We start from the raw sequence: 288,358 nt of genomic DNA on the forward strand, positions 1-288,358 counted from the left end.
GCCAAATAACGGAGATATCACAATAGTCGGTAATACATCCCATTTTTCCACTTTTAAAGAAATCACGCTACAGGTCGTAATTTTGATCGGATCGTTACCGAATTTTGGGTGTTGATGGGGGTCCCGCAGGGGAAAAAGCCTATTTATTTTGGTGATGGTCGGATAATATTTAGGTGTCGAAATGGGCAAAAAACTTTTTTGGAGAAAAAGACAATGTTTTTTTCAAACCGAATATCTTAGCTTCTATAGGGGGTATGCCAAAAGCAAAACCTGCTAATGAAAGTAGAAAATATCGCCTTTGCAACGGTGTAAAGTAGGTTGTTGAAAGAAAGACTAAGAAAAGTCAAATTCAACAAAGATTTTTCAATATTTTCATCTATATCTAAAAAACAGAATTTTTGAAAGTTTGTTTGAAATTTATTGGCTCAAAAACCGCACAACAAAGTAAGAAGGGCTACAGTAATTTTTTAGTTTCCAGGTTGATCTGGAAATATGTATGTCAAAATATATAGAATGATTACAGATACAGTCTCTAATTTTCCAAATTGATCTAAAAAAAATTAAAAAATTATATTGAATTCGGCTAGGATTTGGTTATAGCTCTCACATATATTTTCGGCCGATTTCATGTATATTATGCACCAGACACGTTATGTATGTCCAAATTCAATAAAATTTGGAATGTGTTTCGTTTCAGACCTGATAAATTCTCGGCCCATTTGATGCACCAAACCTGTTATGTATGTCCAATATAAATGAAATTTGGAATATGTGAATGAATTACCAGCCAGTTTTTGTAAAAAATTAAATTTTTTAAACATATCGTTCGTACTCAGACGAATCCGTTTAAAATTTGGTTTTTGAAACAAAATTGAAAAGCATTCGTTCGATTCCGAAAAGCTTTGTATACACTGTGCAACATTTTTGAGCCAATCGCGTGCAAACAACTTCTGTCCAGAATTTTATGAAAGTAGAGGACCAACAGGCAAAAACCATATTTGGGTTTTGTTTTCTTAGATCGGGTTCGGTTTTTATGGCCTCATCTATACATGGTTAAATATCTAATTTTTAGAACAAATCGGGGCTGTATCTCTGAAACCAATACGAATCTTGTTTTGACATCTGCAGCAAACTTGTAGATAAGAGCAAGAAGAAAATATTTGGAGGAATAGTGAACTCGAAAAACTGCATTTATTGCCTCAAATTTTATAATATATCTAAAAATTCTATAATTTGTGTATATTTCGCAGCGTATCTCCCAAAATGTTAAATTCTTCTTAATGTTACCTTTTGGGAAAATATTCTCTGGAATGTAATACACAACTCTTCAAAACAAAATATTGTTCTAAAATGCCTCCATCGCCTTGTTTATAGCAAATTTTTCAACAACAATTTGGTAAATATTTCAATAATTAATTGAAATCCCCAACATGAGAATAAACAGCCTGTATGAACATTGTTTTAAATAATCTTTGTAAAAGGTATGTTATGAAATACCCCTTAAACAACGTGAAATAACAATTTTAGAGTTTCGGAATGTTCTGAAGAATTGATGGTCACATTATTTGGAACATTTTTAGAATGGCTACTGGTTTCAAATTCCAACAGTTTAGTTGTTACTGACCAGAATTTCAGAAATTATGTAAACTTTTCTATATTCTAACGAGTCTGATGCGCTAGATGCAGCTTTTCCTAGTTCATCTGTTTGACACATAAGTTCTACTACTTTAGGGCTACAATATTACTGAAGACTGCAAAGCAAAATTCTTATTAGTTTCGGAGATAAAGGTCCGATCACTGGAAAAAAGGCTCATTTTAGGTCAGTTTAGATGAGGCATAAAATCTAAACCCGATCTAAAAACACAAAACCCAATTAAGGTTTTTGTAGTCTCAATATGTACTTTCAGAAAATGCCCATAAGAAGTTGTTTGCATTTCCAGTGTTGCACAGTGATATCAGTGTTTCCATTATGTTTATTTTTAACATTTTTTGAATTGTTCTCATTGAAAAATATGTTGCTTGTGGCAATCCCAAAAAAAATATTCAATATACAGATAAAAATTTTTATAAAATGTCAAAATACATTTTGGAAAGATGATGATATTTGGTCCGTATTGCGGATTTTTAAATGTATGAGTATCTAAAAATTTCTCTACATCAATTTCCCATCATATGCATGCGCTTTCAGCGAAATTCTGTAACAAACAACAAAATTTCAGTTAAAAACGTTGGGTCTCTTTCTATCGGATTTTTCAGACGTTTTAGTTTGTATTTTTTTGTTATGAAAACCAAATACATGAGGGAAATCAAAAGTTTCTTTTGGTTTTCACTCACATTTCACACACATACAAACATCTGCTCTGTTCCAGAACCTGCAAGAAGCTACTATTTTTTACTACGATAACATTTTTTCCTTTATGTTATCGGAAAAAATAGTAAAAATTAGTACATTCTTGCAGTTCTGGAACAGACCAATCATTGGATACAAATACCAAAATGTGTTTTTGTGTGTGACAAAAACGAACGAATCGGAAAATTTGAGTTACAAAAACTGTCTGTAAGTCTAGAAATAAGTTTGACGACTTATACTGAAATCGATCGAGATGTGGATATAGCTCCCATATATTTTCGTCCAAACACGCTATATGTGTGAAATGTTGGCTGAAATTGGAAGAATGCCCTTTTAAAGCAGTAAAAAAAGTCTTAACACTGCAACAAATAGTATTTTGCATAAATCAAATATGTCAGTTTCGTATAAAATGGTTAAACTAAGTAAACTTTTCTACATAACATGGTATATAAAGGAACGTTTTGCAAGACATATACAACTATGAACGAGAAATTCTTTTTAAGCAAAGTTGCCATGGGAATGCTATTGGTACGTCAAATGTTTTTTTATATTCAAGTGTTAGTATGATGTGACGGTATTTCAAAATACAAACGCTACATAAACGATGTATGAGTAACGAGCAGCGTGATATAAATTTAAAATAAGTTAACATTTTAAAATTCTTTAAATAGTCAAACTTTTTACCAGGCTTTCGGAGTCGAGGTATTCTTGGCTCGACTCCGACTCCAGACGAGTTTTTTTCACGACTCCGACTCCGGGTCGACTCCGAGAGTGAATTCCTATACCACTAAAAATGAATAAAATGTGCACACATTTTTAAATTTTTCCTATATTTTGGCCTATATAGGCTAATGTGTTGGTTTTTCCTTACATATTCAATAGAAAGGCCATTCGTTCGAATACATTCGAACATATCAATATTGTTTCTGCCGAATCTTACATTGAAAATAGCATATTTAGAAAGTTTTTTTTTTTTTTAAAATTCTGCCTTTTTAGGCGAAGATCATTTTTAGTATTAATTTTTAATTAATTTCTCGTTGGAAATCGAGCTTAATGATCAATAATGCATCTGAAAAAGGAAAGCCGACGACTCGCAAGTTTTTGTCGGTTTTCCTTTTTTGCACGAGTATATTCTGGACGGAATTCTTCCACGTGAGAAAATCTTTAAGCTTTCAAAACATGTGAAAATGAAGGGGCAATACAAATCATAAGGACTACATGCAATAAAAATTATAAGCAATTCAAACTGGATGTAACCCAACATTTTAGTGCGCTTAGCCTTAAAAGGAGACCCCCAGTTGTAAAGCTCAATAAAAGCCATTTTGAGACCGTCTACGATACCCTGTTTTTATTAAAGCATTTTGCGGAGCCAACCAACTCTACCTCGAAAACTGGTAAGCCAATTGGCATATATTTTGGTGGCCGATTTCGAGAAAAACACAGTTTATTTGCTGCATACAAAATAAAATAAATTGTTCCCATCCAACGCTTATACTATGGCAATATTGTTCCGATCGACTTAAAAATTTGATCACATATTCTATGCTATGCTACTTATACTAAAATTCAGCGCTCACATTTTGAACGTTGGTGTGGAGTGGATAATTTTATTGAAATACTAGCAAAGTACCCGCTACTTCGTATGCGAAAAGGATATAACAACAAATAAACAATATATAATATGAAAATGGCGATTTTTTATCAATTTTTATTTTAGTACTGTTCGTCTCTTTTTAATTCGATTTTCAAAAAGATCAGCCGTATCTCACCCTTACACATTAACAGCGAGACAAACGTTGAATAGCAATACTCACCCTAACTCCAAAACATACAGATTCCAGCACAGTCTCTACACCCAACAAATTGAGTACCATTAAGTACTTTTCGTATACTCATGACACGTTTTCGACAACATATATCAATCCTACACTGACTTGAATACAAAATAAAAACAGTAATCGTAATTCCAAATCTCAAGATTCCAGGTGTATCCGTTCATCCAATTCCAAATTGTACCATTTCGTACTCTTCGTACCCATAAGTAAGGTTTTCGAAAACTACCTCAATCCTTCACTTTAACAGTAACCTAAATTCCACATTTCAGGATTCCAGCTCTATCCGTTCATACAAATACACATTGTACCAAATTAAGTACCATTTAGAATTTTTGTTCCCATAATTACAAATTTCCAAAACTACCTCAGTACTATGTTCAAACAATAAGCTTAATTCCGAATTTAAGGATTCCAGATATATCCGATCACTCAAATCCAAATTTGGTACCATTCAGTACTATTAGTATCCAAAGTACGAATTTCTAAACCTACATCTATCAACATTCCAACATCAATTTTAATTCCGAATTTCACGATTCCAAATGTATTCTATCACTGAAATCCAAATTGTACCAAATTTAGTACTTTTCCTACACATAACAAAAAATTTCCAAAACTTTATCAATCCTACATTCCAACTCCTTATTTCAAATCTCGGGATTCCAGCTGTATCCGTTCACCCAAATCCAAACTGTACCAAATTTGGTACCATTTAGTACTATTCGTACCCATGAGTACGAATTTCCACAACTACCTCAATCCTACACGCCAACAGTAATCTTAATTCCAAATTTCAGGATTACAGCTGCATTCGATCACCGTAATCCAAACTGTACCAAATTTGGTACCATTTAGTACTTTTCGTATCCAAAGTACGAATTTCTAAACCTACCTCTATCAACACTCCAACAGTAATCTTAATTCCGAATTTCAGGATTCCAAATGTATCCGATCACACAAATTGTACCAAATTTGGTACCATTTAGTGCTTTCGTACCCATAACTAAAAATTTCAAAAACTTTATCAATCCTACACTCCAACAGTACTCCTTATTCCAAATCTCGGGGTTCCTGCAATATCCGTTCACACAAATCCAAATTGTACCAGATTTGGTACCATTTAGTACTTTTCGTATCCGTAAGTACAAATCGTCTAAACTACCTCAGTGTTATGTTCAAACACTAAGCTTAATTCCGAATTTCATGATTCCAGATACATCCGATAACTCAAATCCAAATTTGGTACCATTTAGTACTATTCGTATCCAGAGTACGAATTTCCAACCCTACCTCTATCAACACTCCAACAGTAATCGTAATTCCGAATCTCACGATTCCAAATGTATCCTATCACTGAAATAAAAATTGTACCAAATTTAGTACCATTTAGTACTTTTCCTCCGATAACTAAAAATTTCCTAAACTTTATCAATCCTACACTCCAACAGTACTCCTTATTCCAAATCTCGGGGTTCCAGTTATATCCGTTCACCCAAATCCTAAATGTACCAAATTTGGTACTATTTAGTACTATTCGTACCCTTGAGTACGAATTTCCACAACTACCTCAATCCTACACGCCAACAGTAATCTTAATTCTAAATTTCAGGATTACAGCTGCATCCGATCACCATAATCCTAATTGTACTAAATTTAGTACCATTTAGTACTTTTGTTCCCATAGGTCCGAAGTTCCAAACCTACCTCTATCCAACACTCCAACAGTAATCTTAATTTCGAATTTCAGGATTACAAATGTATCCGATCACCCAAATTCAAATTGTACCAAATTTGGTACCATTTAGTACTTTTCGTAGCCATAAGTACGAATTTTTAAAAGTATCCCAATCCCACACTCCAATTGTAATCTTAATTCCAAATTTCACTATTCCAGGTCTATCCGATCACTTAAATTCAGATTGTACCAAATTTGGTACCATTTAGTACTTTTCGTACCCAAAAGTACGAATTTCCAAAATACCTCTATCCTACATTCCGACAGCAATCCTAATTCTAAATTTCAGAATTCCAGCTCCATCCGTTCCCCCAAACCCAAATTGTACCTTATTTGGTACTATTTAGTACCTTTCTTACCCATATGGACGAATTTCGAAAACTACCTCCATATCTCAAACCTACACTCCAACAGTAATAGTAATTCCAAATTTCAGATTTCCAACTTTGTCGGTTCGCCTAAATTCAAATTGTACCAAATTTAGTACCATTTAGTACTATTCGTACACATGAGTACACATTTTCAAAACCACCTCCTTATATCAACTCATCTTCTAAACCTTGATTTTCATTCCAAATTTCAAGATTTTAGCTCTATCCGTTCACGTAATAACAAATTGTACTAAATTTAGTAACTTTTAGTACTTTTCGAACACTTATAGTTCGAATTTCCAAAAACCCTTTGGTACACCTTTCTAGCTCTCTATCAGTGACCCTTATTCCAAATTTCAGAATTCTAGCTCTTCGTGTTTGCCTAATACAAAGGGTACCATATTCAGTACCTTTTAGTACTTTTTGTACAGTTCTAGTTCGAATTTCCAAAAATCCAGCCTTATCTGACACCTTCGGCCCAAGAGTGACCCTCACCCAAAATTTCAAGATTCTAGCTTTAGCCGTTTAGTCTGGGCGTTGATTATCAGTCAGTCAGTCAGTGAGTCAGTGAATCAGTGAGTCAGTGAGTCATCATTACTGAACTCTTTTATAAGTATAGATTTGAGATATATTGTGTAAACAACCCATCACGTAGGCAGACAGAAGTTTTCTGGAATTGAAAAATTAACACACAAAAAAACTAGCATGAAAATATTCTACAAAAATGTTGCTAGGAAAATTTTATGTAGGGTCGGTCCACTAAGGCAAGAAATCGATATTGTCATGTTTCCATTGTCCTTTATCACTTTTACCCGATTCTTTCTCATGATAACTCTATGGTTATGTATTTCATTGAATTTCGTATATGCTATTGATTGTGTAGAAAACTCGGATACACATGAACTTTGTCTGTTCCTGGCGGACAGATCCGGTTATTTGAATGTCTACATCTAATACCCTCATTGAGTACATAAAGAATCCTAGAAGAAAGATTCGCCGTTTGTCAGACTTCTGAGTTATGGCGGGATGAATCTGTCGTTAACAAACAACGAATTTAATTTGAACTTCATATATAGTTAATAGATTATGCGAAATTTACCGAAATACATAGAGACCACAATGTCTTTAATAGAGGACAAGGATGATTTCTCATAAAAAACAGGATGAGAATACCAAAAAACTTTTGTGAGAAGACCAGTATGACTTCTAACTAAAGAGGTTAAAGGTCCAATCTTAATTTTATTGTCATAGAACTTTACTTTTGTTTGCAAAAATGTAAAGAATCATTTGGAATAACAAAATAGGGATGAATAGACTACACTTCAGAGGACAGTAAATATCCTGTAAATTGTCCTTTAAATTTGTATAAAATACCGTTTGCATATAAGTTTTCTTATAATTTTCTTTTAAAATAAATAATGATTTACAAAAATTTTCTTGTTCCAAATTAAATCTTATGTTTCTATAACGTGGAAAAAATTTTTGCCCGGAGTCGGAGTCGAGTTATTTTTTCCGACTCAGACTCCAACTCCGACTCCAGCAAAATTGCTCGACTCCGACTCGTAGACTCCGACTCCGAAACCCTGCTTTTTATACCCTACACCACTATGTGGGGAGGGTATTATAAGTTGGTTTTGGCCAAAAAGTTTGTAACGCATCGAAATAATGGTCGTAGACCCATACTTATATATACCAAAATGAATGTCTCGAGGAGCTGAGTCGATCTGGCTATGTGTGTCCGTCCGTCAGTCCGTCCGTCCGTCCGTCTGTCCGTCTGTCCATCTAAACCCTGTAATCACGATACAGGTCGCAATTTTGATCGGATCGTCACCAAATTTTGGAAGTTGATGAGGGTCCCGGAGGGGAAGAAGCCTATTGATTTTGGTGATGGTCGGATAATATTCAGGGGTCGGAATGGGCAAAAAACTTATTTGCGGAAAAAGTCAAAGTTTTATTTCAAAGCGAATATCTCCGTATCTATAAGGGGTATATTAAAGGCAAAGCCTGCTAAAGAAAGCAGAAAATATCACCTTTACAGCGATGTATGGTAGGTTATCTTAGGTGGTAAAGCAACGAAGATATCGCAATAGGTGCTTATATTACCCAACTTTTAATTTATTCGATTTTAATTCTAATGACGAATAACACAGCTTTTGTTGGATACTTTCCGAAAACAAAACCTGGCTATGAAAGTAGAAAATCCTGTCTTTACAATGATGCAAAGTAGGTTAGCGCAGGTGGCCAAATAACGGAGATATCACAATAGTCGGTAATACATCCCATTTTTCCACTTTTAAAGAAATCACGCTACAGGTCGTAATTTTGATCGGATCGTTACCGAATTTTGGGTGTTGATGGGGGTCCCGCAGGGGAAAAAGCCTATTTATTTTGGTGATGGTCGGATAATATTTAGGTGTCGAAATGGGCAAAAAACTTTTTTGGAGAAAAAGACAATGTTTTTTTCAAACCGAATATCTTAGCTTCTATAGGGGGTATGCCAAAAGCAAAACCTGCTAATGAAAGTAGAAAATATCGCCTTTGCAACGGTGTAAAGTAGGTTGTTGTAGGTGGTCAAACAACGAAGATATCGCAATAGCCGCTAATAGAACACAACTTTTCATTTTTGCGATTTTAATAATAATGAAGGATATGACAGCTTTGGTTGGGGACCTTCCAAAAACAAAGTCTGACTATGAAAGTAGAAAATCCCATCTTTACAATGATGCAAAGTAGGTTGGCGTAGGTAGCCAAATAACGGAGATATCGCAATAGTCGTTAATACATCCCATTTTTCCATTTCTTTGTAAACACGCTACACGTCGTAATTTTGATTGGATCGTCACGAAATTTTGGGTGTTAATGGGGGTCCCACAGAGGAATAAACCTATTGATTTTGGTAGTGGTCGGATATTATTCAGGGGTCGGAATGTGATGGTTGATGGTTGGCATACATCCCACTTTTCCATTTTTTATTTGAGTTATTCTGACGATGCACTTAAACGCGTTTCAATAAAGTTTACCTGTATTAATGAAGACATGCAGAGCAAAGGCGCTAAGCTATCCCAATTTTAATATTTTGAATTTTACCAGTCAAAAGCTTATGCACAGGGGAAGTGGTGTAGGGTATCACATAGTCGGCCCCGACCCGACTATAGCCTTGGCTCACTTGTTACTAATAAGGAAAATAAATAAGCTAGCAAAACATATAGCTTAATTAGCATAGACCTAATAAGCAATGCAAATACATTCTCTTAAAGTCTTTTAGAGTTGAATGAATTGATTAACGGTGTCGTTTTCGATGTTAGTAAAGAGTCGGTTGTTTCTTCTTTAAGGCGTGACATTTATTCGCAACATCCATACATATCTTTGTCGTGAAACCTCGTATTTAATTTTCTGCTAGACTTGGCGTACTTTTATGTTAAATTATGCTTATTAAATCAGCAGCTATAATATATCTAACCCTTTCGAATAACAACAGTATTAATTAACTTGTTGAGATTAAATAAGTCATTCAAATAAAATTCTTGTATTTGTAACGTTAAACGTAACCCTAGTGTTAGTGCTTAGGATGCGATAATATATTGATTGTTTCGCCTCTTTCTCCTATATAGTAGGATGTTATTTATCATTTAAAATGCAATTTCTTGACTCTTTTCTTGGGTTACAACACAATGTTGCGAACTCCAAAGCTGTTCGGTAAACTAAATTGCTGAGGAGACATCAATTGTGGGCCAAATCTTCACAAGTGGTCGGATATTATTCAGGGGTCGGAATGTGATGGTTGATGGTTGGCATACATCCCACTTTTCCATTTTTTATTTGAGTTATTCTGACGATGCACTTAAACGCGTTTCAATAAAGTTTACCTGTATTAATGAAGACATGCAGAGCAAAGGCGCTAAGCTATCCCAATTTTAATATTTTGAATTTTACCAGTCAAAAGCTTATGCACAGGGGAAGTGGTGTAGGGTATCACATAGTCGGCCCCGACCCGACTATAGCCTTGGCTCACTTGTTACTAATAAGGAAAATAAATAAGCTAGCAAAACATATAGCTTAATTAGCATAGACCTAATAAGCAATGCAAATACATTCTCTTAAAGTCTTTTAGAGTTGAATGAATTGATTAACGGTGTCGTTTTCGATGTTAGTAAAGAGTCGGTTGTTTCTTCTTTAAGGCGTGACATTTATTCGCAACATCCATACATATCTTTGTCGTGAAACCTCGTATTTAATTTTCTGCTAGACTTGGCGTACTTTTATGTTAAATTATGCTTATTAAATCAGCAGCTATAATATATCTAACCCTTTCGAATAACAACAGTATTAATTAACTTGTTGAGATTAAATAAGTCATTCAAATAAAATTCTTGTATTTGTAACGTTAAACGTAACCCTAGTGTTAGTGCTTAGGATGCGATAATATATTGATTGTTTCGCCTCTTTCTCCTATATAGTAGGATGTTATTTATCATTTAAAATGCAATTTCTTGACTCTTTTCTTGGGTTACAACACAATGTTGCGAACTCCAAAGCTGTTCGGTAAACTAAATTGCTGAGGAGACATCAATTGTGGGCCAAATCTTCACAAGATTAGGAACAGGTTTAACCAATTGCAGCTAGTGCATAAAAAAAAAACAATTCCAAGAAACCGATAGGAATTACTCTTCTATATCTAAATATTCCTCATAAATATCTAAAATTGTGCTAAATATACTACCAATTTAGTTGCTATGAGTGAAAAGTAAACGGTAAAATGATTAGTATCTAGTTCTCTTCCACTGCAGTTGCATTTTTGTCCATTGTTTCAAATTCATGTACAAATCTAGAAACAAAAATCAAATGCCTGCCTGAAAATCTGTATATCAAAAAAATTATTTGGCAGGTCTCTCTCTCGTTAATTTTGAAAATAGAAAATTTGAAAAATGTGTTGAAAACACCACAATTTTAAGAAAAAATAGAAAACACGAATGAAGAATATAATTCAAAATAAAATAGATGTTTGAATGAAAGAAAGGTATTTTTCCAGTTCACATCAACTAATTTTGCATGTCTTTTGGGTGAAACTTCCTTTGAAACCAGCAAATAAAATGTATGAAAATATGAACTATGTTGGTATGAAGTATGTACCATGTCGTATGAACGGGGTAATTCGTATACGTAATTGTGAGAAAGAACAACATAATTGAAGTGCATACAGACATGGATTTTTAAAGAAACACATGATCCCAACGCTATAGAATTTAATTGTAAAGAACATTTCCTACTGGATAATCAAATCATGCGATGGATACAGAAATGTACCAAGTATTTATATATTCTAATGTCATACGATACAAAAATTCTTCCCCTGTGACCATCGTGCTGTTTGTGATTGTCCAGGGGATTATCACGTACTCCAATAACCATCCCTAAATTGTCTTTAAGAAGACATTTGAGAAACAACCCTTATACAAAAGTTCACTAATAATGTATAAATACGAATTGCTGACACAGGTCATTTGATTCCCACAAACAGTTCATAAAATCATAATCAGAAGGGAATTTAGTGAAATAACTTCCGCTTTCCACGATAGTTCTATTTTTTGTAAATTGACAAAACCTAAAGAAAAAACATGTCATTTTACCTCGAACAAAGACATTTTAAATGTCAACTATATGATAAATATGTAAATTTTTTCTCAATACTACAAAAACAACAGTTATTTTAAATATATATTTATTGTTAGACATTGGTCTTGAAGTGATGCCTCGTTGGGGGCAATTATGTGAATCACATATTCTTAAAAAGACATGCAGTAAATTGCAATGAAGACAAATTTATTTCCCTTATTTACTTCGGCATGCTTTATTGGAGTTTTTGTGTCATGCGTTTTATTTGAGTGATGAATTAGATTTGAACTCAAATGTATAAATGTACATATATGTTCGGAAATAGTTGCACCACTATCTTTAATGTTATTGTTTTCTTAAAACGCTTCTCTGCAATATAAAGAAATTGACGAAACTTTGTGACTAGACTATGATACAGAAAAACAAATAAAACTTTCTTATGAAATCGAATGAAAATTTTCATTTCAATAAAACCAAGGGAGGCGATGCTTGTCAATATTGCTATTTGCTTTTTTTGTTTATCTCTTTATAAAAAAATGGATCTCACAGTGTCAGTGACATTTACGTGTATGTGACCAAGTAACTAAATTACGTTTTAGTAGTTAACACAAATCATGAAAGTAAGTCACTGTGTATGTGTTAGTGACACTAAAAATCTGAAGTAGGTTACATGTGCTCGTCGAATCTTACACAACTAGCAATAACAGTCCTTAATTGCAATACAGAAACAATTGATTATATTTTTAGTGAATAATAACATATTCTAGGAATACAGTGAGCAAGAAATCCACGGTCGGAGACTGTCTTCTCTGCAACCAGTATCTGATTCCCCATCACATACAAAGATGTATCCAGGGTACTTAAACCAGCTTTCAACAACATAATTGGATCACGTCACCCGATCGATAATTATCTTTTTATTGACTATAAAGCTTTCACTGATATTCGACTGTATAGGACAGTCAAACGTGTCAATTTGGTCTGAATGTGGAAAACCCGAAAATTTTCTAGGCTTTAGGATGAAATTAACAACTTTATTCCGTGTCACCCAAGGTTTCAAGCTCGAGAAAGTTATGATATTCATCAGCGGCAGCATAGACCTTTGAAAGCTCGTTAATAACGCTGGCTTGGAATTACGGAGCGAAAAGACAAATTTTTGGTATCTTCGCGTTGTATTATCTAAACTAGAAATTAACCAGTGGAAAATTTATTAAACTTGTTATGGAAATGGAAACAATTCAAAGTAATACACATTACATGCATTTTTAGCACCTCTGATAATTCTGGTTAACCAAAGAATCTTCAATCAATAATCCAAAACACCTTAATCATGTAGAAAAACTGTCCCGATGTCCACAGTTTAAAATTTCATTGAAGTTATTTGATTACTATTGCCTCCAGGGTTTAAAAGCCAGCATCTAAAAACATTAGCATTAGCTGTACACTTCAACTGCTACACAATATTGACACACACGGCTAAACAAGCAACCGAACGCATATTTATTTTTGTACATTTTTGCTTATTTCGTTTTTTACGCCTAATCTTTTTTGCGTTAGGCATAATCAACAACCACGCTTCATATTTAGCAGTCGGCTGACCATTCGTCAGAACGAATTAGCATCCCAGGGTGGTTTTTTTGATTAGAGTTGCCAACGCAGTAATAAAAAAGGTTATTTAATGTCAAAATGCCTCCATCATATGGCATGAACCTAAAGAATACTAATTATTATTGGTTAAAAATAAAAAAAATATATATTGAACAGCTTCACTAAAAATTCACATGTCCTTGGAACGAAAAACTGGAATTAATTATATCGTGATTTTTAATGCATTACACTGGTAACCCTGATCTCAAAAACAATTGCTTGCTGAAAACATGGCTAAGCCGCTGAAACTTTGTTGCTTATTTCCTTTTCTGATATGTGTTGATCATGTGTGCTGCAAAATATGAGTTGTCAATTTCCAACTTCAGCGAGTAACGAGTAAAGTTGGAAATTTCAAATGTATGGACGAAAAATTGTGCTCGGTGAATTCAACTCAGCACAAAAAAGATCATCTCGATATTTGCATTTTTGCAAAAATTACAATGATTTTTCGTTGAAAAACATTATTTGCTAATTTAACGAGTAACGAGTAGAGATGGAAACTTGCAATGTATGGCGAAAATGGTGTGCTAGGCGAGCACAATTCAGCGCAATTTACAAAATTAAAAAATTATTTTTTTTTTTTTTGCTGAAGTGATAAGGTTTTTTCATTTTCAGCGAGTAACGAGTAAAGTTGGAAATTTCCAATGTATGGACGAAAAATTGTGCTCGGTGAATCCAACTCAGCACAAAAAAAATCGTCTCGATATTTGCATTTTTGGAAAAAATACAGTGATTTTTCGTTGAAAAACACTATTTGCGATTTTAACGAGTAACGAGTAGAGATGGAATTTTGCAATGTAAGGCGAAAAATGTGTGCTAGACGAGCACAATTAAAAAAATCCTATTTAAACGGAAGTGATAGGATTTTTTCATTTTGAGCGAGTAACGAGTAAAGTTGGAAATTTCCAATGTATGGACGAAAAATTGTGCTCAGCGAGTCGAACTCAGCACAAAAAAGATTATCTAGATATTTGCATTATTGCAGAAATTACAGTGATTTTTCATACAAAATACTGGTTTTTCGAAATTACCATATCTTGAAAACGGTTAGAGATATTGAAAAAATTTAAACGGCACAAGTTGGCACAAATTGAGTAGAATTCAGCACAACTTTTGTTTTTTCGAAATTCGAAAACTGCAATTCTATCGTATTTTCGAAAATATCGGTTTTTTTCGAAAATGGTAGGAGATATCGAAAAATTGTTTGCGGCACAAATGAGCACAAACTGAGCACAATTCAGCACAACTTTTGTTTTTTCGAAATTCGAAAATTGCAATTCTGTGATGTATTTGAAAATATCGGTTTTTTTCGAAAATGGTACGAGATATCGAAAAAATTTTTACGGCACAAATGGGCACAAACTGAGCACAATTCAGCACAACTTAAATTTTTTCGAAATTCGAAAATTGCAATTCTGGCAACATTTTTTCGAAAAAAATGTTTTGTCGAATATCTCAGCCATTTTTTCGAATTTCGAAAAAAAATTTTCGGCACGAGTAAAGTTGGAAATTTCAAATGTATGGACGAAAAATTGTGCTCGGTGAATTCAACTCAGCACAAAAAAGATCATCTCGATATTTGCATTTTTGCAAAAATTACAATGATTTTTCGTTGAAAAACATTATTTGCTAATTTAACGAGTAACGAGTAGAGATGGAAACTTGCAATGTATGGCGAAAATGGTGTGCTAGGCGAGCACAATTCAGCGCAATTTACAAAATTAAAAAATTATTTTTTTTTTTTTTGCTGAAGTGATAAGGTTTTTTCATTTTCAGCGAGTAACGAGTAAAGTTGGAAATTTCCAATGTATGGACGAAAAATTGTGCTCGGTGAATCCAACTCAGCACAAAAAAAATCGTCTCGATATTTGCATTTTTGGAAAAAATACAGTGATTTTTCGTTGAAAAACACTATTTGCGATTTTAACGAGTAACGAGTAGAGATGGAATTTTGCAATGTAAGGCGAAAAATGTGTGCTAGACGAGCACAATTAAAAAAATCCTATTTAAACGGAAGTGATAGGATTTTTTCATTTTGAGCGAGTAACGAGTAAAGTTGGAAATTTCCAATGTATGGACGAAAAATTGTGCTCAGCGAGTCGAACTCAGCACAAAAAAGATTATCTAGATATTTGCATTATTGCAGAAATTACAGTGATTTTTCATACAAAATACTGGTTTTTCGAAATTACCATATCTTGAAAACGGTTAGAGATATTGAAAAAATTTAAACGGCACAAGTTGGCACAAATTGAGTAGAATTCAGCACAACTTTTGTTTTTTCGAAATTCGAAAATTGCAATTCTATCGTATTTTCGAAAATATCGGTTTTTTTCGAAAATGGTAGGAGATATCGAAAAATTGTTTGCGGCACAAATGAGCACAAACTGAGCACAATTCAGCACAACTTTTGTTTTTTCGAAATTCGAAAATTGCAATTCTGTGATGTATTTGAAAATATCGGTTTTTTTCGAAAATGGTACGAGATATCGAAAAAATTTTTACGGCACAAATGGGCACAAACTGAGCACAATTCAGCACAACTTAAATTTTTTCGAAATTCGAAAATTGCAATTCTGGCAACATTTTTTCGAAAAAAATGTTTTGTCGAATATCTCAGCCATTTTTTCGAATTTCGAAAAAAATTTTTCGGCACGAGTAAAGTTGGAAATTTCAAATGTATGGACGAAAAATTGTGCTCGGTGAATTCAACTCAGCACAAAAAAGATCATCTCGATATTTGCATTTTTGCAAAAATTACAATGATTTTTCGTTGAAAAACATTATTTGCTAATTTAACGAGTAACGAGTAGAGATGGAAACTTGCAATGTATGGCGAAAATGGTGTGCTAGGCGAGCACAATTCAGCGCAATTTACAAAATTAAAAAATTATTTTTTTTTTTTTTGCTGAAGTGATAAGGTTTTTTCATTTTCAGCGAGTAACGAGTAAAGTTGGAAATTTCCAATGTATGGACGAAAAATTGTGCTCGGTGAATCCAACTCAGCACAAAAAAAATCGTCTCGATATTTGCATTTTTGGAAAAAATACAGTGATTTTTCGTTGAAAAACACTATTTGCGATTTTAACGAGTAACGAGTAGAGATGGAATTTTGCAATGTAAGGCGAAAAATGTGTGCTAGACGAGCACAATTAAAAAAATCCTATTTAAACGGAAGTGATAGGATTTTTTCATTTTGAGCGAGTAACGAGTAAAGTTGGAAATTTCCAATGTATGGACGAAAAATTGTGCTCAGCGAGTCGAACTCAGCACAAAAAAGATTATCTAGATATTTGCATTATTGCAGAAATTACAGTGATTTTTCATACAAAATACTGGTTTTTCGAAATTACCATATCTTGAAAACGGTTAGAGATATTGAAAAAATTTAAACGGCACAAGTTGGCACAAATTGAGTAGAATTCAGCACAACTTTTGTTTTTTCGAAATTCGAAAATTGCAATTCTATCGTATTTTCGAAAATATCGGTTTTTTTCGAAAATGGTAGGAGATATCGAAAAATTGTTTGCGGCACAAATGAGCACAAACTGAGCACAATTCAGCACAACTTTTGTTTTTTCGAAATTCGAAAATTGCAATTCTGTGATGTATTTGAAAATATCGGTTTTTTTCGAAAATGGTACGAGATATCGAAAAAATTTTTACGGCACAAATGGGCACAAACTGAGCACAATTCAGCACAACTTAAATTTTTTCGAAATTCGAAAATTGCAATTCTGGCAACATTTTTTCGAAAAAAATGTTTTGTCGAATATCTCAGCCATTTTTTCGAATTTCGAAAAAAATTTTTCGGCACAAATGGGCACAAACCTAGCACAATTCAGCACAACTCATCTTTTTTCGAAATTCGAAAATTGCAATTCCATCGGATACCACATCATGTGTGCTGCAAAATATGAGTATGCGTGTGCGAAGCTTTTTTATGAAAGCGACAATATCAAATAGTATCAGCATCGCTAGCAATATTTTTGTGAAATTTGTTGCTACATGTTGCCGTTGTTCATTGTTGCTAAACATATTTCGAAGAAATTTAAGCAGGCAAAGCTGCAAATATTCGATGCTTTTGCTAATATGGCGTTAGCATTTTAAACCCTGATTGCCTCCACTTCTCTGCCTTATTTATTGATACATATTTGCTTCTACATTTTTCTGTGTAATATAATATAAGAAGCATATCATAATATACAATTTACATATTTTTTACATCGGCCCAAGGGATGTGTATTTCTTTTGAGTATTTTGTTGGTTAAATTTACATTAATAACCTTGTATAAATTGCCTACTTCAATGCCTTCAGGGAATCTTTTGGTTCCTTCAATATTTACCAACAGAAAACCAAAATTAGTTCATAATTTTTTTGAATAAGGTGATTCGTTTTCTTTTGTGAAAATTTGGAATAGAATTGATCAATCAAATGTGTTGTCACAAATGTTGTTTGGAATAAGCACAAATAACTAGAATTTATCCATAGGGAAATATGTTACAAGGGCTGGGATTAAGTGGTATAATAATGAAAAAATGAATATAAAGACTAATAAAACTAAAATTCAAGACACTTGTAGAAACATATGTTACTATAGATTTTTTAATGTTTTCATCTATGCCTATAAAAGAGAAAAATGTTTGAACGTTTCAAGCATATTACAGAATATCCTGAAAGTATTTATTATATATTAATTTTTGAAATTCCCCGTTGATCTAAAAAACGTAGATTTAGATCATTTGGTTTCATTTTAATTTCCAACATCCAAAAACCTATTAGAACCAAATTTAAATTTAAGAATGTCGAAAAATTATTTTCTACTCTTTTCAAGTGTGAACTTCAATTTAAAAGATGAATGTATGTCTTTTATTGTGTAATCTTAGTGAAAAAGTTCGAGAAATATTCGCTATAGAGAGATTATATGCTTGAGAATTTTGCATTAAAAACTTATAGAGAAGTATTCGTTATAGGGAAGTTCGTTATAAAGGGCTCAAAATAAGTGAAAATGATTGGAAAAACTTTTGTTTTCAGTTTGTATCTGCTATAGAGAAAATTCGTTACAAGGAAGTTCGTTATAGATAAGTCCGACTGTACTTCTAATTATATAATGTTTCTCGCCGGAATCGTGGTTTTGATTTTTAAATGGGGGTCTAGTTCCTGGCGATGATCGTAATGCCGCCGCTCTACATATCGCAATTAAAGTCCAATATTTCAAATAGGTTAGAGCGTGGAATTACATTTTTTTTGCGATGATTTAATAATACATAGTAGTATTTCAACCAAAAGGGTGAAGACAGTTTACCATGAAAACGTTTTCTATTAATGAAAATAATATACAGGTTATCAAGATAATGTTTTTAAACATAGAAAACGAAGTTTTTTTGTATTGCCTTATGAAAATTAATTTTTTTTATAAAAAAATCGCGCTTTTTGTAAATTTAGTTGGTGAAGTTTGTGAAGATAATATTGGGCGTATAAATAAAAATCCATGTATAACAATAATAATCAAATGAAAAACAGTGTCAAGGTCAATATGCGGCACTTTGTTTGGCTTTTTCAAAATTTTTCGAAAAAATTGACATTTTACCGCAGCTATTTACAGCTTACCACGGTAATATTTTTAAAAGAAAGAAGGTTTTTTGCACTGATTTATTAAAGTTGACAGATAATCGGGATTAAAACGTCGGTTGTTGTTTTCAAGACAGTATTGGATGTATAAATAACAAAACTAAATCCGCGTTGCAGTACAATTATAACCACTACCAATAATTACGTCACAATTACTATTGTAATGTATGCCAATACGTCTAATAATTTCTGAGATTTTGCGTTTTTCTAAAACCCACCATTTTTGATGCGCATCCGGTTTCAGTAGCACCCAACAAAAATATGTCTATATACACCTATTTCAAACAGATTCTTCACGAACCGCCTATGTGCCTCCACATTCTATTTTTGGTAAAATCGCGTATAAAGGATTCCATTTATGTAAGAAATGTTAAAGAAAATCGCGGTTTAATACGCCGATTCGTCAAAATACATTTTTGCCGATTTTCGTATTTTCAAGGTATCTATATCCGCGGTTTTAGTCGATGGATTCGATCGCGGAAGGTCTCATTAGATCCGTCGCGTAAAAAACTAAATTCACGTGGGGTACAAAGGAAATTGAATAACACTTGTAAATTTTAAACTCAAAAAATAGGTTTTTTTGAAAAACCCCGAAATTCCGGCTTCAAAATGTCAGCATCAATTTTAGGTGGATGCAGTGGATATATCGAAAAATGATACACTAGTATCACATTGCCCATGAAGTATTCTTTGAGTCTTTTTTTGAACATATGTCTATAAAATGTAAGGTTAAGCCAGAAATCAGAAGCGAGCATAAAAAAACTTGTTGGCTTCAACCCATTTTTAGCTATTTTTCTACATTGATGCCAACACAGCTTCCACGTAAATTAATTTTTATGTTCGACCTTATGTATAAAGATTTTCAATCATACTATATAGGATATGTTAGCAGTTCGCGAATTCTGAATGGGTGAAACTCGGATTCATCGATTGTAAAACATTTTTGGTTTTTTAAATCCCTCACCTCCCATTTATTTATTTCTTTATTCACTAATTATTGACATCGTATTATATATTTACAAGAAATTTCGTCATTTTATGGTCATATGCCCCTTTTTAATATGTGACAACAATGTGTTTCAGCAGATGTTTGCTCTTGTTTGCTCTTACAAACAAATTGTAAGACCAAATAAATGTTTGTCAAAAAAGGAGGAAAATATTTGCTGAACGGTGTTCACATTAAAAGCAATTTGGTTAAATTTTTGTTTGCTTCCAAATAGTTTTGTTTTCCCAAAATCAGCTGTTTTCTTGTTTGCCTTTGAAAAATATTTGCAGGTCAAATTGCGGCAAACAAATATTTGTCACTTTTGAGCAAATATTTGCCTAATGTGACCTTACCTTAACAAAGAAAAAAGTTCAGCATTGTGGGAATGGAAGTATATGAAAAAATGTCTATTGGATAAATATGCCATCGCCAAAATTTTGTTATTCTTTTTTAGATAAATTTGCTGGTATAAAGTATGAGAAAATAATGAAGACAAATTAATTTTTGTGTGTCACTTCATTTTTTTCCTTATCATCAACGAAGTATAATTGTAGCCTCAGACTTTAAGGTTACGAGATTATATACACTACGACACGATACAAATAGGTTTCATCAAAATAATGATTTTAGACTCCACATACATATGTTTGGACGATATTCTTTCCAGACAAGATGGAAGTATTTACCACCGTCCGTCCGTCTGTATCTCTGTTTGTCTGGCAGGTTGGAACTCATGATAACTCTCGAACGGATCAACCGATTTGGTCCAAGTTATGGATCTCATAATGTTTTGTCCACATTAAATTTAAGTCATATCGATACCTCCGCCGTAAAAGTTCAAACATTTTCACTAAAATGGTCGAAGGGACTAACCGATTCGGTCTAAAATCGAACATAATATGGACTATCTCGGTCCACTCGCAAAATTACTTCCAAAAGTACATCAAGTTCCAAGAGAATATGTTTGGACAGCATCTTAAGGTCCCTTATACTAGTCTAACATAACTACAGTTTAAAGACTGTTCGAGGATCCTTTGGACATTTTGTAGTCTTGTTTACAGCGATATCCTATTTTTCGTGGACAAGTTCATGCTTCCTGACAAAGCGGTGACAAACTAAAATAGCTTATGGGCGCGGTAACTATCGAGAGGAGTGTCTCTCAAAATAAGATCCATTTCTAAAATTAATTAGCTTATTATTAGTGAATAATTAAGTGGGGTTCAATAAGGATCGATTGTTATATGTTAAAAATTTATATAACTAAGTCCATCAAAGTATTTGTCATCGCGTCCAAAAACTTCTAATCGTACAATTAAGAAAAATATTATAACGCTTCTTTTTAGCATTATATTAAAAGTAAAAATAATCCTGGAATCAGACTCTATCTCTTTCGGTAAATAACACTGTGCCGCATTTTTAAGGAAATCTTGTGCGAACAATTTGAAGTGAGGATTTTTTGAAAGTACAAAGGCCTTAGTTGCGTTTTGTTAAGTCAGATCCAGCTTGGATTTTATGGCCCCATCTAGACATTGTTAAATATCGACTTTTTAAAGCAACTCAGGGTTATATCTATGAAACCAATGCAAATCTTCTTCTGACCTTTTGTAGATAAGGGACAGAATAAAATATTTGGACAAATAATAAACTGGAAAAACTACATTTATTACCTCAAATTTTATAATATATCTAAAAATTCCATAATTTGTATAGGTTTCGCACCATGTCTCCAAAACTGTTAAATTCTTCTTAATGTTTTCATTTGGAAACATATCAACGACAACGGCAGCCGATATGCTTAAAAATTAGGCTAAGATCATCGAAATAGTAAAAATCTTGCTATAGCAAAGATAACGGCAATTGTTTGTGGTTGTAAAATTCTGCGATAAACTATAACGTGGGTACGATTAAAAACTTCAATATACTGAAAATGGGGCGTAAATTTTACATGGCGACTTTACCGAACGTGGCCCGAAATTGTCTATTTTCAATTCTAAATATCCTACTCTGTAAATATTTTAAATTGTTATGAATTGTTTCTATTGAATTTATACACTTTGTACCAATATTTCATATTCGAAAAATCGAAATTTTTTTGCTAATTTTAAAGTACATGTAGAATAGCCAAAATTTCCAGTCCATCGGACAAAAATTTACCGAGATATTAGCTTTCGAAGGGAAACATTTATTGTGTTTTGTATGTAGCATAGAAACTAAAAACGTCTTTTCCTCGAAGTGGCAATTTTGAAAGCGGTGCCCACTGTAATTCGAAAACGGTTGCTCCGGTCTTTATATGTTTTTGTGAGATCATTATACACATAAATTATATGCTTAACCGAGGCGGAGTCCGCCAAAATACACTGTGAACACAAATTTTGGGGCAGAGATAATTCCTTTTGTAGATGAAAGCCTTTGGCGAGTATGTTATGAATCCCAAAGAACAGATCCGCCTTGAGTCGAACTTCCGCGTTATGGCGTGATGAAGTTTTTGCTAGAGAACTTGTAAGGCATCAGGAATTAGCGTTATATCTTTGTTCACAGTTGCTTTCGCTTATATTTGAGATGACATGTCTTCAGTCGAATCGAATGAGGATTATTTTCGTAGGGCACTTCGACCTTCTAGCTCGCTTCCTTCAATGTGCTTTTCGTCCATTCGCCGCTATAAAAGTGCCACAAGATGACGTTTTTCAGCTTCGAAATGTTCTACAAAAATGTCGCTCAGAAAATTTTAGGTACTGCTCTCATTGACAACTAATCGATTTTGTCGCGTTTTCGTGGTCGTTTTGTGCATTTACACTGTTTTTGTTCAGAAAAAGACTATATTTTGTTTTTTTTTTTTTATATTCGTTACAGAACATACAAAACCACAAAACACGGTTTTTTTCTGAGCAAACAGTGGTAAATGTAAAAAATTACTATAAAAACGCGACAAAATCGATTAGTTGTCAATGAGAGCCGTACCTAAAATTTTCTGAGCGACATTTTTGTAGAACATTTCGAAGCTGAAAACGTCGTTCTTTTATAGCGGCTCTTAAAATAAAGGACGAAAATGACATTGAGGGAAGCTAGACGAAAATAATCCTCATTCGATTCGACTGAAGACATGTCATTTCAAAAACAAGCTAAAGCAACAGTGAACAAAGATATAACGCTAACTCCTGATGACTAACAGGGTCTCTAGCAAAAACTTCATCACGCCATAACGCGGAAGTTCGACTCACGCGGATCTGTTCTTCGGGGTTCTTAATATACTCACCAAGGCCTATCTTCCCAAACAGGAATTTTCCGTGCCCAGACTTTCTCCTCCATTTTGTTGCACAACAGTGATATCAATTTTTTACACTGCTGACGGAGTCCGACAAATTTTAACTGTTCAAAATTTTTAAAAATTGATTTTTTTAATTCCGTTTCGATAATGAACAAGATTATTAGGTTCGTAATGGTCCCACAAAAATATATGCTGATCGGTTTATTCCTTTTCAAACTACAGTGGGTACCGCAAACTGCTTTAGTAAAAACAGTGCTTTATTGGCGGGCATTTGTCAGAAAGATTTAAAAAACAAATAGAAGGTAACTCAAGGTTTAATAGATTTCTTATAAAAAATGCATGCTTATAAGTGATCATAACCCCTTAAAATGGCCTTACGTAACGCTACACAACATTTGAATTTTTCATGATTTTTGGTCAAATTACCTAATCCGCAGGAGTGTATAGGAAGGCATCACCAGCATTACTAATGGATGACAACAATCAGCCAATTTTCGAGACATTACACATAATGGATCGATGGAAAAACTATATTGAACAATTATTCACAGACGACCAACCAAATAATTATACAACGGAAAACCCAATCACTACAGCCGAAGTAGAATATGCGATTCAATCGATAAAAGATAAAAAATCAAGAGGACCCGACGAAATTCCTTCCGAAATCTTAAAATTAATTGATGGAAACAACATCTCACTCATTACACGACTTTTTAAGCATGTGTATGGTACTGGCAAATATCCAAACGATTTGTTGAAGTCTTTATTCATTGCAATACCAAAAATATCTAATGCAAAAAAATGTTGTGACTACAGGCTAATAAGCCTTATTTGTCACATATTAAAAATTTTCCTAAAAATAATTCACAAAAGAATTTACTCCATATGTGAAAGTGCTATGGGAGAGTCCCAATTAGGCTTCAAGGAAGGTATGGGTACCAGAGAAGCCCTACTATCCATCCAATTACTTGTACAGAAATGCAGAGATGTCCACAAAGATATATGCTTTATCGATAATGAAAAGGCATTTGATACCGTCCAACACGACAAATTGATTAAATAGGAATAGAAGAAAACGAAATTATGTGCATACAGAATGTATATTGGAACCAAACTGTAAGAATCGAAATAAATGGTGACCTGACTGACGACATTCCCATATCAAAAGGAGTCCGGCAAGGATGCATACTGTAACCGCTCCTCTTTAATATATATTCACAAAAAAATATTTCATGAGTCAATCGAAGGAGAACGAATTGGAATAAAAGTTCAGGGTAAAATTATAATAAACATACGGTACTCTGATGATACCACAATTGTTTCCGGCAGCATATCTGGGCTACAACAACTTCTAGACAAGCTTACGTACAACGTAAATATAAAAAAGACAAAATACATGATTGTTAGTCGGAAAGATACAAGTTATGAAACGTCACTAAATATTAAAGATGAACTTGTTGAACGTGTAAAAACTTTTAAATACCTTGGCGTTTCAATTAACGATCAATGGAATATTTCAAACGAAATAAAGCGCCGAGTGGAGATGACCAGAAACGCCTTTTTTAAATACAAAATAACACTTACAAATCACGAATTAAGTCTCGCAACCAAGATAAGATTCGTCAAATGTTATATTTGGTCGGTACTATTATATGCCGTAGAAACCATCAAAAGTGCAGATCAAAAAAGAATTGAAGCATTTGAAATGTGGTCTATATCGCACATTTCAAACCAAGAAGTTCTCAGACGAATGCATGTCGACAGACAACTCTTACACACGGTTAAATGAGAAAAATCGCATGCCTTGGACACCCGATGAGAAATGACAAATACAGATTTATACAATGCATTATTAAATGCAACATAGAAGGAAAACGACCAAGAGGCAGAAGAGAGATATACCGGCTAAGAACATTCAAGAGTGGACAGGATACAGAGATGAAACAAATCTGCTACATGCTGCTGAAAATCGAGAGCTGTCAATAATTTCATAAAATAAAATAACAGAACATGTACAGATGATATATATAAATGTAATGTATACTATTGTATGATCGCTTAAATTCCGAATAACCGATCAGCAAGTAAAGAAGAAGATTTATGATATTCGCTCAGAGCGTCATCATATGGAGGGTATAAGTAAAACTTCCGTATTTTGAAGGTTGTGGCTTCAATATTCCACCAAAATGGCTGACATTTGGTATTTAGTCTTCAATGTGATATAAAACTGTTCGCCAGAAATTTGTCTGTACAGGTCCACGCTTTCACATTGCCCCATTTCCGACTAAAATTCGTCGGTATAGGTCCACGTTTCGATATAGCCCCCTTAGAACGGTACCTCCCGATTTTCGTAATACTGAAGAGTGTGACGTCAATATCCCACCGAAATCGCTGAAATTCGTTATTTAGTCTTCCAAGAGTTATAAAATATTCCAGAAGAGTATTATCAGTATAAGTCCACGTCTTCCTATATCCCCATAGAAGCGTACTTCTTGATTTTTGGTATTTTTTAAGTTTTAGCCACATTCTTTTACCGAAATATAGGAAATTTAGTATTTAGTCTTCTTTGAGCCTAAAAATTTTCCGTCAGAAATTTGTCGGTATAGATCGACGTTTTGAAATAGCCCATATTGTTTTACCGAAATTGCTGAAATTTAGTATTAAGTCTTCTTCATACACGAAAGGAAACTAATTAGTCCATTTTACTGCAATACAACTTGTGGTGGAGGGTATAACGCCGTTCTTACTTGTTTTTATTAATTTTATGAAGGCGAGTATATGGGATATTATCAATCATATACGAAAGGGAGTAAGTAATGAAACCAAAACCGCGGAAACACTTGTTTTTGGGATCCGTCATTAGAACTAAATCTGCAATGTTATCCCATTTTCCGAAATGCCTTATTGTTTATCGGATCGTTATTTTTTTAACGTAGAGGCTTGCAATTTTGGAGATACGACTTCGGGCATTTATGGTGACGATATAATATTTAACCCTCTAACCGGAAAGACTGCCTTTAGACGGGTCGCAGTAAATACGTTGTTAATCAGCTCTATTTTTATACCCTCCACCATAGTATGGAGGGTATATTAAGTTTGTCATTCTGTTTGTAACACATCGAACTAATCATTTGCGACCCTATAAAGTATATATATTCTTGATCAGGATAAAATTCTAAGACGATCTAGCCATGTCCGTCTGTCCGTCTGTCCGTCTGTCCGTCTGTCTGTCCGTCTGTCCGTCTGTTGTAATCACTCTAGCGTCCGCAATAATTGAGATAGAGCGCTGAAATTTTGCACCCGAGGGTCTTTTTTCCATAGGCAGGTCAAGTTCGAAGATATGCTATATAGGTCCACTTTTTGGTATAGCCCCCATATAACGGTACCTCCGGATTTGAGGTATTTTGACGTTATTCGCCACATTTGCAGACCGAATTAGCTATAATTTGGCACTTAGGGTTCCTAGTGATCAATATACTTATATCCCAAAGGATATGGGGATAGGTCCATGTTTTGGTATAGTCCCCATATAACGGTACCTCCCGATTTTCGGTATTTTAAGAATTTTAGCCACAATTTTTAACCGAACTATCTGAAATTTGACATTTGAGGTTCTCAGTGGTCATGAAACATCTCCACGAAACATCGTCAACATAGGTTCATGTTTTGGTATAGCCCCCATATAACGGTACCTTCCGATTTTCGGTATTTTGAGAATTTTAGCTACAATTTTTAACCGAATTAGCTGTAATTTGCCATTTGAGGTTCTCAGTGGTCATGAAATATCTCCACCAAGCATCGTCAACATAGGTCCATGTTTTGGTATAGCCCCCATATAACGGTACCTCCCGATTTTCGGTATTTTGAGAATTTTAGCCACAATTTGTAACCGAACTATCTGCAATTTGACATTTAAGGTTCTCAGTGGTCATGAAACATATCCATCAAATATCGTCAACATAGGTCCATGTTTTGGTATAGCCCCCATATAACGGTACCTCCCGATTTTCGGTATTTTGAGCATTTTAGTTACAATTTTTAACCGAACTAGCTGTAATTTGCCATTTGAGGTTCTCAGTGGCCATGAAATATCCCCACCAAGCATTGTCAACATAGGTCCATGTTTTGGAATAGCCCCCGTATAACGGTACCTCCCAATTTTCGGTATTTTGAGAATTTTAGCTACAGTTTTTAACCGAAATAGCTGTAATTTGACATTTGAAGTTCTCAGTGGTCATAAAACATCTCCAACGAAACATCGTCAACATAGGTCCATGTTTTGGTATAGCCCCCATATAACAGTATCTCCCGATTTTCGGTATTTTGAGAATTTTAGCTGCATTTTTTAACCGAACTTGCTGTAATGATCGGTATTTTGAGAATTTTAGCTAAAATTTTGTCTATTCAAAAATAATCGTCAATATAGGTCCATGTTTTGGTATATCCCCGCATATAACTGTACCTCCCGATTTTCGGGAATTTTCAGTGGTCACGAAATTTCTTCACTAAAATTCGTCAACATGGGTCCATTTTTGAGGGTCTACATTGTTTTGATGAAACTACCCTCAATTTGACTCTTGAAGTTCCCTGCAGCTATAAAACTTTTCCGCCAAAAAATTTAAAGATAGGTTGACTCTTTAATATAGCCCCGTTTTCACCTAGCTGAACACATTTTCTTTAGATTAGATTAGATAACACTGTGCAACAAAATGGAGGTGAAAATCTGGGGCACGGAAAATTCCTCTTGGGGAAGAAAGGCCTTGGTGAGTATATTATGAACCCTGAAGGACAGATCCGCCGAGAGTCGAACTTCCGAGTTATGGCGTGATGAAATTTTTGTTAGAGACCCTGTGGGCCATCAGGAATTAGCGTTATATCTTTGGTCACTGTTGCTTAAGTGCTCTACAAAAACAACAAACAAAGATATAATGCTAATTCATGATGGCTTACAGGGTCTCTTGCAAAAACTTCATCACGCCATAACGCGGAAGTTCGAATCACGGCGCATCTGTCCTTCGGGGTTTTTAATATACACACACCAAGGGCTTTCATCTCCAAAAGGAATTATCTCTGCCCCAACATTTGTGTTCACAGTGTAATTTAAGCAATAGTGGGAGGCAGTAGGAGTCTAACCATTGTCGAAAAGTTGTTCCACCTAAAATTGTAAAAGTACCCTAATTATTTCATTTTAATTAAGACTATTTTATGGTGGAGGGTATAAAAAGTTCGGCCCGGCCGAACTTAACGACTTTTTACTTGTTTTTTAAATCTGTTTTTACAGTAAATATCAATAAAGATTATTCTTTCGTGTGGAATGTTTTTTGAATCAGTTTTTGGCCAAACATAGTTTTTAGCACCACCTAAAGGCGGACCTGCCGGTTACAATCAACTTTTGTGTACACATTGCTATATTCACAGAACATTTGTATTTTAGAATTCTGTAAACATTTTTATATTTGAGACATTCAAGTATGAAGAAAATTGTATAAAAATGTTTTCCATATGAAAAAGAGTACGATATTGCCACAAATTTTGAAATTTTACCACCTGTGACCTAAAAAATATATAGGAATTTTAAATATTTGTATATTTAACACGGTATCAACCAATTTGTTTTCTTCAAAAATTATCTTCTTTGATGACACCACAAAACAAAGAAACCTGAGAAAGGTGGAATATGATGATCTTTTCAAAACTCCCCAATTAATGAGAGTCTTAATAAACAATCTGATACTGTACCAAAAAAAAAAAAAAAAAAAAAAAAATCGTGTAGGCATTGACGAACAAAGGAGTTCTAAAAAATTTTTGACAAAATTTTGGCAATGTATGCCAGCAAAGCCCACAGCTATTGCCATGTCCTTTGTGGCTGTGATGGTTTTTCCAATTATTCAACGAAACTGGCGATAACGATGTAATTCCTCACCCACTGTGGTCATTCGCTTATCAAACACTAAATGCCCACCAGGTGACATCCTTTTTTATTTGATATATAGAATCGCAAGGGAAAAAATTATGTAAATTTCAGGAATATAAGTCCGAATACGCAAATGTACCGCTCCAAATGTATATTCAATATATATTTATGGAACAATAATTTTTTTTTTCAAATTTATTAAAAAAAACAGTTAAAAAAAACAAAAGTTCAAACATTATTTTACTAGAATTTTTTATTACGTTACCAGGCAGGTCCGCATTTTGGCGGTGAATAACTTTTCTCACCTAGAGGATAATTTTAACATTTTTGTCAGTTTCTACTATTAACACATGTCTTATTTACCTAAAACTATTGATAAATAATTTTTTTAATCAGAAAAAAATTTGGCCGGTTAGAGGGTTAAAATTATGCTACAACAAATTATAAATGTATATACTAACCAGATACTTCCAATATATCATATACTTTTTGAAATTGCTATATGATATACCATGTTTTGTTTATATGGGATAGAAATTCTCATAACACTGTGCTACAGTGAAAATTTGCAGGGGTTCTAATGCATAAATTCGGTTTTGTGGAAGTCCACAGAAGACGAAAATACATTTGGTTTCCTTGGGTCACTTCGGGTTTTGATTTTATAACGGTAAATGTAGTGAAAAATGGGCTTTCTTGGAATTTCAACTTTAAACGGACATTACTTCTTTTTTCCACAACCGATTTGCACACACTTTTTTTTCATTATAAAGGGGAGAGTAATGCCTTTAGAACAAGCCATAGATTTTTAAAATCGGTTAACAAATGGCTAAGTAATAGTGGTTTAAGTGTGACAAAAACGCATTAAAAAACAGTAAAATGTTTTTCCTTGTGCTCTAGGCTGCGTAAATGACACCTAACAGTACAATTATTTACAGTTAGCAAGTAAATCCGTTGAAAAATGAATGCGTTATGGCATTTTTTGTGTTTCAACTTTTTGGTTTTTTTCATATTTTCCTTTATAAAACATTGATACCTTGTGCGTAATTGTTAAGCAGGATAATCACAATTAGAATCATACATGCTAAGATATCCATCTTTTATAAAGGAAAATATGAAAAAAACCAGGCATCGAAAGGCATTACTCTCTCCTTTATAATGAAAAACAGTGTGTGCAAATCGGTTGTGGAAAAAGAAGTAATGTCCGTTTAAAGTTGAAAATCCAAGAAAGCCCACTTTTCACTACATTTACCGTTATAAAATTAAAACCCGAAGTGACCCAAAGAAACCAAAGGTATTTTCGTCTTCTATGGACTCCCACAAAACCGAATTTGTGCATCAGAAATCCTGCAACAAAATTTTGTCCACTTTTGTATCACAGTGTAATGAAATAATAAATTTTGGAAAACAATTATTTTTGATAAATTATTAACTAGTAGGCTTATGTCTAAACAATTTACAGTTATTATTTATTTTTATTTATTTATTTAATTTTTTTGCAGCATCAGGTCTAACTTCAGCAAATAATAGTTCCTATATATTTCAAGTTTAGAAGCATGGTTTTTACTTCAAGAACCGTTCGGCCAAAAATTCAACCAATGATTTAGTATTCGCTTTCCAATTTGAAGGTAAACTGAGTTGCTGCTAGCGATTACATAGTTTTTGCTGCACACTTTTACATGTCCTTAAATACATTATCCATATAATTGTTCCAATAGAGTAAAAACGCTATAGGTAATTTTCAGCAAAACTAGTAACCTTCTCAAATTTATGGGATAAGCGTTGTCCATTAAAATCTATGTTTGAAGAAGAAGCAAATGCAAATCAGTATTAATAATGGCACATAAACAATAACTTACCGCACATGGCTTTTGAGATCTTAAGAGTAATAACTTCAAAACCGTTTGCGTTGCAATATCATATTTGAACCAATCAGTATCGTAAACGGCAGTTGAGATCTCTAAACTTTGATAGTACACTTCATTGGAGAAGTAATATAATAGGGTAATTTGTGTGAGCATCATTAATAAGTAACCTAATATAATGCATTTTTGTATAACAGCTTTCACCTGCAAAAGAAGAAAATAAGTATTGTTAACAAATTCTTAACTGTTGTTACTCCTTTAAATTTGGACTTACTAAAATTAAAGATAACAGCATAATACACAAAACTATGATGAATAATATAAAGTCAATCAGGGCTACCATTGACGACAGCTCGTTTACCTTTTCAATGAAACTAAAACAGGAAACACATGTATTGTTACTTATGTTTTTAGTTCGTAGTTTAATACGTACTGTATAAGCTTCACATGAAGCTTTATACATTCAATGATCAACAATCTTCGATGATAATTCTGTTGATAGTGACCTTAATTTATATTGTAAAACCTTTGAGATAGCAATGGCGAAGATAAAAAATGACACAAACAATCCGGTAAAGGGTATAAATATACACATTCCAGAAAAATTTAAAACGCTTTGAGCCGCAAATATTATTTCATACCATGGACTTTGATATTCATCAAAATAAGGAGCGTATAAACCAAAAATGAATTCTGGAATAATATAAATTTATTTTATCTGAGGAATTATTTTGCAAAAGGCTATGAATTATATTTATATATATCGTCACCATAAATGCCCGAAGACGTAACCCACAAAACCAAAACTTTACAGGAGAAGCAAAAAACGTTATAAAATGAAAAACTATTTTATAGAATATCAATCGTATGAGGGCGAGTATTTGGGGTATTATCAATCTTGTATGAATGGGAGTAAGTAATGAAACTAAAACCGCGAAAACGCATGGTTTCGGGATCCGTCATTACAACAAAATGTTATCCTATTTTCCGAAATGCCATTTATTGAATAGGATCGTTATTTTTGAACGTAGAAACTTGAAGACAGACCATGTATTTTAGCTTTACGCAACAGATTACATCAAAACCCGAATTTCGATTTTCATGTGGGTTACGTCTTCGGGCGTTTATGGTGACGATATATTTCAAACGTATATGTTTAATTTTTATACGAACCTTTTCTTTCCGATAGAAGGGGAATAATTGAAAATCCCATCAAAGTTAATATTCCTATTGATAGATTTGCCTTCGAAAACTTCAGTGACATTTCTGAGTGTTGCTGCAATATTTGTCTTATTTCTAAATCGCGTTCCGTTACCAACTCTGCATATAGACTTTTAATATACTCAAACAATCGAGAAAATTTTTGACGATTTGTTACCATATTAATGCCTCTCAAGAAGGTATTGAACATTAACATGGTCATATAGATGTCGTGTATCTTATCCTTGAGCTCCTTTTGTGTATAATACAAATCCAAAAGTTGAGATAAATTCAACAAGAAGAACGGTACATAGGAGAAATATTGACGCCAATTATCGTCAATAAGTACAGACCAAAATTTTAAAATTTTTACGTTGAACCACAGCATTACAACATCTTCAATCCTGTCAATTTTTCGAATATAATTGACGATTTTTCCATCTTCTCTTTTATTGACCAATCTCATCCTTTTATCCGTATATACCTTGTAGTAACGTTTATAAATTAAGTAATTTTACCACTGATCAATTTTGATTCGAACAATACAGTTTTTGACTTCCGTATTTGTTTTTTATTAATTAAAATAATTAATTATTAACACATTATTTCCAAAAGTTTTCACATTGGAAAATTGTTTAGGAACTTTTGCTTCCGGCATTTTCAAAGTAGATTTTCAAGTTTGTTATGCATGAAATTAAATTTATGAATAAATTTAACGGGATGTGACAATAGTTTCATTGGTGACATTTGAATAACGGCAGTACATATACGCAGCCTAAACTTCTTCGGTAAACAATTTAGAAACAGTTCGTAGAATTTTATTTCGTAACTGCAGAATATAGGAAAAATAATTTCTAATGCCAGTTGTCTATAAATACACAAGCAAAGCTGTACATAAACACACACATATGTCACGGTGCGCCTTAACTAACTTTAAATGGAAGGTGCTTACACCCGCGAAATTTTTGCAGATTCTGAAACTACAATGTTCTTAGATGAGAAAAATCAAAAAAACAAAAAAAAATCGGAGGAGGATTTTTAAATAAATCGCGATAGAAGTTCGGATTTTTAGGGGTTTTCAGGTTTTCACGACTTTGCTTGGAAACGGAAGGTGTTTGTGAAATGGGACTAAAGAAAATTTTGTAGCAAAATTCTCTGCAAAATTAGCCCTTATGATATTTTCGTAGGTTTTACCATTTTTGAGACATAGAAGTTCAAATTGGGACTATTCACTGTCTGTATCGCCTCCTTATAAAACAAGGTCATGCAGGGTGCGCCTTAACTAACTTTTAATGAAACCGCTAACACCTGGGAAATTTTTGCGGATTTCGAAACAGCAATGTTAGTAGATAAAAAAAATCAAAAACAAGAAAAAAGCGCTGGAGGGATTTTTAAATAAATCGCGGTTAAAGTTCACATTTTTAGGTTGTTTTTAGCTTTTCACGATTTTTCTTGGAAACCGCAAGTCCTATCTAAATGGGACTAAGACAAATGTTGTAGCTGTGATAATTTTCTACACTATTAGTCTTTACGATTTTTTACTAGGTTTTAACATTACGAAGCAAAATCGAGAAAACCTAAAAAACCCTAAAAATGTGAACTTTGATCGCGATTTATTTAAAAATCCTTACAGCGATTTTTTGTTATTTTTGGTTTTTTCTCACCTATTACCATAGCTGTTTCAGAATCCGCTAAAATTTCCCAGGTTTTCATTAAAAGTTAGTTAAAGCACACCCTGCATGACATTGTCCTGTAGGGGGCCATACAGTCAGTACATAGTCCCAATTTGAACTTCTATGTCTCAAAAATGGTAAAACCTACGAAAATACCATTCATGTCAACCTTGTAGAGAATTTTCGCTGCTACAACATTTTCTTTAATCCCATTTCGATAGGGCTTGTGGTTTCCAAACAAAATCGTGAAAAACTTAAATACCCCAAAAAATGCGAACTTTCGCGATTTATTTAAAAATCCCTCCGGCGATTTTTTTAGTTTTTTTGATTTTTTCAGCTATGAACATATCAGTTTCAGAATCCGCAATCCCAGGTGTAAGCTCCTTCCATTTAAATTTAGTTAAGGCGCACCGTGATGTATGTCTCTGGTCAGAAGTATAAATGTTAGTGTTATACCCTACACCACTATGTGGGGAGGGTATTATAAGTTGGTTTTGGCCAAAAAGTTTGTAACGCATCGAAATAATGGTCGTAGACCAATACTTATATATACCAAAATGAATGTCTCGACGAGCTGAGCGATCTGGCTTTGTGTGTCCGTCCGTCTGTCCATCTAAACCTTGTAATCACGCTATAGGTCGCAATTTTGATTGGATCATCACCAAATTTTGTGTGTTGATGGGGGTCCTGTTGATTTTGGTGATGGTTGGACAATATTTAAGAATCGGAATGGTCAAAAATCTTATTTGCAGAAAAATACAAGGTTTTACTCAAAAGTAAATATCTCAGCGTCTATAAGGGGTATACAAAAAGCAAAACCTGACAATGAAAGTAGAAAATATCACGATGTAAAGGAGGTTGTCGTAGGTGGTCAAACAACGAATACATCAATTTTAATTTTTGCAATTTTAATTATAATGACAAATACACAGCTTTGATTTCGGACTTTTCAAAAGCAAAGCCTGACTATTAAAGTAGAAGATCCCACCTTTACAGTGATGCAAAATAGGTTGGCGTAGATGGCCAAATAACGGAGATATCGCAGTAGACGAAATACATCCCATTTTACAATTTGTGTTTTGAAATCAAGCTACAGGTCGCAAGATTACTGATTTTGGTGATGCCCAGATAATATTCGGGGGTAGGAACGGGCAAAAAGACAAAGAAAGTAGAAAATATCACGCTGTAAAGAAGGTTGTGGTAGGTGGTCAAACAACGAATACAACGCGATAGTCGCTAATTCAATTCAATTTTTGCAATTTTAATTATAATGATGAATATCACAGTTTTGGTTTCGGACTTTCCAAAAGCAAAGACTGACTAAGAAAGTAGAAAATCCCACCTTTACAATGATACAAAGTAGGTAGGCATAGGTGGCCAAATGAAAGATATATCACAATAGTCGGTCCATTCCTTTCCATTTTTCCATTCCATTTTTTGTTAGTTTAATCAGGCTACAGGTCGCAATTTTGATCGGATCGTCACGAATTTTTTAGGATTAATGGGGGTGTCACAGAGAATAGGTCTCACAGTAGGCGTATTCCAATGGAAAAAGATAAAATTTCCTGTACATTGTTGTAAAATAAGTTGGCGTATGTGGTCAAAAAAGGGAGATATCCCAAAAGTCGGTAATGCATCCCATTTTTCCATTTTATGTAATCACTCTACAGGTCGCAATTTTGATAGGATGGTCACGAAACTTTGGATATCTTCGCTTTTAGTTTAGTAGTCCAAATTGAAAGCCCGTTAATGGATGAGGGAAATATTACCTTTATTATGGTGCAACACACTTTCCCATGTTTTTTATTTGAATTTTATTGACGAGTATCTAAGCTTTGGTTGGGTGCGTTCAACAATGAAGTGATTATGTGCTTTAAAATTTTCCCAATTGCGTTACCAAAATTGGTGAAATGATCGTGATGTCGAAAAAGACGCTGTGATATCCCAATTTATGGAATTTTATTTCTATGTCAGATGTTTCTTCTTCTGTTCGACATATTTTATTTGGTGTATTAAAGACATGTAGAATGCTAATCAAAAAGACCAGCAAAGACAAAGTATACGTCGACAGTACTCAAATATAAAATTAAATATTAATTACTAGCAAAATGCCCGCTACTTTGTAAGCGGAAAAGGAATACTATACAAATAAACAATATTTACTATGGAGAACACTGAAAGTTTTGATGTACTAATACCTATTTGAATTGATATTTAATTTCTTTCAAGTACTGCTCGTATACGTTTTGTTCGAATTTCCAAAAAAAGACCTCTACACTTCAACAGCTGCCTACATTTTAAATTCTAGTCCAGGTTTAATTAGAACGGCATGGGTATTTTGAAAATTTTATCCACATTTTCCAACCGAATTTTGGAATTTGTGATATCAAAATGTAGAAAACCATTATTCAGAAAATGTTACCCTATATAACCGTTGATTTTTAGACATTTTATTTTAGGCCTTTTTTTCTCAGGATGTAAAAACCTTCTTGTAAAACATTAGCCGCATACATCTACCTTTTCAAATGAACTTACTATAACGTTTAGAATAGACAACAAAGATAAAAACAATTTTGTTGAAAAAGGTACGTTTGACTTTTTGATTTCAGTACATTGTTTAGAAACCGAATTCGTGTTAACCTAGAAACAATAGTACATTATTCAGTAAAATTTTTAAAATCCAGGACCTTAGCTCAAGTGTTACAGTTTTAGCTCTACTTGTTCACCCAATGTCAAAGGTATTACATGTAGAAACCTTTCATTCATTTAAAGGCGGATTTAAATAAACATTCTGATCCAATCTCAGCAGTTATCCTTATAACAAATTTCATTTATCGATTCACCCAATACCAGTGCTTCAATATTTATTATTATTTAATACTTCTAGTACACTTATTGTACTACCACCTCTAACAATGAACCTGACAAATCAGTAATATATCAGAATTTCACTTCTAGCCCAATACCAAATTTATTGCAATTTTGTACTTTCCACGCACTAACGATATAATTCCATCATCATTGCTACACCCAAAGTCAAATTTAATAGCAGCCCTCAGCGTAATTTTAAATTTGTATGCATTTCAAAAAATCCGTATCTAAACACCAACACAATCCCTCATACAACAATTCGAAATTCCACCTATATCCCATCATGCAACACCAAACTGGTACCAAATTTAGTAAAAATTACTTCCTTTTATCCAAAACTATATCCCAACCGCGATTAGTATTTTTGGTATACATTAGTACGAATTTACAAAACTTCCTCTTTATCTCCATTCTAAACGTCAACTGCTATACTTATACCGACTTTCAGGTCTACCCCTTTACACAATAACAATTTGGACCAAATCCTGAGCCATTTAGCAATTTTCGTACACTTATTGTACGTATATCTACAACCACATCCATATCTCAACCCTACACACCAACAGTGGCTATAATACCAAATTTCCGAATTCCACCTCTATTGATAATACCATTAATACTTTTTGTATGCAAGTACTATTTTCAATAACAATCTCCAACAGCAATTGCGAATTTGAGGATTCCATCTCTATCGCCCACCCAAATCTAAATTGTACCAAATTTAGTACCATTCATTACTTTTCGTACTTAAGTACGAACTTCCTCAATCCCACACTCCAACATTAAGTTCTTTCCGTACGCATAAGTATGAATTTCCAAAACTACCTCAATGCTACACTCCATAAGTAATCTTAATTATAAATTTCAGTATTTGAACTCTATCTGTTCACCCAAATCCAAAATGTACCAAACTTAGTACCATTGAGTACTTTCCGTACCCATAAGTACGAATTTCCGAAACTACCTCAATCCTACACTCCATAAGTAATCTTAATTCCAAATTTCAGGATTAGAGCTCTATCCGTTCACCCAAATATAAATTGTACCAAATTTAGTACATTTAGTACTTTCCGTACTCATAAGTATGAATTTCTAAAACTACCTCAATCCTACACTCCATCAGTAATCATAATTTCAAATTTCAGGATTCAAACTCTATCCGTTCACCCAAATACAAATTGTACCAAATTTAGTACATTTAGTACTTTCCGTACCCGTAAGTATGAATTTCCAAAACTACCTCAATCCTACACTCCATCAGTAACCTTAATTCGAAATTTCAAGATTCCAACTCTATCCGTTCAACTAAATTTAAATTGTACCAAATTTAGTACCATTTAGTACTTTCACCCATAAGGACGAATTTGCAAGATTAACTCAATCCTACACTCCAAAAGTAATTAAATTCCAAATTTCAGGATTCCAGCTCTATCCGTTCACCCAAATCCATTTTTTACCAAATTTAGTACCGTTTACTACTTTTCGTACCCATAAGTAAGAATTTCTAAAACTACCTCAATCCTTCACTCCATCAGTAATCTTAGTTCCAAATTTTAGGTTTTCATGTCTATCTAAATCCAAATTGTACCAAATTTGGTACCATTTAGAACTTTTCGTACACTTAAGTACGAACTTCCAAAACTAACCCCATATCTCAATCGTACACTTTAACGGTAATCTAAATTCCAAATTTCAGGTTTTTAGCTCTATCCGTTCACCCAAATCCAAATTGTACCAAATTTAGTACTATTTATTACTACTCGTACACATAAGTACGAACTTCCAAAATCATTTCCTTATATCAACCCCACTTCCCAACCTTGATTCCCATACCAAATATGAAGATTGTAGCTATATCCGCTCAAAATATACAATTGGTACCAAATTTAGTAACTGTTCGTACACTTATAGGTCGAATTTCCAAAAACCCCTTGGTACATCTTTCTATCTCTCCATCAGTTACCCTCATTCCAAATTTCAGAATTCTACCTCTTCCCGTTTGCCTAATACAAAGGGCACCATATTTAGTACCTTTTAGTACTTTTCGTACCCTTCTAGGTCGAATTTCCAAAAACCCAGCCTTATCTCACCCCTACACACCGACAGCAACCCACAGTCAAAATTTCAGCTTTCTAGCTTCAGCGGTTTCGTCTGGGCGATGATATGTCAGTCACTCAGTCACTCACTAAACTCTTTTATATATGGGCAAATCCCAGAAACAGTCTACCAGCCAAAAATTTTTTTATTTTATCCAAATTAATTTATTTTTTCACAGAAGATTATTAACACAAAAATTATTACAAAATTCTACCCTACCTCAGGTTTTTTAATTTTATACAAAAATTGTACATTTTTTACATGTTCATATTATTACTTTAGTGTTAACATAAGTGGTAAACTCAAAAGCTATATTGTTATACACTCAATTCTCTTAGATTTTGACAGAAAATATTATCTTTTACTATTTTGGAAAAAGTGAAATTAGGTATGAAAAGACAGATCCAAGTGGTGTAGCGTTCGTCACGAAAAATTATGTTTTTTTATACTGTGGGCAGAAATTTCTTTTTTTTTTTAAATTCATCTATAAATTTAAATTAAACTAATATCCTGCTTTTAAAGAAATAGAAAAAAAATTTACAATAATAAAAAAAATTACAGTCCATTAATTTCTGTAGCGTTCGTTACGATTTGAGTTCTCCCAAAAAATAAAAAAAAAAATTGCCTTTTAATTCTGTTTTCACTTTCTCTTGTATTCTATTTTTGTTTTATTCTGTTTTCGTCGCGATTTGAGTTCAGTTAATTGTTAAGAAACTTAAAAAATTAAATGATATTTCAAAGTTATATTTATTTTCTGATGGATGTGCAAGTCAATTTAAAAACAAATTCATTTTAAGTAGTATACCCTTTTTCAAAGAAAATTTTGAGTGGAATTTTTTGCGACTGCTCACGGAAAGGGTGCAGTAGACGGAATCGGAGCTGTCGTAAAGAAAAAAATTTGGAAAATGGTAAAAGCTGAGAATATTGTTCTTAATAATGCCTATAATTTTTTTAAATTGGCAAAAATGAAAAAAATGAGAATATTTTCATTTTATATGTAAGCAGTAGTTATATACAAAAATCAGCTGGAATTCTTTCGGAGATATGGGCTAACGTTAAGAGCATTCCCGGAATTAAAAGCAAACATTATTTTTCATTATATGACAAAAATGCGCTCAAAATCGCACTAACGTCAGATTTATTAAAACATAAAATTTATTTATAAACATATACGCATTGATAAACTTATTTATGAACATAAAATATGAATTAAATAACGTTATTTACAAGAAATATACATTGTTTCGTTAAAATAAATACACTGGTTTTTATTTACTATATACTTACGGTGACCAATATTTTTGGATGAAAATAGAGTACACATACGAGGGCTACTACATAAGTTTCTGGGTTTGACAACAATGCCAGGCGCCATTTACCATTTCCATTGGAAAGCTTAACACTTTCTAGCAAAAGCGTACTCAGTACGGTTTGACATACCACGTATTGCGTTTTTTACAGGACTTAAGGAATTAATTGGCAAAAAAAATGTGGAATTTAGTTGTGAACATTTTCGTCCGACCATTTTTCACAATTTTCTACGTGATGACGACGCGATGAAGCAACATCCTATAGTTAGTAGTCACTAGGATTTCGTAGCCTGAGTTGGAGTCGAGCAATTATGCTGTAGTCGGAGACTGAGTCGAAGAAATAACTTGGCTCCAACTCCGGGCAATAATTTTTTCTACATTTATCAAAAATTAATTTCAAGAACTTTATTGGTCCAATTAATACTCTAAAGCAAACTTAAAATTCCATGACAATCGAATTAGAGTTTCAACTTAAGCGTGAACTTGCAAGCTGGGTAGATTTCTTAATATACGATAAGAAATGTATAAATATTTTGAAATATTTGTTTTAGATCAAACACATTCTTTATCAAGATTATGATCAATGGTATTCCAAGAAGATAATGATCTTAAAATGCTCATATTCCCGAGCGAAAGCCTGCCCACTTCAGAACCCCTTACACAGAGTTTCAAATTTCGGTCATCTTGTATTTTTATTATAATTGTAGAAGTTTTAAACAAGGAAGTTTTGTAGTTGTGTATTATATTCGACAAAAGTTACACTGTGTGTAATTTTTTGTGTCATGGAAAATTAACCATATTCTGACACCGCAGCGTAATGGAAGACGAAAAATAAGAAGACACGTGTCTCTGCGTTTTTCCCTGTTACTTCGTTAATGGCCATAAAGCACCATTTTGTCAGGCTCATATCTTCTAAACCGCTAAGAACTTTGGTTTACTCGTGGAGGCAAAGTTGTAGCTCTCATCTTAAAGAATAATAATTGTGAAGACATAAAATCCATTCAACCTCATCTTCAAGGTCAAAATCGTTAAGGTCAAGTTTCCGTTATAATTTTTTCTCAGATTTTGGCCTACAGATATCAAACCGATCAAAATTGAATCAAACAACCAACTTCAAAAATGTACCTTAGATCTCAATAAACAACTTTCTAGAACATACGAACCCTGTAGAAATGGTTCTTAAAGGTCAAAATAGCAAAACAAATGCAATTTTTATTTTCTTTTTTCGGTTTCTGCTCCATAGAAATTAAACCATTCAAAATTCAAGAAAACATTCAACCACAATAATGTTGCGAATATATCAGTATACAACTTTCTAGAACATCAGAGCCCACTACGAACTGTTCTTAAAGGTCAAAATAGCAAAAAATTTTAGAAAATATTCGATTTTTATACTTTTTTCTCCGATTCCGGTCCATAGATACCGAACCGTTCAAAATTCAAGAATACAAGCAACTGCAAAAATGTACCTAAGATCTTAGTTAACAACTTCCTAGAACATATGAACATTCTAGGAACGGTCCTTCATGTTCAAAATTCACTAACAATTATATTATGGTTAATGCTCAGGTCTGGAAATAACAAACTGTTCAACACTCTAGAAAATTTTAAAGGTTTGTTATTTACGGACCTGACCAGGAAAGAATGAGTAAAACTAATCGAATTTTGAGCTTAAAGGGCCGCTCCTAGAATGTTCATATGTTGTAGAAAGTTGTTAACTGAGATCTTAGGTACATTTTTGCAGTTGCTTGTATTCTTGAATTTTGAACGGTTCGGTATCTATGGACCAGAATCGGAGAAAAAAGTATAAAAATCGAATATTTTCTAAAGTCTTTTGCTATTTTGACCTTTAAGAACAGTTCGTAGTGGGCTCTGATGTTCCACAAAGTTGTATACTGATAAATTCGCTACATTATTGTGGTTGAATGTTTTCTTGAATTTTGAATGGTTTAATTTCTATGAAGCAGAAACCGAAAAAAGAAAATAAAAATTGCATTTGTTTTGCTATTTTGACCTTTAAGAACCATTTCTACAGGGTTCGCATGTTCTAGAAAGTTGTTTATTGAGATCTAAGGTACATTTTTGTAGGTGGTTGTTTGATTCAATTTTGATCGGTTTGATATCTGTAGGCCAAAATCTGAGAAAAAATTATAACGGAAACTTGACCTTAACGATTTTGACCTTGAAGATGAGGTTGAATGGATTTTATGTCTTCACAATTATTATTCTTTAAGATGAGAGCTACAGCTTTGCCTCCACGAGTAAACCAAAATTCTTAGCGGTTTAGAAGATATGAGCCTGACAAAATGGTCCTTTTTGACATCAAGGCTTCAAGTCTGTGGGGGCCCATAACCGCGAAATTCGAAGTAACAAGGAAAAACGCCGAGATACGTGTCTTCTTATTTTTCGTCTTCTATCACGCTGCGGTGTCAGAATGTGGTTAATTTTTTTCGTGTCACACAGTGTTATTTTCAAGCAACACCGCAGAAAATGGCCAACATATAGGAAAAAATTGGAAACTTGTGTATATTTTATTCATTGAGTGCTATTAGAAATTATCCTCGGGGTCGACTCCGGAATCGGAGTCGAAACAAAAATGGCTCTACTCCGAAACTTTGGTAGTCACACGTACAAGGTTTTCCGTAAAGTAAATTGAGTTTTTGTGAAATTGATTGTAGAGGAGCTCTATCCTTCCCGCTCTCTACCAAACATTCAATATATGTATTTTACGGCAAACTTTGTACGTCCAAGCGAAACGACACGAAGGTTATGCCTGTGACACTTGCCGCTAATTCAACGGCTTACATCCCATACTGCAAGGAAACCAGGCCATAAAAAAAGTTTCTCATCGATGGATTCCGTACCGATTGGTGCAAGAAATTTCAAAAAATACGATCGCTGTATAAACCATATACGATGCGTATAAGCCCGAAACAAAACAGCAATCGACAGAACATGCTGTTGACAAGTTCAAAAACCACGTTTTGGAGTCGCTTCAATAATTGTTTTGAGCGCGTGCAGAAGTGTTTAAATCAATAAACAGTGATTTGAAACGACTGATTTCATTACAACAACGACAATTTTTGGTTAAATTTCTGCCTAGGTTTCTCGGATTTCATTGTATTACCTTTGTATTCACATGTATTTGTAGAACAAATCAAAAATAGAGGACATAGAGTACATATGATGAAAATAGAGGACAAATAGAGTACGTTGGAAAAATAGAGTACGGGCACCTAAAATAGAGTACTGTCCTCTATAATAGAGTACGGTTGGTCACCGTATATATACTGGAAAAAAATGTAGCGTGTGTCACATTAGGTTCGCTGATTTTGGAAAAAAATACAAAATTGTTTGCCTAAAAATTAATTGTTTTAGAATTCTCTTATATTCATCTTTCTTTTAAAATTTTTATTTTGTGTGCTTTATTATGCAAAATTTGCTAAAAATTATGAAAACATAGCACAAGGTCGAAAGCTACTTCCACTTTTTGTAGCGTGTGTCACAATTACTTATAACACTGTGCAACAAATTTCAATTTTTTTCAAAATGATGGGAAAAACTGAATGGATTATGAAAGTAGACCTAAAAATATGAGACACGTGTATCGGCGTTTTTAACGTTTACATCGAAAAGTAACCAAAGTAGGTGGGGCAAGTTCCGCCCATTTCTAGCTTTTTCGAAATATTCGAGTTGAAATATCATGGAATCTATGCATTTTAGGTGTATAGTGTCTTTGGCAATATTACAGAGGAGGATATGGGAAATATATCTGTTAAAAAACTTAACCCTCATACGGTTCATGAAAGGGGTCTTTTTGGTCCTTTTCTCAAAAATTGTTCAAAAACTCCCTTAAAATGTGGTCATATCAAATCCAAATGTTCTACAAAATTCTTTGCCATAAAGTTTTACTATAGGTAGTAGAATACGTCAAAACCGTAAAACTTACCTAAATGCCAGGAATAAGCAAAAAATAAAAACACGTTTTAGGGTTAAACTCGTACTTCATCTGAGTTTTTGCATAATTCTCCCACATGACATAATTTTAGAGCAAAATCGTCAAAGGCAAAAATATTCTCCATAAAATTTTACTGTAAGTCTCCAAAGAAATGAAACTTATATTTACATTATTTATCATTAAAATATATGCATCAATTTTGACGAAAAAACACGAAAATATCTCATCATTTTTTTGATGAATTTTGTCTTGGACTTTTTCGAGTTAATGCATGAAAGTACCATGAAACTTAGTTTTAGACAAAAATTGTCAAAAGAAGAAATATTTTACACAAAATTTCACTATGAGTCTCAGAATAAACTAGGTATCTATGTATAATACTTTTTAAAAGAATTGCATTACAAAATTATGTATTATAGGTGTAAATTTTTTGTTTAAATTCCAATCTGTTAATGTCGTATATTTCCAAACTGACGCAAAATCTTCCAAAATACTTCACTTTACGCAGATAGTGTCAAAAGAAAAAATGTTTATCATCGAATTTTATTATGAGATTGTGAACAAAAGACATCTGTAACAATAACATAGAACCATAAAAATTAGGCAGCAATTTTGGTATATAAAACTGTTTTTTATTTTCGTCGAATTTGGCATTTTTCCCCTATTTCGCTGCATTCTGTTTTAAAATTATGCACTTTAGAAGCATGTTATCAATGAAAGAAATGTTCTACATAAAATTTCACCATAATTTTTTTAATAAAATATACCTCAAAATATTACATATAAGGATAAAAGACGCTAACAATTAAAACTAAATCCATTGGGTAACAATACCAATTTACAGTACACGTGATTATTGCTATTCATTAATTTTGTTTTGTTCTTCAGCTTCTTCATTACATTTTTATTTGTGGAGTTGCTAGTCATATGTCAGTTGATACTCTCTTCGTTTGCCAACTACTTTTATGTCACAACAGACCCTCCATTTGTGAATATCGTAATTCACTGCATCCAGAATAAATTTTATTGTATCATACGATTCTTTCATATTTATTCCATAAGCAATTGGAATTGGAATTCTTGAATTATCAAAATAAAGCAGTACTGCTTTGAGACTTTTTTTTGAAGAGTCTATGAATAAACGCCACTCCTCAGGATTGTAATCAATATTCATTTCGGCCATAAGACCCGAAATATCAGTACAGTTTACGAAAGTATTAGTTTCGTTAACCGAAAAATGTGGAAGAAAATTTTCATGCCGTTTACGGAAGCAGGAGACATTAACTCCTCTTTCAAGCAGGTTATTCATTTTTAAATCAGCTGCTAATATTTCCGCCTTTCTTTTAGAAAGGCCAAGCTTCCTTACTAATGCATTTAAATGCTCTTGCGATATTAATGTGGGTACTCCTGTATTCTGATCTTGTACGAAAATACTTCCTATGTCTTCTGATTCTACCAATGTAGTGTAGTCGGGACATGTTACAGGGCTTCTAATATGTTGCACCGGTACTGGAATTTCGTCAGAATGTGGCACTGGAAGACAGACAGATGATACGGACTTGTACACAAACTTCTTTCGTTTGTACCTATTTAATTTCAATACTTTCTTGTTCTGGCAAACGTAGCACGTGGTATTGCAGTGTTCACCGGGGTCGGACCAGCGCATGGGAATACCAAACTGCATTGAATATTTTTTGCCTACGAAGTCAACATAAAATATATATTTAACTCATACAAGAAAGTTATGAATTGAATCACCTTTACTCCAATCTAATAAACCATTGTAACATATTTTACAACAAAATTTTGGTGTCCAAGCTTGATTAGAAATGACATCCATTTCAAAATATGTGTTATAAATGTCTTCCACTTTACTGTTAAAAAATTTAATTCTATACTCTTTAAGAGTTAATTTTCCGCAAATATAGCAGAAAAAATCATATTTTTTGAAGCAATTTGACATTTTTTAACCAAAGAATATAACACTGTAACTCACTTTCCAATTACAAAAAACAGATCGCTCGACTGATGACAAATGTAATAATTAAGTGCATTACAGTCGACTCTGCCTTACTGAAACGAAAAAATTACCACATTTGTTTGAGTTACTTTATGTTTTAAATAAATTGTAAATTGGGTGAGTTGCCGCATATAACTTCATTTATGCGTAGTAATTTGTATAAAATCTAACCACAAATTATTTGGTTTTGGAATTCAATTTAATTTTACAGTTGAGCGGAGTCTACTGTATCACGTCAAAACAAACGAAGAGAGTATCAACTGACATATGACTAGCAACTCCACAAATAAAAATGTAATGAAGAAGCTGAAGAACAAAACAAAATTAATGAATAGCAATAATCACGTGTACTGTAAATTGGTATTGTTACCCAATGGATTTAGTTTTAATTGTTAGCGTCTTTTATCCTTATATGTAATATTTTGAGGTATATTCTGGATGCAGTGAATTACGATATTCACAAATGGAGGGTCTGTTGTGACATAAAAGTAGTTGGCAAACGAAGAGAGTATCAACTGACATATGACTAGCAACTCCACAAATAAAAATGTAATGAAGAAGCTGAAGAACAAAACAAAATTAATGAATAGCAATAATCACGTGTACTGTAAATTGGTATTGTTACCCAATGGATTTAGTTTTAATTGTTAGCGTCTTTTATCCTTATATGTAATATTTTGAGGTATATTTTATTAAAAAAATTATGGTGAAATTTTATGTAGAACATTTCTTTCATTGATAACATGCTTCTAAAGTGCATAATTTTAAAACAGAATGCAGCGAAATAGGGGAAAAATGCCAAATTCGACGAAAATAAAAAACAGTTTTATATACCAAAATTGCTGCCTAATTTTTATGGTTCTATGTTATTGTTACAGATGTCTTTTGTTCACAATCTCATAATAAAATTCGATGATAAACATTTTTTCTTTTGACACTATCTGCGTAAAGTGAAGTATTTTGGAAGATTTTGCGTCAGTTTGGAAATATACGACATTAACAGATTGGAATTTAAACAAAAAATTTACACCTATAATACATAATTTTGTAATGCAATTCTTTTAAAAAGTATTATACATAGATACCTAGTTTATTCTGAGACTCATAGTGAAATTTTGTGTAAAATATTTCTTCTTTTGACAATTTTTGTCTAAAACTAAGTTTCATGGTACTTTCATGCATTAACTCGAAAAAGTCCAAGACAAAATTCATCAAAAAAATGATGAGATATTTTCGTGTTTTTTCGTCAAAATTGATGCATATATTTTAATGATAAATAATGTAAATATAAGTTTCATTTCTTTGGAGACTTACAGTAAAATTTTATGGAGAATATTTTTGCCTTTGACGATTTTGCTCTAAAATTATGTCATGTGGGAGAATTATGCAAAAACTCAGATGAAGTACGAGTTTAACCCTAAAACGTGTTTTTATTTTTTGCTTATTCCTGGCATTTAGGTAAGTTTTACGGTTTTGACGTATTCTACTACCTATAGTAAAACTTTATGGCAAAGAATTTTGTAGAACATTTGGATTTGATATTACCACATTTTAAGGGAGTTTTTGAACAATTTTTGAGAAAAGGACCAAAAAGACCCCTTTCATGAACCGTATGAGGGTTAAGTTTTTTAACAGATATATTTCCCATATCCTCCTCTGTAATATTGCCAAAGACACTATACACCTAAAATGCATAGATTCCTTGATATTTCAACTCGAATATTTCGAAAAAGCTAGAAATGGGCGGAACTTGCCCCACCTACTTTGGTTACTTTTCGATGTAAACGTTAAAAACGCCGATACACGTGTCTCATATTTTTAGGTCTACTTTCATAATCTGCTTAGTTTTCCTTGTCATTTTTTTTGTTGTCGCACAGTGTAATCAATTTTTTCCGCTAATTATACTTGTTAAAAAAAAAATTTTTATAGCATTTGAAAGTGCTCTCAAATTCTATTAAATACCATGTATAGATTCAATGCATCTATCTGGAAAGTTCAAAAAATGTTAATATTTTTGCCCGAAAACGCGTACAAATGTAGCGTTCGTCACGCAGGATTTACCCATATATAGATTTTGGTTCAGTTCACCTTAAGTCATTTGGTATAAAAGCCAGATAGGCGAAAACTTTAGTATCTCCCTAAAAGAAATGTTTACGAGTGAAAAGTTTATGCACTGGGGTAGTGGTGTAAGTGTTTTTATAATAATCTAGCTGAACTCGGTGAGATTCGCAATAATCCGTCGAAGTATATACATATGTTTTTATAGTCTTAAACCAAAAACTGGTAACTGGTATGTTTACATCGATCTGCCAATCTGCAGTCTAACTTTTGTTGAACCAAATTGTATCATTTAATTTATTTGTTGTATTGCATATTTTGTATATTGTGTATTGTATTGTATATTGTGATTGTTTTATAACATATGAAGGTATAATCGACATATTCGTTGGAATTATGGGGTCCTAGATATATTTTTGATCAGCATAAAATTATAAGCCGATATAAACATGACTGACGGTCACGCCTGTCTGTTGAAATCAAAATACAGCTCGCAATATTTAAGATAGAGCATTATAATTTTCTATAAAAGGTTCTATTATTTCTAGTATGTTTGGTTTCGAAAATCGATATGGCTACCGATATGGCTGAATTTTTGTATTAAATCTTGTTTGGGAGTATAAAATTTTCCGCCAGAAATTTTCCGCTGTATATCCACGTCTTCATATAGCCCCAATAGAACGGTCTATCCCGATTTTCGGTATTTTAAAGATTTTAGTGTCATTATTACACCGAAATGGATGAAATTTGGTATTAAGTTTAAGTATAGTTAATATTACATAAGAATCCCAAATGACAGATCCGCCGTGAGTCAAACTTCCGCGTTATGGCGTGATGAAGTTTTTGCTAGAGCCCCTGTAAGCCGTCAGAAATTAGCATTATATCTTTGTTCACTGTTGTTTTAGCTTATTTTTGAGATGGCATGCCTGCAGCTAAATCGAATGAGGATTTTTTTCGTAGAGCACTTAGACCTTCTAACTCGCTTCCTTCAATGTCCTTTTCGTCCTTTATTTTAAGAGCCGCTATAAAAGTACCACATGATGACGTTTTTCAGCTTCGAAATGTTCGAAATGAAATGAAAATGTCGCTTTAACATGCTTGGGTGTCCGTTTAGTTCAAATCCGGTAACACATTTTTAACACAGTTGCAGTTGACCAATCGAATTGAAACTTTGCACAATTTTCAGATTTAGAGGACAATACATGAATATGGACTCAAAACTAATATTGTTCCATTTTTATAGTGTTTTAACGGTGTTTTATTTAAATTGCATTTCAAATCTGGTTACTCAATTTTGACACAGTTGCAGTTGACCAATCGAACTAAAACTTTGCACACATTTCAGATTTGGATGACAATACATGAATCAAAGCCAACAGGGTTTAAAATGCTAACGCCATATTAGCAAAAGCACCGAATATTTGCAGCTTTGCTTGCTAAAATTTCTTCGAAATATGTTTAGCAACAATGAACAACGTCAACATGTAGCAACAAATTTCACAAAAATATTGCTAGCGAGGCTGATGCTATTTGATATTGTCGCTTAATTAAAAAAGCATCGGAAACGCATACTCATATTTTGCAGCACACATGATCAACACATATCAGAATAGAGAATAAGCAACAAAGTTTCAACGGCTTAGCCACGTTTTCAGCAAACAATTGTTTTTGAGATCAGAGTTACCAGTGTAATGCATTCAAAATCACGATATAATTAATTCCACTTTTTCTTTCAAAGGACATGTGAATTTTTGGTGAAGCCGTTCAAAATATTTTTTTTATACCCTCCACCATAGTATGGAGGGTATATTAAGTTTGTTTTTCCGTTTTTAACGCATTGAAATACTCATTTGCGACCCTATAAAGTATATATATTCTTGATCAGGGTAAAATTCTGATTCGATCTGTGCACGTCCGTCCGTCCGTCTGTGGTAATCACTGTAGCATCCACAAAAATGGAGATAGGACGCTGAAATTTTGGGAAAATGCGTCTTTTGTTTGCAGGCAGGTCAAGTTCGATGATGGGCTATATCGGTCCACGTTTTGGTATAGCCCCCATATAACGGTACCCCCCGATTTACGGTATTTTGACGTTTTAAGCTACATTTCAGACCGATTTAGCTATAATTTGACATTTAAGGTTCTTAAGTGTCAGTAAACTTATATAACAAAACTTGTGGACATAGGTCCACGTTTTGGTATAGCCCCCATATAACGGTACCCCCCGATTTACCGTATTTTGACGTTTTTAGGTACATTTTCAGACCGATGTAGCTATAATTTGACATTTAGGGTTCTTAAGTGTCAATAAACTTATATAACAAAAGTTGTGGACATAGGTCTACGTTTTGGTATAGCCCCCATATAACGGCACCCCCCGATTTACGGTATTTCGACATTTTTAGCTACATTTTCAGACCGATTTAGCTATAATTTGACATTTAGGGTTCTTAAGTGCCAATAAACTCATATAAGAAACCTTGTGGACATAGGTCCACGTTTTGGTATGGCCCCCATATAACGGTACCTCCGATTTACGGTATTTTGACGTTTTAGCTACATTTTCAGACCGATGTAGCTATAATTTGACATTTAGTGTTCTTAAGTGTCAATAAACTTATATAACAAAAGTTATGGACATAGGTCCACGTTTTGGTATAGCCCCCATATAACGGTACCCCCGATTTACGGTATTTTGACGATTTTTGCTACATTTTCAGACCGATGTAGCTATAATTTGACATTTAGGGTTCTTAAGTGTCAATAAACTTATATAACAAAAGTTGTGGACATAGGTCCACGTTTTGGTATAGCCCCAATATAACGGTATCCCCCGATTTACGGTATTTTGGCGCTTTTAGCTACATTTTCAGACCGATTTATCTATAATGTGACATTTAGGGTTATTATGTGTCAATTAATTTATATAAAAAAAGTTGTGGACATAGGTCCACGTTTTGGTATAGCCCCCATATAACGGTACCCCCGATTTAAGGTATTTTGCCGTTTTTAGCTACATCTTCAGACCGATTTAGCTATAATTTGACATTTAGGGTTCTTAGGTATCAATAAACTTATATAACAAAAGTTGTATACATAGGTCCACGTTTTGGTATAGCCCCCATATAACGGTACCCTCCGATTTACGGTATTTTGACGTTTTTAGCTACATTTTCAGACCGATTTAGCTATAAATTGACATTTAGGGTTCTTAAGTGTCAATAAAGTTATATAACTGGTGGACATAGGTCCATGTGTTGGAATAGCCCCCATATAACGCTACCGCCCGATTTCAGTTTTTTTAAATTCACATTTCACATGATATTTAGGGTTCTTAGTGACCAAAAAACTTATATTCGAAATAATTATGAACGTATGTCCATGTTTTGGTATAGCCCCATATAACGGTACCTCGGTATAACGGATTTCGGTATCCCCATATAACGGATTTTCGGTATTTTGAGTTCATATTTTCGTATAGCCCACATACCTCCGAACTAGCTGTTAATGAAGTTCCCACGTTATGTACCGATTTTCGGTATTTTGAGGTTTCTAGCTACAATTTTTAACCGAATTAGGAGTTATTTGACATTAAAGGCTCCCATCAAAAACCGTCAACATATGTCCATGTTTTATTATAACCCCTATATAACGGTACCTCCCCATTTCTAGCCCACCAAAAATTGTCAACATACATAGTTAGATATATGCACCATAAAAAGGGCCTACCGAATGAAACATTTGATGTACATTATCTGACATTTTAACGTACCCACTTAAAGTTGGGGACAGGAATGAAAACTAATTATTCCATTTTAGTTCCGAATATTTTATGGTGGAGGGTATGAAAAGTTCGGCCCGGCCGAACTTAACGCTTTTTTACTTGTTAAGAATCAGTTTGAAATTTTCATGAACTTTGCATAAACAGGTGTTGCGATCACTCATTTTCGGACTAACATGAATGTTAGCCTCTTCCAAAAACTTGTCATATAAATCATTCATGGAATGTAGCAAATATCTTTTTCTCATTTCTTTCGAACCTTTCTTGATAATTTCTTGTTTGCCAGGGGATAAAGCAGTGTGTTCTTCTCTTTCGAAAAAGTCTTTTATTATGTTATTAAGAATAATGCACTTTTCTGCGCGTTTGCGGACCGTTTTATTTGAGTTACGTGTAGATCTCTGTTTATATGTTGAAGTCGATTTACACACTTATATTTATACCCTCAGCATTTATGCTAACGAGGGTATATACACTTTCATGCGGGCAAAATGTGCCTCATCGAAATAATGGTTTTAGACCCCAAGTATGTTTGGACGAAATGTGTTTCAGACAATTTGGAGTCGATTGAGCAATGTCCGTCCGTCTGTCTGTCTGTCTGCCTGTCTGGCTGGCTGGAGCGCACGATAACTCTCGAACGGATGAACTGATTCAGTTCAAATTTTGGCTTTCGTAATATTTTGCCCAAACTTAGTTTAAGTTCGAAGATGGGCTATATCGGTCCATTCCTTCCGGTACATCCCCCACAAAAGTTCGAAAATGTTCGGAAAATTTGTGCGCACGATAACTCTTGAAGGGAGTAACCGATTTGGTCCATATTTTGCCAATCGTGAAACGTTTACCAGACTTAGATAAGGTTTCAATATGGACTCAATCGGTCCACTCCTTCGGGTACCTCCCACACAAAATTTCGGAAAAGTTCAGTTTAGGGCCATCTCTCGAATCGCTTTGATTTTTGTTTTAGCAACTTGTATTCACTGCCCTCCATACGACGGTACAAGTTTCATCAGGGGCAAGCTCATACTTCTTGAGAAAATAGCCTGAAAGTTTCAAAAAACCCCCATGACACCGTGTGAGGTGGTTGGAGCGCAAGATAATTCTCAAACGGATCTGCCGATTCGGTCCAAAATTTGGCCTTAGTAATATTTTGTCCAAACATAGTTCAAGCTTGAAGATAAACGATATCGGTCCACTCATTCAGGTACACCAAAATTTTTAAAACCCCCTAAATAAATACCAATTTTGGGAAAACATTTTTTCAATATACACAGGCTGAGGGTATATCTCTGTCGGCAAATGCGACTGACACTTTTTTACTTGTTTTTAATGATTTTTCCAGAAATAACGTTTGAAATAAACGTTCTTTCTTTTTGCGATTTATATTGCGTTTTGTTTTCTGCTAACTGTTTCTCTAAGGCCTCGCAAAAAATCAGCCGTTTTTTTACAGCATCTGCACCTTGTTTCATAATTTGTTGGGCGTTTTCTTCTGGTGTTCTTTCTGTTTCTTTCATAATCCTTCTGCACTTTTGACTCAATGTTTTTATTTGTTTAGTCTTTTCACAAAGTTCATTTTCCAGTTTTTTAATTTTTCTTCGTAAAGCAAATTCCCTACGCCTCGTGCTTTTGTAGGTCTTCTCAATCTTTTCTATCTTATTAAAACATTTACAGTGTTTTCCATTTCTATTACAATCATATATTACTGAAGTAGTATTATTTGTTAATGTGTATGCCGGAACAATTACAACATCTCGAATGGCGTTTGTATTTCGACGATTTATTACAATTACTAGCAAAATGCCCGCTACTTCGTATGCGGAAAGCATATAAAAAACAAACAAACAATGTATAATATGGAAATGACAAACACTGAAAATTTGGTCGCACTAATACCAATTTTAATCAATATTTATTTTTATCTTAGTACTGTACGTACCCCTTAAGTTCGATTTTCAAAAAGATTAGCCGTATCTCACCCTTACACATTAACAGCGAGATCAACGTTGCACACCAATACACACCCTAACTCCAAAAAATAAAAATTCCAGCACTGTCCCTACACCCAAAAACAAATTGAGTACCATTAAGTAATTTTCGTATACTTATGGTACGTATTTCGACGATATATCTCAGCCATACACGGACATTAATACAATATAATTATAGTAAATTCCATAATAATTACAGTAATTCCAAATCTCAAGATTCCAGCTGTATCCGTTCGTCCAATTCCAAATTGTACCAAACTTAGTATCAAGTCGAACTCTTCGTATCCATAAGTAAGATTTTCCAAAACTACCTCAATCCTTCACTTTAGTAGTAATCTTACTTCCAAATTTCAGGATTCAAACTCTATCCGTTAAACCAAATTAAAATTGTACAAAATTTAGAACAATTTAGAATTTTCGTACCAATTTTCAAAACTTCCTCAACGCAACAGGGCTACAATAATCATACTTTCAAATTGCAGGATTCCACCGCTATCCGTTCACCTACATACAAATTGTACTAAATTTAGTACCATTTAGTGCTTTTCGTAACCATAAGTTTGCTTTTTCAAAACAACCTGAATCCTACTCTTCGACTGTAATCGTAATTCCAAATTTCAGGATTCCAGCTCTATTAATTCACTCGAATCCAAATTGTATCAAATTTAGTACCATTTCTTTCCCAAACAAAAATTTCAGGATTCCAGCTCTACCCGTTCACCCAAATCCATATTGTACCATATTTAGTACCATTTAGTACTTCTCGTACCCATACGTACGACTTTTCAAAATTTCCTCAATACTACACTCCTACAGTAATCTTAACTCCTAATTCCAACACTATCCGTGTACTAAAATTCAAATTGTACCAAATTTAGTGATTTCTGTACCCATAAGTACGAATTTCCAAAACTACCTCAATTCTACTGTCCGGCAGTAATCTTAGTTCCAAATTTCAGAATTCCAGCTCTATCCGTTCATCCAAATCCAAATTGTACCAAATTTAGTACCATTTAGTACTTTTCGTACCCAAAGGTCCGAATTTCCAAAACTATCTCAATCCTACACCCCTACAGTAATCTTAATTCAAAACTTTAGGATTCCAGCTCTATCCGTTCACCCAAATCCAAATTTATTACTGCTCGTAATCATAAATACGAACTTCCAAAACCATTTCCTTATTTCAACGCCATTTCCCAACCTTGATTCCCATACCAAATTTGAAGATTCTAGCTTTATCCATTAAAAATATGCAATTGGTACCAAATTTAGAAACTTTTAGTACTTTTCGTACACTTATAGGTCGAGTTTCTAAATACCCTTTGGTACATCTTCCTAACTCTCCATCAATGACCACTCGTTCAAAATTTCAGAATTCTAGCTCTTCGCGTTTGCCTAATACAATGGATTCCATATTTAGTACACAAAAACCCCTTTACACAAAAACAAATTGTACAAAATTCTGTACAATTCGATTTTCCAAAACAACCTTAATCCTTCACTTCAACAGTAACCATAATTCCAAATAACAGGATTCCAGCGCTATCCGTGCACTCAAATCCAAGTTGTACCATTTGGTACATTTCGTACCCATAAGTACGAATTTCAAAAACTACTTCCATCTCAATCCTATACTCCAACAGCAGTCTGACCAAATTCCAGGATTTCAGCTCTATCCGTTCCCCCAAATCCAAATTGTACCACAGGTAGTACCACTTAGTAATTTTCGTACCCTTACTACCTCAGTCCTACACTCCAATAGTAATCCTAATTTCAAATTTCAGGACTCAAACACTATCCGTCACCCAAATCCAAATTCTACCTCTATAGCCAACCGCGAACGTGTTGCAAATTCTAACTCTTTCCGTTTACAAAAATTCATACTTGAAATTAAAATAAATAAAATTAAAATACTTAAAATTCAGGATTCCAGTTCCATCCGTTCACCCAAATCCAAATTGTAATAAATTTAGTACCATTTAGTACTTTTCGTACACATAAATACGAATTTCCAAAATTTCCCCAATCCTATGATCCAACAGTAATCTCAATTTCAAATTTCAGGATTCCAGCTTTGTCCGTTCACTCGAATCCCTATTGTACCAAAATTAGTACTTTTCGAACACATAAGTACGAATTTCCAAAACCACCCTCATATCTCAGTCCTACACTTCACAGTAATCTTAATTCCAAATTTCAGGTTTCCAGCTACATACATACGTTCACCCAAATCCAAATTGTACTAAATTTAGTACCATTTAGTACTTTTCGTACTCATAAGTACGAATTTTCAAAACTACCTCAATTCTTCACCCCACCAGTAATCTCAATTCCAAATTTCGAGATTCCAACTATATCCGTTCACCCAAATCCCCATTGTCCCAAATTTAGTACCATTTAGTACTTTTCATTCACATAAGTAAGAATTTCCAAAACTTCCCCAGTCCTACACTCCAACAGTAATATCAATTCCAAATTTCAGGAATCCAGCTCTATCCGTTCACCCAAATCCAAATTGTACTAAATTTAGTACCATTTAGTACTTTTCGTACACTCAAGTTTCCAAAAACCCTTTGGAGCATCTTCCTTACTCTTCATCAGTGATCCTCAGTCCAAATTTGAGGAATCAAGCTCTACCGTTCACCCAAATCGAAACTGTATCAAATTTAGTGCTATTTAGTATTTTTCGTACCCTATGTACGAATTTCCAAAACTTCCACAATACTAAACTCCACCAGTAATCTCAGTTCCAAATTTGGAGATTCCAGCGCTATCCGTTCACCCAAATCCGCATTATACAAAATTTAGTTCCATTTAGTACTTTCCGTACACATAAGTACTAATTTCCAAAACCACCCTCATATCTCAATCCTACACTTCAACAGTAATATTAATTCAGGTTTCCAGCTCTATCCGTTCATTCAAATCCAAATTGTACTAAATTTAGTACCATTTAGTACTTTCCGTACCCATAAGTGCCAGTAATCTCAATTCCAAATTTCGAGATTCCAGCTATTATCCGTTTACGCAAATCCCCATTGTATCAAATTTAGTACCATTTAGTACTTTTCATGCACATAAGTACGAATTTCCAAAAGTTCTTCAATCCTACACTCCAACAGTAATCTCAATTCCAAATATCAGGATTCCAGCTCTATCCGTTCACCCAAATTCCTATTGTACCAAATTTAGTACTTTTCGTACACATAAGCACGAATTTCCAAAACTACCCTCATATCTCAATCCTACACTACAACAGTAACCTTAATTCCAAATTTCAGGTTTCCAGCTCTTTACGTTCATCCAAATCTAAATTGTACTAAATTTAATACCATTTAGAACTTTTCGTACACATGATTGGTAATTTTGCAAACCATTTCCTTTTAGAAGCACCACTTCCCAACCTTGATTTCCATACCAAATTCCTATATTCCTATATTCCTGGGGCCTATTATTGATTTCATTAATTATTTAGCGATTTCTTCAAATTACAGATTTTGAAATTGAATAGTTATAACTGTACATCTCCATGTACGATAAAATTCTTAATTGCAAATAAATCGTGGTAATATGCACAATTTTATTGCACTTTCATTGATTTGCAAACATTTAGTTATTACCAAAAACTGAGGTCCATACAGTTTTTAGTTGTTGTTATTTCTGGCCGATTTCTGAATTTATTCCCCTAATGTTGTCTTCAACAGCAACTCATTTGTTCAACAAACCCAACATCATTTATTGAAAGAATTTTTGTTTTAATTTTAAATTGAAAATCAAAATTTTTACAAATGCATCATTTGTAATCATCTTTTCTAACTGTATTTTAACGAATGAAAATCTTTTGTGCGACACTTGTTATGTCAAAACTAAATCAGGATCGGTTTGTATTTTTCGCGTAATTGATGTTTATATCATTATCACCAACTGTGACATCTGTTGCAATGGAAGATAACAAATGTCGTGTCTTTCTATTATTTAGTGGTTTACGATAAAATAAGTGCGCCTAGAAGTAAACTACAATATTTTAAATTATGTGTGATCGTTTACGGTATCATGAAGTTATAGCATTGTTAATTTGACACATGTCTTGCAGAGGACCAACTAAGTACGTAATAATAATAAAAAATAAGGATTTTTGTTGTTGTTATTTTTTGTGGTTCCAGGGCGAATTTTCTAAAACCCGTCCTTATCTCGCACATTTGCATCAACAGTGACCCACTGGTAAAATTTCAAGCTCCTAGCTTTAGCCGTTTTGGCTGGGCGTTGATGATGAGTCAGTCAGTCAGTCAATCACTTATCACCAAGCTCATTTATAAATATAGATGTGAGTTGTTCACATTACGGGTGAAATATCTTTCCCAAGTCGGTTATATTTTTTACTAAATATTATTAAATATTAAGGAATTTCTTGAAATAAAATAATAAATTGCCGTATACCAATAAATTCTTAGAAATAATGTCTGTTATGTAAAATTCAAGATGCCGTATTTAAGCGCAGTCACTTTGGTGCAATAGCAAATAACTTAAGGGGTACGTACAGTACTAAGATCAAAATAAATATTGATTAAAATTGGTATTAGTGCGACCAAATTTTCAGTGTTTGTCATTTCCATATTATATATTGTTTATTTGTTTTTTTATATCCTTTCCGCATACGAAGTAGCGGGCATTTTGCTAGTATTTTATAAGCAATTTGACATTTGAGGTTCTCAGTGGTCATAAAACATCTCCACTAAATATCGTCAACATAGGTCCATGTTTTTGTATAGCCCCCATATAACGGTACCTCCCGATTTTCGGTATTTTGAGAATTTTAGCTACAATTTTTAACCGAACTAGCTGTAATTTGCCTTTTGAGGTTCTCAGTGGTCATCAACTATCTCCACCAAACATCGTCAACATAGGTCCATGTTTTGGTATAGCCCCCATATAACGGTACCTCCCGATTTTCGGTATTTTGAGAATTTTAGCTACAATTTTTAACCGAACTAGCTGTAATTTGCCTTTTGAGGTTCTCAGTGGTCATCAACTATCTCCACCAAACATCGTCAACATAGGTCCATGTTTTGGTATAGCCCCCATATAACGGTACCTCCCGATTTTCGGTATTTGGAGAATTTTAGCCACAATTTGTAACCGAACTATCTGCAATTTGACGTTTGAGGTTCTCAGTTGTCATGAAACATCTCCACTAAACATCGTCAAAATAGGTCCATGTTTTAGTATGGCACCCTTATAACCGTACCTCCCGATTTTCGGTAAATTGAGCATTTTAGTTACAAGTTTTAACCGAACTAGCTGTAATTTGACATTTGAGGTTCTCAGTGGTCATGAAACATCTCCACGAAACATCGTTAACAGAGGTCCATGTTTTGGTATAGCCCCCATATATCGGTACCTCCCGATTTTCGGTATTTTGAGAATTTTAGCTACAATTTTTAACCGAAATAGCTGTAATTTGGCATTTGAAGTTCTCAGTGGTCATAAAACATCTCCAACATCTCCAACGATTTTCCCGATTTTCGGTATTTCGAGAATTTTAGCTGCAATTTTTAATCGAACCAGCTGTAATGATCGGTATTTTGAGAATTTTAGCTACAATTTTGTCTAAGCAAAAATAATCGTCAATATAGGTCCATGTTTTGGTATATCCCCCCATATAACTGTACCTCCCGATTTTCGGGAATTTTCAGTGGTCACGAAATTTCTTCACTAAAATTCGTCAACATGGGTCCATTTTTGAGGGTCTGCATTGTTTTTATGAAACTACCCTCAATTTGACTCTTGAAGTTCCCTGCAGCTATAAAACTTTTCCGCCAAAAAAATTTAAAGATAGGTTGACTCTTTGATATAGCCCCGTAGGTGGTGCCTTTCACCTAGCTGAACACATTTTTTTAGATTAGATTAGATTAGATAACACTGTGCAACAAAATGGAGGGGAAAGTCTGGGGGACGGAAAATTCCTCTTTCCATAACGCGGAAGTTCGACTCACGGCGCATCTGTCCTTCGGGGTTTTTAATATACACACACCAAGGGCTTTCATCTCCAAAAGGAATTATCTCTACCCCAAAATTTGTGTTGACAGTGTAATTTAAGCAATAGTGGGAGGCAGTAGGAATTTATCTATTGTCGAAAAGTTGTTCCACCTAAAATTGTAAAAGGACCCTAATTATTCCATTTTAATTAAGACTATTTTATGATGGAGGGTATAAAATGTTCGGCCCGGCCGAACTTAACGACTTTTTACTTGTTTAAAGGTACATTTCTCTTCTTGGGTTTTTTGAGGTATTTTGTTGCTCTCCACAGGTTGAACTCATTATTTTCAGAAGGACTCAGGTTAGTTAAAAAGTTACCAATTGTTTCATTGTTTATAATCTCGTAGTTGCAGCTTTAAATGGTTAGTTGCCCTATTCAAATTTGTTTTGTCAATTGGCCGCCTTGTACTTTGCCATATTCTACGTAATTGTCTTTTTCTTTGGATAAGTTTTCTTATTTCCATTGTAATGTAAAAACTAGTTTTACATTTGTTTGTGTTTTCTGGTGTGAACATATTTGCAGCATCATGTATGAGATTTACAAATGTATCTATAGAATTCTCTAGTTCTTCGACAGTTCTAATAGGCAAACTGAGATTAATGTTTTGATTAATCCAATCTTGAAACAATGGGATATTTGTGGATGGCGTGATCAATTGTTTATTCTCATGTTTGATGATATTAGTAGTTTTGAAGGTGGCAATAATAGGAGAATGGTCTGAGTTTAGATCATCACTTGAAGTTATATCCAACATATTATGATTTCTACCAAAGAAAATAAAAAAGTCCAAAAGATCTGGAACTTTGTGTGGATCTGATGGCCAATAAGTAGGACTACCAGTGGACAGGACATTATATTGCTTTTTTGAAATACATTTGTAAAGTTCACTTCTTTAGGGTTAGTCAACCGAGATCCGCACCATGGATTTTTGGCATTAAAGTCACCGCCGATTTAAATTTGTTACCAAGCTTATTGAAAAAATTTTCGTATTGAAGACAATTGATGTTAAATCTAGGTGGAAAATACACTGAGTAGATTGATATTTTGTTATTTCCATACTCAATGCTAATACCAGCATATTGAATGGATGGTTCAACTATAGCATCTTTCACTTCGTACTTGATTTTTGATTTAATAAGTATTGCTGCTCCAGCGTGAGCACGATCGTCCAGGTGATTTGCAGTTATAATATCATAATCCTTTATGCAAAAGTACGATTTACTTGTTAGATGTGTTTCAGAAATAAGTAAAATGTCAATAAAGTTTTGATGTAGGAAAAGTTCAATTTCATCTTTGTGGTTTGAAATGCCATTGGCATTCCATTCTGCAATAACAATATCTACTTGCATAATTTTGTCATAATCATTGACATTATATTCATCAATGAATTTGTCAATTCTATTTGTTTTGCTAGCATTGCTTCTATTTTGTTTAAAAGACTTCCTTCCGATCATTTCGGCAAAGTCTATATCCCGGTATAGAAACAGCTTTATTGCAAACCTCACTAGTAAGCCACGTTTCTGTCACTGCGAATAAATGGAATACATTGTCCTTTAAGATATGTCTTAATTCATCTAACTTCATTTTAGGCTTTATGCTCCTGCAATTTAAATGGGCTACTTTTAAATTATTATGATACGGGCACAACACCGATTTAATGTACGAGTTATCGTTAACTACTGGACCAAGATTTTCACTAAGTGACATTACAATAGAGCCAATATCTAAGCATGGGGAGCCAAAAAAAGGGTTTTAATTGAAAATTTATAAAATACAATAATAATTCCATAACACACAAAAAATATTATAACACTCATGCAGCTGATCGCTTTTCCTCTTTTAAATATGAAATCACAATTCAATTTATTAATAAAAATATAAGTAGAAATTTAGAATACTGAAACTGCATGACATTAATTTTGAATTAGTTCAGAATTGTTTAATAATGAAGAGCATTTCTTAGAATCTGCATAAATTTCGGTGCCATCCGTGAGTATAAGTTTGGCTTTCAGCTTGTCTGAATATAAAATCTTAAACTTCGGGATAACTTTTTGTCGGCGAAGCTTTATACAGAGCGAATTTAGATATGCTGCAGCAGGGGAGTAATGTTCGTTAAGGTAAACTCTGTTAGCGAGGTCACCGCCTTCGCCCTCAATTATGTCCGACACTTTGAGTGTTCTGGTTTTAAAATATTCCTTCATGATTAAATCACGGGCATTAACATTATTCAGCTTAACAAGAATCTGTTTTTTGTTGCTTATGTAGCCAATATAGTTGATATCATGAGTTGATAGCGACACATTAAAAAACGAGCTTAACGCCATTACTGGGGCTACTAGGTCCGTTAACCCAGCAGGTAAGCCACCGATTAGGAAGTCGGCCCTATTCAGCCTACGATGTAGCACATTCACTTCAGCCTGAAGTTCTGATATTTTTGATTCTGTAGCAGATTCAAGGTTGTTCACTTTTTCACTGCATTTATTTATATCGGATTTAAGTTCAGTTAAACAAGATCGCATTTCATTTTTGATTTCATCAAGAGCTGCTTTAATAGAGTTCTTTTCAGTCTGGTTGTTTAATATGATGCCATCCAACTTTTCGTTGAGACTGCGAAACTCTCCAGATATGCTATCCCTATTGTGAATTGTTTGTTGATTGTTCTCACATGGAGAACAAGTAAATATGCTGGATTTAATAGATTTTAAAGCAGTCAAATCTTTATCACTGAGATTGGCACTGGAGGCATGTATCCATTTATTGCATTTTTTGCACTTAATGCTATCTTGAGATTTTGTTGATTTTGTTATAGCACCGCTACAAATACCACATTTATCCGCACTAGGCATCTTTGGTATTTCCAGAAATAAATATCAGAAACAGCTTCAAAATAAAGCAAGCGAGAACAACAATAACAAAATGCAGGAACAAGCCGGCAATAACAAAAAGGGCAGCAACAAATCAGCAACCAAAACAGGGGGTGCAACAAAGAAACAATTATGCAATGTCTTCACTCAATAATATTGTGTATTTAGCGGTATTTTCAAATAAATATCAAATGAGTCATTTAATAAACAGCATCTTCCGATAAATAGAGTATAATTTAAACGATAAATTTTATTAATTTGAAGAACGAAAAGCTGCGATGAATAAAACCACGACTACTCAGGCATAGCGTTGCCAGATTCTCAGATTCAGTCATTTCGGTGGGATATTGAGTTCACAAACTTCAAAATACCGAAAATCGCGAGGTACCGTTGTATGGGGTCTATATGAAGACGTGGACCTATACCGACACATTTCATATGCGTTTAATACCCCAAATGAAGTCCAAATACCAAATTTCAGCCATTTCGGTGGAATATTGAGACCACAACCTCCAAAATACCGAAAATAGGGAATTACCGTTCTATGGGGGCTATATTAAGGCGTGGACCTGTACCGACAAGTTTTTGGGGAAAGCTTGTATACCCCCAACGAAGACTATCGTAGGTATATTGAGGCCACAACTTTCAAAATACCGTAAATCGGGAGGTACGGTCCTATAGGGGCTATTTGAGGACGTCGACCTATACCGGCTCATTTCGGGTGGAATGTTTCATACCTCTATCAAAAACTTAATACCAAATATCAGTCATTTTGATGGGATATTGAGCAGCAACCTTCAAAATACCGAAAATCTGGAGGTACAGTTCTCTGGGGGCTATATGAAGACTTTGACCTATACTGACACATTTCATATGCGTTTAATACCCCAACTGAAGACCAAATACCAAATTTCAGCCATTTCGGTGGAATATTGAGACCGCAACCTTAAAATACCGCAAATAGGGAATTACCGTTCTATGGGGGCTATATTAAGGCGTGGACCTGTACCGACAAGTTCTTGGGGGAAAGTTGTATACCCCCAACGAAGACTAAATACCAAATATTAGGCATTTCTAAGGAATATTGAGGCCACAAACTTCAAAACACCGAAAATCGGGAGGTACGTTCTATGGGGGATACATAAAGACGTGGACTTATAGCAACACATTTTATATGGAACGTTTAATACTCCAAATGAAGACCAAATACCAAATTTCAGTCATTTCGGTGGATTAATGTGGACACAACCTTCAAAATACCGAAAATCGGGAGGAACAGTTCTATGGGGACTATAGAAGGCGTGGACATATACCTACAAATTTCTCGGGGAAAGTTGTATACCCCAACGAATACTAAATACCAAATTTCAGCCATTTCGGTGTGATAATGAGGCTAAAGCCTTCAAAATACCAAAAATCGGGAGATATCGTCCTATGGGGGCTATATCAAAACGTGGACGTATATACCCATTTTATGTTAGAAATGTTTTTTAGCATCTGGAAACACAAAATACAAAATTAAAACCGATTCTGTGGTCAAATGGGACTAATACATTCAAAATATCTTAAAGTGACGCGTAGTATATATGGGTGCTATACCAAAACGTGGACCTATATAAACAAATTTTGGTAGAAATCTTTTTTAGCCTCTGGAGACACAAAATACCAAATTACAACCAATTCAGTCGTAAAATGGGACAAATATTTTAAAAATTCCTTAAAACGATGACGCGTCACGCGTCACTTTGTACGGGGGCTATACGAAAACGTAGACCTAAATATTTTCTTTCTAATTTAGTTCCACTCTCATTTTACAACATTTTCGTAAAAACGTGATTGACGTAAATGTCTCCAATGAGGCACTCCGTCAAGGACATCAGATCAAAATCTGTCAATAGAACCAAACAATAAAAATACATTGTTGGTTTATGTGAGAACGTGACATGATATTCTAACAATAGCAACTGTTTATTTGACGTGCATATTGTCTTTGGGAAAGCTAAATTAACACATTATGTGAATTTCACAGCATACCAAGCATTGGGAAAGGACGAGGGTAATATTGAATGTGTTTTTCGTTTATTCCTAGCAATGATGATGATATGTATAGTTTGATTTAGTTTATTTTGGTATGAAAAGGTTTATTCATGTTCTTACCGAGAGGTCTTTAAACGATTCATATTTAACATAGTCATGACAATAAGCGCACATATTATTTTAGCCTCCAAAAACTTCTTCACATTTCCATTTAAATATATAAAATACCCTCAATAATTTCCTTTCCGAACCTTCATTTTTTTCCCATTTTCGGAATAACCTTAGCGATTTGATTGTGATTTAGAAAATACGAGGGGCACTAGAAAACTTTCTGGCCTGGGCAACACGCAAATCGTTAACAATGCTTTTTTTCTTTTGATGTGCTGAAATCAAATGAAGTCATTGGATCCAAAGTCAGGCTGTACGGCGCATGACCCATCAATTCCACGTTTTGTCCGGCTTGATTCGATGTGTGAGAGCTCGCGTTGTCATGATGTAGAACGATTCGTCTTCTCTTGTTCGTATTTCGAATTTCTCAGAAGGCTTTAGACAAACAAATTGTAGTGTAACACTCAGAATTAAATGTACTACATTTCTAAAGCCAAATAGTCGTCACGTAGTAAGTTTTGTCGACGAAAAATGCGACCATTTGCTTCGAAGTGCTTCTTACATGAACAACTTTCGATGGTTTTTTCTCGCTTTCGAAGGCCTAAACGGTCGATTCCTGTTTTGTTTCGGGCTCTTAAGCAAAGATCCAAGATTCGTCATCTGTGACGATTTTATAAATGTCGTTTGAAGCACCGCGATCGCTTTTATTCGCTATTTCTTTACACTAATCCACAAGAGCCTTTTTTGAGCGATTGCCCAATTTTGCTGGATCTAAGAAGAAAAATCCATTTTTGCGGCATGGTATTCACGTGGTTTTCGTTTATTTCGTTGGTGAAAGCAATGCCCAAGGATGCCTCCATCTCACGGTATACAATATGGCGATTTTGTTAGTTAGTTGGTGGAAGCAATGCCCAAGGATGCCTCCACCTCACGGTATACAATATGGCGATTTTGCATCATCCGTTTACGCACGGCATAATTTTTTTCTGGCACAACAACCGTTTTTGGACGACCCACAAGACCATCGTGTTTTAGCGAGTGTCGGCAACAATTGAATTCAATAAACAAAATTGTTTAATAGTGCTATAGGATGGCCTTTTATCGACAAAGCTTTAATTTGATCGATGCTTTCTTGTTGTGATTATCCACGTAGAAAGTTGAGAAAAATGATCGGACGAAAAGGTTCAAGTCAGTTTAATTTTTTGTTTGCAAAGTGATTTTTTCAAATCACTGTAAACTAAACAACACATGATCGTGTTTTAAACTGTCCTCAGTACGTTTATGCTAGAAAATTTTAAACTTGGGAATGTCCAATGGGTCAGAAAGTTATCGAGTAGCCTTCGTCATGGGTTGGGTTCATTAAATGTTACTTGTTGTTGTTGCCGGTATACACGCAGAGAAAAAAATATGTTTGATCCAACAAAATTCCAAGAGCAAAATATGTATTGTTAACATATTGCTGGATTCCTTATGTAGTATTGTGAATCCAACAATCGTTTTTGTTAAATCCAAAAATAGTTTGTGTCAACTGAACAATATTTCTCTCTTTTCTTCGAAATTTTTTTTCTCTTCTCTCGCTATTCGATGCCGTGTTGAAAAAACAATTTTGGTGAGTTGTGGTGTTTGTATGACATGCTGCCTTTATCTTTGTTTTTGTGTAAATATTTATTCAAACAAAGGAAATTTAAAATTTTAAATAGAAAAAATATCAAAAGAGTTTTAGTAATCGCAGTCGGTGCGGTAACTTTTTTTACTGAAGCGATCTTAGAAACGCGTTTTCGTTATCAGGAAAAAATTACCCACACGGTACTGGTGTGGTATTTTTTTGGTTATAGCCCTAATGTATAATTTAGAAGTACAGTCGAAACCGCTTATAACGTCGTCGTTTATAACGTCATATCGCTTATAACGACGAAATCGTAAAGTCCTGAATTCTGCTCTTTATATTTCACACATATATCTATCGCTTATAACGTCATCGTTTATAACGTCATATCGGTTATAACGTCGGTTTTTAATGAAATACTTGAATTTTGATACCGGTTATAACGTCGAACCATACGAAGAAGAAAAATTTCTCTCAAAATATTGTGTTACACGTATATTTTTTCAAGCCAAAACAACTACAAAATATCAAACATATACATAACATGTTCGAACACGGGGTTGGACAACTGAACTACTACTCGCATGTGGGCGGGTTCAAGTCAATTAAGCTAGAATTTTTGCCACTAAATGTCTAATCTGTTTTACAATCCATGAGCCAAGGTATCGGCAAATATCCATTATCCTGGTAAGAAATAGGATCAAAGTACGAAAAAAAATGTGTTGGATGTCGTGTTATTGTTAGATGAAGTGTCAGAGGCGTGCCTAGCTGTAGAAACTCTTCAAGCCAAGAATGTGTTTTGAAACCCTTTCAAAACTCAGATCTGAGATACTTTTAAAACTTATGTAGGAATTACTAAGCCAAACTAAAATAACATACTATTTTAAATAGAACCATATCCTATATTAGCGTAATATATCTGCTGTAGAATGAATTTAATATCGTTATTTTTTAATATTTTGTTTTTAAGTAATGTCTACGAATGTATATAGAATGAAAAAGTACAAAATGAATTTAATTTATTTATTTACTTAATAAAACAATGTATTTATAGCCAAAAGTCATTATAAATCATATAATTTCACCTCTTAAAAATATCGTTTATAACGACTATCGCTTATAGCGTCCGATTTTGGTCGGTCCCTTGACCGACGTTATAAGCGATTTCGACGTATATATGAATGTTGTTTGAATAAATAAATGAACAACTATAACAGAATTTATTTTTTTCATAAAAAAAAATCGTAACTGAGTGTGCGTGATCCTGCCTTCTCGACAAAATTCGTGCATACAAATCCACCTTTTTTGGTATAGCCCACCATATAAGGGTATACCCCGATTTCCAGTATTTTTACTTTATACCCATAGTTTCTAACAAATTTCGCCAAGTAGTGGTAATTTGAGTTCTAAGTAATTAGAAATCGTCAATATAGCCCTCTTATATACGTACCCCCTGAATTTAGCTATTTCGAGGGTTTTAATTTGCCAACTTTATTTCCCAAGGCCAAGAACATCATTTCGCAGAAAATTTTTAAAGTAGATCCATGTTTCGGAGTAGCTCCCATATAAAAGTACCTCCTGATTGGCCAACTTTTCCCATCAATTTTGCTGAAAATTTGTATTTTGGTTTTTTTTGGGAGTAGTACATTTCTTGGGGCTACAAAACTTCTCTGTGATATAGCCCCCATATATTTTTATTTTCTTTTCACGGTTTTAGCATATAAAATTCGTTGATTAACTTATGTCCGTCCGTATGACTATTGAAGTCATGATAAAAGTCAGTACAGCTGCAATTTCACATCTAAGGTTTCAAGTGTTCAGAAAACTTCACGAAAAATTCTTGACATATGTATGTAGGTCTACATATTGATGTAGCCCCCACATAAAAGATATTTCGATTTTTTCTATTTTGAGGACTTTAGCTTATTTTTCATACAATAATAAGTGTAGTTCGGCATTTATGGTTCCAAGAGATCAGAAAACTTCATTTCGAAAAATTGGCTTCATATGTTCACATTTTGGTGTAACACTCATACCATGGTACTTATTACTGTTTTCCCTAATTTTTCGATTTTACCTATGTATATTTTTGCTAGTGGTTATAAAACGTATCCACAAAAATTGTAGACGTAGGTCCACATTTTGGTGTGACCGACATTTTGCTAATGGAAGGGACAAAGGACTTTACAAATATGTAAAGTCTCCTAAAGGATTAGTCAATTGTAGTGACTATAACTAGGTATTTCGGATTCTCAATGGGTAGACAAAAGCCACATATCAATATAGCTTCACATTTTGATATATCAGGAAAAATATCTAAAATTGTCTTTTCCATTTCAAAAAAATCAAAAAAAATTTTTGATACCACATCAATGATTTTTGGTACATAGATTAAGAAAAAAAATCAGCATTCCAAATCTGTTTTCGTTACTAACTTTGATCGTTGCGCGCAAACGATATGACCGTTTTAATTATGATAATTAGAAAAAATTCTAATAAAATCGCGGCTTAATATAGTTAGCTGTTATATCCTATTATCGTTAACTGAATTCGTACCCTTTGCGATGATGCAAAAAATAATCGCAAAGTCTCAATGGATTCGCGAAAAACCAAATTTGTTAAATAATTTCACGTATTTACAAACATATTTTTGAAACAATAGCGGTCATACTTACGAAAAATATATAAAAAAAGTATAACAGCATCCAGACATTTTGAGGAATATAATGAAACCTAAGTTGTGAAGGTTGGAGCTATAGTATTCATGTTATTTGCAAAAATACGTAGAAAATATTAAGAAAAAATTAAAATCATATTATTCTAATTTTATTTTTTTATTGTTTTATAGGAAAAGTTGGAGAAAAAAAATGTTTGAGTTCTTCGGCATTTTCGTCAAAATTTCACGGAATAATGATGATATTCCGTTGTAACAAATTTTTCGCTTATAGTTTTCCTATCGGATAATATTATTAGAACCTTATATTAAATCAAAAAGAATTCCAATTGTGGCATAACGTTAAAATAATGTTATATTGATTATTACAACATTTGAGACGCATATAAACCGCGTAATTATGAAAATGACATGATGCCCATCCGATTTTCCAACACAGCGAATCAATCCCTCTTTTTATACCCTACACCACTATGTGGGGAGGGTATTATAAGTTGGTTTTGACCAAAAAGTTTGTAACGCATCGAAATAATGGTCGTAGACCCATACTTATACATATATACCAAAATGAATGTCTCGACGAGCTGAGTCGATCTGGCTATGTGTGTCCGTCCGTCAGTCCGTCCGTCCGTCCGTCTGTCCATCTAAACCTTGTAATCACGCTATTTTGATCGGATCGTTACGAAATTTTGGATGTTGATGGGGGTACCGGGAGGGGAAGAAGCCTATTGATTTTGGTGATCGTCGGATAATATTTTCGGAATGGGCAAAAAACTTATGTGGATAAAAAGTCAACGTTTTATTTCAAAGCGAATATCTCCGCTTCTAAAAGGGGTATATTAAAAGCAAAACCTGCTATTGAAAGTAGAAAATATCACCTTTGCAATGATATTACGTAGGTTGTCGTAAGTGGACAAACAACGAAGATATTGCAAAAGCCGCTAATAGAACACAACTTTTCATTTTTGCGATTTTAATAGTAATGACGAATATCACAGCTTCGGTTCGGGACCTTCCAAAAGCAAAGTCTGACAATGAAAGTAAAAAATCCCATCATTACAATGATGTAAAGCAGGTTGGCGTAGGTATCCAAATAACGGAGATATCGCAATAGTCGGTATTACATCCCATTTTTCCAGTTTTTTAGAAATCACGCTACAGGTCGCAATTTTAATTGGATCGTCACGAAATTTTGGGTGTTATTGGGGGTCCCACAGAGGAAAAAACCTTTTGATTTTTGATAATAGTCGGATATTATTCAGGGGTCGGAATGTGACAAAAACAGAGAAAGAAGCTTATTGATGGTTGGCATACATCCCACTTTTCCATTTTTTATTTGGGTTGTACTGTCGATGCACTTAAATGCGTTTCAAAAAAATTGACCTGTGTTAATGAAGACATTGAAAGCAAAGGCGCTAAGCTATCCCAATTTTAATATTTTGAATTTTATTAGTCAAAAGCTTATGAACAGGGGTAGTGGTGTAGGGTATCACATAGTCGGCCCCGACCCGACTATAGCCTTGGCTCACTTGTTTGATGTACAGTTTGTCAAATTCTCTTTGGCGGCCACGGTATAGCATTAGGGTGCAAAATACAGTAAAGTGGTCATAATTTCCGGGAAGTTCATTTACATTTTATGCGCATCCGATTTTAATAATCACCATTAAAAATTGGATCATTCTATGCCGTTTCAATCCGATGCATCAAGAACCGTGGATGTAGCATCGCGCTCAATTTTTAGAAAAAAATATTATATCTCTGAATTTACGAGATTTTTTAAATATCAGTTTTCGCGCCCTTTAAACACGCGTGTCGATCTATTTATTTAAGTAGAACTATTTCAAAATAATTCTTTGCAAATTTTCGAAATTTGAGGGGTATCATATCCGCCGATCTAGTAGGTGGATTTTTACGCGTCGTGGCTTGTTAGATTCAGAACGTAAAAAAACTAAATTAACACGGGTTTCCACGGAAATCGAATGACGTTTGTAAATTTTAAACCAAAAAAATACGTTTTTGAGAAAAATTTACGCACAAAAACTTCGTGTTTGGGCGCAGATTACTGTGATCCTGTGAGGGCTACACCCTCATGTTATACATTAAAAAATGCGAAATCGCGAGTACTACAATCAAATAATAAGCTCTTAGGGAAATGCAGCTGCGCGTCCCGATAAGAGCAAAAATTCCAAAAACCCCATTTTTCAGGTTTCAAAATGTCAGCATCCGTTTGAGGTAGATACAGTGGATATATTAAAAAATCATACATTAGAAACTTCAACTCTGAAGTGTACTCTTTAACTTCTCCTTTGAGCATTAAGCTCTACATTGTGTTGTAAAACCACTAATTGGAAAATAACATAATGAAACTCGTTTGCTTCAACGATTTTTTTCAGATTTTTTACATTAGTGCGACCACAGCTTCCGCTCAAATTATTATTATAAGAAATCCCTCGGAGAATCGGGCTAAAACAGTTTATTTTACCGAAATGCGGTCAAATGTTATGGTATAATAAAACTGATCGCGAGTTACAATACCCCATACCTCAGTTTCAACATAAGTTAATTTTCTACAAAAAGCTTGAAATATAAAATTGAAATTTGTTTGTACGTTTGTTGGTCTGTTTGTTTGTGCCTTATAGACGCGATTTCCTTATTTTATGTACCACACATGCTATTTATGTCCAATTTCAATGAAATTTAAAATGTGTGACGGAACTTGGTCTTGAAATAAACGTGCCAAATTATATCAAAATCGGTTCAGATTTGGATATAGTTCCCATATACATATATTTTCGGCCGACTTCCTTATTTTATGCACCAAACACGCAATATATGTCCAATTTCGCTGAAATTTTGAATTTCTGACGCAATTTGTTCTAGAAATAAATGTGCCAAATTATATCGAAATCGGTTCAGATTTGAATATAGCTCCCATATATATTTTCGGTCGATTGCCTGTACTTGATGCACCAAGCACGCTATGTATGTTAAATTTCAATGAAATTTCGAATGTGGGACGGGATTTGCTCCAAAAATAAATGTGCCAAATTATATCGAGATCGGTTCATATCGGAAAATAGTTCCCATTATATTTTCGGTTGATTTCATGTTTATCTATCTATATTTATAAATGAGCTTGGTGATAAGTGATTGACTGACTGACTGACTCATCATCAACGCCCAGCCAAAACGGCTAAAGCTAGGAGCTTGAAATTTTACCAGTGGGTCACTGTTGATGCAAATGTGCGAGATAAGGACGGGTTTTAGAAAATTCGCCCTGGAACCACAAAAAATAACAACAACAAAAATCCTTATTTTTTATTATTATTACGTACTTAGTTGGTCCTCTGCAAGACATGTGTCAAATTAACAATGCTATAACTTCATGATACCGTAAACGATCACACATAATTTAAAATATTGTAGTTTACTTCTAGGCGCACTTATTTTATCGTAAACCACTAAATAATAGAAAGACACGACATTTGTTATCTTCCATTGCAACAGATGTCACAGTTGGTGATAATGATATAAACATCAATTACGCGAAAAATACAAACCGATCCTGATTTAGTTTTGACATAACAAGTGTCGCACAAAAGATTTTCATTCGTTAAAATACAGTTAGAAAAGATGATTACAAATGATGCATTTGTAAAAATTTTGATTTTCAATTTAAAATTAAAACAAAAATTCTTTCAATAAATGATGTTGGGTTTGTTGAACAAATGAGTTGCTGTTGAAGACAACATTAGGGGAATAAATTCAGAAATCGGCCAGAAATAACAACAACTAAAAACTGTATGGACCTCAGTTTTTGGTAATAACTAAATGTTTGCAAATCAATGAAAGTGCAATAAAATTGTGCATATTACCACGATTTATTTGCAATTAAGAATTTTATCGTACATGGAGATGTACAGTTATAACTATTCAATTTCAAAATCTGTAATTTGAAGAAATCGCTAAATAATTAATGAAATCAATAATAGGCCCCAGGAATATAGGAATATAGGAATTTGGTATGGAAATCAAGGTTGGGAAGTGGTGCTTCTAAAAGGAAATGGTTTGCAAAATTACCAATCATGTGTACGAAAAGTTCTAAATGGTATTAAATTTAGTACAATTTAGATTTGGATGAACGTAAAGAGCTGGAAACCTGAAATTTGGAATTAAGGTTACTGTTGTAGTGTAGGATTGAGATATGAGGGTAGTTTTGGAAATTCGTGCTTATGTGTACGAAAAGTACTAAATAGTACTAAATTTGGTACAATAGGAATTTGGGTGAACGGATAGAGCTGGAATCCTGATATTTGGAATTGAGATTACTGTTGGAGTGTAGGATTGAAGAACTTTTGGAAATTCGTACTTATGTGCATGAAAAGTACTAAATGGTACTAAATTTGATACAATGGGGATTTGCGTAAACGGATAATAGCTGGAATCTCGAAATTTGGAATTGAGATTACTGGCACTTATGGGTACGGAAAGTACTAAATGGTACTAAATTTAGTACAATTTGGATTTGAATGAACGGATAGAGCTGGAAACCTGAATTAATATTACTGTTGAAGTGTAGGATTGAGATATGAGGGTGGTTTTGGAAATTAGTACTTATGTGTACGGAAAGTACTAAATGGAACTAAATTTTGTATAATGCGGATTTGGGTGAACGGATAGCGCTGGAATCTCCAAATTTGGAACTGAGATTACTGGTGGAGTTTAGTATTGTGGAAGTTTTGGAAATTCGTACATAGGGTACGAAAAATACTAAATAGCACTAAATTTGATACAGTTTCGATTTGGGTGAACGGTAGAGCTTGATTCCTCAAATTTGGACTGAGGATCACTGATGAAGAGTAAGGAAGATGCACCAAAGGGTTTTTGGAAACTTGAGTGTACGAAAAGTACTAAATGGTACTAAATTTAGTACAATTTGGATTTGGGTGAACGGATAGAGCTGGATTCCTGAAATTTGGAATTGATATTACTGTTGGAGTGTAGGACTGGGGAAGTTTTGGAAATTCTTACTTATGTGAATGAAAAGTACTAAATGGTACTAAATTTGGGACAATGGGGATTTGGGTGAACGGATATAGTTGGAATCTCGAAATTTGGAATTGAGATTACTGGTGGGGTGAAGAATTGAGGTAGTTTTGAAAATTCGTACTTATGAGTACGAAAAGTACTAAATGGTACTAAATTTAGTACAATTTGGATTTGGGTGAACGTATGTATGTAGCTGGAAACCTGAAATTTGGAATTAAGATTACTGTGAAGTGTAGGACTGAGATATGAGGGTGGTTTTGGAAATTCGTACTTATGTGTTCGAAAAGTACTAATTTTGGTACAATAGGGATTCGAGTGAACGGACAAAGCTGGAATCCTGAAATTTGAAATTGAGATTACTGTTGGATCATAGGATTGGGGAAATTTTGGAAATTCGTATTTATGTGTACGAAAAGTACTAAATGGTACTAAATTTATTACAATTTGGATTTGGGTGAACGGATGGAACTGGAATCCTGAATTTTAAGTATTTTAATTTTATTTATTTTAATTTCAAGTATGAATTTTTGTAAACGGAAAGAGTTAGAATTTGCAACACGTTCGCGGTTGGCTATAGAGGTAGAATTTGGATTTGGGTGACGGATAGTGTTTGAGTCCTGAAATTTGAAATTAGGATTACTATTGGAGTGTAGGACTGAGGTAGTAAGGGTACGAAAATTACTAAGTGGTACTACCTGTGGTACAATTTGGATTTGGGGGAACGGATAGAGCTGAAATCCTGGAATTTGGTCAGACTGCTGTTGGAGTATAGGATTGAGATGGAAGTAGTTTTTGAAATTCGTACTTATGGGTACGAAATGTACCAAATGGTACAACTTGGATTTGAGTGCACGGATAGCGCTGGAATCCTGTTATTTGGAATTATGGTTACTGTTGAAGTGAAGGATTAAGGTTGTTTTGGAAAATCGAATTGTACAGAATTTTGTACAATTTGTTTTTGTGTAAAGGGGTTTTTGTGTACTAAATATGGAATCCATTGTATTAGGCAAACGCGAAGAGCTAGAATTCTGAAATTTTGAACGAGTGGTCATTGATGGAGAGTTAGGAAGATGTACCAAAGGGTATTTAGAAACTCGACCTATAAGTGTACGAAAAGTACTAAAAGTTTCTAAATTTGGTACCAATTGCATATTTTTAATGGATAAAGCTAGAATCTTCAAATTTGGTATGGGAATCAAGGTTGGGAAATGGCGTTGAAATAAGGAAATGGTTTTGGAAGTTCGTATTTATGATTACGAGCAGTAATAAATTTGGATTTGGGTGAACGGATAGAGCTGGAATCCTAAAGTTTTGAATTAAGATTACTGTAGGGGTGTAGGATTGAGATAGTTTTGGAAATTCGGACCTTTGGGTACGAAAAGTACTAAATGGTACTAAATTTGGTACAATTTGGATTTGGATGAACGGATAGAGCTGGAATTCTGAAATTTGGAACTAAGATTACTGCCGGACAGTAGAATTGAGGTAGTTTTGGAAATTCGTACTTATGGGTACAGAAATCACTAAATTTGGTACAATTTGAATTTTAGTACACGGATAGTGTTGGAATTAGGAGTTAAGATTACTGTAGGAGTGTAGTATTGAGGAAATTTTGAAAAGTCGTACGTATGGGTACGAGAAGTACTAAATGGTACTAAATATGGTACAATATGGATTTGGGTGAACGGGTAGAGCTGGAATCCTGAAATTTTTGTTTGGGAAAGAAATGGTACTAAATTTGATACAATTTGGATTCGAGTGAATTAATAGAGCTGGAATCCTGAAATTTGGAATTACGATTACAGTCGAAGAGTAGGATTCAGGTTGTTTTGAAAAAGCAAACTTATGGTTACGAAAAGCACTAAATGGTACTAAATTTAGTACAATTTGTATGTAGGTGAACGGATAGCGGTGGAATCCTGCAATTTGAAAGTATGATTATTGCAGCCCTGTTGCGTTGAGGAAGTTTTGAAAATTGGTACGAAAATTCTAAATTGTTCTAAATTTAGTACAATTTTAATTTGGTTTAACGGATAGAGTTTGAATCCTGAAATTTGGAAGTAAGATTACTACTAAAGTGAAGGATTGAGGTAGTTTTGGAAAATCTTACTTATGGGTACGAAGAGTTCGACTTGATACTAAGTTTGGTACAATTTGGAATTGGACGAACGGATACAGCTGGAATCTTGAGATTTGGAATTACTGTAATTATTATGGAATTTACTGTAATTATTTTGTATTAATGTCCGTGTATGGCTGAGATATGTCGTCGAAATACGTACCATAAGTATACGAAAATTACTTAATGGTACTCAATTTGTTTTTGGGTGTAGGGACAGTGCTGGAATTTTTATTTTTTGGAGTTAGGGTGTGTATTGGTCTGCAACGTTGATCTCGCTGTTAATGTGTAAGGGTGAGATACGGCTGATCTTTTTGAAAATCGAACTTAAGGGGTACGTACAGTACTAAGATAAAAATAAATATTGATTAAAATTGGTATTAGTGCGACCAAATTTTCAGTGTATGTCATTTCTATATTATATATTGTTTATTTGTTTTTTATATCCTTTCCGCATACGAAGTAGCGGGCATTTTGCTAGTGTTAAATATGTCCAATTTCAATGACATTTTGAAGAGACTTAGAAGTCAGTAGTAGTCATCATTATGTACACAAGTACTTATAGTTGGGAAGGAATTGATCAAGGCTACAGCTATTAAATATCATATCTTTGAGAGACTTCTGAAAAAAATAATTCCAATGTACAGAATAAATTACAACTATCCTCAAACTTAAAGTTCTCAAACCTATTCTTAATTTAAGATCTAAATCCAATCTGTAGAAATAATGAGAAATTAATAGTGTGACAGTATATAACCTACGTAGAAGTACTTATAGTCGAAGAGGCTTTAGGAGGAGTGTTACAGCCTGAAACGTACAAAAATACCATAGTAGCTCCATAGCGCTGAATGGGTAGAGAACGCCTTCATATCTCCTATATTAATACGTTCAAATATTAAAAAGTTAATTTAATTATATCATTCCATTATATTTTATCTTAGTCGGGGTAGCAAAGCGCACCGGGTGCAGCTAATAAATTACAAAATGTATTCTTATCCGCCAAAGATCATGCAAAAGTAGTAGAGTAGGGTATCAAATAGTCGGCCCGTCTGACTATAGTCTTTTCTTACTTGTTTAAAAGTGTTGAGTAATGATGAGTGACTGACTGATTACACTGGTCAACACGATATTTGTTTTATCTGAATTTTTATACCCTACACCACTATGTGGAAAGGGTGTTATAGGTTTGATTTGGGAAAAATTCATGTAACAACGCGAAATATCGGTCCTAGACCCCCAATGTGATATACCAATCTTCATATCTCAATGAGATTAAACGATTTTGAGATGTGTGTGTCCGTCTGTCCATTATAAATTGTAATCAAACTCCAGGCCGCAATTATGGACCGATCGTCTCGAAATTTTGCATGGACTTCGGGTTCAGACCAGAATAGACACCTATTGTTATTCATGATAATCGTGCAATATTTTTCGGGTGAAATGACCAAAAACATAATTTTTATCCAAACTTGTATCTGCTTTGTAGGTCGCAATAATAGTTCGATCCCCTCAAAATTTTAAATGAAGTGAGTGTATATGACGAAGAAGAAGCTTGCAATTTGAGATGATGATCAGATAATATTTAGGGGGTTAAATGGACCACAATTTTGTGTTAAAATTTTGAAATTTTTTAATATACAGCTTATATCTTTATTCTTGAAGACATATTCCGGGATAAGCTATACTTGGAAAAAAAAACTTTGACTTTTCTATTGATGTCAATTGTGTTGGGGTACATGATAAGATAACAGAGTTACAGCCTTATATATCCAATTATTTGTTTGTAGTGTAATAATAAACACTCTCAATAGTCACGAAATTTTGCACGAGGTAATACCTAATGCCTACAATTTTGGATGATGTTCTGATATTGGACCATATTTTTATTACTGGAGGGTATATACCGCCAAAGTAGCCTACGTATAAAAAAAGAACGACTGAACATTCCGCTGATGCGACTTGCACTAATGAGTTTGGTAGATAACGGGGCTACTGCCTAATATAAAATGGGTTTTCTATAGAGAACCACATTTTCCTCCCATGCTATAAATTGTCTCTACCATTGCAAATTACGTGAAGCCCAAGCGTATTATAAAATTTTAACTTTTTATTAGGAAAATTAATTACCCTACCCACTTTGTCTATTCTTTCTCTTTGTCTCTATTGAAAAATAGAAAAGTTTGAGTTACTCCCTTTTGTTCAACAGGTGCGATATAGTGTAGCGTGGGTTCGCTTCGCCACCTTTTTATACCCTACACCACTATGTGGGGAGGGTATTATAAGTTGGTTTTGGCCAAAAAGTTTGTAACGCATCGAAATAATGGTCGTAGATCCATACTTATATATATCAAAATGAATGTCTCGACGAGCTGAGTCGATCTGGCTATGTGTGTCCGTCCGTCAGTCCGTCCGTCTGCCCGTCTGTCCATCTAAACCTTGTAATCACGCTACAGGCCGCAATTTTGATCGGATCGTCACGAAATTTTGGATGTTGATGGGGGTCCCGGAGGGGAAGAAGCCTATTGATTTTGGTGATGGTCGGATAATATTTAGGGGTCGGAAAGGGCAAAAAACTTAGGTGGATAAAAAGACAACGTTTTTTTTCCAAAGCCAATATCTCAGCTTCTGTACGGGGTATACCAAAAGCAAAACCTGAAAATGAAAGTAAAAAATATCACCTTTCTAATGATGTAAAGCAGGTGCTCGTAGGTGATCAAACAACGAAGATATCGCAATAGTAGCAAATAAAACCCCAATTTTCATTTTTGCGATTTTAATTATATTGACGAATATCACAGCTTTGGTTGAAAATTTTCCAAAAGCAAAGCCTGACTATGAAAGCAAAAGATCCCATCTTTACAATGGTGCAAACTAGGTCGGCGTAGGTAACCAACTACCGGAGATATCGCAATAGTCGGTAATACATCCCATTTTTCTATTTTTTTGGAAATCACGCTACAGGTCGCAATATTGATCGGATCGTCACGAAAATTTCAGGGTTAATGGGGGTCTCACTGATGAAGAAGCATATTGATTTTGGTGATGGGGTCGGAATGGGCAAACACTTATTTGGAGAAAAGTCAACATTTTATTTCAAAGCCAATATCTCTCTTTCTTTAAGAGGTATATCAAAAGCAAAACCTGGAAAGGGAAGTAGAAAATATCACCTTTACAACGGTGTAAAGCAGGTTGTCGTAGGTGGTCAAATAGCTGAGATATGGCAATAGCCGATAACGCATCCCATTTTCCGATTTTTTTGTAATCACGCTACAGGTCGCAATTTTGATCGGATGGTCATAAAATTTTGGGGGTTAATGGGGGTCCCAAAAAGAAAGAAGCCTATTGATTTTGATGATGATCGGATAATATTCAGGGGTCGGAATGGGCAAACACTTATTTGGAGAAAGGTCAACGTTTTATTTCAAAGCCAATATCTCTGTTTCTTTAAGAGGTATATCAAAAGCAAAATCTGGCAAGGCAAGTAGAAAATATCACCTATACAACGATGTAAATCAGGTTGTCATAGGTAGTCAAATAGCTGAGATATGGCAATAGCCGATAACGCATCCCATTTTCCGATTTTTTGTAATCACGCTACAGGTCGCAATTTTGATCGGATCGTCACGAAAGTTTAGGGGTTAATGGGGGTCCCACAGAGGAAGAAGCCTTGTGATTTTAATAATGGTCGGATAATATTCAAGGGTCGGAATGGGCAAAAACTTATTTGGAGAAAAGGTCTACGTTTTATTTCAAAGCCAATATCTCTGTTTCTTTAAGAGGTATATCAAAAGCAAAACCTGGCAAGGAAAGTAGAAAATATCACCTTTACAACGATGTAAAGTAGGTTCTCGTAGCTGCTCAAACAACAGAGATATCGCAATAGTCGGTAATGCATCCCATTTTCCGATTTGTTTGTAATCACGCTACAGGTCGCAATTTTAATCGGATCGTCACGAATTTTTTGGGAGGTGGTCAAACAAGGGAGATACCACAATAGTCGGTAATGCATCCAATTCTTCCATTTTTTTTCAATCAAGCTACAGGTCGTAATTTTGATCGGATGGTCACGAAATTTTGGTTGCTTATGGGGGTCCCAGAGACAGAGAGGCATATTCTTTTGGTGGTAGTCGGTTTATATTCCCTAAAAGAAATGTTTACCAGTGAAAAGCTTATGCACAGGGGTAGTGGTGTAGGGTATCACATGGTCGGCCCCGTCCCGACTATAGCCTTTGCTCACTTGTTTCAAAATGTACTCGGTGTCGCTACCGTTAAATTTTTTTTTTATAATATTTTGGTGAAGGTGAAGGCACCCACTGACCTCCTCCTGTCGTATAATTTTGGCATTTATACATACAAAAATTTACCGCCAAGTCCGAACGGCGTGTCCTAAGGCATCACTTGTAGAGAAGTTTTTCATGGTTGAAATATTCAGGAAATTTCGTCAACATTACTAAGGGGTATTTTGCCACCGTGGTAGGTCCCCAAATCATGAAATATGTCCCTTATGGGATGTTTGTGGAGCAATTATTATATTATTATTTAAGCTTGATGTGATAAAGTGGCAGAATCCTCAAAGTTATTTCTTACAATAAGTTTATTTGTTCCATAAAGGAATTTTAATTTGCTGAAAGCTAATTTCCAGGGGTAGTGGTGTAGGTTATCACATGCTCGGCCCGTCAAATTTTCTCTAACATCCCGTATGCAATATAAGATAACGATGGCATGCCCTGATGAGGTAATTCTAGTTTAAAGTACTTAAATACGCAATTTTTACAAATTTCCATATGGGACGTCTATATTTTCCAACGTATATTCAAGATGAATATAACAAAAACTGTTTGAATCAATCACACAATATCTTCTTAACAAACTCATGTTATAAAAATGCCCAAAAAATATGTTTGGTGACCAAAATAAACGAATTTTGGGTGAAAATCGTCCTAAATTTTAGTTTAACAACGAGAGTTGATAGAAATAGACTGCTTAGACAGCAAAAAATCGAATGAATCAGAATTTGTGTTGACAAGTTTTATTTATTTTATTCTTTAGAGATGCTTCGCTTAATTCTTTCAATCGTACTACACTACAATAACATTGTATGTTATCGCCTTATCAATTGTCTCTGTGTCCCAACAAAAAATTCTAAATGACCTCTAGCTATTCCATCTAATGAACCATACCTTTCTGTGCATAATAATGGATTTCCTTTTATTTGTATCGCACAAACTAATGAAAAAAGGTCAAATATTAGTATCATTCAAATCCGCTTTTGGGCAAATTGACTTCCTTCTATAAACATTATTCAAGCTTATATTTAGCAGTAAGTGGGTGTTTCTTACACCATATATAATCCTCCTAAGCAAATGAATGCGCCTCGAACTATTTTCAAGTTAGTCTAGACACTTCCTTGTCATAGAATTTACATTAATCCCCCCAAATCACATGCCTGAATACAAATAATTAATTCAGGAATTTTTGCTCTGGTCAATTTATGGCATTTTATTATTTTATTTCCAACAACAATAAATATCCCTCAACTATTAAAGCAAGAAAATGTTTATTTTCCTCACACCAAACTTCTCCCTTTGAGCATAAGGACAACGTCGGAATGATTTCAGACACTTATACATATAAATACAATGGCGAGTGAATGAAAAAGATAAGGTGCGAATGTAGAGGAGGGTAATGAATATGAGAATATGTGGTCGAAAATGCAAAAGGACGAAAAGAATGAATTGCAATTTTAAATGTATGGGTATAAAATCTTTGACAGGGAAAAATTCAGGAAATTTTCGAGCTCTATTTGTGGTATTTTGCTGATTTCAGCTACAGTTTCTGGTACCTGTAATATGACGTTCAAGGTTTTACAGTCCAAATAACTTTCTCGCAACAAGTTTTTGACATAGAACCCATGAATAGCTACTTTCCCATTTGAAGTACTTTGAGGGTTTTAGCCACATTTGGGTTTTTAGGTAAAATGTCTTGGCATTTTTTAACATAACCGATTGTGATACATGATTTTTAGGTAAACAAGTTTTTAACATTGTGGTATAGGGTATAACAATTGCTTTAGAACAAACTAGAATACCATTATAGGAAAGAGTTAATATATGTTATGGCGGCAAAACTTGCTCTAGTACAGACGAAGCGTGGGCTATTTTAATAGATTTTTCATTCAACCATTCTGAACAAAAACGGTAATATGACCCACAAACATTTCTCAAATTCTTGCGGGCACATTTTATAACAGAAGCTTACATGTATGTTCTTTGTATCCTCTCTCAATAGTCGAATCTAAATTGGCAAAACGTTTCCTTTTACTCCTTTCAACAGTTCTTGATTTGTTCTAAGAAAGCATCCCTTTTCCTTTTCTTTACATTTTTGCCATGTTTCATTTTATACCCTACACCACTATGTGGAAAGGGTATTATAAGTTTGTTTTGGGAAAAATTCATGTAACACCGCGAAATATTCGTCGGAGACCCCCAATGTGGTATACCAATCTTCATATCTCGGCGAGATAAAGCGATTTTGAGATGTGTGTCCGTCTGTCCATTATAAATTGTAATCAAACTCCAGGCCGCAATTATGGACCGATCGTCACAAAATTTGGTATGGAGGTCCGTTTCACATCAGAATAGATCGATATTTTAATTGGTGATAATCGTGAAATATTTAGCGGGTGAAATGGCCCAAAAACATAATTTATATCCGATTATGTAGCTGCTCTGTTGGTCGCAATAATAGTCCGATCGGCTCGAAATTTTAAATGAAGCAAGAGTATATGACAAACTTGAAGCTACAATTTGAGATGGCGATCAGATAATATTTAGAGGGTTAAATGGACCACAACTTTTGTGTGAATATAGTGAAAATTTTTAATAAACAGCTTATATCTTTTTTCCTGAAAGACACATTCCCCACTCGTGAGTTATATTTAGAAAACGATCTCTTGACCTTTTAATTGATAACAATTATGTTGATGTACGTGATCAGATAACAGAGTTACAACCTAATATATCCAGTTTTTTGTTTGTAGTGTAATCATAAAGCCGCTAGAGGTCGCAATTATAGCTCAATAGTCAAGAAATTTTGCACGAGGAAAGAGTTTAGGTTGACGAAAATGCCATTAATTGCATGATGATCTGATATTATTTAGTGGTTGACATAGACCATTACTTTTGAATGAAAAATATACAAATTTTATTTTTGGTCCATATTTTCATTCCTGGAGGGTATATACCGCCAAAGTAGCCTACATATATAAAAATAAGTAATGATCTTTCTCCTGATGCAAATTGCAATAATGTGTCTGCAAGAAAACGCACCTACTGCCTGATATATAATGTGTTTTGTGTAGAGAACCACAATTTCCTCCCATGCTACAAATTGTCTCTATCATGACAGAGACATTTTCAGTTCAGTTGTCAAATTGGATTTTTATACAAATATTGCATCATCGGGTCGCCTCGCCACCTATTTTATACCTCAGGATTTAGGGTAAAGGGGATACAAACAAAATACGACCAAAGATGTGTCTCATCGGAATATTGGTTTTAGACCCCAAGTATATATGGACGAAATTCGTTTCAGACAATTTGGTGTCTTTTTAGCGCTGTCAGTTCATCTGTCCCTCTCGAACGGATCTACCAAATTTTAGAACCAAATTTTATACAACGTAATATTTTGCTCAAAATTTGTTTAAGTTCGAATGTAGGCTATGTCGGTCCAGACCTCCCCCAAAAAAGTTCAAAATTGTTTTCGAAAAATTGTGTGAACGATAACTGGCGAAGTGAGCAATCGATTTGTTCCAAACTTTCCATATATTATTATTCCTTCCAGATATAGATCGGAAAAGACTATATCGGTCCTTAGGGTACCTCCCACACAAAATTCGGAAAAGGGAAATCTATTTCTATTTCTATCTATTTGATTATTTTCTTTTTTTGTAGAATGTTCTTTTTACGGTCCCTATTCTGGTCCCTTTCCCGGGGTAAGTCATACTTCCTGAGATAATAGTCCAGAAGTTCCAAAACCCCTGCCCCGAATCCAACTAAAATTACAAATCTGAAAAAATAATTCTCAAATATTTCCAAAATTCAGATTTTAGCTTACTAAAATTGATTTGGTATAGCCCCATATTACGATACCTACAGATTTCACGCATTTTGAAGCAAACTCGTGTTAAAAAATTTATATATTTTTGATATCACATTATGAACTACAATGAACTATTTTCGAATCATATGTGAGGTACAAGTGCACAATTTTTGGACGATAGATCTTCAATAAACTCGCAATTTTCCCAATTATCAAATATACGAAATTGCGTGGTATATGGCGAAAAACAAAAACTTTTTACAATCGATGAATCCGAGTTTCACTCTTTCAGAAGTCGCGAACTGTTAACATATTCTATATAGTATGATATACATTCTTTAAACTGAAGTGTTTTACGAGAAATCCCATAAGGTCGACCATTAAAATTAATTTACGTGGAAGCTGTGTTGGCATCAATGTAGAAAAATAGGTAAAAATGGGTTGAAGCCAACAAGTTTTTTTATGCTCCCTTCCGATTTTAGGATTAACCTTACATTTTATAGACATATGCCCAAAGAAAGACTCAAAGAATACTTCATGGGCAATATGATACTAGTGTATCATTTTTTGATATATCCACTGCATCCACCTAAAATTGATGCTGACATTTTGAAGCCGGAATTTCGGGGTTTTTTGAATTGTTTTAATAATTTGGACGCGCAACAAGATAATATTCAAAACTCACATTAGGATTATAAAACTCGTGATTCTACGTCGTTTAATGTATATCTCATGAGTGTGCTCCTTACAGCATCCTAGTAATTGGAGTCTAAAGGCCAATATTTGATGTGTGATTTTTTTTAAAAAACCTATTTTTTGCGTTTAAAATTTACAAGTGTCTTTCAATTTCCTTTGTACCCCGCGTGAATTTAGTTTTTTTACGTGACGGATCTAATGAGACCTTCCGCGATCGAATCCATCCACTAAAACCGCGGATATAGATACCCTGAAAATAGGAAAAGCAGCAAAAAATTATTTTGACAAATCCGCGTACTAAACCGCGATTTTCTTGAAATTTTTTTACGTAAATGGAATCCTTTATACGCGATTATAATATTTGCGAAAATGCGTGTCATAAATTACAGAGATTCGCGTGTAATATGGGTTTTTCACCAAAAATAGAATGTGTAGGCACATCCGCGGTTCTTGAAGAATCTAATTAAAATTGGTATATTTGGACGTATTTTTGATAGGCGCTGACGAAACCGGATGCGCATCAAAATCGTATGCACATTGCGCGACTTTCACCAACTTTAAGGTTTTTTGCAGTGTATGATGCAACTGGTGGCACACAAAGGCTCCTGAGTGAAACATCGAAATATGCATAAATTTTGACAGAGATTGATTCGCTGTATCCAAAAACGGATGCGCATCAACCGACTTTAACTAATTCGCGAATAACAGGCTTTTTAATTATAATATTAATTGAATGATTGTAATTTCAATATTACTCTTAATTTCCTACCCTTATAAGTTATCACAGTAATCAGTTAAACTCTCGCGATGGTAAACCATATGTTTTGATGAAGTTTTAACTGTATACATTCATTATTCTATGGGATTTTAGCAAAATAGTTGGAGAACTCCCAAATATTTTTTTCTAATTTTTAGAATCAAACCAAAAAAATATTTGCAACAATATTTTCCAACAATAAGTTTTTCTCTTTTGTTGTTGCTATTATATGCAATTTATGTACCCAATCTCTATAAATTTGGTATCATATTTTTCTACGCATTGTCTAGATTCCGCATATATTATTTAATTTATTTTTTGTGGGTTTGTACGGATTCTGGGACAGGATAATTTGGATTTACTTCAAAATTTTTTTATTATTTGTTGACTTTCCGCGAAAATAATAATAAATTTAATAACTATTTAAACATCTACGAATAGATATGGACTGCTGTTAACGATTTATGCATACATTTTCTCATAACAACAAAAAAGATATTTTTAAATATTTTTTATTTATATGAGAATAAAAACCGCTATAACTTTTGCGCGCATTGGCCAATTTCGTGAACGCGAGCAGATTTGAAACCGGATTTTTTTCCTTTACCTCTGTACCAAAAATCGTAGATGTGCTCGTAAAAAAAATTTTTAATTTTTTTCAAATGGAATTGTAAAGGAATTTTGTTATTCGCCATATATATTTATTTATTTTAGGTGTATTCCAAAAAGGAACCTGATATTCAAAGACAATTTGAAGATATAGCAAGAGGGTCTTATCAATGTGAATTTTCCAATTTTCGAATATTATTTAGAAATATAAAATATATATAATTTTCCGAAAACATCCCAGTAAAGACAAGGGATGCATCTCTTATATCAATGGATTCATGTTATGTTATTGATATGTGACCTAGTTGTCACTTGTAGAGATGTTTTGTTGTCACTTGTAGAGACGTTTTTCATGGCTGAAATACTCAGGAAACATCGCCAACATTACTAAGAGGCATTTTGCCACCGTAGACAATTTGATGGGAATCGAAGCCGGACATTCAGCGTGCAAGGCGGTTGCACATAGCTAATACCTACAGGTTGTGGTGTAGGGTATCACATGGTCGGCCCCGTCCTACTATAGCCTTTGCTTACTTGTTTTACTTAGGAAAAATTTATTGTTACATTTATGCTTTTTTGGTATGAACGAAAATAATTGCAATCGTGAAATCTGTTCCTGCTTACTATTCGAATACTTTGTTTACATCTTATATTCTGTAGTAGTATAGGTTCCCCTTGAAAATAAATGCTATCTTTGCATTTTTATTATTTTGTGGTATTTTCGGATTGACAGCACGGAAACCGACATACAGACCAACCTTCTTCTTCTTCTAAGCACTTCTAGTTCTCGAAGAAATTGCAAATATTCAATAAGAAAGAAATTTTAAAATACATAGTAAACATAGTCCCAGAATTGAAGAATCTATGCACAAAATTAAGGCAAAATTAAACCACAAGACAAGTGCGGTTTCATCTTGCATTGTGCGTATATGTTTATACCCTTCACCACTCTTTGGTACGTCGTGTTATGTCTTTGTGCATTTGTATGTAACATGCTAAAGGAAACGACTTAGTCCCATAGTTCCTTTTGGAAATATACATAGAATCACCTTCTTTGTCGATTTATGCATGTCCGTCCGTCCGTTCGCAACGTACATGTCCCATTTATTGTCTAATTCAGCTGAAAATTAGAGAATATAATTTGTTGGTCATAGGAAGAACGTTATCTGTCTAGATATATGTTTGGAAAATTATATTACGATAAAATAGGTATATATAGCTCCAATATATATTACATGTTCACAGTGGTGTAGGGTATCATACAGTCGGCCCTGACAGACTTTTTTTATTGTTATTCTTCTCTCTATCCGTGACCCCATTCAATAAAATACAATTTGCATCGCATCCATTTAAAACACTTACCCAATTCACATGTGTTCTGCATAGTCGGTAAAGAAATCGAAAACAAAAACCCTTACAAATGGAACATAAAATATATAAAGTGAAACCTTATATACAATAAAACGAGTAATGCCACAAAAATAAATTAATAAAATATGTACTGAAAAAAACCTTTAAATACAAATTACACTTCTTTATGCAATATGTTTTTACAGTGTTTTATTTACTATACTTTGGTGTCCGTTTAGTACAAATCTAGTAACTCATTTTTAACACAGCTGCAGTTGACCAATTGAACTAAAACTGTGCACACTTTTCAGATTTGGATGAAAATACATGAATATGAAACCAAAACCAAAATGGGCCCATTATTTCCTATGGCCCCCATAAGCGGTACCACCCGATGTAGTTCAAATCTAGCGACTCATTCTTAACACAGTTGCAATTGACCAATCGAACTGAAACATGAATATGAAACCAAAACCAATATAGATCCATTCTTTCCTATAGGCCCCACATAACGGTGTGGTTGTTTTAAAAATTTTGTCTTCATTTTTAGTTCGAATTAGCTGTAACTTGGAATTTGGAGTTCCCAATTGAACAGAAACTCCCCCACTAAAAATTGTGGATTTTGGCGTAGCCCCCATACAACGGTACCACTCGATTTCAAGCAATTTAAAGTTTTCATCTACATTTGCGGCCTAAATTGACAGTAATTTGGTTATGGACTTTCTAGAAAGTTAAAAATAAAAAATAATTAAAAAAATTATTTATTTATTTCAAATAGAAGCATTGTGGCGTTTTTTTATTGGGATAGCGTTTGCAATTTTGTTTTCAACAAGAAACTTTTTAGCTCGAAGTATAAAAACGAAGTTATTGAAAAATAACTTCGATGGAGAATATCCACAAACAAGAAACAAGGGAACTGATGAGATCCAGTGGCGTGGATCGAAACTATAGTATTCCCTGCCTTACCCCTTGGCGAACAATGCCAAATCTTTTCCACTAATAAAATAGTTGTTTTTAAATATAAAAACAACAACAATGGATTAAGCCAGACTATTTTGAAAAAACAAAATTTATTTCAAATATTTATTATAATAAAAAATTACAACAAAATTATATAAAAAATAGCACTAGCATCTAAGGCTATCGGCTATAAAAAAATTAAGTTTCAGTACTTTATTTATAAATGCACTTAAAACTAGAAAACAATTTGTCGCTTTGCCTCAATAAGGATATTCTTCCTAATGATGGAATCTCTCAAAAAAAAAAAACACTTGCATTTAAATTAAAAATGGTGCAAAATTGAGAGATTCCATCAAGAGGAAGAATATACTTATTGAGGCTAAGCGACAAATTATTTTCTAGTTTTAAGTGCATTTATATATAAAACACTGAAACTTAATTTTGTTAATACAAATATTCCGAAGCCGCTTCATGTAATTGTTGTAAGTTCTACTGTGTAATTCGAATCAACAGTCATATGTGTGAGTGAAATGTTAAAAGTATGGTCTGCCCAAAATTAAATATGGATAGGTACTAATTTTTTGAGAAAACGTGAAAACGATCAATGTTATATGTTATCAATGTTATCTCTCTTACTTGATTAAAAAACGCTCAAAACGATCAAATCGAACGAATGTCGTCCCTATATTAGGCTTTCATGAAAATAAACAGGCTACAAGATGTTGTTTAAGATGATCTTATGAAAACAAAAATTAGAACACAGAAGAGGGATGAAATGTGGCATTTCTTCTTTGAATGCCATCAAGAGTCCTTTCTGTAATTGTGAAATAAAGGGGAGGTTTAAAGAATGTTCCACAATGTCTTGACATAAATAGGTCAACATGAATTGTAGACAGTTTCAAGACAATCCCTTTTGTTACAATTCTATTTTAAAATTATCAGACAATAGTTTCTCATGTTTTCGAAGACATTCCGAATGTTTATCAAATGTTCATTTCTTGTACCAGTATAGAAACAAAAATAGGGGATGAAATGTAATATTTCTTATTTCAATGTCAATGTCTTAACAAATTATGTCCGCATGATTAGGACTTTCAGAATATCTTACTACAAAGAGGTCAACAGAAAATTGTTGATTCAATTTGCCTTTATATTCTTTTTCTATATCAAGTAAGGGTTTTTCTTATGAATTTTTTTTTTTCAAGAAAAATATGGACAGTAGCCTTGTTTTATTGGGAGAAAAAGACCGGCGGATTGCATTTTTAATTGCGAGCATCTGGACAAGTTTTTTTTGGAATGTTCCATAATGTATTGGCATTATTAAGAGCCCATCTATTCTAGGCAGCTTCAAAACAAACAAATGTCTCAAGTTATCATTTCTTAAGAAATTTCAAGCAAAAATATTTTCTGTTTTCAAAAAACAAATATTGTGCATCTGAAAATAATGTCTCTTTTCTAAATAAAGGTTCTTTGTTTTGGTTAAATAATAACTCCGCTGGTGACGTCTGAATCCCTTACGTTGTTTTGCTCGCAATATATTCCATTTCACGCACTTGTAATATGTTATTGTTTCCTTACTGATATGCGAAAAATTCCCAAGAAAATGAATAAAATCTTTTCCTGTGCAATGTTTAATGCTATTTCATTAAACATACTGTATTGCCATTATTGTTAGTAGAGGACAAGAAGATATTTTAATTGATACCCTCTCACAGAAGTTATGGTCAAACTTCTGTGAGATGACTCTTGGGGTATCAATTAAAATATCTTCTTGTCCTCTACGAAGAAAATATTTGGTTTCCTATAAGAAAACCTTTCGGTCTTCAAAGAGAAATCCCGCAGAAAAACAAGATCTTCTGGTTGTCTACAAAAATGCGTTCTTCTGGTTGTCTACAAAAATGCTTTCTAGTCTTCTAATAGAAGACATTCAAGTCTCTTATGATACCATCTTCTGGTCTTCCATAAGAACGTTTTTCTGTTCTTTTATAAAAAAACTTCAATATTCTATGTGAACACCTTGAGATCTTCTATGAAAGACCTCTAGTCTTATATGAGAAAACCACATAGTCTTTAATAAGAAGACGTTCTGGTTTTTTATGTGGTCGTCTATTAGAAAATATTCTGAACCTATATAAAAACCGTTAGTCTTCTGTGAGAATAGCGTTTAGTCTTCTATGACAAGATCTTCCGATCTTTCATGAAAAGACTGGTATTTTAGGTCCCGCTAGTCCCACATGAGAAGAACTTTTGCTCTTCTGTGAAAAGATTTTTTTCTATTAAAAACCTTTTTGTCTTCTATCTTTGGTCTTCTTTAAGAAGACCTTCCAGCCTTCTATGAGAATACATTCTAGTCATCTATGACAATACAATATCTGTCCTTTATAAGAACACCGTATGGTCGTCTAAATTATGAATTTGTGGTCTTCTATGAGAATACCTTGGGTTCTCCTATAACAAGAGTTTCTTGACTTCTATAAGGAGACGTTTTGGTAATTTATAAGAACAAGTTCTGGTCTTTTGCAGGAAGACCTCTTTGTATTCTATAGGAAGACGATTTGTTCTTCTATAGGAAGACTTTCCAGGCTTCTATAGCCAGACCTATCGGTCTTCTACAGGAAGACCATCTTGTCTTCTACAGCAAACCCTTCAAATCTCTTGTATTCATACCCCTCCCCTCCTATTTTCTGTAGGAAGACCTTCCGGAAATTATTCTTGTTTCTGTAAGAAGACCGTTTAGTCTTCTATAAGAAAACCAACTTCTATAAGAAGGCGTGTTGGTTTTCAATGAGAATACGTTCTTTTTTTCTATGTGTACCTTCTGGTGTTCAAAATGATGAGTTCCTGGACTTCTATAAGAAAATATTTTGGCCTTTTATAGGAATACATTCCTGACTTCTATAGGAAGAGTATCCACTCCTCTATAATAATATTTTCTGGCCTTCTATAGGAAGATTTTCCGGGCTTCTATAAGATGACCTTCTTGTCTTCTATGGGAAAATCTTTCGATTTTCTATAGAAACCCCACCGGAAATTGTTCTTTTTTCTATAAGAAGAACTTCTAGATTGTTATAAAAAGACCTATTTGCCTTTTACAGAAAGACCATCTTAACTTCTAAATGAATACTTTCAAATTCTTTATAGAAAAACCTTCTGGAAGACCTTATTTTCTTTTATAGGAGGACCTTCTAATCCTCTGTAGGAAGACCTTCCGATTTTCCATAGAAACCCTTCCGGAATTTGTTTTGCTTTCTATTAAAAGAACTTCTGGACTTCTATAAGAAGACCTTTTTGTCTTTTACAGGAATTCCTTCTTAGAAGACCTTCAAATTTTCTATAAAAAGACCTTCCGCAAATTGTTATCTTTTTCTATAAGAAGATCTTCTAATTTCTATAAGAAGACGTTTTGGTTTTTTACAGATATACATTCTTGCTCTCTATAGAAAAAACTTTCGGTAAACTATAGGAAGACATTTTCTTTAGAAAAAAACCTTCCGGTTTTCTATGGAAAAACTTTCCGGTATTCTTGTGGATGACCTTCTATTTTTCTGTAGAAAAACCAACTAGTGTTCTACAGGTATATAACATGTCTTCTATAGGAAAACGTTCTTGTCTTCCATTAGAATTTTTGTTGTCTTTTTATAGAAGCCTTCTAGTCTTCTTATAAAAGACCTTCTGATCTTCTATTAGGAAACTTTCTGCTCTTCTATGAGAGGGCTTCCTCATCTTCTATAAAATGAAGAGACCTTCTACACGTCTATCAAAGATATGTTTGTCTTTTATGGGAAGATCTCTCTAGTGTTCCACGAGAACACCTTTTGGTCTTCTACAACAAAAGCTGTTGACCAAGAACAACTCTAATCTCATATGAGAAAAACTTCTTAGCTCTATGAGATGACCTTATGATCTTCTAAGAAAATATATTTTATTGTTTTATAAGAAGGTCTCCTACCTTTATATGATAGACGTTCCATACTTCGTTGAGAACATTTTCTAGTCTTCTTCGAGAAGATCTTCTTGTTTTGCGAGAAGAAGGTTCTAGTCGGTTTTGAGACGACCTTCTAGTCTATTTCGAAAGGATGTCCTAGTCTTCTTTCTGAAGACATTTAGATCTTTTACGAAAAAGGCACCAAGACTTCCGCTAGAAGATCTTCCGGTCTCATTTGATAACCCTTCCTGTGGATTTTTATGTGAGTGAACTTTCTTGTTCACTATATAAAAACGTCTTCAGGTCTTCTACAACAAAACATTCATAGACATATTTTTAATCGGCGCATCAGAAATCAGTGTGTTGGCTACCAGTTTAGGAGAACTTTTACCTGGCTAAAATAATTACAACATTTTACCCAGCCATAGGCCCCAGTTCTTGGATGTATAAAACTGAAATGTTGCGCTTTAAAAATGTCATACTGAATATGATGTTCAAAATTCATTTTCCTAGGAATCAGAACTTTACAATTGAGGATCCCTGCTCAAATTAACTATTTTATTTCTATGGAAACATGGACGTCGTGTCAGGAATATTAATTAAAATTTTGTTAAATATTATTTTCTGCAAAGATGTTTTTGTTAAGTCTCAATTTTACTACGATTTCTTTAAAACAATGAAAAATATAGCAGACATTTCCACAAAAAAGGCAAACAACAAATGCAGGATTAGGATTGCTTCCATTCTTTGTCATACTTCCTTATCACTAGGCATTCTTCCTGCTGTGTGTCTTTGCAAAATGCAGGCAGACCTATGAGTGCTAACTTCCTACCTGGTGGCTCTTTTCTTAATGACTAAGGGTTGTAAGACAAGAACTAAATACAGGGCTGCTGATCCTTTGGCATGCGTAATTATTGTTGTTGTTCTTAAGTTGATGATCAACATAATACTCCCCTTTGAAATTCGTGCATACAAACAGCTGTCTTCTATTTTAAGAATGATTTTTCTTTTTTTGCCTGCCTGTCTATCGAAATCGAGTATAAAACCCCGGCGATTCATTGCCACCGTCATCAGTTCGGTTTCTACGGCTATCGTTTACGGAACGTGTGTTGTCGCGTTTATTCGAAAGTAGTGGAACTTTGAAATTGTTTTGAAAAAATGAACGGTCGATTAAGTGAGAAGAAATTTGAGACGGTTTCTGTTCCTAGTGTTTTCTTTCATAATCTGGAAGTCAGCTGAATGGTGTTATTCGGGTATTTGCAAACTCCCTGAGATGACATCATCACTTTCTATCTTCGAAACGTACATTCTAGGATTTGGGAAAATCCAGGAATCTTTGAACTGCCGTTGGTTCCAACTCTCTTCCATGAGACAGGAAATGTTCATTATGGAATCCAAAATTGTATGGTACGACTTTGGAACAAATTGATTGCAGATATTCTCCAAGAAAGAGGAGAATGTAGCCATAAGGATCATGTGGAAGCTTAGCAAGTCTCTGGCTTCACTTTCTGCAGTTTAAATTCTTAAGAGGAAACTTCGATTGGATCAAACTATCTGCAGCTACTTGAAATCCTAAAGATTCCAGATGAAATGTAACTATTGTGATCCCCGATGAATTGTTTAGGACAATTCTCAAAATAATTCATTGATGGAACTTCACTGATATAATCGTCTCCTACAGCTGTTTCCTCCAATGGTCTCCAAACATCACCAAGATTCCAGGTTTAATGTAACTAATGTGATACCCGATGAATGGTTTAGGACCATTGTCAAAATAATTCATTGATGGAACTTTACTGATGTAATCGTCTCCTACAGCTGCGTCATGAAATGGTCTCCAAACGTCACCAAGAATCAATGCCAATTTATTTCAATATCCTTAATAAATCGCATTTTTGCTATTAAAAGGAAGACGTCTGACTTCAATGAAGCTTTCAAGAGTTGGGTGCAGCTAATTGCATCTCCTATTCATACTAATGACATATCCCCAATTGTCACAGTTGCCTAATGACATGCTCTCCAAACGTCTTCAGCATAAGCTATAATAAGCAGCAATTTGGTCAACTAATGTAATTTCCCTTCAACCTTAAGTTGGACAGTCTCAAAAACAATATGCTCCTTCAAAATGAAGTCACTCTAAAACCACAAGTTTAACATCGGAAATGTAGATATTATCACCATCTTTAGTACTGGTCAATAATATATAATACTGGTCATTAATATTCGGACATCCCATAAGCAATATTTTCTTCGATGTCGCAAAATTAAATCGTAGGTGTTCATGCTTCGGGGGTCATAAAATTTAGTAGCGCCGTAGCGAACCGTCGACTGTCAATCCGTCTTCATGTGCCATCAGTGGTGTTGTCGGTATATTGCATCTATTGATCTTGGAATTGTCTGTCGGTTGATGTAACAGTCGTCCCACTGTTATCCATGGTGGAGTGTGAATATCATATTTACGTATTGTAGTGCGGCCGTGGAAACAACGTCGATCACTGGAGTGCTATATTCCGCAAAAAGAATAATAATTTGGAAATAAATAAAATTTTAAAAAAATGAAAATCTTCGGCTTTCATTTTTCACTACAAATCGTCGATCGTTAAGCTCATCTCCAACGAGAAATAAATGAAAATATTATCGCCGCAGCATTTCACGGGGTTTCCAATGTTCAACCTCTTCAACACATCTTCCGGTATGATGTCATGGCATTACAGATCTAACAACGATGAAGGAAATTCAATATCGGAATCATCTGTCGCCAAGTTGACTGTCCTTGTTTGAGCATCGGACCGGGTCGCAACGGTTTTCACATTCACACTGCGTCGGAATGTTGGCGGTCGGTTATTGAATTCAGCGAAAATTTTCGATATTGTGGTTGCGGTGCAGGTTTACGTTCAGTTCGTCGGTCGGTTGTAGTTTTAACAGATCGATTGTTGTCACAGAATAGACCAAGTTGACTGTCCTTGGCCAATTATATATCGGGCGGCAATCTATCGAACATTCCAACTTTCAACGGAACATTAGCGGTCCGGTTATTTGTCATTCAATTCTGCGTGAAATTTTTCGATATTGCAGTCGTCGTTCCTGTATCTAGCAAACTCTTCATTGAAGATATTTCAACCAGCGAGTGGGATCCTATAAAAGCTGTTGGATTCCACGAGCCAGTGCCAAATCTCAGGATTAATCTGCAGCTTTTCAAGTTCTATAAAATGAATTTCCATCTGCAACTAGCAATTGAATCGGGACATTCCCTCAACTTTCAAATTTCTCAACCATTATTTGCTACAGTTGCCTTATGACATGCCCTTCAACTGCCTCAACATCAAATTTCTCCTCCATTTTGGAATCAGTTTTCAACCAAAAGTTTGACTTGGATATTGGAGTGGTCTGTTAGTTGTCGAGTGTGAATAACATATTTACGAATTGGAGTGCCGTCGTTGAAACTACTTCGATCGTTCGAAATAAATAAAACTTAAAAATATAATCGTCGCACCTGTTAATGGGTCTGAAGTGGTTTTCAATGCCCATCCTCTTCAACACATCTTCCGGTAGGATGACATGACATTACAGATCTAACAACGATGAAATTCGATATCGCAATCGTTGTTTGCCAAGTTTACTGTCCTTGGTTGTGTATTGGACCGGGTCGCATCAGTTTGTACATACAAACTGTCGTCGCAATGTTTGCGGTCGGTTGTTGAATTCACAGAAAATTTTTCGATATTATAGTAGCATATCCTATGCTCAGGTCGTCGGTCGGTTGGTGTTTTAACAGATCGACTCTTATTAAAGAATAGGCCGAGTTGACTGTTAACATTCCAACTGTCGGCGGAGCATTGGCGGTCGGTAGATTCGTAACCCAATCCCTGCTCATAGCATATTCTTCATTAATGTCATCTATACCATATTCTAGGAAGGTCAAGTATGACTTTAAATTTGCAGGATGTTTCTTTTTGTGACAAACTTCCCAACATCTCTCCACATGTGGGCTGATCAAAATGCAAAATGTTAATCTGATGTTATACACCCTACTTTCATCACAATTTTCCAGTTCCATCAAGGGTATATTTATCAAAATCTATGGCACAACAACTTCTAACTTCATGAACGTCACTGCACGGTCCTAGTCATTTAACAAAGCGTGCAAAAACTTTTGTGGCAGATCGGTCTTACTACAAAAGATACCAAGTTGACTGTGCTAAGGCTAGCAATAGCGAATAACCCAACTGTCGTCGGATCATTGGATGCTAATTGATTCACAATCCAATTCAGCGTGGAATTGCTTGATATTGTCGTTCTTACAGTTCTTGCGTCTAGAATCTTCAGCCTTACTGATATTCTTCTAAACATATGTGATGAAGTGGAAGCAAAGCTTGCAACTTAAACACTACAGAATCATTCACACACACACTAGAAAGAAGTTACTTCCTATGATATATCTTGCAGAACTTCTCTACACGTTCCTCGTTGACAATATAAGTCCACGATGCCATTTTTACTCAACTAGCAGTAACATATTTTAATTGTTCACGAGTTCTACAATTATATATGATTGCTCCAACTCGATCTTTATTAAGAATAACAATCAAATTCTTCAAGTTCATCATTTTGGAACACCTCTCAAGTATATGAACAAATCCAAGTACATTGCTTAAGCCTTCAAGATTTGGCCATTAGTCAGCATCAACATCATGGGTTCTTCAAATCAGTTGTCGACAATAGACTATACATTACCAACATCTTAAAATAAAGCGATTGGCGCCCAACGTGGGGTGCACTCGTGAGATAAAAAAGAACCTTAGTTACATTTAGTTACCATCATGTTGTTACTGTCTAATAAAGTAAAAACCAATTTTTTTAATTGTTTACTATTTGTGGAATCTCAACATCAGATTCATCCATAAACTATGCTCAATAATCATCAGAAATAAAATCCTAAGTAAAAATTAAAAAAAATATTTTATTTTCTAAATTGTTTACATTTTTTTTTTTTTTTTTTGTGGAAACTTAACTTCAGATTTACACATACAACTCACATCTTATGTACACTAACCATGTTTGTGGGTAATAATCGACGTATTTTCATCATATCATCAAAATCTCAAGCTCAGCGGCTTCATGAAATCCAGACTCTTTTTAGACATTTTTGCGATTATCCTGATTTTATGGCTGAACTACTATCAACCATTTTGGGAGAGAAAACATGTAGAATGCTGGACCAAATTCACCATTCCCTGTGCACCGGCTTTGAATTCTTGAAAAAATTTCAAAACTAACATCAAATATGTAATTCACTCAAGTTATTCTTTGATTAAATATTATACCAAAAAATTCTAAATTCAATTATTCAATTTTTCCACGCCAAGCAAAGTAATATTAGAAGTCTTCTCACTGACCTGGGTTCACAAAGTATGTTCCCGATCAACAATTCATTGCATCGCCAATTTGAAAATAATCAGATGACTTTTCACACACATGATATACTCCATTAGCATTGCCTACAGTAATCATCTTCCTTACCATGGCTTTAGCAGTCGCTTATGTCAGGAACAGTGGATGTTCCAGACTCATATAATCTCGGCATCAACAACTCAAGATCAATTTTATATAAAAATGTCAATTCCAACACAATAAAGAGTGAACCTGATTGAAAATTAATCGCCTTTAGTCATCATCTTCATAACACGGTCTTTTATTTCACCAAAATGTATACACTAATGCCAGCGGTAAAAAACCTGTTTATTTGAGCATCACCTGATAGCCAACTTTGTCGTTCCAATATCCTTTGGTGGGGATTCTAAAATTCATGGTCTCGACAGAGGCTTCCATCGTTCAGACTCGGAACAAAGGAAATACATTGTAATGCTTCGTTTCTGATGCGTGGCTAACATGGATGTCACTAAATTTTATTAGATAGTCAAATGATATATCATCTTGAATAGCGGTGCCAAATGTGACAATAAAGAGTGGTTCAACATCCATGAGGATTTCGCCAAGTCAAAAGGGAACTCTTCAACATCTTATGTCTTGCTAAGAGTAAGTAAAACCTCGAATGAACAATCATCTTATGTAGTGGTGTGGTGGTGGTGAAACAACAGAAGTTGCAAGAAAAACGCCGAAGAATTTGACACACGATATCAAGAAATATTATATTCCCACATTAGAATAACATATCATCCCGAGTGGCGGCAACTAACGCAATAACAATGGTTAAATTGTGGAGTCCAACGCAACCGCTAGGGGTTATCAAGTTTCTACTTTTCTGGACAGAGGTATGTTAATATTTCTTTGGGATGACCATGATTCACCGCGCTTTACAGTATTGGATATTTTTGTGTTATTTTCAAGGATAATTAAATTAACAACTTTGTTTCTCCCTTACAGTTATTCCTTTTCTCAAAGTCTTTTAATTATTTTATCGTCTTACATATATGGCGCCCAACGTAAATTGAATGAGATATTAAACAGCGAATGTATGTCTGGTTGTTTATTTGGAATTTTACCATCTGCTTTTAAGAAGGCTTCAGCCATGTTACAGGGACATTAAGGAACCTATTTCTGAAAAAAATACATCAATATCATGTCCTGCTTTCAGCTTATAGTTCTGTGAGAAGATAATGCACTACAACTTCAACTTATGGTGATCATATTCCTTATTTTTGGACACCTCCTGCTTCGAAGAGTTCACCGGCATATGTTTCTGAGTTTCGAAAGTATCTATGGCTTTAATATGGTTTATCTTTATGAAGATACAACATAACAACAGTCTCTCTATGAGGGGTGTTTGAATAAACTCTTAAAGTACAGTACACATTGTCAGTTTTGAATGACGATTTTTTGCAATTATCGATAACTGTCCAACCGTCCAGCAACCAGCAATATTTTGTGGTTGCATGATGAATGACAAAAATAAATGGCCACACTAGCAAGCACCAACAAAGCTGTCATTCAAAACTGACAATGTGTACCCAGCTTTATTGGTTTTATACGTGACCACTGCTAATATTATTTTTTTAGAAAGTCTTGATGGGAATCTCAAGTATGAACCTGAGTATCAGACACCTGCAGCTTCTGTCTTGGATATCCAAAGGTTTCTAGTTAACGCGAACTTCCTATCAATTCCCCACATGTTACGACGCTCATAATATCCAAATTTGAATATCAACTTTGAACCTTTGTGTTAGATTTCGGATGCATTTTTCTACTACTTTCCAGTATTCTTTCGTTACTTTCAGGGGTCTACCAAATGTAAGGGAAGGTATATATTATTCTTAGAGGATTCTCCAAATCATAAATTATGTAACTAATCTCTTTACAGAGTAGTTGGTTTTCCCCATTCGAAACAGCTACATATAATTTAAAATATATCAGCATACCTGAGAAGATTCTTTTCATAAATATTACCCATGAACACATGCTTTAGTTTAAATATTTGAATTCTTACAGGTAAAAATCTTAAGCTACCCTGCGACAAATTATTAAGTAAGATTTACCTGGAATTTCAACGTTGACAATGATAAAATGTATAAATACAAAGGACTGGGCAGTATATTAGATGCAGTTTTATTTCAGCAGTGTGTGCAGAATGTCGTGCAATTCTATAAAAAATTATGTACTCAGTTTTACATTTCCTTCTTTCACGAAATATAAACAAATATTTGAAAAAGCCTGAAGTTATTCCTTTCTTTCAGATCTACATAGGTAGAGAAAAGAATACATTTTCAGAAGAAGTGTTTAATTATCCCAATATTTTTTGGTGAGAAACAAACACACGAAGAATGACCACTCACACTATAAAACTATTGTGTAACATTAGGGTGAAGTGCCGTGAGTATTTTTGCAGCTTTGATTGCATTGGCTTTAATATCAATGATTAAAATGAACTTCAATGGTTCTTAGAAAAATTATTCATTCCAAAGGATTTTGGGTACCAACATTACACCCAAAATCCTTTTGGAATGAATAACTTTCCTAAGAAACGTTGACTTTTTGTGCTAAAATGAAGAATGGCTGCTGAAAATCCCTTGCAGATGAATTGCGGTCAAAATTTGCTTTAACAAATAATTGTCTCTAATGACTTTTTATAAATTTTAAAATGAACTTGTATTCGTTATATAGAGATTGTTTACAATCTCTCTGTAACAAATATACTCTTCAGCGTCTGCCGCTATTATTTTCTAATATTTCCATGCTTCTTCAACAGCTTACACTTTTTTAAGAACCAACAAAAAATATTTTAAGGGAACAGTGGATGTTCCAAAATAAATTTTTGTCTATAAAACAAAAAAGTGGAATATTTAACAATGAGATTTACCACTTCCAGAAATAACTGTTAATATGCAATAACAACAAAAACATCGTTAGGAAAACTACTAATATAATTTGTTTCAACATAAACAATGCTTGTACAGTCCAAGGGACTACGTTCACTATATGTTTACAACCGGAGTCATCTAGTTTTGGGGTTGGATATTAATAATACTAATAGGTGCTATTCCGAAAATATTCTCCGATATTTCGTAAAAACGATGATCTATGTAGTTTTGTTCATTTCCAGAGTAATTTAGGAGACCCAATATATACCAGAGGAGTGGCTGTTTATCCTCTACACAAACTACAAATCAATCAAAGAATCATAAAAATAATATCAATGTTGTTTTTTCAGAAATATATCATCATTCATAATAGAGTTTGACATTTTCAATGCTAAAACAAAAAAAGTGAAATGAAAAATATGAATTAAGAAAAAAATAGTTTATATATTCGTATTATTTCTTATAGTGCAAAATTTTCCAATAAATAATATCTTAATCATTTCAGATTTCTCAAAGATCATATACAAAAACTAAAGAAAATAAAAATATAAAGGTTTTATTACAGAAAAAATGTTCTCCCAAAAAAGACCCATAAGTTTCAAAAAAAAAAAAAAAAAAATGATTTGTTCTATACCAGTGATGGCCAAAAACACACATTTGCTGATTATAACTATCGATAGTGTGAGTGGAAACGTAAACAATGCATTTACCGAACGAATGTGTTTGCTGTGTACGTGTGTGTCGTATGCCCGCGGGCATAGAAAAGTTGTTGTTGGTGGCCATCACTGTCCTATAATCAAAAAATAATTTATTAAAAATCCTAATAAAAAATTTATTTAAAAAAGAGAATAATGAAAAGGAGAAGGGTTATAATCAAAAATCATCATGATTGAAAATTTCTTTGAAATTACATCCCTTTTAATTAAAAAAAAATAATTTTCTACGTCGACCATATTTTTTTGAAAGAGCACTAATACTTAATAAATAAAAAATTAATATAATCCCAAATGAAATAAAATCATTCAACACCAAACAAATATTCAACCAAAAATAAAGAAAAGAAATAAAAAATGATTTGAAAAAAAAAAAATAAAAACAAAATAATAATATCAAATGTTTTATGAACTTCCCAGGTGTAAGCTAATTTCATGTAAAGATGGTTGAAGAGCACCGTGACATATTTCCCTTTGATTAATTTATGAAATATATTTCATATTTCTGTGAAAATTTAAAATATTGAGAACCGATGTGAAGTTTTGTAATGTGAACGCTAATAAAATGCATTTTAGTTTTAAAAATTTCACTGCAATTAATATCTATTTGATATTGCTGTACAATTTTGACATTTAAAATCAGAGTTTGTGAATATCAACAAAATCAAAGTTTGTGAATATTAAAAAAATGCATAATAAAATGTATTTATTTAAAATGAAGTGTCAATGTAATATTTTTGTTGCTGTTAAAGTTTAAAACCGACATAAATGTAGTGAGCAATTGATGATGGTTTCTTTTTTAAAATAAAATTAGGTTATTCAAACAAAAATGTCTTAATATTTAATAGCAAAAATTAAAATTTTAAAAATTTAAAAATTTTTATATTTTGAGAATGTCATTAAAAACGATGATCTATGTAGTTTTGTTAATTACCAGAGTAATTTAGGTGACCCAATATATACCAGAGAAATGGCTGTTAATCCATTGTGAATCCTCAACACAATCTACAAATCCATGGTGTAAGAAAGAAGGTGATACAATAATAGCAACCTATGTCTTCATTTGCTGTCAAAACATATTTTTAATCAAAAATAAATAACAAATATTTCGCTTCTATAAAAAATATCTGTGTACAACATCTTTGTTTAAGCTTCGCGAATAATATTTTAACGGTTTCTTCTAACTTTTGCGGATATTTCGCGCAAAAAAAAATTTGACAGCAAATGAAGACTACAACCTAACGTCAACTATTGGATCACCTTGTTAAATTCAATCAAAGAATCACAAAAAAATATCAATGTTGTTTTTTCAGAAATATATCATACATCATAGAGTTTGAAAATATTTTTAATGCTAAATCAAAAAGTTAAATAAAAAATATGAATTAAGTTTGTTTGTGAATATAAATAAAATACATAATAAAATTAATTTATTTAAAATGAAGTTTCAATGTAATATTTTTGTTGCTGTGAAAGTTTGAAACCGACATAAATGTTGTGAGCAATTAATGATGGTTTCTTTTTTAAAATAAGATTAGGTTATTCAATGTTATAACTAAATAATATATAAATAACAAAAATGTATGTAATTGCAAAAATCAAAATATTGAAAATTTAATAATTTTTATATTTTGAAAATGTCTGAGAAATTATTTTTTTATTAAAAAAATCATAAAATAAATTAAAATTGTTCGATTTTTTATTTCTACATGTTTTGTAAATACAAATTTTTCATCATCGTGAAAGTTTCAAAAGTTCCGACGAAATGCTCGCAGTGAATTCTTCCTCAAATACTTAATCAAAATGAAAAGTTTACATTGAACAATACGTTTACAATTTCATTTTTATGAATATATTAAAATATTCCCAGAAGAATAACAAATATTAAATTGTTTAATTACTAAAACAAAGTTGGTGTTTTAATATGCAATATCCCAAAAAAGTATATTTATTTATTCTGAAAAAATATATATAACAAAATATAAAATAAATAATCAGAAATCAATACAATGGGTACAACATGCGTTGTTTGATATAATTAAAGTGTTTGTCAACATGGTGAAATTATACTGTGCCAGTGAAATGTTCTTCGAAAATTCAATAGAAATGAATAGTTTTTACAGAAATTTAGGTGTCAAATTTCATTAAAATATAATCAGTTTACAGCACAAAAAAATGTGTAATTGTTTCAGCACTGAAAAAAATGTGGTTTAATATTGTTATGTCTCTAATAAAAAAAATTTTTCTTTATTCCGAAAAAAATTTAATTATCAACATTTCATTAAATATTGCTGCATTCCTTTGTAAAAAATAAATTAAATTTTATTATGGGTGAAAGTTTCAATAATTGTAGGTAATGAAAAAAAATTATTATAGAATGTTAAGAAAGAAAATGTATAATACAGTTAAAAAATAAAATTATAAAATCAGGAAAAAAATGGATAAAAAGTTAATAAAATGTCAACATTTCCCCAATCGATTTGATTATCTGAATGTGTTGAGAGTGAAAGAAAATCAAAAAGAAAAAATTAAATAAAATGAAATTTTAATTTCCCATCACAGACAAGTGTTTTTGGTGTTTTAAATAATGTTTATGCGTACATTAAATTTAATTTTTTCCGTTTTAAATTAATCGATTTTTAATTAAATTCCTGAGGAAAAATCTAAAAATGTTTTGTTGTAAAAAAAAAAAATAATAATAATAATAATAATAATAATAATAATAATAATAGGTATAAAAAAATTATTTTTGTGCTGTGAATAAATCAGAAAATTTAAGTGTTACAGATGAATCATTATATTAAAGGCAAAAACCATGAAATGTAGATTTGGGCGTTCAAAATAATAAAGTTATTGTATTCATTTCTTATTATGTATAACCAAGGAACTTCAGTTTTCAGTCAATCGATTTTTTAAAATAAAATTCACAAGGAATATAGTCAACAAATTTTTTTATGAAAAATGGTGGGAACACAAAAAGTTGTATTTATTCATATTATAATAGTTCGTGTTCTGAATTTGAATAATTTAGAAAATCTGAGTGTCACTATATGTTATTTTGTAGTTCTTCCGTAAAATCAAATAAAATGTACGAAGTGATTTCCCCAAATGATAATGTTAATCGTGTTTTATTTCCGAAATTCACAAAAAATTAAAACAAATAAAATGAAGAGCATATTGTATTCCTTGTGAAATAGTTCAGATCAGTAAATCAAAAAAGTAATCAATAAATAAATTTTGTTATAAAAATCCGTTTAAAAATTCCTCAAGTGAAAAAATATTTAATATAATTTGTTTTAATCGATATTGTTCGAATAGAGAAAAAACATGAATTTTATAGCAAGCATGGTCACATTTGGTACGGCGGGGCCGATAATTTTCGGCAATTTACACGCACACGACCCGAATGCACAGAAAGAGCGTACAAAAGAGAACAAATGTTTTGATTTGTTATTGTTTTATAGCTTGCGTGAATACAAACTTACTAACACACTGTTATAAGTTGCCAATATTTTTAATACATTCACATTTTCTCCGTTCTCTTTTTGGTCATGCCTGTTTTATAGTATTATTACAACAATTTTCAATAAATAATATTATTTCAGATTAATTCCTGATAAAATAATTGTAATAAAATAATATTTAAATTTTGAATCAGTTCAGAGCTGTCCCATTCCAAAATAGATGTACTCTGTCCTTTTTTGAGTTGAACCTTCTTATTATGTATAACCAAGGCTCTTTGGTTTTCAGTCAATCGATTTTTTTTAAACAAAATTCACAAGGAATATAATCAACAAGTTTTTTTTATGGAAAATGGTGAGAACACAAAAAGTTATATATATTTATATTAAAAGAGTTTGTGTTCTGAATTTGAATAATTTAGAAAAAATTTTAAACATGTTTTTAGCAACATAAAAGTTGAAGCTGTTGTAAATTAATTTAAAATATGCATTGAAAATGTTTTAATATTCGCTGTGAAAAATATATTTCTTCCGTAAAAGCAAATAAAAAGTACGAAGGGCTTTCCCCAAATAATAATAATAATAATAATGGTAAGTTTTATATCCGAAATCCACAAAAAAAAGAAAACAAATCAAATGAAAAGCGTCTTGTATTCCTTGTGAAATAGTTACGATCAATGAGTCAAAAAAAGTAATCAATAAATAAATATTGCTATAAAAATCCGTTTAAAAATACCTCAAGTGAAAAAATCTTCAATATAATTTGTTATAATCGTTATTGTTCGAATAGTGAAAAATATTCATTTTACAGTGTTGTTCCAACAATTTTCAATAAATAATATTATTTCAGATTAATTAATGATAATAATATAATAATAAAATAATATTTACATTTTGCATCAGTTCAAAGTTGTCCCTTTTTTCAGTAGAACCCGAAATATCGTTAAGGTGACATGTCTTCAGAGTATGAACAACCTGGAATTCTTCAAAGCTCTATAGCAATTGTCTACAAAAGCCCATTGAAAAAGCCTTTATGTAATCTAAACTAATCGATTTTTCAGTGTAACCCGCTGATTTTATATAAGATACACACATTAGAGTTTTCGAAAGAGTTTTACAAATTCAAATTCATTTCAAAAGATCTAACCCAGAGGAAATAATACCAGTCTTAGCACCATCATTTAATCCTTTATGAAGTCTTTCCAGACTTATGCCAATATTTTAAAAATGGTCCTTCATTCCAGCGGTTTTCAAAATGTTTAAAATTTCTTCTCCAGAGGTGTTCAAAGAGTAATTTCAAATGTTTTCAAAAAATAAAAATTTATATGATTTCAGTATGTCACAAGGTTTCTAAAAGATCATCCAATATTTATTTTAGCTCTTCAGCCTTGGAGCCTTAAGTGAAATTTACAAGTAAAAAAATGCTCTAAGTGCAAAAAATAGTGATATCCGGATTATAGTCTCGATAATCTGGACTATTTAAGTGTCCGGAATAAGGAGTAGCCGAATTATCGAGACTATACTGTATAGTTAATTCAACACCATGCTGCAGTTCTGGAAAGGATCATCCAAGATATATTCGAGAAATCAACATTTTAAAGAAACGCCCAACAGCCTTTTAAAATGTCATAACGAAGGTAATCTAACAAAGATCGATTACAGTTGTCCACTTTCTTAATGCGGTCATCAATGGGCTTTTAAAAGCAGTTCCAAGTTGTCTCCAAGGATCACACATTATCTAGTACAGCACCATTAAATTTAACAATTCATCAAATGATTATTGCATTAAATAATCCAGGTTTATAAATTATCTTATTTATTTTTTCAAGGAAACTTTGCAGAGATCATCAAACGAAGCCGATTCTCATCGAATGTCACATTCTAACGTTCTTTATTATGTATTCCCAGGCGATTTCCGCAACTTTACGTATATTATCATTTGAACCATTTTACTGTACATCCTACAATCTCTTTAGCACCTTGAAAATACATTCCATATCAATTTAGAATTCTAGCTCAAATCTGAGAAGATTAATTACAAAAGCCATCAAATAATCCGAAGTTTTTTCTTATGTTCTCAAAGGGGTCTTTATGCGTTCAACCCAATTATCTTCAACTGTGTATTCCAGATGACCCCAATGCTGAGTTCTTCAAATGGCCAATTCTACTAACAATACCATTCCATTATTATTTTTAAGTTTTTCCAAGAAATCACATTTTAGAAAATCTAATCATTTCAGCATCATGCCACAGTTCTTCAAAGGGTCATTCCAAAGTTTTACTACGATAATTCAACGCAGTTCCTCAGATGCGACATCGTAACCTTATTGACTTAAACTTTTCCATGGATATCAAGGAGAAGAATTCCGCGCTTATTATCTGCGATCTTTCCAGGGTTCTTCAAATAATCAGTCCAAAAGACATCCAATAATTCAAAAAAACTTCAACTAATCCAGGGACATGTGTAACACACCAATAAAAGGTCAATGTTCTGCATAAACTCATACCAGAGGCCTTCGAACTGTAATCTCAGAAATCCTCGAAGAATTCATAAGGAGACCTTGCAGCGGAGTCTTGAAGGAGTTCACAATTCTTCTTTCTACAGTTCTTTAATGAGTCGATTGCACTTCAAAATGGAAAATCTTGATTCTTTCTATTCTATTCTAACTGACATTCCAGATGTAATAGAGTCATTACAGATGTCACTGTGTAAATCACGATTCTAATAATTAAAGTTTTTCGAAGGACTAGTATAAATGCGAAGCCCAACCAATCAACTCGTACCATGTCACAGTATTTCGAAGGATCTTAACAGAGTTCCAAAAATCCTCATTACAGTGCTTCTCCAAGAAGGACCATTCCATATATTTGTGAATACTTCTCTACTTAATATGTTCTTCGCGAGATCTACAACGAATCAAAAACATATCATTGCAGTGTCATATCATAGACCTCCATAGAAATACTACAGTATACTTCATCCCAGAGATCTTCAAAGGGTAATTTTAGACGACTTCAAAGAATTCAGGCTTATGATTCTTTCAAATTTGTATCAATGTTCCTTAGGTAACCATTCTATAAATATAAAAGAGTAATACTCATTTCAACACCATCCCACACTCGTTCAAAGCTCATCATACAAACATGGATCACTCTAAAAGGTTATTTATTTTCTTCATAGGTTAATTCCTGAGTTTCTGAAAGGATGATACCAGATGTGTCCGAGCAAATCACACTTCAAAGCTCTTCCTGTGTTCCTTATATGGTCATTTCGGATATATAAAAAGAATCCTCATTTCCACATAATATCATCATCCTTCAAACGGTGGTCGTATCAACATGATTAAAGAAGTATTCTAAGATCTTAAATTCTGGAAAAACATCATCACCAGATATCACCGTGTAAATCACGATTCCAATAATTTATGTTTCGATGGTTCATCAAAGAGATCAGGGGCTAAACATCTCACCGTTATGCCACAGTTCATCATGGTGCCATTGACAATTAATTGAAAGGCACAATATCTCAAAATTAGGACTGAAGCTTTTTAAATATTCACCTTCACTATTTCAGAATATTCTTCCAAGGATCAGTCCGATTTTAAAATTATTTTAGGGTTATGTCACAATTGTACGAGTAAATAAGAAATTTCATTCCAAATGAATTTCATTCCATGCCACAATACTAGCTATGGTCGTTGTGGAGTTTTTCCAAAGATAATTCCAAAGGTTTTCGATGAACCTTCGAACTACCACAGCTGGCACGTTTACACACTTTTAAAACTTTTTTTATTTTTTTTTTTAATTCTTCAGACGAGCCAAGCTAATAATTATTTCACCGCCTAGCAGCATTTGTTAGAAGTTGTATTTGTTCCAGGCTCTTGTTGGGCCTTTTAATAAAATGTATATGGAACTTCTGCAAGGATGGAGCTCTTCAACTAGCTATGATTCATCAAAAGAACTTCAATAGTCACTAATTTGGAAACATTTATACGGCAAATCTCTTAGTCAATGAAGGGTTAGAAGAAAACAAATTCGCCTCGCTTGAAGAAACAAGGATATAAGACTGAAACACATTTTTACTCTCAGAACATATATTTATTGTATGGTTGTGGTGTCCAGCACGCAACAAAATATGGATGGAGGTCTTCAATCACATATGCTTCTTTTCAGACTTCAGTGATCAATAATTCAGATAGAAACATATACGGCAATCCACCAGCTGATGGAGACCTTTAAACAAAAATAAGCCTGGCTTGAAGATATTAGGAAATGATATTGAGATCTCTTCTTAATCACATATCACGAGGATACTCGGGCATACTTATGTCATGGTCTTGGTGTCATCCGACATACAAAAAGATGAGGATGATGCGATGAGAACAATAGGCATACAGTGGTCGTATATTGCTGGGGAAACTGGTCTGAGTGGAGAAGTTGGAGAAACATTATGTCGGAAAGGATCTAAGACTAGATACGTATTTTTATATTTTTTATTTTATATTTTATTATTTCACATCATAAATATTTTAAATTTATAATATATAATTAGTTTTTATTTTTCATTTCAGAGCTGCTATTTTTGGGCATAATCATGGAATAATCCTCTAAGGGCCATCAGAATCATTTCACAAGGATATTTAAATTTTCCTCAAAGGTTCATATCATGGCTAAGGGCCCATAAAGTGTCAGCCCAAATGCTCCAGACCCATTCAATCATTGCTTAAAATCATGTCAGCACCATGTTACAGTTTTTCAAACAATGCTAAGGTCTTATGCCTTCAATATTGAATTTTAGTGCCGATATGTCTTAGTAACACATTTATTACTTCTAAGAACTCTAAATTGTGTTGAGGACAAATCAAAGTTTAAAACCGGAAGATGTATTACATAAAATGGCATCAGAAAGTATTGGGAAGCGCCGAAGTTTCTCTACGGATTCTTTTACATTGGTGATGTACTATAGTGAAAAACTATTTTTATCGTCGATAAATAAAATAAATTTGTACACTTCAACATCTACCCAAATTATTGATTTTTTAACTTTATTCTCAAGAATTTTTTAAATGAAAAATATTGATGTATTCCCAAATTTTTGTCTAGATTTGAAAAAAAAATTATTAATGACAATAAACCACTAGCCAAAAATAAACTTGATTTTTAATTAAATTAAAATTTTTTAAGCTATTTAATATTGGTTGGGAGTATATTGACCCTACTGTCTTTTATAGCGAATTATATTTCCCTTCCCCTAATGAATAATATTAAGAGACTTAAGTTTCAATTAAAAAAAAAAAAAAACTTATCACCATCCACAATTGAAACCCTGTTAAAAAAATTCATCATAGCATTCGCAAAATTGTGTTTACCTGGTAGAAAAAGCTACAACAATTGCATCAACAAGTAACTACAACCATACACTTTGTGGTTTTGTTAGTCTAAAATAAACTTAAAACAAATAACCAAAGGCAATAATCGGGCGTGGCCGACCATGTGATACCGTATACCACTACTCGAGGAATTGGCTTTCCGCGGATCAAATCTCCTTTCTGGAACAAATACATCTACTGTAAGAATAATTTTGCGGATGCCGCCATCGTAGAAAACCAAGCTTAAATAATGGTATTATAGTAACAAGTTAAAAAGCTGAAATATATCTTTAAACTCAAAGGCTTAATATTAGAAATGAATATAAGCATATGTAATTATTTTTTGCATAAAATTTCAGTTGGATAACTGACATTATTCAATCTCTTCTGCTACATTTTTTAATTGTTCTTTGAATATCAGGTTTCCTAAACCTAACAGAAACAATGATATAAGCGTATACAAATATTCTCAATTACAATGCAATTCGCCCTAATCGATCTTATTGAACATTAGAAATGGTATATTAAAATTGTCAAAGTGAAAATTGTGAGTTTTATGAAGGTCTATCTATCATCGTAAAAGGGAAAGGATGCACGCGGTATGGTGTTTGTTGATTTCGGAGAAAGTTACAGGGCACTTTCGGCTGTTGGAAACCCTTAAAACATGGTGAAGTGAGTAGGCACACAATCTCCAAAAATTGCTACATACAAGTCAAACCATAAAAGCAGTGCATTATATATTTGGCAATATCTTTTCATGTTTCTTTAAAAAAATAATGGTTTTATTTAATATAGAAAAAGTTTAATTTCATTGTACGAAGGGTTTGCTTTTTGTAACTGTAGCCTATTAAAATAATGTTGACAATTTTATTACTTTGCTTTATTTTTTGTGTACGCCAATTAATTTTGCTCTATAGATAACAACAACTTACTCGTAATTAAGGTATATGATTAATTAAGGTATATGATTATACCCTCAGCCTTTAGGCTAAAGAGGGTATTTACACTTTGATACGACCAAACATATGCCTCATCGAAATAATGGTTTTAGACCTCAAGTATGTTTGTACGATATCCGTTTCAGACAATTTTGAGTAGATCTAGCAATGTCCGTCCGTCTGTCTGGCTGGCTGGCTGGTGCGCAAGATAACTCTCGAATGCATCAATCGATTCGGTTAAAATTTTGGGTATCGAAATATTTTGTCCAGATTTGATTTAAGTTCGAAGATGGGCCATATCGGTCCACTCCTTCAGGTACCTCCCCCACAAATGTTCAAAAATTGTCGCAAAACTTGTGCGCACGATAACTCTCGAAGGGAGTAACGGAATTGAACCAAACTTTGCATTTGGGAATACTACCTCTAGGCATACATCAGGTTCGAATATGGGTTATATCGGTCCACTCCTTCAGGTACCTCACACACAAAATTTGAAATAAGTGCAGTTTAGTGATACCTCACGAATCGTTATGAAATTTTTTGTAACAGGATGTTCGTGCGGCCCCCGTTACGTCATTGTAATTTTTTCGAGGGCAAGTCCATAGTTCCAGAGATAATGGCGCATAACCTCAAAAAACGCTGCACTATGTCGCGAGTTCAAATAAACGGTGGCAAAATATAAAAGGAGTTGGCGTTGGCAGATGAATTTTGGTATAAATACTTATAGTTCACTGAAAATGTCGAGAGCAAAAAATTGGGAAGGTCGGTCCAGTTTTTGGGATAGTCCCCATGCAACTGTACTTCTTAATGTTTCGGTATTTTGAATATTTTAGCTAAACTTATCAACCAAATTGGTTGAATTTTGAAATGCGGGGTTTTCAATTTACAAAAAAACTTTTCCGATAAAAATTATGGACATAGGTCCACGTTTTGATATAGACCCCATATAACGGTACCTCCCGATTTTCGCGATTTTGAAGATTTTACATATGTTTCACGCCCAAATACTCCGAAATTTTGCATTGAGGGTTCCCAATGGACCAAAAAAACTTTTCTGATAAAAATTATGTACATAGGTCCACGTTTTGATATAGCTCCAATAGAACGGTATCGCCCGATTTTCGGTATTTTCAAGGTTTTAGCCACATTAAACAACCAATGTAGCTGATATTTGGTATTTAGTCTTCTTGCGAAATATTTTTTCAGAGAATTGTTGGTATTGGTTCACGTTTTGATATAACCCCCGTAGAACGGTACCGCCCAATTTTCGGGTTTTTAAGGTTTTAGCTACATTATCCACCCAAGATTACCGAAATTTGGTGTTCAGTCTTCATATATTTCCGTGAGTTTATTGAATACATCAAAATTTTGTCTTCAAATAAGAGAATTTTCCTTACAATTTTTTTGACCGATTAATAGTCAATAAACGGCACATTTTTTGTTAACAATCGAAATTTTGACTTTGTATTCTTTTCCTTGACGGTGTATTCTTTTTCGGGGACAAGTCCATACTTTTTGAGATAATGGCCTTGGAGCTCCAAAAAATCTGCCGGCACTAACTTAACTTGGTTGTGCCTAACATAACACTCGCGTACATACTTGGATTACGTCCAAATATGGAACGTAAGTCGTACCACTCCTTAGGGTATCTCCCACACAAAATTTGGAACATGTAAAGTTTAATGTTTTTATACCCTCAGCATATATGCTAACAAGGGTATATACACTTTCATACGGGAAAAATGTGCCTCATCGTAATAATGGTTTTATACCACAATTATGTTTGGACGAAATATGTTTAAGACAATTTGGAGTCGATTTAGCAATGTCCGTCCGTCTGTCTGTCTGGCTGGTGCGCACGATAACTCTCGAACGGTTGAACAGATTTGGTCTAAAAGTTGGCTATCGCAATATTTTGTCCAAACTTAGTTTAAGTTCGAAGATGGGTTATATCGGTCCACTGCTTCCGGTACCTCCCCAACAAAAGTTCGAAAATGTTCGGAAAATTTGTTCGCACTATAACTCTTGAAGGGAGTAACCGATGTGGTCCGTACTTTGCGCATCGTGAAATTTCTACCAGACTATATGAGCTTCCAGTATGGACTTAATCGGTAAACTCCTTCGGGTACCTCCCACACAAAATTGTTGGAAAAGTTCAGTTTAGGACCTGCTCTCGAATCGTTTTGATTTTTGATGTAGCCACTTGTATTCACGGTCCTCCATACGACGGTACAAGTTTCATCAGGGACAAGCCCATACTTCTTGATAAAATAGTTGTGACAAATAGTGTGTAGTTGTTGGAGCGCAGCTTAACTCTCCGACGGATCTGCTTATTCAGTCCAACATTTGGCATTCGCAATATTTTGTGCAAACTTAGTTTAAGTTCGAAGATAAGCCATATCGGTACACTCCTTCCGGTACCTCCCCCACAAAAATTCAAAAATGTTCGGAAAATTGTGCGTGTGGTGTGACCGATTTATTCCATACTTTACACATCCTAATATATCTGGTCGGATGTGGACTATGTTTGTCCACTCCTTCGGGTACCTCCCACACAAGCAACTCCCATTCACTGACCCACTTACGGTGGTACAATTATTTCAGGGGCAACTAAATACTTTCTGAGAAAATAGCCCGAAAGTTGTAAAAATCCCTATGACACCATGTGTAGTGGCTGACTCACAGTTTCAATTCACATAGGCTGAGGGTATATCTCTGTCGGCAAAGCCGACTGATACTTTTTTACTTGTTTTTATTTCATTTAGGAACATTTTAATAAGAGACAACTTTTAAAGTTATTTTTTAATTTGCAAATTTTTTTAACGGCGTAATTATAACTTACATCCAAAAATTCTTGACTGTATACAGAAGAAGGAAATAAAGTCGTAATAAAAACCAGTATATATGAAATGACTGTGGCGCAGCCTAGGCCCACAAAATAAATAATAATTGTTTTTTTTCGAAATGCTCCTGTTTCATATTATCATATTATCCTACAGATATTCAAATAACTTTTGATTTGTATAACTTGTTGTAAAATTAATGTTTAACCCCCTGTTTAAGTATTTCGAAACGAAAATGTGTGCGTATGGAACACCCCCAAACTTAAGTTTTAGAAATATTATTTCCTTTGCTTTTGCTTCAAAACAAAAACAAATTTCAAAAACACACTTAAATTTGGTAGTTATTCTAACGTATGCATTTTCTTATCGACATACATAAACAGACCCTAAGATTAATCGCATAATATGGAATAAACGTTGTTCAACAGCAAACTAAAATGAAGCAACAACAAGTAAAAAAGCGTTAATTTCGGTCGGGTCGAACTTTTTATACCCTCCACCATAAAATATTCTGAACTAAAACGAAATAATTATTTTCTATCCTGTCCACAATTTGCGGCGGAGATATTCTGTGGTCACTGAAACCTAAATAAGGCAACAAATGCATATAGACATGTAATCGTATGTCTTCAATCGGTTGGCAACCTTATATAGGGATAAATCAAAGTGTGGACCTATGTGGATAATTGTCGGTGGAACTGTTTTACGACCACTGGGAATCTCAAATGTCGAATTGCAAATATTTCGGTCAAAAATTGGAGCTAAAATCCTCAAAATACCAAAAATCGTTATATGGGGGCTATACCGAAACATGTACCTATGATGAAAAATGTTGGTGGAGATATTTTGTGGGGCTACCCTTCCCTTAATAAGTAATGGCATTTAAATAAAAATCATTGATCTAGAAGCAAGAAAAGAAATCTGCAAGAAATTAAATTCCTTGACATTATGATAATTTGTGTACAATTCAGGTACCAACGTGAAAATGAAGATGAAGAAAGGGATGAAATTTCCAAGTGGACAAATTGTTGGCCATTTGCCAATGCTAGTATAAAACAGGGAACATTTACTTTTAATCCTAAAATAAGGAAAATGAAAGCAGAGAGTCATCATTAATTAGATACTTGTTTCAAAAGTTAATTAAAAATAACATTAAAGGTCTCGCCATATTTTACAGCACTATTGATGTTGAGACTGTTTTAAGGTATTAAATAAAAGTTAAGAAAAAACAATTAAAATAATTGTAATTAATTAACAAGTAATACAATTTAGTCTAGAAATTTAAACATCATGTTTGTTTACCAGAAAATGTGCATATCAAAAATTTATTAGAAAACAAAAATATTGAACATGGGTTCCCAGCAAAAAGTTTGCCTCCAAAGAGGCAGTTAAATGATATGTACAAGTGATCTGGAAGTGCATCAAATTATGCATTTTCACTCATGATTTTTACAAGAGCGTGACTACGGAAAGAGGCACTCCATTGCACTGCATTTTAACTGACCCTTTGGCACTGTATTTTAACTGACCCTTTGGCACTGCATTTTAACTGACCCTTTGGCACTGCATTTTAACTGACCCTTCGGCATTGCATTTTAACTAACACTTTGGGGTAGAATAGGAGGCAGTCCAAAGCACGTGTTTTGATACAGGCATTCTGCGGAAATTGTGCAAGCCATTACAAAATATGCCAGAACAAAAAAATGCATTTATTATTTGTGTAAAACAAAAATATTAACAACTTTATTACATTAACACAAATTATGAAAATCCTCCATTGAATTCAATAGCAAACATGCGTGTTTCCTCCGCTTGCATTTGTACCAAGCTGAAATGTTTTTGCTTCATTTGCTAAATGGGTTGTCTTACCATCACCAGTTAAGATTTCGACACGTACTCCAACAGCACTCCATTCGGAAATTTTCTTCTCGTGAGTTGCCGGAAAATGTTCACAAATTAAATTTTATTTAAATATTAAATATTATTTAGTTTGTATTAACAAATGTTTGGACATGTTAACACCCTTATCTCTTTTTGGAAAATGTAAGCCGCTGCCTGTAGAGATGTACAATCTGATTTTTGTACATGTAGGGATCTCTAACAACAGCTAATAAAATGTAGCGAACGGAGTGCCCTTTTCACGACTCCGTTTGGACTGCATCCGGATGCTGTTAAATTGTGAGGAATTGGAGTGCCTTTTTCACGACTCCGTTGAACTACATCCGGATGTTGTTAAAATGTGACAAGTGGATGTGATTCTTTGGATTGCATCCAAATGCGGTTAAAATGTGAGGACTGGAGTGCCTTTTTCACGACTCCAGTTGAACTGCATCAAAACATGCCGTGACAGAACTAGTCCACATTGCACTACTTCCAATTTATTTTGCTGGGTTAATGCGTACTATAATACGAATACGTACTGAAACCACATATATTAATACGTATACGCACGATAGGAAGACACATAAACGTCTGTCACTGTGATGCATTACCTGAATTCCGGTTCCAAAAAAGATATCACTACAATTTTGCATTTGAATAAAAAATTGTCTTGGGTGGGATATTGTTTAGTTCACATTTTAGCATAGAATTTATTAAATTTTTCTATAATGCGCCGCACGAATAGCGTCAGAAATAATGAAATTAATCAGAAGTTGGCTATGAGTTATTTAACAACACTTAAGTGCTTGGTATTCCTAAAATATCTCGTAACAAGGAATATTTTGCATCCAACGCTAACAGCAAAACAATATTCAGACAAGTGTGACTAAAGTAACATCAGGTTTGAATCAGTTTGAGATAGGGTATTGTTGTATGTGTTTTTACGTGTTTTTTATTTTACAGATATATCTTGTTTCTATTGTTTTGATTGGCAAATGTCAACATCAAACAAATTTGAAAGCATTTTGTTGAATTACATAAACGTTTTTCAAGCAAAGAATGTCTTGATTACTTCAGTTTTAAAAAAATCGTGTGTAGTTTATTCACAAAGAATTGATGTTGGACGATTATGAACAGCCTTCTTTGAAGCGTTGCAATAGATACATTATTTTTGAGATTGGTTGTTTATATATCTTTTAACTGCGATATGCATTTTTTATTAGTTTGCAACAGACAGAATGAGGATACAGTTCCTGCAACACAAATGAAAACCTGATTATTAATCAGGCATATTAGATGTTATTGATTAGACACAGATGGAGTTTGGTAGGTTCTATTTATACAAACAACAGATTTTAAGTATTATTAAAGCTTTTTTCCTACCAAGTCAATATTTTGTATCTCTTCTAGAATCAATTCCAATATATTTATTACCTGATTGGAATAAAAAATTCCCCAAAAGCTTCATTCTAAAATTTTGAATACCTTTATATGGGATCTTGAACATGAACATTTATTCGGAACGTCCACAATAGTTAAGAAAAATACCCTGATAGTTCCGACATTTTAGTCGACAAATTCCTACGGGCCACAAAATTTTCAGAACCCCATAAACACATAATTTTTTGGGGATAAGGATTCCAGTTGTGTAGCCGGTATTCGATCTGCGCATAGATGGAAGTCTCAATTTACACAAGCTAGGGTTTTATAAGTGTGTGTCGGCAATGCCGACTCATATTATTAACTATTTTGATCGACGTTAATTCACAACAACATATATTGACATCAAATGTGGGTATCTGTTGGATGACCTTATCCAAGTGGCCTCCGAGCCTTGGCTGAAAGTGAAACGTATTTTTATTTTGAAAGCGACGTATTTTTAGTATTGGTAGTTATAACTATTAAGTCATACTCCGTCAACTTACATCAATGTCATCAAGGACAAAGTTATTGAATACATTGTGCATCCCATTGTAATTTTTCGTAGTTTTCAGGTGTTTCATGTTCTTTAATTTGGAAATATTTCAATGTTGGCAGAAAACAAATACAGATTTATGCAATAATTCCAATAAGGAAAACAAATAGCTTAATGCTAAATATCCTACGATTTGTTATTACCTGCTTACACGGACTGAATCCTCCACTCATTTGGTAGCACTTTCATAAAAATGCGCGATTGAGACAAATGCCTCCATTAAGGATTTTTTTTATGTGGACTTTGAATCAAAATCTGTCAATCGAACAAAAACAAAAAACATACATTTCTGTTTTGTTGTGAAAACGTGACAAAACATTAGAATGCCCATAGGAATAGTTTGTTCCATGTGAAAATTATTTTTGTACACTTAAATTGAGATATTGATACCACGATTTGCCAAGTAAGCGCATTGAACTTAGTTACATAAGATGATGTTGATTTTATGCATGGTTTCACTATCATTATTGGCAGAGTACAGTAAGAAAATCTAGATATGGCTATACTGTTTGTGATGGTCATAAATGTTTGGAAGTGATAGTTAATGCGGCAATAGTGAAACTATACGGACGAAAAGGAAAATAGTGTATATGTCATATGTCCACAATTTTAGGTGGAGAAGTTTTTTTGAGCACTGGGAACCCCAAATACCAAATATTAGCTAATTCGGTCAGAAAGCGTAGAGACTCTAAATTCCAAGTTACATCTAATTTGGACCGAATCATCGATAAAACTTCAAAACAGCTTATATCGGGCGGTACCGTTTTATGATCATAATCTGCCTATGGAAAAAGGACACTCGGAGCAAAAATATAGCGTTCTAGGTTAATTATTGTGGACGCTAGAGTGGTTACAAAATACGGACAGACGGAAATGGCTAAATCGACTCTGATCAAAAATATATATACTCTATAGGGGCACAAATGATAATATCAATGTGTTACAAACTGAATAACAAACTTAATATACCGTCCATACTCTTTATATATTCCCAATGTTATTCGCACACATCAAAAGAGTTCAATTGTTTTTTATCATATGCTACAAACATTTTTAACAAAACAACCCTGCATAACGAGTATTTTTAAAAATAATATATTTTGTACGCCTTAAACATATTTTGTATGAAAATTCTACGAATGTTTTTTTATTTTTTTAATTGCTTAAGCTGCATTATTTTTTTAATAATTGTTATAATCATCTTGATATAAACAAATATGTACATTATGTAACAAACTTTTTCTTTTCACTTCCTGTTGGAAAAAGAAAGTTAAGTGACATTGGCAAGAATGGGAGAAAACAATTGTTCTTATTGTTTTGACAAGTATAAGTATGAACTCTGTCACATTACAGCGATTTGTGCAGACGACAAAAAGATTTACAATAACAATTACAATAACATTACAATAACAATTGATGTATATTACTAGAACAACAACATCAAAAATACAACAAAGGAAACAAAACCTAACGGCAACACGGCTGAATATAAGAATTTCCAAAACTCTAAGTTTATTTTCATTTATTAACCTGACCAAAAAAGCCCAATAAAAACATCTATAAGTTTAGTTTAGTCGATTTAAAATTGTCTCGACATATTCTTGGACGAGGAGACAATTGCTTTCAAAAATAAAATAAGATCTCCAAAGAGCCACTTAATAATTCAAGCTTTGTTAACTAGAAAAATGCAAATTTAGCTAATCCCCTAAAGCAAATTGTGCCGACATCTAAATTATATCACTTGATATGCCAGCTAATGAAACAAAGAGAAATTTGCAGTAACAACGGAAAGACAACAATTTGAAAAGCATATTCTTAAAGATTGCAATTGCTGCTTCGTATGTATGGTGAAATGTAAATAACGATGTATACATAATATAACGATGTATAATATTATTCCACAAACATCCCAGAAGGGACAGGGGAGACATCTCTCACATCAATGAGTGCCCCCCTATTCATATTAGCTCAATGATATGGAACCTACAGTTTATCGCCGAATCCGAACGGCGTGTCTTAAGAAACTACTTGTTGAGAAGTTTTACATGGCTGAAATACTGAGGAAATGTCGCCCAATTATACTGAAGGGTATTTTGCCGCCGTTGATAATTTGACGGTGCCTGGCCGAGGAATCGAGCCCACGACCTTCAGCTTGGCGGTTTTGCATACCATTGTACCACGGTTGCATACAACGATGTATAATACCTAAGTAAATTAATGCACTTAATTCCAAAATTTCACTGCGTCCCGTTCTATGCACAGGATTGACCGCGACTATATGTATAATTGACCCAATAACAAGATATTTGTGCTAGCATGTTATGTTCAATATTATTACCGACACCATGAGAAATGTGCCTCTTCGTAAAAAAAATCCCAACTAAGGAAGCTTTACCTTCTGTGAGCAGCAGCAAATGTTCTTTTACATTATGAAAAAACAATTTCCTACTGGTGGTGGGTAATCATAAGCATCATATGCTCATTTTTCTGAAAATTCCCAGAACTTCGCGTAAACATGGAGCTTCCTATATCTTGTTAGAGCATGGTTTTCAAATTCCGACATCAAACTACACCATAATATAGCTCAAAAGTCCTAAAGCACAGTTATATGTAAACGACACCGTCGTCTGTCCCCCGATTATCACGGGACTTACCAGAATGTTCATTATTATGATTTATTTATATCATAAATAGTCAGTTATCATAAAATAAATTTACATAAGGAAACTATGAGTTCTTATAGAAAACCGACATATCATTATAAAACGACTATAACACTATACAACAAAATAGAGGTGAAAGTCTGGGGCACGGAAAATTCTTCTTGGGGAAGAAAGACCATGGTGAGTATATTAAGAACACCTAAGGACAGATCCGCCGTGAGTCGAACTTCCGCGTTATGGCGTGATGAAGTTTTTGCTAGAGACCCTGTAAGCCCTCCGGAATTAGCGTTATATCTTTGTTCACTGTTGCTTTAGCTTATTTTTGGGATGACATGTCTTCAGTCAAATCGAATGAGGATTATTTTCGTGGAGCACTTCGACCTTCTAACTCGCTTCCTTCAATGTCCATTTCGTCCTTTATTTTAAGAACCGCTATAAAAGTACCACAAGATGACGTTTTTCAGCTTCGAAATGTTCTGCAAAAATGTCGCTCAGAAAATTTTAGGTACGGCTCTAATTGACAATTAATCGATTTTGTCGCGTTTTCGTGGCCGTTTTGTGCATTTGCCCTGTTTTTGTTCAGAAAAAGACTATATTTTGTTTCTTGTATATTCGTTATAGAACATACAAAAACAAAAAACACAGATTTTTCTGAGCAAACAGGGGTATATGTCAAAAATGACTATAAAATGAAAACGCGACAAAATCGATAAGTTGTCAATGGGAGCCGTACCTAAAATTTTCTGAGCGACATTTTTGCAGAACATTTCGAAGCTGAAAAACGTCATCTTGTGGTACTTTTATAGCGGATCTTAAAATAAGGATAGAAAAGGACATTGAAGGATGCGAGTTAGAAGGTCGAAGTGCTCTACGAAAATAATCCTCATTCGATTTGACTGAAGATAGTCATCGCAAGAATAAGCTGAAGCAACAGTGAACAAAGATATAACGCTAATTCCTGCTGGCTTACGGGTCTTTAGCAAAAACTTCATCACGCCATAACGCGGAAGTTCGACTCACTGCGGATATGTCCTTCGAGATTCTTAATATACTCGTCAAGGGCTTTCATCCCCAAAAGGAATTATCTCTGCCCCAAAATTGGTGTTCACAGTGTAATAATTCATAATAATGCCACAACCTGTCAGAACGTTTTCCTTTTCATTTTCCCAAACTAAAATAACTAATTTTTATGCTTTTTTGTAGCATATTCTTCTTCATTTGCTTTTCATAAATTTTACTCACAAATTCCTTAGTTTATTCATAAAATGCAAATAACATTATAGTTCCCATAAGTTCATATCTTGACGGAGATATTTACTTTTTTGTTATTACTCAAAATTTGTGGGTACAAAAAATAAATAAACAAAAGAATATTCTTTCACGCATTATCTCTTAGTTTGTTATTTGTGTAAACATGTTTGCATTAAACCAGTGTAAAACCTCTGAAACTTAAGTAATTCTGCATAAAAATACCGCACACATTCATAGTGTTAAACTTGCCAATATGACACATAACATGCACTATTCTAATTTTCTTTCATATCTTCTTATGGATATTTACCACTTCCGGCTGCTGCCAAATCTTTCGCCAAAACTATTGTTGTTTGAACTATGTGAACAACACACATCCTGTTGCCTTAAGGATGCATATGATATGACAACAACAATAATAATAGTATGTAGTTGTATCATGGCAGCTCCAAATTTATTTGTAAACAGAGACACTCTTTCTTTTAAATTTTAATTGCATATCCCAAGTCACGCATGCTGCCCTATGCATATTTTCATATGATGAGATGGAGGGAGCTACTAAACCACAGTAATGTACAATTGCTGTGGAATTATAACAACAAATAAAAACAGATTGTTAGGATAATGGTGTTAAATAACAAAAAAAAACTAAGAAGTAAAAACGAGTTGCTTACTGACAAAAACAATAACAGGAATGGTGGACCAATATGTTCTATGGACAGGTCCCCCATTTAGAAAACAAAAAGCATTTGCGTAGTTGACAAAATCCGATCTTTAGAGAATTTTCGTGAAAATACATATTTGGCCCAATACAAATTACTATGGAAAAAAAATTGCTCGGAGGGTAAGCGTTAACGTTAACCGAATGGCATAAAATTCCATTCTTTTGGATCAAATGGAAAAAATTTACAGGTGAGCCTTTAAATTTTTTTTGAGTCACCCTAACATACACATTAATACTGTTATACTTGCTATTTATGCGTTTAGAGGTGTCATCGTGGTGCAAAGATTAGTACCCCGCCTTGCACTCTATATGCCTGGGTTCGATTCCCATATCAAGCAAATAACATCGTACATTCCAACGGTGTCAAAATACCCCCAAGCGTAATGTAGGCTAATATTTCTGAGTATCCCAGTCATGAAAAACTTCTCTACAAGTGGTGTCTTAAGAAACACCGTTCAGATTCGGCGATAAAATGTATGTCCCATATCATTAAACCAATATGAATCGGCTTGTGCTCATTGTTGTGAGAAAAGTCTCCCTTGTCTCTTCGTATGTATGTAATTATTCCATAAAAGTTCAGAATATTTCATGGTGGAGGGTATAAAAAGTTTGACCGCTTTTTTACTTGTTTGAATTGTTTTCATTGAAAACAGTGTTCTTTGTGGCAATGCCAAAACATATTTAACCCTTTCAGTGTAAAAAATAATTTCTGCCCATGTAATAACATTGCTAGATGTCAAGTATATTCCACAAATGGACAGGGAATCTTAACGTACTGACAAATATTGAAAACAATTTTTGGACAGATGATGCTTTGCCTGTATTGCGTGGTTTTATATGTATGAATCTAAACATTTCTCAAATTCATATACTTTAAGCGAAGTTCTGTAACAAACAACAAAATTTCAGCACAAAACGTTGGGTCTCTTTCCATCTTTTTTAGATGTTTTCGTTTGTTTGTTGTTTTCTTATGAAAACTATATCCATATACATATGTGCAAATAAAGGGTGTTTTTTTTTAAGCTCGATAGAACTTGAAATTGTAAAAAATAACACAAAAAATTAAATAGTAATCAAAATTTTTTTTATTCAAAAGATCAATACGTGACATTAACATTTGAAAATGATTTCGGGCATATGGGCACCGCTGCTGTTCTTGACGAAGTGCATTCTGGACGTCCAATTTTTGGCCACTTTTTCGAGCACTGCTGGCCGTATGTCACGAATAACACGAACAATGCTGGAATCCAAGGCATCAATTGTTGCTGGTTTATCAGCATAAACCAGTGACTTCACGTAGCCCCACAGGAAATAATCGAGAGGTGTCAAATCGCACGACCTTGGAGGCCAATTGACAGGTCCACTTCTCGAAATCAACTTATCGTCAAATTTTGATTTCAATAAGTCTATGGTTGCGTTCGCCGTATGGCTCGTAGCGCCATCCTGTTGAAACCACATCTCCTCCGGATCAATGTCATCCATATTTTCAAACAAAAAATCATTGATCATGGTGCGGTAACGATCTCCATTGACCGTAACGCGAGCTCCGGCCACATTTTTGAAGAAATAAGGTCCGATGATGCCACCAGCGTGAAAACCGCACCAGACGGTGCATTTTTCTGGATGTAATGGAGTCTGAAGGGTCTCTTGTGGATTGGTCTCACTCCATATGCGGCAATTTTGCTTATTAACAAACCCGTTAAGCCAAAAATGCGCCTCATCGCTGAACACAATTTTGCGATAAAACAACTCACGACTCGACGATGTATTTTCAAAGTAAATTTGGATAATTTCGTAGCGTTGTTCAAGCGTGAGTCTATTCATGATGAGTTGTCAGAGTATACTGAAACAAATAAAAAAAAAAGTTTCATCAAAATTTAATTTTTTGTGTTACTTTTTACAATTTAAAGTTCTATCTAGCTTAAAAAAACAGACTTTACAAAGTTTCGAATGTTAATCAAACAGAAGTATGTACTATTTTGAGGATTTTTTTTCTGCATCGATTTCTTTAAATTTACTTAGCCATGTGCTATGGCAAAGTGTTTTTTTTTTTTATTTTAATTTTTTTATTGAGTATTTACCGTTTTTTCGAGAACAAGTGCTTAGAAGAAGGTGGTTGGTATGTACATCTGTATGGCGGCTGTTCGACATCGGTTTCTGTCAATTACAAAAAAATGCAAAGTGAACATTCATTTTCAAGAGATACGTCGACTATTGAAAAAATAAGATGTAAGCAGAGTATTCAAATAGGAAATAAAAAGAAATTTTAAGATTGAAATTATTTTCCTTCATTTCAAGAGAAACATAAAAACAAAATAAATGTGTTCGTTGTAAAAAAGGAAATATAGTTAAAGGATCATAGGTAAAATAATTTGTGTTGTTATAGATTTTTGTCAATATCTAGAATACTAGCAAGCCTTTTGGGGCGGTACTATCAGATATTGGATCTTAAACTACATACAAATATACTGTATACAAATATTCCACTGTTTGCCCTCTAACTTAATGGTTTTTAACGAATTTATTTAAAAAAAATCAATTTTTTAAAGTGGCAAAATACTTAGTTGATTCACTGTAAGTTTCTAAATAAATCAAAATTCTAAAAAAAAATTAAATTTTTAAATCAGTTTGAAGCGACACTTTTCCTCGAATCTGGTTGTGTTTTACTATACAAAGTTCTATATATTCACCACCACTCCAAAACTTTTCGCGATAGTTCCAAGCTCTCCCATAGCCCTCATACAAAGATTCAGTTATTCCGAAGATTTTTAGTCAAACGTTAAGATTAAAATCGGTTATAGTTTTGCACTTCTGGTGGACATCAAAACTGTCATTAAAAAAATTATCGAAATAGAACCACATTTTGTAGCGTCTATAATGAAATGTCGCTAAAAAAACGTTATGCAGGGATTCTACCAAAATGTGGGCATGCACTGAAAAATGTGTTTCTCCCTGGTTAGTTGTGGTGGTTTAATATTGTAAATGAGACAAACATAGAGCTATCAATGAACATAATTAATATAACTCCTAGAATGTTTGGTATCGGCCCACATTTTGATATAGCCCCTCATAGAACGATACCGCCCTAATTTGGGTATTTTGATGATTTTTGCCACATTTTCCAATCACAATTTATATTTCGTCTTCGTTAGTGGAATACAACTTTCTTGCAGAAAAGTGCCGATAGGTTAATATTTTCAAGCGCTGGGTGGGGGTGTGTTGTTGATTTATCCACATTGCACAGTAGAAAGGCATAACATTTGGTAGTTGGTCTTTGCTGGAAGTACTAACTTTCATTGGACAACATTTTCAGCAAAAGTCTACGTTTCGTTAGTTTAATGGTTATAGCCACTAAAAATTTGGTATTCGGACTTTGCAAACATTCCTGTGCGTTCTTGACCACCTCTTTATATTTCGTAAGTAATCTTTCGAAAAGTTTCCCAAATGATCCTCCAAACAATGATGGCATCACTAGAAACCACAAATAACGCTTTTTAATTTCTTTTAAATATTTTGAATCAAATTAATTTGATTGAAGAAATAAAACATTTTTGTACATGTGAATGTATGTACATGTGAATGTATTGAAAAAACAGAAATATAGAATGTAATATACAGTTTGTGCACACACAATTTTCGCTAAAAATTTATAAAAAGTGCAAAGAATTATTAAATCAATAGTAAGAGCTCCAAAGAAATGTGTGGAAAGGAAAAAAAATTTCAAAATATTTTTACATCTTTTTGCAGATTTTCGCGATATTTTTAGGTTTTGTCCTTTTCTGCTATGAGACCATTCCGAAACGGTGCTGCTTGTCAAAATCAGTTCGGCGGTTCTTGAGTTATAAGCGTAGTAATTAACACCACCTCAGTGGCACGTGTTAACATATTCCGATTTTACTCATCTTTAGCAATCTTAAAATTGATGGTTTCGCTTTGAGTTTAAACCAGTCTAATACACACATTTAAACAAAACTATGCGTAATGTTTTTACTGTTTTAGGTATTGTACAAATTGGTGCTAAACCGACTACCTGTGATACAAGTGTCAACACAATTTTATTTTTTTCCTGTCAAAATCTATAAGGACAACCTCTTGTTAATTTCAAAATGATCAAAGAACATCAATACCGACTTATTTATTATCAAGCTTTTAAATAATGTTTAGTTTTAAAATTTTCATACAATCAGCCTGTAGAACTGAACGTAAAAGTATGCAACTTTATTTGTTATCAAAACAAAATGTGATTCTTATGACTACAAAACATGCATTACATGTACCAATTGCTTAAAACACTCGCTGCCTGTAACGCCTTATATTTCAGTCAAATTCAAAATTGCATTATAGCAGAGTCTTTATTATGTTAATATACTTTTAAATTATTAAAGAGTCGCAAGTGCTTAAGGACAAATATTAAGTAGTACAAGTGACGCATTACAACTTTCAGAACTTCATCAAACATTATACCATCAAATAAGAAAAAAACGCAAAAGGTCTAAGAAATTATTTAATTTCTTACAAAACTATGGAGGATTTAAGTTTTTCTTCTTATTGCTTTTCTTGCTGAAATATGATTTCTCACAATCTATTTCCTTTGTGTTTTTTATTAAAGTAGGTTTGTATTTTTTTGTAAATAGTTGCTTTATATGCTCCGACGAGTCGAAGTAAGAAGCAATGTCAAAAGCTATTAAGCAAAGTATTTACATTTCTGGCGACTAGAAACATTTAAAACAGTCATTGAGATTTTTGAAAAGGACCAACAAAACCGCATAGTAGAAAATAATAAATTTACCACAGAAAATTTTTTCTTCATAAGTCTATGCTTTATTTTACATTAATTTAACGACTTGTTTAAATTTTTATAATTGTTTCAATTTCTGTCTTGTCATATTTAAATGCTGCTTCCCGTTTTAAGAATTATTAAAATGTAGATAGTCATGGAAAACATTATATCGCTTGACCTATGAGAAAAAAATGAGTGGTTGACTTAATATCATGTCACTGCCGTTGTTCGGGAAAAGGAAATAAAAATTTGGCATACAGTCACACAACTGCTCCTCTTCATGGTTAGGTCCACATTAGACAATTTCACATAGTGTAAAAAAAATTGTGGGTGTGCTTTATGAATATTCTGTACAAGATTGGCTTCTATGATATCTTCATAGTTTTAACCGCCATTGAGATATAGAAGTTCAAATTAGGACAATGGATTGACTTTATCGCCTCCTTATAAAACAATTGCAAGTTCTCAACTTAAACTTATATATCTCAAAAAAGTACAACCTAGGAAAAAATCACGAAAGTCAATCTTGTAGAGAATTTTCACAGCTACAACATATTCTTTAGTCCCATTTTGAAAGGATTTGCAGTTTTCAAACTAAATCCTGAAGACCTATGAAAAAAATCTGAAAGTTTGATCTGAACCTCTACATCTCAAAAATGGTAAAACCTGGGAAAATATCAGTCACCCAATCTTGTACAGAATTTTCATTGCTACAATTTTTTCTTTAGTCCCATTTCGATAGGACTTGCGGTTCCCAAGCAAAATCGTGAAAACCTAAAAAACCTAAAAATGTGAACTTTGATCGCGATTTATTAAAAAATCCATCCAGCGTTTTTTCTATTTTCTTTTAGTTAAGGTGCGCTGTGCATAATATTGTAATATAAGGAGGTGATGCAGTCAATCCATTGTCGTAATTTGTCAAAAGTCAAAGTCAATCTTGTAGTGAATTTTCATTGCTATAACATTTTCTTTAGTCCTATTTCGATAGGACTTACGGTTTCCAAGCAAAATCGTGAAACCTAAAAACCCCTTAACAATTTCAATATGAATCGCGATTTATTAAAAAGGCGCTCCAGCGATTTTTTTGTTTTTTGATTTTTCTTATCTATGAACATTGTAGTTTCAGAATCCGTAAAAACTTCCCAGGTGTAAGCACCATCCGTTTAAATTTGTTTCAAGAGCACCGTGATAAGGATTCTTCCTGGCTTGTCTCAATTTTTTTAAATAATTGGAAGTAATCAGCTATTGAATTATATGCAGGAAAAAACCTGCTGTCAACATATCAGTCAGGGTTTAGGAAAGGGCATAGCACCACCAAATTGATGATCGATTTGACAGACTGGATAAAAACCATATTGTTGCGTTGATTAGCTTGGACTTTAGCCGTGCGTTTGATTCGATATGTCACGAAGTATTACTTAATAAGTTAATCCAATTCTTCAAATTCTATTTACCTTCTTGTAACCTGTTTAAATCCTTTATTTGTGGTTGGTCCCAGTATGTTGAACTTCACGATAAGACATCTTCAATCCGTGAAATATATAGGGGTATAACCCATAGGGTCGATACTAGGGCCTCTATTATTTCCATTAAATGTGAATGACCTATGCGGATGATCTGCAGATTTTCTCGCACGAAATTGGTCGAGGTGGATGATTAATTAAATCGTACTCGTATATGTATATGTTGTACTCGTATATGTAACTTTATTTCCTTTAAACACTGCTATTTAACTCGAATGATAACATTCATTTGTATTTTACTTTGGATGAATTTAAAATTAATAATGTCCATTATTTGACGATTTTAGGGTTTTAATTAGACTCTAGCTTAAAATTTGACCACCATTTAAACATGTTATCATCGATGGTGTCACTATTATTGCGACGAGTGTATTCTTCTGGAACATTCGCCGCGATGTGAGAGAAAAGATTGTCATTACCTTACTTATGCCGCATTTAACCTATGGGCTTGAGGTCATTTCTGGTGCTTCTCTAGGTACTCTAGATAGTTTAAAACATTGCATGAATCGAATCATCAGATATATTTATAATTTAAGGTATTATAAGCACGTTTCCCCTTATGTCTTACAGTTTTAGGATGTACCTTCAATCGCTTCATGGACCTACGCACAGTGGTGGCACTTACATGGGAAGGTGTGACAAAAATGCTTCAAATGCTATATCGAACTGAAATTGTTATCAATGGGTCATAGTGGCCTAAAACACTCTACGTAAAATATTGGGGTCCTCGGTCCAAAATTTCGCGTGTTTCTCATGAAACGAATCATCTTGAATTTAAGTATTTTACTGTTACCAAGACATTGTTCAACCAAATTTGCTGTAATCCGGTCCAGGAGTTATTATTGTATTGTAAGCATCCCCAAAAAAATTTTTTCAGTATTGGTCCATTATTTGGTTTACTCCCAAATGATTTATATATCGATTTATTTGGGCAGATGTCAACCAAATATTCTAAGCGACTATATTCTTATAATAATCTCAGACTTCAGAACATTATCTTATAAAGAAATGTCGTATCGGTCCACTTTTGACCACAGCCTCCATATACGGTTACATCTTCTTTTTGTACTTTATAAGATTTAACCACATTTGTCTGCAGAATTACTTGTAATAATTCATTTTTTTACTCAATGCAGGGAAAAATCTCCACTATTTGGCGTGGTCCAACATTAGGGTGTCCCAAAAATAAAATAAATTATTTGTTAAAGTGATTACCCCCAAATCTTTTTTTCGCGAGTTTTCATTACAGGTCATTACATGACCATAGAAATCGCTAATAGCACAAAAAACGTTATATTGAAACCAAATTTAAGAAAGGATAATACAATTACTTAAAAGTATTCCAAAAAATATTAATTCAGCAACTATAAAAGGGTGTTAAACTTTTGGTCATAACTGCCAAAACCGCAAATTTCCGCAAGAAGTCTATACAGTTTTGAAATCAACAGGCGCTAGGCTACAATTTGGCACTAGTGGCCATTTGTTCGAATTTGTTAAAAGTGACTAAAAGTTTAAGGAAATCCATACATCTATATTAAATAATTTCATTTTTACCAATATTATAACCAAAATATTTGGCAACCCTTGCGATTTAGAGGAATTTTCGTAACTAGAAAAATGAAGCTTAGGCAATTTACTAAATGAGTCACCTTAAGTTAAGGCGTTAAAAATAGTCCTTTGTTTCATAAATTCGCTTAGAATATAAGTATTTTTTCTCATTTTTAAATACATATTTTTCTTCAAAATTAGTCATTTTCATGAGGCGCTTTCTCTTTAAGAACCGCGAAAAATGGAAAAAATAAGTTGAGTTTCAAAAAATTTGGAATGTTTTGAAGCTATTTGCATTTTTAAATCTTAATGCAACGTTCTTTCTAATGCTCGTAATGCAACGTTCTTTCTAAGCAAGAGCTACGCGTCTGTGGAATTCTGTAATACCTTATAATAAACCTAATTTGTCTATGTCCTGCAATCATTTTAAAGCTATGTACATGACCTGTTTTTAAGAATATATTATTTAAAATTATAAATTCCTTGCCAATGGATCATTTGTATTTTTCAGCATCATGTTTGTTGCTGCAGTTCTATCCATATTCATGTAAATATAATATATGTATAATATTTTAGATGTTAAGTTTATTAACGTTGCATATCGCCATATATAATACTTTGTAATCGCTTTGGTCTTAGCCGGTTTTTGATTATGTAATGATAAATAACTGAAAAGAAAAAAATCCGTTTCTGCCTTACTTGTGTATGTAGATAATAATATTTCATCCACACTTAAATCAAGTTCAAACAAATGAAATCATAGTTCGGTTTCGAATTACGACGTGCAAATTGAATTAAATTTACACAAAGGTATAAGATTAATGAAGTTGACATTGACCTAACATTCTATTTCATGTATTCTTATATACTTTATATAAAAATGATTTAAAACACCGTACGTTTTATCACACCGTAACAGTAATGTCTTAAAGGACAATGAACATAACTTCTAGTTGTTATGTCCTTTTGTACTTTATTCGTAATAACAACTTATTTTGTTTACTGCCCTTTCATCATCACCATGGGTGGTAAAAAAAAAGGACATGGAATTTAGACAGACACAAGTTAGAAACTATTACTAAACATGTTAGCGAAGGCTATAGTCGGGACGTGGCCGACTATGTGATATCCTACACCACTACCCCTGTGCATAAACTTTTTACTGGTAAACATTTCTTTAAGGGAGATAGTAAAGTTATAAGCCACCCTGGCTTTTATACCAAATGACTTAAGGCGAACTGAACTAAATAATTAATTATTCATTTTATATTTGACTACTGATTTGGCACTGATTGAAAGTTTGGCTGGTCTTCTTGATTAGGATTTTATATGTCTTTAATATACCAAATAGAAGCATAGGTACTTGTCATTTAAATAAAAACTGCTAAATATCAAAATTGTATAGCTTAGAGCCTTTTGCAATAACGCTCATATTTAGTACTAATTTACAGATTTTGTACTAATTTAAAGCTCAGATGGCCTAGTTTTTTTTTATCAAGCTCATCCCTTGGAATATGTCCAACAGAAGCAGAAATATCCGCCATGGAACAAATTCCACAATTTGGCATTTGTCTTTCTACCTCTCTAGTATTTGACCAATTTGGGTAACACATTTGAGACAAATTTAAAGCTCAGAATGTCTTCACCAATTATCGATTTTTATAGCAATTTTTGGATGTGAAAAAATATGTATGTAATCCATCAAATTGATTGTGCTGAATTCGAATATCACTGTGCAACATTTTTGAGCTCATCGTGTGCAAACAACTTCTGCCGAGCATTTTATGAAAGTAGAAACCAAGTAGACGAAAACCATATTTGGGATTTGTTTTCTTAGATCGGGTTCGGATTTTATAAGCTCGTCTAAACATGATTAAATATTGATTTTTTAAAGCAAATCGGGGTTACGTCTCTAAAACCAATAGGAATCTTATTTTGACCTCTGCAGGAAACTTGTAGACTAGAGAAAGAAGAACATGTTTGGAGGTATAACGAACTAGAAAAACTGCTCTGATTGCTTAAAATTTTATAATATATCTAAAAATTCCATAATTTTATATTTTCCGCAGCGTATTTCCATTACTGTTAAATTTTTCTTAATGTTATCATTGGGAAAAATATTCACTGGAAAGTAACACGTAACTCTGCAGAGTAAAATGCCTCTATCGTGTGGTTTCTAGCATATTTTTCAACGACTATTTGATAAATATATCAACAATGCATTAAAATCCCCAATATGAGAATAAACAGCCTGTGTGAACATTGTTTCAAATATGTTTTGTAGAAAGTATGATATGAAATACCGCTTAAACCACGTGAAATAAGCACTTTAGAGTTTTAGAATGTTCTGAAGAATTGCAAGGCACATTATTTGGACACTTTTACGAAAGGTTACTTGGTTCAACTCCCAACACTTCAGCAGCTACTGACCAGATTTCAAGAAATTATGTAAACTTTTCTATATTTTAACGATTTTGGTGCTCTACATGAAGGTTTTCCTAGTTTGTCTGTTTGAAATATAAGTTCTACTATCTTACGGCTACAATACTGCTGAAGACTGCAAAGAAAAATTCTCATTAGTTTTGGAGATAAAGGCCCGATTATTGGAAAAAAGCCTCGTTTTAGCCCGGTTTAGATGAGGCAATAAAATCCAAACCCGATCTAAGATATGATAAGTTGTTAAAACGAAAAAATGGCGAAGGTTAGTTAGTCCACAATAAATTATGTAGTGTAATGCAAATAAAATAGTTCGTTTGTTACTTTTATGGCTATGCAATTACCATTTCACGTTCAATATGAAATGTATACTTCTCCTTATATACATAAACGTCCTCCACACACCCAGCAGTTAGACCACATCAAAATTTTCATTATCATCAAAGTGTAAGCCCTTTCAAGTTGATGAAGAAATACAAAATTTCAGGGTGAAATTGCGTTTGCATTTCAGTATCATTGTCGAACACCGTTCAGAAACAAACACACAGAATACGCGTATCATGCAATATGTAATATTGTTCCTATTGTAGAATAAATTAGAAATGATAAGACTAACCTTAAGTAATGGGAAATTGGCTATATTGGAATTAGCTACTTGAAACTCTGAAATGGAGTCTGTATAAAAGTATGTTGGAATTAAATGCTTTTACAATGAGAGGGAACATCTGCATCTCTATTCCTACATGTAAACACAATGCATTTTTGTATACATTATGAAAAAAATTATCCTCAATGTACAATGTAGTGTCGACATAAACTAATATGGACAGAGACGTCGGATTGTTATCATAATTACGCATTATTATTGTTAGATTAGACTGAAATACTGATAAAATGTGTTTGTTATTATTTATTTTTTTTATTTTTTTTTTTTTTGTAAAATACACGAAATATGTTCAAAGTCGAGTCAACTTTTTATGCGACATCTGTTAGGATAACAAAATGAAAGCCTCCGTTGTTTTTGTCTTCCTTGAACTACATACATATGTTAGCGACAATGACCCATGTCAGTTTCATATGAAGAAGATCCCCTCACAGTTACAATACCCCAAAACCGATGCTGTTGTAACACAACTCACGTTTTGTATAAATGTTTACATGCGAAATAATTTCAACAGCAAACCATACAAAAGCATATACTGATTAAACATGTGAAGTGTCAAATATGTGAACATTGCGAAGGGAATACAACCAGAATTTGTGGTGTAATGGCTAGGAAACATTAGACTGCTACGGAACAAGAAAGAATTGAATAAATTATATAAATAAGTGTAAGGATATCTTTTAATTAAGATGTGTTTGTTTTCCTTAAAAGATAGTAAGAAATCCCTCCAAAAATATTAGTGAAATCGATGGTGACAAAATATTGCATAGAAATTCGAAAATTTTACACCCTAATATATTAAATCACGTTCAACTTTTCAAGTTTGGAATGTAGTATAACGAAAGTTATTTTGTATCGTGTGTGGTAATTTCTAGATATATTTCAAAACTATTAATTACAGTGCGCAACAAAATTAAACATTTTCTGATATTACAGAAAAAAGTTCATCTTTCTCTCTTCTTTCCAATGATTTCTCCTTGCATTTTTAAACGTGTTATCTATACAAGTGTGCAAATTCCAATCTTATAAAATTTTACCAAAACAACGCAACATCCTGAAACGAAAAGTAATAGGATTTCTAGATAACATTAAACAATTTTATTCTTGTTAAGACTATAACACTTCGAGGTGTTTCCAAATTTCAAGACAACAGTTAACTAAATTTAATGTCGGTAAATCTCTAGAGATTTTTGCCTCTTACAGTTGCTTTATATGTTCTATTTTATTTTTTAAAGAATTCCTCACTCACTCTGCGTTTGAGTGAAGAGGAAAAAAATCTAAAATTGAATAATGGCTAATAATATTACAATGCTATTCAGTCAATTTACCGAACAGGGGCATAGCCGGCTAAATGAATGTTCGAAGAATTTTAATTTGTTGTTTTTATTTACGCTGACAGTTTCAAAAGAAATAAGATATTCGAGTGATGTAGAAAATATCAACTAAAGTAACATAAATCGTATGGGAACTCGAATTCTGTGTATTAAATAACTTTTGTAAAATCTTGCTGTTGTATATTGTAGTGTTTTCAATAGAAGTGATACTACCCTTATGAAAGTCATTGTGATATTAAAAAAAGTAATAAAAGTAACTAGCCATATTCCAATTAATTTTTTAGGTCAATCGCATCGTGGCAACCGATTATTGTCCCACATTTACTTTAAGGCCAAATACAGCCACACATTCAAAATCTCATCGAAACTGGACATCCACAGCGGGTTTGGTGCATTAAATACCCCAAATCGGCAAATATACATATATGGCATCTTTATCCAAATCTGAACCGATTTCGATAAATAAATTCAGTTGCACATTCAAAATTTCATTGAAAGCGTGTTTGGTGCATCAAATACCCGCAATCTTATGAAAATACATATGGAAGCTACATAGAATTGTACAAATTTATTTCTAGACTATATTTCGTCACACTTTCCAAATTTCATTGAAATCGAACAAACACCAAATCTGAACCGATACTTAACAATGTAGAGTCGTTCTTTGGTCAAAAAATGATCTTCCACTTTTTTTAATTCGACAATAAATGCAATCTGATCAATAGTTCAACATTTTTGCTTAAGTACAGTTCTAGAACTGTTTTAGGAAAATTTTGAATTTTTTACGGAAGGTTCTCGTTGTGATCCTATTTACAGCGACAAATTGTATTTTGTGAACTAGTTCATATTTCCAGACAAGGTGGTCCAAAATCTTTAAAAAATCCTACGGTGACCAACTTAAATTGCTGGTGGTGAAGATACTCGAAAATTGTGGCTGACAGTGGTCCAATTTTTACGTCTACTACTAAGAAGGTGTGTATGAGATAATGCCTTAGGTACCTCCGTCACAAAATGTTCAGTTTAACCCTTTGTGACTTAACGTTGCTTGTGGGCAACTTTTCTTGTTTATGGATGCACCTTTCCCACACCATTTGAGATATTTATATATACTAACTGGGTGTTGGTAGGCTAACTTCAGGATAATAATATTGGAAAATATATTTGCTTTGCTATTGTGCTTGTTTATTTTTAAGTAGTCGACTCAAAGTATGAGTCAGCTGTACCCTCAGCCTTTGACCAAAAACAAAAAAGAAGCAAACACAAGTTTAAACAGAGAGATAAAACCAAGTTTGAAAAAAAAATTGTTGAAACATTTGAGAGTTACCCTTCATACTAGCAGTTTAAGTACATGCCGGCAGGGTGTCATGGACTTACTCCGGAAAAAATTGTACCGTTGAAATAGGAAACGCGAAAACAGCCGTCTGCAACAAAAAAAATTAAATAGATCCGAGACGAGTCCTCAAAGTCCAAATTCCCAAATTTTGTGTGGGAGGTACCCGAAGGACTTGACCGACTGGACTGGATGTAATAATACGATGTTTGGACCAATCAGAAACTCCCTGTGAGATTTATCTTCAGGATTTGGCATTGTAGATGGTGCTGTCAGGGTTTCTTGGAGTTTTAGGCCAGTATATCAAGAAGTATGGACTTGCCCCCGAAAAAATTGTATCTTGGTAAAGGTATCTTGGTTGGTAAAGCCGCAAGGTCAAACTGCTAAAAAAAATTTCAAACCCATCCGAGAGAAGCTCCAAACTTCATTTATTCCGAATTTTTGTGTGGTAAGTACACGAAGGTGTAGATTGATATGGTCCATATTCAAGCCCGATTCATATCCGGAAAGGTAGTACGATTCACAAGTTTGGACCAAATCGATTGCGCCCTTCGGTAGTTATCGTTCACACCATTTTACAGAAAAATTTCGAACTTTTGTGGGAGTGGACCAATATGGATCAACTTCGAACTTAAAATAAGCTTGGGCAAGGTATTATGAAGTTCAAAATTTGGTTCGGTTGATCCGTTCGAGAGTTATCGTGCACACAAGCCAGACTGACGGGCGGACAGGGCTAAATCGACTCCAAATTGTCTGAAAGAACTTCGTCCAAACGCTCTTGGGGTTTAAAACTATTATTTCGATATGGCACATTTAGCCTAATGGCTGATGCAAGAAATAAGAGTTACTGAAGATGTTTTGATCCTATTATGAACAAATATTCTGTATCGGACGACATATTAATTTCTGATATTGATACAATTAAATTAGGATTCTGCATACAAATGCACTCTCCGTGTTCACCTATGATTTTATTCCGAACTTTCGAATTCTGGAGATCACCTTAAACATAGAAGTCAGAAAAAAAGCAGATGAAGACGGTTACTTTTATCAAGTATCGGAGTAATCGTATCGCTCTGTTCGAAATAGGTTAATTGTTTAAAACGCAAATTTAAATGAGCTCTAATAAACCAAAATTCACAAACCCACCCCTCTTAGTCTTAGTCCCGATTTACAGTTGCCCAATTGTCAGTTTATGGGACAGATATTCGAGGAAAAAAGAAACACTTTGCCTCTTTCTTCGACAAACTGACATCGAAAGTACAATTGTCTAATATGCATATGCGTCAAAGATCGTCGTAAATAGTTCAAAACAAAGAAACATTTGCAATTAAACTAGACAACGAGATAGCAATAATAGTATAATAGGTTTGAACCAAAGCCATCGACTTCAGTATCTAACAGACTGCGAGACGAAGTTCGCCGGGCCCCCTAGTATATATATATATATATAATAATACTCCAGACTTAAGCAATCATATGATTGAATCTTCAACTATAACATAACAAACAAAAAACAGCGAAGGCACCCGCAATTCCAACAACATACTCACAGGTAACTGTGTTGATGTTATTTCAACTTACAGAAATCGATGATTTCTTAGTTGAATCGTGCTGTCAGCTTGCAAATATTTTGTTCTGGTGTTTTTTTTTTTTTTTTTTTGGGAAAGCCGAAAACCGAGCATCATTCTCATGAACATGAGAATACTCGATGCTTAAAGAGTTCAGGTTTTCAATAGAAAAATCATCATTTCAAAAACTGAAAAGCCAATTGATAATTCCCTTCGCCGGGATGAAATCACGATATTGATAGCGATCAGTAAATTTTGCAAGCTGTCAGTGCGTTTTATAAACATTACTCTCTGTAAAGAAAGTAATGATGAAGTTAAGCCAATGGGGGAATACTCCAGACTTATACCCGTGATTTCTACGCATAGTTATCTATGAGTTTATAGATATCCCCCGTGTAAGCAAAATTTCATAATTTCAATCCATAGGTAACGTTACCGGGTCGAAAACGCCCGTGTTACTTACACCAAGGATTTTGCCGGGTTCATCGTTGCCAATGTGTTAAAAATTGTAAAACACTTATATGTGGCAATGTTTTTACGAAATCATGAATGAAAATCACCAATGTTACCACATGTTTTCAAAATTTACACGCCTCGGTAAATGGCACGTAGAATTTACCAAACGCGTAGCTAAAGATAACTAATAGGTAGCTACTTACCCGGTTACCAAGGCTAGAAATTACGGGCATTAAGCAACAATAATAATATAATTGTTCCACAAACATCCCATATGGGACAAGGGAGACTTCTCTCCTATCAAGAGTGCACCCCGATTCATATTAGCTCATTGATAGGGGACCTACTGTTTATTGTCGAGTCCGAACGGCGTGTCTTAAGACACCACTTGTAGAGAAGTTTTACATGGCTAAAATACTCAGGAAATGTCGCCAACATTACCATACACCAATATGGCAGTGGTAAAATTAATTCACAAATATATTTTCCTATTTCATCATTTATAATACTTTTCATTGCAGAATACCTTGTATAACATCTGCTAAAAGCTTTTCATTATTTGTCACAGACAGCATGTGTGTTTGTCAATCAAAAAGTTTGGCATATCCACCTTCCTTCCAAAAATCTGGTATAACAAAGATTCACATGCAGACAACGAATAAACAATTTTCAATTTACCATTAACAGCTCATTCAACCAGGTCAATATTGAAACATTACTTTAACAAACGTTTCGTAATATCTACAAAAAAATTTTGCGATTTACATTGTCTACCTTATCAGACCATATGGGTCATTGTTTACTATTCAAAAAAGAATGAATGAACGGAAATACGTGTTCTTTGACATACATATATCGTCATCCAAAAATATGCATTTTTAATCCCCTTTAGTCTTACCCCTTGTGATTGTAAGGAAATTTTGTTCGTTCATTTATGTTTGTAGTAATGTGGACATCAGTTGCTCAGCCTCTAGAGGAAGTGGAGACCTCAGCCTTCCTAAACATAAAGAAGAAACAATAACACTTTTACGGCCATTTCAAAAATTCCAAATAAAATGATTTTAGCCGCTATTAACACTTAATGGTTCCCCACATCAATGCAGATGATACATTTTTGAAACATAAAAGTTCTCAGCAGCGAAGTCATAGACTCAGCATGTATGTATTTAATACCGAGCAAATACTCGTATAGCAGCCATGTCAGTAAAGCCAATCACCACTCTCCTATACATTAAGCGCTGAAATAATATATCGAACGTTTTCTTCGAGGAATCTATCTCTCCATTGACAATCTGAAATAAGAAGTAGTTCCCAATTCAGTCGTCCTAGCAAAAACTAAATAAAATATTTAAGCCATTTCGGTCCCATAATGTGGTAAAGTCCATTAAAAATTCTCTGAAGAACGTGAAGACTAAATACTCAATTAATTAATGTAGCTGAAGCCTTTAAAATACCGACAATCGGGTGGTGCCGTTTTTGAACCCAGACCATAACGTAAATCTATATAAAATGCATGTACCAAAGAAAATATTGAGATTTTTGTTCAACTCAGACTCCGACTCTGACTCCAGCAAAATTGTTCGACTACGCTACCCTCACCAGGACATGAGATAACGAACAGCAATAAAAACATAATCAACTTAATCATAAGTAGGCATTATCATCACTATACTACTGTCTGTCAATTTTATCTAACGGCAATTGTAATGAATTACCAATGCAGTTGTTGTAAATTAACACAGAGATGAACTTTGGTTACTAACTTCATTTATGTCATCATTGTCATCGTAACGAGAAAATTGACTTTAACAAAATAACTTAAGTAAAGTAATGACAAGATTCTTCACATTGACCACACATCATGTGGCTTCTATGTAATGGTCTCGTGTTGAATAATAGCTGTAGGGTCATTTCAGTTTTAGATGCAGTAACAATGACTCTTCTTGATAAAGCCACAATCATTCATTGGTTATTCATTGCCCATGCAGAAAGCAGGAGCGTACGCAGGATTTCATTTCGGGGGTGGCCCAACTTGACCAAAAATCATGAAAATTAAAAATGGTGTGTATCGTTACATACAGCTATTTTAAAGGTTTTTTAGTTGATTTTATGTATATGCAGTATTGTCACAAGGTATATACATTCAATAGCGAGAGATCACAATATTTTAGAAACAAGATTGAAATTTGGAATATTAGTCCTTGGATGTATAGAATTGAAAATTAACCGTATCAGACCACGTTCGGTATAGTCCCCATACAAAAGCGTGTAACCAAATTCTCCAACAGAATTGAAGCAATAACTAAAAATATTTCAAATGAATATTACCCATATCCATTTACGTTTTGGTGTATGCCAGACACGGTGCTCTTGAAACAATTTTAAATGGAAGGTGCTTACACCTCGGAAATTTTTGCGGATTCTGAAACTACAATGTTTATAGATGAGAACAATCAAAAAACAAAAAAATCGCCGGAGCGCTTTTTAAATAAATCGCGATTTAAGTTGACATTTTTAGGGGTTGTTTAGGTTTTCGCGATTTTGCTTAGAAACCACATTTCCTATCAAAATGGGACTAAAACAAATGTTGTAGATATGAAAATTCTCTACAAGAGTGACCTTTATGATATTCTCGTCGGTTTTACCGTTTTTGAGATATAGAAGATCAAATTGCGACAATTCAAATTCAATTCAATTCTGTATCGCCCCCTTATAAAACAATGTCATGACTGCAAATTCCCAACTTAAACTTATATATCTAAAAAATGTTACAACTAAGGATAAGTTACTTAAGCCAGTCTTGTAGAGAATTTTCACAGCTTTAAGATTTTCTCAGGTCACATGTCGATACGACTTACCGTATTCAAGCAAATTCGCGAAACCCTAACAAAAAAAACTAAAAATGTAAACTGAGCTTCCTTATCTCAAAAATGGTACAAGCTGGGAACAAATGATAAACGTCAATCCTCTAGAGAATTTTGACAACTACAACATTTTCTTTAGCTCCATTTCGATTGGACTTGCGGTTTTCAAGCAAAATCGTAAAAACCTAAAAACACCTAAAAAATGTGAATTTTGACCGCGATTTATTTAAAAATCCCTACAGCGATTTGTTCTTGTTTTTGGATTTTTCTCATCTATGAACGCTACTGATTCAGAATTCACAAAAACTTTCCCTGTGTAAGCGGTTTTCATCAAAAGTTAGTTAAGGCGCACCCTACATGACATTGTTTTATAAGGGGGCGATACAGTCAGTGCATTGTCCCAAGTTGAACTTCTATATCTCAAAAACGGTAAAAACTACGAAAATACCATAAAGGTCGATCTTGTAGAGAATTTTCATAGCTACAATATTTGTTCTAGTCCCATTTTGATAAGAAATACGGTTTCTAAGCAAAATCGCGAAAACTTAAACAACCCCTAAAAATGTCAACTTAAATCGCGATTTATTTAAAAAGCGCTCCGGCGATTTTTTTTTGTTTTTTGATTGTTCTCATCTATGAACATTGTAGTTTCAGAATCCGCAAAAACTTCCGAGGTGTAAGCACCTTCCATTTAAAATTGTTTCAAGAGCACCGTGCAGAATGTTCACCGACATTAGCTCTTATTTGGCATTTTGGGTTCTAAATCACGCAGATAATAGCTTTCGCTAAAAATATCGTAAATAATATGGATTTTGGAAATCCTTTTGGTGGGAGAACCTCCAAGCAAAAAGTGGTGAAAATAGATCCACGTTCGAATACAGGGATTGCATTCGCGAATATGTCGAATAGAGATATACAGTGTTTGGAGAATAAAACAGTTCGGCCCGAACATAACGCCTTTTCTTCTTTAAAGTACATATCCAGATATCACACACTAACTTCAGTACCATTAATAAAAGTCTTGTATTATTGTAAGAAAATAATTTTTTAATGACATAAAAACACCAACATTTCACCAAATCTTTACTATTTTACCAGAAGCGATAGAGTCCGTAAAAGCCAACTGAAAATTAAGAAGATTACTTTAAAAAAGAAAACATTTTTATCAGGAGCAGGGCGATGCAATCTACGACTCATAGATTCCGAATCCAACTCGCAGTACTGTTTGAGAATCCTGAAAAAATAGGTTAAGTCGAAAAACTCCATCTGATACCTCAATGGTTGTTGTTCCCGCTTATTTCAATCTTAATTGTACGACTAGATGCTTATGGACTCGATGACATTAAAAACTTTCCAAAGACCAATGGATTCGATATAAACACAGGATGTGTGAGCTGAGACTTTTATATCGAATCCAATACGGGCTATAGCCAAATTTTTTTCTATAAATTGTATAGCCAGGAAGTTTCAAATAATATTAATAATATATGGGTATACAATTTCACGATTGTTGGCGTTGCGGATAAATGCTTATGTTGTGCTCAAAAATTTGACTTAATAAAAACGCTCCTATTGATAGTTATGGTGTCGAGCCGTCCATTTAGTTGGTCGCCGTAAGACTTATAGCTTTTGGACCAATCCTGACATAACCATGGACTTACCCACGAAAAATACAATATCGCTGTATCAAGAACGCAAGGAGTGGTCAAAATGTGCAATGACTCCTCGAATAGCCCTTAAACTACACTGATGTTGAACTTTGTGAGGGATGTATCCGAAAATGTTGTCCCAAATAGACTCTCTTGGTACTAGTAGTTAGGAAGTAATTTTAGGATGTTCAAAGTTTCGGTCAAATCGGATAATTGAAATTTTGTGCAGGAGGTACCTGAAGGAGTGTATCGATATAATCCATATTCGCCCTAATCTATGTCTCAAAAAAATCGATTTGGACTTTCGAGAGTTATTGTGCTCAAGATTTTAAGGAAACATTTTGAAGACTTGCGGGGGAAATGTCCAAGAAGTGAACCGATATGACTAAAAGTTTGGATAAAATATTGGGAGACCCAAAATTTGGACCAAATCTGTTGATTTGTTCGAGAGTTATATTATTCCTATATCGATTCCAAATTGTTTGACGCGGGTTTCGTCAAAACACTATTTCGCTGAAGTACATTTTTATCATTAGACTAACGGCTGAGGGTACAATAACTGATGAAGATCTGTGGCGAGATCTGAAACTATAGTCTTCCCTGACTTACTCCTTGGTAAACATCGCCAATTTTTCCCACTAATAAATTAAAGTTGTTTAAATATTAAAACAACGACTATGGGATAAAGCCTGACTATTTTGAAAAACAAAATAGAAGTTGTCATCCCAAATAAAAAACGCCAAACCCTCCTAAATGTGAGACCGGGCACCGTCGAAATGTTTATTGCTGTAGTATGCAATACCAACAAATTAGTTATGTGTTTTTTCGTCGAGAATCGACGAACGCATAGCAGGGGGAAAGATTTGGTTTTGTTTGCAAGTGAAGTTGCTCGAGTTTAGGTAGTGCCAAAGAAATTCTCGATCAGAGTGTTTCTTTGCACACGTATCTTTGAGCGGGCAATTGACACTTGGGTATAAAAAGTTTCTGGTTGAAAAACAAGAAACAAGGGAACTGATGAAGATCTGTGGCGAGATCTGAAACTATAGTCTTCCCTGCCTTACTCCTTGGTAAACATCGCCAATTTTTCCCACTAATAAATTAAAGTTGTTTTAATAAAATATTAAAACAACAACTATGGGATTAAGCCTGACTTTTTTTGTTAGGTTTTCGCGATTTGCTTGTAGTTAACGGTATCCTTAAATACGGTTTGGTATCTATGGACCAGAATCTGAGAAAAAGTAAAAAAATCGAATATTTTCAAAAGTTTTTTGCTATTTTCACCATAAAGGAGCGTTCATAGAGAGTTCGTATGTTCCAGAAAGTTGTTAAATAATATTTTTGCTACATTAATGTGGTTAATTCTTTTCTTGAATTTTCACCGGTTTGGTATCTATTGAGCAGAAACTGATAAATTAGGATAAAAACCGCAAAGGCATTGCTGGTTTGGCCATAAAGAACCATTTCTACAGAGTTCGTATGTTCTTGAAAGTTGTTTATTGAGACCTAAGGTACATTTTTGTAGGTGGTTGTTTGCTTCAATTCTAATCGGTTTGAAATCTGTAGCCTAAAATCCGAGCAAAATTATAGGAGAAATTTGACCTTGAAGATGATGTTGAATAGATTTTATGTGTTCACAATTATTATTCTCTAAGACGAGAGCTACAACTTTGCTTCCACGAGTAAACCCAAATTCTCAGTGATTTAGAAGATATGAGCCCAACAATATGATCCCTTTTGACATCAATGCCTCAGGCCTTTGGTCTTCTATCACGCTGCTGTGTCAGAATATGGTTAATAATTTTCGTGTTGCATAGTGTTAGTCAAAAATTATTTTATTTTTTGTAATATGTATATTCACGCATCCAATGAATGATACTATAAAGAAAGTTTTTGGAAGCTCTTCGCTTAAAATCGGAGAATCCTCTATTTTGTATTTTTTAATTGATAAACACAAATAAGTCGATAGTTAGTTAGTTGTCATAGCGTAAAAATGAAGGATATATATTTGAAATAATTTTTTAGTTTTTTATGTCAAAGGCTCCATAAGTATATCTAGTCACAATTGTAGCCCTGGCACAATGGAAACAAATATCGGCTTACAATGTAAACATCCATATATACCATGATTCGTTTGACTGAATGTCTTTCGAAGTATACGATAGTAAAATATTGAACGTTACAAATATTGAACGTTGCAAATATTGAACGTTACAAAAGGAACATATCGTTTATTTTTATATTTTCCTCGAAAAGAAGGAAAACAATTGTAATCGCGAAATCTGTGTCTATTTTCTATTTGAAAATGTTTTTTTATTATCAAATCGTTTTCATGTGCGACTAAAACAAAACATTTTCTTGAGAAAGAAATATTCACTTTGCATTTTTATTAGATTTTATTGGTGTTATGTGATCGGCAGCATAGAAATTGAGTAGTTAAAATACCGGCAAACACATATATAGACCAACCTCCGTTTTCTCCTTCTTAACTCTTGTGCTCCTCAAGAAAATCACACAAACTTAGTAGCAGTAGCAAAATACATAGTTGTTAGGGTGGTTTTCTTGTGGTCTCTTATTGCAAAAGTTTCTCTTTTATGTAATTTTTTCTGCCATATAACCCCATTCAATGAAAAACAATTTGCTACCCTTCAATTTTTACATTTCATTTACATAGTCGACAAAGAATTAAAACTAAACAAATGGGAAACCCTTAAGATTGGAAATACAAAGCGCCCCATATACTATCAAATTTTGATGTCAACATTTGTAGTAGTATATGTAAATTTTTCAAAATATGAGAATGTGTGTGTGAATTTTATGGATTGAGGAAAATCAAAATAGTTTTGATTTTCAAAATGAAACCCAGTCAATCCGATGCATATGGTTTATTTTCAAATTGTCAAAAACCAATTCTGAAAAAAAGAACATTGTGTTTGTGAAGAAATAAAAAAATTAAGTTCATTAACTTTTTGGAGGAAAATTTGAAGATTTCGCTTATCAAGCACATACGTACGTAAGGGGTTCATCGGCTTGGCAATCAAATTTGATAGTGTATGCCATGCTTAACATGAACCCATAAACAGAATAAAATAAACGATGTCATACAGAATATTTTAATAAAATTCTTGCAATACATCCTTAAATAAAGATGTTGATGGTTGTTGCAGAAGGTCTATTCTTCTAAATAAACCAAACCACTTTTGACAAATTGTTATAAATCGTCGCGAATATTTCGTCATTTTGAAATGTAAAAATTTTTAGAGTTAGGAAAAAAACGTCTTCGGTACACAATCTTAAGTAATCATTACAAATTCAAACATGACTACAATTAAAAAAATAACGATTTAGGAATATATTTGAAGTATTCCCATGTGTCAGTTATATGTGTGAATATCAAGAGTGTTTGCATGGAAGTAGGAACATCTTAAATTCTTTGTAACCAAATGCGATATTTTAGTTGTAAATCTATAAAGAAATAATAACAAAATTGTGTGGTTGCAATAATAGACACAGGATAAACGCCTCAGCATGTCTTTTCGAAGAGCATTCTTTGCTTCCCACTCATAACCCGTTGTCCTTGTGTGAAAGATTTTGGTTTTAGTTCACAAATTCTATCTTTATTTCCTTTATAGTACAATTCATTCATGTAAAACTTCAACAACTGCTACAGCTGGTATCGCCCGAAAACACGCTCTATCGTCCCGGATCCTCCTCTAGAATGTCGAGTTTAGCCACCGCTTCGCTGGAACAATACAGTCACCTTAGCAACACGGCCGGACCTTTCGGCCCCCTTTGAACAGAATAGTTGTGAGACCTTTCGGCCCTCAGTTACACTAAGTCCTAGAGCAAATTCGAGACCTTTCGGCCCTCGAGTGCACTAAATAGGCTTTAAATCGCAAGACCGGTCGGCCCTCTGAAAAGTGGAGTACTCACGAGAACCTTCGGCCCTCGGATGCACTAGATGCGTTCTGCAACTAAATCGATACCTTTCGGCCCTCGGGTAAACTAAAACCTTATGCAGAAGACCGGTCGGCCCTTTTGTTACAGATACCTAAATCTAGACCCTTCGGCCCTCAGCTACCCTAGAATAAACCCGAATTACGAGACCTGTCGGCCCTCGAACCCACTGATTGAATTCAGCCACTAACTAACTTCAACAACTAAATTGAGACCTTCCGGCCCTCGGATGCATTAGATACCTTCTGAAACTAAATAGATACCTTTCGGCCCTCGGATGCGCTAACTTCAGCAACTTAGTTGAGAAATTCAGGCCCTCGGATGCACTATATACGTTCTGCAACTAAATCGATACCTTTCGACCCTCGGGTAAGCTATACCCTACGCAAGATACCGGTCGGTCCTCCTGTTATCTAGCCTTAAATCCTCAAATACTCTGGAATAACCCCTAATTCACGAGACCTATCGGCCCTTGGTCCTCGAACGCACTAGCTAAAGCCCTAACTAAATCGAGACCTTTCGGCACTCGGATGCACTTAAAACGCCTTTACCCTCGAGATCAATCCGCCCTCTACTAAGCACGGAAATCTCTAAAACTGTGAGACCAGTCGGCCCTCACGTTATTGGAAGTAGGAGAGACCTATTGGCCCTCTGTGAAACACAAAAATCTCTAAAACTGTGAGACCAGTCGGCCCTCACGTTATTGGAAGTAGGAGAGACCTATCGGCCCTCCGTTAAACACGAAAATCTCTAAAACTGTGAGACCAGTCGGCCCTCACGTTATTGGAAGTAGGAGAGACCGATCGGCCCTCTGTGAAACACAAAAAATCTCTGAAACTGTGAGACCAGTCGGCCCTCACGTTATTGGCACTGTCGGAGACCGTTCGGCCCTCCGTTAAACACGAAAATCTGTAAACCTGTGAGACCAGTCGGCCCTCAAAACCAAAACTCCAATTGATTCCGCTCACTGTGTTCTTTTTCCCCGACACCAATAACACACGCACGCGTTCTACTTTTTCCGATCCGTTCTTGATCATCTTTCACCACCGACTGACCCTGTTGTTCTGTTCGCGCATCCCTTTACATGTCTGTCTTCTCTGTCACGGCGAATTGGCCACTGCTCCCCAGCGACCACTCTCTCACTACGTAAATGTGAACTCCACAGCTTTATTAGTAACCAAACAAAAGAAATTTCCAAATTCAGAGGCAAAACGAACTAAATCAAAAAAACAAAACAACAAAAAAAAAATACAAAGTAAGCAAATAGTCTTCTCCGCACTTCATCGCTCACTTCTCGTGTATGTATCCGTGTGGGGGGTAAACGAATCCTACGACTTCCCCCCTCACACTCCCTCCATTCATTAAGTGATAAACATTGTTTGTGTTTTTTACATTTTTGTAGTTGTGTCAGTTCCGTTCCGAACTGACAGGCATATTTATACTTTGTTTATTACTTCTCCTCGTAGTTCAAATACACAATGAAAACAGAAAAAATCGATAATAAGTTTAATAGAGCTTTTTCTTTCATTCCATTATTTACCAATCTAGCAAAAAAATCTTCGTGGTTTCAATTTACAATTGTTTTTTGTTTTAGTTGTGGTTATTGATTATTATCGCCTTCACAGACAGATACAAATATTCCAAACGAAAGCGTACAGGCCCATATTAACAATAAAAAAATACTGAAAGGTAACAAAGATATATTTAACTAAATAAGATACACCGCAATGTAACCATGCGAACTTACACTAGTGTCATCGCAATATAAGTACATTCATATTTTGATAAAAAAAATTTATAAAGTAATTAAATGTGTTTCAATACTTCAATGCAACTGATGCAGAATCTCGTTAGAGAAAACGTTACTCCACATTTAAAGTATTTATTCCACCTACATATCACGTCTTTAACGGTAAATATCATAAGTTCCCATTTGCTATTCAATGAATTTTAAAATCTGAAACAAACTAATTTTGAGACTTTAGTAATATAAATTACACATTAAAAATTAATGCTGAGAATGCTATCCTTTCATTTTAATGATCACTTTCACAATTAAGATAGCTTGATGGATATAAATCTGTCCGAAAATTTCAAACAATACCAAATGACATTTTTTACTAATGGGGATAAGAGTGCGTAAATACACTTAAATATCATTGAACAAATAATGGTGAATTTGGTATGAAAACAATTAAACAGTAATCATACGTCACCATGATCCCATGACATCAATTATGTAGATAGTATTCAATTCATTGATTGCTGTTGTAGTTGTTTATCGTTCGACTGTGTAGTTTTAAATCCCGCTTTTTGATTCCATAATCTAAATGTGAGAAGCACATTTCAAATACATTAAGAGTTTAAACGTTTGCAAGAATGGCGAAGAACTGAGGAACTAGAAATGGAAGTCCTCCGAAAAGTATGACTAACCAATATAATTTTTTCAATTGCCAATTAAAAATACCCTAAGTAATTTAAAAGTTAGGGCGATTGCAAATGCACCTAATAGATATCGCGGTAATACGATAAACATTTTATACTACTGCAATTGCGATTTAGCGATTTTCCCCGAGCTTAAGGAAAGACAATTTTAGAAAACAATTTTTATCAATAATTGGATAAAAAGGTCGAAAAACATAACAAAAATCATTAGCGATTTTCCAATAACTCTGATATTTTATAACACTGTGTGTAATTTTTTAAGTCATAAATAAATTATTTTGGCCGTCAAGAACGGTTTCTACAGGGTTCGTATGTTCGAGAAAGTTATTTATTATGATTCAGGATACATTTTTTAGTAGTGGGTTGTTTGCTTCAATTTTAACCGGTTTGATATTTGTAGACCAGAAACGGAAAAAAATTGCAGATTAAGTTTGTGTTCTTTACAAGAAGAGTTACAACTTTGTTTCTGAGAGTAAATCTAGTTTCTTAACGGTTTGGCATATCTCCCAAACCCTGACAAAATGATTCCTTTTGACATCAAAGCCTCAAACTTTTGGAGCCTTGTAACCGCGAAAGTTGATGAGATAGGGAAAACTGGCGAGACACCTGTCTTTTCTATTTCGGTCTTCTTTCATGCTGCGCTGTCAGAATATGGTTAATAATTTTCGTGTTGCATGGTGTAATCAACATCAACATATTTGTTATTGATTTAAGGCTTAAGCGGTCTACCTTTACCTTTAATTGTATGGAATACGTCCAACAGAACAGATATCGGCCGTGGAAATTAAATTCCACAAATTGAAAATTAGTATATTGTGGTAACACAATTGGTACAAATTTAAAGCTCAGAAGGTCGTTTTTAATAATGGTAAATTTTATAGAAGTTTTCCAACCAAAAATGGGATATCCGTTATTATAATTAATATGCAATCAAGTGAAAAATACGTTAAGTTCGGTCGGGCCGAATTTTTTATACCCTCCATCATAAAGTTTTCAGCCATTAAGTTTTGATAATTTGTCTAAATTGATGATGGGCATGCTCAATACAAGAATAATAGAATGGATTAATAGATTCCAAGTTTTAAACGAGTTTCAAGCAGGCTTTAGATCTGGCTATTCCACAGTTGATAATGTCTTTAACTTGGTGTCGATTGTAAACCTCAAGTTCGATGAAGGTAAAAAGGTATATGCATTCTTCGTGGATTTTAAGGCGGCATTTGATACTATACCAAGACAACGTCTTATCTACAAATTACACAGTCTGGGCTTGTCAACAAAAACTGTTAACTTTATAGAAAATGTATACATGTACACAAAATCTGCGGTGTGGACTGGTAGAGAAATGTCGGAACATTTTGAAACCAAATATGGTGTTAAACAAGGCTGTTTGCTGTCGCCAATTTTATTCTCGCTATATCTAAACGATCTGCATGAATTTCTCGAAGGAGGTATTTACCTAGATGACATAAACATACGTGTATTAATGTACGCAGACGATATTGTGTTATTGGCTGATGATGTCGACACAATGCAAAAAATGATAAACAATCTGGCAAAATACAGTGATATGTGGGGAATGATAGTGAACCAAACAAAGTCAGAAATCATGGTGTTCAGAAAGGGAGGCAGATTGGCAGTAAGCGAAAAATGGACTTACAATGGAGAATTGCTCAGGATTGTAAATGAATATCAATACCTTGGTATGACACTAACACCTAGACTTTCTTTCACGAAACATATAGAACGGAAAAACAATGCATCCAAAACATGCGTAAATATATCGTGGAAAGATTTCATTGGGAAAACGAACATATCGTTACATGCAAAATGGAAAATGTTTTTGGCAGTCTGTAGATCGATACAAAGTTATGGAGCTCAAATATGGGGAAATGGTTATTTTGAAGAAGTTGAAAAGCTATACCGATTTTTTATAAAACGAATACTAAGATTGCCCGAACATACACCCAATTATGTTTTGGCCCTAGAAACTGGTTACGATGAAGGTTACTTTTACACATACACTCTCCATTTAAAATATGTAGCAAAGTGTTTGTTTGATATGGGAGAACATCGATTACCACACAAACTTTCTTTAAAAATCAAACAGAAAAATATATGTTGGTATAAGGATTTTAATTCAAAGCTTTTAGAAAATGCTGTACAAGTGGAGAATGTGATGGACAACAAAAGAACGTGGTATGACGCTTGTAGTAAATTGCTAGATACTATCCAATACAAAAATGTGAACAATAACATCTTCAAAGCCCAAAATAGTGCCCAAAGGATATATAGCAGTCTCAATCATACTCTTGGACCTGTCTATTGTAGCAAAGGCTACAATCAAAATCAAATATCATTGATTATGCGCGCAAGAGCAGATCTCTTATATTTAAATGGGACAATGTTTAGAACTTTAAACCAAAGAATTTGTTCATTATGCAACCTGAATGAAGATGAGACAATAGAACATTTCCTCGGAAGGTGCCCAGTCCTTAAAAGATTGAGAATAAAATATTTCCAGAAAAGCGAATTAAACCGGATAGAAATAATAACTCAATTAAATGGTGGTGAAGATATTTCCTGGTTTTCTTTATATAATTTTTTAAAGGAAGCATTAAATTATAGACAATTTTTAGTAAAACAATTTAATTATTGATTGAATTATAAAACTCAAATTTCCGGCAGACGGTTCACATGAACCATGCTGTAACCATCTTTAATTTTATTCAAATATAAATTTTCTAGTGTAAGAAACATTTTGTAACGTTTATGAAAAAATAAAGATGAAATACATACATACATACATACATAATTTGTCTAAAATTTAAAAAAAAAAATTCCCAAGATCAGGAGTTACCATTCTGTGGAAGCTATTTTAAATCTGGACTATCCTAAGAGTAATAGAAATTTCTATACCAAATTATAAAGTCTTATCTTAAATATTGCGAACTGTATCGATTTAGAATTTTATACTGATTAGTAATATGTACTACCCCAACTAAGATAAATTATAAAGGAATGACTATGACTTTAAACGTTACCATTTTTATACCCTCAGTATTTATGCTAACGAGGGTATATACACTTTCATACGGGTAAAATGTGCCTCATGAAAATAATGGTTTTAGACCCCAAGTGATTTTGGACGAAATGTGTTTCAGACAATTTGGAGTCGATTTAGTCTTGTCCGTCCGTCTGTCTGGCTGGCTGGAGCGCACGATAACTCTCGAAAGGATCAACCGATTCGCTCCAAAATTTGTAATTCGTAATATTTTTTCCAAACTTAGTATAAGTTCGAAGATGAGTTATGTCGGTCCACTCCTTCCGGTACCTCCCCCACAAAAGTTCGGAAATGTTCGGAAAATTTGTGCGCACGATAACTCTTGAACATCGTGAAATTTTTACCAGACTTAGACGATGTTCCAATATGAACTCAATCGGTCCACTCCTTCGGGTACCTTCCACACAAAATTTCGTAAAAGTTCAGTTTAGGACCGGCTCTCGAATCGCTTTGATTTTTATTGTACCAACTTGTATTCACTGCCCCCCTTACGACGGCATAAGTTTCATCAGGGGCAAGTCCATACTTCTTGAGAAAACAGCCCGAAAATTGTAAAAAAACCTGTATGGCACCATATGTAGTGGCTGGAGAGCTCGAACTGAATACTGCATTCGTCCACACTTTGGTTTTTTTTTTTTAAATATTTTTTGATAACCCCATCATATGACCACTTGCTGGATAGGTATTTTCATAAGCTTTCCAACGATACCCATTTTGTAAGAATCGGTTCAGTAGAACCGGGTCTATCGGGTACCGGGTACCCGGACTTTCGGGTCGAATAACCGGGTAACCGGGTCCGTCCCCCAAGAAAATTTTACATTCCCGTAATCAGCGTAAAAATATCTACCTATGGAAAAAATTTCGAAAAAATCGGAGAGTTTTTACTAAACTAGATTTAAGCCGACGACTCAAATGTATTTTATTCAATCATAAAATACTTTGTAATAATTTTGGTTTTCTGTTGGTAAATGTTGAAGAAATCAAACGATTCCATGAAGGCATTAAAGTAAGAAATTTATACAAGGCTATTTATGCAAATTTAACCAACAAAATTTTTAAAAGGAATGAACGCACATTGCTTGAGCCGATATAAAAATTATGTAAATTGTATATTATAATATGCTTTTTGTATTAGCCAGGAAAATGTAAAATGAAATATGAAGAAATATTTAAAGCAGAGAAGTGGAAGCAATAGTAATCTACACAAGTCAAATAATTTCAATGAAATTTAAAACTGTGGGTATCGGGACGGTTTTTCTACATGTTTAATGTGTTTTTAAATGTAGATGCCTTAAGCTAGATTAATCAAAGAGTTTCTTACATTTTCCGAGGTCTCTGTTGCCGCTAATGAATAATAGAAAAATTGTTCCAAAACCAACCCAGAATGGGCAAGTGCGACTTCTCTCATATCAATGAATTCATACCGATTCATATATAGCTCAATGATACGGAACCTACTGTTTATCGTCGAGTCCGAACGGCGTGTCTTACGACACTACTTGTAGAGAAGTTTTACATGACTGAAATTGTCAGGAAAAATTACACTAAGGAATATTTTGCCACCGTTGAAAATTTGATTTTTTTTTTCTGAGTGCAAGGCGGGTGTGCATACGATGATGAATATTATCCGCTAATTTAAAAATAAATACATGCCCTCTTTGGTGTACGGAGGTTAATTTATTCTCACTTCCACCACACATAGCTTTCTAGGGCCCGAAACTTTGAAAACTTTTTTTTTCAAATTCGAAGGACAATACCATGGAGTCCTTTCTGAGGTGACGTACGTATTCCCAGAATATTTTGTTGTTCACGGTAAAATATAATCACTTGCTTCCGTGTTGCAATTTAGCATTTCTATTTTACATTATCTATGATTGGACGTGCACATGTAACCTATTTCAGTTAGGTTTTAGTGCCAATAACATCGACACAGTGACTTACTTTTATGATTCGTATTAACTACTACTAAAACACGTAAATGTCATTGACATTGGTAAGGACTAATCCCATTGGTTTTATTGGATTAGAAATTGTCATTCGTGTTCATAAAAAACTTTATTTGTTTTTCTGGGTCATAGTCTAGTCACAATGTTTCACCAATTTCTTTATGTTGCAGATAAACGTTTGGATAAAAAAATCGAGACAAGCTACCACTATTTCAAAACATTTATATTTCAACAATTCTACAAAGAGGCGCGACACAAAAACTCCAGTAAAGCATGTCAAACCAATGAAGCAAAGTACTCGTACATCACAGAATTATCATTTACTGCACGCATTTATAAGGAGGTGTAATTCGCATAATTGTTTTTAACAAGGCATCACTTCAAGAAAGTACTGTTTGTAGTATTGAGAAAAATACCAGTTATCAAACAGTTTACGTGCAAAATGTCATTGGTCGAGGTAAATTGATACGTTTTTCTTTAGATATCTTTATTTGCTAATATACAAAAACAAAAATCGAAGTGATATGGCTAGCAATTTCACTAAATTGCCTCGAGTTAACTTCCGTACCACCGAAAATAAGAAAAACAAGATTATTCTATTTGAATGCCAATTACAAAACTGATTCTTTATTCAAAAATTTCTTATATTTAAGTGATTTTGCAATTATTGATTTTTCATAGAGTTTAGAAAGAACAAAGAAACATAAAATCTAAAATTACCAAGAAAAATACTTAAGCGAAAAATATGTGTTGTAAATAGTAAAAGTAAACATTTCTTTTGGTTTCTTTCATTTCCGCTGTAATATGCTGTTTATATTAGAGTTTTTGCAGGGTTAACCTTCTTTATAATGATTTGTTTGAAATATAAGCAATGGAATTGACATTTAAAACCCAATTGGTTTGTTAAATCCGGTTATATATAAACGGAGTATAACAGTTTTATTGCTAATGTTGTTGTTGTGATGTTGAAGTGGAAATTATTGCTGACGAAATAATGTCAACAATATTGATTTTAACTCTAGTGGTGTTCATGACAATGTTGTGAGTAATAATGATGTAAATAATAATGATGTTATTAATTAATTGGGTTGTGTTGAAAATAATGATCTTAATAATAATGATGTTAATAATGTAGTTGTAAATAATGATCTTAATAATAATGTTAGTAATAATAATGTTGATTATTGGTGACTGTAGGTAACTCTCGTGATTATGATTTTATTCACTGTTTGACGTCTGCAAGACCAGTGATGTGTGTCAGCAATTCATATGTATACAATATTAGTAAGATCTATTTATATGGGTTGATTCTCAAATGCCTTCTTAAAGTCAATTTAGTGATGGTCATTGAAGGAGTACGTGACCATCGCCTGGACATTTACAGACAGCACGATGGACACACGGGAAGAATTTTGCTATCGTGTGACATTAAGATAGATAAAAACTCAGTATAGTAGATACATGTTTTTACAGTGTTTTGTTTAACTTGCGTTGGTGTCCGTTTAGTTCAAATCTAATAACACATTGACATCGAAAATGACTCCATTAAACAATTCATTCTCCTAAAGCTTTAAGCACGGGTATTCGCATGTGAATACGTCAAAACTGAAATCCCTACTTTAAGAATATCTCCCAAATACTTTTAAGGTAGTGTAATATCGACTTTAGTTAAATGGAAATAATTGATATTAACTCCGAAAAAGTAATCATGAAAATTGCTAATATATAGACTAAGATTGAATTCCTTCTTGTTCTTTTAACCGTTAAAGCATCAACACCTACTTGGTAAGGTTCCAATATACAAAATAAAACTGTACTCATCATCATTCGCATCCAATTGTGTATTCATTTTGGTGTCTTTTCATTACACTGCTGTCGTTTTTTTTTTTATTTGTTGGCGAGCCACAAAATCAAATCAAAGTTATTGCTTTGATTTTGTTTAGGCTTCAGGGAGTTTGCTTGTCTGTCCACTCATACTTACAGTCCATTCCCCTCGCTGTTGTAATTCAGCCATTCGTATAAACAGCATGTATTATTAGGTTGCTGCTCGCTATGCTAGCTGGTTTGTTAAACTACAAAGTTTGAATTTATACCCTTGCTGTTTCATCCACCAATATTTTAAACAATTTTAAAATTTTGAATTATTTTTAAAAGACAAATCAAAAATCTAAACATAGTAATTCGTATCTCAAGGTAACATAAGCCCTGTCCGCATATTGTCTTCTCGTAGTTGTTTCACTTGTCTTTGTATTAAATAAACAAAATTGTGTTTTTGTTTCTTATTTAATTGACATATCATTGACCTAAAAGGCAGGAAGCAACTGAAGGGAAATTAGATACTTTGTAAACATCCAAAACCAAAATGAAAACAAAGAAGAATTTTAAAATGTTTAACATCTTCAGGGCACTCTTCGCCCATAAATAAAATGCGTAATCCATTTTTCACGTACGCAGTGTGGTTTAAAATACATTTGACATAAATTAATAAAATATTATTCTAAACAATATTTATTTATGGACTTCTGATCGTCCAAAGGGACAGAGGTTTTTTGTTTACTTTTTGTATTAAAATCATTCTGAGCAAAGAAAATTTTAAAGTAACAAGAAGTAATAAGCAAAGGAAAAGGGCCAGTAATAAAAACAGAAACCCAGCAAACACACTGTCGAACGTCCGACGCGTCTGCTCAAAGTCGGAAGTTTTTTTTCCGACGCGTTTGACCGACTTCGGTCCGAACTCTGTCCGGTTAGTCTGACGAACTTTTTTTCCTCTCTCTCTCTGAAGTGATTATTCTTTTTCTAATTTCTCTTGTCCTGCTTTGGCAATATTCATTATAAATAGGCAGAGAGAAAAGAATTGTACATGTTTTGTCACTTTGTGGACAAATTAGTATGAACGAAAAAATGAGTGATCGGGTTTTAATTTCTGCATCGGAGAAAAATTTGGTTTATTTTTGTTATGCGTGTGGATGCATGAAGATCATCCATAGTGAACTGTTGTATACATACATATTTATTTATTTTTATGAAGTTAATGAAAGTAAAGATTTTCTTCGTCAAACTTCAACACTATTCTGTGGAAAGTCATATGCTTTATATATATTGCCAAAGTTAAGTTTTTAAATTAAATTTTACATGTGAATGCATGTATTTTATATATTAATAACAATTGTTTTACATAGTTCACAGATCCTGTTGATGAATTTGTTGTTCTCCACTGTTGGTTTTTCCTACCAAGTGGCACAAAAACATTTAACAGCCTAAGATAATATTAAAACCTTTAATATGTTTATTGTAGATGAACAAGCATTTAAATGCAAGGATTTCAACTTTTCATGAATTAACATTTTTAAATAAAACAAGTAAGAAAAGTCTATAGTCGGACGGAGCCGACCATGGGATACCCTATACCACTATCCCTGGACAATCGCTCTCCACGGAACTTCTTTTCAATGATTGTGAAAATTTAATTATTAAATATCAGAGATGTAATGTATAATACTTATGACCAAAACCAACAAGTTATCTAGCATGACAAAGACATTTTTGTAGCAGGAAAGGAAAATTTAGTTCACACAAACTAAAATGTAATGAAACCCACTTATGTAGTACTACTACTTCCGTTGTTTAACCGCTACGTTATTGAAATTTTTACCAATTTCACACACAAGTTTCAGTCCATTTAACCCGCTAAGTATTATCTGATCTTCGCGTAGGTTTGTACGCTTCTTCTTCATCATAAACTCAAACTTTGTTTAAAACTTTGCGGGTTATTATTTTGACCTACAGAGCCGCTACAAAATTGTTTAAAGTTTTTTTTTTGGTCCATTTCATCCCCGGAACATTTCACGATCATCAGCAAAAACTAATCATTTCTGTTCTGGCCCGAACCCAACCTCCTTAAAAAATTCGTTACAATCGGTCAATAATTGCGGCCTTAAGCTTGTTTACAATTTTTAATGGACGGACAAACATCGCCAAATCGCTTTATCTCGTCGAGATATGAATTTCGGCATTCCAAATAAGGGGTCTAGGACGAATATTCCGTGGTGTTACATAAATTTTTGGAGAGACAATAAGTAGCATGGGATAAAAATGTGATTCTCTACACAGAACCCATTATATATTAGTCAGTAGGCCCGTTATCTAGCAAACACTTTATTGCAATTTTCATCAGAGGGAAGGTCAGTAGTTTTTTTCCAGATGTATGCTACTTTTCGAAATATATATGTCCTAAAGGAATTAAAGTATCGACCAAAAATAAAATTTTTATATTTTTCATATTTTTCATAAAGTAATGGTCCATTTCACCCGCTAAAGAATATCAGATCATCATTCAAAATTGTAGGCATCTTTTTCGACCTATACTCTTATCCGGTGCAAAAGTTAGTGACTGTTGATGTATAATTGAGACTTCTAGCGAGTTTATTATTACACTACAAACAAATAACGGAATATATTAGGCTGTAACTCTGTTATCTGATCATGCACACCAACATAATTGGCATCAATTGAAAGGTCAAGCGTTCCACTTTCAAGTATATCTCACTTGTCTGGAATGTCACTTCCAGGAATTAAGATATAAGCTGTATATTAAAAATTTTCACAATTTTCACACAAAAGTTTTGGTCCTTTTAACCCTCTATATATTATTTAATTACCCTCTATATATATTAATTACGCGTTGATCGGATTATTATTGAGACCAACAGAGCCGCTAGAAAATTGGATAAATATTATGTTTTTGGTCCATTTCACCCGCTAAATATTTCACGATCATCACCAATAAGGATAGATCCCTATTCTGATCTGAACCCGACCTCCATACAAAATTTCGTGACGATCGGTCCATAATTGCGGCCTGGAGCGTGTTTACAATTTATAATGTACAGACGGACGGACGGACGGACGTCGAGATATGAAGATTGGTATACCACATTGGGGGTCTCCGACGAATATTTCGCGGTGTTACATGAATTTTTACCAAAACAAACTTATAATATCCTTTTCCACATTGTGGTATAGGGTATAAGAAGCTCTTGAAAAAGCTGGAAAAAAGCCGGCGAAACGTCGAGCAAAAAATGAAATAAAATTCGTTTTATTGTCATAAAATTCATCTGACCAAGAAAAGCCCAACAAAAAATCAAACTGATAAAAGAAAACATGACACAATTGTGTTGTGCAAGAGAACTGACAAAAGAACAAGAACTGACAAAAGAACAAGTAAGAAAGCACCCGTCAGTTTTGCTGACGGAAATATATCCTAGCCTCTGACTAAAAAAATTAAATACCATAATTATACCGTATAAAAATATTGCACCTGTTCAACATAAGTGTAGTAACTCAAAATTATGTATTGTTCAGTAGAGACAAAACACTGTTGATACACAAGTAATGACCCCGAATACATAAAGAGTGTCTTAACGGTATTTTTGACGAAAGAGTAGACAAAATTATGTGAGATTTTTACAGTTGGTGGGGTTCATCATTATTTATCATTACTTATCTATATAAATAACAATCAAATGTCGTTTGTTGGTAATGGCATCAGTTGAGAACGGCTGGACCGATTTCGATATTTCTTTCTGTAGAGTGGGTATAAAAAGTTTCTTGTTGAAGAAGTTATTGAAAAATAACTTCGATGGAGAATATCCACAAACAAGAAACAAGGGAACTGATGAGATCCAGTGGCGTGGATCGAAACTATAGTATTCCCTGCCTTACCCCTTGACGAACAATGCCAAATCTTTTCCACTAATAAAATAGTTGTTTTAAAATATTAAAACAACAGCAATGGGATTAAGCCAGACTATTTTGGAAAAAGAAAATTGCAAACGCTCTCCCAAAAAACATAACAATTTAAGCGGAAGCTGTGGTCGTACTAATGTAAAAAAATCGAAAAAAATCGTTCAAGGAAACGAGTTTTTTATGTTAATTTTCAATTAGTGGTTTTACAACACAATGTAGAGTTTAATGCTCAAAGGATAAGTTAAAGAATACACTTCAGAGTTGAAGTTTCTAATGTATGATTTTTTAATATATCCACTGTATCTTCCTCAAACGGATGCAAACATTTTGAGGACTGAAAAATTGAGTTTTTTGAAATTGTGCTCTAATCGGGACGCGCAGCTGCATTTATCTAATGGTAAATTATTTGAGTGTAGTACTCGGGATTTCGCGTTTTTTAATATACAACAGGAGCGTGTAGCCTTCATAGGATCACAGTAATCTGCGACCAAACCCGAATTTTTTTCTAAAAAACCTGTTTTTTTTTTGTTTTAAAATTTACAAACGTCATTCGATTTCCGTGGAAACCAGTGTAAATTTAGTTTTTTTTTAAGTTCTGAATTTCGTAAGCCACGGCGCGTCTAAATCCATCAGCTATATCGGCCGATATGATACCCCTCAAATTTCGAAAATCTGCAACAAATGTTTTTGAAAATATCGCGTTTTCAAAAGCGTTTCGGATGAGTCATTTCTACTCATCTAAAGGAGCGATACGCATGTTTAAAATGTGCGAAAACAGATATTTAAAAACTGTAGCGCATCCGGAGATACAATTGATTTTTTTTAATGAAGTGCGATGCTACATCCACGGTTCTTGATGGATCGCAATGAAACGACATCAAATGATGTATATAACTGTATTTTGTGCCCTAATATGCAACAGACGCTACACCGTGGCCGCCAAATAGAATTTTACAAGCTGTACACCAAATAAATGGGATTGAGTGCCGAGGTAGACCAAGTCTTTAACTACCTCAAAATTGTAGGTACCAACTTCCACAGTTGGTCCGAGCTCTATGGACGCTTTGCGCGTCGACACCAACAATTTGGTCTTTTCGCCGTTTACCGCCAGACTCACTTTAGCAGATTTTGCTTCGACCTTCCTAAAGGTATCAGTTACTTCCTTTACTGATCATCCCATGATGTCTATGTCATCAGCATAGGCAAGTAACATGTGGCTATTGGTGTAAATTGTGCCATTTCTTTTGACATTTGCATCTCGTATTACCTTTTCCAGCAAAACGTTGAAAAGATCACTCGAAAGGCTGTCTCCTTGTCTGAAACCTCTTTTGGTACAAAATTCTTCGGAGAGGTTCTTTCCAATTTTAACTGAGGACCTAGTATCAGTTAATGTCATCTTACGAAGCCGGATGAGCTTTGCGGGGATACCAAATTCAGACATTGCGTGGAATACCTTTGATCGGAGGGGACTGTCGAATGCTGCTTTATAATCGACAAAAAGGTGAAATGTGTCGATCTGCATCTCTTGGGTCTTCTCTAGGATTTGCCGCAGGGTAAATATCTGGTCAATGGTGGACTTGCTAGGTCTAAATCCACATTGGTATGGTCCAATTATTTCGTTGACCATTGGCTTTAGTCGTTCGCACAATATCCCTGACACTATCTTATAGGCAATAGGGAGAAGAATTGGAGCATACAATATTATCTCCTTTCTTGTGGACGGGTACGCGTTCTTCCTTCCAGATGGTGCTAACTAGCTGATGCATACACCTTATCAGCGCGTCGCTCGGCTCGGCTGGTAAGCCATCAAGTGTCCACTTGAGATGAAAGAGGGACCAAGATAAACCCTGGGCTTTGCCATGTTAAATCCGGTCAAGACCGTTGCTTGGTATCATTCATCCCCTACGTCGATTTAATATAATAATTGTTCCACAAACATCCCAGGCGGGACAGGGGAGACTTTAATATAATAATATAATATTCTAAAAATATTCGCCAATAAGAAAACTATGAGCGAAAAATTTATTGCAACGGAATATCTTCATTATTTCGTGAAATTTGGACGAAAATGACGAAGAACTCAAACATTTTTTCTTCGACCTTTCCTATAAAACCTTAAAAAAATAAAATTAGAATAACATAATTTTATATTATATTATATATTTTCTTTGTATTTTTGCAAATAACATGAATACCATAGCTCCAAACTTCACGACTTAGGTTTCATTTTATTCCTCACAATGTCTGGATGCTGCTATAATTTTTTATATATTTTTTTGTAAGTATAAGCGCTATTGTTTCAAAAATATGTTTGTAAATGAAATTATTTAACAAATTTAATTTTTCGGGAATCCATTGAGACTTTTCGAATTTTTTTGCATCATCGCAAAGGGTGCGAATTCAGTTAACGATAATAGGATATAACAGCTTAATATATTAAGCCGCGATTTTTTAGAATTTTTTCTAATTGGCATAATTAAAACGGTCATATCTTTTGCGCGCAACGATCATTTTGGAATGACGATTTTTTTCTTTATCTATGTACAAAAATCATAGATGTAGTATAAAATTTGTTTTTTTAATTTTTTTTTTTTTTTTTTTTTTAAATGGATAATACGATTTTAGACATTTTTCCTGATATACCATAAAATACAACATTCATTAATTTCTTGTAGTTTTTTCACTTTTTCTTTCTGCTTCTGTTAATCCACCGATTAAAGATTTTCACTTCGAAATAAGGATTTACATTTCCAATCGATTTATTTTTCAAGATTATTTTCCAATCTAAACGAGAAGTTATACCATTGAAACGTGCTTTAAATCCGAAACCGCTTGTAAAACCATACTATTGTATGGGCAATTGCAATGGCAATTCTTCTGCATTACAATTTGAATCGAGTCTGCTATAAATAGAATAAAGCAGATAGTCTGTGTGGTCTATCTACGATGAAGCACCGCCAATACTTAACGACGCAACTATAACAAAAGAAATGTCCCATAGTGAAATGTAATGCTTCAATATTTGAATGCAACTCACGAAATGATTTAAGGGTATATGTATTTCTATAAATATAAATTGTGGAAGGTGTTCATAGCACAAATATAAAAGTTTAAATTTTCTTATACGAAAACGTTTAAACTTATAATAAACCAAATAATCTTAGATTCGAGGCATAGTACGTTGCCACTGTTGTTTTTTTTTTTTTTTTTTTTTTCCGAACCAAGTAGAACGACGGACTATTACTATTATAATCAATGTAGTGTTAACGGTGTGCCGTTAGGTTTGCTCTCTATTACCATGTCTGTGGTTAATTGTTTCCGAAATGGAATTAAATTGCTTAAATTGGCATTTGTTGGTAATAAGTGATATTTTGAGTAATTGCATTTTTGTTATTATAAGAAAAATAATTAAAATGGCGAGTATCTTAGTTCAGGGGAAAATATGAATGAAAGCAAAAGTGACTCTGACAGTTATTCCTTTACCACAAATGCCTTAAGCGAGAACTATAGTATTTTTATTAAATGAAAAATAATAACGGATTCTCAAAAACACATTTGAGTTAGGGCAGACAATGACTTAAAAAATTAATGGTGCCTTTATGTACCATAAGTGTCAATCGCATTTATGTAATTCTAAATGGATTTTATAACACACAAATTGTTCGTATACTAGTAAGTTCATATCCTTCTTCATCCATGTTAGAAATTCCAAATGTATTCTGTTGCATGTCACATCTATCTACAGATTTGTCAAATAGTTATGTAAATATGCTGTAGTTGCAGATTTTTATTTCTTGCACTACCGCGTGTTGTTCCTTGTTTTGGTATATGTCAAAATTTCATCCTCTAAAATAGCTCATTAACAACAATACAATGCATAGCGCAAGTTTTTTAACTGACGTGGCATTGAATGAGAAGAGCCATTGTGGACGATTTTGGAGATAATCATGCAGTGTCATTGTGGCGCTGAAATTTATTTTGTCATTGAATAGTGATACTTATAGTTACTTGTGAACAAGAATTACAAAACAAATCTACAAAAAACTAATATTATACTTTTTTAAATGAAATGTTGCAATTACAGTATAGTCTCGATAATCCGGACACTCGGTTATCCGAATAACGCGGTAATCCGGACACTAGAATATGTTACATTGTAGACTCTGTAAACCGGACCAGAGGTCCACAAAATGCCACTCGCTTTTAATGCATATTCGCGATTTCGTGCTTTTTTCATTGCTTGCTATTGCCATCTCTGTTTAATGCTATTGCTTGCTTTGCCTTTACTTTCATGAGTGTGTGCCATTGCACACACACAACACACTAAAAGAGCTCGTTGCCTTTTTTTTGCACGCTGCCTTCGAAAAAGCACGTTGCATTACAAAAAACAGTAGATATTTCTGGTAAAATTTACATGTTAATAAACATAAAAAATTAATGTTGAGACAATAAAAACAATTACTAGTAATGGTGTTTATCCTATTATTAAAGAAAATCAAAGAAAAAGCTAAATTTGGCAAATGTATTCATTTATTCAAACAGAAGATGGTACGATACTGTGGAGTGGTATGTAGTATTGTGCATACTGCATTTGCGAATCGTGTGAATACAAATGTAAAAGCAAGCAAGCATGCACTAAAGCAGTGAATCATTTTTTGGGGTGAATCTGCTTTTTGCACATTCATATTTTTTATGTGCAAGGCACTGCACTATTCGCTTTTGGGAAAAGGCAATAGAGTGTGCCTTTTATATGCATTTTTCAGACCTCTGATCCGGACTTCACATATTTTTCTTACGTCGATAATCCGGACACCAATATTTTTTCCTATCTTGAGCATTAGGTTCATATTTATTTCATTGACGTTTTCGTTCTTAGCAATAGCAATTGGTGTACACATACATAAGATAAATTAAGTTTTTCAAAGTTTTCGGTCCAAAACTCGACATTCTAGATATCCACTGTTAACTCAGTTAGACAGTCAATATGCGATTAAATGATGATTTTCCCATCGCTCAACCATATTTAATCGTATTGGGTAGCCTAGTTCCCTGAAAATTTGATGTTGCGTAATCATTTCCTGTAAAGTAATTAATTCATTAGCCATTAGATCAGTGAGAAAGTCCCTTGGGGCATGTAATGTATTCCAAGGATATTTTACCTAGGAATATTTAAATCAGTTAAAGCGTAGGGATTAATAGAAGCTTAGTTTTTATTGGGATTTATAGCTAAGCGAGAAAACGAGTAGAGACCTAATATAGGAATTTCAATAAATTTAAAAAATCGTATGACCCCTTTTATTTTCTTTCATTGGCATTCAAAATCACCGGTAACTAAGTATTGTTATATTGCATTCTCATAATTATGCAACCAATATATTTAATTAAGCTATAACATTTTGTAAATCAATACCTCTTTTGGCTATGGTTATTCACCATAATGAGATGAGTGCAATTGAATTCTGAAGTTCTATCGCAAGTCATAAGAGGCCCATGTCCAATAGACAAGGGAAATCAATATATGTACATGGGCTACGAAGTTTATGTCTTAAAAAAAACTTTTAATAAATATACACCAGTTGTAGAGAAGCTTTAGGTGACAAAAATACTCAGCAAATGTTACCTAAACTACGCTGGAGGAATATAAGAAGTAAATTTGGTACCCATGGAAGCTGCACCCGGTCTTAAAATGGTCGCAACCCGTGATATTTGCTTAATACGAATTCGTTTACCTTATGTGTCAGGTTATTACCTAGTAAAAGTCCGTTATTAATGATTTAAACGAACAAAATTATATTTTTTGTTACTACTCGGTAATCCGGACACCGCCGAAACATGTGGCGTCCGGATTATCGAGATTATACTGTACTAACTAAAATGTTTCCAATAATATTTGGAAGAATCGAATTACAGGTATTTCTTATTACGTTTACAGTTGTCAAGAAATTTACTTTCTTTAAATCTAAATCTATTACTTTGTGTAAAGAATATACTAACTATCCATCGATTCTAAACGATAACGCTAAAATGACTTACAAATTACTGCGAGTTTCATTTGTAAAATATTACGGGTCTTCAATTCAGCATGTATATATGTGCTTTTAGGCAATGTTTTATATTAGGGTATACATTCTTTGTAACTCCAATATGTAATTTTCGTAGCAACACAAACTGTGGGGAAAATTATTCTTCGTATACATTTCAACAGATTATGATTGGCTTAACGAAAGCATCCCTTGTCCTTTCCCTGAAAATCCATGATATGATTCCTTAACTATATTTCTTTCATTACAAAGGAAACATTGATTTTATTTTTATATTAATATTGATTGCAATCGGGAAGTCTGTACCTATTTCCTATTTGAATACTATGTTTTAATTTTCTCTTTTTAATAGTCAACATCTTCCTTGAAAATGACTGCTCACTTCGCAATTTTATCATTTTGCGATTGGCAAATCGTTGTCGAACAACTGAAATACAGATAGACTGACATCCTTCTTCTCAGTACTTGTTATTCTCGAACAAATTGCAAATCATCAATAACAATAAGAAATAAAATAGAAATTACTTAGTCCCAGAACAGAGGAGTGAATATACGCAAAAAATAAAAAAAGCACTTGTCTTGCAGTTTAATTTCGCATTGTGTTTCCTTTATATTATTTTATATATTTTATTGTTATTCTTTTCTCTAACTATGACCTGTTTTCAATAAAAACAATTTGTTACTCTTCCCTTTAAAACACTTATCCAAGGCACATATCTGTGCATAATCGGTAAGAAATATAGACCAACAACCCTCAAAATAAAACGTACTATAATATGAACCCTTGAAAAGTATAAGGCGAGCAATACCACAAAACTAAATAAATAAAAAAGGATACAATTTTATGAAATAGGTAATTTAATACAATAAGTTCCAACTTTAAAAAATCCAAACTTCATGTAAGCTGTAAGAGGCCTACTGTATAATTCATTACTAAAAATATATTTTCGAATGCGGAGAAAAGACCGTTCTTGGAATACATTTACGGATGTATCTGTGGAAGTCTCAAGTGTGTTGGTAACAGTCATATGTGTAAGTAAAATGTAAAGATTTTGGTATGACCAAAAAATAAAGCGAATAGGAACTAATTTCTTCAATGGCATTACTCTTTGCTCATCTAGTACGAACAGCTATCCATATTTGGATCTATTTATTTTTTTATGTGAAAATCTAAAATTAAATTAATTAAAAAAGGACAAGAAAAATGTCAATAACTTTGATAAAGTTTGGATAGTATTTGGCGAGGGAAATTAACCACATCTCTTGTCTAAAAAATTTATTTCTTTGTGTTTATTTCAGCTTTAGTCCATATTTTGTTGTTGTTGGAGCAAAAGTCATTATTTATATTATTGATTTCAATTAAAGTTAATTATTATATATTTATTTCATTATTATTTAATTTTGTTTATTTCTACAATTACTTTATTTAATTATCATTGTTAATTTATTTTAATCTCGATAATTAATTATTTCCACCAAAAATATTGTATTTTCCCACTAATTAAAAATGTCCCCACATTTATTTTAATTTGTCCCAACTGGCATACCTATTTGCATTCTAATGCCTAATTTTTTCTAATTCCCTTTTTAATCGTGTCCTCATCGATTCAAGGCCAAACATTTGTCTCGCTTGATGTGGACATTGATCTCTGTTTTCTGCCTCTGTTTGGCTATGCGTTGTTATTGTTGTTGTTGTCGCTCCACACATTATTTACTTTGGTAAATCTCTCTATTTACACCAACTAACCAATGAGCGCCAAACTGACGAAAGCATAGCGTAAGCAGAGACAGTAAATAGGATCAATTCTGCCTTATTATGTTGTTTATTAATTTGCCTATTACCAGTATCGTTCTGTTTCTCTGCCGTGCTGCCTAATTACATCGATAAACAATAAGTCATTTTTTCTGCCGTGCTGCAAAACCGACCTAATTTGTTTTATTGTGAAACAAGCCTAAATCGCGAATTCTAAATATATTAAAATTATTTAAATTAAGTTTTTTTATATTATTAATTAAATTTATTGTCCCATCGGGAGCATAAATATTTACAAATTATATTAAATTATAATTCTGCTTTAAATAAAGTTGCCCCAGTGACATTATATATTTTTTAAAGAAACTTTTTTATTGTGTGTTTTTTTTGCTCTGGCTCCATCTAGCCAATCTCCTACATTTAAATGGTGCCGAAACCCGGGAAATTGTGAACAAATAAACAAAGAACAGTGCATATTCCCAACAACTAGAACTAAACAATATTACATTCAGTGAACATTTTAGTGCAAAAGTGAAAATTGTCTTGCTCTGAAACTTTTTGCAAATAAAGTTAAATTAAATCTTACTCACAACTGTGAACATTTTTTTGATTACAATTGGAGAATACAGTGTTCCAACGAAATATTAAAATAATTTTCTAAACTCAAACTGGAAAAAAAAAAATAATTTTTAACAATTGAAAATTGGATATCTGCCCCTGTGCTGGGAATTATAAAATTAATTGTGAACGTTTTCATCTACCTTTGTGCTGGGACGTACAGTTAATCCACCAAATTATTACAAAAGTTTAAGTAAACATTTTAATGAGAAAAACGTTTTAACTAAATAAATAAACTACCTTGTGCGACAAAATTAGAAAATTCATTTTGAACAAATAAAACAATCTGCCTCATACTGGTGAGAAATTATAGACATTTTATAAACTTTATTTGTTTGCCATAAATTTTGTGAATTTTAATTCAAAATGGAGGATTACTCGAGACCAATAGAAGATCAGAAAATTTTATTGATTCGTATGCAACGAATAATTTCTGATTTTGATAAATTGCCCGATGGCGAAAAAACGCGTGGTTTGTGCCAAAGCTGTCTCGATGAGATAGATGAAATTAAAAGAACATTTGAGGCCAACCATGACCAGCTTTTTGATGCAATTCGTGAAAAGTCAATTAACTCTGATGATGTCCCATATTTTAAAGACGATGTTCATTACTCGTTCTTTAAAGTTTATCTCAGCGGTAAAGGAAAATTACTCGACTCTATGTCTGACTATCGGCCTCCTAATTCTCCGAATTTCCACTCCACTTTCCATGCCTCAAATTCTTCTCAAAGAAACGATTCCCTTATCTCTGAAGTTCGTCTGCCTAAAATAGACATCCCCACTTTCTCGGGTGATTACTTAAGCTGGATCTCGTACAGAGACATGTTTGTCTCTCTGGTGCACAGTAACCAAAGTTTGTCGAAAGTTCAAAAGTATTATTTTTTGAAAAATTCCTGTCGAGATACTCCATTGTCAATGAGTACCCTGCCTCCGAAGGAAGCTATGAGCTCGCTTGGGCTGCGTTGGATAAGAAATATCACAACAAACGTAAAATTGCTGACACAGTGTTGCGAAAATTGCTTAGCATTCCAAAATCAAATGGTTCTTGCGAAAGCATTAAAACTCTTCTTGACTCTACGAGAAATAGCTTGGCTCTGCTAAGCACTTTAGGCATCGATTGTTCCAACTGGGATCCTTTACTTATCCACATCACGGTCAGCAAATTAGACTTGCAAACATGCAAGGAGTGGGAGCAATCTTTAAAAGCGGCAACAGAAATTCCAAAAATCTCTGAGCTGTACAACTTTCTCGAAACAACGTTTCGAACCTTGGAATCCATTGCTGAATACACTGAGAGCACTGCTAGGCCACAATCTAAACAATATCACTCAAAATCGTTTCAGTCTCAGAGAATGAGTCAAAATCGTCGAGTAAATATGGCTGCCGTTAATGATGATAACTGTCCCTGCTGTGGGAAACGACATGTTCTATACAAATGTTTCAAGTTTGCTGCTATGCCCTCTGCATCTAAGCGTGAGTTTATCAATTCAAAGAAAATATGTCGAAACTGTTTAAATATTGGCCATTTCTCCAATGATTGTAAATCTTCAAGTCGTTGTAAATCATGTAACCTTCCTCATCATACGATCATGCATAACGAGTACGCGACACATAATCGGTCCAATGTTTCTAATATTCCTGAAAGCCGAAATGACAATGTAGCTTCCACTTCCTCTGCTGGGAATTCTAATGTAAATTTGTCTCTATTTAGCACAACTGTTATGCCTCAGGTTTTGCTAGCAACAATTCGCGTTATAGTCAAAAACGAGTTTGGAAATTTTAAATTAAGGGCTCTTCTGGATCAAGGAGCTCAGGCAACGTTGATTACGGAAAGCGCTGCTCAACTTCTGCGTCTTAAAAAATACAGTACCATTGCTCGAATCACTGGCGTTGGTGGTGAAACAGTGGTGGTTAAAAAATTTGTTAAGTTTACTCTGGCCTCGCATTATGAAACTGGCTTTGAATTGAGCAGTCAGGCTTACGTCATGCCCTCGTTGAATAATTATTGTGCTGGTCCAGTGGACAGACATAAATTGCCCTCTTTAGCAGAATTTACATTGGCTGATCCTGATTTTGACAAAAATGATCCGATAGATCTACTTATTGGAGGTGATTTATATGGAGATATTTTACTTCCGCAACAAAAGAAATTCCAAAAGGGAATTTTTCTTCAATTAACCCATTTTGGGTGGATTGTTTCTGGCCCGACGGCTGAAGTTTCGTATGATCATACGGTCAACATTAATTTCTGTTCCTTGGATACCCAATTGAAAGCATTTTGGGAACAAGAGGAACTCATAGAATCTCGCCATTTGACTTCTGACGAAATAGCTTGTGAGGAATTCTTCAAGAAAACTTATACTCGTGGCTCCGATGGAAGATACACCGTCGCCTTACCCTTTAGGTCACAAATTCTCGGCAAATCTCCTCCTACTTTCTGTCACAGTGACTTCAGTGCTTTAAAACGTTTAAAACAAGTTGAAAGTAAATTCGTGAAAGAACCAATTTTTGCCTCAGAGTACAGGAAGTTCATGGATGAATACGAATCTTTAGGGCATATGGTTAATATTGGGCCTTATCCTCAATCCATTCAACTTTCTGGATATTTTCTGCCTCATCATGGCGTTATTAGAGAATCTAGCTCTACGACAAAACTTCGTGTAGTCTTCGATGGTAGCAGCAAACGGCCTTCTTCCACTTCATTAAACGAAGAACTTTTCCCTGGTCCTGCTTTGCAAAATGATTTGCCTGCAATTATCAATCGATGGCGTCGATTTAAAATTGGTTTTCGCTCCGATCTAGAAAAAATGTTCCGTCAAATTAAAGTTGTAGACAGTCATCAACACTATCAGCAAATATTATGGCGAAATTCTGATTCGGATATTTGCATCTACAAACTTCAGACTGTCACTTATGGCACTTCCTCGGCTCCGTACCTCTCCATTAGAGTTCTTCATCAGTTGGCAGATGATGAAAATAAAACTTACCCTGAAGCCTGTAAGATTTTAAAAAGTGATACCTACGTAGATGACATTATTTCCGGCGCTGACTCGGAGTCAGAAGCAATACTCCTGCAAAAACAATTGGTTCAACTACTTTCGGCAGGAGGATTTAACTTACGCAAATGGACGTCAAATTCTTCAGAACTTATGTCCCATATTCCGGAAGATTTTCGTGAAAAGGCTAACATTTTCAATCTAAATGAACCTAATGTCGTGAAAGCTCTGGGATTGGGCTGGAATACTGATGAAGATACGTTTTCTTTCGAAGTCAACTTTCCGATAAAACCCGAAGTCACTAAAGCTAGTCTTCTATCTGACGCTGCAAAATTGTATGACCCTCTAGGGTGGCTAGCCCCTGTCACCATTCAAGCGAAAATTTACTTTCAAAAGTTATGGCTCGAAGGCATCGATTGGAAAGACGACGTTTCTCCTACCATGAAGTCCAATTGGAATACATATCTCAAAGAGCTAAAGACCTTAGAACAGGTTTCAATCCCCCGATGGATTGGCACTTTTAAAGATTGTCCCGTGGAGTTGCATGGTTTTTGCGACGCTTCAACGTCAGCCTACGCTGCTGCAGTTTTTATCAAAGTTTTAAATAACAATGGAGAAGGTGTAGTCAATTTACTACAGTCCAAAACGAAAGTTGCCCCTCTAAAGGTTTTGTCTGTCCCAAAATTGGAGCTGTGTGGAGCAACATTACTGGCTAAACTTATGCGGAAAGTACAACAAATGCTAGATCTCAACATTTCTAACGTCTATTATTGGACAGATAGCATTACGGTTTTGTGCTGGCTCAGAGGTGAGTCCTCAAGATGGAGCGTTTTTGTTGGAAACCGAGTGAGTGAAGTCCAACGACACTCAAACATTTCACAATGGCGCTATGTTTCAACTCATGACAACCCTGCTGACTGCGCTTCCCGTGGTATTTCCTCTACTGAGTTGGTTCAGCATGCACTTTGGTGGACTGGTCCCATCTGGCTCTCTCAGCCTCAATCTCTCTGGCCCAAACAGCCGGAAAACTCTTTTGAAACAAATTTGGAAAAGCGGAAATCATCTGTAAATGTCAACTCATCTACGGTCTCAAATTATTCGGATTTGTTAACTAAATACTCATCTCTAACAAGATTGACTCGAGTCATGGCATATATCTTGCGCTTCCTTCAACATAAACCTGGTTCTAAGGTCCGCTTTACTGGCTTTCTCCGAGCAGCGGAATTGAATAAAGCTCTACAAAAAGTTGTTATTATGTCTCAAGAGGTCGATTTCCCCGAGGAAATAAAGCAGCTAAAGAATGGAAGAAGAATACATCCTAGCAGTAGAATTGCACAACTGTGTCCCTTTCTGGATGATAATGGCGTTTTGCGTGTTGGTGGTAGACTACAAAAGGCTAAGTTTAATTATGATTTTAAATATCCTATGCTTCTGTCCAAGCATAGTCCTTTAGCTCTTCTAGTCTTTACAGATGCTCATAAGAAGACACTCCATGGCGGTCTAATCCAGATGCAGGCCTATGTCACCCGACGGTTCTGGATTTTATCTGCCCGCAATCTTGCAAAAAAGGTCCAAAGGCAATGCATCACTTGCTTTAAGTATAAGGCCACTTCTCTGACGCAGATAATGGGCAACCTTCCCTCTGTTAGGTTTCAACCTACAAGGCCTTTCAAGCACAGTGGTGTTGATTATGCTGGCCCAATAACCATCAAACAATCAACAGCTAGAAACTCAGTGACGACCAAAGGTTACATCTGCCTCTTCATCTGTATGGTGACTAAAGCTCTTCACCTTGAAGCAGTAACCAGCCTTTCCACCGATGCTTTTATCGCCGCCTTCAGAAGATTTACTTCCCGCCGTGGTATGTGCTCAGATCTTTACTCCGATTGTGGCACGAATTTCATTGGCTCCAACAAAGAGCTTAAAATTCTCCAAAGAAGAAGTACCGAATCTCTTCCTGAAGATCTGGCAACCCTGCTAGCTGACAATGGCACAACCTGGCACTTTATCCCACCGGCTTCCCCAAACTTGTTGTTCAAATACTTGAATACAACAAAATATGGACTAAAGCTGAAATAAACACAAAGATGTAAAATTCTGCAGTCCAACAATAAAAAACGCCAACAACAATAATAGGCATCAGCACGGCCTTGTTGATCAATGCGTAATGCAAAAACAACAACTTTCTCGTTGTTTTACCCCCGCTTATTGAAGCAACACTCCTATGTTCGTATTCTTTGCAAAGCAAAGACGACATAAAAACAGTGGTGGATATAAAATTCTTTAGTTCGACTCAAATTGTAGGGTAATCAGTTTTAGGGCCATATAGCAAATTTCTCATTTTTTTAATTTGCTGGATGGGCTTATTGACCTGTTTATCGATACAGAGTCGGCGGAAAAGGGAACTGATGAAGTTGTTTGGTGACAACTGAAACTATAGTATTCCCTACCCTCCGCCCGCAACTAATCAATTTCATATCCACTGTAAAACATTTTGTTGTTATTCAAATACTTGAATACAACAAAATATGGACTAAAGCTGAAATAAACACAAAGATGTAAAATTCTGCAGTCCAACAATAAAAAACGCCAACAATAAAAAATTTATTTTAATTTTTGTCCATATTTTAATTTATGCTAGAGTAGCAATGCAGCATCTCAAAATATTTGTCCTTCATTTTACCGAGAATATACTAATAGGTCGAGAATATACAACAAACTACCTTTGTACGTCCGTCGGTATGTATGTTCATGGGCCAATCTCGGATATCTGTCAATATGTAACAATTATTAAACAGTGTTCAATGAAGAGATGTGTAAATTAAACAACTAACGGGCGGTATCGTAATATGGGACAATTACCATAACATGGAACTTTCTTGACAAGTATTTTTTTCTTTTTAAAACCAATATAATACGCACTACCATTGCAATTATAAGGGCAATTCGTTCAAAAACTAATGTAATTAGCACATCATGTAAGACCTTGAAATATTAATCCTGAGATTGCTCGATGAGATATGAGAACAACAAAGCTATATGTGTCCGTCTGTCCATTATAAATTAGAACAAAAGTACCGGCCGCAGTTATGGCCCTGTCGTCCAAATTTTGAAAGGGGTTCGGTTTTCAACCAGATTGGACTCATAGAGCTGTTGGACGACTTATAAGATGATTGTATCGAATGGATGGATTTGCTCAATTATATATTGGGTGCCACCGTGGTGCAATGGTATGCACGCCCGCCTTGCACGCAGAAGGTCGGGGGTTCAATTCCCCGGCCAGGCAACATCAAACATTTTTCAACGGTGGCAAAATACCCCTCAGTAATGTTGGCAACATTTCCTGAGTATTTCAGCCTTGAAAAACTTCTCCATAAGTGGTGTCTTAAGACACGCCGTTCGGACTCGGCGATAAACAGTAGGTCCCATATCATTGAGCTAAATATGAATCGGTGCATCTCATTGATATGAGAGAAGCCTCCCTGGTCCCGTATGGGATGTTGTGGAACAATGTTTTGTTATCTATTCGACATGTCAAAAAAGAAAAATCAAATTGAACTAAAGGATTGTTTTGTTGTTCATCTCACTGTGTTATGGGAAGGAGATTAAAACATCTGCAGTTGTAAGTAAAATATTATTACATTTCTCAACTTTTAAGAAAGGGAGAAGTTTTGCAATTTTTTTTAAGATGTCAACGTAGAAGTTTTAGCAAAACCAAGGAAAAAAGATTAACAAAACTTGTGACATTTCAATACAACAAGTTGCGTGGAAATTTATATTGACAGCGTGATTTTCAGTGACATGGGTAATGTTTCCCAAAGCTGTTCCTGGAAAAGAAGCAAAAGGGAATACTATGCAGGAAATTAGTTGTTCTTCTATATGCATATTTAACAAAAATGTATTTATAGTAAGTACCCACTAATGTGTTCCTTGACTATTCTTCTATCGAGCATTCATTCAAACAACTTTTCTATTTCAGTAATAATTTCAGAGAAAAACTATTTTTTTTAATATCTCAGGAAATTGTTATGTTGGGATGGCTGCCAGTCATCCTACCGGGCGTATGATAATTCAATTGTGGCTCCATATTCGTCATACGCTCACTGGTTCTCCTTCAACACTGCACTTTATTAAAATAACGCGAAAAACCACACGAGTCGATTTGCTGAAGCAATAAAAACAAATTGTATAAATTTTATTATAATGATATTTGCAAACAACAAGCTACGAGCACTACAGTAATATATGTTTCTGTCCAAAAAAACCTAATGTGCTAAGGTCTGCGTAAATTCTGTTCAGCCAAATAATCAAAACCACCCTTCAAGCTGCTCTGAATGTTGCCTTGGATATCAAACCATTTGATATCCTAGTTCAATTTAAAGGTGCAAGGACTGCATTTGGAATGCGGGAGTCAAGACCGTCTGGAGTTTCACATTTTGGACATGCAAAGGTATTGAATTTAAATAACAATCACTGGAAACTTGCAGATAGTAATCACCGTATTGAGTATATCCCACCAAATTCAGGTTTGACTCACCTTTTGTAACTATCATTGGGCATATAAATAATAAATAATCTGGGTGAAAATCACTGTGGGACTCATTACGAGTAACGGCGTGGTCAGATTTTTAACTTCAATCATTAACTGCAGAATATGTGTAAATCTGGAAGAGGACAAGCATCTGCACTGGAGATGTGCCTTGTTGCGCACAAGCAGATAAATACTCTCACTTTCTTATTACACATTACCCTATTTAAATCTACCAAAAACTTGTTCCAGTACCACCCATCGAACAATAATACAGCAATATTTCGGAAATTTATTTACTTTCAATAACCAGTAAATCTATTAAGGATAAAAGTCCTTCCTAAAGCCTAATCTATTCTAGTCGTCTGCAACAAGCAAATACGTAAATTATTGTGATCATAAGAATGTGTCATATCTTTGTTATTCGATGTTATTGTTACCCAGCAAAATAAATTGGAAGTAGTGCAATGTAGACTAGTTCTGCCACGGCATGTTTTTATGCAGTTCAAACATCGTAAAAAGGCACTCCATTCCCTACGTTTTAACCGCATGCGGATGAGAATCGACGTATGACACCTATTTCTCAAATTTTAACAGCTCCGAATGCAGTTCAATCGGAGTCTTGCAAAAAGGCAATCAAATTATTTTCATTTTAACCGCATTTGGATGCGATCTAACGATTGACATCTATTTCTCACATTTTAATTGCATGCGGATGCAGTTCAAGGGATTCGTGGAAAAGGCACTCAGTTGGATACACTTTTCAAGCAGTTGCTTAGAGATCCCTACAAGCAAGCCATTTTGTAGATACCTACCACTAGCGACATTATTCTTCCAAAAACAAAATACCCCCATTATCATAAGTCTTCTTTTGTTATAGTTTGGTTTTTACGTACAGATTTTTAGCGTTCCGGATAACTTAAAGTTAAAAGTGAGTGTGATTTCCAGGAGTTCCTTCTTGGTATTAACTTTTAATATGAAAATTATATTTTAGTGCCTCCAAATTGGTTTATTTGGGTTTCCAAATCCATCCAACAGTAAAAGAAAACATATAATAAACCAAAGTTGGGAACATTTTTATGGTAACTCACAAGAAGAAAAATTCCTAAAGAAGTGCTGTCGGAGTACATGTCAAAATCGCAACTGGTGATGGAAAGGCAATATAAAAACCCATGTAGCAGATGAAGCAAGAACATTCCAGCGTGGATTAAATGGAGAGAGGAGGAAACAAACTCAGTTGGAACAGCATTTAATTAAAAATTTTCATAATTTGTGTTTATGTAATAAAGTTTTTATTGTGTATTCTTGTTTTACACCATGTTTTTTACACCATGATAAAGAGTAAGATCCCCAACGATATGCTTAAATTCAAACAACATGCATACGTTAAAGGCAGATCAGTGGAAACCGCATTGCATGAGGTAGTACACCACATAGAAAGAACCTTCGAAATGAAAATGTACACACTTGCTGTATGCATCGACATCGAAGGCGCTTTCAATAACGTAAGCACTGAGACACTTATCCACTCCTTAGACGAGTTTCAGGTAGACAGGACCTTAAGGAACTAGATAAACCACATGCTAAGGAATAGATGGATAAGCCGCGGGCTATACGACGTGAAAATAAGAGAAAAAGTTGGACAAGGAACGCCACCTCTGTTGTGGGTTACCACCATAAACAGTCTCTTGAGGACCCTAACCGAAGAAGGATTTGACCGAGTCTGCTACGCAGACGACGTTATAATACTTCTGAGGGGAAAGAATCCGAATCAACTCTGTCGAAGAGTAGAAACGGCTCTAAAAATTGCTTTTTACTGGGCCAGGCCGAGAGGCCTGAACGTCAACCCGGAAAAAACAGAATTATGTCTATTCACTAGAAAAACGAAAATGGGACACTACGAGGAACCAGTTTTTCTAGATAAGACAATAAATATCTCCTGTACAGTTAAATATCTAGGAGTAATTCTGGATAGGAAACTTAAATGGAAAGACCATATACAAGAAAGGGCTAACAAGGCCCAAATATGTTGGTCAACCTGCAGAAGGACGATAGGCTCAAAATGGGGTTCAATCCTAGGATGGTACACTGGCTATACAGAAGCGTAATTAGAACAATTCTAACGTACGCGTCTGTGGTATGGTGGACAGCCATGGACAAAAAATGCAATGTGGAAATATTGCAAAAGGTCCAAAGAACATGCTGCCTAAGCATTAGAGGAGCAATGAGGACCACACCGACTAGGGCTCTAGAAACAATTTTGTTTGTACACCCAATAGATATTCAGGTAAGGTATGAGGCAGCCATCGCAGCTGCAAGAATAAAACCGATGAGCGAGTGGATCGAAAAGAGCCACCAAACATACCACCAAAACATATTAAAGGTCACAACGGGTGAATCTATAAATCAGGTAGTATCGGACCGTATACCTGAAACTAGTGAAGTAGCCTTGTGTGAAGTGTCAATACTTGACAGAGACATGTGGATCGGGGGAGCTCTAGCACAGATTCCCGCTGGAAGCTGTGGGTTTACGGATGGGGCTGTGCTAGGGGGGAGAACCGGACTGGGTCTTTATATAATGAAACCGGAAACGGAAATCTGCCGGATCATAACACGATCCTGCAGGCGGAACTCCGGGCGATAACAGAGTGTCTGCTTTGGTTTGATACTCACACAAGGCCTACCACTGTAAATATCCTTACGGATAGCAAAGCAGCCATTAGAGCTATATCAACCAAGACAGTGAAATCTAGAACTGTCTTGGAATGTATTAAATCTATAAATAATTACTCCCAACACGGTAAGGTAAGCATTATATGGGTACCAGGGCATACCGGGATTAGGGGTAATGAAATAGCAAACTCCTTGGCAAAACAAGCCAAGGAGCAACCCACGGTAAGTCTAGAAAACGCTAAGCCGTTTAAAGCTACGCGACTAGAACTAAAGACATGGGCAAAAAATGCACATGTATCCCTCTGGAGTAGTGAAGAGAAGGGAAAAAACACAAAAATCCTATGGGGAAACCCAGACGAGGACAAAACAAAAGAATTACATTTACTAAGTAAAAAAGATATTAGTAGACTGACAGGAATCCTTACAGGTCACCTAGGTCTAAAAGCGCACCTGCACAAAATAGGTTGTGCAGAAAACAGTGAATGCAGAGCATGCGGAGAGGACAACGAAACGTTGGAACATTACCTCTGCCATTGTCAAGCCTTCACAAATCTGAGAACCCAGTTAATAGGGAATGGCATTATACCAGGACTCGACCAAATTAGGACAATCGAGTTCAAAAAGATCAGAGACTATGTAAATAGGACAGAGATCCTAGACTAAGTCAAAAAAAAGATAATCCTCCATAACCCAAAATTAGAGCGCACAACAGGCCTAATTATAGCTTAAGTGTATGTCCACATGGGCATGTGGTGATCTAGGAACCTAACCTAACTGCATCCTATTCTACCATAAAGTGTTTGTTCAAATGCGGCGCTTTCGGTAGTCACTCTCTTGTAAACATCATGAGTGAAAGTGCATAATTTATTGTCATTCCAAATCACCTGTGCATATGACTTAACTGCATCTTTGGAGATAAACTTTTTTCTGGGTCGACGTAAATTTCATTCTCATCTTTCTTCCAACTAAATTCAGTGTCAACATGGACGAAGTTATTAAACGCAATTTCATTGAACTTTTTCGTTGTTTTCAGCTTTTATCAAGTTCTTTAGTTCTGAATTGTTTGAATATTGATAGAAAACAAATAAAGTAATATATGCACGCTCCTTTCGAATATTGTCTCTAATATTTTATCTTAGCCAAAACTAAACCCATTTTATATACCACAACTACAATGACGCAAACTAGACCAGCCAAAGGGTAAGCAAATAGCTGAATTGTCATATATTGTAAGATTTAATATGACTTTCTTACAATGGCTGTGTAAATGCACCTCCAATGCGTGATGCAGATAATTGTCCCCACTAAGGCATTTTCTCAAGGACACGAGATCAACATCTGTCAATTGAACAGCATTTAATATTTTGTTGAATTTCGGAGGAGCGGGTTACACCTGTGCCCTATTTTTTAAATGCGCTATATATATAAATCTTACGAACGATTTCGATTCCCCAATCCTGGGTACATATTTTAGCAATAACACCCGACCAGAGTAAAATTCTAAGTCGGTATAATCATGACCGTCTGTCCGTCTTTTGAAATTAAGATACAGCTCGCAATTTTTAAGATAGATCTTCGTGATTTGGTATAGAGTTTTTATTACCTTTAGAATGTTTGGTATTGACGCCTTCATATAGCCCGCATAGAACGGTACCTCCCGATTTCCGGTATTTTGAAGGTGTGGCTTCAATATTCCTCCGAAATGGCTGAAATTTGGTATTTATTCTTCGCTTCGGGTATAAAACTTTCTCCCATAAATTTGTCTATATAGGTCCACGCCTTCATATAGCCCCATAGAACGGTGCCTCCCGAATTTCGGTATTTTGAAGGTTAGGCACATTGTTTTACCGAAATTGCTGAAATTTGGTATTTAGTCTCCTTCATAAACGAAAGGAAAATAATTGAAGTAAAATTCAATACAACTCATGGTGGAGGGTATAACAAGTTCGGCCTGGCTGAAACCACAAATTACCAGTTGATAAAGTTAAGTAAGATATACGACAGTAAAAACAGTAAAAATTTTGATTTTTTTACAAATTTTTCAAAATACATATGAGGTATTTGAACACATACAGCATCCCAATTCGTATCAATGAAAAGCCCAGAAGTCCATATTTCATAATCAGTTCGCTTATAGGGAAAATAGATTTCAAATGTAAATTTTCGTTGCAATATAGAGATTATCACATTTTTGTTCAAAAGTTTGGTACACAGGCTCCGCCAAATATCATCCAAAGGTGTAGGCTAGTTCTTTACATTGTACCCTAACCATGGATGACGTTAAACATTATATCTGAACTACATTAGCTGTAGTATTCTTTTAAAGTTGTCATGTTCCTGTGGACTTACGACCTTTTCGTTCTCAAATTTGTACGTTTTGTGGACTTACGACCTTTTCCGACAAGGGCAAAACATATAGAAAAACGCGACATACTACCATTTTCTTTGTATCATGCGACGTGTTTTGACTTGTACTATCATCCTGTAACAAAAACGCGATTTCCAAAAAAAGTGGACTTACGACCTTTTCCGACGGAGCAGACGAAATACTCCATCCTTCACAAGGACAACAATTTGAGAAACATGTTCGTAAGAATTTGTGTGGTGATACAACAGTGCTGATTTATGCTACTCAAACATATAATATGTTGTTCATTATCATAGCGTTGTTCCTTTACTTTTTTAATAGTAAAAGTAGCAAAAGGGAAAACTGACAAAATTGCTCTAACGTAACAAGTTTTGCACGAATTTAAAGGATCGGAAAAATAGTAGATCTAGCAGCAGTGTCATAAACAAACATGACTGTTTAAAAAACAACAACAAATAAACAAATAATAGTAAAACTCGTAAAAGAGAGAACTGCAAAAAATTGTTCTCACACACAAGTTTTTTTAATTAGTTCGGGAACGGAAAAATGGAAAATACGTCAAAAAACTGGAACAAATGTCAAAGTCGGCGTATCAGCCAATCAGACGCCGGCAACCATGTTACTATTTTTTTAATCGCCCAAATTTGTCGTGTAAAAAGTGTTTAAAGAGAGCGTCATTCAGTGCCATTTTTGTTCAAAAAAGTGAACATTTTACAACTTTTTTGTGTACGGGAACGCTTTTTCAGGTAAAATGTGTAAAAGTGGTAAAAATTGTAAAAACTTTTTAGTTCTGGAACAAAGATAAAATAAATGTTACTGTTTTTTATTTTTTATTTCACTGGTTTATATTTTTTATTTTATTTTATTTTATTTTATTTTATTTTATTTTATTTTTATTTTATTTCTTTTTATTTTGCTTTAACAATGTGCGTTGTTTTCTATTTTTTCTTTTTCTCAATTGTCAAATAAGCAGTTTGACAGATTTTCCACTTTTTACACCACAAAATGTGTCGAGTAGAAAGTAGTAAAAGAGAAAGCCATTTTGACGTGCTCTCTCTTAAATTTTGCTCAAGTTATACTGCTACAAAATTTGTAGAGTAGAAAGTAGTAAAAGAGAAAGCCATTTTGACATGCTCTCTCTTAAATTTTGCCCCAGTTATACTGCTACAAAATTTGTAGAGTAGAAAGTAGTAAAAGAGAAAGCCATTTTGACATGCTCTCTCTGAAATTTTGCTTTAAGTTTTACTACCTTTTGGCGTTAGGGAACGCTTTTCGAGTTAAAAATGGTAAAACTGGTAAAATTTAAAGAAACTATAACGACATGGAACAAAGCTTATATTAGTTCCCCCAAAAATAACCGAGGAGACGAGGAAACACGATTCCTTATATACCCAGCAAAACGTTTGTAGCCAAAGAAGTAGATGAATCATGATGATGCATCGTTTTATGCGAAAGAAGTCACGATTTTTGCAAGAGTATGGTGTATCGAGAATGCAGTCCATTTTGCTTCTACAGCACACGTCTAGAATGTACTCCATTTTCGATCCATGGCACGTGCTTCGGATTGAATTTAGATTCATTCTTCGGAATTTGTTTTTAGTCAGTTTTAATAGGCAATAGAAAAGAGAAGCCATTTTTTAAATCTCAGAATAAATAAAATGCATTTATTAATAATACTTGTTCTTCAAAACATATCAAGCGGGACAAGGGAGACTTCTCTCATATCAATATGTGCCACACACGGTGGCATTTATTATTTATGTAAAAGAGCGTTTTAAGAACTATATTAACACAAATTATAAAAAGTATCCATTAAATTCAACCGCTTCTGTGTTTACTTCCTCAGCTATCCGTCATCATGTTCCGCTCACTCAAAATATTTGTTATATTAGTTGTGTCTTTTTACTTGATAATTTGTAATAATTGTTACGAAATGTTAATGAATGCATTCTTCTTACACATATTTTGACAACTTGCTTAATGTTACTGAGAGAAATTTGCTCCGTAACATTAAGTAACACGGTGCTCTTGAAACAATTTTAAATGGAAGGTGCTTACACCTCGGAAGTTTTTGCGGATTCTGAAACTACAATGTTTATAGATGAGAAAAATAAAAAACAAAAAAAATCGCAGGAGCGCTTTTTAAAAAAATCGCGATTTAAGTTGTCATTTTTAGGTGTTGTTTAGGTTTTCACGAGTTTGCTTAGTAACCGCAAGTCCTATCAAAATGGGACTAAAGATAACTTTGTAGCTATGAAAATTCTCTACAAGATTGACCTTTATGGTATTCTCGTCGGTTTTACCGTTTTTGAGATATAGAAGTTCAAATTGAGACTATTCAAATTCAATCCAATTCTGTATCGCCCCTTTATAAAACAATGTCATGACTGCAAATTCCCAATTTAAACTCATATATCTAAAAAATGTTACAACTTAGGATAGGTTACTTAAGCCAGTCTTGTAGAGAATTTTCACAGCTTTAAGATTTTCTCAGATATCGATAACACTTACCGTATTCAAGCAAAATCGCGAAACCCTAACAAAAAAACCTAAAAATGTAAACTGAGCTTCTTTATCTCAAAAATGATACAGGCTGGGAACAAATGATAAACGTCAACCCTCTAGAGAATTTTCACAGCTACAACATTCTCTTTAGCTCCATTTCGATTGGACTTGCGGTTGCCTAGCAAAATCGTGAAAACCTAAAAAACACCTAAAAATGTGAATTTTGACCGCGATTTATTTAAAAAATCCCTACAGTGATTTTTTCCTGTTTTTGGATTTTTCTCATCTATGAACATGCTGTTTCAGAATTCACAAAAACTTTCCTTGTGTAAGCGGTTTTCATCAAAAGTCAGTTAAGGCGCACCCTTCATGACATTGTTTTATAAGGGGGCGATACAGAATTGAATTGAATTTGAATTGTCCCAATTTGAACTTCTATATCTCAAAAATGGTAAAAACTACGTAAATATCATAATGGTCGTTCTTGTAGAGAATTTTCATAGCTACAACATTTTCTTCAGTCCCATTTTGATAGGGCTTGCGGTTTCTAAGCAAAATCGTGAAAACCTAAACAACCCCTAAAAATGTCAACTTAAATCGCGATTTATTTTTAAAAGCGATCCGGCGTTTTTTTTTTTTGTTTTTTGATTTATCTCATCTATGAACATTGCAGTTTCAGAATCCGCAAAAACTTCCAAGGTGTAAGCACCTTCCATTTAAAATTGTTTCAAGAGCACGTGGTAAGTAAAAAGACACAACAATTGTTTTCTCATCACCAGTTCAGATTTCAGCATGAACTCAAAATCTTCTCCATACATCCTAGTCTCGTGGATTGCCTTTTTTTGTTTTTATAGTTGACCTTTGGACTGTTTAAACTGTTGCTTTTTGTTTGCCTTTAGGTCAGAAAGATTAAAAAACAGTGGGTTTGCTTTTTATTTAATTTTTATTGTACCAATATTTCGACTTTCTTTGAAAGTCATCATCAGGGAGTTTCACTTTATAAAAAAAAAACAAATAACAAAGTTTATATAAATATATAAACACCAAAATAAACATTATTAAACGATAATTACATTTAATTTTCTCTTTCTGCACAACAAGCCAACCGACATATATTCTCTCTGACTTGATGATTTTCTAACTAAAGTTTTTTATTGTATATATACCCTATACCACAATGTGGAAAAGGGTATTATAAGTTTGTTTTGGTAAAAATTCATGTAACACCGCGAAGTATTCGTCGGAGACCCCCAATGTGGTATACCAATCTTCATATCTCGACGAGATAAAGCGATTTTGAGATGTGTGTCCGTCCGTCCGTCCGTCTGTCCATTATAAATTGTAAACACGCTCCAGGCCGCAATTGTGGACCGATCATCACGAAATTTTGTATGGAGGTCGGGTTGAGATCAGAATAGATCCCTATTCTTATTGGTGATGATCGTGAAATATTTAGCGGGTGAAATGGACCAAAAACATAATATTTATCCAATTTTCTAGCGGCTCTGTAAGTCTCAATAATAGTCCGATCAACGCGTAATTTTAAATAAGGTAAGAGTATATCACAAAGGAGAAGCTTGCAATTTGAGATGGCGATCGGATAATATTTAGAGGGTTAAATGGACCAAAACTTTTGTGTGAAAATTGTGAAAATTTTTAATATACAGCTTATATCTTAGTTCCTGGAAGTGACATTCCGGACAAGTTAGATATACTTGAAAGTGGAACGCTTGACCTTTCAATTGATGCCAATTATGTTGGTGTGCATGATCAGATAACACAGTTACCGTTATTTGTTTGTAGTGTAAAAATAAACTCGCAGAAGTCGCAATTATACATCAATAGTCACGAAATTTTGCACCGGGTAAGAGTATAGGTCGAAAAAGATGCTTACAATTTTGAATGATGACCTGATATTCTTTAGCGGGTGAAATGGACCATTACTTTTGTATGAAAAATATAAAAATTTTATTTTTGGTCGATATTTTAATTCCTTGAGGACATATATATTTCGCAAAATAGTGCGCAAAGTAAATTGCAATAAAAACAACTACGGACCTTTCCTCTGATGTAAATTGCAATAAAGTGTTTGCTAGATAACGGGCCTACTGCCTAATATATAATGGGTTCTGTGTAGAGAACCACATTTTTATCCCATACTACTTATTGTCTCTCCAAAAGTTTATGTATTACCACGAAATATTCGTCCTATACCCCTTACTTGGTATGCCGAAATTCATATCTCGACGAGGTAAAGCGATTTAGCTATGTGTGTCCGTCCATTAAAAATTGTAAACAAGCTTAAGGCCGCAATTATGAACCGAGTGTAACGAATTTTTTAAGGAGGTTGGGTTCGGGCCAGAATAGAAATGATTAGTTTTTGCTGATGATCGTGAAATGTGCAGGGAATGTAATGGACCAAAAACAAAATTTTAACCAATTTTGTAGCGGCTCTGTAGGTCAAAATAATATCCCCCAAAAATTTTAAATAAAGTTTGAGTTTATGATGAAGAAGAAGCATACAAACCAACGTAAAGATCAGATAATACTTAGCGGTTTAAATGGACTGAAACTTTTGCGTGAAATTGGTAAAAATTTCAATAACGTAGCGGTTAAACAACGGAAGTAGTAGTACTACATAAGTGGCTTTCATTACATTTTAGTTTGTGTGAACTAAATTTTCCTTTCCTGCTACAAAAATGTCTTTGTCATGCTAGATAACTTTTTGGTTTTGGTCATAAGTATTATACATTACATCTCTAATATTTGATAATTAAATTTTCACAATCATTGAAAAGAAGTTCCGTGGAGTGCGATTGTCCACGGATAGTGGTATAGGGTATCCCATGGTCGGCTCCGTCCGACTATAGGCTTTTCATACTTGTTAATTGTTAGGTTGTGAATACTAAAATAATGATAAAATGTGTTGTGTTTCTTTTTATTATTAGAAAGCTGCTTTGTTCCCGTACTTTTTAATAGTAAAACTCGTAAAAGAGAGAACTGTAAAAAAATTATTCTCACATAAAAGTTTTTTGAAATAGTTCGGGAACGGAAAAATGGAAAATACGTCAAAAAAAGTGGAACAAATGTCAAAGTCAGCGTATAAGCCAATCAGACGCCGGCAACCACTTTACTATTTTTTACACGCTCAAATTCTTCGAGTAGAAAGTTTTTAAAGAGAGCGTCATTCAGCGCCATTTTTGTTTAAAAAGAAGTGAACATTTTACATCTTTTTTGTGCACGGGAACGCTTTTTATTTTCAAAGTCGAGTCAACTTTTTATGCGACATTTGCTAGGATAACAAAATGAAAGCCTCTGTTATCTGCCTCGAACTACGTTAGCGTCAGTGACCCATGTCACTGTCACATCAAGGAGAGTCCCTCACATTACAATACCCCAAAACCGATGCTGTTGTACACCACTCACGTGCTTTGTATGTGTTAACATGCCAAATAGTTTCAACAGCAAACCATACAAAAGCATATACTGACTAAACAGTTGAACTGCGAACATGTGAAGTGTCAAATATGTGAATATTGCAAAGAGAATAAAAACAGAATTTGTGGTGTAATGATTTGGAAACATTGGACTGCTATGGAACAAGAAAAAGTGATTAATTTATATCAACAAATTTATATAAAGTGTAAAGACAACTTTTAGTTAAGATGTGTATCAGTGAAATCGATGATGACAAATTTTGACATAACAAGTAAGAAAAGGGTTAAGTTCGGCCGGGCCGAACTTTTTATACCATCCATCACGAACTGTATATTCGTGCGATATATAAAATAGCAATTAAAGTAACTTACATCGTATGGGAATTCGAATTCTTTGTTTTAAATAACTTCTGTAAAATCTTGCTGTTGTATATTTTAGTGTTTTCAAAAAAAGTGATACTACCCTTATTAAAGTCATTGGTATATTAATAAAAGTAATTAGTAACTAGTCGTGTCAACCGATTATTATCCCACATTTACTTCAGTGCCAAATACAGCCACACATTCAAAATTTCCTCAACATTTACATCGTGTTTGGTTCATTAAATAACTCACATCGGTCGAAAATATATATGGGAGCTACATATATACAAATCTGATTCGATTTCGATCTAATTTGGCACTTTTCATCAGAATTGGCACGATATAGCATTGAATAACCCAAATTTCATCACACTTTCCAAATTTCATTTCAATCGACCAAATATTTTAAATCGCGATATACATCCAAATCTGAACCGATTCTTCTTAATAAAATAAAGTCGTCTTTTGGCCAAAAAATTATCTTCCCCAAGTTTTTTTTTTTTTTTTAATTGAACAAAAAATGCGATCTGATCAAAAGTTCAACATTTTTGCTTAAGTACAGTTTTGGGGTTTTTTAGGAAAATCTTGAAATTGTTACCGAAGGTACTCGTTATGGTCCTATTTTCAGCGACAAATTATATTTTGTGAGCAAGTCCATATTTCCAGGCAAGGTGGTCCAAAATCTTAAAAAAAAATCCTACGGTGACCATCTTAAATGGCTGGTGGTCAAGATAATCGAAATTAGTGGCTGACATTGGTCCAATTTTTGCACATCGTAATATTTCTGTCAGGTGGCAGCCTGGTGCAATGGTATGCACACCCGCCTTGAACGCAGAAGGTCGTTGGTTTGATTCCCCGGCTAAGCAACATCAAACTTTTCAACGGTGGCAAAATAGCGACAATTCCTGAGTATTTCAGCCATGTAAAACTTCTCTACAAGTGGTGTCTTAGGCACGCTGTTCGGACTCGGCGATAAACTGTAGGTGCTATATCATTGATTGCGGTGCACTCATTGATATGAATTGGGGTGCACTCATTGATATGGGTGATGTCTCCCTTGTCATCTGGGATGTTGTGGAACAATTATTAATATTTCTCTCAACCATACATCTGGTACAAAGAAGGGGTTGTATCAACTCACAAAAAGTTCAGTATAACCCTTTGTGGCTCAACGTTGCTCGTGGGCAATTTTTCTTGTTTGAGGATGCATGTTTCCCACACCATTTGAGATATTTATATATATATATGTACTAAGTGGGTGTTGGTAGGCTAAGTTCAGGATAATAAAACTGGAAAATATATTTACAGAAATGGATAAATTGTCGAAGTTATGCTTGTTTAATTTTAAGTAGTCGAGTCAAAGTTTGGTCATGAAGTATTTTAGTGATTTTATAAACTGCTGATAAATGTCAAATGAATTATATAATTGCAGCCAACACTTTTCTTCTTGCGATAAGGGGTCAGAATTGGCCCAATATTATGGTCACTCCTTCATACATAGCTCGCAACTAAGTTGTTGGTCATCTTTGTTACAATGATATAATATAGTTCTGTGTAGACTATGTTAATTAGGTCTGTAAGTGGATAAAATTGAGTCACTGTTTGTGATAATTACCCCACAATCTTAGAACGAAGTTAATATAACATCAGCCGATATCAAAGATAAATAATATACACTAATGCCTCGATTTGCGTTGTTTCGATTTTTGTTAAGCAAAAAATAATAGATATTTTCGATTCGTGCTCCTGAATCGATTTTCTTTATTAAAAACTAATATTTGTGGCTTGGATTTTTGTGAAGAGATTATTCAAAACATGTGGAGACATTTCTTTTGATTTGCGTCGGAACCAATCATTAACGAAAATCGAGGTAATAGTATAATGTGTAACATAAGTGCTAATTTATGTTATGTACATCTAAATTAATTTCAAAACATAAAGTCCAAAGTTAATGATAAATCCAAGGTAAACAAAAGTAGCAAGGTTCGCGTTACACACCCTCATTATTTAAGCTGTAGACAATCAGCTGTTGGCTGTCCAGTTAATTTTTTAAGTTTACAAACACAGATAGTTTTCAATGTGACTACAACACATAAAGATATGCACAATACACATTAAATCTACCACAAACCTTTAACCTTAGCTCTTGTGTTGTTCGTACGGTAACAATGTGTTTCACTATGTCTGCCTCTAAAACATTGAAAGCATTAGGATTTACATATATCCTTGGCGCCATCATGGCGCTAAACTTGTTCCTATTTGGCTAAAACTACCATTTCATCCAAGCATAGAAACGTACATATGTACATCTACAGAAACCTGCAAAGACCAACCGAGTAAATATAACACTGTGCAACATTTTTTAGGTGATCTTGTGCAAACAATTCGAACTGAGGATTTTTTGAAAGTACAGACCCAAACGACAAAAAAACCTAGTTGGGATTTGTTGTGTCAGATCCAGCTCGGATTTTATGGCCCTATCTATACATGGTTAAATATTGAGTTTTTAAAGAAATTCGGGGCTATATCTCTGAAACCAATGCGATTCTTCTTCAGACCTCTGAAGCAAATTTGTAGATAAAGACAAGATTAAAATATTTGGAGAAATATTTAACTCAAAAAACTACATTTATTGGCTCAAATTTCAAAATATATGCAAAAATTCCACAATTTTTATACATTTCGCACCGTATCTCCAAAACCGTTAATTTTTTCTGAATATTTTCTTTGGGAATCTTTAAAAAAAATAAAATATTTCAGTACGAAAGGACCCACTATTTGATAAATTATTATTTTTATTAAATATTCCCTGGAATGTAATACAAAACTCTTCAGAACATGTCATTGTTGTAAAATGCCTCTATGCCGTTGCTTGCAGTACATTTTTCAACAACGATTTAATAAAAATGTTTATAATGTAGTGAAATCCGAAATGCGAGAAAAAACTCTTGGTGTGAACTGTGTTTGAAATACCTGTTGTAAAAGATATGATGCAAAATACCGCTGAAACAACATGAAGTAAACATTTTAGAGTTTCAAAATGTTCTAAAGAATTGTTGAGAACTTTATTTGGAATATTTTTTCAAAGGTTACTTGGTTCAACTCCCAATGGTTTAGCCGATACTGACCAGAATTTCAGAAATTATGTAAAATTTTCTATATTTTATAGATTTTGATGCCCTAGATGGACTTTTTCTCATATGTTATGTTTTCAAAAGATAAGTTCTACTAGTATAGGGCTATTTATTTATTTATTTAAAATATTTATTATAATAACAAATTATAATAAAATTATAGTAATAAAGCACTAGCTCACTAGCACTAGCACGTTGCTCACTTGTTTCTGAATATTTTCTTTTAGAAAAATATTCCCTGGAATGTAATACACAACTCTTTAGAACATGTCATTGTTGTAAAATTTCTCTATGCCGTTGTTTTCTGTACATTTTTCAAGGACGATTTAATAAAAATGTCAATAATGTAGTGAAATCCGAAATTCGAGAATAAACTGTTGGTGTGGACCGTGTTTGAAATACGTGTTGTAAAATATATGATGCAAAATACTGCTGAAACAACATGAAGAAAGCATTTTAGAGTTTCAGAATGTTCTAAAGAATTGTTGAGAACTTTATTTGGAAGATTTTTGCAAAAGGTTACTTGGTTCAACTGCCAATAGTTTAGCCGATACTGACTAGAATTTCAGCAATTACATATGTAAAATTTTCTATGTTATATAGATTTTGATGCCCTAGATAAAGTTTTTCTTATGTGCTTTTTTTCAAAAGATAAGTTCTACTAAGGCAACAATATTGCTAAAGACAGCAAGGCCAAATTCCTATTCGTTTCTGAGGTAAAGGCCTGATAAATGCAAAAAAGTGTAGATTTAGCCCGGTTTAGATGAGGCCATAAAATCCGAACTGGATCTGACAGGACAAAACCCTACTAGGGTTTTTGTAGTCTAAATATGTACTTTAGAAAAAGGTATACTAGAAGTTGTTTGCATTTTCAGTGTTGATAGTGTAATTGTATTCGCTTTGCGTGTGCAATATTCAGCAAACAAGTCCAAGCAACTGGCCGTCGTCACAAGGGCTGCACAGACAATTCTCTACCCACGGCTTTGAACTTCTTAAATGGATATATTTTTGCAAAGTTTGCACTTGCTGTTCATACACATTTTTTAGCTACAAATATTCTGTAATGTATAACCTTTTGCTCTTTAAAGAAATCCCGTTGTTGACACTGCAACAATGAAAGAAATCTAAATTAGCTTTAAACAATCGTTTTAAATTATAAGTATCACGAAGATTTGTTACAGTAAAAAGGGTTGCAGTATCATAATCTGTAGTTCAAAAATGTTTTGGCGAAGTTGTGGTGAAGAAAAAAAAAAATACAGGTAGCGGCGAAGGTTATATTAAAGGGTGGAAATAATTCGTGTGCGTTAAAAAGATTTATTTCTTAACATCCGGTTTCGAATCTTCATAATTTCGTCACACGAAAATTATTTAATATGATTATAAAACTATTAAAAATTCAGAGCAACTCTTTGGGACTGTTCCTTAATAAGAGCCAATATTAATCATATTGTACTCTTCACAAAATTATGATAAATGTATGCAAAAATTTAGCAACCTATTTCGATTATCAATATTGCTCCGTAAAATCAGTGATTTCGGCTGCTGTGTAGATTCTTGAATTAATTACACCGATAATAAAATTCATTCACAAATATATTTTCCTATTTCATCACATTTAATATTTTTATTGCAGAATAACTTGCATAACATTTGCTTAAGGCTTTCCAGTATTTGTGACAGACAACATGTTTGTTAATCAAAAAGCCGGACATATCCTCCTTCCTTCCAAAAATCTGTTATAACAAAGATTCACATGCAGACAACGAATAAACAAGTTTTTCATTTTACCATTAACAACTCATTCAAACAGTTTAATATTGAAACATTTACTGTAACAAACTTTTCGTAATATCTACACAAATTTGTTTGCGATTTACATTGTCTACCTTAACAGACCATATGGGTCATTGTTGACTATTCAAAAAAGAATGAATGAACGAAAATACGTGTACTTTGACATATGGTAAAAACCAAATTTTCTTTACAATTCTATTTGAAAAAATTAAAAAAAATTTTGCTTGAACATCTACGATTTTTGGTATAGAGGTAAAGGAAAAAATCTGGTTTCAAATTTGCTTGCGCGCAAAAATTATAGCGGGATTTATTCTCTTATAAAGAAAAAATATTTTTAAATTTTTTTATTTTTTGTACTGAGAAAATGTACAGCATTTGATCTCCATCCGCAGATGCACCATAATTTCCAAAATTTGTTTTTTGTTTCGCGGAAAATCAAAGAAATTAAAAAAAATCTGGGAGCAAATCTAAATTATGCTACATCAGAGTCCGTATAAACCTCTAAAAAATAAATTAAAAATATCTACAGAATCTAGACAATGCATAGAAAAGTATGAAGCCGAATTTGTAGAGATTGGGTATATAAATTGCATATTATAGCAACAACAAAAGAGAAAAAATTTATTGTTAAAATATTATTCAAAATATATTTTTTGGTTCGATTAGAAAAATTAAAAAAAAATATTTGGGAGTTCTTCAACTGATTCCCATAAATCCCATACAATAAATAAGAGTAATATTGAAATTACAATCATTCAAACAATATGAAAATTAACAAGTAAAAAAGCGTTAAGTTCGGCCGGGCCGAACTTTTCATACCCTCCACCATTAAATATTCTGAACTAAAATGGAATAATTAGTTTTCATTCCTGTCCCCAACTTTAAGTGGGTACGTTAAAATGTCAGATAATGTACATAAAATGCTTCATTCGGTAGGCCCTTTTTTATGGTGCCTATATCTAACTATGTATGTTGACAATTTTTGGTGGGCTAGAAATTGGGACGTGCCGTTATATAGAGGTTATAATAAAACATGAACCTATGTTGACAGTTTTTGATGGGAGCCTTTAATGTCAAATAACTCCTAATTCGGTTAAAAATTGTAGCTAGAATCCTCAAAATACCGAAAATCGGTACATAACGTGGGAACTTCAAATGTCATTAACAGCTAGTTCGGGGGTATGTGGGCTATACGAAAATATGAACTTAAATGAACAATTTTTCTTGCAGAATTTTTGTTGGATTTTAAAATTCAAATTATAAAAAGTTCGTCCAAAAAATAAAGCTAAGGTACGGAAAATCGGGAGGTTTGTTTTGGGCTATACCAAAACATGGACCTACGTTCGATTAAACATTTTAAGTAAAATCCTCAAAGTACCGAAAATCGGGAAGTATCGTTATATTGGGGCTATGTTGAAAATTGTTGATGCAGATGTGTGGTGACCACTACAACCTTCAAATGTCAAATTACAGTTAGTTCGGTTAAAAATTGTAGCTAAAATTGCCAAATTATTGAAAATTGGGAGGTACCGTTATATGGGAGCTATATCCGAACATGGAGTTATGTTGAAAATTTTTTATGGAGAGGTGTTGTGACCACTAAGAACTTCAAATGTCAAATTACTGCTAGTTCGGTTAATATTGTAGTTAAAATCATCAAATTACTGAAAATCGGGAGGTACCGTTATATGGGAGTTTTATCAATACATCGACCTTTCTTGACAATTTTTGGTGGAGAGGTGTGGTGACCACTAAGAGTTTCAAATGTCAAATGTTCAAATTACAGATAATTCGGTTAAAACTTGTTGGTAAAATTCTCAAAATACCGAAAATCCGTTATATGGGAGTACCGAAATCCGTTATACCGAGGTACCGTTATATGGGGCTATACCAAAACATGGACCTACGTTCATAATTATTTCGAATATAAGTTTTTTTTTGTCACTAAGAACCCTAAATATCAAATTATAGCTAGTTCGGTCTAGAAATGCGACTTAAATCGTCAAAATACCTGAAATCGGGCGGTAACGTTATATGGGGGCTATTCCAAAACATTGATCTATGTCCACTAGTTTTGTTATATAAGTTTATTGACACTTAAGAACCCTAAATGTCAAATTAGAGCTAAATCGGTCTGAAAATGAAGCTAAAAACGTCAAAATACCGTAAATCGGGGGTACCGTTATATGGGGGCTATACCAGAACTTGGACCTATGTCCACAACTTTTGTTATATAAGTTTATTGACACTTAATAACCCTAAATGTCAAATTAGAGCTAAATCGGTCTGAAAATGAAGCTAAAAACGTCAAAATACCGTAAATTGGGGGGTACCGTTATATGGGGGCTATACCAAAACGTGGACCTATGTCCACAAGTTTTGTTATATAAGTTTAGTGACGCTTAAGAACCCTAAATGTTAAATTTGAGCTAAATCGCTCTGAAAATGTAGCTAAAAACGTCAAAATACCGCAAATCGGGGGGGTACCGTTATATGGGGGCTATACCAAAACGTGGACCTATGTCCTCAACTTTTGTTATATAAGGTTATTGACACTTAAGAACCCTAATTGTCAAATTAGAGCTAAATCGGTCTGAAAATATAGCTAAAAACGTCAAAATACCATAAATCGGGGGTACCGTTATATGGGGGCTATACCAAAACGTGGACCGATATAGCCCATCATCGAACTTGACCTGCCTGCAAACAAAAGACGCATTTTCCCAACATTTCAGACAATTTTGGTGGAGAGGTGTGGTGACCGCTAAGAACTTCAAATGTCAAATGTTCAAATTACAGCTAATTCGGTTAAAACTTGTAGGTAAAAATCTCAAAATACCGAAAATCAGGAGGTACCGTTATATGGGGCTATACCAAAACATGTACCTATGTTCATAATTTTTTCGAATATAAGTTTTTTGGTCACTAAGAACCCTAAATATCAAATTATAACTAATTCGGTCTAGAAATGCGACTTATATCGTCAAAATAACTGAAATCGGGCGGTAACGTTATATGGGGGCTATTCCAAAACATTGATCTATGTCCACTAGTTTTGTTATATAAGTTTATTGACACTTAAGAATCCTAAATGTCAAATTATAGCTAAATCGATCTGAAAATGTAGCTAAAAACGTCAAAATACCGTAAATCGGGGGGTACCGTTATATGGGGGCTATACCCAAACGTGGACCTATGTCCACAACTTTTGTTATATAAGTTTATTGACACTTAGTAACCCTAAATGTCACATTATAGATAAATCGGTCTGAAAATGTAGCTAAAAACGTCAAAATACCGCAAATCGGGGGTACCGTTATATGGGGGCTATACCAAAACGTGGACCTATGTCCACAACTTTTGTTATATAAGTTTATTGACACTTAAGAACCCTAAATGTCAAATTATAGCTAAATCGCTCAGAAAATGTAGCTAAAAACGGCAAAATACCGTAAATCGGAGGGTACCGTTGTATGGGGGCTATACCAAAACGTGGACCTATGTCCACAACTTTTGTTATATAAGTTTGTTGACACCTAAGAACCCTAAATGTCAAATTATAGCTACATCGGTCTGAAAATGTAGCTAAAAACGCCAAAATACCGTAAATCGGGGGGTACCGTTATATGGGGGCTATACCAAAACGTGGACCTATGTCCACAAGTTTCGTTATATAAGTTTATTGACACTTAAGAACCCTAAATGTCAAATTATAGCTAAATCGGTCAGAAAATGTAGCTAAAAACGTCAAAATACCGTAAATTGGGGGGTACCGTTATATGGGGGCTATACCAAAACGTGGACCGATATAGCCCATCATCGAACTTGACCTGCCTGCAAACAAAAGACGCATTTTCCCAAAATTTCAGCGTCCTAGCTCCATTTTTGTGGATGCTAGAGTGATTACCACAGACGGACGGACGGACGGACGGACGGACGGACGTGCACAGATCGACTTAGAATTTTACCCTGATCAAGAATATATATACTTTATAGGGTCGCAAATGAGTATTTCAATGCGTTACAAACGGAAAAACAAACTTAATATACCCTCCATACTATGTTGGAGGGTATAAAAAGCCTGTTATTCGCGAATTAGTTAAAGTCGGTTGATGTGCATCCGATTTTGGATACAGCGAATCAATCTCTTTCAATATATATACATATTTCTATGTTTCACATAGTGGCCATCGATTTTGATGCGCATCCCGTTTCATTAGCGCCGATCAAAAATACGCCAATATACACCTATTTCGAACAGATTCTTTAAGAACCGTGGATGTGCCTCCACATTCTACTTTGCGTTAAAGACCCATATTACTCGCGTATCTCTGTAATTTATGACACGCGTTTTTGCAAATATGGTAATCGCGTATAAAGGATTCATCTATGTAAAATTTTCAAAGAAAATCGCGGTTTAGTACGCGGATTTGTCAAAATATATTTTCATATATATTTTCAGCGGTTTTAGTGGACGGATTCGATGGATGCGGAAGAACTCATTAGATTCGTCGGGTAAAAAAAAGAAATTGAATGACAGTTGTAAATTTTACACGCAAAAAATAGGTTTTTTAAGAAAATTCACGCATCAAATTTTGGCCTTTAGACTCCAATTACTAGGATACTGTAAGGAGCACACTCATGAGATGTACATTAAACGACGTAAAATCACGAGTTCTATAATCCTATTACGAGTTTGGATTATTATCTTGTTCGCGTCCGGATTATTAAAAAAAATCAAAAAACTCCGAAAACACGGCTTCAAAATGTCAGCATCAATTTTAGGTGGATGTAGTGGATATATACAAACATCATACACTAGTATTATGTTGTCCATGGAGTATTCTGTGATTCCTTCTTTGGGCATAGGTCTATAATATGTAAGGTTAAGTCAGACATCAGAAGAGAACATACAAAAACTTGTTGGTTACAACCCGTTTTTACCCATTTTTCTACATTGATACCAAGACAGATTCCACGAAAATTCATTTTAATGGTCGACATTATGGAATCCCTCCTAAAACACTTCATTTTAAAATATTTCAGTCGTACTATATAGAATACTAGAGGACCCGGCGAACTTCGTCTCGCAGTCTGTTAGGTATTGAACTTGATAACTTTTGTTCAGATACATAAAACAATTATTGCTATCACGTTGCAGAGTATCCGAGACCAAAACAATTTAGGGCGATTTAGAATCTTTACATTGAGCAATTTTACTTGTGTGAATTGCCAATCTGTCGGAGAGAAAGGGTATTAAGAGTGTCTCCGTTTTCCTCTACTCTCTCCTGTAAACTGACAATTACCGCTAGGGAAGGTGCCTAATGTAAATTAAGGTTAAGATACATTTTTTGAGTAAATAATGCATTTCCATATGTAAATTAAAAATGCTGAAGCAAAGTTATATCATCACGGCCATGTTCGTTTCCCAATCGATGGTTTTCAGAAAGGTTCGTATAGATAAAATTGTGACAACTTTTAGCGTTTTCAATGCTATAATATAATAATTAACTGAATTTCAACGCGGTATGAGCGAATATTGAATCTTATCAATAATTGTAGTCGCTATCTTGGATTTTTCCATTAAACATTTTTGATGAATCGATTAGAAAGTTAGAATCAACGATATTTTATTATCGAAAGAAATGCAGGTAATGCCGTGATTCAAGTGCTCACTTTGGAACTTTTTCAGAAAAGTTAGTCCGATTTGAAAAGATAAGTCCGATTGTTTTGTGGTGACCACCTTCATTATTCGTCTAAATTTCTTCCTGACTTTGTGGTGTACAAAAATGACACTCTTCTCGTGCAAATTCCCTGTTATATGCGATCTGCCGAATTCTACATACAATTGGTGATATAAAATCAAACATTATTAAGATTACTATGACGCTTAGTTGAAAGACGATTTAGAATCTTTGATGTAGTAAGAGATATTTTCCAAGCAAATAGAAAATTGAACTTGTATTTAATTTTTACCCAATTATGAGAAGTTATTATTCATCAGATTTTAATTAATGTATTTAATTGAGCCATATGAACTAAATAGTTTTTATTAAAAACATGGTATCTAGCTAAGAGATGTGTATCACACATCAACTTCTAAGAGACGATCGTTTTGGTAACTGGTTAGGTTTATCGCATCAGACATATTTGATGTGGTTAGACAATTTTCTATATTCGGAAACTCATATTTGTACGGACAGTCTTGCTATTTATTTGCATGTACGATTTAAATTTGTTAAAATTAGTTGAACAGTTGATGCAAATTAATATCACCGTTCGATAGAGTTCATTTATCAGCTTAAAGCAAACTCAAGCAATTGTTGCTAATATGGGTAGCTATTGGGTCCGGGATTTCATAAAAGGGGTGGGTTCCTTTCCGTTGAGATTAAATTATGAATATTTTTCGGAAACTTAATGTATCCATTTGCAATGTCGAAATGAATAAACGCTGAGATTTTCAATGGTTTAATTTTATATCGAACATGTGTTTTAATTTTAATAACGCGTGAGTAAATTGGTAACATTCAAGATGGGTGGTCGCTATTTTAGATGAAGCAACTTCTACGGTCATTTCTGTGTTGGACGTATGTCACCCATGTGCCGTTTAGAATCAAAGATTTTGTATAATGAAACATGAGAATTTAAAGTCAAACTTATGTCTGTAGTGTGATTCTCTAACTCATTTTATGAATGAAAAGTTCAAATAAAAGTTGACAACGCTCTTGCTAACGATAGAACTTTACAACTACTTTCTCTTGGTCGCTAACTTACCGAAAATATCGTTAATTACTGAATTTATAAGCATTTTAATTGTACCGATTTTTGTCGGTAACTCAAAAAATGTGTTAGAGAATCGCACTACTGACGTCTATGATAGCGAATATTATGACTCTTATTTTTTATTGGCATAGGCAATTGTCATAATTTAATTGTCCACTGAAGCTGTATAATCCAGTAGTTGACCCAATAAACTGGCAGAATTCAAAGAGAATTGTGTGAGCAGAAAGTAGTCAGTAGTGCACACGTAATAAAGCTCCATTCAAACCGCCATTTGGAGCATTTCTTCCAGAGCTTTGGTGTAGATTTGAACGTTGAAGTTCTGACTCCCGGCATTGTGATTGCGACCGGAAAGTAAAAGACATACATAAGTAAATTATAGTTAAATATGTATGTGAATAAAAATCTTCGTGGTTACTTACTTGTGATGTGATACAAAACATTTCGCATAAGCCGCAATAAGAATAGAATTCCAACACCTTCTGTTTCTTGGTTTTATTCATTTCAATTTTAATATTACGCTTTTCGATATCGTTTATAACTTACTCATTCTAATGGAGTCTTGGCCTTCCCGCTCTGCGTTCTGCCACGATATTCATTTTACAAACACATGAGATTCTACCTAATTTTCATTACATACGGTTAAAATCTATTTCACGATAAAACAATGATCAGCGAAATCTCTTTGCTTTTGTGAAATCGATTAAATAATGTTTACACCGCTGAAACCACTAATATCCTTTTTGACTAAAGTCACCTTTAATTTTCGCTGTTAATTTGCATAAAGAATAGTTATAGATAGATACAGCAGAAAGAAAATTGTTTTTTAATTAATTTATTCAAATAGATTGTAAATAAAAATATCTTCAGAACTTTCAAAAATTGACATAATAGAAGCACAAAAATGTCATTCGCTTTTGGTGCAAGTAAAATGTTCCCCAAAATCTGTGCAAAAAAGTATCACGGTATGCTCCAAACGCAAAAGCTCGATAAAAATGTGTAGAAAATTTGACTTTTTCAAAAAATATTTTTGCAAATTTTTCGCAGATTTTCGCGGTTTTTTTAGGTTTTATCCTTTTCTGCCATGAGACTATTCCGAATTGGTGCGAATTGTCGAAATCTGTTCAGCCGTTCTTGAGTTATAAGCGTAGTAACTAACATCATCCTTTTTTATATATATAGATGTTAACAGTTCGCGAATTCTTAGTGGGTGAAACTCGGATTCATCGATTGTAAAACATTATTGGTTTTTACCTGTATATCGTCATCCTAAAATATACATTTTCCCCCTTAGTCTTACCCAAGAAAATTTTTTTCGTTCATTTATTTTCGTAATAATTCGGATATCAGTTGCTCAGCCTTTAGATGAAGTAGAGACTTTAGCCTTCCTAGGCATAATGAAGAAACAATATTAATTTTGCTCCCAATTTTAAAATACTTTTTTAGTACTTAGTAGTTCCCCACATTAATGTAGATGATTCATTTTTGGAACACAAGAGTTCTCAGCAGCGAAGTCATAGACTCAGCTTGTATGTATTTAATACTGAGCAAATATAGCAGTCATGTCAGTAAATCCAATCACCACCCTTCTAGACATTAAGCGCTGAAATAATATATCGAACGTTTTCTACGTGAAACTTATCTTTCCATTGACAATCCGAAATAAAAAGTAGGTCCCAATTCTGTAGTCCTTGCGAAGACTATAAAAAATATTTAATCCATTTCGGTTCGATAGTGTGGTAAAGTTCATCCAAAATTCTCTGAAGAACGTGAAGACTAAAAACTCAATTAATTAATGTATCTGAAACCTTTAAAATACCGAAAATCGGGCGGTGCCGTTTTTGAGGCCCAGACCAAAATATAAATCTATATAAAATGCATGTATCTAAAAAAAATTATATATTTGTTCGATTCAGACTCCGACTCTGACTCCAGCAAAATTGTTCGACTCCGCAACCCTCACCAGGACATGAGGAAACGAACAGCAATAAAAACATAATCAACTTAATCATAAGTAGACATTATCATCACTATACTACTGTCTGTCAATTTTATCTAAGGGCAATTGTAATGAATTACCAATGAAGTTTTTGTAAACTAACACCGAGATGAACTTAGGTTACTAACATCATTAATACCATCATTGTCATCGTAAAGAGAGAACTGACCTCAACAAAACAACTTAAGTAAAGCAATGGCAATATGCTTCACATTGACCACACATCATGTGGCTTTTATGTAATGGTGTTGAATAATAGCTGTAGGGTTATTTCTCTTTTAGATTCAATAATGATGTATCTTCTTGATAAAGCCACAATCATTCATTGGATATTCATTGCCCACCCAGAAGGTTTCTTGTTATTGTTATCTTTTAAATCATACTGGTTAAAATACTTTGCTGTATGCTTATATTTGTGTTTACTATTACATAAAATTTAAACATTCGTCTTCTTTAAAATTTTCGTATAAAATTAATTAAACAAGTAATGTCAGAAGCTTTTATATATTAATTTTTAAAAGTTATTTGTGTTGAGATTTAGTCGATTGATTTCTACAAAAAAGTGCAGAGTTATTCTTCAAATTTACAATTAAGTTTAATTGCTTAGTCAAAAATTATTTTGTTATTGTTAATATGTATATTCACGCATCCAATGAATGATATACAAAGAAAGTTTTTGGAAGCTCTTCGCTTAAAATCGGAGGTTCCAAAATGTTGTATTTTTTAATTGATAAACACAAATAATTCATTAGTTAGTTAGCTGCCATTGATGTTTATTAAATCTTCTGTAGATGTTTTGTAGCGTAAAAATGAAGGATATATATTTGAAAAAAATTATTATAATTATAAATTATATCATACGAGCAAAATGTGCCTGATCGAAATAATGGTTTTATACCCCAAGTAATCCGAAATCCGTTTAAGACAATTTGAAGTCGATTTAGCAATATCCGTCTGTCCGTCTGGTGCGCACGATAACTCTCGAACAAATGAACGGATTTCAAAATGTTCGGAAAATTGTTCGCCCGATAACTCCTGAAGGGAGTGATCGATTTGGTACATACTTTGCACATCGTAATATTTTTACCCTTTCGCATAAGTTCACTTTAAGGCCTGCTCTCGAATCACTTTGATTTTTGTTGCAGCAACTTCCATTCGTTGCTTCAATTACGATGTTTAAAATTTTTTCAGGGGCAAGTCCATACTTCTCGAGAAAAAAGTCCGAAAGGTGTAAAAAACTCCTATGGAACCACATGTAGTGGCTGGAGAGCACGATAACTCTCGAACTGATCAACCGATTTGGTCCAAAATTTGGCCTTCGTCATATTTTGTCATAGTTTCAGTTCGAAGATAGGCAATACCGGTCCACAACATCCAGTACTTCCCCCAATATTTAAAAAATGTCACTACAATAGTATGCACGATATCTCTTGAACGGGGTAAATAGTTTTGTTCAAACTTTGGATATCCTAATATTTTGTCCAAATTTAGTTTAACTTCCAAAATGGCCTATATCGGTCCTCTCCTTAGGGTACCTTCCCCACAAAAGTTAAACATTTGTGTCTAATTGCAGTTAAGGGTCTGTTCGAAGATCCTTTGATAATTTATACTGATGCTTTTCGTTGTGGTCTTGTTAACAGCGATATTATGTTTTGTGTGGACAAGTCCATGCTTACTGGCATACTGGCCCAAAAGGTGTACGATGGCCCACTTTCGAAAAAATATGACTCCCAAAATAAGATCCACTTCCATAATAGACCATGTCGGTCCATTCCTTTAAGTACCTCCTCTGCAACACTTTTAAACTTTGGTCCTAATCCACGTTTTCATCGACAAGTTCAAATATCCAAAAAAAAAGCCACAAAATACTGAAAAGACCCTAAATACATTCGATCTGACCGTAGATAAAAGTTTCAATTTACTAGAGTTGGGTAATCTAGTTCATAGTTCCTTGTACTAGTTCCAAAACTTATGAGTGACGTCATGAAATATAACGTGTGATATTAAGTTTTGCTCAAAGAAAAAATGTGGGCCATTGGAACTGCGAAGTGAACGAGATAGTTCCTTTGGCACAATTCAACAATTTACATAGTCTGAAGATATATCTCTGTCGGCAAAGCCGACTGATACTTTTCACTTGTTTTAAGTTGTTTATGAAACAAATATTTGCTTACAATTTAAACATCCACTTGTACCATGATTCGTTCTGATTTAATATCTTTCGAAGTAGTAGTTTTTTTGCTATATTGCTCATTACAAAAAGAACATTTCGTTTGTTTTTATGTTTTCCTCGAAAGGAATGAAAAAAATTGCAATCGCGAAATCTGTGTCTACTTTCTATTTGAAAATGTTTTTTGTTTTTCTAACCTCATATCTTTTTCTTTTGCGAATTATAAACATGTTCTTGAAAATGAAATTTTCACTTTGCATTTTTATTACATTTTATTGGTGTTTTATGATCGGCAGCATTTAAATTGAATAGTTGAAATCCTGTAAACACATAGGTAGACCAACCTCTGTTTTTTCCTTCTTAACCCTTGTGCTCCTCAAGAAAATCACTGAAACTTAGTAAGAGAATGTAAGTGAATTTCAAAACACAAAATACATAGTTGTAAGAATGGTATTCTTGTGGTCTCTTATTACAATAAAAACCATTTGCTACTCTTCAATATTTAAAATACTCCGCCCTTTTACATATCATTTACATAACCGGCAAAGAATAATGAAATAAACAAATAGGAAACCCTTAAGATTGGAAATACTTTAAAATGTACCTTGAAAAGAACAAAACAAACAATGCACAGTGGATCCACTTGTATGGAGAAAGTGGCCAAAAATATTTAGAGTGTAAAAAGCAAGCCAATGCGCCGGTTACAGCTTTGTGCTGCTGCGAAGAGTGTTTTAAGAAACCACGAGCGTAACATTCTCCCCCCTTTCCCCTCTAGAGGGGGTATACGGTAAGAATTGTTTTATGCTTTTAATACAAAATGACATGAACAAAGGTCCCGATTATTTTATGTTGCAAAAATAAGCTTGGGGAAACAAAACAAACTCCAAAACCACATAAAATTCAACCGATTTAGCGAATTAAAAAAATCAATATTTTTGCCTGAAAAGTGGTAAAATTTTTAATATAGATCGTATACCGTTCTTCCTGGAAGGCACGTACCGCCAACGTAAGGTAACTTTGGAAGAAGATTTCTTCATCTTGCCACTGATACCAATCGTTCGAATGAAACAAAAATTAATATTTCTTTAAAAAGGTCCATGTCCTAGCTAGCTGTCCTAGAGTTGCCTGATGTTTTACCAAAATTTTGACATTGATTTTTTTATTTTTGGCCAATGTGTGGATCCACTGTGCAATGCCGCAAATAATGGTTTCATGTAATTCATGTAATTACTGGTTATTGCAAAATGTATTTCATTTAGAACACTTCTTGCAAATTGTTATGAATTTACTGTAGGGAATTTCTTTATTTTGAAATGTAAAAATGGGGAAATAACATCTTTTGCACACATCCCTTAGAAACGATTATATCTACACATGTACGTATGTACATGAATCCAATACTGATAGTTCTACAAGTAAAACGATTCACGGATATGTTTCATATGTATGTATGTGTCAATGTCGTCTTTGCCCAGAAAAGAAATATTTGTTATTCTCTGTAACGAAATGTGGTACTGCCGTTGTAAGTCCCTAAAGAAATAATGACACTATTTTGGGGATACAGCAGTAGACGAAGTATAAATGTAACAGCATTTCCTATAAAAGTACACTGTTATGCACTTGTTTTGCCATTTTATTATTTTAGAAATAGGTTTCCGCCTCCCATATCACCAAAAGGGACAAGGGAGACTCTTCTCATCTCAATTATTTTACATTAGCTCAATGATATGGGAACTAATATTTCTGGCCGAGTCAGATGGTGTATGCAGCTAAAGCCCTGTTTTAATTTCCTGATATAATATCCCAAAAGCTCTAAAAACCATACAGTTACCAAACTAAAAGGACTTGTGGGCGAAATGGATGACTCTCGAAATTAGATTCAGTTCTCAGACAGACTATTCATTTCTCAGTCACCTCCTTACCAATAGCTTTTAAAAATTTAGCTTTTAAAAAATTATCCAGTTTAAGGCCACTTCGATTTGTGTTGCATTTTTTTGGCGTAATATATAAGGTCAGTGTCAATGGAATAGTTAGTCAAACTGTCGATGATGCATACCCCAATGCTTTATTTGCTATGGCGAAATATGTGCGAATTTTTGATGATTACCCTCCTGCCTTTTATTCAGTTTTAAACAATTTTGGCAATTTTTTCGTATTGTGTATTTGTAAGCAAAAAATCGAAACTGAACCGACTGATAGACAAACAAGTATCAGAATAGCATCTTTCTTCTTTCTGCTTCCAATACACAACGAAACCGGAAATATTTTTTTAATAATGAGTAGAATAAATGATGAAATGAGAATAGAACTATTTCTTCCATTCCATTGTCTCCGAGTCTACGTAGAACATATCGACGCCTCCAAACAATAGTATGCTAAGTCGACTTAGCATGTTTTCAAGTTCTTTACATTTTTATATTTAACGTCCTTTAACTTAAATTCTGTCAAATTTTGGTAATGATCGGACAATCCGAACAGAAGTTATAAACAAATGTTTACTTAGCATAGTACTGAAGGTCAAAGAAATTTCCAAACTTTTAGAGCTTGCCCTGCAAAACTCGCTTTTCAGAATTAGCAAACTATTACATGGAGGTGTCGAACGTCCTTTAACTTAAATTCTATCTAATTTTGGTAATGATCGGTCAATCCAAACAGAAGTTATAAACAAATATTGACTTAGCATAGTACTGAAGTTCAAAAAAATTTCCAAACTATGAGAGCTTCTCCTGCAAAACTCACTTTTTAGACTTAGCATACTATTATTTGGAGGTGTCGATATTGTGGTTTCGATTTAAAATAGTTTTTCCTTTTAGTTTTGGTTATTATTTTTTATTTTCTCCTCCTCCGATGTGAGGATTCCAATCGAAGGCAAGCGTGATAAAAAAATTATATGAAAAAAACAAATTTTTAAAACATTAATACATTTGAACCGGAATCTCGATGGCGAAAACTTTACACCACGGATTTAGTATATGTTCTACCTAAATACACCCAACATCATTGAACATTCACGTTCCCTTATAAAAAAAACTGCCTGCTAGGTATGTGGTATGAAAACAATTAAACATTAATTATACGTCACAGTGAAATCTAGACATCAATTATGTCCCTTAAGACGATTCTATTTTGTTTGCTTGCTTTGCGCTATGCTCTTAATTCCTTGATATTTTGCTGTAGTTATTTTTTTCTTTCTGTTTCGTTTAAAAACGGAACCCTTAAGCAATTGTCAATTGGATATTGTCTACAACGCATTACCCCTCACCTTCGATTTCACCATCGAATCCCGTGATGTATGTACATTTTAAAAACATTAGGCATTTAAATGTTTAATATCCGCTCAAAATAGAATGGAGAAGAACCATGACAAAACAAACAACTTCTCATTTTTGTAATACCATTTCAATTTGTTTTTCTTTGGTTTAAAAATTGATTTCTATATACTTATACACAATATGCTGAGTGTTCATCCTATTGTGAAACACAGACTTTTTAATAAGTGCCTCAAGGCAGTGTTTGAATTTGCTACCAGCACAGCACTGAAATCACTAAAAATATGCTATTGCTATGCTGTGCTGTTTTAAAAAACAAATTCGAAAACTGCTGCTGTGCTATGCTGCGAACATAAAAGTAGCACAGCACATGGTCTATGCTGTGCTTCTGAAATCTTCACAGCACATAGCATAGCATAGCCATCCAAAATAAAAACGGAAACTGTTGCTGTGCTATGCTGCGAACATAAAAGTAGCATAGCACATGGTCTATGCTGTGCTTCTGAAATCTGCGAAGCATATAGCATAGCATAGTCATCAAAAACGAATGCTATTGCTATGCTGTGCTGCAGACATTTTAACAGCATAGTAAACAGCCGCAGTCAAGAAAACAAAAACGAAAACTATTGCTGTACTGTGCTATGAACAAAATCAACAGCATAGCATCAAACATAACCCAGAAAAATGTTTGATGGCAAATATAACAGAATTTGCTATTGAGCTGTGAAACAATGACTAATTGCACATTTCGATATTTTTAACACACTACTATTATTTTGACCGCAACTATTGCTCTGTTCCAGAACCTGCAACAGTCTACTATTTTTGAAATGTTGACACTTTTCCTTTATAAAGCGAATTTCGAGTTTCTAAATGCATGTTATTGCCACTTGTACCTTTTTATACCCTACACCACCATGTGGTAAGGGGTATTATGTCTTTGTGCATTAGTTTGTAACATGCAAAAGGAAACGAGATAGACCCATAGTTCCATTTAGGGATATACATAGAATCACTTTCTGAGTCGATTTACGCATGTCCGTCTGTCTGTCCGTCTGACCGTCTGTCCATGTATTTTTGTAAATAAAGTACAGGTCGCATTTATTGTCCGATTCGCATGAAAATTGGGGAAGATAGTTTTTTTGGCCAAAGGACGAACGCTATTTATTTTGGTAAAAATCGGTTCAGATTTGGATATAGCCCCCGTATATATCTTCGCCCGATTTAAGGAATTTGGTACACGAATCACTCTATATATGTCCGATTTCAATGAAATTTGGAATGTGCTACGGAATTTAGTCTAGAAATAAGTGTGCCAAATTATATAGAAATCGGTTCAGATTTGGATATAGCTCCCATATATATCTTCGACCGATATAGCTATTTGATGCACAAAACACGCTATATATGTCCCATTTGGATGAAATTTGGACTATGTGACGGAATTTGGTCTACAAATAAATGTGAAAAATTATATCAAAATCTCTTCTGATTTGGATTTAGCTCCCATATATATTTTACATATTACATATTATATAGTCGGCCCCGCCCGACTTTGTTCCTTTCTTTACTGGTTTAATATATGTACTAGAGTGGTTTTAAAAATCGATGTCGGATTTTTTATGCGGCACCCTCCTAAAATTATTAGTTTTGTTAAAAATTAAGACTGTCAGAGTTTGAGCTCAATTGGAGTATGTTAACACGTGCCACTGGGGCCTCAAAGTTTCCATGGGCCCTTTATATAGCCAAAATTAAAATCTGACCGGATTTTCCAAAATGTTTGTGGGATTACTTATTTAGCAACTTGTAAACTGTTTTCATCGATTGGACAATAAATGTGATCTGTAAAGTGATTTTGAGAAAATTCGCCAATACAAATTAAAATTGGTCCCCATTTTATAGGGCCAAAGGTGAATTTTCACAAAATCACTCTATAAACACATTTATTATCCAATCGATGAAAAAAATACCATGTATGTACCTTGTAAGCAATAAACAACACTGAACAACTCATAGGGCCATTATTATAAGTTCTCTTTTACTATTGGATGTATTTGAAAACGCAAAATAAATGAATTTGAAGACATTAAAAATATAATTTTCTCATTATAAGTTAATGCCAAGAAAGTTCTCCTTGAAATTGAGTGATCCCTTTTAATACTATTTTAACCGCAACGCTAAAAAATCTGATCGAAAAATCCAAACTATAACCAAAGAAGGCTTTATAATAATGGGGGTTAGTGAGTTTGCTGGGTTAACATTAATTATGCTATGCTATGTAGAAATGTTTACAGCATAGCAGAGCACAGCAATCGTTTTCCGATTTCATGACTATGCTATGTGCTATGCTACTTTTATGTTCATAACATAGCACATAACATAGCACAAAAGTTTTCGTGTTTGTTTTTGAAAACAGCATAGCAATAGCATTCGTTTTTGATTTTGATGACTATGCTGTGGTATGTGCTGTGAAGATTTCAGAAGCACAGCATAGACCATGTGCTGTGCTACGTTTATGTTCGCAGCATAGCACAGCAAAAGTTTTCGATTTTGTTTTTGATAACAGCACAGCATAGCAATGGCACTCGTTTTTATTTTTGATGCTGCGGCTATGTGCTATGCTGCGTCACTTTCACAGCACCAGCATAGACCTTGTGCTGTGCTGAAAACTAGTAGCAAATTCAAACACTGCCTCAAGGTATTGTTGTCGTTTGCAAATATCTTTTTAATTCAAAAGCCGACAAATAATTTAACGCCATACAACATCCAACACAGATATTCATTACGACTTGTTGTAAGTTCGCTGGGAAAGAATATAGAAAATCAAAATAAGTATAATAATAAATATCATACAGTTATCAAGTAATAAAAGGCGACAGTCGGGACGCAGCTCACCGTGTGATACCGTTTACCAATGTCCGTATGCATAAGGTTTTCACGAATAAAAATTAATTTTAGGGAGATTCAAAATGTATCTGTCTTCCTGTCACTATAATTGGAGTCACACTTTTGTAATCCTCTAAAAAGTATGACTAACGTATCTAAAGATGCACGACATTAAAGGGTTATGACCACTTGAAAAGTTTACAAAATGGAATATTTTATTAGCTCATTTTAAAGTACAGTTAAAATAGAATACGTTGCAAAAAAATTCCGGTCGATGGGACAAAATTGGCTGAGATATTTGAGTGATTTGTATGCAGCATAGAAGTTTTAAACGCGGATTTCTCGAAATGGAATTTTTGAAAACGGTGCCCACTGTATCTCGAAAACGGTGATCCGATCTTCATATGTTTTTGTGGGATTATTAAAGGCATAAAAAACTTGTCTTTAGCGAGAGAAATTTTGGCGAAAAAAACTATCACAATCACACCTCGCATTTAAATTGATATTTTTTTAATTCAGTTTCACTTAAGCACAAGATTTTTGCATTATTATTGGCCTTATAAGAGCATCTGTTAGCCAACACAATTCTTCTTTTTATTTCACAACTGATGTCGTTAGTTGTGTGAGCTGCCGAGGTAGACGAAGTCTTTTACTACCTCAAAATTATAGGAACCAACCTCAACAGTTGGTCCGATCTCAATGGACGCATTGGGCGTCGACACCATCAACTTGGTCTTCTCGCTGTTCATCGCCAGACCCACTTTAGCAGATTCTCCTTCGACCTCCATAAAGGTATCGGTTACTTATTTTACTGATCGTCCCATGATGTCTATATAGTCAGCATAAGCAAGTAACATGTGGCTATTGGTGTAGATTGTGCCACTTCTTTTGACGTTTGCCTCTCGTATAACCTTTTCTAGCAGGATGTTGAAAATATCACACGAAAGGCTGTCTCCTTGCCTGAAACCTATTTTGATACAAAACTCTTCCGAGAGGTTCTTTTCTATTTTAACTGAAGATCTTGTGTCAGTTAGAGTCATTTTACAAATCCGAATGATATTTGAGGGGATACCAAATTCGTAGCGGCTGTCGAAGGCTGCATTATAATCGGTAGGTGTCGATCTGCATCTCTTGGGTCTTCTCCAGGATTTGCCACAGGGCAAATATCAGGTCAAAGGTGGACTTGCCAGGTCTAAAGCCGCATTGGTATGGTGAATTATTTCGTTGGCCATGGGCTTTAGTCTTTCGCACAATATCCCTGACAGGCGATAGGGAGAAGACTTATGCCCCTTTAGTTGGAGCATAAAGTCTTATCTCCTTTCTTATGGACGGGACACAGGATGCTCAGGTTTCAATCATCAGGTACGCGTTCTTCCTGCCAGATGAAGCTAACTTGCTGATGCATACACCTTTTCAGTGTGTCGCCTCCGGTTTTAAACAGCTCGGCTTGTAGGCCATCAGCTCCTGCTGTCTTATTATTCTTCAGCCGGTTTATTGCTGTCTTTACCTGGATCTGTGGTATCTTCGTCGACTTAGCTACTATTGGATACCAACAGTTCGGAAAAATGCTCTTTCCATATCCTTAGCACACTATCTGTATCAGTTACCAGATTACCTTGCTGGTCTCTACAGGAGGATGTGCCAGTTCCAAAGCCATCAGTTTGATGTTTTACTCTTTGGTAGAATTTTCGGACTTCATTCTGTCTCCTGTACATCTCGATTTGTTCACAATCCCGCTTTTCCATCTCTCTCTTTTTCCTGCGGAAAAGACGTTTCTCCTCTCTCCTTTTCTCCCGATACCTCTCTCGTGCGCTACGCGTTGCTACTGATTGTAAAGTAGCCTTATACGCCGCATTTTTCTCTTCGGTAGCAGCACGACACTCCTGGTCATACCATGGATTCCTTGGTGGAGGTCTCTGGTATCCAAGTACTGATTTTGCGGCTGTTTGCATGGAGTGGGTAATGTTTTGCCATGGTTCTGATATGTTATCGAGGCGAGGAGTGCTTTGATTAAGCAGTTGGGCCAGTTGAGTGGAATATGCTGTGGCTATCGGTTGTGATTGCAGCTTACCGATGTCCAACTTCCGTGTTGTGTCTGTTCACACTTTATTTGCTACGTTTGATCTGGTACGTACCTTTGCTGCAACAAAGTAGTGGTCCGAGTCTATGTTTGCACCTCGGAAAGATAGTACATCTAACACACTTGATGTTTGTCTTTCATCTATCACAACGTGATCAATTTGATTTCTTGATCTTTGATCTGGCGACCGCCAGGTGCCCTTATGAATAACTACCATGTTTTTTGCAGCTGCAAAGTCTGTCAGCCTCATAGCATTGTCAGATGTTTAAATGTGGACACTGAATTTCCCGACTGTTGGACCAAAGATATTCATTCTCCTTTCCAATTTTGGCATTAAAATCGCCTAGTATTATTTTAATGTCATGGGCAGGGCAACGGTTATAAGTTTCTTCTAAGCGCTCGTAAAATATATCTTTGGTCTGTTCGTCCTTGTCTTCAGTGGGAGCATGAGCGCAAATAAAGCTGATGTTGAAGAATTTTGCTTTTAATCGAATTGCAGCGAGTCTTTTATTCATGGGAGTGAAGCTGGAGACCAGATGTTTTAACCTCCGACCAACTACCAATCCGCAACCAAACTCATGCTTTGTGTCATGGCAGCTACAATACAGTGCGTCACCTTTAAGTGTTGTTGTGACGCCTTTCCCGTTCCATCGTATTTCCTGTATGGCAGTAATGACGTCCTTGTACTTTTGCACTACATCTGCCAATGCGTAAACTGCACCTTCTCTATAAAGAGTGCGAAGATTCCAGGTGCAGATTCGCAGATCGTTTGCGGGGTTCCTCAACTTTAGAGGGGTTTGTTTTTTTTTCTTCTTCCGTTTTTTCATAGTAAACTGTTTTTTACAGTGTTTTATTTAACTTGCTTTGGTTCGTTTAGTTAAAATCTGGTAACTCATTTTTAACACAGTTGCAGCTGACCAATCGAACTTAAACTTTGCACACTTTTCAGATTTAGATGACAATACATGAATATGGAATCAAAACCAACATTGATCCATTTTATAGTGTTTTAACGATGTTTTATTTAAATTGCATTTCAAATCTGTTAACTCAATTTTGACACAGTTGCAGTTGACCAATCGGACTAAAGCTTTGCATACTTTTCAGATTTGGATGACAATACATGAATAAGAAATCAAAACCAATATTGGTCCATTTTGACCATTTGTACAGTGTTTTTACGGTGTTTTATTTAAATTGCATTTCAAATCTGTTAACTCAATTTTGACACAGTTGCAGTTGACCAATCGGACTGAAACTTTTCACACTTTTCAGATTTGGATGACAACACATGAATATGGAACTAAAACAGAGATTGGTACATTTTACAGTGTTTTAACGGTGTTTTATTTAACTTGCATTTCAACTCAGGTAACTCATTTTCCACACAGTTGCACTTCACCAATCGAACTGAAACTTTGCACACTTTTCAGATTTGGATGACAATACATGAATATGGTCCCAATTTTTCCTACAGCCCCCATATAGCGGTACCACCCGATTTCAGGTACATATATTTTATTTTGAGGATTTTATCTTCATTTTGAGGCCGAATTGCCTGTAACTTGGCATTTGGAGTCCCCAATGGTACAGAAACTTCCCCACCAAAAATTATGGACATAAGTCCAGGTTTTGGTATAGCCTTTATATAACGGTACTACACGATTCAAGCATTTGAATATTTTTATCTAAATTTTCGGCCTAAATTGACTATAATTTTGTTCTCAGTGGTCAAAAAAATTTATTTACTAAAAAGATAAAAATAAAATATAATTTTAAAAAATTAAGTTTCAGTGTTTTATTTAAACTAGGAAATAATTTGTCGCTTAACCGCAATAAATATATTCTTTCTCATGATGAAATCTCAAATAAAACGCTTGCATTTAAATTATAAATGGTGGCAAAATTAAACGGCAAGCGTTTTATTTGAGAGATTCCATCATGAGAAAGGATATATTTATTGAGGCTAAGCGACAAATTATTTCCTAGTTTAAATAAAACACTGAAACTTAATTTTTTTAAATTATATTTTATTCTAGTTTTTATACCCTCCACCATAGTATGGAGGGTATATTAAGTTTGTTTTTCCGTTTGTAACGCATTGAAATACTCATTTGCGACCCTATAAAGTATATATATTCTTGATCAGGGTAAAATTCTAAGTCGATCTGTGCACGTCCGTCCGTCCGTCCGTCCGTCCGTCCGTCCGTCTGTGGTAATCACTCTAGCATCCACAAAAATGGAGCTAGGACGCTGAAATTTTGGGAAAATGCGTCTTTTGTTTGCAGGCAGGTCAAGTTCGATGATGGGCTATATCGGTCCACGTTTTGGTATAGCCCCCATATAACGGTACCCCCCAATTTACGGTATTTTGACGTTTTTAGCTACATTTTCTGACCGATTTAGCTATAATTTGACATTTAGGGTTCTTAAGTGTCAATAAACTTATATAACGAAACTTGTGGACATAGGTCCACGTTTTGGTATAGCCCCCATATAACGGTACCCCCCGATTTACGGTATTTTGGCGTTTTTAGCTACATTTTCAGACCGATGTAGCTATAATTTGACATTTAGGGTTCTTAGGTGTCAACAAACTTATATAACAAAAGTTGTGGACATAGGTCCACGTTTTGGTATAGCCCCCATACAACGGTACCCTCCGATTTACGGTATTTTGCCGTTTTTAGCTACATTTTCTGAGCGATTTAGCTATAATTTGACATTTAGGGTTCTTAAGTGTCAATAAACTTATATAACAAAAGTTGTGGACATAGGTCCACGTTTTGGTATAGCCCCCATATAACGGTACCCCCGATTTGCGGTATTTTGACGTTTTTAGCTACATTTTCAGACCGATTTATCTATAATGTGACATTTAGGGTTACTAAGTGTCAATAAACTTATATAACAAAAGTTGTGGACATAGGTCCACGTTTGGGTATAGCCCCCATATAACGGTACCCCCCGATTTACGGTATTTTGACGTTTTTAGCTACATTTTCAGATCGATTTAGCTATAATTTGACATTTAGGATTCTTAAGTGTCAATAAACTTATATAACAAAACTAGTGGACATAGATCAATGTTTTGGTATAGCCCCCATATAACGTTACCGCCCGATTTCAGTTATTTTGACGATATAAGTCGCATTTCTAGACCGAATTAGTTATAATTTGATATTTAGGGTTCTTAGTGACCAAAAAACTTATATTCGAAAAAATTATGAACATAGGTACATGTTTTGGTATAGCCCCTTATAACGGTACCTCCTGATTTTCGGTATTTTGAGATTTTTACCTACAAGTTTTAACCGAATTAGCTGTAATTTGAACATTTGACATTTGAAGTTCTTAGCGGTCACCACACCTCTCCACCAAAATTGTCTGAAATGTTGGGAAAATGCGTCTTTTGTTTGCAGGCAGGTCAAGTTCGATGATGGGCTATATCGGTCCACGTTTTGGTATAGCCCCCATATAACGGTACCCCCCCGATTTGCGGTATTTTGACGTTTTTAGCTACATTTTCAGAGCGATTTAGCTCAAATTTAACATTTAGGGTTCTTAAGCGTCACTAAACTTATATAACAAAACTTGTGGACATAGGTCCACGTTTTGGTATAGCCCCCATATAACGGTACCCCCCAATTTACGGTATTTTGACGTTTTTAGCTTCATTTTCAGACCGATTTAGCTCTAATTTGACATTTAGGGTTATTAAGTGTCAATAAACTTATATAACAAAAGTTGTGGACATAGGTCCAAGTTCTGGTATAGCCCCCATATAACGGTACCCCCGATTTACGGTATTTTGACGTTTTTAGCTTCATTTTCAGACCGATTTAGCTCTAATTTGACATTTAGGGTTCTGAAGTGTCAATAAACTTATATAACAAAACTAGTGGACATAGATCAATGTTTTGGAATAGCCCCCATATAACGTTACCGCCCGATTTCAGGTATTTTGACGATTCAAGTCGCATTTCTAGACCGAACTAGCTATAATTTGATATTTAGGGTTCTTAGTGACAAAAAAAAAACTTATATTCGAAATAATTATGAACGTAGGTCCATGTTTTGGTATAGCCCCATATAACGGTACCTCGGTATAACGGATTTCGGTACTCCCATATAACGGATTTTCGGTATTTTGAGAATTTTACCAACAAGTTTTAACCGAATTATCTGTAATTTGAACATTTGACATTTGAAACTCTTAGTGGTCACCACACCTCTCCACCAAAAATTGTCAAAAAAGGTCGATGTATTGATAAAACTCCCATATAACGGTACCTCCCGATTTTCAGTAATTTGATGATTTTAACTACAATATTAACCGAACTAGCAGTAATTTGACATTTGAAGTTCTTAGTGGTCACAACACCTCTCCATAAAAAATTTTCAACATAACTCCATGTTCGGATATAGCTCCCATATAACGGTACCTCCCAATTTTCAATAATTTGGCAATTTTAGCTACAATTTTTAACCGAACTAACTGTAATTTGACATTTGAAGGTTGTAGTGGTCACCACACATCTGCATCAACAATTTTCAACATAGCCCCAATATAACGATAATTCCCGATTTTCGGTACTTTGAGGATTTTACTTAAAATGTTTAACCGAACGTAGGTCCATGTTTTGGTATAGCCCAAAACAAACCTCCCGATTTTCCGTACCTTAGCTTTATTTTTTGGACGAACTTTTTATAATTTGAATTTTAAAATCCAACAAAAATTCTGCAAGAAAAATTGTTCATTTAAGTTCATATTTTCGTATAGCCCACATACCCCCGAACTAGCTGTTAATGACATTTGAAGTTCCCACGTTATGTACCGATTTTCGGTATTTTGAGGATTCTAGCTACAATTTTTAACCGAATTAGGAGTTATTTGACATTAAAGGCTCCCATCAAAAACTGTCAACATAGGTTCATGTTTTATTATAACCTCTATATAACGGCACGTCCCAATTTCTAGCCCACCAAAAATTGTCAACATACATAGTTAGATATAGGCACCATAAAAAAGGGCCTACCGAATGAAGCATTTTATGTACATTATCTGACATTTTAACGTACCCACTTAAAGTTGGGGACAGGAATGAAAACTAATTATTCCATTTTAGTTCAGAATATTTAATGGTGGAGGGTATGAAAAGTTCGGCCCGGCCGAACTTAACGCTTTTTTACTTGTTAACGTTCTTATGGGTGAACGCGCGGCACATTTTAGCTCACTACCTTCAACGGGTATTAAAGACAGTTCCCCAGGTGACACCACGGGGAGGTCAGTGTCCACTTGAGATGAAAGAGGGACCAAGATAAATCCAGGGCTTTGCCATGTTAAAGCCGGTCAGGACCGTTCCTTGGTATCTTCTATCCCCTACGTCACCCGCTATTTTACTTTAACTTTCTCAATATCTTATTATTACTTCTGTATACTTTTCCTTTTTCTTTGCAATTTTCTTAAGTAACAATATGAGTGACACTGCAATTCATTTCATAGCACATTAATGATAAACTTTATTGCAAATAGGGAGACATAGCCACCACTACCCCAACAAAATGACTTTGATGTGCAAAAATGGCACGAAATCTACAAAAACATCAACAGAAGGCAAGGATGCAGAATTCTCTTTCTGAGGCACTCTGCTTATAACGTACCTGGGTATCACGAAAGTGACATGTATTATTAAGAAGGAAAATCAAGTAGAAAAATTGTTTGTAATCATACAGGATTTTTCCAACAAGTAGCATGTTTTGCGGATTGCACACTCATATTTTCCATAAAAGAAACCTTAGCCGCAATAGGCGAGTAAAGGTGGGACATGATGCTGTTATAAGAGATGTAAAAGAAACCATTAAATTATTACACACATAGACTATAGAAAAGGAAGCAAGAAATTAGTAAAACAAGTATTGCGGAGGCATGAAAATAAGGAATGGAAGGAGTAACTTGTGTATGTGTGGTGGTGGACAGAAGTGTTAATTAGTCTTGTAGACAAGAAAATTAGACAGGTAGTAGTAGCATTTAGTAATATGTTGGTGTATGTAGTTTAGTTTTGCTGTATACATATTTTAGTGTAGATTCTGGAAGTTGTAATATTTTATTAATGAAATATCGATATAGTTTTTTCAATTAGTAAAATTTACTCCCTATAATGAGGCACAATAACTACAAATGGAACGACAAATTTATCATTTCGATTTTAGCTTCACGAATGGTTTTGAAAAGAAGTTCTTCCATGTAGCTTAGTTGGACATTTTTGTAGCTTCTTCTTCTCCTTGTAAATCTTTAGTAAACGATAACTTTGGGGTTAACAATATCCCCGCCATTGAAGTCCAATTTTTCATCAGTTGAAAATGTTCATCATTTTCTGAAAACCATTATTTCAAATTTCAACTCGTTAACTTTCATTCCCCATCTATAGCAATATGATTCCAAATTATCAATCATTGTTTGAAGAGATTTGGGTTATCTGTCATTTAAATTATATCATCTGAGTACACAGGCAGGCAGATATTAAGTTCATGGGAATATGATTGCTTCTAGAGTTGTGTAGTACCGGAACGAACTAGTTCATTGGAACTATCCCGAGACTGGAACGATCGGAACGATAGCCGAATCGTTCGTTTATATAGTTCCTTTCGTTCATCTCGTTCCTTTTGTTCATGTTGTTCTATACCAGTCATAACCATTAGGCGACTTTAAAGTTGGTGTCAATTTCTCTTTGTTTTTTAAAACATCAAAAAAACAACGTTTATGAAACTTTTATAACGAGGGTTTTGTCTAAGGCTGAGGTGAGTTCAGTCGCAGCCAGGGTCAACTCAAGGACACACGAAACCTTAAGTGAAAACACGATTATCACCTCTTGGTACTTAATTTATGATTAACATGTGGATATTTATGTGATATATGAAATTATATGTGTTGGTTATTCGTCTCAGCAGGATGGAATCTTACTGTGGGCTCGCAGTCAACCGTCTTCGGCGACAAGAGGAAGAGTGATGTTGGTAAAGTTGTGGTAGTTGGCTCGGCGGTGCGCTGGTAGCAGGTCGATCGTACACAGTGGTAGTGGTTGTTGCGTTGATGCTCGGCTGTAGTACTCGCACCAAACGACTCGGCTGGTTGTACTCTGGTTTTTGTAGTCGTGTTGAATCGACTCGGCTTGGTGTAGTCGTGTTTAAGCGACTCTGGTTGATGTCTTCGGGTTGATGTTACTCGGCTTGGTGTAGTCGCGTTGAAGCGACTCGGGTTGATGTGATAATACTCGGCTTGGTGTAGTCGTGTTGGAGCGACTCGGGTTGATGTTACTCGGCTTGGTGTTGTCGTGTTGAAGCGACTCGGGTTGATGTCTTCGGGGTGATGATACCCGGCTTGGTGTAGTCGTGTTGGGGCGACTCGGCTGGTTGTATTCGGGTTGATGTGGTCGAGTTGAAGCTACTCGGCTTGTTATATTCGGGTTGATGTGGTCGTGTTGAAGCGACTCGGCTTGTGGTATTCGGATTGATAACACTCGCCTTGGTGTAATCGGGTTGGTGGCACTCGGCTTAGTGTGATTGTTTCTATGACCCTCGGCTTGGGCTGATGATACTCGGCTAAGTGTCGTGGGCTTGGTGTAACGTGTTGGTAATCCTCGGCTCGGGCTGGTGATGCTCGGCTAGGTGTCGTCGGCTTTGTGCGATCGTGTTGTGACCCTTGGCTTTGGATTCGGCTGTGGCAGTCGGGTTGGTCGTCGACTTTTGAGGATCGGTGTGAATTTTGTCGCTGATGCCTTCGGTTGACTACTGCATGTACGGGTTCGTTTCTGCTGGGGTGATGGGATCTGAATCGTTTGTCTATTTGCGACAGAGGTGGTTGCAGTCGCTGACTTTCGCGGTTGGCCATGACCTGGCCGATCTGGAACTGGTTCGTTTATGATCGGCATGTCTCTGGGCTTGATTGTCTGTGGACCAAAAGGAATGACAGATGACGAGTTACGCTGGGCGAAACGTGCTAACGGAGCAGGGCCCATATTTGTCACTGAGTGAAAACTCACCTGTCGTGGCGGCAAGACCACGTTCGAGATTTTACGAGGCTGAGCTTCCACTGGTGGCCTGTATGGTTGTTTGATGGGTACGTTTAGCTTAACGGTGTGTACTGCTACCGAACGATTGGCGGAGGTTTTAGCAATTTTTTCGGAACGGTGTATGAGCGAGGCGATTGATTCAGTTGCCTGATCTTCGGTAATTACAGCTCTGGATGTAATTGTGTGCGCAATATCCACGATAGGATCGGTAACGACTAGTGGCACTGGTTCTCCATCCAGAGTTAACCAGCAGTTTCGCGCTGACAGAAATCCATGCCTAAGATGAGTGGTTCTGCTAACGCCGGCACAACCGTTACCGCCAGCTCAGACGTCTTGCCCCGGTATTCCACTTTCATACGTAGATCCGATTCACAGTTCGTCACTCTCTGATCGGCCATCTGAATACTTTTGTTCGTAGTGCCCAGCTATATTCATCCAGGGTGGCAAAATCGTGACGCCGGACATAATGTCTGTACTCGGGTCGTAGACCTTCGTAGATCCGATCTAGATGGCACATTTTCCGTAACTGAGGGTGTCGTCTGGAAGATGTCAGCATCGCCAAAATGTAGTCCTTTGCTCTTTCCCTAGCTTGCTGCCGACGATTGTAGAAAGAATTTTCGATAAGGGTTAAGTATCTCTTCGATAGGAAGAATCTCTCGGCTTCCTCTCGAAATTGTGACCAGGATTTTATTGCGGCCCTCTTAACGCGTTACCACTTTAATGCATTGCCCTCCAGGATGGTCAGCAGGGAAGGGAGAAGACGATCGAAGGGAATGGTGTGGCATTCGGCTAACTCTTCGAACCTTTCCAGCAATTCCACGAGGTCGTGGTCACCCGAAAACTTGAGTGACCATCGGTGGACAATATTCAAGATTTCCAAGTCGGTCATGCCTGTGTTTTGAGGAGGTGTCGGGATTTCGATGGATGTACTCGAGTGCGTTTCATTTTCTGAAGATATGACCTCCTTTTCAAACTCACGAAGCAGGTTTTCTGCTGAAGCGCGTGTTCGCTTCTCTCTTAAGTACTTCGCATCCGATTCTCCAAACATGTTTCTCATTGGACTCGACAATTCTTCGCTGGCGGCAGGTTGTGGTTTTCCGCTTTTCGTGTCCTTGTCGGGTCCCTGCTCGGGCGCCATTTATAACGAGGGTTTTGTCTAAGGCTGAGGTGAGTTCAGTCGCAGCCAGGGTCAACCCAAGGACCCACGAAACCTTAAGTGAAAACACGAGTGATGACAATTCAATTCTTTATTATCACCTCTTGGTGCTTAATTTATGATTAACATGTGGATATTTATGTGATATATGAAATTATATGTTGGTTATTCGTCTCAGCTGGATGGAATCGTACTGTGGGCTCGCAGTCAACCGTCTTCGGCGACAAGAGGAAGAGTGATGTTGGTAAAGTTGTGGTAGTTGGCTCGGCGGTGCGCTGGTAGCAGGTCGATCGTACACAGTGGTAGTGGTTGTTACGTTGATGCTCGGCTGTAGTACTCCCACCAAACGACTCGGCTGGTTGTACTCTGGTTTTTGTAGTCGTGTTGAATCGACTCGGCTTGGTGTAGTCGTGTTTAAGCGACTCTGGTTGATGTCTTTGGGTTGATGACACTCGGCTTGGTGTAGTCGTGTTGGAGCGCCTAGGGTTGATGTTACTCGGCTTGGTGTAGTCGCGTTGAAGCGACTCGGGTTGATGTGATAATACTCGGCTTGGTGTAGTCGTGTTGGAGCGACTCGGGTTGATGTTACTCGGCTTGGTGTTGTCGTGTTGAAGCGACTCGGGTTGATGTCTTCGGGGTGATGATACCCGGCTTGGTGTAGTCGTGTTGGAGCGACTCGGCTGGTTGTATTCGGGTTGATGTGGTCGATTTGAAGCTACTCGGTTTGTTATATTCGGGTTGATGTGGTCGTGTTGAAGCGACTCGTCTTGTGGTATTCGGATTGATGACACTCGGCATGGTGTAATCGGGTTGGTGGCACTCGGCTTGGTGCGATTGTGTCTATGACCCTCGGCTTGGGCTGATGATACTCGGATAAGTGTCGTCGGCTTTGTGTAACGTGTTGGTAATCCTCGTCTCGGGCTGATGATACTCGGCTAGGTGTCGTCGGCTTTGTGCGATCGCGTTGTGACCCTCGGCTTTGGATTCGGCTGTGGCAGTCGGGTTGGTGGTTCTCGTTGGGGCCCTTAGGTTTAGTCAGCCTGGAACGAGAAGACGATCGTATTTAGAGGTAAGCGAACGAATCGCGGAAGCGAACGAATCGCAGGAAGCTTCGGTTATGTTGGGTACCAGGCCACTGCGGACACTGCCACACGTCAACTTCGTGTATCCTCGGTTAACTCCAGCACTTCACCACTTCTGGTGTTGAAAACCGAAATACTTATGTGGGTAGCAAAAGAAAGCGAATGAGAAAATTCCCACACAGTGGAAATGATTTTCATTTATATGCACCGAAGTAAAATAATTCCATTATATCGAATGTTATGACTGAGTGTATTTTATGAAGATTGCAGAGTATGTATTGACCAATGGTAAGTAAATTCATAGATAGCGGGACTCGAAGAAATATGCACATTAAGGTGGGGCACATAATGAGGTGGGTTAACCACAAAATAAAATATTTTTAAGGAAAAGAAATAAATGTAATGGTCACGTTTCACTTTTTATTAATTAAATTAATTAGTATGGAATTTTAATGATTTTTGACGACATTTATGTTTAAAATATGTTGAAATAACTAAAGATACATAAAGAAAAATGGAATATTAGATTTCCCTCTCTTGCGATTTCGCTCACCCCTGTTCTATAAGCTCATCTCGCTCTTTTTGTTTAACTTTCTTGTCGTGGTTATTGTAATTTTGTTTTGTTTGTTATTTCCAATGCTTGTGTCTATGTGAAGGGGGGTGCGTTTAAATATAGACATGGAGATAAATATAAAAAAAAAATTAATAAAAATCAAGTGTGCGTTACCGCAAAAATGCAAAACTTTAAAACTTGCAAAAACACTCTTCAAATATATTCCTAAATCGTTTTATTTATAGAATTGTAGGCATGTGTGAATTTGTAATGATTACTTAAAATTGTATACCGAAGATATTCTTTTTCTAGCCTTACAATTCTTTTTTTAAAATAACGATTCATAACAATTTGCCAAAAGTGGTTTGGTTTATTTTAAAGAAAAGACATTTTGCAATAACCAGAAGCATCCCCATTTAAGGATGTATTGCAACAATTTTATTAAGTTATTCTGTGTGGCATCGTTTCCTTTATTCTGTAACATCTTAAGGGTTTCCTATTTGTTTATTTTTATTCTTTAAAATGATATGTAAGAGGGCGAAGTATTTTAAAAATTGAAGAATAGCAAATTGTTTTTATTGAATGGGGTTATAGGGCAGAGAAAATTACATAAAAGAGAAACTATTGTAATAAGAGACCACAAGAAAACCATTCTAACAACTGTGTATTTTGTGTTTTGAAATTCACTTACACACTGTTACTAAGTTTGTGTGATTTTCTTGAGGAGCACAAGGGTTAGCAAATAGAAAACAGAGGTTTTTCTATCTATGTATTTGGTATTTCAGCTATTCAACTTCCATGCTGCCGATCATAAAACACCAATAAAATCTAATAAAAATGCAAAGTGAATATATCTGTTTCAAGAAAATGTTGATTAATCGCATAGGAAAAAGATATGGAAAGTATGGAAAATATAAAAATAAACCCAATGCTCCACTTGTAAGGAGCTATGTAGGAACAAAACTATTGTATACTTCGAAAGACATTCAATTAAAGAACGATTCATGGTACATATGAATATTTAAAATATAGATAGATATATTTATGGAACATAAAAAAATTATTTCAAGTATATATCCTTTACTTTTACGCTACAAAACACATACAGTACATATAATGATCATCAATGTCAACTAACTAAAAAATGACATCGATTTTAAGCGAAGAGCTTCCAAAAACTGTTTTTATATGTCACTGGATGTGTGAATATATTACCAGAAATGAAAGAATTTATGGCTAAGCAATTAATTTATTGTCAATGTAAAGAACAACACTGCACTTGTTATATCCTCAGCCTTTAGGCTAAAATGGTATATGGTAAAAACCAAAAATGTTTTGCATATTCTATATACCATGACTGAAATTCTTTAAAATGAAGTGTTTTAGGAGGGATCCCATAATGTCGATCATTAAAAATAATTAACGTGGAAGCTGTGTAGGCATCCAACAAGTTTTTTATGTTCCCTTCCGATTTCTTGCTTACATTTTACATTTTATGGACAGAATGCTCCACGGGGAACATAACACTAGTGTATGATTTTTCGATATAACCACTGCATCCCCATAAAATTTATGCTGACATGTTGAAGCCGGAATTTCTTGGTTTTTTGAATTTTTTTAATAATCCGGACGCGCACCAAGTTGATTTTCAAAACTCATAATAGGATTCTAGAACTCGTGATTTTACATCGTTTAATGTTTATCTCATGAGTGTGCTCCATACAACATCCTAGTAATTGGAGTCTAACGACAAAAATTTGATGCGTGATTTTTTTTTAAAAACCAATTTTTTGAGTGTAATATTTACAAGTGTCATTCAATTTCCTTTAAACCCTGCGGGAATTTAGTTTTTTTACGCGATGGATCTAATGAGCCCTTCCGCGATCGAATCCATCCACCTTGAAAATAGGTAAATCAGCAATAATATAATTTGACAAATCCGCGTAGTAAACCGCGATTTTCTTAAAAACATTTACATAAATGGAATCCTCAATTATAATATTTCCGAAAACGCGTGTCATAAATTACAGAGATATGCGAGTAATATGGGTATCTTACACAAAAAAAAAGAATGTGGAAGCACATCCGCGGTTCTTGAAGAACCTATTTGAAATAGGTGTATTTCTACGTATTTTTGATGGGTGCTACTGAAACCGGATGCGCATCAAAATCGTATCACATTGTGCGACTTTTACCCACTTTAAGGTTTTTTGCATTGTGTAATGCAACTGACGGCACACAATGGCCGCTGCGTGAAACATCGAAATATGCATAAACATTGAAAGAGATTGATTCGCTTTATCCAAAATCGGATGCGCATCAACCGATTTTAACTAATTCGCGAATTACAGGCTTTTTAATTTTCACATCTTTTAAATGATAGTAATTTCAATATTACTGTTAATTTCCTATCCTTATAAGTAATCACAGTAAGCAGTTAAGCTTTCACGATGGCAAACCCTATATTTTGATAAAGTTTTAGCAGTATACTTTAATTTGTGTCTTCGATTTTAGCGAAATAGTTGGATAACTCTCAAATATTTTTCTAATTTTTCTAAACAAACCAAAAATATATTTGTAACAATATTTTCCAACAATGAGTTGTTTCTCTTTTGTTGTTGTTATAATATGCAATTTATAAAGCCAATGTTTATAATTTTGGTTTCACATTTTTTTACGCGTTGTCTAGTTTCTGTACGTATTTTTAATTTAGTTTTTAGAGGTTTATACGGACTCTGAGTTAGTATAATTTGAATATATTGCCAGATTTTTTTAATTTTTTTTATTTTCCGCGAAAATAAAAACACATTTTGGAAATTTTGGTGCATATACGGATGGATATCAGATGCTATTACTGATATATGCTTACATTTTCTCAATACATAAAATAAGAAATTTTAAAATATTTTTTCCTTATAAGAGGATAAAAACCGCTATAACTTTTGCGCACATCGACCAAATTCGTGAACGCGAGCAGATTTGAAACCAGATTTTTTTCCTTTAACTCTATACCAAAAATCGTAGATGAGCTCGCGAAAATTTTTTTTAATATTTTTCAAATGGAATTGCAAAGGAATTTTGTTATTTGCCATATATCACTGGATGTGTGAATATATATATAGTCCTTTTAATTCCGACTGGAACATAGGGCCGTCACAAATGTTTTCCATCTATCTCTATCCATGGCAAGGTTTTTCATTTCACTCCATGTTATTCGGCTCTCTTTTAATTCAGATTCTACTTGGCGCCTCCAGGTGTTTTTCGGTCGACCAATACGTCTCGAACCTTGGGGATTGTACTCGATTAGTTTTTTGGTTACGTCAGTCGAAGCTTTCCTCATGGTATGACCGAGCCATCTGTATTTCTTTCTTTTAATTTCATCTTCCAGTGGTTGTTGATTCGACATATTCCACAGAGCATTGTTGGTTATGGTGCTGGGCCAGTAAATACCATATATGCGACGCAGGCACCTATTCGTAAATGCTTGCATGGAGCGCATTAGGTTCTTTAGAATCATCCAGGTTTCACATCCATATAACATAACAGATTTTACATTGCTGTTAAATACTTTTAGTTTGGTTCCCGAGGATATAGTCCTATCTCTCCATAGTTTATTAAGCATTCCAAATGCAGTTTTAGCTTTGTTGAGTCTACATTGTATGTCTTTGTCACTACCGCCATTTGTAGTTATAATGCTGCTGAGATAATTGAATGAGCATACATCTTCAATTGGCTGGTTCATCGCTTGGAAGTGGTTGGTGTTTCCGCTATGTATTCTCATTGATTTGGTTTTTGCTATATTGATGTGACGTCCAGCTCTAACAGCTCTGTCCGTAAGATTTGTAAGTTTTGAAGACATGTCGGAGAAACGGTGGAACAGGAGGCAATTGTCATCTGCGTAGTCAAGATCATCTAAATTTCCATGTAGGCCTATTGTCACAAATATATGTTTGCAACATTTTGTAACATATCTCAATTTGATATGTTTGGGTAAAACCTATTTTTTATGTTAGAACATTTTTTTCATGGGTGGAGAGAGGATGTTTGTCAACGAGAGTAATAACAGTGCTCTCGCGGCTGTGGAATGCTGTTTTATAATGAAGAGTTGTGTGTATTGTATAATAGAAGACGTAGAAGCGAAGAAGGGGGCTTTGGTGGCATGTATGCGACAAACTCGTATGTTTCTTGTTTTGTTGTTGTTAACCAAATTAGCTGGCGAAGAAGAAAAGAAGAAATGATATGAATTATATTTTTTTTCCTTCTTCAGTGTTTTAGATGCCTTTGTAGAGTCAAGACGGTAAAGTGAGTGAATAAATCAGTGTTTTGTGTTTTCTTAAAGAAATTGTGCTTTTTAGTAAATTAAATGCCCAATACATTTTATAATTGAATCGGAAAGTTGAATGGAATTATTTTATTGGACAAGGAAGAAATCGCATTTAATATTGGTAATTACATACATACTTATGTATATTTGAAATATGGCATATCCATATTTATTTATTACATTACGTAATCATTTGATTCTAGATGCCGATTCCCCGCTGATGATTTCAACTATGAGGACAATTTGTTTTATTTCACAACTAAGGAGAAGCATTCAACTACGTTTCTATATATTTTTCCTTTTTAAAAGTGTGACTATTTGCAAATTATTTCAATCAGTTTTTCTTTTATCAAAGTGTGTTATGTATTTCTTTGGAATTTTGTATGTACCTATGTGTTTGTTGCTCTTCGCCTTTCAATAAACAACCTCAACATTTGTGTACACTATAGAGATAGCCAGTGAGTTCTTACTGAGAGCAAGTGAGCACACATTTCAAATTGTTTAACATTGCATTTTACGCTCCCTTGCTCTCAGTATGCGCCCACTGGTGCATGTGTTTGTTTTTTTTTGTGCTTTTTGGGTTTGTATTTTTTTCCACCCAAACATATAAAATGTTTGCACCCAAACATAAAATTGTTTCCACAGAAACATATCTTTGTTTGCACCCGAACATATATACCTTTGCACCCAAACATAAATATCTTTGCACCCAAACATATATATGTTTGCACCCAAACATATATTTGTTTCCACCCAAACATATATTTGTTTGCAGACCCAAACATATATTATGTTTGGGACAGTTGCAAACATATATATGTTTGCTGCAAAATATGTTTGGGACATATGTTAGAGAGGCCGTTTTTTTTTTGCGTGTAGAAAAAACAATGTAATGAATGTGAGCCCAAGGTAAATTTTATTTAAGGGTCTATGAATGTGGGCCCAAGGAAAATTTTGTTAATCTTCTATCCCAAAGGTAATTCATTCGGAAATCATTTTATGTAAAACAAAATTTTGTCAACTCATAGTATTTTTTCAAAAAATGAAAATCAAAGTGGTTTGCGCGTGACCTTTTTTAATACTTAAATAGAATAAACGTTATTTTAGTAATTACTAGGCAAAAGTTCATTCATTACCGCTGAAAAAACAAGTCAAAAACTCATAACATAATGTATTTGCAGATTTCTAGATCGTATATCGTGAAGCAACAATATTTCATTATGCTGTAAAACATGGAGGGATAAGTGGTGAGAAATACTTTAGGTCGAAACATAGAAAATGTACAACAAATTAAATATTTAATAGAAACCAGCAGCTAAAGGATTGTTGAAATATGCTGGATTAATGATAAAATATTTATTGTTTTTTTTTTCTTCCGTTACAGTAGAAGGTAATGTACCATACACACATTCAGACATGGTCGTTTTTTTTTTTAAATTTACGCGTTTTCCTTTAATCAACCAGCTCAAAATTTTAAACAAATTAATTGTTTCTAAAATTCTTGTCTACCTAATATGCTAGTCAGGAAATTTTAAGGTGACACACAACATTATGTAAAATTTTTCCTAAGCTCAGAAATGAACACTGTAGTCCAGTCCGTACAATAATATTTGTTACACTGAGAGCGACAGAGCATCTAAAATATTTCTATAGTTACAAGCAAAATTACTCTCCGATTGAGCACAACATTTAAAAATGTTGTTTCTAATATATTTTTCTTATTTCTTGAATATGTTCATATCAAAGAAGTAATTTTAAATAACAAGATTAAAAGATTTTATTCTAATTTAAAAGCACTATTCAAGTACAACATAAAGTACGTACGTCCGTGCTTGAGTGCTTTCGTTGACGTCTCATCAACGACTGACTGCAAGAGAATAAAAAAACAATCGATGCTAGAGTATGTTTTCGTTCATCTGGTTATAAGCATAAATGAATTCATTGTATGAATGAATTAATAAAGCTACGAGAACTGAAATAAACATTTTCAAAGAACTATTCACAATATATAATGTATTTTTCCATTTATTTATTTTTTTATTGAGAATACTGAAATATTGATATAATGTGTTTAGCTAATTTTCATTGTAAAATACACGATGAAAAGGAAGAATATAATAATATTAATTCGTTTGTGAGAAATCTGCATCGGAGTCAAAAACAAAAGCTGAATGTGAAGAAACCAAAAATCTTGTGCGTCATCTGCTAGAATAAGGAAATGAAAGCCTCCTCATTGGTCTATGATAGCGACATTGACCCTTGTTAGTGTCACATCATAGAAAAGTGTCTCACATTTAAGTTTGCCCAAAACCGATGCTGTTTAAACTCCACTCACGTATTGTGTATGTGTCGACATTAAAAATAAAGCAACAGCAAAAAATACGAAAGCATTTGCCAAACAGTTAACCCGCGAAAATGTGAAGGAAGTATCAAATATGTGAACATTGCGATGGGAATACAATCTGAAATAGGTGTGTAGTAAATTAGAAACATTAGTGTACAATGTAACAAAGAAAGGAGTTCTCACTTTATTATTTAAAATTGTAGATAATTTTTTATATTCCAAAAACGATAAAAGTTTTTATCACTCGTACGTGGAAACTGTCTTACTAAATTTTAAGCCTATTAATTACAATGGGCAACAAAATTCAACTTTTTCTAGAATTATAAAAAGTCTTCTCCTTCTTTCCCTCTTCTATCAAAATCCACTGACTTTTCCTCTTAATTTTTGAACATATTGTACAGTGTTCTTTATAAAAGTGTTTACATTCCAATTGGATAAAATATATCGGAACCACGCAACATCCTGAAATTAACTGGAAATTTACACAAATTTAATTTTTGTTAATGCGGCAACACTTTATGGTTAGAGATGGTTTTTACCGGGTATTTACCCGGTAAATACCCACACGGTGGGTAAATACCGGGTAAATACCCATTTGTGGGTATTTATTTGGGTATTTACTATATTGAATCGCTAATACAAAATCTTAGACCCTATTTCTGGGTTTAGGTTATGAAATCGATTCAAAATGGATAGTTTTACAATACTTTAAATAAGTGGGTAAATACTTGGGTAAATACCCGAGTATTTACCCAAGTGTTGGGTAAATACTCAGTAACTGCCGAACTACTTGACGTAGGCTGACAAAATTTGGCTCAAATCTTTATTATGTCAAAAGAACTTCTGGTACTGAACATGGGGTCTCTGGGTCCATGTTTTGATATAGCCCCCATATATCCGTAAGGTATTTTGTACCTATTAGCCTCATTGTACAATCATATTTGCTGAAATTTGGCAAAGTGAGTTCTTAATATGTAGAAAATATCCTTGCAAAAATTTGTCAGCATAGGTCCACGTTTTCTAATAGCCCCCATATAAGGGTACCCCGATTTCGAGTATTTACCTAATGTTGGGTAAAAACTCATTAACTGCCGAACCATTTGACGTAGGCTGACAAAATTTGGCTCAAATCTTTCTTATGTCAAAAGAACTTCTGGTACTGAACATGGGGTCTCTGGGTCCATGTTTTGGTATAGCCCCCATATATCCGTACCTCCCGATTTAAGGTATTTTTTGTCTATTAGCCTCATTGTACAATCATATTGGCTGGAATTTGGCATAGTGAGTTCTCAATATGTAGAAAATATCCTTGCAAAAATTTGTCAACATAGGTCCACGTTTTCTAATGGTCCCCATATAGGGGTACCCCGATTTCGAGTATTTACCCAAATGTTGGGTAAAAACTCTTTAACTGCCGAACCACTTGACGTAGGCTGACAAAACTTAGCATAAGTCTTTGTTATGTCAACAGAACTTCTGGTACTGAAAATGAAGTCTCTGGGTCCATGTTTTGATATAGCCCCCATATATCCGTACCTCCCGATTTAAGGTATTTTTTACCTATTAGCCTCATAGTATGTACAATCATATTGGCTGGAATTTGGCATAGTGAGTTCTCAATAGAAAATGCCCTTGCAAAAATTTGTCAACATAGGTCCACGTTTTCTAATAGCCCCCATATAAGGGTACCCCGATTTTGAGTATTTACCCAATGGTGGGTAAAAACTATTTAACTGCCGAACCACTTGACGTAGGCTGACGAAATTTGGCTGAAATGATACTTATGTCAAGAGAACATCTGGTATTGAAAATGGGATCTCTGGGTCCACGGATTCATATAGCCCCCATATAACCGTACCTCCCGATTTAAGGTATTTTTGTCTATTTGCCTCATTGTACAATCATAGTGGCTGAAATTTGGCACAGTGAGTTCTCAATATGTAGAAAATATCCTTGCAAAAATTTGTCAACATAGGTCCACGTTTTCTAATAGCCCCCATATAAGGGTACCCCGATTTTGAGTATTTACCCAATGGTGGGTAAAAACTATTTAACTGCCGAACCACTTGACGTAGGCTGACGAAATTTGGCTGAAATGTTACTTATGTCAAGAGAACATCTGGTATTGAAAATGGGGTCTCTGGGTCCACGGATTCATATAGCCCCCATATAACCGTACCTCCCGATTTCAGAAACCCATATTGGGGCTACAAGAAAACGTGAACCTACGTCGACAATTGTTTTGCAAGGAAGTTTTATACATATGGGGAACTCACCGTACCAAATTACAGCCAATTTGGTTGTAAAATGTGGCTAATAGATGATAAATACCTTAAATCGGGAGGTACGGCTATATGGGGGCTATACGAAAACATGGACCTAGGGACTCCATTTTCAATACCTTTAATACAATTGATATAATAATGTTTTGAGCCAAATCAAGTCAAGTGGTTCGGCAGTTAAAGAGTTTTTACCCAACATTTGGGTAAATACTCGAAATCGGGGTATCCCCTATGGGGGCTATTAGAAAACGTGGACCTATGTTGAAAAATTTTTGCAAGGATATTTTCTACATATTGAGAACTCACTATGTCAAATTTCAGCCAATATGATTGTACAATGAGGCAAATAGACATAAAATACCTTAAATCGGGAGGTACCGTTATATGGGGGCTATATCAAAACATAGACCCAGAGACCCCATGTTCAGTACCAGAAGTTCTTTTGACATAAGAAAGATTTGAGCCAAATTTTGTCAGCCTACGTCAAATGGTTCGGCAGTTAAAGAGTTTTTACCCAACATTGGGTAAATACTCGAAATCGGGGTGCCCTTATATGGGGCTATTAGAAAACGTGGACCTATGTTGATAAATTTTAGCAAGGATATTTTCTACATATTGAGAACTCACTTTGCCAAATTTCAGCCAGTATGATTGTACAATGAGGCTAATAGGTACAAAAACCTTAAATCGGGAGGTACGGATATATGGGGGCTATATCAAAACATGGACCCAGAGACCCCATGTTCAGTACCAGAAGTTCTATTGACATAAGAAAGATTTGAGCCAAATTTTGTCAGGCTACGTCAAGTAGTTCGGCAGTAAATGAGTTTTTACCCAACGCTTGGGTAAATACTCGGGTATTTACCCAAGTATTTACCCACTTGTTTAAAGTATTGTAAAACTATCCATTTTGAATCGATTTCATAACATAAACCCAGAAATAGGGTCTAAGATGTTGTATTAGCGATTCAATATAGTAAATACCCAAATAAATACCCACAAATGGGTATTTACCCGGTATTTACCCAATTTACCGGGTATTTACCCATTGGGTATTTACCCACTGTCCATCTCTATTTATGGTTGTTGTCGGAATGTCAACGCAACTACCAACAATATTTAATTAGGTTAAATCTCTTGGGATTTATGTTTGTTAGAGTTGTTCTATGCATGTAATGTATGTATTCTATTAAATGTTTGAAAGAATTTCTCATTGATGCTATTTTTCAGTAAATTGAATAATGACTAATAGAATTACAATGCTGTTTTGTCAATTTACACTAAGAGTGGCATAGCAGGTTAAATGGATGTTCGAACAATGGGATCTTCAATTATTCTTCACTGGGATTGTCAAAAAAGGAAATAGCTTGCGATGTAGAAAATACCAATAATTTCCAAATACTACAAATACAAAATTTGGTTAAACGTTTTCTCACGAGTACGAGTTCAATTCACATATGGTTGGTAACAAACAAAATTTTGCATTATGTCTGCGTCCTTAGCATTGCAATTTTGTTCACTTAAATTATATTTCAAAAGAACAATGAAAGCATTGGCATTTACGTACATCCTTGGCGACATCGCGGCGTAACACTTTTCCTTCTTGGCTAGAACTACTATTTCAACCGAACACACACACATACATACATATATAGCAACCTAAAAACACCAGCCAAATAGCAAATTTCTTTTGCAGTTCCATTTAAACAAAAATAGAAAAAAAAATGCGAGCACATCTATAATTTTTGTTATAGAGCTTAAGGGAAAAATTTTGGTTTCAAATCCGTTCGTGTTCACAAAATGGCCGATGCGCGCAAAACTTATAGGGGTTTTTATTCGTATCCTCATATAAAAACAAGTAAGAAAAGTCTATAGTCGGACGGAGCCGACCATGGGATACCCTATACCACTATCCCTGGACAATATCTCTCCACGGAACTTCTTTTCAATGATTGTGAAAATTTAATTATCAAATATCAGAGATGTACTTATGACCAAAACCAAAAAGTTATCTAGCATGACAAAGACATTTTTGTAGCAGGAAAATTTAGTTCACACAAACTAAAATGTAATGAAACCCACTTATGTAGTACTACTACTTCCGTTGTTTAACCGCTACGTTATTGAAATTTTTAACAATTTCACACAAAAGTTTTAGTCCATTTAACCCGCTAAGTATTATCTGATCTTCACGTTGGTTTGTACGCTTCTTCATCATAAACTCAAACTTTGTTTAAAATTTTGCGGGTTATTATTTTGACCTACAGAGCCGCTACAAAATCGGTTAAAATCTTGTTTTTGGTCCATTTCATCCCCTGAACATTTCACGATCATCACCAAAAACTAATAATTTCTATTCTGTCCCGACCTCCTTAAAAAATTCGTTACAATCGGTCCATAATTGCGGTCTTAAGCTTGTTTACAATTTTAAATGGGCGGACACACATCGCTAAATCGTTTTATCTCGTCGAGATATGAATTTTGGCGTACCAAATAAAGGGTCTAAGACGAATATTTCGGGGTCTAGGACGAATATTTGGAGAAACAATATGTAGCATGGGATAAAAATGTGGTTCTCTACACAGAACCCATTATATATTAGGCAGTAGGCCCGTTATCTAGCAAACATTCTATTGCAAATTACATCAGAGTAAAGGTCAGTAGTGTTTTTCCATATGTAGGCTACTTTGCGAAATATATATGTCCTCAAGGAATTAAAATATCAAAGGAATATAAGTACCAAAAATAAAATTTGTATATTTTTCATACAAAAGTAATGGTCCATTTCACCCGCTAAAGAATATCAGATCATCATTCAAAATTGTAGGCATCTTTTTCGACTTATGTTTTTACCCGGTGCAAAATTTCGTGACTATTGATGTATAATTGCGACTTCTAGCGGGTTTATTATTACACTACAACCAAATAACGGAATATATTAGGCTGTAACTCTGTTATCTGATCATGCACACCAACGTAATCATCAATTGAAAGGTCAAGCGTTCCACTTTCTAGTATATCTCACTTGTCCGGAATGTCACTTCCAGGAATTAAGATATAAGCTCTATATTAAAAATTTTCAAAATTTTCACACAAAAATTTTTGGTCCATTTAATCCTCTAAATATTATCCGATCGCCATCTCAAATTGCAAGTTTCTCCTTTGCGATATACTCTTACCTTATTTAAAATTACGCGTTGATCGGACTATTATTGAGACCTACAGGGCCGCTAGAAAATTTGATAAATATTATGTTTTTGGTCCATTTTACCCGCTAAATATTTCACGATCATCACCAATAAGAATAGGGATCTATTCTGATCTGAACCCGACCTCCACACAAAATTTCGTGACGATCGGCCTGGAGCGTGTTTACAATTTATAATGGACAGACGGACGGACGGACAAACACACATCTCAAAATCGCTTTATCTCGTCCAGATATGAAGATTGGTATACCACATTGGGGGTCTCCGACGAATATTTCGCGGTGTTACATGAATTTTTACCAAAACAAACTTATAATACTCTTTTCCACATTGTGGTATAGGGTATAAAAATATTTAAAACTGTCTTATTTGTTGTTGATATGGAATAGCATTCCATGGGTATACGCAGATGTTTAAATATTTACTAAATTGTTTTTATTTTTGCGAAAAATCGACAAATAGTAAAAAACTCTTGAAACAAATCAAAATTATCCTGTCCCAGAGTCTTTACAAACACTTGAAAAATAAATTCAAAATATCTACAGAATCTAGACAATGCATAGAAAAATATGAAACCACATTTATAGAGATTGTGTAAATATATCATAAATAGCAACAAAAAACAGAGAAAAAACTTATTGTTGAAATATTATTCCAAATATATTTATACCCTTGAGTTCGTCTTCGGACGGCTCAAAGAAAAGACGCATAGACGCAAATTACATTCTACGCCCACGGGCTTTAAAATAATAACCTAAAAAACTTTTGTAATTTTAAAAATAAATAAGAAACAACAAGGTTTAAATACCTTTTAACAAATTGTTGTGGAAATACCGCCGCGACCAAGAAGCCGAAAGGAACAAGGCCACTTTAAGCACAAAAAAAAAAAAAAATATTTATACCCTACACCACAATGTGGAAAAGGGTATTAAAAATTGTACGCACGCTACAAACCGCAATTATGGACCAATCTTCACGAAATTTTGTATGGAGGTCGGGAATAGAACAGACCCCTATAGTTTTTGGCGATGATCGTGAAATATTTAGGGAAGTAGGTTGCAATTTAAAGTGATGATCAGATAATATTTAGCGGGTTAAATAGGCCAGAACTCTTGTCTGAAAATTGGTAAAGTGTTTAGTGAAATGACTATATCTTTATTCCTGGAAACTATGTTAAAACATTGTAAGTTATATTTAGGAGATGAACGCCTGACCTTTCCATTAATGCTAGTTATGTTGATGTACGTGATCAGATAACAGAGTTACAGCCTAGTATATACAGGGATACCTCTGTTTTAATTGTGGGTGGTGTAACCTTAAACTCGCTAGAGGTCGCAGTTATAGTTCAATACTGTAATAGTTTCGGTCAAGGATAGTGCCAAGTTCACTTAAGCCAGAAGAGGCCTGTTGTGCACTCTAATTTTATGTGTCCTGGAAGTTGTTGTTGCTAGTTTAGAAGTTCCGTCGCATTAACGTAGTCCCTCAAGTTTTTGAACCCGATGTCCTTGATATGGTCGAGTCTTGTAATTATGTCGTTTCCCATTAGTTGAGTTCTCAAGTTTGTGAAAGCCTGGCAGTGGCAGAGATAGTGTTCCAACGTTCCGTTGTCCTCGCTACATGCCCTGCATTCACTATTCTCTGCACAGCCTATCCTGTGCAGATGCGCTTGTAATCCTAGATGCCCTGTGAGGACACCGATCAGTCTACTGATATCCTTTTTACTCATCAATAGGAGGTCACTTGTTTTGTCCTGGTCTGGGTTTCCCCATAGCATTTTTGTAGTTTTTCCCTTTTCCTGGTTATTCCATAGGGATACATGAGCATTCTTTGCCCAAGCTTATAGTTCTATACGCGCCACCTTTAAAGGTTTGGCATTGTCTAGACTTACTGTAGGTAGCTCCCTGGCTTGTTTTGCTAAGAAGTTTGCTACTTCGTTTCCCGTAATCCCTATGTGTCCTGGTACCCATATAATGTTTACCGAGCCATAATGGGAATAGTCGTTTATTGAATTTTTACACTCTAAGACAGTTTTCGATATTGTTGCCTTACTTGTTATAGCTCTAATTGCTGCTTTACTATCCGTAAGGATGTTACTGTGAGTGGCCTTGTATTTGTTTTAAACCAGTTCAGACATTCTGTGATCGCTCGGATTTCGGCCTGGAGGATCGTGTTATGATCCGGCAGACGAAGGGAGATCCTCGTTTCCGTGTCTACGATATAAAGACCCAGTCCCGTTCTCCCCCCCTAACACAGCCCCGTCCGTAAACCCGCAGCTTCCAGCGGGAATCTGTGCAAGGGTTTCATCGATCCACATATCTCTGTCCGGTATTAGAACTTCACACAGAGCTACTTCACTTGATTCTGGTATCCGGTCCGATACTATTTGATTTATAGATTCACCCGTTGTGAACCGTAATATGCATTGGTGGTATGTTTGGTGGGCTCTTTCGATCCACTCGCTCATCGCTCACCTGTAGCCGCGATGGCTGCTTCATACCTTACCTGTATTTCTATCGGGTGGACAAATAGAATTGTCTCTAAAGCCCTAGTTGGTGTAGTCCTCATCGCCCCTCTAATGCTCAGCAGCACATTCTTTGGACGCTTTGCAATGTTTCCACATTGTACTTTTTGTCCATAGCTATCCACCATACAACAGATGCGTAAGTAAGAATCGGTCTTATTACGCTTCTGTATAGCCAGTGTATCATTCTAGGATTAAAACCCCATTTTGAGCCTATAACCCTTCTACAAGTTGACCAACATCTGTGTGCTTTGGCAACCCTTTCCTGAATATGGTCTTTCAGATATTTAACTGTTGGAGATATAGTTAATGTCTTATTCAGGAAAACTAGTTCTTCGACGGAGCCCAATTTCGTTTTCCTAGTGAAAAGAAATAACTCTGTTTTTTCCGGGTTAACATTAAGACCAGTTGTGAGTCTCTTCGGCTCTCCTGCAAAGTAGATTTGGATTCTTTCCCCTTAGAAGTATTATAACGTCGTCTGCATAACAGACTGGTTCAAATCCTTCCTTGGTTAAGGACCTTAGTAGACTATTTATGGTAGTGACCCACAGAAGCGGCGATAAAATCGCCCCCTGTGGCGTTCCCTGCCCTACTTTGTCTCTTCTTGTTACGTCATGTAGCGCGCAGCTTATCCATCTGTTCCTTAGCATGTTGTCTATCCAGTTCCTCAGCGTTCTGTGTACACGAAATTCGTCCAAGGAGTGGATCAGCGTTTCCGTGCTGACGTTGTTGAAAGCACCTTCTATGTCGATGCAAACTGCGAGTGTGTACATCTTCATTTCGAAGGTCCTCTCTATGTGGTGTACTAGCTCATGTAATGCGGTTTCCACTGATCTACCTTTCACGTATGCATGTTGTTTATATTACAACATGTCGTTGGGGATTTTGCTATTGATCATGGTATCGACTGTCCGTTCCATTGTCTTGAGTAAAAAAGATGTTAAATTTATCGGGCGATAAGATTTTGGTACTGCGTAACTTGCCTTACCTGGTTTGGGTATAAAAACCACCCGTGCCTTCTGCCAGGCTATGGGAGTATACGCAAATTTTAAGCACGCCTTGAAATTTCTGACCAGCTTGGACCAAATGTAGTCCATTTCCCTTTGCAGTAAGGCCGGGATGATCTGGTCAGGTCCTGCTGCTTTGTTTGGTGAGAAGCTCATTATGGCTTGCTTAACCATAGAGCTGTCTATTTTGGTACTTCTTCTGATGTGTGGACATTTTCCGTCGAAAGCACTGTTTGGGCCGCAGTGCTCGAAGGGAAGTGTGTTCTCATCAGAAGGCCTAAGATTTCCTCGATTGTTTCCATCTTCCTTCCCATTTCATCATGGGTTTTGGATAGAAACTTTTTAATTGTTGATACGTCGTTTACGCTATCTACCTGTTCGCAGAAAAGTTTCCAGGAGTTGCGTTTGGCGTTCCAGTCAGTTTGTTGTATTCTTTTAGTTTTGATTTGTAATTGTCCTAGAATACAGCTAATTTTTTTCGTTTTGCCCTATTGTAAAGTCTACGGACCTCTTTGCCTTTTTTACGAATTTCCCCTGTCATCCAGGGTTTTAAGTAGGCAGACTTCCTTTCTCGTATGGGACAGCTATCCTCGAAAGACTTTACCAGGGCTTCGGCTAATTTGTTGACTTTACTGTCAATGTCCCCTTTACTTAGGCATTCCTCATCTTCTCCTTGCCCTAGTCTGTGCCTTAATTGTACCCTCAGCCTTTAGGCTAAAGAGGGTATTTACACTTTGATACGACCAAAAACGTGCCTCATCGATATAATGGTTTTAGACCCCAAGTATGTTTGTACGATATCCGTTTCAGACAATTTTGAGTAGATCTAGCAATGTCCGTCCGTCTGTCTGTCTGTCTGGCAGGCTGGTGCGCACGATAACTCTCAAACGGATCATTCGATTCGGTTCAAATTTTGGGTATCGAAATATTTTGTCCAGATTCGATTTAAGTTCGAAGATGGGCCATATAGGTCCACTCCTTCAGGTACCTCCCCCACAAATGTTCAAAAATTGTCGCAAAACTTGTGCGCATGATAACTCTTGTAGGGAATAACCGATTTGGTCCATACTTTTCACATCGTGTAATTTCTACCAAACTTAGATGAACTTTCAATATGGACTCAATCGGTCCACTCCTTCCGGTACCTCCCACACAAAATTTCGGAAAAGTTCAGTTTAGGACCTGATCTTGAATCGCTTCGATTTTTGTTTACGCAAGTTGTATTCGCTGTCCTCTATACGACGCTGTAAGTTTCATTAGGGGCAAGTCCATACTTCCTGAGAAAATAGCATGAAAGTTAAAAAAAACCCTATGGCACCGTGTGTAGTGGTTGGAACGGATCTGCCGATTCGGTCCAAAATTGGGCTTTCGTAATATTTTGTCTAAACTTAGTTCAAGTTCAAAGATGGATTATATCGGTCCATTCCTTCCGGTACCACCCCCACAAAAGTTCGGAAATGTTCGGAAAATTTGTGCGTACGATAACTCTTGAAGGGAGTAACCGATTTGGTCCATACTTTGCACATTATGAAATTTCTACCAGACTTAGATGAGGTTCCAATATGGACTCAATCGGTAAACTCCTTCAAGCACCTCCCACACAAAATTTCGGAAATTTCAGTTTAGAGCCTGCTCTCCTTGGTTTTTGTTGAAACATCTTGTATTCACTGTCCCCTATACGAAGGTACAAGTTTTATTATGGGCAAATCCATACTTCCTGAAAAAATAGCCTGAAAGTTGAAAAACAAACCCTATGACACCATGTTTATGGGTGGAAGCGCAAGATTATTCTCGAACCTAATATACCTCTGGTCAGAGAAGGAGTGGTCATCTGAGACCCTGCAGTCATGTACCTCGTTTATTAGGTTTTCTGAACATATTGTTATATCTAGTACTTCCTCCCTAATCCTGTTAACAAAAGTAGGTTTATTTCCTACGTTAAGAGTTATTAGGTCGTTAGTATTCAAATAATCTAGAAGGGCTTGACCCCTTTTGTTATTTTTGGTAAAAGCCCATCTTGTTTCCCGTACGAATTATTAAAAAATTCAAAAAACCCCGAAATTAGGTGGATCAAAATCATGAGTCTTCTTTTGGACATAGTCTATAAAATGTAAGGTTAACCCAGAAATCGGAGAGGAACATAAAAAAAACTTGTTGGCTTCAAGCCAGTTTTACCCATTTTTCTACATCGATAGAATATATTAAGACTTATAAAAACTCGGATTCATCGATTATAAAACATTTTTGGTTTTTACCATATTTAAACCAGAGTTCGGTTTGAATGGCGATTTCATTGCCTTTGAATGCATTCACAGACACCATTGCTAGAGATGGACAGTGGGTAAATACCCAATGGGTAAATACCCGGTAAATTGGGTAAATTGGGTAAATACCGGGTAAATACCCATTTGTGGGTATTTATTTGGGTATTTACTATATTGAATCGCTAATACAACATCTTAGACCCTATTTCTGGGTTTATGTTATGAAATCGATTCAAAATGGATAGTTTTACAATACTTTAAACAAGTGGGTAAATACTTGGGTAAATACCCGAGTATTTACCCAAGCGTTGGGTAAAAACTCATTTACTGCCGAACTACTTGACGTAGCCTGACAAAATTTGGCTCAAATCTTTCTTATGTCAATAGAACTTCTGGTACTGAACATGGGGTCTCTGGGTCCATGTTTTGATATAGCCCCCATATATCCGTACCTCCCGATTTAAGGTTTTTGTACCTATTAGCCTCATTGTACAATCATACTGGCTGAAATTTGGCAAAGTGAGTTCTCAATATGTAGAAAATATCCTTGCTAAAATTTATCAACATAGGTCCACGTTTTCTAATAGCCCCATATAAGGGCACCCCGATTTCGAGTATTTACCCAATGTTGGGTAAAAACTCTTTAACTGCCGAACCATTTGACGTAGGCTGACAAAATTTGGCTCAAATCTTTCTTATGTCAAAAGAACTTCTGGTACTGAACATGGGGTCTCTGGGTCTATGTTTTGATATAGCCCCCATATAACGGTACCTCCCGATTTAAGGTATTTTATGTCTATTTGCCTCATTGTACAATCATATTGGCTGAAATTTGACATAGTGAGTTCTCAATATGTAGAAAATATCCTTGCAAAAATTTTTCAACATAGGTCCACGTTTTCTAATAGCCCCCATAGGGGATACCCCGATTTCGAGTATTTACCCAAATGTTGGGTAAAAACTCTTTAACTGCCGAACCACTTGACGTAGCCTGCAAAATTTGGCTCAAAACATTATTATATCAATTGTATTAAAGGTATTGAAAATGGAGTCCCTAGGTCCATGTTTTCGTATAGCCCCCATATAGCCGTACCTCCCGATTTAAGGTATTTATCATCTATTAGCCACATTTTACAACCAAATTGGCTGTAATTTGGTACGGTGAGTTCCCCATATGTATAAAACTTCCTTGCAAAACAATTGTCGACGTAGGTTCACGTTTTCTTGTAGCCCCAATATGGGTTTCTGAAATCGGGAGGTACGGTTATATGGGGGCTATATGAATCCGTGGACCCAGAGACCCCATTTTCAATACCAGATGTTCTCTTGACATAAGTAACATTTCAGCCAAATTTCGTCAGCCTACGTCAAGTGGTTCGGCAGTTAAATAGTTTTTACCCACCATTGGGTAAATACTCAAAATCGGGGTACCCTTATATGGGGGCTATTAGAAAACGTGGACCTATGTTGACAAATTTTTGCAAGGATATTTTCTACATATTGAGAACTCACTGTGCCAAATTTCAGCCACTATGATTGTACAATGAGGCAAATAGACAAAAATACCTTAAATCGGGAGGTACGGTTATATGGGGGCTATATGAATCCGTGACCCAGAGATCCCATTTTCAATACCAGATGTTTTCTTGACATAAGTAACATTTCAGCCAAATTTCGTCAGCCTACGTCAAGTGGTTCGGCAGTTAAATAGTTTTTACCCACCATTGGGTAAATACTCAAAATCGGGGTACCCTTATATGGGGACTATTAGAAAACGTGGACCTATGTTGACAAATTTTTGCAAGGGCATTTTCTGTTGAGAACTCACTATGCCAAATTCCAGCCAATATGATTGTACATACTATGAGGCTAATAGGTAAAAAATACCTTAAATCGGGAGGTACGGATATATGGGGGCTATATCAAAACATGGACCCAGAGATTTCATTTTCAGTACCAGAAGTTCTGTTGACATAACAAAGACTTATGCTAAGTTTTGTCAGCCTACGTCAAGTGGTTCGGCAGTTAAAGAGTTTTTACCCAACATTTGGGTAAATACTCGAAATCGGGGTACCCCTATATGGGGACCATTAGAAAACGTGGACCTATGTTGACAAATTTTTGCAAGGATATTTTCTACATATTGAGAACTCACTATGCCAAATTCCAGCCAATATGATTGTACAATGAGGCTAATAGACAAAAAATACCTTAAATCGGGAGGTACGGATATATGGGGGCTATACCAAAACATGGACCCAGAGACCCCATGTTCAGTACCAGAAGTTCTTTTGACATAAGAAAGATTTGAGCCAAATTTTGTCAGCCTACGTCAAATGGTTCGGCAGTTAATGAGTTTTTACCCAACATTAGGTAAATACTCGAAATCGGGGTACCCTTATATGGGGGCTATTAGAAAACGTGGACCTATGCTGACAAATTTTTGCAAGGATATTTTCTACATATTAAGAACTCACTTTGCCAAATTTCAGCAAATATGATTGTACAATGAGGCTAATAGGTACAAAATACCTTACGGATATATGGGGGCTATATCAAAACATGGACCCAGAGACCCCATGTTCAGTACCAGAAGTTCTTTTGACATAATAAAGATTTGAGCCAAATTTTGTCAGCCTACGTCAAGTAGTTCGGCAGTTACTGAGTATTTACCCAACACTTGGGTAAATACTCGGGTATTTACCCAAGTATTTACCCACTTATTTAAAGTATTGTAAAACTATCCATTTTGAATCGATTTCATAACCTAAACCCAGAAATAGGGTCTAAGATTTTGTATTAGCGATTCAATATAGTAAATACCCAAATAAATACCCACAAATGGGTATTTACCCGGTATTTACCCACCGTGTGGGTATTTACCGGGTAAATACCCGGTAAAAACCATCTCTAACCATTGCCTATTGTCGACAGTTCACATCACTTCAAAACACTGTTGGGCAGAAATGCTCGGCCTCATACACAAAAGTGTAAAAAATACATGAGTCTCTCGCAATTTGCCCACCATTGCTTCAAAACAACAACACATCACACCATTCATCACAAGAGTGTAAGACGAAAACAGTGCATATCGTTGCTTGTCTTCTCTCAATCACACCTAACACACCTAAAAGGCAGCGAATGGTGTGAATGGTCAACATTTTTGATTGGAAAGAAACGTAGGAGACTTTATTATCGATTATTTTATTACATGTTTTTCTTGTATTTCATAATATAGGGAATGATATGTAATTCAAGATTATTTAAGAAAAAATAGTATTAATACATATAATAAAAACTTTAAACCATTTACTCAAAGAGTGGCATAACTAAAAAAAATGCAATTAGCAATTTCTATTTTTACTAAGACTTTTACTTTATCTTGTGTCAAATTTTCATGCCTATATCTCTAAAACTCAACGAAATACAGCTCATTTACTACGAGTTTAGCATAACTCAACAAAATAGTTTTTTGAGTTTATGAAGCACTAATAAACTTCAAATCATGCTCGATCTTGCACTGATATTTAGCTCTGATACGTCGTTATTCATATATTGATAAGTAGTTATTTTATTTTTTGTGTAATAGTCTTTTTAAGTTGGGAAGCCAATTTTCAATCGCTAACTTAAAACTCCATTTTTTGAGATGTGTCACTCTTTGAGTAAATGAGCGATATAAATAGAAAGTATTTACTTAACATTTTACAAAAAATAAAAATAACCAGGATAGACCTTCTTTAGATATAGTACAGTATTTTTTGCTTACCTGCACATTCAAAAATTGCACGACTTCTTGTGCAGCAATCCCCAAAATGCAGGAAGCTTTAATTCGCTTACCTGCCCAACATGGCCGATATCTTCAATATTACTTACGTGCATATGATGTGCAGCTATAAGCAATGTTGAAATAATAAAGTGAGAGACATTTCAAGTTCGGGAGAGAAAACGTTACAATTTTTTACAATTCATTATATTTTCTTGTATTGTATTTGTTTTGCACACTTCTTATCAGTACAAAATTAGAGTGGTTGAATTTTATGCTTGTTTTGAGTTCGCAAAAAAATTTAAAATTTTTTCTTGTGCAGATATATGTAAATTTTACAACCAAATTGAAGTAATATCACCAAAAATTTGATGCAGCTATGCCGAAAATGCAGCTATTGAATGTGCACTAAAACATAATATCTTGAACGGAATCTAGAGAATAGTTGCCTATAAACAGATTTTTGCTCAGGTAACGCCAAAATTCAGCTATGAATAATGCAGGTAACCAGAAATTACTGTATAAGACAAAAATTTACGATTTAATGGCCAGTTTATCTAAGACATTGTTGCTCGTGCCTTTACGCTACCATAAATGCAAGATTATTTTAAGTGTTGTTAATACAGCTACACATCGAAGTTTGTTGTAATCTTTGAATTAGTTTATCTAAGAAAATGTTTAGAATTACAATTATTTAAAAATTAAAATATCTAACGAAAACTCATGAAAGACAAAAATATAGATTTCTCTTAAATACAGCTGTGAGCAAGGAGATTTCAATTTTTTTCCTTTTGATGAAATGATTCAAATATTTTTCAAAAAACAGAAATTTGGTAGTAATTCGAAAAAATTTAAATTCGAATCGCCTCAGTGAAACAGGCCACTAGAAATATGCTTGTATTCAAAACCAAAAACTGATGGATAAAAACTATTGTCAGATTTAACAAGTGAAAATGGCGTCAAGTTTGGCCGGACCGAACTTTGTATACCCTCCACCATAAATTATGTTGAAAACAGATTTCCGCCGAAAATATTGTTATTTGGGAGATCCCATCATGAAGTAGAATATAGTTATTGAGTCTAAGAGAAAAATTATTTTCAAGTTTTAAGTGCATTAATTAATAATAACATAATTATATTAATTATTATACCCTATACCACAATGTGGAAAAGGGTATTATAAGTTTGTTTTGGTAAAAATTCATGTAACACCGCGAAATATTCGTCGGAGACCCCCAATGTGGTATACCAATCTTCATATCTCGACGAGATAAAGTGATTTTGAGATGTGTGTCTGTCCGTCCGTCCGTCTGTCCATTATAAATTGTAAACACGCTCCAGGTCGCAATTATGGACCGATCGTCACGAAATTTGGTGTGGAGGTCGGATTCAGATCAGAATAGATCACTATTCTTATTGGTGATGATCGTGAAATATTTAGCGGGTGAAATGGACCAAAAACATAATATTTATCCAATTTTCTAGCGGCTCTGTAGGTCTCAATAATAATCCAATCAACTCGTAATTTTAAATAAGGTAAGAGTATATCACAAAGGAGAAGCTTGCAATTTGAGATGGCGATCGGATAACATTTATGGACCAAAACTTTTGTGTGAAAATTGTGAAAATTTTTAATATACAGCTTATATCTTAGTTCCTGGAAGTGACATTCCGGACAAGTGAGATATACTTGAAAGTGGAACGCTTGACCTTTCAATTGATGGCAATTATGTTGGTGTGCATGATCAGATAACAGAGTTACAGCCTAATATATTCCGTTATTTGTTTGTAGTGTAATAATAAACTCGCTAGAAGTCGCAATTATACATCAATAGTCACGAAATTTTGCACCGTGTAAGAGTATAGGTCGAAAAAGATGCCTACAATTTTGAATGATGATCTGATATTCTTTAGCGGGTGAAATGGACCATTACTTTTGTATGCAAAATATAAACATTTTATTTTTGGTCGATATTTTAATTCCTTGAGGACATATATATTTCGCAAAGTATCCTACATATGGAATAAAAACTACTGACCTTTCCTCTGATGTAAATTGCAATAAAGTGTTTGATAGATAACGGGCCTACTGCCTAATACTTTTATCCCATGCTACATATTGTCTCTCCAAAAGTTTATGTAACACCACGAAATATTCGTCCTAGACCCCTTATTTGGTATGCCAAAATTCATATCTCGGCGAGATAAAGCGATTTAGCTTAAGGCCGCAATTATGGACCGATTGTAACGAATTTTTTAAGGAGGTTGGGTTCGGGCCTGAGTAGTAGGAGGTCATCGGTACTGGATCAATTAAAAAACTAAAAAAACTAATTAGTGTCAAATAAATCAAACAGCCCTTTAACTGGGGTAATTAATTCTTGATATGTGGGTTGCAGGTGTTTATGTTTATGGTTAAGTCTATGGGTAAGATATAGAATTGTTATTGTTATCCCTTTTTTGTTTATGTGTATATATTAAAAAAACTAATTAAAATTAGGATAGATTTGGAAAATGAAAGGGGGGAATGCAGGTGGATAATGCAAGTGGGTGGGTGTGAGGTTATACCAATGATGTGATGCAAACAAAAAAGAACTGTTATTAATATTGATCATTGTGTGTACATATGTGGTTTGTATGGGAATTTTTATGGTAGGGATGGTCATGGTATGTTGTTGTGAGGGATGATTGTGTGTCATTGTCAATGAATCTTTTTTAGATCGCACCCAATAAGATTTCAATGAATTTTTTGTATTGCTTATGTTATTGAAAATGTGTGTTTATGAATTCTACAATGGGTTATTTTTCGGCAGTGTTTCGAGTTTTGGTGGCGTCAATTAGGGATTTCAGTGACATAAGCAAATGTGTTTGAGGTTTGTAAGGTGACATATTTTAGAAATCTTATTAGTATCAAGTCATGTATTATATGCGTTTTGTTATGAAAGACCATAAATTCAATATTTCTTGGCTGTAGAATTTTCTCAAATACTTGTTTGAAGTAATGTATTCATTGCTCGAAAGAGTTTTTCTTATTGGCGGCAACCAAGTGCAAAATATTTGAGATTATAATTAGGGATTTCTGTTCCCTAAACAATTGTGTTTGGGGTTTGTAAGGCACAAATATTGGATTTGTGTATTAGAAATAGATTTTAAAAATTTTGTTAATATTAAGTCAAATGTTGGCTGTGACATTTCCCCAAATATTTGTTTGGAGTGATGGATTCATGGTGGTCTTCAAGTGTAAAGAGTTTTTCTTATTGGCGATAATTAAAGATTTTGTGTTTTAGTAGCGACCGTTAGGTATTTCTGTGTGCTTCAGTTTTGTAAGGCATTACTATTGATTTTATAGGTTATTAATAAAAATTCTATTATGTCTTGTAATGAAAAATTATGTATTAAATATTGTTACAGTTAACATGTCTTTAAATATTGGTTTTTAATGATGGATTCTTAGTGGTAGGCGACAACCATGGAATCTAATAATGGAATCAACTGTAGCGTTTGTATGCCACTTTAGTGGTAGGTGAGCTAAACGTATCAATGTATGTAAGTTGAATTCATTATATTTTGTCAAACCTAATATGTTTCTGAAATGATTTTTGTTTTGCAAATGCAAACATTTTTTATTCGCACTGAAGAATATGTCAATAAAAAATTGTGTTTAAGAATTAGGCATTTATATTTCCATAATTTACCGACAATTAGAGATTTAGTGTTTTGGTGGCGACAATTGGGGACTTATGCAATCTATACAATTATATTTGAGATTTGTAAAGCATAAATATTGGATTTGCGAGTTATGATTAAGAAACATATACACATATTAAACATTTTTATGTGTTTCATAAACTCTGACATTTCTTCACATATTCGTTTTGATTGATGGATTGAGAGTCTTCAAGTTTAAGGTGTTTTATAGGTGATAACCATAGAATCGTGTAATGCAATTGTTTGGATATGTTTAAATATACATATTAACGAAATTAATTACAATTTTAAAGGGAGTATTTGGGATTATGTTGGAAATTTCAATGATGCAAGTGGATGATGTATGTTGTGAGTGGAGTCGTACCAAATACCCATTGTATAGTTGTTTTGTACATACAATTGGATGTGGTGGCTGTTCATAGTAAGTTGTGGTGTTGTTGTAGTAAACACATATTGCAATGAATTTCAGGTGGATGGGTGTGAGGTCATAATAAATATCTAATTGTTTATGTGATTTGTATAGGCATTTTGAAGATATGGATGTTTATTGTTGAGGACGCACATTTATAGACGATATATAAAATCGTCTAAGATACAAACAGTGTCAATGTAATAGAAATGTTTTTTTTTTTGTGTATAATTATGCATTTATATTTCCACAGGTTGACGGAGATTGTAGGGTTTTTTCAGTGTTATGGTGACGATAAATAGGGTTTTCTTCATACTAAGCAATTGTACTTGAAGTTTTGAGATTTATTTGCCACCTGTTGAAAATTGTTGATGTTGCCTGGCCGGGGAATCGAACCCACGACCTTCAGCGTGCATGGTGGGTGTGCATACCATTGCATCACGGTGGGTTATAAAAAAGGTATATAATCCAAATTTTAATAGGTGTGTACGATAATCAAAAACAAAAAAGAATTGTATAAATTAGTACAACATTTTACTGTACGCTGTTCATAAAAAACATTTTTTAGTGCAAGATATCAATTTAGGAGAAATTTTTTAGTAGTTTTGTGACAAAGGACTTACACATGTTTTGCTGGAAAATTTGTTCCGTAAAAAATTTGTATGTTTGGACATCTAACTTTTAATCAGTTGTTAAATGTAAACAACTCAAAATGACCAAGAAAACTACACAATTTATTTTTTTTTTTTAGAATCAATACATAGTACAAAGGATTATCGCTTTAAATAAATAAAATGCAATTATTAAATTAATGTTTTTATGTTATTTGGTTAAAAAATCGACAGAAAATAAGGAATGTTAATACTTTTTCGGAAACAGCTGACTTTCTTGCAAGTTTTGCAAATGTTGTTAACAATTTTTTTGCTTGAGAGATTAAAATTCATTGAAAATAGTTACTGATGTTTACTAAGTAATTATTTCTGGAAAAGTTATCATACATACCTAATACCGAGTTAAGTGTTACGTATGTTTTATTATGAAAATTATGAGTTATATATTTCTTAGATTCGGTATCCCTTTGAGTGATGAATTGTTGACTATCTTCAATTGGAAATTCTTCGTGTAGATACTTTATAAAAAATAAAAAATGAGTTATATCTTCATATAATAACCCACCACTTCACCCCCAATTAATTTAAAACACACATGGTTTAAAACCACTAGGATTAAAACCAACCCGATATAGAAACCACCTGGTTTAAAAACCCCGTGAGATAAAATCTGTTTATTATAAAATGGATGGATTCACCATTCAAAATGTTGTAGATTTTTAAGCCACCAGTTTTAAACCACCCGGTTAAAAATCGACATAACTATAAAAATGGAGTAGGATGTCCTAAAGGAACTTATTAAGTCAATAAGTTTTGTAAAAAAGACAATTTCAATCAATCAAGCAGGGAGAAGATAAAATTGGGAAATCTATAATAAAAAAACACTAGATGATGTTATCCAATTATCGCATTTAAATTTAGCTGAAATCAAAAAAGCTACGAATACTATTATGAAAGAAGAAATATTTAAACGTATAAGAAATTAAAAAATGAAATCAAGTTTAATATCAAGAGCAAATATCAAGATCAATCTAATGATGAAAGGTTTTATTCTGAAGATGGATCTGAAAAGTGTATGCGAATGGAGATAAAATTGTTTATGCATTACTAGAAAGAAGATAATTTGATATAGCATATGGTCCTCACAAAGATGAAAAAATGTGATTGGAATTTCGGTAATAGCAAGATGTTCGTCGATGATGATACAAATAGGAAACCAAACATTGGGTCTAACAACAGGCTGTTTCATAAAAATCCTAAAGACTTTGGTACATGTGAGGTAGATATATTAGAAAATTTTAGAGAATACATGCGTACATCGAAAAGATAACCAACCTGATGGAAATATGGAAACAGAGGTTCAAAGTATACAAACAAATTAAAGAACTCTTCGAATCAACTCTCACTGGTGAAGGTTTAATGACTGTTAATCTCAACAAAACAAACTTTATACACTGGGATAGGCCTAATGAATTAATTGCTCGTTTAAATTAGTATGCGTCCTATTCAATCACTCATATTATATGGGAAATGCTTCATTTACATTTTAGGATAAAACAAATAATGTAAACCACAAATATCGGGGAGTCGCGCCCTACTACATTTCTATGATAGGATTATACGAATAAAGAAACAAAGATTTTATTCTTAGATCTAGAAAATGATTAGAATATAACTCACTCCAATTTAGTATGTATGAGGGTTCATTATTTCAAAGCATATCCATATGATGATTTAAACCTAAAATTTTAAAATGACAGACAGACAGTACTCTATTACATGTATGCAAAGTTTCAATAAAACTGCTTTTTTTTAAAGAACCTCAACCAATTCTATCTTTTTAAACCAATTCTAAATATTTTAAACGAGTCGCTTATTGTAATTGAGGTACGCTATAAAAAGAAGTTATAAAAGCTTATCAATAGATGTAAAGATAGCATTTGAAAATAAAACCATCAATACCATGTCAGCATATTTTTTGATTATTCATGATCGCTTAATTGGTGCAAATTTATCAAGTACATTACTGAATTCACCCTCAGTACCATACATATTGACCTCAAGTATATTTTATTCACATTACCTAATTGTACTTTCTTCTTAGCGCTAAAAATACACTTTGGCCTCCGAATTATTATTATTTTTTTGCGATGAAACTAAATATGTTCTATGTGCATTATAATTAGACATCGCAAAAAGAACTTTGAAAAAAAAGTTTATCAAATCTATGCTGTTAGGGAGTTATCAAATGTAACCATATTGGCAACATTGGGATATTGTGAATAGGGCAAAATAGAAATGTTTGTTTCTTATATCTTTACAATATAGTTTTATTTTCCTATATATTTTCATTATTCATGGCGTAAAGACTCATAAACTGATGAGTGCCAATAATTCTAGAACAAAAATAGGATATATTTATTTACAATTATACTTATAGTAAATATAAGGATAATTACAGAAGTGGTAAAAGCATTAGCTACAAAGGCCATAAGCTTATACATTGATATAAATGATTAGGGTAAAGTTTATTTACTTATATAATAAAATTATTTCTTTTAATAAAATTGAATATGAGATCAATATTGTTTAAATTAACAGGAAGTTAAAACCATTGTTTTGTAAAAAGGCTTGGTGTTGTTGAGATAATGATCTACATGACTGAAGAATATGTTTGACGTCGACGATTGCGCCACATTTGGCGCATTTGTTATCAGCGTTCTTGCTAAAATAGTATATAATTTGTCTATATAATATGGAATATTCATAGTTGCAGTACAAATGTATACTCGAAAGGCCTGCAAAAATATTATATTTTTTCCGACTCTATAATGCATACATTACCTTTCATCTGATACACTAATTATCATCAACAACGTTTTAACAGATAGCCGTTTGATAACATACGTATCCCTAATATGTTACTTCAGATTGTACCAAAAAGTGCTAGTTTCCTCTAAATTAAAGTCAAATTTTCAAATAGCAGTATAAGCACAATATTTTCATAAGCATGTATACCTCTATTACACATTTTGCTCATTGAATACCACCAAAATTACAATTACTAATTGGATGTGTAAATTGTAAATTTATTTTTAATGTTATTTCATCAGCATCTCTGTATGATTTTTTTCATATTTGCCTTTAATTCTATAATTAAACAAGCCTAACATCGCCAATCCAGCTCATTCTTTGACGACTCTTTTCAGATTTATTTTTCTGATGACAACCAACCAACACCCACTTAGAATATATAAATATTAACCGGTGTGGGAAATATACCTCCACAAACATCCAAAATTGTTCACAAGCAACGTTGGCCACAAAGGATTTTAAAATCAAAACTTGCAACTTATTAGTATACACTTCTTGTATGTAAGATCTAAATTTAATATTTAAATCGGTGGTTATAATTTCCTTAAGCACACAGTCGCACATATCTTTCATAATTATACCCTACACCACTATGTGGGGAGGGTATTATAAGTTGGTTTTGGCCAAAAAGTTTGTAACGCATCGAAATAATGGTCGTAGACCCATACTTATATATATCAAAATGAATGTCTCGACGAGCTGAGTCGATCTGGCTATGTGTGTCCGTCCGTCAGTCCGTCCGTCCGTCCGTCTGTCCGTCTGTCCGTCTGTCCATCTAAACCTTGTAATCACGCTACAGGCCGCAATTTTGATCGGATCGTCACGAAATTTTGGATGTTGATGGGGGTCCCGGAGGGGAAGAAGCATATTGATTTTGGTGATGGTCGGATAATATTTAGGGGTCGGAAAGGGCAAAAAACTTAGGTGGATAAAAAGACAACGTTTTTTTCCAAAGGCAATATCTTAGCTTCTATATGAAGTATACCAAAAGCAAAACCTAACAATGAAAGCAGAAAATATCACCTTTCTAATGATGTAAAGTAGGTGCTTGTAGGTGATCAAACAACGAAGATATCGCAATAGTAGCAAATAAAACCCCAATTTTCATTTTTGCGATTTTAATTATATTGACAAATATCACAGCTTTGGTTGAAAATTTTCCAAAAGCAAAGCCTGACTATGAAACTAGAAGATCCCGTCTTTACAATGATGCAAACTAGGTCGGCGTAGGTAACCAAATAACGGAGATATCGCAATAGTCGGTAATACATCCCATTTTTCTATTTTTTTGGAAATCACGCTACAGGTCGCAATATTGATCGGATCGTCACGAAAATTTTAGGGTTAATGCGGGTCTCACAGATGAAGAAGCATATTGATTTTGGTGATGGTCGGATAATATTTAGGGGTCGGAATGGGCAAACACTTATTTGGAGAAAAGTCAACATTTTATTTCAAGGCCAATATCTCTGTTTCTTTAAGAGGTATATCTAAAGCAAAACCTGGAAAGGAAAGTAGAAAATATCACCTTTACAACGGTGTAAATTAGGTTGTCATAGGTGGTCAAATAGCAGAGATATGACAATAGTCGATAATGCATCCCATTTCCGATTTTTTTGTAATCACGCCACAGGTCGCAATTTTGATCGGATCGTCACGAAAGTTTAGGGGTTAATGGGGGTCCCACAGAGGAAGAAGCCTACTGATTTTAATGATGGTCGGATAATATTCAAGGGTTTGAATGGGCAAAAACTTATTTGGAGAAAAGGTCTACGTTTTATTTCAAAGCCAATATCTCTGTTTCTTTAAGAGGTATATCAACCTGGCACGGAAAGTAGAAAATATCACCTTTACAAAGATGTAAAGTAGGTTGTCGTAGCTGCTCAAACAACAGAGATATCGCAATAGTCGGTAATGCATCCCATTTGGTTGCTTATGGGGGTCCCAGAGACAAAGAGGCATATTATTTTTGGTGGTAGTCGGTTTATATTCCCTAAAAGAAATGTTTACCAGTGAAAAGCTTATGCACAGGGGTAGTGGTGTAGGGTATCACATGGTCGGCCCCGTCCCGACTATAGCCTTTGCTCACTTGTTTTTCTACTATTTTCGTCTTTCACCATAACAATAACCTTTTAATTACATCAAGGTATGTTGAAGACATTGATGTATCAATGAAACTATTCACATAACGCCTTATTACTCCATAAACATCAATATAATTTAAAATTCTTCATGTTGCATTTGGTTAATTGAAGTAAAAAACTAAATATCAATATTTATGCATTGTAGATAGCATCCAATCTTTCCATTTGAAACCCTAAAAATTTTTGAAAAATTGTCGTGCAAAATGGATTTAGAAAATTATAGATATATGTGGCTCCCAAGTAATTCTTTTATCAACGTTCTGCATGGTTTTGCCACATACAGCATTATTAAACAGTGGGAAAAAATTCTAGAAAATCGTTGACAACATTTTGTTTAACACGCGGGGGCTGTGTAAATGTAAGAACACGATTTTTGTTTGATACTTTGTTTGGTAGCTCTCTTCAGGAACACATAATCAATTTCTTTTTTGATGCAAAAAAATCTACAACATTTTGAATGGTGAATCCATCCATTTTATAATAAACAGATTTTATCTCACGGGGTTTATAAACCAGGTGGTTTCTATATCGGGTTGGTTTTAATCCTAGTGGTTTTAAACCATGTGTGTTTTAAATTAATTGGGGGTGAAGTGGTGGGTTATTATATGAAGATATAACTCATTTTTTTATTTTTTATAAAGTATCTACACGAAGAATTTCCAATTGAAGATAGTCAACAATTCATCACTCAAAGGGATACCGAATCTAAGAAATATATAACTCATAATTTTCATAATAAAACATACGTAACACTTAACTCGGTATTAGGTATGTATGATAACTTTTCCAGAAATAATTACTTAGTAAACATCAGTAACTATTTTCAATGAATTTTAATCTCTCAAGCAAAAAAATTGTTAACAACATTTGCAAAACTTGCAAGAAAGTCAGCTGTTTCCGAAAAAGTATTAACATTCCTTATTTTCTGTCGATTTTTTAACCAAATAACATAAAAACATTAATTTAATAATTGCATTTTATTTATTTAAAGCGATAATCCTTTGTACTATGTATTGATTCTAAAAAAAAAAAATAAATTGTGTAGTTTTCTTGGTCATTTTGAGTTGTTTACATTTAACAACTGATTAAAAGTTAGATGTCCAAACATACAAATTTTTTACGGAACAAATTTTCCAGCAAAACATGTGTAAGTCCTTTGTCACAAAACTACTAAAAAATTTCTCCTAAATTGATATCTTGCACTAAAAAATGTTTTTTATGAACAGCGTACAGTAAAATGTTGTACTAATTTATACAATTCTTTTTTGTTTTTGATTATCGTACACACCTATTAAAATTTGGATTATATACCTTTTTTATAACCCACCGTGATGCAATGGTATGCACACCCACCATGCACGCTGAAGGTCGTGGGTTCGATTCCCCGGCCAGGCAACATCAACAATTTTCAACAGGTGGCAAATAAATCTCAAAACTTCAAGTACAATTGCTTAGTATGAAGAAAACCCTATTTATCGTCACCATAACACTGAAAAAACCCTACAATCTCCGTCAACCTGTGGAAATATAAATGCATAATTATACACAAAAAAAAAAAACATTTCTATTACATTGACACTGTTTGTATCTTAGACGATTTTATATATCGTCTATAAATGTGCGTCCTCAACAATAAACATCCATATCTTCAAAATGCCTATACAAATCACATAAACAATTAGATATTTATTATGACCTCACACCCATCCACCTGAAATTCATTGCAATATGTGTTTACTACAACAACACCACAACTTACTATGAACAGCCACCACATCCAATTGTATGTACAAAACAACTATACAATGGGTATTTGGTACGACTCCACTCACAACATACATCATCCACTTGCATCATTGAAATTTCCAACATAATCCCAAATACTCCCTTTAAAATTTTAATTAATTTCGTTAATATGTATATTTAAACATATCCAAACAATTGCATTACACGATTCTATGGTTATCACCTATAAAACACCTTAAACTTGAAGACTCTCAATCCATCAATCAAAACGAATATGTGAAGAAATGTCAGAGTTTATGAAACACATAAAAATGTTTAATATGTGTATATGTTTCTTAATCATAACTCGCAAATCCAATATTTATGCTTTACAAATCTCAAATATAATTGTATAGATTGCATAAGTCCCCAATTGTCGCCACCAAAACACTAAATCTCTAATTGTCGGTAAATTATGGAAATATAAATGCCTAATTCTTAAACACAATTTTTTATTGACATATTCTTCAGTGCGAATAAAAAATGTTTGCATTTGCAAAACAAAAATCATTTCAGAAACATATTAGGTTTGACAAAATATAATGAATTCAACTTACATACATTGATACGTTTAGCTCACCTACCACTAAAGTGGCATACAAACGCTACAGTTGATTCCATTATTAGATTCCATGGTTGTCGCCTACCACTAAGAATCCATCATTAAAAACCAATATTTAAAGACATGTTAACTGTAACAATATTTAATACATAATTTTTCATTACAAGACATAATAGAATTTTTATTAATAACCTATAAAATCAATAGTAATGCCTTACAAAACTGAAGCACACAGAAATACCTAACGGTCGCTACTAAAACACAAAATCTTTAATTATCGCCAATAAGAAAAACTCTTTACACTTGAAGACCACCATGAATCCATCACTCCAAACAAATATTTGGGGAAATGTCACAGCCAACATTTGACTTAATATTAACAAAATTTTTAAAATCTATTTCTAATACACAAATCCAATATTTGTGCCTTACAAACCCCAAACACAATTGTTTAGGGAACAGAAATCCCTAATTATAATCTCAAATATTTTGCACTTGGTTGCCGCCAATAAGAAAAACTCTTTCGAGCAATGAATACATTACTTCAAACAAGTATTTGAGAAAATTCTACAGCCAAGAAATATTGAATTTATGGTCTTTCATAACAAAACGCATATAATACATGACTTGATACTAATAAGATTTCTAAAATATGTCACCTTACAAACCTCAAACACATTTGCTTATGTCACTGAAATCCCTAATTGACGCCACCAAAACTCGAAACACTGCCGAAAAATAACCCATTGTAGAATTCATAAACACACATTTTCAATAACATAAGCAATACAAAAAATTCATTGAAATCTTATTGGGTGCGATCTAAAAAAGATTCATTGACAATGACACACAATCATCCCTCACAACAACATACCATGACCATCCCTACCATAAAAATTCCCATACAAACCACATATGTACACACAATGATCAATATTAATAACAGTTCTTTTTTGTTTGCATCACATCATTGGTATAACCTCACACCCACCCACTTGCATTATCCACCTGCATTCCCCCCTTTCATTTTCCAAATCTATCCTAATTTTAATTAGTTTTTTTAATATATACACATAAACAAAAAAGGGATAACAATAACAATTCTATATCTTACCCATAGACTTAACCATAAACATAAACACCTGCAACCCACATATCAAGAATTAATTACCCCAGTTAAAGGGCTGTTTGATTTATTTGACACTAATTAGTTTTTTTAGTTTTTTAATTGATCCAGTACCGATGACCTCCTACTACTCAGGCCCGAACCCAACCTCCTTAAAAAATTCGTTACAATCGGTCCATAATTGCGGCCTTAAGCTAAATCGCTTTATCTCGCCGAGATATGAATTTTGGCATACCAAATAAGGGGTCTAGGACGAATATTTCGTGGTGTTACATAAACTTTTGGAGAGACAATATGTAGCATGGGATAAAAGTATTAGGCAGTAGGCCCGTTATCTATCAAACACTTTATTGCAATTTACATCAGAGGAAAGGTCAGTAGTTTTTATTCCATATGTAGGATACTTTGCGAAATATATATGTCCTCAAGGAATTAAAATATCGACCAAAAATAAAATGTTTATATTTTGCATACAAAAGTAATGGTCCATTTCACCCGCTAAAGAATATCAGATCATCATTCAAAATTGTAGGCATCTTTTTCGACCTATACTCTTACACGGTGCAAAATTTCGTGACTATTGATGTATAATTGCGACTTCTAGCGAGTTTATTATTACACTACAAACAAATAACGGAATATATTAGGCTGTAACTCTGTTATCTGATCATGCACACCAACATAATTGCCATCAATTGAAAGGTCAAGCGTTCCACTTTCAAGTATATCTCACTTGTCCGGAATGTCACTTCCAGGAACTAAGATATAAGCTGTATATTAAAAATTTTCACAATTTTCACACAAAAGTTTTGGTCCATAAATGTTATCCGATCGCCATCTCAAATTGCAAGCTTCTCCTTTGTGATATACTCTTACCTTATTTAAAATTACGAGTTGATTGGATTATTATTGAGACCTACAGAGCCGCTAGAAAATTGGATAAATATTATGTTTTTGGTCCATTTCACCCGCTAAATATTTCACGATCATCACCAATAAGAATAGTGATCTATTCTGATCTGAATCCGACCTCCACACCAAATTTCGTGACGATCGGTCCATAATTGCGACCTGGAGCGTGTTTACAATTTATAATGGACAGACGGACGGACGGACAGACACACATCTCAAAATCACTTTATCTCGTCGAGATATGAAGATTGGTATACCACATTGGGGGTCTCCGACGAATATTTCGCGGTGTTACATGAATTTTTACCAAAACAAACTTATAATACCCTTTTCCACATTGTGGTATAGGGTATAATAATTAATATAATTATGTTATTATTAATTAATGCACTTAAAACTTGAAAATAATTTTTCTCTTAGACTCAATAACTATATTCTACTTCATGATGGGATCTCCCAAATAACAATATTTTCGGCGGAAATCTGTTTTCAACATAATTTATGGTGGAGGGTATACAAAGTTCGGTCCGGCCAAACTTGACGCCATTTTCACTTGTTAAATCTGACAATAGTTTTTATCCATCAGTTTTTGGTTTTGAATACAAGCATATTTCTAGTGGCCTGTTTCACTGAGGCGATTCGAATTTAAATTTTTTCGAATTACTACCAAATTTCTGTTTTTTGAAAAATATTTGAATCATTTCATCAAAAGGAAAAAAATTTAAATCTCCTTGCTCACAGCTGTATTTAAGAGAAATCTATATTTTTGTCTTTCATGAGTTTTCGTTAGATATTTTAATTTTTAAATAATTGTAATTCTAAACATTTTCTTAGATAAACTAATTCAAAGATTACAACAAACTTCGATGTGTAGCTGTATTAACAACACTTAAAATAATCTTGCATTTATGGTAGCGTAAAGGCACGAGCAACAATGTCTTAGATAAACTGGCCATTAAATCGTAAATTTTTGTCTTATACAGTAATTTCTGGTTACCTGCATTATTCATAGCTGAATTTTGGCGTTACCTGAGCAAAAATCTGTTTATAGGCAACTATTCTCTAGATTCCGTTCAAGATATTATGTTTTAGTGCACATTCAATAGCTGCATTTTCGGCATAGCTGCATCAAATTTTTGGTGATATTACTTCAATTTGGTTGTAAAATTTACATATATCTGCACAAGAAAAAATTTTAAATTTTTTTGCGAACTCAAAACAAGCATAAAATTCAACCACTCTAATTTTGTACTGATAAGAAGTGTGCAAAACAAATACAATACAAGAAAATATAATGAATTGTAAAAAATTGTAACGTTTTCTCTCCCGAACTTGAAATGTCTCTCACTTTATTATTTCAACATTGCTTATAGCTGCACATCATATGCACGTAAGTAATATTGAAGATATCGGCCATGTTGGGCAGGTAAGCGAATTAAAGCTTCCTGCATTTTGGGGATTGCTGCACAAGAAGTCGTGCAATTTTTGAATGTGCAGGTAAGCAAAAAATACTGTACTATATCTAAAGAAGGTCTATCCTGGTTATTTTTATTTTTTGTAAAATGTTAAGTAAATACTTTCTATTTATATCGCTCATTTACTCAAAGAGTGACACATCTCAAAAAATGGAGTTTTAAGTTAGCGATTGAAAATTGGCTTCCCAACTTAAAAAGACTATTACACAAAAAATAAAATAACTACTTATCAATATATGAATAACGACGTATCAGAGCTAAATATCAGTGCAAGATCGAGCATGATTTGAATTTTATTAGTGCTTCATAAACTCAAAAAACTATTTTGTTGAGTTATGCTAAACTCGTAGTAAATGAGCTGTATTTCGTTGAGTTTTAGAGATATAGGCATGAAAATTTGACACAAGATAAAGTAAAAGTCTTAGTAAAAATAGAAATTGCTAATTGCATTTTTTTTAGTTATGCCACTCTTTGAGTAAATGGTTTAAAGTTTTTATTATATGTATTAATACTATTTTTTCTTAAATAATCTTGAATTACATATCATTCCCTATATTATGAAATACAAGAAAAACATGTAATAAAATAATCGATAATAAAGTCTCCTACGTTTCTTTCCAATCAAAAATGTTGACCATTCACACCATTCGCTGCCTTTTAGGTGTGTTAGGTGTGATTGAGAGAAGACAAGCAACGATATGCACTGTTTTCGTCTTACACTCTTGTGATGAATGGTGTGATGTGTTGTTGTTTTGAAGTGATGTGAACTGTCGACAATAGGCAATGGTTAGAGATGGTTTTTACCGGGTATTTACCCGGTAAATACCCACACGGTGGGTAAATACCGGGTAAATACCAATTTGTGGGTATTTATTTGGGTATTTACTATATTGAATCGCTAATACAAAATCTTAGACCCTATTTCTGGGTTTAGGTTATGAAATCGATTCAAAATGGATAGTTTTACAATACTTTAAATAAGTGGGTAAATACTTGGGTAAATACCCGAGTATTTACCCAAGTGTTGGGTAAATACTCAGTAACTGCCGAACTACTTGACGTAGGCTGACAAAATTTGGCTCAAATCTTTATTATGTCAAAAGAACTTCTGGTACTGAACATGGGGTCTCTGGGTCCATGTTTTGATATAGCCCCCATATAACGGTACCTCCCGATTTTCGGTATTTTGAGAATTTTAGCCACAATTTTTAACCGAACTATCTGCAATTTAACATTTGAGGTTCTCAGTGGTCATGAAATATCTCCACCAAACATCGTCAAAGTAGGTTCATGTTTTGGTATAGCCCCCATATAACGGTACCTCCCGATTTTCGGTATTTTGAGAATTTTAGCCACAATTTTTAACCGAACTATCTGCAATTTAACATTTGAGGTTCTCAGTGGTCATGAAATATCTCCACGAAACATCGTCAACATAGGTCCATGTTTTGGTATAGCCCCCATATAACGATACCTCCCGATTTTCGGTATTTTGAGAATTTTAGCTACAATTTTTAACCGAACTAGCTGCAATTTGCCATTTGAGGTTCTCAGTGGTCATGAAACATCTCCACCAAGCATCGTCAACATAGGTCCATGTTTTGGTATAGCCCCCATATAACGGTACCTCCCGATTTTCGGTATTTTGAGAATTTTAACCACAATTTGTAACCGAAATATCTGCAATTTGACATTTGAGGTTCTCAGTGGTCATGAAATATCTCCACCAAATATCGTCAACATAGGTTCATGTTTTGGTATAGCCCCCATATAACGGTACCTCCCAATTTTCGGCATTTTGAGAATTTTAGCTACAATTTTTAACCGAACTAGCTGTAATGATCGGTATTTTGAGAATTTTAGGTACAATTTTGTCTATTCAAAAATAATCGTCAATATAGGTCCATGTTTGGGTATATCCCCCATATAACTGTACCTCCCGATTTTCGGGAATTTTCAGTGGTCACGAAATTTCTTCACTAAAATTCGTCAACATGGGTCCATTTTTGAGGGTCTACATTGTTTTGATGAAACTACCCTCAATTTGACTCTTGAAGTTCCCTGCAGATATATAACACTTTTCCGCCGAAAAATTTAAAGATAGGTTGACTCTTTGATATAGCCCCGTAGGTGGTACCTTTCACCTAGCTGAACACATTTTTTTAGATTAGATTAGATAACACTGTCCAACAAAATGGAGGTGAAAGTCTGGCCACGGAAAATTCCTCTTGGGGAAGAAAGGCCTTGGTGAGTATATTACGAACCCCGAAGGACAGATCCGCCGTGAGTCGAACTTCCGCGTTATGGCGTGATGAAATTTTTGTTAGAGACCCTGTGGGCCATCAGGAATTAGCGTTATATCTTTGTTCACTGTTGCTTAAGTGCTCTACAAAAACAACAAACAAAGATATAATGCTAATTCATTATGGCTTACAGGGTCTCTTGCAAAAACTTCATCACTCCATAACGCGGAAGTTCGAATCACGGCGCATCTGTCCTTCGGGGTTTTTAATATACACACACCAAGGGCTTTCATCTCCAAAAGGAATTATCTCTGTCCCAACATTTGTGTTCACAGTGTAATTTAAGCAATAGTGGGGGGCAGTAGGAGTCTAACCATTGTCGAAAAGTTGTTCCACCTAAAATTGTAAAAGGACCCTAATTATTCCATTTTAATTAAGACTATTTTATGGTGGAGGGTATAAAAAGTTCTGCCCGGCCGAACTTAACGACTTTTTACTTGTTTAATACATACACATAAACAAAAAAGGGATAACAATAACAATTCTATATCTTACCCATAGACTTAACCATAAACATAAACACCTGCAACCCACATATCAAGAATTAATTACCCCAGTTAAAGGGTTGTTTGATTTATTTGACACTAATTAGTTTTTTTAGTTTTTTAATTGATCCAGTACCGATGACCTCCTACTACTGGCCTGAATAGAAATGATTAGTTTTTGGTGATGATCGTGAAATGTTCAAGGAATGAAATGGACCAAAAACAAAATTTTAACAAATTTTGTAGCGGCTCTGTAGGTTAAAATAATAACCCGCAAAATGTTTGTGATGAAGAAGAAGCGTACAAACCAACATGAAGATCAGATAATACTTAGCGGGTTAAATGGACTGAAACTTTTGTGTGAAATTGGTAAACATTTCAATAACGTAGCGGTTAAACAACGGAAGTAGTAGTACTACATAAGAGTGTCTCATTACATTTTAGTTTGTGTGAACTAAATTTTCCATTCCTGGTACAAAAATGTCTTTGTCATGCTAAATAACTTGTTGGTTTTGGTCATAATTATTATACATTACATCTCGGATATTTGATAATTAAATTTTCACAATCATTGAAAAGAAGTTCAGTGGAGAGCGATGTCCAGGGATAGTGGTATAGGGTATCCCATGGTCGGCTCCGTCCGACTTTAGACTTTTCTTACTTGTTTTTTATTTATAATTGTTTAGTTTAGTTCCGAACAAACTCCTCCGAACTTCCGAACAACCTCCCCCGAACTTCAGAACAACCTCCACCCAATTTCCGAACAACAACTTCCGAACTTTTCCTAACATCCTCTTCCGAACTTCCCCTTATAATCTTGCCCCTTCCACCTTCAACGGAACCCCATAACCAAATTACAGTCAATTTAGACTGAAAATGTAGATAAAAACTTTAAAATACATGAAATCTGGTGGTATTGTTATATAGGGGCTATACATAAATGTGGACCCATATACACCGATTTTTTATGAAAATGTTTTCTTACCTCTTAAAAACACACAAATTTCAACCAATTTGGGGGCAAATGGGGCTAATACCTTCAAATTTCCTTAAAGCTTCGACGCGTCACTTTGTAAGGGGACTATACCAAAACGTTGACCTTTATAGCCCTGTTACAATACAAAATGTTCTGCAGACATACCTACAATAGATTTTAATAAAAATTGTATCCATCTAGAGTGATTTCCACACACGGGCGGACGTAGAATTGTACGCTGATCAAAAATATATATACTTTGTGGGATCCAAAATGATTATTTAGAGGTGTTACAAACGGATATAGGACATAGTATAGAGGAGGGTATAAAATAACTCGCCAATATGTGTTAGAAACACTATAAAATCACATGAAAGACAATTTGTGTTGACCAGTCTATTAATTATTTACGCACACTGCACTGTAATGCACTAAAAAGGCAACGAAAGCATAGCAAATACAGTGAATGCTTTGTTATGTTTACTGCAATTTTGTTGCTTGACATGTAACGGCACTAGAAAAATAGTGTTGAAAGAAGGCAATCATCAAAAATAATGAATGCACGTTAAGCAATAACATCAGTTGATATTTGCGAATGAATGCATGTCAATATCAACGAACGAATGAATGCATACAAAACACGAATCATCTCAATCTGATCTCTGATTTAAACAAAACATAAATTTTACTCAAATAGAATAATGGCGTGTGTAAGGAAATACACTTACGAAGAACTGTTTGTTTATATGTACCAATTTTTATCAGCATTATGATGAGTTAACCATGAAATGGGCTGGAACATACTATATGTATGTATATTGAAATATTTTTTTACTAAAACGGTTTGAACGAACTTTACCTCAAAAAAAAAAAAAATAATAATAATAATAATTAGGATAAAATCTATATTTTTGTACGTTGAACCGATTTGATCTAAATCCTGTCGAAATAGTCCTAGTGAAAATTTAGGATAAATTTTATTAATTATAATCGTGATATGAGGTATACTATGGTTTTTGCGCAACTTTAACAAAATGTGGAATTACAATATAAATATACATATATTGGGACTACACATAAATCTGAACTGATTTGGATCAAATTACGCATACTTTGTTCTTAGCTAATTTTGGATGCATTCATCGTGTTTCGTCTTCTGTCGAATGTTTATAGCACTTTTGGTGCAAGATTTATCTCGGAGCTATATTTAAATCTGGACCAGTTTTCACTATTTTCTGTAGAGGTAGTCTTTAGACCGAAAATATGATGTGTGCCATTTTTATGTCAATCGCACTACAAATGAGCTTTTTGCGAGTTTTAATTAACTTTTGACATACATTTCCCCTATGTGTGTTGTAGGGAAAAGAGGTTCATTCAGATGCAATGTTATAAATTCGTTTTATCGAATGTACTCATTACAGTTTTATCAAGGATGTATTTACGGCGGCCCCATATGCGTTGACAGCCACGGTGTGTACATAAACAATGAACAAGTTGCACTGTGGTCGAACTTGTATTGGAAGAGCGGCCAAAAATACTTTCTGAGCTGATATCAGTACGAAAATTTCAGTAAAGGCTAGTTTAGCAACACAAATAAAAAGAAGCAAAAAAATTCAACATAGGTCCAACTTGAGGTATGGCCCCTGTTTAGGTGAGGGAGGGGAAATCCATAGGCTTCTTCGATAACTCAGGATTACCATATGATGAGCAGTGGAGGGAGAAAAGAACCAAAGAAATAAAAACACAAGCAGTATCAATTTAAATGTAATAATATGCTAATAGGGTAGTGGCGACAGAGGCCTATTAGTAATAACGCGTAGACGTTATTCTTCAACAAATGACTAATGACAAGTGAACGCAGAGGTTCTGAGTGATCGCAGAGGATCCCATGTCATATACTACTACAATTACAATTATTCCAGTGAGAGCAAAGTGTAACAAGGCGAGCAAACCGACAACAACCGATGCCCAGCGGCGATCCGCACACTACGATATCCGCAGAGGGAATTGTAGAGGAGATGCCAGTGCGCCAATCAGCATCCGTGATTGATCGAGCAGGGGAAGTTGTGGGACAAAGTATCTAACTTATACATTGCCGCCCACCTTGATACACGTAAGCGTGGATCAACAAATTAAAGTTAGGAATAATTACAATAAAGATTAATAATATTATACCAATATGTCAGTAAGAAGATTCATGAACGTAAATTCAGATTTCAAGTGAGCTATAGTTCAAATTGGAAATTAGCGATTTCTTTAACGGGTAATTAAGAAATGATCGACTCCGATATTCGCTCGATTCAAGAATATGGAAACGAGTCACTGAACAATTCAATTTTAATTTTCAAGATATAATAGTACAAGCGATTTATTTCAAGAATTGACTATTGAGGTCGATTTTCAATATCACTATCGGTTGCGAAGTTATGTGCTAGGGGCGGTACGAACTGAACCGGTAAGGAGGTACCCGAAAATAGATTTTTGGGCCAGCAGCGAATCTAATACAATTTTAGGCGGTTCAGCTTCAAGTATCTGGGGGTACAGATCAGCACCAAGTAGCAATTCTATTGGGCTGTCATCGAAAGAATCCGCTAATTCTAAATTAGGGATCTCAGCTTTCAATTTCGATATAGGTGGAGGCAAAAACAATTTCTTTTTGATATAAGGCAAAACTACTGCAGAAGTTTTAACAATTCTAGAAGAATTTTTGAGGGGCGACAATTTCAGAGAACAAACTTCTCTTGGTGCACCAGACTTAGTGTTCTTAGTCACAGGAAGTGACGAAATTCCGATTGAATTTTTGAGTTTTTTAGATAAAATTGTTACCTCAGACGAAGGGTCAACAACTGCGCGTGCAGTGTACAATTTACCATTATGAACTATATTTACTTTTGCGGTTCCCAAAAGCACGTTACTATCTGAGGAATTAGGAACCGGGTGCTTGAGATTGCTTTTGTCAGATGTACAACCAGGTTCTCGACTTTTGACGTTTGTAAAAGCCGGAGAGGGGCATGGGCGTGACAAAGAAGAAGTAAATACTCGACTTTTGACCTTAGTAAAAGCCGGATCTGAATTTGATTGCGACAACTTACAACCATAAATTCGACTCTTGACATATTTAAAAGCCGGAGCGGAGCTTTGTTGCGACAAAGTAGAGTTAAGTTCTCGACTTTTGACATCAGTAAAAGCCAGAAATGTTTTCGACGTTGGTGAAGCAACAATTTTTCGAATTTGTGGCCGGTGGAGAAGGCTGTGGTGCCTGTGCTTGCAGGAGTTGCAACTATGTTTGCTGTTACAGTTTTTAACAGCATGACCACGACATAAGCAATTTATGCAATAATTATGCTTTTTCACAATCGAAAATTTGTCTTCAAACGATAGTTTAGAAAACTGGGGGCAGAGTCGCAAAACATGTCTCTGATTAGGACAAATTGGGCAACAAGATTTCTGAGCTGAATTATTCGATGCAGTTTTTAATTTGGACAACGATTTATTGGAGGATCTAGATGGAGCAACATTCTTGGGCGACGATTGTGTCAGTTGATTCCCGTACATGCTGTGGATACAAACCAATGTTTGTATCCTCTCTGTGAGGAAAGCATCTAAGTCATCCCAAGAAGGCAACGACGACTTATTTTTTATGCTTTGCTCCCACAGAGTCAAAGTCAATTTTGGCAAACGCTGCAAACAAATACAAACTATTATTGGATCCCAATGATCCGTGACGACGTCATAGACCGTCATTGCAGCCAGACAACTATTAATCCCACGCTGGATGGTTTTCAAACCCGTAACTGTTTCACGAGGTGAAGGGGGAATATCAAACAAGGTTTTGATATAGTTGTTAACCACGATGCGCTTATTATCATACGCATCCGACAAAGCTTTCCACGCTAAAGGGAAACTGCAATTGGTGAGTGGAAATCTCGAAACGATTTCGCGAGCCTCACCTGAGGTTTTCTGCACTAAGTAGCAGAGGCGCTCAACGTCCGACAGACGCGAATTTTCAACAAATAGAGTGGTGAAAATATCCCTAAACGTGGGCCAAGACATGAAGTCTCCACTAAAGACATCGATATCAAGGGGTGGCAACAAAAAGCTATGAGTACCGACAGGGTCACTAGGACAATTGCATGTACTGCAAGAAGTTTCAGGTGTAGCAGGTACGGAGGGAGAAGCAGACTGCACAGGAACCGACGAGACAGGTTCGTCTAATGACAAATTGGATGGAGTTGCTACTTCAGGAAGATTCAACGAATTTGTGGGAAATGGTGAGATTGGAGGAACTATAGCAGATGAATTAGGCACAGTGCCTAAAGATTTAAGGCGTTCAAGATTGTGGTTGATTGTGGACATACAGCGGACATAGGCTATGTAGGATGTACCATACTTTTCCTCAACGACATCAATAACATCAGCCTGTGCAGTCTCGGATGTCGTGAGGTAGTTTTTGCACTCGTCATAAGTGCTTTTGACTTTAGACCACAATTTTTGAAACTCAGAACTGTGGATTTCGAAATAATATACATTATTGTTGGATTCACTTCTCATTTCAAAAGAAGCCACACGTCTCAAAACGATGTCAGCAGCTCTAACAAAACGAGTAACCGGAGTAACTGACATTTTGCAATGTAAATGGACAAAAGCACTAAGGTAAATGAGCAAAACATGCAATTAGTTTGCAACAAACAACTAAGAAAGGTAAAAAGGAGGAAATAAGAAATTTCCACAAAAAACTTCCAAAGTAGGGTGAAATGGGAGATAAGTTCAAGAACCTTTCTCAGGACGAACAAAAACTACTTTAATTAAGCCAAAAAATGCTAAAAAGTCTCAATTATACAAAAGTGTATATGGTGCTACCCAGTGTAGGGTGTATGAAAAAGTGCGATTTTCCAATGCTGGGGTGTACTTGTCCAAATTCCAACGAATAATAAACTTTTTGTCTGAAAAAGAAATGTTTGCCCAAGAAAATCAACGCAGATAAAATAATTTGCAAGAAATATATCTTATTTGGTTGATACGTTGGTGCATGATATGCCAAAAGTAGGGTGTATTTGTCCTAAAATACCAAATTCCCTACGGAGAGTCAAACAATTTTCCAAAATTTGTAAGTAGAGACTCCAAAAACAATACAAAAATGTCAAAATATAAATATTTTCCACGTATGTTCTCTGCTAGAAATATGAGGAATAAATGTCGAGTGTAGGGTGAATTTGTCCAAAAATTCCAAAAACCCTACTGCCAATTAATTAAATTTCAAAAAATAATCGAAAAATAATTTTCAAAATTAATTATTAAAAAAAACAATTTGTCCTATTTTACCCCACTGTGCTAACCACACAAGCGACGCTAGCAGAGAAATGGCTGTGTGTGAACAGCGAAACTCCCACTGAACAACAGACGTTGCAAACGACCAAGCAAGTGAGTGCAGAGGATCAGCAGAGTTTTTTAAGGGACGCTTAAAAAGGCGGGAAAGTTGTTGGTAGAATTACCATGTAATTTCTCAAATTAATAGAATTACCTATTAGACAAAGGTAGGAGAATAGAACAAACGAGTGTGTTTGGTTGGCGATGGACGATCTGTACAACAAATAAACCAAAGGAATAAGAATTTGGATGGAGTGTTGTTATTGCAAATTTGCCAATGTAAATTTTCAAAGGGTTTTAAAATAAAACGAGAAGGAATAACAACGCCAAATATTTTTTTTTGGTGGGAGATGATCGTAATAACAAAGTAAACCAAACGACAATATGTGACTGTAGGCAATGTGTGTTGTTATTGTAAATTTGCCAATGCCAATTCTCAACAAAAGGGCTTCGATAGAAAAGGCCTTGGGGAATAACAACAACAATAACAAACTTTCAAATGATCAACAAATAAGAAGGATCAATGTGTGTAATAATTTAACAACTCGAGAGCATGAGTTATTGGAAGTTAACGATGTTGTTATTGCAAATATTACAAAATATATTTGCAAGTTCTCAGTTAGAAAGAGAAGAGCCACAATCCGAATTTAACAAAGTAACAACACCGAATGCTTTCTTTGTATGATCAACGCGACGTTGGGTGATCAGTACAACGAAAAGAAAATAGCAAGTTTAGCAACAACTTAGGTGTTGTGTAGTAGGAAAGCAAGTATTAACACAAGAAGTGTTAATATGAGTCGACCAATATGAACTTTTAGCTACAATTGGGGATTACAATGAGAATAGGCGATTGGAAGTAATGGGAGTTCGTTGTTATGACGAGACCAAATGGTCTGGAGCAAATATAACAAGAATAACAACAACACGGATAATGATTTGTATGACCAACGCGGCGTCGGATGATCAGTACAACAACGATTTCAACAATTTGTGTGTGGACTGTATTGTATGGTGGGGGAATGAAGGCAACGAATTTAATGCACTCGCGTAGGGAGATTGAAATTCGACCAACGATTTATTTTTATATTAATACTCAAACGGAAAACGAAAAATACTAACACTCGCGGTAGCTCACTTTTTATGGAAATCTGAGTTTACGTACCTGGTGTTAGTATGGTGATTTGTTGATGTAATGATAGCAATGATTGTGACGTGAGATGATCCAATAATTTCTCCGTGCAAAGCAATAATAAAAACTTCAATTATCGTCCAAGAGAGAGGCAACAACAACAAAACTGGCTTCTATCCGGCTCGAAGGACCAATGTTTAGGTGAGGGAGGGGAAATCCATAGGCTTCTTCGATAACTCAGGATTACCGTATGATGAGCAGTGGATGGAGAAAAGAACCAAAGAAATAAAAACACAAGCAGTATCAATTTAAATGTAATAATATGCTGGAAGTTTATTTATGATTCTTTTCGTACAACAAAATAGATTACCTTTTGTAATCGGGGGTAGTGGCGACAGAGGCCTATTAGTAATAACGCGTAGACGTTATTCTTCAACAAATGACTAATGACAAGTGAACGCAGAGGTTCTGAGTGATCGCAGAGGATCCCATGTCATATACTACTACAATTACAATTATTCCAGTGAGAGCAAAGTGTAACAAGGCGAGCAAACCGACAACAACCGATGCCCAGCGGCGATCCGCACACTACGATATCCGCAGAGGGAATTGTAGAGGAGATGCCAGTGCGCCAATCAGCATCCGAGATTGATCGAGCAGGGGAAGTTGTGGGACAAAGTATCTAATTTATACAGCCCCCATTGAACTGTACTCCCTGATTTATGGCATTTTGGGGGTCTTGACCACATCTTTCAATGAAATTGGCTACACTTTGACTATCGGTATTCCCTAGTGTTGCAAAAAATTTTTGAATTGGGTCCACGTTTTGATAGGGTCCCCATATAATGGTACAACCAGATTTTCGGAATTTTGAAGGTTTTATATAAGTTATTAATTCGAAATGGCCGAAATGCCACTTAATCTTTCCTGGAGGTAGGTTACCCCCAGAAAATTTTCGATTAATGTAGGTCCCCCCTTTGATGTTGTCCACAGTAATCGGTACCGCCCAATATTCGGTATTTTTAGGGTTCTAGCCGTAATAATCAATCAAAATTGTTGAATTCTCCAAATCTTACATTGAGGACCACATTTTGACGTGTCCTTCATATAACTAAACAGCACAATGTATCTTCTATATATTTAAAAAGCTGGAATGTATCACATGCACATTTGAAAAAATGACAAAAACTCAAAACAAAGGTGCCCTCAGTATTTTGGGTACCATTTCCAAAGTCGCAAAAAGACGCAGCTGATAGTGTGAAAATAGAATATTTAGACTACTACTGATTTTTAAAAAAATTTCGTTGGGGGGAAAGAGGGGGAACATAACTAAAACTTTACATGAAATTAAATTATACTGAAGAAATTACATTACAAAAGTCCTACAGCCAACACGCGTATTCAATAATTAATCCCAAAACAACACCACTTGTAGAGAAGTTTATCATGAAGCAATATCTCAATTTCAATATTTCCCGGTCCCTGTATTTCATGTTACTACCAGGTTCGGTATTGTTCCACTTACTGTAATTTTAAGTGATAATAGTTGGCAATACTTGTTTTGTAGCTTCTACTCCATTTGACTTTGGAAATACTGTCAGTTTTAGCTAGTTGCTAGCGCAAGTTGCTTTAGGGAATTAGTTACATTTGCATATATATCCGTTAACAATTGTGGAATGGTTGTCTTGGAAGTCTCACTTCAAGTTTGAAAAGGATGCAATCAACGATGTGGTCTAATGATATCCTCATTCAAGAAAATTCACAGACAATTTTAAATTTACCAAATTAGACTTTGAGACAAGTTTTCTTTTTGTTTTTATTTTCATGGTTTGTTGTTATTGTTATTATGCTGGTGGTAATACACTTCATTTGTTGTTTTATTATAATAATTTTTGTCGTCTGCACTAGTATGGTTTTAACTCAAAGGGAAAATCGATGTCGGATTTTTTAGGCGGCACCCCCGCTAAAGTGTTTAGTTTTGATAGATTTTAAGATTGCCAATGTTTGAACACAATTGCAAAACGTTTCCACGTGCTACTAAGGCCTCCAAATTTTCATAGCAATTTGAATGAGACCTAAGGTGAATTTCACTGAAACCGATTAAAGATCGATGAGAAAATTTTACCAGTTCATTTCTGTGGCTAAAAAAGTAATCCTATCAACAATTTTCACAATCGGCAGGATTTTTATCTAAGGCTATAATATTATAGGGCCCAAATTAAATAAAATTGGCAAAATATACTATTGGAGCAATATCAAAATCTTACCTGATTTTCATACGTTTTTGTAGTATTCCTTTTTTAGCCACAGCAATAAACTGGTAAAAGTGTCTCATCGTTTGGATAATAATTGTGGCCTTTAGAGATATATCGTAAAAATTCACCTGTGGCCCCATACAAATTACTAATGAAACTTTGAGGCCCCTGTAGCACTTGTTAACATATTCCAATGGTGCTCAAACTTTGACAATCTTATAATCTATGAAAAGTAAATACCATAGGGGGTGCCGCATAAAAAATCCGACATCGAAACTAAAGGAACACATATTCTTATTATGTTTGTTTTTCATGTTCCCTTGACAATGACATAAAAAAAAACAAAACAGTTTGATGCATTCCTTTATGACAACAATCAATATTTTTTGCTACGTTGACAAAAAGTATATTTTAAACAAGATTTGAAAACCCTACAAATGCATAATAAATATATTTTTCTATATTTCTTTTCAAATGCAATCAACCATATTTTTTTATATAACGGCATATATTGAAGTATACAGTGTTATTTGCCACAAAGATTTTGCGACATTTTATTGTTGTTTTTGTATTGAAAACCACAAAACTCTCTTCAATTTAAAGGCAAATTTTTGTTTTTTGCAACCAAAGCTAACAATTAATGACATTGAGTTGGTATAAAAAGGCCATAAATTTGCTAAAAGCGTAGTTTTCATAGTCAACTGTTTACTTCTAATTTTTTGTTTTCTTCAATCCTGGCCATTACATGTATAAATAAGTTTACTAATCGAGCTTGTAACTATATTTTACAGTGGTAGATTTTCCAAAAACTTGGCCAAAACTCTAAAAATTAATGAATTTTGACCTAACATTGGGTAGTTATGTTATGGTTTTTATACCCTACACCACTATGTGGGGAGGGTATTATAAGTTGGTTTTGGCCAAAAAGTTTGTAACGCATCGAAATAATGGTCGTAGACCCATACATATATATACCAAAATGAATGTCTCGAGTCGATCTGGTTTTGTGTGTCCGTCCGTCCGTCTGACCATCTAAACCTTGTAATCACGCTACAGGTCGCAATTTTGATCGGATCGTCACCAAATTTTGGGTGTTGATGAGGGTCCCGGAGGGGAAGAAGCCTATTGATTTTGGTGATGCTCGGATAATATTTAGCGGTCGGAGTGGGCAAAAAACGTATGTTGATAAAAAGACAACGTTTTTTTCCAAAGCGAATATCTCAGCTTCTGTATGGTTTATACCAAAAGCAATACATGCTAATGAAAGTAGAAAATATCGCCTTTCTAACGACGCACAATGGTTCAGGAATCGATTTTCCTGGCCAAAAATCAAAATTTTGATTTGTCAAAGACATTTAATTTCTATATAGGATTCTACAGTAAACATATTGAGACTAAGGAAACCAAAAACTTAGGTCAAAATACTGGAAGGTGTGGGCGTGGTGTGCCCCTAAAGACGAACATTTTCCCAATTTTTGGGAAATACGTAATTTTTGCTAATTTCTGAAGAAAGACGTAGCTATTTCTCGGAAACTATAACAGATATTGTGTTCATTGTTTTTTTTTTTTTGCAAGTTAAGTAGGATTGTGGTCTTAAAAGATCGTTTTAGTAAATCACCACATCACATCATCACCAACATGAGCTATTTTACTTTTCCTAAGGTACTAAATTTTATGAAATTCCAAATTTAGTGGACTAGAACTTTTGTGGAACAACATGGAACAAAGTTCTGCTTTGACAGAAAGATGACCGGGAATCTCCTCTTTCAGTCCATATATACTTTCGTACCCGTCCCGTTCCGTCCATTTAACACTTTTTTCAATTTATTGAAATTACCTGGGTAAAAATGTGTGTTTTTCTATACTGTTTCCATATGAATTACAGATTTTTGACACAAATTGACATTTTTTGAGTATATGAGTTTTCATACAAGTTATATAAGTTTTATGAAAGCCCAATGAGTATTTTTTTAATCTTTAAAAAAATTTAAATTTTTTGTAAAAAATTTTTTATACAATTTTTTAAAACAATTTTTTTCGACATTTTTTTCGAAAAATCTTTTTGTTTGTTTTTTTTTTTGGTAATTTTATTGTTTATTTGTTGTTGTTTGACCATTTTTAATACACAGGAAGACATAAAAACCACAAAAACACTCATATTTTGATGAAAAATAGTTAAAAAACTCAAAAGTTTAATTTTGATCTTGAATTTCTCTGCAACTACCAGACCGAATTTGACCGCTTATAATTCGTCTGAAAACTGGTTGTGTTACCTGTTTAACAAAAAAAAAAAAAAAAAAAAGAATTATGAAAATATCTCTATCCGTTCAAAAGTTACAGAATTTTGACCAGGAAAAAACGATTCTGAACCACTGTGCGACGTAAGGTAGGTTGTCGTAGGTGATCAAACAACGAAGATATCACACCACTATGTGGGGAGGGTATTATAAGTTGGTTTTGGCCAAAAAGTTTGTAACGCATCGAAATAATGGTCGTAGACCCATACTTATATATGGTAATATTCAAAAATGTTTTACAATCGTTGAAGTTGAGGTTCACCATTTAATAAGTCGCGAACTGTCAATACATTTTATACAATATGAATATATTTATATTAATTGAAGTGTTTTAGCCGGGGTCGCATAAAATGAACCATAACAAATAATTTATGTGGAAGCTGTGTTGGTGGTAATATTAAAAAATGGGTAAAAATGTGTTGAAGTTTACAAGTTTTTTTGTGTTCTTTCTTGATTTCTGGTCAAACCACGAAAAATTCAGACCTGAGCTCAAAGAAAGAATTGAAGAATACTCCTTGGGCAACATGGTTCTAATGTATGACTTTTCGATATATACACTGCATCCCCCTAAACTCGATGCTGACATTTTGAAGTTTTGAAATCTCGGTTTTTTTGAATTTTTCTTATAATTGGAGGGCGCAACCAGATAATTACCCAAACTATTTATTGGAGTGTAGAACTCGTGATTCCACGTCGTTTTATGTATATCTCATGAGTGTGCTTCATACAGCTCCCTAGTAATAGGAGTCCAAAGTCGCAATTTTGGTGCGTAAATTTTCTATAAAAACCTATTTTTTGGCTTCAAAATTTACAACTGTGACTCAGGTACCCTTGAACCCCGCGTGATTTTAGTTTTTTTACGCGCCGGATCTAATGAACCCTTCAGCTTTCAAATCCAGCCACTAAAACGGCGGTTATAGATACCTTGAAAGTAGGAAATTCTGCAAAATTATATTTTGATGATTTCGCGCATTGAACCGCGATTTTCTTTGGTTATTTTTACATAAATGGAATCCTTTATACGGGATTATATTATTTTCCAAAACCGTGTGGCATAAATTACCGAGATTCTGCAGTAATATTCGTATTTCGTATAAAATAGAATTTGGTAGCACATCCGCGGTTCTTGACGAATTTGTTTAAAATTTGTTATAATGACGTATTTTTTATAGGCAGTCACTGAAATCGGATGCGCCTTATAATCTTATGTACATCGCGCAATTTTTATCCACATAAAGGTTTTTTGAACAGTAAGATGCAGCTGACGGCACACTTTGGCCGCTGAATGAAAAGTGGAAAAATCGCTACATATTGATAGAAATGCACTCGCTGTATCTGAAAAGCGCATGCGCCTTTACTGATTTTAACGAATTCGCGAATTATACCTTTTTTAACTTTTATGTTTTTTCTTTGGTTGTAATTTCAATATTACTTTCTATTTCATAATCCTATTGTTTATCAAAGTAAGCAAATACACTTTCGGGTTTGTCATCGCATTTTCCCAGAAGAAGTTTCAGCGAAGTCCGTCAGTCCTTGCATCGAAATTAAGCGAAATAGTAGAATAACTCCCAAAAAAGTTTTTTCTATTTTTCGTATTAAACAAAAAAATATATGTTTGAAATAATTTCCAACAATAAGTTTTCGTCTTTTGTTGTTGCTGTAATATGGCAGTTATAAATCCTATCGTTAAAATTTTGGTCTCATATTTTTCTACGCGTTGTCTAGAATCTGTACGTATTTTTAATTTATTTTTTCGAGTTTTATTTGGACTCTAAATTAGAATAAATTAAATTTACTCCAAGATTTTTTCAGTATTTCTTGATTTTCCGCGAAAATAGAAATACATTTAGTAAATATTTAGGCATCTACGGATGGATATGAAATGCTGTTAACGCTTTATATATACATTTTCTTATTACAGCAAAAATTGAATTTTTAAATATTTGTTCTTTATGAGGGAATAAAACCCCCCATAACTTTGGAGCGCAGCATCCAATTTTGTGAACGCGAACAGATTTGAAACCACGACTTTTTTCTTAATGTATGTTCCAAAAATTGCGGATGTGCTCGCAAACAATTTTTTAACATTTCTTCCAATGGAATTGCAAAGGAAATTTGAAATTTACCATATACCAAAATGAATGTCTCGACGAGCTGAGTCGAGCTGGCTATGTGTATCCGTCCGTCCGTCTGTCCATATAAACCTTGTAATCACGCTACAGGTCGCAATTTTGATCTGATCGTTACGAAATTTTGGATGTTGATGGGAGTCCTGGAGGGGAAGAAACCTATAGATTTTGGTGATGGTTGGATAATATTTAGGGGTCTGAGTGGGCATGTGGATAAAAAGACAACGTTTTTTCCAAAGCGAATATCTCAGCTTCTGTATGGTTTATACCGAAAGCAAAACCCGACAATGAAAGTAGAAAATATCACCTTTCTAATGATGTTAAGTAGGTTCTCGTAGCTGATCAAACAACGAAGATATCACAATAGTCACAAATAAAACCCAAGTTTTAATTTTTGCGATATTAATTATAACGACGAATATCACAGCCTTGGGTTAGGGACTTTCCAAAAGCATATCCTGACTATGAAAGTAGAAGATTCCGTCTTTACAATGATGCAAACTAGGTCGGCGTAGGTGACCAAATAACGGAGATATCGCAATACTCGCTAATACATCCCATTTATCCATTTTTTTGGAAATCACGCTACAGGTCGCAATTTTGATAGGATCGTCACGAAATTTTGAGGGTTAATGGGGGTCTCACAGAGGAAGAAGCCTATTGATTTTGGTGATGGCCGGATAATATTTAGGGGTCGTAATGGGCAAAAAACTTATTTGGATAAAAAGACAACTTTTTTTCCAAAGCGAATATCTCAGCTTCTATAAGGGGTATACCAAAAGCAAAACCTGACAATGAAATTAGAAAATATCACCTTTCTAATGATGTTAAGTAGGTTCTCGTAGCTGATCAAACAACGAAGATATTACAATAGTCGCAAATAAAACCCAACTTTTCATTTTTGCGATTTTAAGTATAATGACGATTATCACAGCTTTGGTTGAGGACTTTCCAAAAGCAAAGCCTGACCTTGAAAGTAAAAGATCCCATCTTTACAATGATGCAAACTAGGTCCGCGTAGGTGGTCAAATAATAGAGATATCGCAATAGTCGGTATAACATCCCTTTTTTCCACTTTTTCTGCAATCACATTACAGGTCGGGATTTTGATCGGATCATCACGAAATTTTCTCATAGAGATAGAAGCATATTGATGTTGGTGATGTCGATAGCAGTCAAATATAAAACTAAATATAAATTATTTTGGTTCAGTTCGCCTTAAGACATTTGGTATAAAAGCCAGATAGGTGAAAACTTTCGTATCTCCCTAAAAGAAATGTTTTCGAGTGAAAAGATTATGCACAGAGGTAGTGGTGTAGGGTATCACATAGTCGGCCCCGTACCAACTATAGCCTTTTCTCACTTGTTTATCGCTGGTTTCATCTTTCATATCATTTAACCCTCAAGCTGGTCAGTAGAGGGGCCTTTTTGGTCCCTTCTCCTATAGAATGTGATCTATCAAATCAAAGTATTCTACAAATTTGTTCGCCATAAATTCTACTACAGATTCTAGTACTTCTTACCAAAATCCAGAAATAAGGAAAAATTAAAAAAAAACACATTTTAGAGTTAAAGTTGTACTTCATCTGAGTTTATGCAAAATTGTCATACAAAACATTATTTGAGAAAAATTGTGTCAAAGGCAAAAAGTTTTCCACTAAATTTCACTATAAATCACCAAAGGCATAAAATATACATTTGCACTACAACTAAATACCGGAATAATTTTTTGCCAGATTCAATGCACCAAATACCTTAAATCGGGTCAACATATGTATATCTTTAGATGACAGCTCAATTAGGCCGCAGAGAAATGCTGCTTGTGGAGATGGTCAAATGATACAAACCCGAGTATATCCGTTAAATAAAAGGAGAGAAAATAAAACACAAGTTTGTAGTGTGTATATATAATGGTACGTATGGTGTGGTGTGTTTTATTAAGGCGAAATGTACTGCTGATTTTACCAGGTGTGTGTAAAGCGGCAAGTGCGCTCATGCCGACATATAATTATGTACTTCCGTTCAGGTGAAGAGTTCACTGAAAACTAATTTGTGTATAAAACAAGTAGAAAAGTATCAGTCGGCTTTGCCGACAGAGATATACCCTCAGCCTGTGTATATTAAAACAATTTTTTTCCCAAAAAACGTATGTATTTAGGGGGTTTTAAAAATTTTGGGCGTTTGAACCGACAAAAATGTTGATTAGGATTAAAGATCAAAAGTTTTGCGGAGGAGATACTAAAAGGAATGGATCGACATTGACCATTATGGAAGTGGATCTCCAGCCACTACATATGGTGCCATAGTTTTTACACCCTTCGAGCTGTTTGCTCAAGAATTATGGACTTGCCCCTGAAAAAACGTTTACCATCGTAATTGAGGCAGCGAATGCAAGTTGCTTCTACAAAAATCAAAGTGATTCGATAGCAGGTCTTAAAGTGAACTTATCCGAAATTTTGTGTGGGAGGTACCGGATGGATTGGACAAATATAGTCCATATTTGAACCTTATCTATATCTAGTAGATATATTAGGATGTGTAAAGTATGGACCAATTCGGCCACTCCCTTTAAGAGTTACCGTATGAACAAATTTTCCGAACATTTTTGAACTTTTGTGGGGGAGGTACATGAAGGAGGGGATTGATATGGCTTTTCTTCAAACTTAGACTATGTTTGGACAAAATATTACTAAGGCCAAATTTTGGACCGAATCGGCAGATCCGTTCTAGAGTTATTTTGCGCTCCAACCACCTCACACGGTGTCATATGGGTTTTTTACAACTTTCAGGCTATTTTCTCAGGAAGTATGGAGTTGCCCCTAATGAAAGTTGTACCGTCGTATGGAGGGCAGTGAATACAAGTTGCTAAAACAAAAATCACAGTGATTCGAGAGATGGCCCTAAACTGAACTTTTCCGAAATTTTGTGTGGGAGGTACTCGAAGGAGTGGGCCGATTAAGGCCATATTGGAAAATCATCTTCCTCTTGTAGAATGTTTACGATATACAAAGTATGGACCAAATCGGTTACTCCCTTCAAGAGTTATCGTGCGGACAATTTTTCCGAAAATTTTTGAACTTTTGTGGGGGAGGTACGTGAAGCAGTGGACCGATATGGCCCATCTTCGAACTTAAATCAAATCTGGACAAAATATTTCGATACCCAAAATTTGAACCGAATCGATTGATCCGTTTGAGAGTTATCGTGCGCACCAGCCAGCCAGACAGACAGACAGACAGACGGACAGACAGACAGACGGACGGACATTGCTAGATCGACTCAAAATTGTCTAAAACGGATATCGTACAAACATACTTGGGGTCTAAAACCATTATTTCGATGAGGCACATTTTTGGTCGTATCAAAGTGTAAATACCCTCTTTAGCCTAAAGGCTGAGGGTATAAAGAGAAAGTGATGCAAGGTTGGGAAGATTTGTAGGGAAATGATTGGTAATATCACCCTACGGTCAGCCACTTAAGTTGTAGTGAAAATACCAATATAGAGTCTCTAGCTTAACATATATGATAGCTTTATCCAAATCTGAACCGATTTCAGTATAATTCGGCAAAATTTTCTCTAGTGCAAACTCCGTCACACTTTCCAAATTTCATCAAAATTGAACGGTGCCCGGCGATTGGTGCCCCAAATACCTCAAATCGGGTGAAAATATATATGGGAGCTATATCCAAATCTGAATCGATTTTCACCAAAAGTAATACCGTTGTTACTATGGCTAAAAAAACTGATCTTCCCCAATTTTCAGTTAAGTCAGATAATAAATGCGGACTGTATGTAGCGAACAAAAACATGGACAGACGGATGGACGAACATGCATAAATCGACTAACAAAGTGATTCTATGTATATTCCCAAAAGGAACGATGGGTCTATCTCGTTTCCTTTTCCATGTTACACACAAATGCACAAAGACATAATACCCCTTACCACAATCTGGTATAGGGTATATGCTGCGTAGAATACACTAAACAGTATAATTATTATTATTTTTTTCAAAATGTAAATTATGTTAGGTTTCGAAAATGAGAAAAGCCAATAAAACGGTTAAAAATGAATGAGTTATGCATCTATAATTTCTTGAATCCACTAAAATGTATATAGGACGATGAAATTTTGGGAAGATGCGTCTTCTGTTTGCAGACAGGCCAAATTCGAAGATAGCACAGTGTTATTGAATATAATATTTTCCTTGAAATCAAACTGATCAAAAAATTCCAAGACATTTTACCACGAAACCCAAATGTAGCTAAAGCCCAGAATGTACCTCAAATGGGGAATTATATATTTATTGAATCAAGAACACACCACAAATTTAGGGTGACGGACATTGCTAGGTCGACCTAGAAATTTATACATTTTATGGCGTTAGCGCAAGTGAACCAATAAATTACTCATACTATTAAGTTACATTTCATTCTTTTCGTCATTTTGCATTTTCTATACTCATATTCATACCCCTCCACTTCATTCGCAGCTTATCTTTTTCATTCACTCACCAGAATTTGTATGTTACAAGTGGATGAAATCATTCAGACGTTGTCCTTATGATGAAGCTGGCCAAGAAGAGAGGAATATAAATATTTCATCGCTTTAATAACACTGTGATACAAAAGTGGACAACATTTTTTTGCAGGGGTTCAGATGCATAAATTCGGTATTGTCGGAGTCCATGGACGAAAATACCTTTGGTTTCTTTGGGTCACTTCGTTTTTTGATTTTATAACGGAAAATGTAGTGAAAAACGGGGTTTCTTGGATTTTCAACTTAAAACGGACATAACTTCTTTTTTCCACAACGGACATTAACAGCTTTTTATATTAAAGGTGAGAATCATGTCTTTCGAACAAGCCATAATTTTTAAAAATCGGTTAACAAGTGGTTAAGTTATAGTGATTTAAGTGTGACAAAAACGCATTAAAAACAGAAAAATGCTTTTCCTCGTGCTCTAGGCTGCGTAGAAGACACCAAACGGCGTAATTATACACTTTTATCAAGGAGGAAAGTTAGTTAGCTTTACAAAATGGGGAAAACCAATGAAATCGGTTGAAAAATGCGTGAGTTATGCCATCTTTAATGTGTTAACTTTTTGGATTTTCCTTTATAAAAGATTGGTACCTTGTGCGTAATTATTAAGTAGACAAATTCAAATTACAATCATACTCCCAAAGGTACCAACTTTTATAAAGGAAAACACAAAAAGTTAAAACACAAAAATGCCATAATTCACGCATTTTTCAACCGATTTTATTGGTTTTTTCCATTTTGTAAAGCTAACTTAATTTCCTTCTTGATAAAAGTAAATAATTACGCAGTTAAATCACTATATCTCAACTATTCGTTACCCGATTTTTAAAAATTATGAATTTTTCGAAAGCCATGACTTTCACCTTTTAAATCAAAAATAAGCTGTAAATGTCCATTGTGGAAATAACTTCTTTTTTCCGTTTAAAGATGAAAATCCAAGAAACCCCGTTTTTCACTACATTTACCGTTATAAAATCAAAAAACGAAGTGACCCAAAGAAACCAAAGGTATTTTCATTTATTATTGTCTATTTAGGAAGAAGGCCATTATTAATGAAGGTTTTTATTAATTAATTGGATTAATCGAGCTAACATGGCCTAAGGAGTTTTGTATTGAAAAATGAATTCTAGCGAAATACCACACACTCAGCCATTACGCTACGATCGTTTCGCCTGGCGGTTTAAGCCAGGCTCATCAGGCGTATTTGAATGCTAATGGCTAGAAGACAAAGGCTGATTTTGATAACTTCTATTTATACAAACATTTTTACGAATTTGTAATTATGAAGTATTTATTGAAGTCTTTTTCTTTATCAAGTCACCCTAGTGTCTTGTCTAGGAATCATTTTCTCAATACATACACATATACAATCGAAGGGGGGTTTCCTTCATGAATTGTAATGCCTTCAGTTTTTGAAGTTTTGGATATCATGTCGACTAGTTTTGTTGATATGATACATTGGCATCATGTCGACTAGTTTGTTGATATGATACATTGGCAGTGACTTAGAACGCTGAGATCTCGACAACATTGTCTGTTTGTTGGAGAGGACCCAGGTTCAAACCTCAGCCAGGGCAGCCGGGCTCTGCTGTGAAGATTTTTATTTATTATTGTCTTTTTAGGACGAAGGCCATTATTAATGAAAGTTTTTAATTAATTAATTGGATTAATCGAGCTAACATGGCCTAAGGAGTTTGGTATTGAAAAATGAATTCTAGCGAATTCTTCCATGGACTCCCACAATACCGAATTTATGCATCAGAACCCCTGCAAATTTTCACTGTAGCACAGTGTAATTGTGGGATATTTATTGTTGTTAGAAGAATGAAGTAGTAAAATACCCTATGTTGACCATGAAAAAATCCTCAATGAATTATTTATATTCAGACTTTTGATTTGTGGAGGCTTAATGTAAGTTCAATGACAAGGAAGTGTCTAGACTAAATTGAAAATATTACGAAACGAATGCATTTACCTAGGGGTATTATACATGGTGCACGAAACACTCACTAAATGCTAAATATAAGCTTGAATAAATGTTTATAGAAGGAAGTCCATTTGCCAAAGGCGAATTTGAATGATACAAATATTTGACCTTCTTTCATTCATTTGTGCGCTAAAAATAAAAGGAAATTATTTATTATGGTTTTATTGTTGGCCTTTGATATCTATTTTTATACCCTCCACCATAGTATGGAGGGTATATTAAGTTTGTTTTTCCGTTTGTAACGCATTGAAATACTCATTTGCGACCCTATAAAGTAAATATATTCTTGATCAGGGTAAAATTCTGAGTCGATCTGTGCACGTCCGTCCGTCCGTCCGTCTGTGGTAGAGTTGGGTAATCTAGTTCCTAGTTCCTTGTACTAGTTCCAAGACGTATGAGTTTGTTCAAAGAAAAAATGTGGGCCATTGGAACTGCGAAGGGAACTAGATAGTTCCATATAGTTCCTTTGGCACAACTCTAGTCTGTGGTAATCACTCTAGCATCCACAAAAATGGAGATAGAACGCTGAAATTTTGGGAAAATGCGTCTTTTGTTTGCAGGCAGGTCAGGTTCGATGATTGGCTATATCGGTCCATGTTTTGGTATAGCCCCCATATAACGGTACCCCCCGATTTACGGTATTTTTCCGTTATTAGCTACATTTTCAGACCGATTTAGCTATAATTTGCCATTTAGGGTTCTTAAGTGTCAATAAATTTATATAACAAAAGTTGTGGAGGTCCACGTTTTGGTATAGGCCCATATAACGGTACCCCCCGATTTACGGTATTTTGACGTTTTTAGCTACATTTTCAGACCGATTTAGCTATAATTTGATATTTAGGGTTCTAAGTGGCCAAAAAACTTATATTCGAAAAAATTATGAACATAGGTACATGTTTTGGTATAGCCCCATATAACGGTACCTCCCGATTTTCGGTATTTTAAGATTTTTACCTACAAGTTTTAACCGAATTAGCTGTAATTTGTGGTCACCACACCTCTCCACCAAAATTGTCTGAAATTTTGCGAAAATGCCTCTTTTGTTAGCAGGCAGGTCAAGTTCAATGATGGGCTATATCGGTCCACGTTTAGGTATAGCCCACATATAACGGTACCCCCCGATTTACTGTATTTTGACGTTTATAGCTACATTTTCAGACCGATTTAGCTATAATTTGACATTTATGGTTCTAAAATGTCAATAAACTTATATAACAAAAGTTGTGGACATAGGTCGACGTTTTGGGTATAGCCACCATATGACGGTACCCCCGATTTACGGCATTTTGACGTTTTTAGCTACATTTTCAGACCGATTTCGCTATAAATTGACATTTAGGGTTCTTAAATGTCAATAAACTTATATAACTAGCGGACATAGGTCCATGTTTTGGAATAGCCCCCATCCCATTTAAGTCACATTTCTAGACCTTTCCTTTAAAAATTGTCAACATAGGTCCATGTTCGGATATAGCTCCCATATAACGGTACCTCCCAATTTTCAGTAATTTCCATAACTTAGCTTTATTTTTTGGACGAACTTTTTGTAATTTGAAATTTAAAAGCCAACAAAAATTCTGCAACAAAAATTGTTCATTTAAGTTCATATTTTCGTATAGCCCACATACATCCGAACTAACTGTTAATGACATTTGAAGTTCCCACGTTATGTACAGATTTTCGGTATTTTGAGGATTCTAGCTACAATTTTTAACCGAATTAGGAGTTATTTGACATTAAAGGCTTCCATCAAAAACTGTCAAAATAGGTCCATGTTTTATTATAATCCCTATATAACGGTACCTCCTAATTTCTAGCCCACCAAAAATTGTCAACATATGTACATTAGGGTTATGACTTTTTGACATTTTTCCTCAAAAATGATTTCCTGTAGCAGGGATGAATGAACTTTTGCCTATTAATCACTATGCTGTCGTTTATTCCATTGAAATATAAAAAAAGTTCACGCACAAATCGATTTTAAAAAAATAATTTTTTGAAAAAATATATGAAATGAAAAAAATTTTTTTTCTCAAAAAATTATTTTTTGTTGCACGAATGAATAAATATAAGCCTACTAATAACTATAATAACGTTTATTTCATTCAAATTTCGGCCTCTAAGTATTCCTAATATATATCATAATAAAGCATAAATCTTAAGAAGTCTCTCAAAGACATGATACTTAATAGCTGTAGCCTTGGTCAATTCCTTCCCGACTATAAGTACTTCTGTAAATAATGATGACTTTTACCGACTGCTAGGTCTTCAAAAATTCATTGAAATTGAACATACGTAACAAAAACATGAAATCGACCGAAAATATATATGGGTAGCTATATTCCTATATGAACCGCTCTCGATATAATTCGTCAAATTTATTTTTAGACCAAATCCCGTCTCACATTTATATTTTGCATGAAATATAAATACAGAAAAATAAAATACAGAAAATCAGCCAAAAATATATATGGGAGCTATATTCAAATCTGAACCGATTTCGATATAATCTGTCCCATTTATTTCTAGAACGAATTGTGTCACGCTTTCCAAATTTCAGTGAAATTGGACATATTTAGTGTGTCCAAATCCGAACCGGTCTCGATGTAATTTAGCACATTTATTTTTGGAACAAATTCTGTCAGACATCCCAAATTTCAGCGACATTGGACACATATATCGTGTTTAGAGCATCAAATACAGAAAATCGGTCTAAAATATAGATAGGAGCAATATCCAAATCTGAACCGATTTCGATATGGTTTGGCACATTTATGTCTAGACCAAGTTCTGTAACACATTCCAAATTTCAGCGACATTGGACATATATAGCGTGTTTGGTGCATAAAATACAGCAAATCGGCCGAAAATGTATAAGGGAGCTATATTCAAATCTGAACCGATCTCTATATAATTTAGCGCATTTATTTCTAGAACGAATTCGGTCAGACCCTCCAAATTTCAGCGAAATTTAACACATATAGCGTGTTTGGTGCATCAAATGCGGAAAATCGGCCGAAAATATATATGGGAGCTATATCCAAATCTGAACCGATTTCGATATAATTTGGCACATTTATTTCTAGACCAAGTTTTGTAACACATCCCAAATTTCAGAGAAATTGGACATATATAGCGTGCTTGGTGCATAAAATACAGGAAATCGGCCGAAAATGTATATGGGAGCTATATTCAAATCTAAACTGAGCTCTATATAATTAAAAAAAAACAAACATTTTTCCACAACAGCCCATACGGGACAAGGGAGACTTCTCTCATATCAATTGAGTGAAAATTTTTGATGTTGCCTGGCCGGGGAATCGAACCCACGACATTCTGCGTGCAAGGCGGGCGTGCATACCATTGCACCACGGTGGCAATTTCTAGAACAAATTCCGTCAGACCCTCCAAATTTCAGCGAGATTGGACATATATAGCGTGTTTGGTGCATAAAATAAGGAAATAGGCCGAAAATACATGTATATGGGAGCTATATCCAAATCTGAACCGATTTGAATACAATTTGGTAAATTTGTTTCCACATCAAATTCCGTCATACATACAAAATTTGGAGATTGTATCTGTAATAGTTCTAAAGATATTTGCATGCAAAATCTAAATTTTTTGGAGGTACCTCCGGTTTTGATGCTATATCTCCAGATCAACGCGAAATTTCAAAAAATGATATACTCTATTTTCATTCCAGGCCATGTAGCAATGTACCCTAAACATTTCAGTATGATCTGTTCAGCGGGTTTCGAGTCTATAAGGCACAAATAAACAAACGTACAAACAAATTTCAATTTTGTATATGGCGAATAACAAAATTCCTTTACAATTCAATTTAAAAAAAATAAAAATTTTTTTTACTAGCACATCTACGATTTTTGGTACAGAGGTAAAGGAAAAAAATCCGGTTTCAAATCTGCTCGCGTTCACGAAATTGGCCAAAGCGCGCAAAAGTTATAGCGGTTTTTATTCTCATATAAAGAAAAAATATTTAAAAATATCTTTTTGTTGTTATGAGAAAATGTATGCATAAATCGTTAACAGCAGTCCATATCTATTCGTAGATGTTTAAATAGTTATTAAATTTATTATTATTTTCGCGGAAACTCAACAAATAATAAAAAAATTTTGAAGTAAATCCAAATTATCCTGTCCCAGAATCCGTACAAACCTTCAAAAAATAAATTAAAGAATATATGCGGAATCTAGACAATGCGTAGAAAAATATGATACCAAATTTATAGAGATTGGGTACGTAAATTGCATATTATAGCAACAACAAAAGAGAAAAACTTATTGTTGGAAAATATTGTTGCAAATATTTTTTTGGTTTGATTCTAAAAATTAGAAAAAACAAGTAAGAAAAGTCTATAGTCGGACGGAGCCGACCATGGGATACCCTATACCACTATCCCTGGACAATCGCTCTCCACGGAACTTCTTTTCAATGATTTTGAAACTTTAATTATCAAATATCAGAGATGTAATGTATAATACTTATGACCAAAACCAACAAGTTATCTAGCATGAAAAAGACATTTTTGTAGCAGGAAAGGAAAATTTAGTTCACACAAACTAAAATGTAATGGAACCCACTTATATAGTACTACTACTACCGTTGTTTAACCGCTACGTTATTGAAATTTTTACCAATTTCACACAAAAGTTTCAGTCCATTAACCCGCTAAGTATTATCTGATCTTCACGTTGGTTTGTACGCTTCTTCTTCATCATAAACTCAAACTTTGTTTAAAATTTTGCGGGTTATTATTTTAACCTACAGAGCCGCTACAAAATTGGTTAAAATTTTTTT

The 288,358-nt window shown here is 34.4% G+C and overlaps 2 protein-coding genes across 2 annotated transcripts; one reads left to right on the forward strand and one right to left on the reverse strand.

Moving 5' to 3' along the window:
• Positions 1–31,041: 31,041 nt before the first annotated feature.
• Positions 31,042–148,332, reverse strand: LOC141392256 (odorant receptor 30a-like). Its single transcript, XM_073965208.1, has 6 exons — positions 148,264–148,332; positions 32,386–32,896; positions 31,719–31,905; positions 31,487–31,586; positions 31,207–31,416; positions 31,042–31,143 (listed from the first exon to the last, which is right to left on the reverse strand). The coding sequence occupies exons 1-6, from the start codon at positions 148,330–148,332 to the stop codon at positions 31,042–31,044; spliced, it is 1,179 nt and encodes a 392-aa protein (XP_073821309.1).
• Positions 148,333–159,907: 11,575 nt separating this feature from the next.
• On the forward strand, positions 159,908–218,938 carry LOC141392257 (uncharacterized). The gene is made up of 3 exons (XM_073965209.1): positions 159,908–159,967; positions 169,825–173,761; positions 218,838–218,938. Exons 1-3 carry the CDS (start codon positions 159,908–159,910, stop codon positions 218,936–218,938), a joined length of 4,098 nt encoding a protein of 1,365 aa, XP_073821310.1.
• The last annotated feature ends 69,420 nt before the right edge of the window (positions 218,939–288,358 follow it).

Source organism: Musca autumnalis, unplaced genomic scaffold (genome assembly GCF_047663935.1).
Source record: "Musca autumnalis isolate F117 unplaced genomic scaffold, ASM4766393v1 scaffold_2, whole genome shotgun sequence".
Taxonomy (NCBI): domain Eukaryota; kingdom Metazoa; phylum Arthropoda; class Insecta; order Diptera; family Muscidae; genus Musca; species Musca autumnalis.

Excerpts from the sequence above, each read along its gene's own strand:
- LOC141392256 (XM_073965208.1), bottom strand. The coding sequence starts at position 148,332 with ATGATCAAGAACGGATCGGAAAAAGTAGAACGCGTGCGTGTGTTATTG. Across the intron at positions 31,587-31,718 it reads GTTTTACAATATAAATTAAG|TTTCATTGAAAAGGTAAACG; the intron begins GTCACTATCAAC and ends TTCCTGTTTTAG. Across the intron at positions 31,417-31,486 it reads TGCTGTTATCTTTAATTTTA|GTGAAAGCTGTTATACAAAA; the intron begins GTAAGTCCAAAT and ends CTTCTTTTGCAG.
- LOC141392257 (XM_073965209.1), top strand. The coding sequence starts at position 159,908 with ATGACACAATTGTGTTGTGCAAGAGAACTGACAAAAGAACAAGAACTG. Across the intron at positions 159,968-169,824 it reads AAGAACTGACAAAAGAACAA|TACCCTGCCTCCGAAGGAAG; the intron begins GTAAGAAAGCAC and ends ATTGTCAATGAG. Across the intron at positions 173,762-218,837 it reads AAGATTTACTTCCCGCCGTG|GATGGAATCTTACTGTGGGC; the intron begins GTATGTGCTCAG and ends TCGTCTCAGCAG.